Source organism: Tasmannia lanceolata, unplaced genomic scaffold (genome assembly GCF_043159265.1).
Source record: "Tasmannia lanceolata isolate RefF3 unplaced genomic scaffold, GAP_Taslan_0.1 ptg000013l, whole genome shotgun sequence".
NCBI classification, from domain to species: Eukaryota; Viridiplantae; Streptophyta; class Magnoliopsida; order Canellales; family Winteraceae; genus Tasmannia; species Tasmannia lanceolata.
In genome coordinates this window covers 2,033,848-2,290,924 of record NW_027518690.1, presented here as the reverse complement: position 1 = coordinate 2,290,924, position 257,077 = coordinate 2,033,848, and the positions used below count along the sequence as shown (strand labels likewise).

The 257,077-nt window shown below is 38.3% G+C and overlaps 14 protein-coding genes across 30 annotated transcripts; 4 read left to right on the top strand and 10 right to left on the bottom strand.

Annotated features, from left to right (window-relative positions):
- The first annotated feature begins 2,336 nt into the window (after nt 1-2,336).
- On the top strand, nt 2,337-19,133 carry LOC143889484 (organic solute transporter ostalpha protein (DUF300)). Of its 5 annotated transcripts, none has more exons than XM_077393715.1 (11): nt 2,344-2,506; nt 6,182-6,292; nt 6,426-6,770; nt 7,219-7,275; nt 10,590-10,698; nt 16,048-16,232; nt 16,321-16,409; nt 16,622-16,877; nt 17,635-17,880; nt 17,996-18,440; nt 18,648-19,133. In XM_077393715.1, exons 3-10 carry the CDS (start codon nt 6,546-6,548, stop codon nt 18,362-18,364), a joined length of 1,536 nt encoding a protein of 511 aa, XP_077249830.1. In that variant the 5' UTR covers nt 2,344-2,506; nt 6,182-6,292; nt 6,426-6,545; the 3' UTR covers nt 18,365-18,440; nt 18,648-19,133. The 5 variants fall into 5 exon arrangements, with proteins under 5 accessions (XP_077249831.1, XP_077249830.1, XP_077249829.1 ...); XM_077393714.1 differs by having other exon boundaries at nt 6,403-6,770; XM_077393713.1 differs by having other exon boundaries at nt 6,182-6,770; nt 18,648-18,806; nt 19,089-19,133.
- A 10,627-nt stretch (nt 19,134-29,760) lies between these two features.
- LOC143889483 (uncharacterized) lies at nt 29,761-36,976 on the bottom strand. 2 transcript variants are annotated; one of them, XM_077393711.1, is made up of 4 exons: nt 36,483-36,976; nt 36,327-36,403; nt 30,304-35,535; nt 29,761-30,216 (listed from the first exon to the last, which is right to left on the bottom strand). In XM_077393711.1, the coding sequence occupies exons 3-4, from the start codon at nt 31,066-31,068 to the stop codon at nt 29,935-29,937; spliced, it is 1,047 nt and encodes a 348-aa protein (XP_077249826.1). In that variant the 5' UTR covers nt 31,069-35,535; nt 36,327-36,403; nt 36,483-36,976; the 3' UTR covers nt 29,761-29,934. The 2 variants fall into 2 exon arrangements, with proteins under 2 accessions (XP_077249826.1, XP_077249825.1); XM_077393710.1 differs by having other exon boundaries at nt 36,327-36,976.
- Nucleotides 36,977-39,481: 2,505 nt separating this feature from the next.
- On the bottom strand, nt 39,482-50,464 carry LOC143889481 (mitogen-activated protein kinase kinase kinase 3-like). Of its 6 annotated transcripts, none has more exons than XM_077393709.1 (12): nt 49,854-50,464; nt 47,553-48,053; nt 46,627-46,714; nt 46,472-46,534; nt 44,869-45,029; nt 44,683-44,758; nt 42,767-42,826; nt 42,557-42,664; nt 42,027-42,263; nt 40,324-40,430; nt 40,131-40,216; nt 39,482-39,992 (listed from the first exon to the last, which is right to left on the bottom strand). In XM_077393709.1, exons 1-12 carry the CDS (start codon nt 50,174-50,176, stop codon nt 39,919-39,921), a joined length of 1,884 nt encoding a protein of 627 aa, XP_077249824.1. In that variant the 5' UTR covers nt 50,177-50,464; the 3' UTR covers nt 39,482-39,918. The 6 variants fall into 6 exon arrangements, with proteins under 6 accessions (XP_077249824.1, XP_077249822.1, XP_077249820.1 ...); XM_077393707.1 differs by having other exon boundaries at nt 40,131-40,222; nt 49,854-50,463; XM_077393705.1 differs by having other exon boundaries at nt 39,482-40,216; nt 49,854-50,462.
- Nucleotides 50,465-57,721: 7,257 nt separating this feature from the next.
- LOC143889371 (uncharacterized) lies at nt 57,722-63,314 on the bottom strand. The gene is made up of 4 exons (XM_077393540.1): nt 63,239-63,314; nt 62,365-62,475; nt 59,617-59,800; nt 57,722-58,073 (listed from the first exon to the last, which is right to left on the bottom strand). Exons 2-4 carry the CDS (start codon nt 62,472-62,474, stop codon nt 57,963-57,965), a joined length of 405 nt encoding a protein of 134 aa, XP_077249655.1. The 5' UTR covers nt 62,475; nt 63,239-63,314; the 3' UTR covers nt 57,722-57,962.
- A 3,069-nt stretch (nt 63,315-66,383) lies between these two features.
- On the bottom strand, nt 66,384-77,819 carry LOC143889480 (putative disease resistance protein At4g27220). 3 transcript variants are annotated; one of them, XM_077393700.1, is made up of 2 exons: nt 74,078-77,819; nt 66,384-66,659 (listed from the first exon to the last, which is right to left on the bottom strand). In XM_077393700.1, exon 1 carries the CDS (start codon nt 77,578-77,580, stop codon nt 74,161-74,163), a length of 3,420 nt encoding a protein of 1,139 aa, XP_077249815.1. In that variant the 5' UTR covers nt 77,581-77,819; the 3' UTR covers nt 66,384-66,659; nt 74,078-74,160. The 3 variants fall into 3 exon arrangements, with proteins under 3 accessions (XP_077249815.1, XP_077249817.1, XP_077249816.1); XM_077393702.1 differs by lacking the exon at nt 66,384-66,659 and adding an exon at nt 70,523-71,601; XM_077393701.1 differs by lacking the exon at nt 66,384-66,659 and adding an exon at nt 70,523-71,598.
- A 1,745-nt stretch (nt 77,820-79,564) lies between these two features.
- On the bottom strand, nt 79,565-113,395 carry LOC143889479 (zinc finger CCCH domain protein). Its single transcript, XM_077393699.1, has 12 exons — nt 113,262-113,395; nt 108,486-109,933; nt 107,796-107,803; nt 103,734-103,909; nt 102,313-102,373; nt 102,105-102,203; nt 94,468-94,562; nt 94,074-94,187; nt 92,284-92,351; nt 89,144-89,254; nt 87,316-87,556; nt 79,565-79,800 (listed from the first exon to the last, which is right to left on the bottom strand). The coding sequence occupies exons 2-12, from the start codon at nt 109,835-109,837 to the stop codon at nt 79,690-79,692; spliced, it is 2,436 nt and encodes an 811-aa protein (XP_077249814.1). The 5' UTR covers nt 109,838-109,933; nt 113,262-113,395; the 3' UTR covers nt 79,565-79,689.
- Nucleotides 113,396-118,709: 5,314 nt separating this feature from the next.
- Nucleotides 118,710-155,713, top strand: LOC143889478 (phosphatidylserine decarboxylase proenzyme 2-like). Its single transcript, XM_077393698.1, has 21 exons — nt 118,710-118,932; nt 119,017-119,096; nt 124,205-124,229; nt 127,500-127,559; nt 129,830-129,898; nt 133,126-133,215; nt 133,319-133,369; nt 133,984-134,067; nt 134,186-134,277; nt 136,820-136,975; nt 137,116-137,200; nt 139,207-139,318; nt 140,278-140,378; nt 142,073-142,120; nt 144,526-144,672; nt 148,209-148,304; nt 148,425-148,499; nt 148,816-148,908; nt 154,114-154,200; nt 154,322-154,372; nt 155,414-155,713. Exons 1-21 carry the CDS (start codon nt 118,762-118,764, stop codon nt 155,576-155,578), a joined length of 1,938 nt encoding a protein of 645 aa, XP_077249813.1. The 5' UTR covers nt 118,710-118,761; the 3' UTR covers nt 155,579-155,713.
- A 2,244-nt stretch (nt 155,714-157,957) lies between these two features.
- LOC143889477 (transcriptional corepressor SEUSS-like) lies at nt 157,958-173,827 on the bottom strand. 2 transcript variants are annotated; one of them, XM_077393696.1, is made up of 11 exons: nt 173,668-173,827; nt 172,996-173,138; nt 170,838-172,374; nt 170,624-170,743; nt 169,980-170,028; nt 169,540-169,754; nt 169,364-169,432; nt 166,859-166,956; nt 164,868-164,961; nt 162,002-162,071; nt 157,958-159,299 (listed from the first exon to the last, which is right to left on the bottom strand). In XM_077393696.1, the coding sequence occupies exons 3-11, from the start codon at nt 171,954-171,956 to the stop codon at nt 158,389-158,391; spliced, it is 2,745 nt and encodes a 914-aa protein (XP_077249811.1). In that variant the 5' UTR covers nt 171,957-172,374; nt 172,996-173,138; nt 173,668-173,827; the 3' UTR covers nt 157,958-158,388. The 2 variants fall into 2 exon arrangements, with proteins under 2 accessions (XP_077249811.1, XP_077249812.1); XM_077393697.1 differs by lacking the exon at nt 172,996-173,138 and having other exon boundaries at nt 173,668-173,825.
- A 2,687-nt stretch (nt 173,828-176,514) lies between these two features.
- On the bottom strand, nt 176,515-193,008 carry LOC143889476 (PRLI-interacting factor). The gene is made up of 2 exons (XM_077393694.1): nt 192,158-193,008; nt 176,515-177,673 (listed from the first exon to the last, which is right to left on the bottom strand). The coding sequence occupies exons 1-2, from the start codon at nt 192,881-192,883 to the stop codon at nt 176,738-176,740; spliced, it is 1,662 nt and encodes a 553-aa protein (XP_077249809.1). The 5' UTR covers nt 192,884-193,008; the 3' UTR covers nt 176,515-176,737.
- An 8,258-nt stretch (nt 193,009-201,266) lies between these two features.
- Nucleotides 201,267-218,085, top strand: LOC143889475 (NAC domain-containing protein 72-like). 2 transcript variants are annotated; one of them, XM_077393693.1, is made up of 8 exons: nt 201,267-201,418; nt 202,954-203,392; nt 204,548-204,825; nt 214,272-214,652; nt 214,772-215,017; nt 215,118-215,238; nt 217,309-217,367; nt 217,454-217,591. In XM_077393693.1, the coding sequence occupies exons 2-7, from the start codon at nt 203,236-203,238 to the stop codon at nt 217,350-217,352; spliced, it is 1,227 nt and encodes a 408-aa protein (XP_077249808.1). In that variant the 5' UTR covers nt 201,267-201,418; nt 202,954-203,235; the 3' UTR covers nt 217,353-217,367; nt 217,454-217,591. The 2 variants fall into 2 exon arrangements, with proteins under 2 accessions (XP_077249808.1, XP_077249807.1); XM_077393692.1 differs by lacking the exon at nt 217,309-217,367 and having other exon boundaries at nt 217,454-218,085.
- Nucleotides 218,086-223,349: 5,264 nt separating this feature from the next.
- LOC143890680 (NAC domain-containing protein 82-like) lies at nt 223,350-229,587 on the bottom strand. 3 transcript variants are annotated; one of them, XM_077395362.1, is made up of 8 exons: nt 229,334-229,587; nt 228,681-228,925; nt 228,011-228,288; nt 225,250-225,630; nt 224,886-225,131; nt 224,588-224,785; nt 224,366-224,486; nt 223,350-223,938 (listed from the first exon to the last, which is right to left on the bottom strand). In XM_077395362.1, exons 2-8 carry the CDS (start codon nt 228,835-228,837, stop codon nt 223,508-223,510), a joined length of 1,812 nt encoding a protein of 603 aa, XP_077251477.1. In that variant the 5' UTR covers nt 228,838-228,925; nt 229,334-229,587; the 3' UTR covers nt 223,350-223,507. The 3 variants fall into 3 exon arrangements, with proteins under 3 accessions (XP_077251477.1, XP_077251476.1, XP_077251478.1); XM_077395361.1 differs by having other exon boundaries at nt 229,428-229,586; XM_077395363.1 differs by lacking the exon at nt 229,334-229,587 and having other exon boundaries at nt 228,681-229,284.
- An 11,538-nt stretch (nt 229,588-241,125) lies between these two features.
- LOC143889474 (stearoyl-[acyl-carrier-protein] 9-desaturase 1, chloroplastic-like) lies at nt 241,126-242,936 on the bottom strand. The gene is made up of 2 exons (XM_077393691.1): nt 242,314-242,936; nt 241,126-241,934 (listed from the first exon to the last, which is right to left on the bottom strand). The coding sequence occupies exons 1-2, from the start codon at nt 242,905-242,907 to the stop codon at nt 241,368-241,370; spliced, it is 1,161 nt and encodes a 386-aa protein (XP_077249806.1). The 5' UTR covers nt 242,908-242,936; the 3' UTR covers nt 241,126-241,367.
- A 1,768-nt stretch (nt 242,937-244,704) lies between these two features.
- Nucleotides 244,705-245,616, bottom strand: LOC143890871 (uncharacterized). The gene has a single exon (XM_077395554.1). The coding sequence runs from the start codon at nt 245,579-245,581 to the stop codon at nt 244,883-244,885; it is 699 nt and encodes a 232-aa protein (XP_077251669.1). The 5' UTR covers nt 245,582-245,616; the 3' UTR covers nt 244,705-244,882.
- Nucleotides 245,617-248,535: 2,919 nt separating this feature from the next.
- LOC143890679 (THO complex subunit 7A-like) lies at nt 248,536-256,806 on the top strand. Its single transcript, XM_077395360.1, has 4 exons — nt 248,536-248,714; nt 249,696-249,750; nt 255,198-255,825; nt 256,583-256,806. Exons 3-4 carry the CDS (start codon nt 255,229-255,231, stop codon nt 256,712-256,714), a joined length of 729 nt encoding a protein of 242 aa, XP_077251475.1. The 5' UTR covers nt 248,536-248,714; nt 249,696-249,750; nt 255,198-255,228; the 3' UTR covers nt 256,715-256,806.
- Nucleotides 256,807-257,077: the final 271 nt, after the last annotated feature.

Here is a 257,077-nt window from a genome sequence, read left to right as displayed (position 1 = left end):
TGGGAGCTCACCTAGGTATGGGACTGGGTGGAACCCAGCCTAGTCTGGGATAGGTTTAAAGGGCCTTGCCTAATGCGTTCTATCAGCTTTGGAGCTTTTGGCTTATTGGTAAGGTAACTAACATTTGGTATCAAAGCAGCCACCACGTCCCTTGTTCGAGTCACAGAAGGGACGACCTATGGAAAGGGTTACCTGGAAAAAAGGCGAGAGTGAATGCCGTCACAGAGTGGGCCCCCAAGGACGACGGATGCGGAAGTGTGGTGGTATGTTACAGTCCTGAGTGGAGGCGGCCTAGGTATGGGACTGGGTGGGACCCAGCCTGGTATAAGACAGGTTAAAGGGCCTTGCCCAACGCGTTCCATCAGCTCTAGAGCTTTTGGCGTATCAGTAAGGTACCTAACATTGGTAAGGTGCGCAACTGTGAGTGGGGGCCCACTTAGGTAAGTAGGTATGGGACTGGGTGGGACCCAGCCTGGTATGGGACAGGTTTAAAGGGCCTTGCTTAACGCGTTCCATCAGCTCTAGAGCTTTTGGTGTATCGGTAAGGTACCTAACATTTGGTATCAAAGTAGCCATCACGTCCCGTGTTCGAGTCACGGAAGTTTTAGTACTAACTTGGAGCCCAAGAAGCTTCCCAAACTAGTGGGTTTAGTTACCAAAAAAAAAAGGTTGCTTTAATTCAAGGCCATTAACAATGTTAGTAAGTTTCAAACATAGAATTAAAACTTTTAACAAAGAAACTGGAAGTGTTAAAACTAACGGCTAAGCCTAGAGATAAATGCCCATGATAGATTGAAGTACAACTTTTATAATATTTATGCTGTTTTTATTTGATGTATGCATGTACATACAAGTCATGCAAAAATATAGTGATGCCCACGCTATTGGATGATCCAAACCATTCATTTGTTAGGCCACGACTTAAATGTATGGTGCCCCAACATTCATCTCCCTTAGATGATTCTATCCCTTCAATCGATAGAAGTTTAAAAATGGACAACATTGTACAGGACCTAAACTATTTGGAGGGTTAGGATCATCCTATGGATATGATTTTCATGGAAGAGCCTGTTTCACTCATAATTAATGGTCTGGATCATCCAATAGTGTGGTCCCACAGTAATTTCTTGCGTTTTTTTACAGTTTAAAATAGAAATTTGCAGGTTCGTTTTGAACTTACATAACTTAGAACGATGCACGAAGTCCCCCTAGTACAGATTATTATTATTATTATTTTTTTTTTGGTGACGTAGGGTGTCCCCACCCCCTTTGGAGGTAGGACTATTCCCTACAGATGCGCGCAATAGCCCGTAAACCACGCACATCGGGTAAGCCCGGGTGGGATTCGATCACACGTCTCCAGGGAGCAAACCCGAGACTTATGCCGAAGAGCCACACCCGTCCGGGCTCCCTAGTACAGATTATTGATGGACAGATAGGAGATTTTATCCATCCCATGTGCAGTTTCTATATAAATGGGTGGCTTAGGGTCATCTGACGGTAAAGATTTCCAGGGCACGCCTATATGTGTTGTGGCCCAATAAATGAACGGTTTGGATCATCCTATGTAGCCAGTACAGTACTTTTTGAAAAATACTGGGACCATACAACCACACACCATATAAATTCTCTGGTTTACACGAGTAATTATATGGTATAACTGTATAAGCTCTTACAATCCCGTATTTTTTAAAAAGTATTGTAGGATAATCCAAACCGTCCATTTAATGGGCCACAATGTAAATAGGTTGTGCTGAAAATTATTTATGTATGATGATTTCAATCCCCCCATCTATAGTTCCATAATATGCATTTCCTCTATAGATTGAAGGGCTATGATCATACTATGGAAATATTTTTTTTCGGCACTACTTATTTACGTTGTGGACCATCAAATGGACGGTTTGGATCATCCTATGGTACAGGCCTACCGTACTTTAAAAAAAATACGGGACCATAAGGGCTTGCACCCTATAGAATCTCGGTTTACACACTTCCCAGTAATATCATAGCCTTTCTATAAATACTGACTATTGATAATGCCCATATTTTTTTTTTGAAAAATACAGGACTATACGGCCACATATCATATTAAATCTCCTGTAAAACATAGTATGTTCGCCTTATTATCAAAACACGGTCGTCCCGTGACAATATCTGCACTACCATCTACTGATAATGACACTTCCCCCTTTCTTTTACACTTATCTGATTGGCTCACGACACGTACGGAGAAGTGTCACGAATTTATGAATTCTATGGAACACGTGGAAAATTCGGAGGATTACTTAAGAATTAAGATGAGGGATAAATATCGCAATTAAATAAGGGCAATAAGTTTTTCACCCCCTCTATAATATAATGCGCCCCCCATTTTAACTAGATTTGACGTCAAAAAGCCTGAAATAGGGTTTCCTAACCCTAACCGCTTTGAAGAAACTTTAAACTTCCCAATCTTTTTTCCTTCTCTACTCTGGCCAAGAAGAAATTTTTTTGTCAAGAACAGGTGCGAATTCGTACTATATATATCTTCTGATTTTTCTTTATAATTTCCTTTTCGTTTGCCATAATCTATGCATGTTTTTTCTGTTTGTTTTGATGTATAATTCATGATTGTTGCTGGTTTTGGTGATTTCTTGTATCCTTTCTTTAATTGCATGCTTAGATAGCATTTGTTCATTTTTTTTTATTTGTTTAACTTTTGATAATGTATTTTGAATGGAAGTTCTTGGAGAATAAATTATAGGGTACTTTTTTTTATGAAAATTAGGGTTTTTGGGTTGGAGAATGAATTATAGGGTACTTTTTTGATGAAAATTAGGGCTATGCATACAAGTAATTTGATTTCCAATCCCATGTTCCTAAGGTGTAGTTAAAGACTACCAGGGATGTACTCTCTACCACTATTGGATCACGAAACTTTAGTAGTATACTAGGTTTCTAGCATCTTGTGGATGTTTCTGAAATAGAGGAAACATCATGTCTAAATTTGAACAAGAGTATGCAAGTAAACCTTCATTTGTCATCCATAAATACCCACAAAAAGAAATGATTAGTAAGACTCCATACATTAGAAGCATAACAGGTCTTCGAGCAATGGCATATTAACTGATTGTATGGATCATGTTGAATGCACAATCGTGGTCAGTGAATGGACCAAAGTTGGGAATCAACAAAATCGCAATCAATCTCTCGGGCTAATACAAAATCTCCAAAATAGAGACAAGACACATCATCGTGTACAGTAAAGTGAGTGACGAATCTGTCAAAAGTAAGGACCTCAAGCATCTGATATCGGACTTCAATTATGACAAAAGATTAGCGTCATGATGGAGGAGACGGAAGGAGGGTTGGATGATATCTTCATTTAGTTTCCACATGAAGATTGGCATATGGAACATCAATGGTTTGAAAACATATGAAAAAAATGGGCGGTGGTGGATTTCAGAACCAATAGAAAATTGAACATCTTAGTTCTTATAGAGGTGAAGATGGACTCAGATGAGATTGTACTGGCCATGATGCTATGGGGAAACAAGCAGGTGAACGTGATGTTTGTTCCTTCCCGCAATCGGAACAACTGGATGATTCTTCTTTGGACTCGGATGAGATTGTACTGGCCAAAAGATCAGGAAGAACATTTCCTAGAAGTTGGGGCAATGATCCTTCCAAGACCTATATTTGATCATAATCCATTCATCATCTCGACGAAGAAAAATTTCCATGGCCCAGGTCCTTTTAAATTTAACCAACCTTATATGGACGAAGCTAGTGAACTAGACCACTTACGGACTCGCAAATTGATAAGAGAGCTGAGGCAAAACTCAACTATGATTTTATCCTAAAATGGGATGAGATCATTAGTTGGAGGCAAAAATAAGAGTGGCTTGGACAAAACTGCTGCTTTTTTTTTTCATAGAATGACGAATGTTAGAAAGAGAGCTAATGAAACTCAATGCATCATCATTCAAAAAAAAAAAAAAAACAAAAAAAAAAACTCATGTATTATGAATGGGCTCAAGTGGTTGGAGCAGGGGGCGAACATTAAAAGTGATATTTTAGCTTACTTCTCCCTTTACAATAGGGAGCCAAAATCATCCGACGACCGAACATGAATGACACCCAATTTCAATCTAATGAGTGCTTACTCTTCTATCCTTGAGAAGAATTCGAATTGTAGGAAATCAACGAGTTGGATTGTAGTATGGCAAGAGACAGAGCTTCGTGTCTATTCAATTTCTCAATAGCCTTTTATCAAGAATTCTAAAAGATGATTACTGCTGAACACATGACATTTTTTTGAGGAATTTAAACTTAATGGCTACATCAACAAGAGTATGAACTCTACATTCATGGCTCTAATCCCCAAGAAAGATGGAGTGGCAGAGGCCAACATTTTCAGACCCATTATCTTGGTTAACAATCTCTACAAAGTGGTTTTGAAAGTCATCCAATCGGTTTAGGAAGGTGCTAGACTGGTTGTTTTTGGATAGTTTCAATAGAAAAATGGAGACATTATTGCAAGGCTTATTTCATCGGAACATTTTATAACCTAATGATTGGAACAAGGAAGCAGGATTCTTCCCTGGGATCCTTCGATTCCCGCTTTCGATTCCCGTTTCGATTCCCGCTTTCGATTCCCGCTCTGGCAACCTTGGATTGGAATTCCTATCGATTATTGTAAGAGTAACATGGTGGGATATCAGGCAAGGAATCTGGTTTCTAAATTGGACGAACACGTTGATGACATATTCATCTTAATCAGAAACGAGAAGAGCTCAACAATGTGAGGCTATTCTATAATGGTTCAAGGTAATTTCTGGGTTGGGAATCAACCTATCCAAAAGCTCATTGATGGTGATCAACGTAGCAATGATAAATGCGTGAATCTAGCTAACCGGTTTGGCTGTAAATTGGACTAGCTGCCTATTCAATTTATCAATCTTCTTATCAGAGCTGGATTCCTCTCCATGAATCTATGGACTGCAATGATTGAAGGAGTTGAAAAAATGTTAGCCCCTTGGAAGAAGAGATATATCTCGTTTGGCCGGAGAATTACTGTAGTTAAAGCGGACATGGCGAATCTCCCGGTTTATTTAATGTCCATGTTCAAGATTCCCAATATGATCGTAGAGCACCCTGAAAATATGCATATGCACTTGATGGGAAGGAAAGGTGGAACCAAAGAGGATCAAGCACCTCGTCATTTGGGTTGATGTTTGTGCTTCCAAACATTAAAGGGGATTGGGAACATGCAATCTGAAATAGTGAAATTGGGCTTTTCTGAGATAATGTTAAGGTCATTAAATGCCATGAGGATTACTTGATGAAGGTTTTGGACATCAAGGAACTCGCCTCCCAAACATAGAGGTTGCCAGGTCAACAGGAGGGAGATTTAATAATTGGTCTGTAAATTGATATATCTTTATATCACTCATTCAGGGATAGTGTATGCTGTGAATGTAGTAATTCAATTCATGCATGGTCCTCATGCAACCCACATCCAGAATCAGTTTCAGAATCCTCATATGTTATAAGACCTCACTACAAAAATGTATTTTACATCCTAATTCTAATGGAAGTTGAGGTATATTCGGATGCTGGTTTTGCTGCTTTTCATACTACCAGACAATCAACCTAAATGTATTGTACAGTGGTTGGAGGAAACTTGGGTACTTGGAAGAGTAGAAAATTTTCTGGTAGACTCTACTGGAAACTAGACTACCTTTAATTGTATGCTCATGTTGAATGCTCCAAATGCTAATACTTATAAACTATTCTGTAGACCAGTTAGTTAAAATTTATTTGCAATTCAGACTCAATTGGCAATAGTATGGTGATTCATATCTTCTTGGAACAAAATGACCAGTGGTACTGTACATGGGTGGTTCCTGCAATTCCAGGTGAGAACTTTATATATCATTAACTTCTTTGGCCATATTGGATGGAGCTTACACTTATGCTTCATTTTCATTCAAGATTTGTACGAGTGTTCCACGTTTTTGTTCATCTACATCATCTTGAATTTTATTGTTTTGATGTCTCACAAGGCATGCCATGCATAATTGTAGGCTTCCTATGTGCTTCTTTTTAGGTTGTTGGGTATATATCAACTGTTTTAAATTTCTTATTCAAGTATAGGTAACGAACTTCTGACAGATTGTTGTCATTTGCATTGTAGGTTTCATGATATTCAAGTTTTAGGGCACGGGGTTAAGTGGCTTGGAGATTCTTGCAGGCTATTTCTTTTACAGTCTTCAACCCCTCGGCTAATTGACTCATTTGCATCATTGTTAGTGTAAAGCACAATACATGGTTTCTGCTAATTTTCCTCCCAGCATCTGCTCTTCTTACTATATCATAGTTTCACAAGGTGGCAAATTTTTTTATATTTGATCACAGACTAAGAGGCAAATTGTTGGCAGGCTGGTTCTTTAGTTTATAGCATTGAGCCATTGAGGAGGCACGCTATTCTTTTCTGCTTGAAGTAAACAAATAATACATTCTATTCTGTATATTGGCCAAGTAGATATGTCAATATAGATATGCGCTCAATGGCACGGAGGGGATTTATCTATTCTTTATTGCTTCTTCCCATTGTGGCCGACTCTTCAATCCGGTCAGGGAAAATGTGGACACTCAGTGTGGGTGGAGAGCCAAAATTGTTGCACAGCTGGCCAATTCTCAGTGCAGGAATATTCGTATTCATTGCGATTGTGTTGTCCATGTTTCTTATCTTCGAGCATTTAGCTGTTTACAATCAGCCAGAGGTTCATTCTTAATTTACTTTCAGATTTGAAGTCTGAAGTTTCCTTTTGCATCGTCATTTCCTACACACACACGTGTGTGTGTGTGTGTGTGTGTGTGTTTATAAATGAATGCTAAATTTAATGGCACCCTTGCAAAAACCTATCTACATCACCCAACCACGTTAAATTCTTCCTTTAATTTTGCATTTTCAATGCCTTTATAAATGCAGTTGGTTGATGTGGATTTAATGGGACGTCCTTGCAATTGGTTTTGCAAGGGAACCCTTCAGTTTAGAATTTCTGTTACGTGTGTAACACACTCATGCGAAAATAAAGGATGTGGGAGTGGTTAGAATTTCCCAATGTGTGTGTACACACTCATGCTTGCGTTCCTAATCGACTCATTTAACAGTTGGATTCTTATTTTGCCCTTATATGTGCTAACTAAAGGGTTGGCATTTCATTTCAGGAGCAGAAATTCCTGATAGGACTCATTTTAATGGTTCCCGTTTATGCTGTGGAATCGGTATGTGAGCAGTTTCTCTGTTTTTTGCTCTTACAACTTTCATTCATTTGCAACTTTTAAGTCTAGAGCCATATTGTGTAATACAATGCCAGAAATAATGTGATTCGTATGTATTATTATTTTTCATATATGGAATTTATTGCCTTGAAGTTAGGAACAACTATATGAAATGAGCTTCAAACAATATGTGGTGTTTTTTGTTTTATTGGTTCTTATCTGCGAAATATTTTACCATTCATAAGCTTACTTACAGTGCGGGGGAACATATTGACATTGAAAAGCTTAATTACCCTTTTCTTAAATGATCGTCAAAGGGAGCGAGATGGTCAACATACAAGAAGGAACAACAATTCAACATAGAAGAGAGACCAAGAAAAGTTAAAAAACGATAGCGCAACGGAAATCACGGAGAAAGCGAGTTGAATAACCAAGGATTCTTTTGACATCCCAACCTTGCCAGGCTATCGGCTACCTCGTTAACCGATCTATGCACATGCTTGAATTGAAGTGCCATTGATCTCTTACAATCTCCTATCTCATCTAAGTATTTGTCAAAAACCTCCAAGGATGCTTTTGGTCCCCCTTGAGCCACTTAATGACGTTTAAGGAGTCCCCTTCTACCCCCACATTATCCCCGCTATTAGCTTTATGCCTTGATGAGCCGCACGAACCTCGGCCTCCGAGGCATCCGCCACTTCAATGGGTCCTGCAAAAGCCTGAATAACTTACCCTTGATCGTTTCTTAATACCCCTCCGGAATATAGGCCCCGGGTTACCCAAGCTAGAGCCATCGAAGTTGAGTGTTAGGAATCCAGGAGAGGAGCTGAGGGGGGGGGGGGGGGGTAGGTATTCCAACTTTGACATACCTTTTGCTTTCTTTTCCGCGCCATTTTCATATCTCTTGCCCCAACCTTCCCAAGGATCATAAGCTGATACGAACCTAAAGAATGGAATAGTTCTTACCCAGGATATAGTCAATGCGATCGCCTTGATGAATAGAAAGGCGGTTCCTCTTGAGACTCCTTTACGAATCCTTGCATTTCTTTCTTTCCATAGGACCCAAATTGTGGCTAACAAAGAGACATTCCACAAAATCTTCCCGTTCTTTTTCCACGGAACTAAAGACCATCCGTTTAGGAGTTCTATGAGGGATTCGGGAAAAACCCAATGTATTCCAAAACGGTTGAGCAATTTGCCCCAAACCACTCTAGCCACTTCACAATGAAGAAGAAGATGATTAGTTGTTTCTCCTACTTCAATACATAAGGCACAGTGATCTACTATAATAGTATAATCATTCTTCTTTTCCTCAGAAAGTCCACTGTCTGAATCCTTCAACGGCAAGCCGCCCAACCAAATATGGAAAGCCTCTTACAATTCTCAACTCAACTAAGCCTTTGTCCCAAACTAGTTGGGGTTGACGAAAGACACTTACCATTCAAAAAAAAGAAAAGAAAAAGGGCGGGCTTCTTACGGACTACAAACAGAGGCTTGAATTTTTATATAACTGCTATGTGTGTAGCATGAATGCCCCTGTTGATTTTGGGGGCAGCTGGTAAGATTGTATGCAAATACTTGGAACTAAATATCCATAAAAAAAATTGGAACTAAATATAAGCGCGGCAGAGGAATTCAGTTATTGCAATCTTTTGCCCAAACGAATTTGGGACAAGTGTCAAAGTCTGACATTTAATGGAATAATTGTTACGTTCAGACAAATAAGAAAAAAAAATTATTGGCATATCAGTTGGATTGGTTTTGGTTCTGACCGGTATCTATTGGTATGGATATCTTGTTACTTGGTGCACAGTGAAATGGAATATCCTTCTCAAGATATATGACATTGCCGGGTTTCTGGTCTCCTTAGATGAGTTGAACCCTCAAATTCCTTGCCCTATTTCATTACTTTATTTGTTGGGTTTCCAATTAGTATTGTCCAGAGCATAAGAGGTCTGGTAGGGGAGACCTCCCTTCCCATTCTTCAATGTTACGACAGGGTGTAAAATATAACTTTCCAGATGTCCTGATTCATAGATGATAGATCCCATCTCTTTTTTTTTTGTTCAGAATTTGGACGTGCAGATTCTATTTATTCATCTTTATCTCTGGAGCTCTGTCTGCTGCTCCTTGTGGTTTGTTAGCTTATTCCCAGTCAAAGGCTGAATAAGAGGGTATAGCTTTCTAGTAATACGTTTAGGATGGCATGGGACAGTTGGCGGGTACAAAAACATTTTTAACTTTGACCTCTCTGGGTGGAAGAACAAGAACTTTAACACGAAAACAACTCTTAGATCTTGTAGTTTTGATGTTTTCTGCTTTCTTTTAGAATTTCCACTCCTTGATACATAGTAATCGTTTTCATTGGTTTCTGTTGTTAATTTGAAAATCAGTAAATTTCTTAGGTCATTGTGCTGTTTGTCATTTGTCGCTTATTGATGCATATGTGAACATCAAGATTGGATTCGAAACAGTTCAGTTCGGCGAGTGTAATTTTGATGTTTTCTTTCTTCTAGAATTTCCACTCCTTATGTTTAAGTTTGCTTTTTGGGAAAGGATATGTAGTAATCGTCTTCATTGGTCTCAGTTGAGAATTTGAAAATCAGTAAATTTCTTAGGTCATTGTGCTATTTGTCATTTGTCATTTGTTGATGCATATGTGAACATCAAGGTTGGATTCCAAGCAGTTCAGTTTGGCCAGAAAGTTTGCAAGGTAGGTTCTTTCTACTTGACGGGGCTTTATGGTATTCTTTAATTGATCTACCAGTCTGGTTCAGGTCAATTTTGGGACAAGTTCGCTTAGAAAAACATGAAGTGTTTCTTTGTTTATATTTCTTTCTCATTCTGTTTCCAGAGTCAAGTTGGGTCGTGTATGGTTTTATTACTTGTGTTTATAGGTTAAGCCTAGCAGTGGATCATGGGTAGAGAAAGGTTCTTTTATTAATTTTAGATTTAAATTTGGAAAATACTACAGGGAAAGTTCTTACCTTTCTTTATTCTAAAGAGGTTTTGGTACCTCTTTATTTGGTGCTCCATTCCGAATTTTCAATTTCTCAGGAGTGATGCTTTTGTTATCAAATGTGCATTTTTATTTTTCTAAATGATCTGGTTTCCTACATTTGCGTGATTTGTGAGCTATTTCTATTCTCTAGATATGTGATTGCAATTTGTTTTCCTCCATTTTTTTACTTGAGAGTATCTTGGTGGTTTCTTTCTCCTATTTATTAATGGAAAGAACAAGTAAAATGTTGAAGCGGTATGACCAAATTTAGTTTGGATTGACTGTATTCTTCTTGAGCAATTTAATTTTTGGACAGTTCGTGTCATTATTGGATTCGGAGGCTGCTTTCAATTGTCAAATAATGCGGGACTGTTATGAGGCTTTTGCTTTGTATTGCTTCGAGAGATATCTGATAGCATGCTTAGGTACGTTTTAATATCCTTTATTTTGTATTTTTGCCACTCTTGAATAGTAAGCATTGTTCTTTTGCCCTTATGGATGTTGAATGCCTTAGCTAGATAAGATTGATCATAATTCCATTATGTTTTACAATATTATGGTAATCAAAGGATGTAGAACTAGTCATAGAAAGTTTACATTGGTTGCCTTGATTTGATTAACAATTTAACATTTGATTAGAAACAGATTGAGGACCTTTTCTATTTGGTTGCCTTTTGTGGCATTATACATTCCCTATGCAGATCCATTTCAACTTAAAAAATGTTATGTGCTAACATTTTTTTTTTTGAAATAATGTTATGTGCTAACATTTTGTTCAACATATTTACAATAAGACATTTTTATTAATCATGATCTCGTAATTCAAATAGATCAAAATTTTATTGAGAAATAAAAAGAAACAATAGAAAGAAGAGACAACATTACTCTAAGCTTGCCGAAACAAAACAAAGGAAGGATACATGTCTAATTACAAAGACTAAAAGCGAAAGCAAAAGCCAAAAAGTAGGCAGACACTGCCAAGTAACTAAATCACACTAAATCAGTACAAGACAGACAAAAGTTGGCCAAATGCACGAATTTCCTTCTCAATTAATATGAAAAAAGAAAGAAACATTATAATATCTTGGTGAATCTTTCCTCTATTTGATAAAAAAATGAGAAACACCAGCAAAGAATTGCCTTCAACCCAAGACTTACTCGCTCTAAAGATCTCCTAGAATTTCATTTCGCTCCACGTCGCAAACTTTTGCATCAGTAACATGAGACTTGACGCTTCCATTTTTTTTAGTTTCCAAAAGGAAGAAACTTAGATAACATAAAAGGAATTCAGGACTATTGTTCTTATTGGGATTATGTACAAAATCATATTTGGTGTTGTCTCCAACAAATTAGAAAAAGTTATGCCTTCAGTTGCCTCCAATCAATGTGTTTTTTTCGTGTGTAGACCGACTCTAGATAGCAATGTTTTAGAAAACACAGTTATTCATTCAACCAAAAAATACTGCTCCATTAGTATGCTTCTTAGCTTGCTCTGGTAGAGGATATGATAGGATGGAATGGCCTCTGCTCATGTGGGAAATTGGCACCCAATGAAGAGAATGGGTTCATTGGTGTATATCTTTCACTTATTTCTATACATCAATTAATTGGGGTCAATTAGGTCACTTTTATGCTTCTAGAGGTCGTTAGTAGGATATTCTCTGTGTCTCCCTCCCTCTTTACCTTGGCAGTTGAGAATAGCAGCTACATATTCTCTAAAGCTAGAGAGACTGGGGCTCTTAGCAGTCTGGTGACCAAACCAAGGGGGCAGCCATCTCGTACTTAACAATATGATGATGATACCATTGTATTTATTGAAGCTGCTATCTTTCAAGCTAACAAAATTAATGTCTTGATAGGTTTCACTCAGGAGATGTCCTTCTAGAACTGCTGCAGAATTACATCTGACATTTTATTAGAGATCTGTCATAAAATTCTGTTACAATTATGAATTATTACAGTTTCTTACCCCGATATTAGACATGTTAGAAACCTGCAAATTTCTGCACCTTACTCAGATCTATATACCTGTTCCAACATTCGAAATCCTCCCCAGAACCTATCTTTCCTAGCCCTAAATTAATCCTGCAGCCTAACAGTGCTGTTATGGTCCTATTTTTGTGACTGCTCAATGTGTAAAACTTCAGACCAGTTCACTATAAGTCTGTAACTGTAAGGTGCAGCAGTCCCTAAATAACCCTGTAATCACACTTCCCTACCAACCACCATAAATATTTGCCAATCTCCCTGACCTTGAATCAAACCCAGATCCTTTACTTTGTCCCAGATCTACCGTTCTTTACCCTGTTTAACAGCTTTGTCATATCTGTCATGACAGCCCACTTTCAGAGCCTAATCTTTAATCTAGTTGTGACCATGATTTTAAATTTCGACCAAAATCCGAAATTTCGGGTTTCTGTCGATAACGAAACCGAAATTGCGTATGCACGAAATGGTCATTTATTTCGACCGAAATTTCGGAATTTCGGTCGAAATTTCATTTATCAAGGGATTTACCCCAAAAATCTCTCTTTTTGATAATTATTTAATATTTTCCCTAAATTTCGGCAAAATTTGGTACAGGATAAAATATCCCTTTATTTGATTTTTGGATTACAAAATTTCGTTTTCGTTGAGGGCCGAAACGCATTCCAAAACCGAAATTTGAAACCATGGTTGTGACAAATACCCATTCCCTTGACTTTCTTATATCAGTCAGGTATCATAGATCCATGAAAATGAAGTTTCCACACACTGTCCCACGTCAGTTGATATTAGAGATGCATGCATAATGATCTTTCTGGTCCCCTCCCCACCAAGCCTTTGAACCGTCGACCACCTTCCCGACCCATCCGATCCCAACCATCGACCAAGATTCAAACCAATCCCTTACCTACAACTGTCCAAGGAAGCCCATCCCATCCCATTTACCTAACCCAATCTTAAACCTTAGCCCCTACCTTGGATCTGAACATTAGCTACACATACGTGTAGCTAACTTAGCTACACCGACGCCTTAAAATACAATGGGCCCCACATTGTTTCGGTGATGCAAACCGTTCATTTGATGGGTCCTCACATAGATAGGGTGTGCCAAAAAAATTAGCTCCATAGGATCATCCCAACACTATGATTTGTGGAGGCAAAAATGGACGTGTAAAAACCTTCACAAATCTGTCCATTTTTGCCTCCACAGTTTGAATGGTTGGGATCATCCAATGGAGCTAATTTTTTGGGCACACCCTATCAATGTGAGGGCCTATTAAATGAATGGTTTGGATCACCCAAACAATGTGGGCCCACTGTATTTTAAGCCGTCAGTGTAGGTAAGTTAGCTACACGTATGTGTAGCTTCACTTAACTCTCTCTCTCTCTCTCTCTCTCTCTCTCTCTCTATATATATATATATATATATATATATATATATAGAGAGAGAGAGAGAGAGAGAGAGAGAGAGAGAAAGAAGGGTTTCTGCCGGAGGTGATCCAAACCATTCATTTGGAAGGCCCCATCATGGATGGGGGGTCTACCAAAAATCAGCTCCATTGGATCACCATAGGGTGTCCATTTGTGGGGGCAAAAATCCACAAATCTGTCCATTTTTGCCCCCACAAATGGACACCCTAAGGTAATCCATTGGAGCTGATTTTTGGTGGACACCCTATCCGTGAAAGGGCCCATCAAATGAATGCTTTTGAAAGTAAATAGCAGATTAAAAAAATTTTGGGCGAAAAAAAACGACGCCCTAGGGAGGGAGGCATTTTCTCCCTCTCGTCTTCCTCTCTCGTCCCCTCTCTCTCCCACATCTTCCTCTCTCTCGTCTCCCTTTTTCTCTTGCTCGTTCTCCCTCTCTCTCGCTCGTTTCCCTATTTCCTTCTCTCTCCCCATTGTGAACCCTCTTTTTACCGTCTTTCCCATGGTTGGCAAAAGATGAGCTGCGGATGCCAAATCGGGAACCGTGGAGGCCAGATTTGGAACATGGCTTTTCCATGGTGGCTAAATCTAGGGTTGTGGTGACAGGATCTGGTGCCGTGGAGGCTGGATTGAGAGGCGTGGAGGCCGGATTGGGAGCCATGGAGGCCGTGAAGCTGGATCTGGAGCTGGGGAAAACCGTGAAGGTTGCCGGTGGCCGTGAAAGGCCGTGGGGTGCTAGACTTGAAGCCGTGGAAGGCTAGCTATAGGCGGTGCGAGGCCGTTGGATCCGGGGGTCATGGAAAGCCGGGGGCCATATATAGGGCGGAATGGCCGGAGCTGGGCTCGAGAAGGCTGGATTTAATGGAGAAAAGGCCGGATCTAGTTAGGGTTGATGGAGAAAATGGATGGGGGAGTTGTTGGAGGTTGTGGAAGGGGCCGATGTAAGGAAAAGGGTGTTCGGATTCAGGGGAAAAGGAGGAGGTTGGATATGGAGGTGAGGGAGGTTGTGGATAGCGGCAATGAACCTTGTAGAGTTAAGGTTTGAAATAGGAGGAAGAGGAAGGAAGTTTTAGGGTTGTTAGGGTTAGGGTTGATTGGGGAAGGAGGTGGGGGAGTAATATAGTCTTTAGGGTTACGGTTTCGGCTTAGGGCTAGGAGTATACTTTTGGATGGGATGTTTTTTGGGTTAGTGGAAGGGGCCGATGTAAGGAAAAGGGTGTTCGGATTCAGGGGAAAAGGAGGAGGTTGGATATGGAGGTGAGGGAGGTTGTGGATAGCGGCAATGAACCTTGTAAGGTTAAGGTTTGAAAGAGGAGGGGAGTTTTAGGGTTGTTAGGGTTAGGGGTTGATTGGGGAAGGAGGTGGGGGAGTAGTATAGTCTTTAGGGTTACGGTTTAGGCTTAGGGCTAGGAGTATACTTTTGGATGGGATGATTTTTGGGTTAGTGGAAGCAGGTTTTGGAGAGGATGGTGGAAGGATTTGATATATTTTTAATGGGGAGCCATCGGTGTTTGGTGGTGGTTTGAGGTGGAGGCCGCCGGAGATCGGATGATGATGTTGGGTGGTTGGCTATCGTGCACGGTCAGGGGCGCACAATAGCTCTGGGCCTTCGAGCGGGACTTTTGAAAATCGAATTTGCCAGCGGATTGTAGCGGAAAAATCGGTGTGGCGTGGCAGGTCACGATCTTGACTTGGGGGTCCCACAAATATGGCACTTTTTTTTTTATTCAATTCAATTGAGACTATTGAGTAATGTAAGGGGTAATGGGTTTTTCTTTAGGGCCAAGGAGAATGCTCATGGGCAATTCATACTATGTAAATCTAGTGGGACTACTGGTCCCCATTGTAATTTTGCCTGTATGAATATATTTGTCAATTTAAAAAAACAAAAAAACAAAGCTCTGGGAATAGGACAAGACAATATATATAAGGAAGAAGAAAGCTAAAAAGGTTGCATAGCAGGCCAAACAATTTGGAAACCCATCAGAACACCCAGTACATTTTTTGATATTTTTCCCTTTTGTGGAGCATCTCTTATTGTCACAAGTAATTCTTGGTGAAAAACAAGCAATTGACTCTAAACCGATTCATTTATTTCAAAACTCCTACTACCATACTAGCCTCAATGATAGGACCGCACCGCATATATTGAATAATTGTTCATCAGTTAAATGATCATGTATAAACTTTACATAAAGAGATTTTTGTTAGTTTCTTGTTGACTTTTGCCTGTTCTTGCACATCAGCGAAAAAAGCGTCTCTTCCTTTACTTAATTTAGTATTTTTTATTCTTTTCATGTATGCAGTTTCCTAATACTGAATTATTCATATAATTTTATCCTCTTTGTTCTTGCTTAAAGGTGGTGAGGACAGTACAATTGAAATTATGGAGGCTCAAACACAAATCAGTTCGAGCACGCCTCTTCTAGAACTAGCATATGCAGATGGAGTTGTGAAACATCCATTTCCCCTGAATTGCTTGTTAAAGCAATGGTATCTTGGTCTTGATTTCTATCAAGCTGTAAAAGTTGGCATTGTTCAATATGTATGCGTTCTGTTGCTGTATACACAATTTTTTCTATATTCATGTTTTTTTTTCAAAACCAGTTTAATTGAGTAAGCCTGTCTTCCAGATGATACTGAAGATGATCTGTGCTGTGATAGCAATTATTCTCGAAGTTTTTGGAGTTTATGGAGAAGGGAAATTTGAATGGGGATATGGGTACGTGTCCTTTGTTTACTTGTTTACTATCTGCTATAACGTTTTTTCAAATTTTAAAGATTGGATATGTTCCGTTATTTTCCTGCCCTAAAAAGATTGTTCAGCATAAAAAGGTCCCTATTTTATAATTGTGCACAAGCATAATTTTGTCTGGATATGATTTGGAAAAATATTGTTTGATTTTGTATTGACACTCCATGCTATGCCTGCAGCTATCCTTATCTAGCAGTTGTTCTAAATTTCAGTCAGACGTGGGCCTTATATTGCCTTATACAATTCTATTCTGTCACTAAGGAGAAGTTGGAGCCTATCAAACCCCTCGGTAAGTTTCTGGTGTTCAAGTCCATTGTATTCCTTACATGGTGGCAAGGCGTTGCAATTGCATTTCTCTTCTCTATGGGGGCCTTTAAAGGCTCTTTGGCTCAGGAGCTCAAAACTCGTATCCAGGACTACATCATCTGCATTGAGGTATGTTAACTTACCAACTTCTCCAATAGCTTAAGCTGTTGGAGAAGGGCGTTATTTATCTTTTATACTTTAACACTCCCCCGCACGTGTGGCCCACTTGGCAAACACGTGGCACATGTGGTCCCACTTTGGGCTGACCATCGCATGTGGATTTTTGCTATCCGGGAGGTTTGAACTCGAGACCTTTGGCTCTGATACCATGTTAACTTACCAACTTCTCCAATAGCTTAAGCTGTTGGAGAAAGGCATTATTTATCTTTTATACTTTAACAAGGTATATGGGACTGAATATATATTTTTTCTTTATTATTACTTATGCGTCATTTGTTTCTTTACAAATCTTCATCTACTTTGTGGTTCTGAGGTCTGATTCGAAATGGATGTAAATCTACATAAATGACAATTTGCACCGTCAGTAATTTTGTGATTTTTAGTTACTTTATTTGCCTGTTTACTCATGGAACAATGTTGCGTCACCACTATTCTTGAATGCCTGGTATATTTATCCCAACTGGATAACGGGTATCTAATCTGTAGAATATGCAATGAGTTGGACGGTACATGTTGCAATCCAATTTGCCAAATTGTGGGTTATCAGTCTTTGCATCCAGTATGGCTTAAAACAATATGTTTATGTTATTCAATCCATTTACCTGTACTACCATCTCGATTTTCTTATCTGCCGTGAACTTCCAATAGGTTGTTTTCTTTTGAAATAGTTGGGGTCTTCCTTTGCTTATGTACTCCTGGAAAACAGATGGGGGTAGCTGCTGTGGTGCACATTTATGTCTTCCCAGCCAAGCCTTATCGCCATGGAGAAAGATGTCTCCATAATGTTGCCGTAATGGCTAACTATGCATCGCTTGGAACCCCTCTCGATCCCGAAGAGGTTAGAGACAGCGGAAGGTCAACAAGGATGCGCCTTGCTCGGCCCGACGATAGGAATAAGAAATTGAGTTTCCCACAAAGTGTTCGTGATGTGGTGCTTGGAAGTGGTGAAATTGTGAGAAAGTTCACTTTGCTTGCCTCCTATTTTCATTTTCTTTCAAATTCCAACTGTTAGTGTACAACTTTTCCTAACATTTGTGGTTTCTTTCTCTGCTATAATGTGCTTTAAGGTGGTCGATGATGTGAAGTTCACTGTTTCACATGTAGTGGAACCGGTAGAACGAGGAATAGCAAAAATTAACGAAACTTTCCATCAGATATCTGAAAATATGAGGCAGCATGAAAAACAGAAAAGAAGCTCCAAGGATGATAGTCATCTCATTCCCATGCACTCTTGGACTAGAGAATTTCCAGAAGTCTCAGATAATCTTATTGAAGGAAGCTTGAGTGACAGCAGTTTGGCTCGTGGGAATAGACACCAACACTACACAAAGACAAAAGTTTCAGAGTCTAGGGACCCATATAATTCTCCTGGTCACTCATCATACAAATCCAAAGGCAGTAGATGGACTCACCAGACACATTCCACCGGGACGTAATAGGAAACCTTGTTTTAGAAGGGAAGGAAACCCATTATGTTATAAAAGCATTGAATGATTTTAGCATCATCGGCGGGTAAGTGCTCTTCTCCATTAATAAATACACCTTAATTAGGCATGCCACATCAGTTTGTATCAGTTTTTTCTATATCTAAAGAAGTAAAATCAAAGAAGAAACAACTTAATATGTTGCAGAATGCTTAAATTTATGGGTGTCTCCCTATTTTCTTTTATATTTTAAGGTGGTTGTCAAACCAATAATGTGAATGTTCATTTCTTTCAGGAACGTAGCAGAATATTGGGTGGATTTCACAGCTAACAGAGTACATACAAGATTAGCAATTGCTATTGACTAACCTAAACTGATCCTGATCTTACACAATGATGACAAACAAATCTTCATTATAAATTCAAGAATATTAAAGATGGTTGTACATTTCAGGTAATTTTCTAAATATAAAAAAGTTGGTTTCATTGGCAAAGATTGTGTACATTTTCAGTTTCAATACTTAGATGCTTTCTTATCTTTGTCTATTAAGCTTAAATTTTGATTATTTCATGTTTTGGGTCTTGTGGGCGCGGAGTCTGAGAAAGAAACTTCTTTGTTGTTTCAGCTGTATATTTCTTTTCCTTCTCTTTCACCTTTTCTACTAAATTGTATGGAATTAGCTTCAGTCCCAAAATGACGGCCATTTTATTCTGCATTATGTTTTGTTAATTTCAGGCACAGTGAGACCAACAAATCAATAAAAGGCTGCTGGTATTTACATATTGTTTTTATTAGATGCACCCCATTTTAGTTTCCTTTCTTTGGGGTTTTTTTGGGAGCATAAACGAAATTGGTAATGGCTTTGTGATTTGTGATAAAAATGGGTAAAAAGACAGATTACCTTGAACTTAATTTCCAAAGCAACTCTGCTAATCTAGATAGAAATTGAAGAGGCCAACCCACACTCAAAATGCAGCTGTTATATATCTAATCTTTGATTAGAAGGGTCATAACAGAGATATGGGGGAAATTAAAAAGACTAGGATTCTTCACAAACAGAATTAAAATACAGTGATCTCATCTTATGCCTCTTATGATGTTGCTGCTGGTGGCCTCTTGGGCTTATTTCTTTGGGTAGCTTGGGAAAAAGTTAAAACTCTGCTTCTGTGAAAAATACAAGTTGAAAAAATTGGAGATTGGTGAAGCCTTGGAAGAAAATTCAAGTGTATTTTTATCATGTATATTTCTACGGGGATTCTAGTCTGTTATTGCAGGGAGAAAATGCTGTCATGGACGGCAATGGTAAGGAAATAAATTTAGATTAAGATGGGGTTTTAGTGCAGTTTCAGGGAGGTGGTTGTTAGCATAACTACACCAAATAGTTGGTGTGTTTATGCAAACAAAAGCAATAGTAGAGGTGGTCCTCTGCAAATAAATATATGCAAAAGACAAATCATTTGGGGTGGTTTCTGTCATCCTCCTGCTTTGGGAACATAAGTTGGTAATATCAATGAAAATACTTGAAAGAGAGGGAATTTCTCGACTAAAGAAAACAAGTTCAACCGTTTTCTTATTAAAAATTTGAAGTTAAATGTTGAACTAAATACTCTCTCACTATTAAGATCTTATTTACTTTAGCATGAAGAAAAAATGGCAAAAGACCAAGTAATCACATTTTGAGTGTAAATTTACAAGGATGGATGGTAGTTTCAACTCCGAACTTTGGAGTGGTGCCGTACGGTCCAGAAGATCATTTCGCCCTCTTCTCATCCTTTTGTATTATATATTCTATTGTTTCATTGCACCTACGGAGTTGGGCGCTGCTTCAACTCCGAAGAAGCAAGCAGAATAGGAAGATGAATCAGAAGAAGTGGAACAAGAAGAAGAATGAAAAAGAAGCACCGGGGTTGGACAAAAATACACTTGCAAAGATCAGGTCAGCTCGCAAAAGATCGAATTGACTTGCCTAAATTTCAATCTGGCCGACTCGCAAAATATCGAATTTACTGACCTGTCAAAAATTCTGGTTCGACCCCTCAAAAGATTGGGTCGACTCGTAAAAAAATCGGTTTGCCTCGTCAAAATATCGGGTCGAACTGCAAAAAAATGTTACAAACCCCCTCATGTGTTTTAATCTTCATTTTTTTTAATAAAAAAGCTATATCTATGATTCATGTAGTAGACAATTTTATATACAAATGATTCAAAATTAACAAACCTCAGTCCATTGTTCTCAGTGTGAATATTGCAATGCTCTCTCTACATATGTGAGAAGTATCCCAACCAGTTTGCTTCTCCAAAAGAGTCCTACAATTTTCTTTTGGGAGGAGAGACTTAAGACGGAATGAGTGAAGTTGAGTAGTGGCTTAAAAACAGGGGAAAATAAAATTACATTTTGAGTATAGGTTTTTTCCCATTGTTTTTCAGCCTTTTTCTCAAACTCTCCAAATTACATTCACATCCTCCCCAACCACCATTGGAGATTGGGTAAACTAATATACCATTGAAAAAGAATTCATGACTGCTAAACATGACCCAAGTGATATACTGATATGGTCTCATTTATGAGTGGGAATATCCCATCCAATTTTAGAAATGAAAGCATTGTTCATTGCCTAACAATTTCTGATGCCTACCATTAAAAAAAAATAAAATTCTGATGCCAATTTAAGCTTTTATGATATGTTTAGTTACCTAATCACAATTTATGATATTCCATTCGGGTTTGGAATTGTCGTTAACCCAAAGGCCCGGTGGTAGGGGTGTAAACGAGCCGAGCTTGGCCAGGCTCGGCTCGGCTCGTTAAGCTCACAAGTGAGGCTCGGCTCGGGCTCGGGCTCGGCTCGGTCAGGCTCGCGAGCCTTACTGAGCTCGGGTTATATTATGTTCACACCCCTCATCTTCCTTGGACAGCCCTACTAGTGTAATTTGACTACTTTTTTTACACTATGGGGGGTGGTCCTAGTAACAAATGGGGTTCCAAAAATGAAGTGACATATTTTGCCCCCCCTTTTCACTCCATGGACAACCCTTTTAATGTATATATTAATATATATTATATATATTTAAATATATTAAATTCTTAACGAGCCAAGCCGAGCCGAGCCGATCCTGGCCTAACTCGGGCTCGGCTCGTTAAGGATTCGAGCCGAGCTCGAGCGAGCTTCCGAGCCCGAGCCAAAATTGACACCCTTACCCGGTGGGATTGCAATAAAAAACAATTCACAGAAAATTTTTCTCAGGAAATTTTTTCCTTTTTTACGATTTAGAGAGAAATGATATGACCATAGTTAATTTAGTGGAATATTATCATAAATTGAATGTACCACCGAGTAAAAATTGAACAGGCCTGGTTCAAGTTGTCTTTTATGGCAATGGTATTTGGTATGTTAAAAAATAGGAAATATTAGAAATATTTTCCTTTCCTAACTTTTCCAGGAAATTCCTGTAATCCAAAGAGAGACTTAAAAAGTATGCAAGATATTAGTGACTGTTTCTCAAGAATAAGTACAACAGAGAGAAAACATCAAAAGAGAGTAAAATCAATTTTTGAAAAGGCTTCAAGAGGTTGAGATTTGCTAAATTCAAAGTTCCCACTTGTATTATTGGATTCCATGTGAAATGGTGAGTTTCTAGACATTTTTATAGACCTTGGTGTCTTTTCACTTTGAGTTGTACCTTTTGGTGGAGCCTGATTATGATGTGCTGCTTATTTGACCATTAGAGCGCGCCCAATTGGCCTCGAACCGTCGGATTGAGAATTGACACTTTCTGACTATCCAGATTACACCCAATCAAACAATAGTCACTACGCACGATCCTACGCACCAGATCAGACTAGCCGTTGAACACATTCGGTCGTGGTCTATGGGCTGGCTAGCAGCCGCTGGAAAAATTGAATCACTCCAATCGATCACTGACTCCCCGTGACGATGCGTCCAAAAAGCACCACTAGCACCCTACAGCGCGGGTTGCACAGTCCCATGGGTCCACCATTTGCTAAAACCCATTTGTTCAACAAAGCAATAGAGAGAACTGAGAGAGGCCGTATTAACCCTCTCCAACTTGGTTTTTACTTTCCTATGTGGGAATATGTTGCTCTTCTCACAAGCACTTTTCACCTCCTCCAAAAAGCACCCATTTTCCAAATTAATGCGATGATTATCTGCCATGGTTCGTTATGTGGAATGGAATGTAGTAGACATTACCAGGACAATGATCTGAACGACCCATTCTAAATGCTAGTTCAGGGGCCTGCAAACAATGGTTAAAAGCCACCTTACAATGGGCAGGATTTTGTGGATCAGACAATCAGTCAATCACGATAGTTCGACCAAAGCAATTTGTGGGCCATGGCCACAATTGATAGTTTTCCATTCTTCACACCGGAGAGGAAACATCGAAGAAAGATTTTATTTGTATTCTGGATCATTCATGGATATAAACACGATACAGACTAAATCATTGAGAAGAGGTGGAAGTAGTGCCTAAGTTAATGAGCAAATACATCATTGAGTGTTCTTCATCGAACAATGAAATCAATGTAAATGGGATGCCAGTCTGTTCTCACAGTTTTTTATTCTTCAAATTTCCAAGAGTTTCATAAGTCTTTTCCTTTCACTTTAGACTAGTGCCAGTTTCTTTTCCCCGGAATAACATTAGAGGATTTATCATCTGTTTAAATGCAATTAGAACGCCTTTGTGCACATGTTTCCACTCACATTCCCCCAAATAAAACATGGTGGGTTTGCCATCTCTCCCCACCTTCATCTCATCTCAATCAAGCTCACTGTAGATGGTTCCTTACAAGAGCAAGAGGCACGGCCTCTGAGGAACATGGTTAGTGTGAAACAACCAATACCCCAAAGCTTAAGCCCACATGTGGCCCTTCTTTTTTTGGGTTGGCCTTACATGTGGACTTTAATACCGAGGAATTGGCGTTGTGAGTTTTGAACCCAGAACCTGTCGCTCTGATACCATGTGAAACAACCAATTACTCCAAATGCATAAGCCGTCGGAGTTGGTGTTATTTAATCATTTATACGTCAACAGTTAGCTAGGCTTGATCCTCACAAATCTGAGGAAATTATAACTAAGCATAGAACAAATCATAGTAATGTGTGTTAACTGTCTGGACCTCTGCACTGTTAGTTCTGTTCTTCTTGTTCATCTTCTCCAGCGTTACATTGATCCAATCACATTAATGGCGCTACGCATGCAGATTCTACACTGCATGTCTAGCATGAAAGTAGTTTCCCAAAACAGTGTGTTCAGTCAATTTTTCCAATGAAAGAAGGCTTAATATCTAAAAAAACAACCTTTTTTTATTCGGCAAAACTGTTCCCACAAGATCTGGTTTTCTCATATATAATTTAAACCACATTTGATTTGCATGAGATTATCTTGAGAAATATGATAGTTCTATCATGTTATTCTCAGTGAATATCCATGAAAAATCCGAATTCATAAATAATCCAAAAAAAAAAAAAAATCAGAATAATCTTGCAGAGAAATAATCCAGATCAGCAATTTCAATTTCTTGGAATTTTCTAATTTATAAATATGAAAAAATTTTATTGTAAGAATTTTTCATCCCTGCACTGCCTAGTTCTACTGGTGCTGCACATCTGATACCTCCCCTGTGGCTTTAAAGCCTCTGCTCGTACTAATGTTTCAGGGCCTAGTTTAAGCTATGCTTCGGCAGTGACCATGAATTTGCTCCTCTTCCAAACTTCATTGGGTGTGAAAAAACATAAAAAAATGGCCTGTGGTATCTTAGCTCTCTTTGTCAGCAAGAAAGACATTCTAAAGTGTTCAGCTCCTCTAAGAAAGAGGAAGCTAGGAATGAAAGATTATACAGAGAGAGAGGAGGCTAGCAATTTAGTGGTCAATGGATCTCCAAGTGATATGTGGCGAATTTAGTGGGTCGGCTGGGGCATGTGATGCAAATGAAGCCGAGGCAAAGGCCTTGCTATGGGGACTGAAATGGTATGCTGAAAATGGGAGAGACCCCTTGATTGTGGAGGGAGACTCAACCAATGCTATTCAGACCTGATCTGTCCAAGACCCAAGATGTATCCCAATTTATTCAACAACTTTCTACCGCATCTAGTGCTTACTTAGGTGTTCATTAGCACTTACCTCAGGGTTTTCAGCTCTAAAAAATATGACACAATATGCAAAGGAAACTCTTGGAATTTAAGAAAACTCTGGTTGAAGATTAAAAGACCGGCAGGGACACATACAGTCCAAGGTGAAGAGAGCTTGATGTAGTTCACGAATTGGATGCAGCAGTTTCCAAAACTTCCTGGATATGGCAGCGAGTTCAAGTTTCTGCGTTTTACTGTTACCTTCATTTAGATTTCATTCTCTTGAAAAATCACCAAAGCAACTAAAAAACTCTAGAAAGTAACACTAGCAGACAAATATGACTGAAGTGTTCGACTAAAATAATTTGCACGCAGAGAAGTTCGTGTGGTTCTTCATCAAACTGAATCGATTTCTGTGAAACAACCAATTACTCCAAAAGCTTAACATGTTAGAGTTGGTGTTATTTAATCATTTAAAATTCAACACTCCTCCTCAAATGTGGCCCCTGTTTTTTTGGGTTGGCCATACACGTGGATTTTTTTTTAATATCATGGAGTTGTTGTGTTTTGAACCCATGACATGCCGTGAGGCAATTGCTCTGTTACCCTGTGACATAACCAATTACTCCAAAAGCTTAAGCTGTTGGAGATGGCTTTATTTAATCTTTTATACGTTAGCAATTTCCAACGAAACTTAACTCAGAATAGGCATCGTCCAGATCTGTCTTTTAATGATGGATTTCCTTGAATGGCTGATCAATTCTTATTCACGACATACTTCATCAATCTGTCTTTTGCAAAAGAAATAGCAAATTGAAGATTTCGGTGTTCTGAGCAGGTTTTAATGGTTTATGCAGAGGATTTATCTTTACCATCAGATCTGGAGAGGAAGATTTCATCCAGTTCAGATCCTGACCTAATTTGACTGGTCTAGCCTCACCAAGCATGAAAATTCAGTGACATTTCCAAAGCAGAACGTAGAAAATGAATTGGGTGTATACTTCCTTAAAATTTCTATCAGTTCTTCATTTATTTTCTCACTACAATTAAGAGCATAGAGGACTTACTTGCCGAAATATAATGGTAATGAACTCAGCACCAATTTCATGAAAATTTTCCATTTATCCCAGCTGCACTTGCAACATTACCAGGCCTTCAATTGGACGCAGCAAGGAACTGAGTTCTGCTGCGCTACCTTAAGAATCTTCTACCAAAATTCAAAGGAGAAAACACCATTTCCAACAATACGTCATGCACGAATAGGAAAGATGGAATTCTACACCTGTCTCTAAAAAATTTGCTACTAAAATCACTGAACAGAGTAAGGGGATGCTCGGCAGTTAGACTGAGATGTGAATCCTTGATTCACCAAGGAAAAAAGAAGAAGATGAGAGAAAAGCTTGCAAACTAGGATCTAAATTCCCTTCTCTTAAATGAATTATGCAAGGATTTTTCCTCCAAAAGGAGATTTTCCTCCAAAACCCACTAATTTTCCTCAACCTTGTAAACTATAGTCAGCTTGGGACTTGATTAATCAATGTGTGGACCAACATGATACTTTACCACACCAAGAATGGGCCTCCTATGAGGCTCATGAGTCATGAGCAATGGCTTCATGAGCTAAAGCAGACAGTTTGTGAAAGTGAGTGGCAAGCAGAGTTGGTGCTCTGGTCACCTCTACTAAGTGCTCACAAGTGTCCCATGCCAAATCCAAGCCATCATAATTCGATGTACCACCGCCCAACTGATGCAGGTGACACGTTGTGTAAGACATAAGGTTTTCCCAAGTGGATAAATGTAGTGGTGGTTGATTTGTCCCTTTCTCAAATGAGGTGGTTGGCTGGATCAATGATTCAATGTGCAGGGAATGGCCCAATGTGCTTATCCTGTTGGTGGAAGTAAAAAGGAGTTGTGCGTAGGATGTTCCCTATAGCTCTTGGTTAAGGTGATCCTTCGATAACTTCATCATCTGAGAGATCTAATTCAGAATTATATCCAAATGGAATCTTCATTGTAAAAGTTCAGCACGAATTTAGAATGAAGTCCAAGCCACAGAGAATTCCTTTATCTCTGAACTAATGCCCACAACAGCCAATAAAGTTTAAAATAATGGACTTGCAAGTTTAAAAACCCAAGAAGGTGATGTGCAAGTGAAAGAGCCAACTTCAACTCTAAAATTAGGCACTATAACTAGGCGTTGCAACTATTTCACAAATACAAACCACATCTGTGAATCCTACCATGCACAGGTCGTGTGAGCTGAATGTATTTAAGTAGCGATATGCTTTGTTTCTTTGGTACAGCCTATGGAATTTGTGGAAGCAAGAGTGCTTACTGAGTCCACTTGAGAATTTGTCTCAGATGCCTCATGATGCAATCAGTGCACAGGTTCAGGAGCAGGTTATAGGAAGTGAAGAGTCTAAGAAAATTACTGAAGCGGAGATCAAAATAACAAGGATATTAATAGGCTTTAATAAGGTCATAACTTGAATCAAATTCCAAATGACTCCCTTGCTTGGATCAGAACGTTTATGGACAGATTGTGGCCAATCTTTTCAGCTTTAATGTATAGCTCAGGGATGTAATCCTACGAGTCAAGATCGGCCATATCCATGCCAGCGCCGTCTCAACACCATAAAAGTCTTCTTCATAACATAGGAGAATATTCGCTTGGCAATTGGGTACTCCAGTTCAAGCGCAAACTTCATGGCAGAACAGATGCTAATTGAGAACATTCAGGCACCATCATAAGCACAAACAACGACCACAAAACTGCTATTATCAAGATTTGTTGCACAAACAGATAGGGAAAAAGTGCTTTATTTGAAGCTCTTTGGTGGGAATAGGAAGATGCCAAGAAAGGGTATGCTGGGCTTTAAGTTACAGCTGAGAATTCCCTTGCAAATGGCAAGATTCCAATGTGAAGAATGAAGGGAGAAGCTTGAAAATCAAACTTGCAAAATTCTTACTCTTGTATAAAGTTCAAGAGATTTTTTCTACAAAAAGAGGAATTCCCTCCTAAAATGAAACCAGATCTATTTCCCAATTTCAAAATTACAATGTTCAAAATGAAAAATGAAATGCAAGGTGGCTTTTATAGCCAACTGCAAAAGTGAAATGGTCCAATTGCCCTTACCTAGTGAAAATGCCTAAAATAGACATAAAAGAAATCAAAATGGCTAAACCAGCCCTTATTAGCCAAATGCAATGAAACAAAGATAAAATTCCTAAACTAAGGATGTAGTATGGGCCGATGTAAAGACTCAAGGGGATACTCCTGCATCGCCAACTCATCAATAACAATCAGTGACCTATCGGTAGCTCCTTTCAAGATTGATGCTATTCCACCCATATTAGAGCCAGTAATGATTTAAACCAGCTTTCCCCCTTACGAGAGTACAATATTTGGGTATGAAAATTCACAATGTCTTGAGCCTCAACACAAGGGTGCCTACTCTCCTCTGTAGAATGTCTCTCTTATACGAGGGAGTCATGTCTAGTCTTACGTAGGGTGTTGGACAACAGTGGCAAGATCAGCAAAACTGAGCAAGACAACCAATTCAGAAAGGACGCCAGCTAAACAATCAAACACGTTGTTAAAAAGTTGTAACAAGCTGTTTTTGATAACTCGTGTACTCCTCAAGTAGTTTTTGGTATTGAATAGTGTGTTGAGCTTCTTTCTAACTTTGGGCTCCTCCTTTGTGAATTTAGGGCTGCAAATGAACCGAGCCTGCTCGCGGACATGTTTGGGTTCAAATCATTAAAAGCTCGGCTCGGGCTCATTCGTTTACTAAACGAGCCGAACCCGAGCCCAAAAATTAGGCTCGCCAAATAAACGAGCCGAACTTGAGCTTTGTATAGTTTGGCTCGGAAAAGCTCGTGTGCTTTTTAGGCTCGATTCATAAACGACCCGAGCCGAGCCGAGCCGAGCTTTAAAGCTTGGATTATGTTTGTTTTTTATATATAAAATAAAAGAATGTGGGTTGTTTATCACAAATGAAAGTTTGGCCGAGTGGTTAAGGCGTTGGATTTAGAGGGGGCTTGGGTTCAAATCCCATAGATGGTATGTTTTTATCATTCTTGAGACGAGCCGAGTCGTTCCACTTAACGAGCCGAGCTTTCTCGAATACTTCACGAGCCGAGCCGAGCCGAGCTTTTTCAAAAACTAAACGAGCCGAGCCGAACACGAGCCTTCATAAAAACTAAACAAGCCGAGCCCGAACACCCCAAAGCTCGGCTCGGCTCGGCTCATTTGCAGCCCTATTTGTGATTCTAAAGACATGTCCAAATTGTTTACCTTTTTTTTTTTAAGATCCAGATCATTTGTAGTTTGCTTGTATAAACTGTGTATCTGTTTTTCCACTTCATCTCTTTCATTCTTCAGTACAGATAATTTTGGTCATAACCAGATGATATCCTGTACTCCCCAATCTCAATTTGTTCAGGATCAACAGAAGCTTCAACAAGACCAATAAACTAACTCACTCAAGTGATCATCATCGGACCAATACTCAATGGGATCCAAATACCTCTCTTTGATCAGGGACAAAAATTGTCAATCATCTACAAATGGCTGTACCAAATCCAGTCTACAATTGATTTCATTCACTTCTAAAAGAGGTTGTTTCAGCCACCTGTTTAATAATCATTTCCCCATGCCAGCAGTGCAGGTTCTATTCATCGGACAAAACAAGCTAAAGTTTTTGTTTGCATCTGTTTTGCTTTCCAAAACATTCAAAGCTCTCATAGCCGCAGAATCTAACCTCATGTAACTATCCAGGTTGTACTGTTGGATAGTATAACTCCCATAATTGCTCGTCTGCAAGTAATTCTGCATAAGAAAGCAATGCCCCTATAGCACAAAGGGGCGCATTAAAAATTAGAAAGTAAATCTCGTACTGGATCGATTGAACCTTGATAAGCCGGCTGAGATCTTGCATCAAGTCCCTCGAATTAAATTCTGTTTTCTTTCTATTCAGTCAAAAGCACACCACTTCTGGCTAATGCATAATGCGAAATCCATAACTCAGTGGACTTCACACTCTACTGTTCGGAGGCATTCTTTGAAACCAACAACGACCAAAGCTGATTCCACATTCGTGAATTGGCTATAATCGAAAAATTCCACTACACCAAGTGTCCTCTTTGTCATATCAACAAAACTCAACCCAACAGAGCACTCATTTTCGCGGAAGTTTGGGCACAATGCAATGATGATGGTCTCAGAATGGTGCAGTTTAAACATGCCTAACAACCATAGCTCATAATTTTTTTTTCTATTCACAACAAAATCTAAGTAACAGTATCCAGAAATCATATACAAAAAATAAAATACAGTGTTTTCTATTGATTCACAAAGTAATTTTTTTCTATTCATAACAAAATATGTGTAACAGTATCCATAAATCATACTAAAAAAATGAAATACAATGTTTCTCTTGATTCACATAGAGTACAACTGTGTCAATAGAAAAAAAATTCTGTGCATTCAATCAATAAATTGGAGCCCATCTGTAGAACTCGCCTTCCTCTCTGTCCACTCCAAAATAATCATTGCCTTGATAGTCATTATCGTCTTCCACTTTCATGTATAAACCAAGTTTTTCCAATGAACTCCTTCCATAGCGTTCAAAGAATACCATATTGTCATGGGAGATGAAACATCTCATCTCATTGGCCAATGAGCTGCGAATCCGCACTGACTGAACAATCCCGAGCATCTGAAGATCCTTGAGAAATTGGTAATCGTCATATATCGATACTGTCTCTTCCATCTGCAAAGCACAAAAAATAATAACTAAGTACATCAATATTGGATCCCGATATTTTAACATGTATAGACAATGTACAAATACACTTACCTTATGCAGAGCTAGGCGTGCAGCTTCTCTATCAAGTTCCCTTTTCCGCTTCCTCACAGCTTCAAACCCAGGAGGACAATCTTCATATGTCCCGGACCCATGACGATAATCTTCATTGTTCACCTCACTCACGCCCACATAGTAATCAGATGGTTTTTCCACTATTGTCCTTCTTGAATTAACTACCTTGGGCTTTTCTAATGGCGATGTCGAGAGGGTTTCTTTCTTTCTGTTCTCTGCCACTGTTCTCTTAGAATTGACGACCTTGGGCTTTTTTAATGGGGATATTGGGAGAGTTTCTTTCTTTCTGATTGCACGAGAACGATTCAAAAATAATGAAAGAGGATTTTTTGGGTTTAAATCCTTTCTGTCTTTGGAAGTGGATTTCTGCTTCTTTGAAGCAGTGGTTTGATTGGAATTCATTGGATCAACCTTTATCTCGGTGGGTTTTTGAGGAAGGATTTTATTATTGAGGCCATCAAGGAGTGATCTCACCTGTTTAAGTTCATATTTCAGCAGATTAGCAGTCTCCAAACGTTGTTGCTTAGACATGGAAGATACGCAGTAGACCCTCAACGGGAAATCAAAGAGGCTGTCCTTCTTCTTATCGGTGTTATTGCTTTTTTGGGAATTCTTCTTCTCCATGTTTAGTGAAGGTAGAGACTGAAACTTATCATACATGAAACTGCCCATCTTCTTCTTAATTTTCTTCTTAGTTGAGAAATTCTGAGCAGAAACTCGAGGTATTGACACGAAGGTCGCCATGAGAAAGAGAGAATTCTAGGGTTTTTGCAGGAAAATTCAACTTCTAGGGTTTTAGAGGAAATTTCTGGGATTACAGAGCAAAGAAGAGTGAGAGCACGAAATAGGAAAGAAGTTGAGACTTTCCTTTTCTTGAATCCTAAAAACGCGCCTACTCTACACCGGGAATGACATAACCGCATGCTGCTCTTTTTGTTATTCGCACCCCTTTCTATTTTTAAAAAATGAACGGTTTAGATATTCTTATCTGAACATTAAGTATCCTTTTATGAAGTAGTCTTTGTAAAGGATTCGTATTTTTTCTTACAACCAAATTGGTAAAAGGGCATCAATGTAAGATCAACACCGTTGATTGTACAGATCTTGAAACCCATTATATCGATCAACGGTTTAGATTTACTTAATTGAACCCTAAACGAGTTTAGTTTGGGTTAGTTATTTGAAGAGAAGATTTGTTTGTCTCATTATCAAATTGCAAACATCAGTAGACAAGTTTAACTAACTAGGGATTCGCTAGGAAATTTCACATTAAGCCTATTTTGCGGCACGCATATGCAGGAGAGAACAGCCACAAGGTAGGAGTTATGTCTTATTCATTTAATGCATCAATTAGGGTATGCACCACAAAGTCCTATTTTATTTTATACTTTTGGGTGCTTCACTCTTGAAACAGTGGGCACTTTGTGGTGCATACCCTAATTGATCTAGGAATCCTAGTTTGATTAGGAGTTTCGTTTGAGTTAGATTAGAGTGGTTGTTTAGATTGTTTAGGAGTCTTGATTTAATTAGAGTTAGGCTACAAGTAGGTTAGTCTTGGTTTGCTTATAACGTGAGTAATGTGTGGTAGTTTTGTAAGTGGAGTTAAGACTCATAATAGGAGTTGGCTTCTTATTAGGTGTTGGACTATAAATATGCTTGGTTTTCTTTTGCCTATAAAAAGAGGAGTGGGCATAGATGAGTTTTTATATGATGCAACAGCAGCCCACTTTTTAAGAGGCTGCAGTTGGATCAAATATCAATTGACACTACTTGATGGTCGGGCACCATATAATTTCTCAGCATAGAGAAAATTGTAAGAAGAAGTAGAGGGTGTGTGTGTACGGCTCCATCCTTGTGTTTTATCTTTTGTGAGTATTGAATAATATTCAATAGTAATTTATCTCTATCCCTCTCCGATCTTGTGTGGCTTTTGTGATTTTTGTCTGGGTTAATTTGCTTCTTGCTGTGAACTTTGTGTGAACAAGTGGTATCAAAGCTATTGTGATTTGGTCCTTGTTTTCTACATGGGAGTTGTTTGAGTATTTAGCAAGAGGTGGGGGCTTTCGCTGAAGAGAGCCTGCAGGTGAGCTTTCTCTTTTGGACCCAAAGATCCTTGATTAGAAGTCCTTTTCTCCATTAACATAACATTCCTTTGTATCTCAGTAGACCTAATGCCAAAAAAGGCTTGGAAAAATGGGTTATGTGGGTGAAAAAAAAAAAAAAACAAGATTATGATGATAAATCAAGGGAAGTGATATATCCGCCCTTTTGATCACCGGGAACACCCCCTCTGTCAGTGTTTGTGGCAATCAGGAGGCATTGAATTCTTCTGACACAAGTACAACAGCCCTCTTTAGTCATTGATACGCTGACAGGGGGTGTTCTTGGTGATCAAAAGGGGCGGATATATCACTTCCCTAAATCAACTGAGATCAATGTTTGATATCTAAGACAAATAGTGAAAGTGGATCGTAGAGAATTCAACTCCCAGTCACGATTCTGTACTATGATGACGAATCAACTGAGATCAATTGTTGATATCTAAGACAAATAGTGAAAGAAAGTGGATGATAGAGAATTCAACTCCCAATCACGATTCTTTAAATGTATGAGTGAACTGAAAACAACTCAACTCAACTCAACTCAACTCAACTAAGCCTTTGTCCCAAACAACCAACTGAAAATGCCCTATACAAAAAAAAAAAGTACCTAACCCTATACAAAACAGGTAATCCTTGCACACTTTTAAACAGAATTTTGCAATTTATTTTCGTAAATAATGAGAAAATCAAACAGCAAAATTAGCACAAAGAAGTGACATATTCAGCATCCAACGCCACGTCATTGAAGAAATTTAATGTATGTAAAAAAGTGATAAAAGCAAATACAATTTTTAAAGTATGATCAGCAGCAGACATTTTTTTTTTTTTGAAAAATTCAGTGGCAGACATCTTAAAATGTTCAAAACCTGTACACAACCTGCTTTTATGATTCAATCTCTAAAATTTCGGATCAAATCATATCGCAAGTCAGTCAAATGAAAGTAGCTATGTTCCATTGGTAGTAATGCTTCAGAAACTGGAAACAACCGATCAAACAGAGCAAGTGAAAGTAGCTATGTTCCATTTGTAGGAATGCTTCAGAAACTGGAAACAACCACAGAAGGGAAGGCCTTGCTTCCAAAGCCCTTCCAACCTTATAGGGACCCAAAATCGACTGTCCAACCAGAGCACGACACATGTCCCAAAGTAAAAGTACCTTATTACCCTTCTTAGCAAAGAGTAATTAAGGGCTTAGCCAAAAAAGAATGGAACATAAACTCACGTTCCGCCCAATCACAGGACGACACCTGTCAGGGGACAAAAAAAGTAAGCCAACCCCATCCGTCCAATATAAATAGCCATTAATGGCTCAAAGGTAGGGGCTTGAAACACAAGATATCACTGTGGATAATGTCCTGTGCTGACTTAAGTATCGGAGAGCCCATCCGGGGACTATCCCCCGGGTTGGCTTTCTGATCGAGTGTTGCCTTGTGCAGGGCCCGTCTTAGTAAAGAGCTGACCCAGTGACACACCAAATCAGCCATTACTCTCATATCCGATCAGATCCCAGTCAGGTTTGCTTTTCTTGGACTGCCACATCATACAACTGTTTTTTTAGCACAACACAACCACAGATGCAACTAATTGATTCTGAAAACGCAAAAGGGAAGACGAAGCTACAACACTAGATAGAATTGCACCCGCTACTATGGGACTCAAGATTGGTTGTTGATTTTAGATTTTAAGGCAGTTACTCATTTAAATTTATTCAAGGGAAATGATATTTTTCCACGCAGTTTCTCAGCATTTCCACATCCTCTTTATCTTTTCCTCAAAATTGCATTTTCTCAGCATTTCCACCTCCTCCTGTCTATCTTCATGTTGTACATGTCCTGATCTCCATATTGCCCCACATGGCACTACCCTAACCTTCAAATCCTTGCTGATTTTCAGACCTAAAGAATTTCCATTTTCCAAAACAGAAATACAACTCGTTCTTGCAAGACAAACATGCTAAACTCAACTCAACTCAACTAAGCCTTTGTCCCAAACTAGACGGGGTCTGCTAATGAATCCTTTAGAAAATTTTCAAGAAGGTGAAAGGGTCTACCAGTTCAAAATGACCAAGTCTACTCCTGACACTATTTGGGTTCGTCTACATGGATCATTTTCTTCTATTCTATCATATCCAAGGTCGTGTTCTCTGTTATGTTCCTAGCCTAGCCCGCAAGTCTTTCCTCACTGTTTCTACCCAAGTTGTTTTCGGTCTGCCCCTACCTCTTTTTACTCCATCAACTTGGCACAAGTCACTTCTTCTCACTGACGCATCCAAGGGCCTACGTTGGATATGCCCAGACCATCTTAGGCGGTGCTCTCTCATCTTCTCCTCAATTGGTGCCACCCCAACCTTATTACGGATATCTTCATTTTTAATTCAATCTAAAACCTTGTGTGGCCGCACATCCATCTAAGCATTCGCATCTCCACTACACTCATCTTATGCACATGCTGCTTCTTTGTGGCCCAACATTCTAAGCCGTACAGCATGGCTAGCCTCACAACTGTCTTATAAAACTTTCCCTTCAACTTGGTAGAGATTTTACGATCGCACAGAACTCTTGAGGCAAGCTTCCACTTCAGCCAACCTGCTCTTATTCTATGGTTAACATCCCCTTCAATCTCTCCTTCCTTATGTAGAATTGAACTAAGATAGAGAAAGATATCCCTCTTAAGTACCTCTTGTCCAGTCATATTTACTACATCGTTGTCCCGCCTCCTTACATTACAGACATGTTAAACATAGAAATAAAATGACTTCCCAAAACCTACCAAAGAAGTTCATAGAAGCACCATCTTTGAAATGAAAATACAAAGAAAAAACTCATGAAATTTCCTTATCAACCTATCTGAAAACCAAACTAAACTAATTTTCAACATCAATTAGAAATCATCACAAAATTACCCAAAGCCATCATAGATCTCATACTCAATAATGAAGTCCCTCGGGGCCATCCTTCTTAATCATGTTCTCGCGGCTTTTATCGATGCCAAGTACTAAGCACCATCTCTCTTGATCATGTAATCTTGCAAGAAAATCGCGAAAGAGCTATCGATACCTCTTGCTTCCAGGTAATTGGAAAAAGCTTTCTGTGATTTCTCATCCAAATCCCTGCAGACACAAAGTAATAATAAAGTTACAGCTTCAACTTATACCAAAAAAGTAATGTTGCAACTTTGACCCGCATCGACCTGGCCCAAAAATAACCTGGGTTGGTTCTAGAAATCATGGGTCATGGGTTGGGATGGGTTTCAGGTTGAAAAACCTGACCCAATCTATGGTCAGGTCGGGTTCAAATAAGAAAAAAAGCCCAAACGTTGAATAACATGATAAATTATTTTTCAGTGTATTGATATAATCGTTTTAATTGAGGTGATTATGTTTGTGTTGTGAAAAAATAGTTTCCTTCTTAAATTTACGCACTTGATGGCTTAAATTTAGAGATTTTTATTGTAAAAATTTGTTTTCTACCATCTTTGAAATTAGTCACTATCATGAGCTAAACAATAAAAACCTGGATCGAGAAACTATCTCGAATGTCGGGCTTACGGATTTCAGGTTTTCTCATAAAACATTCAATCCGACGCAACCTGAGATAATTTCTCGGGTCGGGTAGGGTAGGATTTTTGAAAATACGACCTGCTCCCACTCGACCCGAGTTGCAGCCCTACCAAAAAGCACACCACTGTTATGGACATCCTTACTATTCTTTTTGTGTGTGTTATAAGGATAAAGAGAACACCATTGTTGATTGAAACAAACACAAGAAGAAAAGCCCACAACTTTATTTCTACGACATTGATATCTTCAAAGTTAAAATCCTTCATTGAAACCAAAAAACCCATTTACATGGCACAGATTGATTTTCTAAAACTTGGGTAATCTCAAGCAATAACTCTCGCCTGAAAGTGATGATTGAATGTTCGCTGATACTATCGATGACCTCGAATGGGGGGAGCTCTTCTGGAGAATCACCGTCCTGCACAGAAAAAATAGGAGGAATCACACGAGAAGATCAAGTTTTGTGTTATGAATCCAAATTGGTTTTCGCGTCTTGCCTGTGTTTCTTGTATCCTTGAGCTATGGTGCCTCACATGCATGCACTGGTGAAGAGGAAAGAGCTAGAGTAATCTTGTATCCTTGACATTTGTAGCAAAGGATAAGGTTTTGAAGGGATATAATGAAGAGGGTTTGGAGAGTGTTTGCGAGATTTTTTTGGTTCCAGAATAAGAATAAGGAACAATAATGGGTGTTTTTGGATCCCACCAAAGACAGGAAAGAGAAGCGAAGGAGAGAAGAGATGGCACGAGGCATTTTTCCCACACTCTCAAATCACCGGAGGCGTTTACGAATTATGGTTTGTAAGGCACTAGTTGCGAAATTGCAGATCTAAATAGGAAAATACTTTTTTCTCAGCGACTAGATAAATTCCAACGCTATCCTATCTCTCCACACTCATGTGAGCCCACTTTTTTTAAGGTTAAAGCATTCATTTGGAAAAAAATCACACCCATATGATCATCTTAACCCATCCAAAAGTAGAGGGCCACAAATCTACCCTTTTTTACGTCCGCTTGTGGATGGGTTAGGACGATCTTATGAAGCTTATTACCTGTGGGCACCCTATCTAGGTAAATGGCCTTCCACGTGAATGCTTCGAATCACCCCAAAAATTTGGGCCTACCCTGTCTTTTGCACTCGAGCGTAGATAAGCTTGTTTACTATATACATATATAATAAGCATGTAGGATTCCAAAATGTCATTCTTCTTTTTCAGAAAACTATTTTCTTAGAAATATTTTTCCTTCTCCAAAAGGAAGTTCGCAGCCTTTGATTTATGTTTGCCGCTTGCAAAATGAAATTTTCTAGCAATTTTGAGTGTCGCCCTCAATTTTAAGAAAGTGCGCCAGCAAATTCAATTTTCTCAACTAATAGAGCATGGATATGGCTAGACCTTTCACTGCATGCTTCACCTCCTTTTCATTCTAGTTTTCAAATTCCTTTTAAAAAACAACGCTACCATATCGTTAAGGAGGATTCCACTGCTGGTAATTGAAAACGTGTTTAGCTGAAACAATGGCTTGAAATTCTTCAGTTAATCAATAACATTGTAACTCAATAGAGAGGAAATTCCAGCATCCAATTGAAATCCAAGTGAGGTCAGAAACTATCATTGTTAAAAACTTACCTTCGACTGTAATTCCTTTCGAAAATCGGCAACCCAATTTGAATTCAACATTCCAGAGAGTACCATTGCACGAACAGAAGAGTAATAAAAACTGCACTTTACACATTGAACCTGAAACGAATTGTACAAGTAAATGAATCTGCAACGGGGATGCTCAGATCTGATTCATTCCAAAAACTTCTTGCAACTCACAAGGATAATGAATGATGATTAAGGGGGATGCTCTATCAAGTTCCCTTTTCTGCTTCCTTACAGCTTCAAGTTTTGTGTTTTCAAATCCAGGAGGACAATCTTCATATGTCTCAAACCCGGGAGGATAATCTTCATTGTTCACCACTTTGGCCTTGAAACTTCGGATGTCACTCACGCCCACATAGCAATCGGGTGTTTTTTGGGCCAGTGTTCTCTTGGAATTAAGTACATTGGGCTTTTTTAATGGCGACTTTGGGAGGGTTTCTTTCTTTCTGTTCTCTACCACTGTCCTCTTAGAATTAACAACATTGGGCTTTTTTAATGGCGACTTTGGGAGGGTTTCTTTCTTTCTGTTCTCTACCACTGTCCTCCTAGAATTAACAACATTGGGCTTTTTTAATGGTGACTTTGGGAGGGTTTCTTTCTTTCTGTTCTCTACCACTGTCCTCTTAGAATTAACAACATTGGGCTTTTTTAATGGCGACTTTGGGAGGGTTTCTTTCTTTCTGGTTCTCTACCACTGTCCTCTTAGAATTAACAACATTGGGCTTTTTTAATGGCGCCTTTGGGAGGGTTTCTTTCTTTCTGTTCTCTACCACTGTCCTCTTAGAATTAACAACATTGGGCTTTTTTAATGGCGACTTTGGGAGGGTTTCTTTCTTTCTGTTCTCTACCACTGTCCTCTTAGAATTAACAACATTGGGCTTTTTTAATGGCGACGTCGGGAGAGTTTCTTTCTTTCTGATCGCACGATAACGATTCCCAAACAATGAAGGAGGATGTTTTGGGTTTAAATCCTTTCTGTCTTTGGAAGTGGATTTCTGCTTCTTTGAAGCAGTGGTTTGATTGGAATTCATTGGATCAACCTCTCTCTTGGTGGGTTTTTTAGGAGGGTGAGCTTACTCATATTTCAGTAGATTAGCAGTCTCCAAACGCTGTTGCTTAGTTATGAGCAAAAGAATTCAGATCGGATGTGACATAGAAGAGAAAAGAGGAAACTTTGTAACAACATTATTTTCACTGGGGGTATTATGGTCTTAGTATTGGGGATTTTCAACATTATTTTGGGATGATTTTTAACATTATCTAAAACAATCTGACATATTGGGGATTTTCAACATTATTTCCACATTGTTTTATCTACAAGACTTGCATAGATATTTTCAACTTTGTTTTGGGATGATTTTACATGTTCTAATATGGAAATAAGGACTTGGATCAAAGGGTTTTATGGTCCTTTAATCTTATTATAAGACGTACCAATAATCAGTTGAGAAGTGATGCAAGAAGAACAAACTTTTGTTATAATAGATTATTGTAATAATAGGTGATTGCCATAATCAGTTGCCATAATAGCAATCACTACTTTAATAATCCCAAACGAACATGGCCTTAGGATTTCACGTTCAAACCTGTTATTGGCATGTAATGTAGATTTCTTATATATACTTGCGATCAACTCTTTGAATTTCCTTATAAGGTGGTTGGAATTCTTGGCCTTATCTTTCCATCTCCTCAGGCACCTTTCTTTCCAGAGATCCCACATGATGAAAATGGGAATGCTTCTCACATGACCGTTGTCTTCAATTTTGCTAGTAAGATAAAAGAGAACAAAACGGGGACATATAACAATGCAGTCATATGTTCACACAATGAACTTCAATGAAATGTTATAGATGCATCAACGAAGGACTAGTCTATTTTCCTCATTATGAAAAGCTGATTCGCACAGACTTTGTGCTGTCAAGCTAATGTACATATACATGGTGATCATCAAAGGACTTTTGTACTTTCCTCATCTAAAAAGAAAAATGGTCCCCTTTATACAGAGCAAGAAAATATAACCTTTTAAATTACAATGATCATAACAAGAAGACATGTTACAAAACAGAATCAAGATAGTGAGCCCAAAAATATCTTCATTATTCTCTTTTCATACACCATCTGTAATGAATCCCAATCATAAAATCCTTTCAACCGCCGCCTCCCCATTTATTCAAATAAGGCATGCAAAGATGATCAATCTCCTCCAACAAAAATCTGAGGCTCTTCAAGCTTTGCAGGTACATATCATCACAGTTCAAGATAAACATATGCTGAAATATTTTGTTAACTCATAAACACAAACTGCGCCCTTGCCTTGCTGTTGGAGAACCTTTGGGTGTCTGGATGCTCAGTTGGGAAATGTCTGGCCAAGGATCAGGATAATTTGCATTAAGTTTTGTATTTATATTTGCATTAATTCTGGGAGGAAAAACTGAATGAGTGGTAAGATCATAGCCACCCATCCCCATTGTATAAGTTGGGGGAGGAGAAAGAAAACAACTTCTATGAGACGGTCCCAATTGTTGTAATGGACTTGAACAGGGAGATACTGGTAAAGACATGTTCATTCTCAAGCTGGCGTGATCACTGTTCCTATATGAATTTTAATGGTAAAATTATTTCCAGTTGAAGTACCAAATAAAAGATCAAAATGTACAAAACAAGAGGACAATGATGGATGCCAGTGACAATACCTTGAGTTCTTATAAGCCATTGGAAATCCAACTGTATCTCTCATCCCATAATCTTCATCATGTGAATGAATATTCATTCTGTTGGACTGAAACTCTACGGCGTTCTGCTTATAAAGTCCAAGAAATTAAAATTTGAGTTGAAGAGAGTGATACATGTAACTCGAATGCGGGCAGATAGTTTATTAAGATCAAAACACAGTGTGAATTGTGGAAAAAATGTTGAATGTTCTTTCAATAAAATATATAGTAAATTTATGCCCCCCCAAAAAAAAAACACATTAGATGCCAGGGAGTACGCAAGATACTTAACTAGCAATGACCTACACGTCAATGAATGGTACTAAAGAAACCTGTTAGGATGAGGATGTTTTGGCCTGCGTATTGTTAATTAGCCATGCCGGAGAGAGAAATCTAACCATTAATGAAGCTATTCCTTTCACATTTTCTTCATGTCTCCACAAACATATAATGGCAAACATTCAATTGTCTTCTTATTAGCAGTGAAAACTCATAGTGGACATATGATTGATTCCCTAATGTCATTCATTTCAGTTTATCATGGACTGTCCTGTTGGAGCTCCACATAGAGCACCTACATATGCTTATTCTTTATTAGTCAATTAAATTTGTAAGAATTTGAGTAGAAGCACCCCCAATGTGAAGCGTGTTAGTTATCAAAACATTTTCTATGCTTTTCATAATAAACAAAAAACAACACAATGTATCCAGTGTGAGACATGTTTCTAATAACATACAAAAAATTCAAAGCACCAAGTACAAATGTAAGGGTTCCTTCCCAATTTCTTCAATGTTTGGCTACAGTCTCTTTTCTCTTTTATTGAAAACTATTCCCAAGTAACCTGGCTATAATACAGGGATGGAATGTATTTCATTTTTGAGTTGTTTCATAATATGATCAAGACATTATTTTTTATTGTTATTTTCTTTTTAACAAGAAAGATTTATACAAAAGAAAGGAAGCACAGCTAGACTGACAAGATTTATTCAAAAGTACAGCTAGATTGGCCTGGGTGGTCATGCAACAGATGAGAAAAGGAGAAAGAGAAATCAATGTGTAATCTAAATGCATTACTTTAGGAAAAAATATTGAAGGAAACAAACAAAGGAATTTGCAAAGAAAATATTCCTCTAGCATCCTACATTGGCTTGCATGTTTTTTATTTATATCTGTGAAAATCCCATCCTTGTCAACATACACTGGCTTAGAAACAGCCACTGCAGCATGTTCCAGTTTTGCTGATGGAAGTTTATTAGTCATGCAAGCCATAATTTTTGCATATGATGGCAATGTATAATCATTGCATATGATGATACGAGAAAATCCCAAAATTGTCTCCATCAATTTGATGCCACAGTAGATTAATTCCCACACTAGAACCTATTATTCATTAAGTCAGAGTTAAAAGTGACATCATGGGTACAATAGTGATGTGAAGTTCTGCTTCAATACTAATTAACAATAGTTCAAAGTGGTAGCTGGCTGTGACCCATATGTAGAATTGACTAAAACAAATGATATCAAAATTGCAATATTTTGGTCTTTAGTCATTGAATAGATTATATTGGTTGTAATCCATGGAAGATTCCAGTTTCGTAATTTAAAAGCATATTAGAGGGATAACTTAAAAAGGGAGCATTCCAAAAAACAGACAAAGAGATATGAGCAGCTTCAAAACTATTACCAGCATACGGATGCCATCAGAAGAAGAGTGCATTATGTCTTTATTGATATTGATCCTTGAAACTTTTGTTGTAGCGTGATCTCGAACAAAAGGGTGTTCCAGAAGTTTTGCAGCTGTTGGACGTGCAGATGGGTCACGTTGCAAGCAAAGCTTCAGAAAATCTTTTCCATTGTCAGAAATATAATCTGGAATTTGTGGAATTTCTTTGCTGTTTCCAATTTTAAATATCGCAGCTACCTGTTATTTCCAACATAATATGATTCAGGTGAATGGCAGAAAAAAAAAAACAATATTCCCAATAATAGTTAGGCTGCCAAATAAATTGGATTACACGGAAATGATTATGGAACATAAGCTTCAAAACACACAGATGAGCTCATATTAATCTGAAAGTTCGATATGAGTCCGTACATAGATGCTTACTGAATGCATTGTTGCTCAATTCCATAGCACCATGTTTTGCCAAGTGTCCTACGTAATAGTTGCAAAAGATTACTGTTATGAAAGTTTATGACAATTTAGAATCATACCCCCTCATATTGGCTCCAAGGAGGTTTCGATGTTGCCATCTCAAGAACAGTACATCCAAGGCTCCAAATATCCACAGCCAGGTTGTAACCATTACAATTCATTATAACCTGCATATAAAGAATACAAATATTTGACAGAAGAATAACATTGAGTATCTTATGCATGAAAATTAAGAAAAAGCATATAAATTAGCATGTGAAATGGGGTACCTCAGGAGCCATCCAGTAAGGGCTTCCTTTGAAAGACAACACAGAAGAACAAGATGTAATCTGGTTCAAGAAAAAGAAGTGATGAATTGCTTACAAGTAAGAAACCACAAAAAAAACTTTGATCCTGTCACCTCAAAAAAAAAAAAAAAAGATGTTCAAGATTATTAGTTACTAACCATGGAACCAAGTTAGATCCAAAAAAAATTATTTGAAAAGTTTATTCCCTTATATTTAATTATTTAAGGAGCCTCATGTGATGGAACTAAAGCAATGAATAATAGGATAATGAGAAGAATAACACCAATACCGTTACATCTGCAGAGACATTTTTTATGATGAGAATTGGTCGGTATTATTTTGCATATAAGGGCATAGTGGTAATTTTAACTGTCATAAATACATATATAAAAAATATTAGAGGGTTAGCACTCAAAAATATATATTAGAGGGTAATCTTTTTTTTCTTTTTTTGAATGGTAGAAGATTTCATTCATAAAAGATGACCAAGGGGGTCATTCCCAACATTAGATGAGAGAAACATACAATAAAAGAAAACAGACAGAAAGATACAAAAAAGCCTAATATGAAGGGGGCAAAAAATCAAACAACACCAGCCCTTGCTTGCCGACACCTTCCCTAGCTAGACGATCTGCCACAGAATTAGCCGATCTTTTTACATGCAAGAATATAATCGACGAGCCTTCAATTTATCCCAGATCTCTCAAAGCGGTGAGCAAATCTCCACGGAGGGACAAGATCCTCTAAGCCACCAAATAGTATTAAGAGAATCTCCCTCTACAATTACCCTGTTCAAGTCATTTCTCTTCGAGCTTCTTATCCCCTAATGTACAGCTCACTCCCCTGCGTCACTTGCATCTGCTACCCCAGTGGGCCCTGAGAATGTCCACAGAACTCCTCCCCCTGAATCTCTAAGAACCCCTCCTATACCAGCTGGACCCGGGTTACCCAGACTAGAACCATCAAAGTTGAGTTTTAACAAGCTTTAGGCCGGGTAAGAATAAATAATATTAGTGGGGGAGAGGTGGCCCATCCAAACACACATTTTCTACGACATCATCAGAAAAAAATTAGAAATTGAAATCAGTGTCTAAACACAAATTAGATGCAAGTAGCACAAAGTTAATTTAGTCTGCTCTAGTGTATTCAAACTTGTCAGATTAGTTGTATGTTACCAAGGCTATAGTTACAAATGTATTGCTGCACATAGCCATCATCAAGCGACATTTTCATAATGTTTACCCACACATAGGTCAATAAAAATAATATGATGAACATTTAAGGGGAACCACTTCATTACAGTACACTTAAAAAGAACTAAGAGACCAAACCAAATAAACGTTGAGGAAGAAAAAGGAGCAGAATTTGAAAACCGAAATTTCAAGTCCATTTTTAATGGGTGGGAACTCTTTAGTAATTAGAAAAAGCTATGGCCTATCATGGCTGAATGAAAATAGATTATAATATAAAATAACAAGCAGAAGAAAATACGCCATACTGACAAGAAAATAGGCCCAACTCGGTTACTAAGTTAATTATAAGGGATTTCCGCTTGTTTAAGTTAATTTGTTATTAAGGCATCTGATTTTGCATACAACTTACTTCATAAGAACTCCAAGAAGAAAACCTCTAAGTTAATATGGAAAGAACGCATTATTTAGAAGCTAAATATTTCCATCAGCTAATCATTAACTGAACACAAAAATAAGTCGAATCATATATTATCTGATCACACTCAGTTCAGTAAATCCTCCAAGGTCTTGTATGCTCAAGATTCACCTTATACAAATTAATAATTTGAGCAAACTAATTCATTGCCTCAAAATTGAGAATAAGCTGCCATTTTCTCTAATATTTCAACTAATAAAATGTCTCTACATGATTAATAAGATACATACATGTTTAGCCATACCAAAGTCTGCTAGCTTGATTGCACCATTAGGATCAACAAGTATATTAGCCCCTTTAATGTCCCTGCCAGGCAAACCTACTTCAATTTCTTAGAATGGTAAAAGAAAGAAATAATTTTAGATAAACATATAAATTGATAAGGATGGTGCATCAAAACAAAGTCAATCCAGTACCTGTGCACAGTATTCCTTTCATGTAAGTAGGCAAGCCCAGAAAGAATCTGTCCGGTATAACTTTGAATGACGGGTTCTCCGAAAGGACCATACTCCTGAAGTAATTTATGGATAGATCCCCCAGAGATATACTCTAGATAAACTGAAAGGGTGCCTTGCGCCTGTAAACATAAGCATCAGAATCATTCCAAGTACGTCATTTTTAATGATCTTTCATGCATCACACTTAGGGCATATTTGGCTACCATGAAATTTCTTTTCATGATAAACTAGTGTCTGCAAGTAGGGAGAGGGGTAGGTCAGGTGAAGTAGCTAAAACTCAGGAAACTAGTGTCTCCAAGTGGTGAAAAGTGGCTAAAAATAAGGAAAAATAAATCAGGAAACTAGTGTCTCCAAGTGGTGAGAAGTGGCTAAAAATCCGGAAACAAAAAACTCTGCTGAAAATAGGATCGACTTTCTCCTGATCTTTAGCCACTTCTCATCCTCATCTCAATCGTGCCCCCTCAAATATCTCTCCTCCCACCCACTCCAGCCCTCTCTCAGCATTTGAGACACTAATTTATCATGAAAAAAAATTCCTGGTTGCCAGATATTGGCTTAGAAGAAAGATTTTCTGATAGACAAGACTTCTTGATTCTGTGGTAATAATTTGGAGAATAAAAACAAGAGTTCAACAAAAAATAATTTGGAGAATAAAAACTCATCCAATCTCATCATTCTTTCTATGGAAATATTTTAATTTTCTTCCCGGGGGCAACAACACTGCAAGTATGACAAGGAATCTTATAAACTATAATTTTTTCCTGAGCGTTCTTGAGTATCTGCATACTTGTTGCTGGTTTGACTACATACCGAATTATGGCAATGGATCATAAATTGTGGACTAGGTATAAAGCTTTAACTCAGCATATATTCTTCCGCGGTATTCAATGTTTTTTACTCTTCTTAAGTGATCTCATGCTATTTAACTTTCCAAGCTTTATCGCCCAAACCATATATATTTATACCATGCCGCTGATGTCATCTGGTCTTTTGTTGTTTTTGATCTTGTTTCCAGATTTTCAACAAAAGTTTTAGGCTGGTTTCCTGGAAAAAATCGAGATTTAACTACTATCTCAAGTAAGTGATACGCTGATTTGGGTGGGGTGAGAAGTGGCCCAGAATGCTAGAAATGGAAGATATGCTTCCTATCTCTCAAGCCCCAAATCTTCTTTAGGCTTCGAATAGTGACTGGAAACCAGAAACACAAAAAGAAAAATCATTTCTGATTCTCCATATTAAGAACAGGTAGAAACTCCTCTAAACCAGAAAGTATTTTCTGACACAGCAGTCACATTGTGAAGTTGAGTTCGTGAGGCTAAATTTTTCAAGTTCCCAAGGATAGAAATGGTGCAAAAGTAGATCTCATGCAAATGCCTTCTTAAAACTCATCTATATGCATGTGACTCAGTGGAGAAAATTACATTTAAGAAGCTTTCATACTGGAGTAGAATCCAAGGTATATTATAAAGAGTACTAGATTATTATCTTGTGAGCTTCCGAAATCTTTGATGGAAGGGCACAGTTTTTCATTTGAGAACTAAAATTTTAGTTAGGTTCATACCAGTTCACTGCCATAGTACTGGACAATGTTTGGATGTGCAAGCTGACTAAGCAAAGTAATTTCCTGTCCACACGAGCAAAATGCATCATCCATATGAAGATCCAAAGTGCTCATCTTTGTTCTATGAATCTTATACAAGAAGATGCGCAGTAAACCTGATTGAGTTGCCTGAGACATTCCTCTGAATTGCGGTCATCAGAAATGACTCTGACTTCTTTTATTGCACACATTTGTCCACTTTCACTGTTAAATAGAAATACAACATGAAATTGAGATGAAAAAAATTTGTAAGGCCCATAAGGCACATGATTCTTACATATCAAATATAAGCAACAGATAAGGAACTAGAGATGCGTAAAATTTCCAAGCTATGATATGTGGACACGGACACGGACACGGACACGGACACGGAGTGTCGGACACGGCAAACCCCCAAAATTTAGAAAAAGGGACACGACTAAAATAGAAAGTACATATAATCATGATTTGTGGACACGGACACGAGTGTTGCATGTCGACACGAACACAAAGTGTCAGATACGGCAAACTCCCAAAATTAAAAGCAGGGACACGGCTAAAATAGGAAGTACATATAATCATGATTTGTGGACACGGATTCATGTGTCGAGTTTTGACACGGACACGAGGTATCTGACATGGAAACCCCTAATAATCGAGAAATAGTGGCACGTTCATACACGTACATACGTATAAAGTTACTGACACTTTTAGCAGTACATTTAAAAATGTCTAAAGGAGTGTCGACACGTGGGGACACGGGTGTCATGTCGGACATGATACGACACATTTGTAACCAATAAATTCAAGGTGTCGGCTAAATCATAGTTTCCAACCCATAAAGTCGTCCACGATGGCACTTGAGTTTGAGATCCAATTACCACCATCCACATTTGTTGCCTTAAAGATAAAGTGATGGACATTCTTAAACTATTTAATATTTTCACTTACATTAATGCAATCTAATTTTCCAATTATGTTAATACAAGATAATTAGCGGAAGCAATTGTGGAACAAAATAAAAGATTTTGGAAGTGCGATCGATATGAGAAGTTGCAGATACCTGTTAAATCCAGCATATACATGACCAAATGTTCCCCTTCCTAAAAGCCTTCCTTTCTTCCATCTTGAATGTAGGCAATGAACATTGTCGTTCACCCCAATATTTCTCAAGGCACGTGGAGAAGAAGAATTAGGAGAACCAGGAGGCAGTGGAAGTGGATGGCATGGGCTCCTCCCATCTTCTTGCTTTTCCATTGGAGAATCTGAACTAAAACCACATGCTTGCGGATGCAGAGGTGATGCTAAAAGACTGTGCCCCCTTGATCCTGGTCCCGGACTTCTTGATCTTGGGCTTAAAGTGGTCTCCGTAGATACTTTGGGAGTACAATAGGTGTTGCCATTTGGAGGAGTAACGTAACCGTGTAAATGAAAATCACTTCTTGGAGAAGATGATGGTTCTGTAAGCCTGGGATGCTCTGAAGGTGGAGTAGTTGAGACATGATGACTCCGTGAATTAGGTGTGACACTTCTACCACTTGATGTGTTCATGGGGTCTGGATACCTAATTTTCACAAGTACATAAAATTAAAACACGGTAAAAAAAACCCAACATGATTGCCAATTTTGAATATCTCATATCCTTTCATACAATCCTCAATTTTCACAAAACAGTGAAAATGATCAAAATCTTCAAAAACTGGATCCAATTTATCTGGAAGAACTCAACAAACTACAAATGAAACAATTGCAGTAAATAGCTGCTGTAATGGAACAAAAACAGAATGCTCATCTTTGGGTCACTTCAGAATTTAAAACTTTTAAAGGACAGCCCCATGGTTGAAAACAAAACCTCTAAAATTAATAAAAATAATTCGAATCAAAAAAATTTTGGGTGGGAAGCTGGGATCGAACCTGCGACCTCAAGGTTAAGAAATAAAGCCTCAAACATTGAGCTACAGGCCCAACCCCAATTTTAATCCAAATATTAAAAACAAACAAACAAACATTTAGGGGCCGTTTGAATACGCGGATTTTAGAATCCAGGTTTTTAGTTTGAAAACAATGTAAAAGAGGGTTCATGATCAGGCTGCCGTGTGCTGTCCTGGCAGCGTTTCTTGGATTTTAAGCAAGAAAATCAGGTTTTAAAAATCTCTCCTGCATCCTAAGATTTCTAAAACCTGGAAATATGGGAGGATCTGCTACTCTCTTGCTAATGGAAAGAAGGGAAAGAAGTAAAAAATGAGTCAAAAACGACGGCTGATCCGCTTCTTCTCTTGTCTCTAACCCTCTTTTACACTGTTTTCAAACTAAAAACCTGGATTCTAAAATCCGCGTATCCAAACGGCCCCTTAGTAATCTCACAAAACAAATAAAACTCACAAAATATTGCCCATCTTCACCAACAATTCCCAAAAGGAACAGAATAAATGAAGTAACGACCATCCAGCATCCTCATATTATTCTTAGAGAATGAGAACTAAGGCCATGGATCGTAAAAGTAAAAACTAATCGAGAGGAGTAGCCTAAACAAAAGGAAGAATGACACATCTATTTATAAAAAAACACCACCAATAAAATACCCCCAAGATCATTAAAAAAAAAATCATTATTAAGAGCAAAAACAACCATGGACTAAGAAACTGATAACAATGAACCTAATTTTAACAAAACAATTTTTTCCCAGAAATCAAGTGATGAAAATACCTGAATATGGTATGGGCAGGTCACTTTTAGTCTTCCCTATCTTGAGAAATCAAGGGAAGGAGATGAAACAGAAGTTACAGAAGAAAAAAAAAAGGAATTTTACACGTTAGTGTAAGATAGAAAAATCAGCCTACGTTTCTTTATTTCTCCTCTCCTTATATAAAAGATTACAACCAGTGTTAATCCCAACAATATAGGAAGAGTCCCACTAAAATTCCTAAAAGATATTCGACTAACATCTACCGAATCAAATCTCTCATACTTATACTTCTCTAGAACCCACACAACTCTAACGCTACCCTCAACTACTTTATTCAAGAGTGGACACGTAACAGAATACTACACCAAGAATTGCTAAACAACCAACTACTCCAAAAGCTTAAGCTGTTATAGATGGTATTATTATATTTCAAAAAAGAATAACCCCCCAACTTCAAACATAACAATCACCCAACACACATAGTTCTACAAAACAGAAACCTACCTACAAATTACCTATTGTTCCTGAAGAAACAGGAAATGAGCTTTAAAAACCCAATAACCATAAAATTAAAACAGAGTAAAATACAAATCCACACAATTCTCAAAATTGAGTACAAACCCAATTCTCATCACCCATACCAACATAGGAAACAAAGGATTTGAAGCAATTATATACCTATAAAGACCGACGATTCCGAGATCAGGAGGATCATCAGAAGAAGCAGATGAGCTGACGCTAGAGACGGATTCGAAAGGGGAGAAAAGAGAGGAGGGTTGAGGAAGAGGATGGGCCCTTTTTTCGACTAGTCTATCAGAATCGAAACTGGGGGCTGACCTTGTTCCAGAAGCACTGTTGTTGGATGATTTGGGATTGAAGATTTCGTCGAAACTCTTTGTTTTTTCCTTCCCTTTCCTCCTCTCTTTGATGGGTTCTAGTGCTTCTTGTTGTTCTTCCTTCTTTTTGTTGGAATTTGATTTTTTACCCCACCAAACAGGCATGGTCACACAGAGAGAGATAACAAGACGAAGAAGAAGAGGATCAAAAGGATTAAAGGAAGGTGTTTTTAGTACACACAGAGATAAAAACAAGAAGAAGAAGATAAAGGAAGGTGCTTTTAGAGAGAGAGAGAGAGAGAGAGAGAGAGAGAGAGACTGGTTGTTTGACAGCTCAGGGGGTTGGGCCGGCGGCCACTGGTTGGATGAACCGGATGCTGACGTGGCAGTTTGATGACGTGGATGTTTGCTGACGTGGCAGCGGGCGAGGAGTATTACATCCAAATGCCGTGAAGATATATGGTGCATGTGGTTAGAGAGGAGGACAGAATCTTCCTCGTTGCCTGTGTTCTTTTGTGTAGAAGCTTTTTTTTGGGCAATCGTAAATTCGCTCCCACTATGGGATAATTCGCACCACTGCAACATGAAAAAGCGTCCACATAATTCACGCTAAAGAGGGGGGGTGCGAATTTATCATCGCCTCATTATTTGTATATTTACAGAAGCGTGCGGGTTGGGCTGTTGGATTCGGGGTCATGATTTTTTATGTGTGGGATTTTTTATTTATTGAGGATACTGATATTGGCACTATCACGTTTTGATAATGGTACGAACTTAGTTTGTCGTTTTGTTTTTGGAAATTGGGAGGGTTCTAAAGTTGGTTTAAATGATAAAAGACATGGTGCATTCTACTCCTCGTAGCTTTTTGGGAACTGTAATTAACCTTTGACAGCTGTATAAAGACTTAGGGTTCTGGGAAAGAAATTTTCCAATCATTTTTCACATCGTTTGAAAATTCTACAAATGTTTTGAGTCATTTTTATCAAAACATGTATAGAATTCCTTTCCCACTGCACCTTAAGAAGTCCCCTTAAGGCCTAACCCTCCTATCTGAATGTTAGAGTGTTAAGATCAACCTATGGAAATAATTTTTGGGGCACAACCTATTTAGGCTGTGACCCGTCTAATGGACGGTTTAGATCATCCTATGGTGCGGGCCATACCGTACTTTAAATAAAGTGAGGAGTGCCCTCATCAAAATACCGTACCGCTAATAACATCTACCTAAAAATATTAGCAAGTGAAAGTATAAGTAGATCTACATGTTCAATGATCTAAACCATTTATTTGCTATGCCTCACTATGGAAAAGTCCATGAACCAAAATTTGCTCCAAGTAGATGAATCTAGAAAATTAAAAAATCAACTGTCTACATTTATCATGAAAGCTAGCCTCCACACATAATTAAGGTCTAGAGTCCTAAGAAGTCCTCACCAAAGTGAATTTTGGTGCATGAACCATCCAAATCAAGGAAAACACTTCAGAAATGGGATTTCATTTGGAAAATAAAGACATAAGTGATATGGACCAACAATTTGGTCATTTCTACAGTGTCCTTTGCATTCTGCCGGGATTCGAGCTCACTTTCTTGTCTTCTTGCGAACATGTTGTCAAAATACAGGATTTCCTCTTTATTCTGCAAACGAAATCCCAATTTGCTAGTAGCCCTCAGTCAATAATATTGTTCAGATCATTGAAAAAGTGTCCTCAACTTAATAGTTTCCTTAATCAAGAACTGAATCATGGGATTAATAATATTAGCTCCCACAATTGTTAATCACAAATTGGATGATAGGGATCAATACAGTAATGAAGATGTGTGTTGATTAGGATACAGTTGATCTAGTGGATCATCATGCGAACCCACATGTTCTTGGTCCCATTCTGAACTAACACATCATTTGTAAGATTAAGTTCTATAAAAAACAATGCTTGAGCATGTTCGTTTTGGCTTTTGAAAATCGATTTTGAGTCCAAAACTGATTATTAGATCAAAATTGCGTTTAATTATCAGTTTTGGACTCAAAATCGGTTCTCAAAATTATAAAAAACAAAGTGAGCCTTAGGCTTCCTTAGGTAACAAGGACTCATAGGTCAATGGGTTCGTATCACTTGATCAAGTCCCAGTCGATGGACCTATGTTTGTTGGCCCAGTCAACACAATCGTGTCCATGTTCTTGTACGCGTGGACCCGATAAGAGAATATTTATTTTTATATACTTGGATTAGGATATTTTGTAGTTGTGATGTAATCATATTACATAATAGGAAATTTTGTCTTTGTGATGTAATCATATATAATACATAATTATCCATAGGGATCGTCTAGACAATTTCGAAAAAAAAAAAAAAAAAATTTAGAGGCTCATCTTGCAGGGAAGAACTTCCACATCAAATGAATTAAATGAATAAGACAAAATCTGCTACGAGGTGGTTGTTATTTCCTACAAACTGAGCTGCGAAATGGCTTTTTATTAAGAGAATTTATATGATGCCCGACCGTCAAAATCAGACGGGGTAGGTGACAAACCACCTGGCCCTTGGATTTTGATCTGGTCAAACCCTTGAGATTTTGACGGTCGGGCACCATATAAAAACTCTTTTATTAAATAACATAGACAATCCTTATATATATATATAAGTGGGCTAACATACAATTTTTGTAAGAGTGTTTCACAGATGGTCAAATGATAAAAGACAATATGAGTTCGACTCCTTATCAAAGCATGGTAGAGGGAATAGTCTTATTTTTAGGTTCTTGATATTTGCACTCCCATGTTTTATTGATATTTGCACTGTCATGTTTAAATAAAAACAGGCAAGATGTTAGTGTAATTATCAAAACATAGTAGTGTGAGTAGCCCTTATTTTATCAGCTGTTTAAATAATAAAAGACCAAATGAATTAGTGCAATTGTCAAAACATAGTAGTGCGAGTGGTCCTTATTATTATTATTATTATTATTATTATTTTGAAATGATGTTATTAGATTAAAGAGTAGCCCTTATTTTATTATAGCATTTTTGTGCTATTATTTAGCGAGGAAAGCTAAACTAAAGGGCACCCTTTCAAAAATAAGATGGCAAGGGTGACATGGATCCACGTCATCAAAGTGCACTGATTATTCTTTTATTTTATGCATTTAGTACTATTGTAAATGCTCTTTGGTGAAGTGGATCCAATTGGGGACACCTTGCGGCTGGTTTCTGCAAGGGTGCCATTGAGTTTAGCATTTCTCTTATTTTATACCACACATTCATACTTCTTCATTAAAAATAGGGAAATGATATCAGCGCTGCAATATTTTTATATTTCTGCGCAAGTTTCTTGTCATTTAGTATTTAAAGGGCTTGTGAGAGCTTTTTGGGAACTATAATAACCTTTTGACAGACCTTTAAATATTAAAAGACGAGAAACTTGCGCAGAAGTATAAAAATATTGCAGCCTTGATATCATTTTCCTAAAAATATTAGCAAGTGAAAGTGTAAGTAGGTCTACTTGTTCAATGATCTAAACCATTTACTTTCTAGGCCTTGCTATGGGAAGTATGTGCACCAAAATTTGCTCCTAGTAGATGAATCTAAGTCTCTAACAAGTGGCAATTAAATAGATAGAAAATAAAAAGACCAACTATCTACATTTATCACGGAAGAACGGACAGCTATGAGTTCCTATCCGCACTAATAGATGAGTGCCTAAACCTTGTAACCCAAGCGCCATGAGCGGAGGGGTCCTGTATTAATACAGATAGGCTTCTTATCATGATTCATGAAATGAACTAATGTAGAGTGTCTAATTCTTTTTCGTAATCGAAAGATACGGGTAGAAATATCTATTGATACAACGAGTATTTTATTGAAAGATTAAGCTATTACTGAACAAAGATAACTTGTAATATTAATTATAAAACAACAAGATGTTTCTTTTGTCCGATCCAGGCGATCGGAAAATAAAGAAATGGTTGATATATTCAAGATAATTACATATTTACAAAATACCGTCTCAATTCATCCTAAGAAGTCTTCGTGAAAGTGAATTTTGGTGCATGAACCATACATATCAAGGCCTGATCAATAATATGTTTTAGATCATTGAAAAAGTGTCCTAAACTTAATTGGCTCCTTGATCACGAATTGAATCATGGGATAATATTGGGCCCCATAATAGACATGCGTGTTAATCACAAATTGATGGCGGTTTGATGTTTGCCCTCTACTGGTGTCTGTGCCTAGTCTATTCTTCTTCGCCTATTAGGGAGGCATGGGGTTTCCTTCTATGTCCAAACTCCCTAGGATTGAACTCCAAATTCAGGAAGTGTAGACGGAGCTAAAGAAGAGATGGTCTGCTTTTTCCATATCAGTTCTCCCTTTTACCTGTTCGTTCGGGATTATGACAACCGATTGCCACCCCCCAATCCAATTATTGGACCAAAAACTAAGCCTGTTTGTTTCAGATTATGACAATCAATTGTGGAGTCCCCAACCGATTATCGGACTGCAAATTTAGTGAAATTTGAGTCCGATAATCGGTTGGGGACTCCCCAATCGGTTGTCATAATCTAAAACAAGCAGGCTCTAAATGTGATTTTGGGTCCAATAATCGGATTAGGAGTGGCAATCGGTTGTCATAATCCCGAACGAACAGGTTAACAGGAGAATAATCAATTTTATCACTCAAAGTATCCCATCTGGTCACTAGTACCAAGTCTTCCTTGAATTGCTTGTCATGCTACAGAGGCATATTTTGGTATATGGTATAAGAACATAACAATTCCAACCCACGTTTTTAATTGGTGGGTCCCACAATGAACATGTGCGTTGATTAGGATAACATGGTCTTGGTCCCCTTCCGAACTAACTGATTATTTATAGAATTAAGGACTATAAAAACCAAGTCCATAAGCACTGTTCGTTTCCGATTTTGAAAATCGATTTTGAGTCCAAAACTGATTCTTGAATCAAAACTGCATTTTAATATGATCCCAATAATCAGTTTTGGACTGATAATGGGTTCTCAAAATCCAAAACAAACAGGGCCTTAGGCTTCCTTTGGTAAGAAAGACTCATAGGTCAATGAGTTGGTATCACTTGATCAAGACCAGGTCCATGGAAATATTTAGACCTATGTTTGTTGGCCCAGTCAACACAATCAGGTCCGAGATCTTGTAAGAGATTATTTATTTTTATAGACTTGAATTAGGATATTTTGTATTTGTGATGTGATCATAGTCCCCATAAGAGAATATTTATTTTTATATACTTTGAATTAGGATATTTTGTAGTTGTCATGTAATCATATTATAGTCCTACTCCCGAAGGGCGTGGGGACTCCCTATAGACTTATATGTAGAGATTGTCTAGGCAATTTCCTAAAAATCTATTTCGCAGCTCACTTCTGCGCATAGTTAGCAAAATGTGATTCGGCAAAAAAACGGACAGGAAAAAATCAAGTTTAATATGGTTGGTTTAAAAAACGAGGTCTAAAATTCGGAAAAACAAAAAAAAATGTGCTAGATTTTTATAATTTACAAAATATAGTGGGGTAAAGTTCAAAAGTTGGCAAAAAAACGCATTTAATACAATCAAAATGTATTTTAAACATGTTTAAAACTTTTTCCGCAAGAAAAAAAAAGCTCTAAACAGGGTATTAAACGGCACACCGATAGAACCCACGTTTTAAAACTGATTTTTACTAACTATACTTTCACAGGAGAGAACTTCCGCATCAAATGAATTAAATGAATAAGACAAAATCTGCCACGAGGCGGTTGTTCTTTCGTGCAAAAGTGAGCTACGAAATGGTGCGAAATTGCCTAGACAACCCGTTGTATAAAAGTGGGCACCACCAATCTTGTCATTATTGATGGGGTCACAGTTGGAAGATACCACCACGACAAGCTCTCTTAGAGTAGTTTCCTTCTTTTTAAATGGATTTTCTTTGTAATTTTTGGACATATATTCATTTTTTTAAACCCGGAATTTATCTAGGAACCAGGGCGGCACCTTAAATTTTATTAATAACAAAATAATAATTATGATGAGGAAGACATGAAACCTTGCCTCTAACACATTACAATACAGAAAGATAATAAAAAAGAAAACCCCCTTAACAAGAAAAAGCACTACATTATTTGCTATGAATATAGTGTCTCCCATAGGTTCATTATATCTATTCTTAGGAAAGCACTTCCAAAATGGATATGAAAATGACCATCGATTTGGCCATTTCCATAGTGTTTTTGGTGTTTGGTGGAAGAGATTCGAGTTCTTTTTCTTGATTTCTTCCACATGTGTCACTACAGAGGATCTCATGTTTTTTTAACAAAAAAAATACCCATTACCTCACACCAACGAGAAAAGGAAAAGAAAATGAAGGCCATGTTTGGTAGCCATGAAAAAATTCAGGGATTTTCTAGGGACCATCGCATAAGGAATTTCGCCGCTGGGCTGCTGCATGTGAGAGCAGCTACATCAGATGAATTAAATGAATAAGACAAAATCTGCTGCAAAGTGAGCCTGTGTGGCTGCTCTCACATGCAACAGACCAGCCCCCGAAATGTGCCTTCTGCGATGGTCCCTAGCAAATCCCAAATTTTCATGGACTTTTAGTTTATGGGAAAATTACCAATGGGGGACAAACATTAGGCAGAATTATCAACTGGACCCAGGCTTTTCAGAAATTACCAATGGGGGACAAAATTTGTCTTTTCAGTAAAAGCTGGACGAAAATACCCTTTGGCATATAAAACACGTTTTGACTTTGGAAGGGGGTTTTCAAGTCTCTACGATTGGGGTTATTAGGTATCAAAATGGGGTTACCAATTTCAAAACGGGGTTTTCAAGTCTTTAGGAATGGGGTTATCTAGTATAAAAAATGGAGTTACCAATTTCTGAATGGGCTTATCAAGTCCTTGAAAATTGGCCGAGGGTATTGGAGTTTTGAAATGTGGTTTTCAAATCTCTAGGATTGGGGTTATCAAGTATCAAAATGGGGTTACCAATAACCCCAATCGTAGAGACTTGAAAACCCCATTCTGAAATTGGTAACCCCATTTTGATACCTAATAACCCCAATCGTAGAGACTTGAAAACCCCCTTCCAAAGTCAAAACGGGTTTTATATGCCAAAGGGTATTTTCGTCCAGCTTTTACTGAAAAGACAGATTTTGTCCCCCATTGGTAATTTCTGAAAAGCCTGGGTCCAGTTGATAATTCTGCCTAATGTTTGTCCCCCATTGGTAATTGGTCCTTAGTTTATCAAGTGATGAGAGAGAGAGCTAGGGAGCATGAGAGGAGAGACTAGACAGGACATGCGTGAGGAGAGGGTGAGAAATGGCTGAAAAACAAGGAAAATAAAAACTGTAATTTTGTTTTTCCATTCTTTTTAGCCACTTCTTACCCTCTCCTCAATCATGTCATCTCAATTCTCTTCATCTCCCGCCTTCCCTAGCCCTCGCTCACCGGTTGATAATAAACAAATAATCCATGGAAAAAAAAATTCATGGTGGCCAAACATGGCCGAATAGTATCGGCGAAAAATCATGAAAAATAATAATAAATAATTTTCTTTTTTTAAAAAAAAAAACCACATAGAATTACCCAACACATGGGAAAGGTTTAGCTAAAGTAGAAAAAAATTACAAAATAAACTCCAAACAACCCATAAGTATGGATTTTTACACAAATATCAGCGAAACAAACAAGAGCAGAAATCATATAACTCCTTTCAAAGATGCGGGATGGATTCCTCTTATCTTAATAGTCTATCACTGCTTTGGATGAATTGGATCGAGCCTTCCAAGCCCATTCCTTTATAGTTCTAATAGCTTCATATTCCTATTCCTTTATAGGAGTACTCGATTCGTGCTGGTTAAATTTTTTACATACATAATGCAAGAAAATTTTAATAATGATAGTAATCATAAAAAAATAAAAAAATATATGCGACTGAGATTAAATTGAAGAGAGAAAGTTCACACGTTCAAGTCGATACTTATTTCCGCCGATCACCACACCGCCTTGCGCCCATTCTATATCTTCCCAATCTAGATTGTCCGCCAGCGCCTGCTAACCAAGGGGACACCAACAAAAAATTAGATGGAGATTGTTGCTAAAAATGCTATTATTCTGAAAGAAATTAATTAAGCATTATGATTAGATAATGTAAAGCATATATAATGGTTCTTGGTGTATACACCGATCATTTGTTTTTCCATCCAATCTTGGTACATTGTTGATACAGAAGCATCCCCTTGGCAATGATTACATTAGCCCATCTTAGCTCATTAGCAAAGGATTTCCTCTTTTATTACATTATAGTCTTGGTGGTAATTGGTAACTTCGGCCATTTTACTACTCATAGTCATTTTCTCCTTGCAGACCAACTTATATAAGCCCATTTCTCCTCCCTTTTTCTCCTTGCAGACCAACTTATATAAGCCCATTTCTCCTCCCTTTTTCTCCTTGCAGACCAACTTATATAAGCCCATTTCTCCTCCCTTTTTCTCCTTGCAGACCAACTTATATAAGCCCATTTCTACTCATAGTCACTCCATCTGCATGAATTTCTTTAGGCCATGGTAACATTATACACTGGATATGGGTCCAGATCAATGTGCATGTGCAACAATTGGATGGCAAAGAACACAGAATCATACCCTATCAATTAGCAAAAATGAGTTACCACAGATGACTTCTCAAAATGCAGAATACTTTTCACCTGATGAAGAACTCCTTTCTACCGTTTCTTGAACAACTCTGATTACAAAGTATGAGCACTGTGTGGGTTGCAGCTCGTGATTTACCCTCATTCATTGGGTGTGTGATAAGACCCACAACTCTAAATGAGAGGTTTCGAAAACACTTACACATGGATTCTTCTGAATGGGTAACGTACCCATGTTGGATTCCAATGCTTTAGGATTCAGTGTGACACTCGTAGATCTCTTTTATCAATTTTTTATCTAAATAACAAATTTAGAATTATCTCATGTTTTGAGTTTTATCTATTTTAATAGTAAGTTTTTTATATGGAAATAAAACAATATATAAAATTTAGATGTCGGATTCCGACACTTGTACCTGTACTCATGCAACATAGCCAAACACACATCAAAGGCTTTCGACGGACCGAAATCAGATTTGATCCACCCATGTCTAGGTCAAAATCTGTTTTGATCCTAGTCAGAGAATTCTTCATTTCGTAATTTCAGTGTTTGGGTCATGATCTATTTTTGAATTGGACCATCTGCAGCAAGACCATCCTAGATCGAAAAGTAAAAATTTTAGAATCCTATGATGTAGTCAATCAAATATGGACAATAATACTCAATACCAAGTTTTGACTTTTTATAAGGAAAAGTGAGAGAACTGATGTGACTAAACTTACGAAGAGATCTTTGAGAACCCCCCCCCCCCCCACACCACTGCCACGTGGCAGGTTCAGCCATGATCAGATGATCCTGACCTTTGATGCAAAGACGTCCTTTAACCAAAGGTTCTAGGAGCTCTCAAAGGTATTTTAAGCATGATAATGACTATATCTGTCTTTGGTTAAGATTATATCAAGAAAGTATATAGGTAAGAAATAAAAGGATCAAGAAAGTACCTCCAAATGCTCAACGGGCAATGGGACTCCAATGGAAAGCATGGCTTTCTGAGGAAGGGGCTTCTTACAACGAGACCATCGGAATACATCAATGATGTGTTCATGGTCAGTTGAATCTGCTTCCTGAGAAGTTGGCATTGTTCCATTGCTAACAACCTTCTCTCCATTAAAACAGAGTTCATACCTACATAGAGAACATAACAAAATAACAATAATAACACTAATAAGATTAAATAGCTTCTAGATTAAGGACCAATAAGATTCTTTATCCTTTATGAATGTCTACAAAAGAATTGGTTTCAGCAATTATCATTCTAGGTATCTGTAACTATGATATGAAACAAATTAAGGAGTTTCTAGATTGATAATATAAATTAGATGAGCAGAAAGAAAAAGAAAAAAAAATAGTAAATGATCAAGAATAATCATAAAACAGATTCCAATCTATTCCACTCATCATAGTAGCTGACAATTCCAGCATTGGTTTATAGTTGATAGTCAAGTAAACGTTGTATATCTAGCTAGCAAGCATGTTTAGAAAAGCAATGGTTTTTATATGGTAACTGAATACAGCTTCGGGAACTTCAAATCCTTGCTGGAATTTGTATGAAATTTCATGATTTGAGAAGAGGGATATGCACACACAAAGATCAAGATTAAAAGTATCAGAAAGCTCGAATAAACAGGAGCTAGCATGAAATTAAACTCTGAAAATTTGAGCAGCATGATAAAAAATTAGTCAGAAACAATTTAATCTTGGAGGAAACGAAAGTAGAAAGTTCAAAACAACTTAAACATTAAAGCTTTGTGCTAGTGGCAGTGAGGAGCGAAGAAAAGGAGGTCTCACATGTGACCATAACAATTCCGGCTAGAGACATCTACGCTTGGTTGTGAGTAGATGGTGTATCATGTATGTGGTCCTGGAGAAAATGGTGACGGTGGAACCTAGTGTGTTTGGTTCTTAGGGAGGGTTGTCTAAGGAGATGATGACGTGGAATGTAAACATGTTTATCAGACAATGGGGAGTGATAGAAACAATAACAATTTTGATCCCATGATCTATTTTTCTCGCAAACCTCAATGGATTAAGAGCTTCTTACGGGAAAGAAAAGGGAATTATCAGAGTCAGAATGGCCCAATATGATGTGGAACCTTCACTATCCAAGTTGCAAGTGGTGAAGGCGTCTATTACATCACTGATTGGTCTGGTTCGTTATATGACTACGGAATGCAGTGTGATTCATCAACAACACTCTCCTCTGGTCGTGGAAACATGATCGCCGGTGGTATTGTTCCATTAAGCCCATATTCAGTGAGTCGATGGCAGAGGATCTTCTGGTTGGTCCTCTCCTTCTCAACAGGCAGTCATTTTATTTTCAATTGGGGAAGTGGAGGTCGAGCCTTTCGACTTGGATCCTACATCTTTGAAGAACTTGCTTCTCGTGTCATCTTCTCCCTCAAATTCTTTTGAGATGCTAAGCTCGCGGGGATGTGATAGATGGTAACAAGTGTCGTATGATGGGTCATCTAGAATCCGGTCTTCTATGTTGGATCCTACCCAGCCTAGATTAAATTTAGGTCGATAATAACTCTGTGAGGGCATGATTCATGATCTCAGAAACTCTTAGCAGAATGCTAGACGAAGGTAGAGCTGAGGGACTCATTGAAGGCTTCGAGATTGGCAATCAAGGGTTGGAAGTGTCCCATCTTCGATATGCAGACGACACCCTGGTCTTTAGTTTTCTAGAAGTAGAGAAGGTATTTAGGCTTGAGGCTATCCTTCGGTGCTATGAGATGGTGACAGGTCAGAGATTTAACTTTCGCAAGAATAAAATCCTAGGTATCCATACATTTGAAGGTGAGATTGATGGTTTAGATGGACTTCTTGGCTACATTGTGGACCACCTTCCAACAACATGCTTAGGCCTTCCGCTGTGTGCTGGAAGACCGAGAAAGAGGGAGTGGGACCCGATTGTGGAGAGAAGATTTCTTTGTGGTGAAGGGGATGGATGAGAAGCAGAAAATGCATTTGGTGATGGGAAGAGGTGTGCAAGCCCATTAGAGCAGGTGACATGTTTCAATTTTTGTGTCAACCAACGTGCATACCAAAACTAACATTTAAAACCGTGGGTTCAAATGCATCAGTTGATCAGAAAATACCATGAGATTTAACCGATGGACTTAAGTGAAATCCATGGACTAGTGACCTTTGTAACTGGTGGAAAATTGAGACTCAGTGATGACTCAATAAACAAAGGCAGATGGCTCGGTCGACTCTTCACTCTGAGAAGTTAATGATACTTCATCTAGAAGAATTTTAAAAATAATGCTTTTCCATCCAATCACGCATATCTTTTTTCCCTTCTTTTATTTTAACTAATTGGAATATTGAATGAAAAAGGTTGTTGCACAGCACATTCACGTGATGAATCCTAAATTATCCCATAAAATTCTCATCCATGCCCACATCGAGAAACATAACTCTCATGGAATCACAGAAAAAACAATTTAGTGACAGATAAAAGAAACATTAGCCAATTCAATTTCTGTGTTTTTCTAGGTATAAGACGGATATGGTGGCCACATGATATCATGGTTTCATACTTTCACCTATAACAAAATGTTAAATTGAACACGGCAATTTCTAGTCATGTCAAATGTTCAGTTGAATTCAAAAAATATGCTTGAAAAGTAATTTTGCAACCGTTCATTATGGAGCATAGGCATTCATACCAATTAAGAACATGCCTGTTTGAATGTGTTTCTAGATACAAAACTTCTCCCTTCTTCAGCCGTGCAGACGTGTAAAGGGGCTTCTTTAGTCCCTTATCAGCAACTACGCATATGCTATATTTCATCCTGAAATAGTTATCAAGCATCGCAGTTGTAAGTGCAAAAATCTTTTCACAGATAAAGAAAGCACCCCACAAATTTTCAAAAGGAATAAATATCTATAAAACAAGTGGCACGCATATCTTTTTCATGTAGCAGTGATCCTGACAATTTCATACAATGACAACAATTTCTAGTGAGGCCAATTCCAAAGCAGAATCTTCACCTAATGAAGATTTAGGACGGGTGAATCCTGTTGTGGACAGCAATTTCCTTTGCTGGATATTACTGGGATTGAGTGAGGAGAGGGTAAGAAAAGCCTGAAAAACAAATCCCACTCAAAATAAAATTGATTTTTCCTTTCTGTGTTTTTTTAGCCACTTCTTACCCTCTACTCATCCCTGCCCTCTCAAGTGTACCCCTCTCTCACCACTTGAGAAACTAATTTACCATGAAAACAAAATTCATGATTTCCAGACATGGCCCAAAGAGAAGTGTCCCAGAGAAACTCCAAATGTGTCGGGAACATAAATGCTTCGGCGTAAGTGGCTAATAACGGAAACGATGAAATATATTATCACACATTCAACGCAAGATTATAAAACTGAATCCAAGGAATTCCTTCTTGATATTATATCTACTTAAGTTTAAGTTCTCATACTCAATTTGAATAATGATGGCACAGGCATTCAGTGCATGGTAAAGTTACATTGTTAAAGCTTTGGTAATCAGAACATTGAAATGGCATAGATCACTAAAAGTAAATCTCAAATGAAGAATAGAAATATACCATGGCTCATTGCATAGGTTGTACTGTATATTGACTGAGTCTGCATACCCTTTTTCCTTCAATGCTTTCTACAAAACAAAAGCTATCAAGTAAGTCCATTTAATTATGTGAGAAAATTAATAAAATAAAATATGCTTGGCAAAAGAAATAGTGATAATGATAATAAAGAAAACAATAAATTCTAAATTTTTAACCCATTGAGGTTGAGAAAATGTCTATTCCATTTTATGCATCTATCATAGATTTGCTCTAATCCATGTAATATGTAAGAAACCAAACAAAACACTAGAACCCTAGCACCAATGTTATAAAGCAATAAACCAGAGATTAGCATGAAGTAAAAAAAAAAAAGATGGAACATAATAACAACATACAAACACACCATTCAGGTACAAAGATATTTCAATTCAGGACTTATTTTATTTATTTATACTATACATATGGCACATAGAAATATGAGGTCATAACCATCTCTAAAGCAGCATTTTTCTCTCTTTTTTCTTAGCATAAAAATATATGTTTTTGTTACCCTAACCCTTTTCCTTTTAATCAATTAAATTATAAGATTTGGGAATGACACAAATAAGGCCAAGTCAACAGCTAGAAAGAAAGAAAAATTAAAGAAAAGCAAGAAAATCTGCAACTGACAAAGCAGTTTCCCCATTGACACTGATGGTAAAAACAAATCAATATGATGGTTCACAAAAATATTTCATAAACTTAGTGAAATAACTGAATGCTAGAAATATTAAATCTTCCTCCACTGATAGACCACTGACATAATAACAATGGCACCTATAGATCATGATGGGTAGCATAAAAAAAAGTTTTAAGGAAAGCAATGGTTCTGAAACATGAAGTAAAACACTTAGCTAATATACCTCCACTTCAAGGTTCATTGTGCAATAACATTCAGGTTATCATGTATGAACATGTATTACCAATCACAATATAAATAAAGAAATAAACCCTTGTTCATACAGCCATAGGTAAGCAAGAAAGCTCAAAGATATAAGCAACGATTCCATATGCAGAACCCAAAAAAAAAGAAAAAGAAAACAATGTGAATGCAGAACAAAAGGCAAAAGAAAATCTGAACAGTAGTACTGAGGTTGTAGCTGTTGTAGTCATTGTGTGTTCAACTCCAAGATTCAAGAACGAGGCCTCTAACTAAAAATTTTCATTCAGTAATGATTTTACTCTTCATTTTTTACACTAGTAAAGAAGAAAGAATCTCCTTCAATTTGGCTACTAAATATGTAAACTATTCTATATATAGTTCTTAAGGAATATTTGGCATATATTCTTGATACCAGGGACTAATAGGCAAAATCCCTTTTTTAATTGGGATGCCAAAAGCACAAAAACGTGTGATTTTGTGCTTGCCAAATACAATAACTAATTAAATTGATCCTAACCCTCTATAGATCGGAGGGTTAGGATCAGCCTATGGAAATAATTTTTGGGGCACAACCTATTTAGACTGTGGCCCATCTAATGGACGGTTTGGATCATCCTATGGTGCGGGCCATACCATACTTTAAATAGAGTGAGGAGTGCCCTCATCAAAATACAGTAGTGCTGATAACATTTCCCTTAAATAAACGACCTCAAGAATAACAAGTCCGAAACAACCAGGAGCTAATGATATTGGCACTGCCATGTTTTGATAATTGCACGAACTCATCTTGTCTTTTATTATTTAAACAGCTATCAAAGGTTTGTTAGAGTAAAAAACTCTTAACAATTAAAAAGGAAAAGGCAAGATGAGTTCGTGCAGTTATTTAAAAAGCCGTCATGAAACATGGCTACTTATAACGGCACTGCAATGTTTTGATAATTTCACAAACTCAGCTTGTTTTCTCTTTTTTAATTGGATTCGGAGGAAATTTAATAAACGACCTCAAGAATAGCAAGTCAAACAACAAGAAGGCAAATTTATAAAGGCTAGTTGACAGTTGGCACTACCATGTTACACTAAAAAACTCTTAGAAGCCAGTTAAAAAAGAAAAGACAAGCTGAGTTCATGCAGTTATTAAAAAATGGTAGTGACAGATCAGTAGGCTTCATAAAAACATAACTACTGATATTGGCACTACAATGTTTTGATAATTGCACGATTGTAGCTTGCCTTTTTCTTTTTTTATTGGTTTCTGAGAACTTTTTGGGAAGTGTAATAACATTTGACAGATGTTTAAATAATAAAAGACAAGTGGAGTGCGTGCAGCTATAAAAATGGTAGTGCCAGTATCAGTAGCAGTCATAAAACATGTATATTTCCAGATTTCGTACCAGAGACGAGCAGAGTTGAAAAAGGAAAGACAAGTTGAGTTCGTGCAATTATTAAAATACCAGAGAAGAATTGAAAATGGAAAAAAAGGAAACTTCCCAGCCTAGTTCCATGAGTTTAGCTACCATGAAAAAATATTCCCTGGAATATTTGTGAGGCCAATAAGGAAAAGCTCCTAAAAATCAATTCCAGATAGGTATTTTCTTTTCACTAGTTTTAGTGATTTTTAATACCCTATTTCTTACTAGCCAAGCATTCCTACCAAGGCCCTGTTTGTTTTAGATTTGAGAACCTATTGTTTTAGATAATCTCACAGAACTGATTATTGGACTCAAATAACTTTGTTTGTTTCGGATTATTGGCAACCGATTGTGATTATGGAAACCCATTGTGATTATCTGCAATTAATAAAAATATAATCAATTGTAATTGTAACAAAATCAGCGTTCTTGCATCATTTCATAACAAATTATTGTACATCTTATGGTAACATTAAGGGGCCGTTTGGATACGCGGATTTTAGAATCTTGGATTTCCGCAAAATTGTAGATGGGCGACGAGAGAAGAAAGAGGCCCGCTGTCATTTTCTGATTTCTCGCCCTTCTTTCCGACAGCAAGAGAGCAGGATATCATCCTATGTTTCCTGGTTTTAGAAATCTTAGGATGCGGGAGAGATTTCTAAAATCCAAGAAACACTGTCAGGATAGCACACAACGGCTTCATCATGAACCCTCTTCTACACTGTTTACAAACTAAAACCTGGATTCTAAAATCCGCGTATCCAAACAGCCCCTGAATGACCAAAACACCCTTTGATACAACAACTTCACAACTACAAAAATATATGGCTACAGATTTACAACTACAAAATCCCAACATTAAATGACCAAAATACCCTTTGATGCAAGTACAACTATACAAATTGAGTTTTTCCATTTAAGAAAAAAAACAAAGATCAAAATCCCAACAAGCATTCAAAAGTTAAAAACAGCCATGGTTCAGATGCAGGGCATGGTTCTTCCATGTTTCTACCACAAGGGCTGCAACATTTCTCCATACAATCCAAGTGTGGTCCCCACCTTAAAACAAGACAGGGCCCAAATATTAGTCCAACCAGACAATCCCAATGGCCTGCAAAATAGATTTTGAGTAGAAAGGAAAGTATGAGTCCATATTCAAGGAAAAAAACACAGTAGATAATGCAAAGCAGAAGGAAATGGGCAAAATAAAGAATAAAAAAAAAGACATTAATGGAGAAAATACAAAAGCAATTGAGCAGGGGAAGTCTGAGTTAAACCAAACAATTTAAATTCTTTGGAGCCTCTATTCTAACCATACTAAAGGGGGAAATGGAAGAATATACAGATTGCAAGCAGAGAAAGGCAGACTTCACCTACTCGGTCAAAACTCGCTTTCGATAAAGTCCGTCATCTCTACATCATTGCATCATTCTCCTACCTTTATTCATGCAAAAGACAACCCTATCTCAGAAATCAAACCATTGACTCAAACATGTAGAACGTTTGTGAGCCCGCTATTGAGCCTTCTTCAATGACGCTACCTTCACTTAAAACCATATTTACCATGGTGGGAAACGAAATCGGGAAGCGAAACGTGGAATGAAAACATGAAACACAGGGAAAAAATAATGATAAAAAATCGTACGAGAAACGCATTAGGAAACGCCTTAGGAAACGTTTCAGAAACGATTTAGAAACGTCAATGAAAACATATGAAAGACAAGAAAAACATGAAATATATGGTTTTGTAGATTTAAAATTTGTTAATTTCAAGTTTATATTTGAATATTTCTTGTTTTTATATTTTATTATAATATATTCTATTTTTTCCTTTTTAATATATATTCCCCAATTTTTTTGGTGTCTTTTTTTCCAAAACGATTTTTCGTAAGTTTCACACATGTTTCCCACACGTTTCAATACATTTTCTACGAGTTTTCCATACGTTTCTCACACGTTTCACACATGTTTCACATAATTTTCTCATATGTTTCCCATGTGTTTCCCAAATTTTTCATCATGTTTCGAAAATGTTTCAAAAATGCATTTTAGGGGAAATGAGTTTCCCACCCACCCAAGGAGTTGCAACATACCATGCTTAAAACATCTAAAAGCCATCCCCGAATTAATGACTAGCTAGTAGCTCTGCTGCTGATCTGTTTGTAATTGGAAGGCAATGATAAAGTTTCTCATTAGGCCACACATAGTTTCTACAAACATCCATTCGTCAGATAATACACACATCCCACATCTGTGTACCTACATTCTATCTATCCACATTAAGATTTCGGTGCCATTCTAAGGATCCCATTTTAAAGTACAAAGGTAGCCTATGAAGCAACTTGCATAAAAAAACTGAGCAAATGAAGGCACTCTCAAAAAAGGAAGGAGAACATTGAGAAGGAAAAAGTGTTACCATGAGTCTAAGATCACAAAGGATTAGATTGAAGTAATTTGCAACAAAAGTGATAGGCATAACTAAGCTTAAATGACAGAACAATTACATGAAGAAAGGATCACATGTAGCACAATTAAGGATAGATACTCAGAGAAATATGATAATAGACAATCACAAACATAAGCATGGCTAGCAATTTTTCAATCAACAGCAATGTATATTTTCATATAGTTTTATCTTACAAGTCATAAACATACAAAGTAGATTAATTTAGTAAGATGGTAAAGTCATGGCTAGCCTAACCCATCACAGGGGGCCAACCCCGGTCCAAACGATGGAATTAGTCCCAACTCCCAAGACATAAATCACACAGGGTACAGCATCCAAATCCAATCAAAAAAAAAAAGCATCCGGAACTGGATTAGGTTGCAGGCATGGTTTTAAATTTTGGCCAAAATACCAAAATTTCAGATTTCGGTTGGGACTGAAACCAAAATCACCAAAATCTGAATTTTCGGGAAAATGTGATTTTTAAAGTTTTTTTTTCCAAACTTTTGGCCGAAATTTCGGTACATTAATGTAATTTGCTTTTTTTTTTACCGGATTTCGGCCGATATTACCGAAATTTCGGCTATGTCTGAAACAGAAATTTAAATCTTTGGTTGCAGGCATGGTCTTAAATTTCGGATTTCGGTTGGGACCGAAACCGAAATCACCAAAATCCAAAATTTCGGCCAGTCCCAAATTTCGGTAATTTCGGCCTAAATTTCCGGAAAAATGTGATTTTTAAGTTTTTTCCAAAATTTCGGTACAATAATGAAATTTGCTTCCTTTTTTTTACTGAAATTTCGGTTTCGGCTATGTTCGAAGCCGAAACCAAAATTCGGTTAAAAAAAAGGCAGATTTCATTAATGTACAGAAATTTCGGGCGAATGGAAAGAAACTTAAAAAATCACATTTTCCCAAAATGCTGGCCGAAATTTTGGATTTCGGTTTCGGTCCGAACCGAAATCCAAAGTTTCAAGGCTTACTTAATCTTTTTATAAATTCTAAACAAGTTAGGCCACACCACGCAGGCTAATTCAACCAAAGCTCCGGTCCAAATAGACTATAATTTATCTAAAGAATACCAATGCCAATATAATCACACTGTTGCAGCATAAGATAATTTCACATGTTTACTAAAGTGAATGGCTAATCTTTAAGACTGACTTGGATGACTTCATGAATAAGGTTGAATTCCAAAACACCAGGAATAAAATAAAACTAGCACCAATGCCTTGGATCTCATGTGGGCCTAAGACATGTAAAAGTAGGCACTTCGTCTAGCCATGAAAACGGTAGGCACTTTGTCAAGTCATGAAATCATTGATGTGCAAAGTTTAACAGTTTATTTGAAAGACCAAGAACAAAGTAAATATAACACGCATAGGCCTAAGTATTGAACTATGCTAAGACAAAATAAATAAATAAGAGGAATGATATTGGCAAGACCAAGAACAAAGTAAATAGAACACACATATACCTCAAACACTAGCTACCAAATAGTTAAATATGTAAGAAACAGTGACCATTAATTTTATTGCAGCAGAAGAGAGAGATGGTATCCAAAAGAATGATATATTAATGTCTAAATATCATCAATTTTATTACAAGTCATAAACATACAAAGTAGATTAATTTAGTAAGATGGTAAAGTCATGGCTAGCTAGCTAGCCTAACCCATCACAGGGGCCAACCCCGGTCCAAACGATGGAATTAGTCCCAACTCCCAAGACATAAATCACACAGGGTACAGCATCCAAATCCAATCAAAAAAAAAAAAAAAAAACCATCCGGAACTGGGTTAGGTTGCAGGCATGGTTTTAAATTTTGGCCAAAATACCAAAATTTCAGATTTCGGTTGGGACTGAAACCAAAATCACCAAAATCTGAATTTTCGGGAAAATGCGATTTTTAAAGTTTTTTTTTTTTCCCAAATTTTTGGCCGAAATTTCGGTACATTAATGAAATTTGCTTTTTTTTTACCAGATTTCGGCCGATATTACCGAAATTTCGGCTATGTCTGAAACAGAAATTTAAATCTTTGGTTGCAGGCATGGTCTTAAATTTCGGCCAAAATACCGAAATTTCGGATTTCGTTTGGGACCGAAACCGAAATCACCAAAATCCAAAATTTCGGCCAGTCCCAAATTTTGGTAATTTCGGCCTAAATTTCCGGAAAAATGTGATTTTTAAGTTTTTTCCAAAATTTCGGTACAATAATAAAATTTGCTTCCTTTTTTTTTACTGAAATTTCGGTTTCGGCTATGTCCGAAACCGAAACCAAAATTTCGGCCGAAATACCAAAATTCGGTAAAAAAAAGGCAAATTTCATTAATGTACAGAAATTTCGGGCAAATGGAAAGAAACTTAAAAAATCACATTTTCCCAAAATTCTGGCCTAAATTTTGGATTTTGGTGATTTCGGTTTCGGTCCGAACCGAAATCCGAAGTTTCAAGGCTTACTTAATCTTTTTTATAAATTCTAAACAAGTTAGGCCACGCCACGCAGGCTAATTCAACCAAAGCTCCGGTCCAAATAGACTATAATTTATCTAAAGAATACCAATGCCAATATAATCACACTGTTGCAGCATAAGATAATTTCACATGTTTACTAAAGTGAATGGCTAATCTTTAAGACTGACTTGGATGACTTCATGAATAAGGTTGATTTCCAAAACACCAGGAATAAAATAAAACTAGCACCAATGCCTTGGATCTCATGTGGGCCTAAGACATGTAAAAGTAGGCACTCCGTCTAGCCATGAAAACGGTAGGCACTTTGTCAAGTCATGAAATCATTGATGTGCAAAGTTTAACAGTTTATTTGAAAGACCAAGAACATGTGGAAGATGTGTCTCTTAGCATCCTGGTGGTTCTTGTGGAAAGAGCGGAATGCGCGGGTCTTTGAAGGGAAGGCCCGGGCCCCATATTGGATATATATACAGGTGGTAGCAGCGGTCATCTCCTGGGCCCGTTCACTTCCTCTTTTTCGGTTTGTTTCTGCGTATGCCCTCTGGGAAGGGTGGCCACCATATGCATGGAATCGGTTACCAAAGTGAAATCTCGGCCCTCCTGGTCCCCCCCCGCCGCCGGGGTCTCTGAAGCTCAATTTTGACGGTTCCTCTCTCGGCAACCCAGGAGCGGCTGGAGTGGGGGGGTTATGTCGGAATCACAAAGGGGAAGTCATTTGGGCCTATTCGGGGCATCTTGGATTTGCCGACTCGACTGAGGCGGAGGTTAGAGCCGTTCACAGTGGGATTCTCTACATGCCTCGCTTGGAGTGCGACAGACTGATAGTCGAAGGCGACTCCGTAAATGTTATTCGCTGGCTTTCGGGAGCCGCTTCTCCCCCTTGGCGACTTGTGCCTTTCTTTGAGGAGATAGAGGATAGAGCAAAGGGCTACTCCATGGTATTTCAGCATGTCCGGAGATCGGCCAATGTGGCAGCCGACTCCCTGGCTAAGAGCGGTGTTTCTCGGGCCGAATTGGAGTGTTTTGACTATCTCCCCCCTTGAGTTATTGTTTTGCTATTTTCTCTGTTCATTGTTCCAACAGGACCATCTCGGTTCTTCTTATTCATATATATATATACATATTCTGTTGCCTTCTTCAAAAAAAAAGAAAGACCAAGAACAAAGTAAATATAACACGCATATGCCTAAGTATTGAACTATGCTAAGACAAAATAAATAAGAGGAATGATATTGGCAAGACCAAGAACAAAGTAAATAGAACACACATATACCTCAAACACTAGCTACCAAATAGTCAAATATGTAAGAAACAGTGACCATTAATTTTATTGCAGCAGAAGAGAGAGATGGTATCCAAAAGAATGATATATTAATGTCTAAATATCATCAATTAACTTCCTCCAAAAAATAGGAAATAAGAGGAGAAAAACAACTGTGTCCCAAAGAGATATCAATTTAGTTCTAGATATCAATTTAGCTCTAGAGCTAAATAGATATGGCACTGCAATGCTGCAAATTACTAGATTTATGTTCTAATAATACAGAAAAAGCATTAATCTAGATGATGCCAGAATGAACCTCCAACAGCACCACCTCCAGAATGAACCTCCCCAACAGCCAGAATGGGTCGACTTAATTTTCATAGGCATTTACTCATTATGTCAGACCAGTACCTGGATCTAGTTCCAAGGGACCTTGAAAAAAAAAGCCAATCCTAAAGATAATAGATTTGTAAGCAATAACATAAGCATTTCCTATGCATCAGCATCTTTCAGACCACCTATACCCAAAGGTAGATAGCTGCAACTGTCAAGCTTCTTCTCACACACATAATATCAAACTCATAAGGTTGTGCTTTAAAGCTACAAATCTTCTTCAAAATAGAATACTGAAATTTCTTGTTACTTTGAACATCATTTCATGGGTAGAGAACAATATGCATATTGCATAAGAACAATAAGAACTAAGTGAGAAGGGGTTTGCTAGAATCCATCGCAGAAGGCATTTCGCGGATGGCCTGTTGCATGTGAGAGCAGCCACATCATGAATGAAGACAAAATCTGCTGAAAAGTGAACTGGTGTGGCTGCTCTCACATGCAACAGGCCATCCGCGAAATGCCTTCGGCAATGGACACTAGAAATTCCCAAGTGAGAATGATAAAACAAGAATAATAAATATAATCATAAGAGGGTTGCTAGCAAAACGGGAATCCCGTTTGGAAAAAAAAAAAAAGACTAGAGCCTCTCTCATGACACATGTCATGGGATCGACAACAGTTTCGGTATAGAATCCTATCATTGAGAGAATGGAAAAGAAATTGGGTTAGACTTTAAGAAGTCTTCCTTATGGATAGCATTGGACTCCATTGAGAATCTTCTATTGAGCTAGAACATGACTAGTCTTGACTCATTGAGAAAAACACTCTGGTTTCCCATCCCCTTTGCAATAATGTAGGCAATTTGGTTGGAAAGGAATGCACGAACTTTTGAGTAAAAGTCTTCATCATCCTTTATGCTAGATTGGAAGATCAGATCTAGTGTGGCAAATTGGGCTCGGCAAAACAGTGTCTTTTGGGGCTAATCTACGGATTGCATTTTGAGGAATTGGAAGATAATTATGATCGGTTCTATTCCAAAGGAAAAGTGGTTAGCGACTTGGATCCCCTCCACTAAATTTTTCCAAGCTCAACGTCGACGGTTGGTCTCTTGGCAACCACGACAAAACGAGAACAAAGGGGTTTTTTACAGAGTAATGGCGCCATCATCTCCGTCTTTTCTGGGCTGATTTGAACAACAGACTCTACTGAAGTGGAGGTTTGTGCTCTTCACTTCAGCATGAGCTTATTTAGGGATCAAATGGAAGGAAAGATGGAGGTAGAAGGGGATTCTTCAAATGTCATTTATTGGGTTCAAGGCACAAGCATTGTTCCATAGAGATTAGCTAAGTTTTTGGATGAGATTAGTTCTACGATCAACCATAATTTCCTTTCCTTTGTTCATGTTCCTAGGTGTGCCAATGATCTAGCAGATCGACTGGCTCAATCCGGATTTTGGATGAGATTAGTTCTATGATCAACCATAATTTCCTTTCCTCATTCCATGTTCCTAGGTGTGCCAATGATCTAGCGGATTGACTGGCTCAATCCGGAGCATTGAGAGACTCATTTTACTCTGGGTCCACTCTCCTCATTGATGTGAATCTGTAATCTCATATATTCTCTGAATATAGGAATCTTTTTCAAAATAAAAAATAAAAAAATCATGCGCTTGAAGACACAGAAGGGGGCACCAATCCCCACAAAAGCCAAAAATCAATTTGAAATTGGCCTAATCATCGGTCAATTTCACCATCTTCTTTATTTTCGAAACGGGATCTCATTTTTAGAAATGTTTTCCTAATCATGAGTTTTTCATCCTCTAAGATAGGGAATGTTGAATCCATGTCATAGAAACTTGGAACATAACATATATTCTGTATACAATAAAATAAAGGAGGAAACACAGAAGGCACAACACATCAGTAGATAAGAAAGGAAATAAAATAAGATTTAAGAAACACAGAAGGCATAACACATCATTAGATAAGAAAGGAAATAAAATGAGATTTACCTCATACTAATAATGCAGTTACAGTCACTGGGGATCTGTTCAGTTGCTTTCCGAAAACTAGGCGACTTCACGTTCGAAATGCCTTAATTATCTGGATGGAAAAGAGGTTGGAAGTGTGACATGGCGCTTTCATCCTCCCACTCCAACCCTTCAAACCAGGCTTCTTCTCCAATAATCTTTTCAAGTTTAGGTGCGCTTTGGGGCCCTACTGGAAGCTTCTTCAAATTCTGGCAATCAGATACACAAATATATTGCAAAGAAGGGAAATTGAGAAATACATGGGACCCTCCTCCTCTATTGCAATGGCAGCAGAGACTCCTAAGCTTTGGGAGTAACAATAATTCTATAGTCTCTAATCGAGGGAACAGACTCTCCTTATCCACCACTCCCAATTCTTGTTCCTCTTCATCTGCACTTATTATCTGCTCTATTTCATCACACCCACCAACTTCGAGAAGTTCCAACTGTTGGAGGCCTCGTGCTAAGTTCCACGAGAAGAGATCCTTTAAACCGGGGCAGGAGATGATGCTTATTTTTCGTAGATTTTGGAAGGTTAAAGGAGGTGGCAACGAGGAGAAATTCTGTCTCGTCATATTTGTCAACATCACCTCCTCATCTGAGATTATTTTCTCCAATTTGTAGCAGTTATAAATACGAAGTACCTCCAATTGTTGAAGGCCCTGTGCAAGAACAGGGGAGAATAGACATCTCAAGCTCTCGCAGTCATCGACAATCAACTCGGTTAGGTTGTGTAGGATCCCAGTTGGTGGCATGGCCCCCTTCCATATAGTTGACAGTTTGGGCAGACGTTGTAATTTCATTCTTTTCAATGTAGAGAGAGGTGATGTAGGAATGGCATGAACCTCTTCTCGGATCCCCTCTTCGCAGTGAAATATGTCCTCTAACTCATTACATTCTCCTACTTTGAGGTTCTCCAAGCTTTGGAATCCTTGAAGCAGATCATATGCTAAGATATATTTTAATTTCCTACAATCGTCAATGTTTAGCTTTATCAAGTTTTCAAAGAATCTAATAGGGAGAGGGCCGTGACAGATTCTCTCTAATTTCTCCATGCTAATGAGGTCCAATCGTTGCAATCTCCCAAATGCATTCAGTGGAACCCGATGAGATTCTCCAACCATATTGATGAAATGTTCCATGTTGTTGCAATCGTAGAGACTGAGGCGCTTCAAGCTGTTGAAACCGCCATCTTCATCTTTTAGGAGGGGTACAATATTAGAGACACCCTGGCAAACCTTCACCAAGTAAATCGCCTCACTTTTTTGTAACAACCACCTAACCCAGTTAGATATAGGGTATGACGTAATCTCAATGGATGTACTCTTCTCGTAGTCACTACCCGTGTAGCTGTCCCCCCGCACGCAGATGCAAAATTTCTTTAATTTCTCCCAAGGGCCAGGTACTTCTAGAGACAAACAATGGACATCTCTAACATGGATGTATAGAACAGTCAAGTGAGCCAAAGATGCCACCTCATCAAAGCCGGCTTTACTTCCATCTCCACTGCTACCCGTTACCTCCCACTTACTGAAGCTCTTTCCCATGTAGAGTTCTTCTAATTTAGACAACCTTGATATTACATTCGGTGCTACCAATGTAAGATCACGAGTCATTGACAAGTCCAAAACCTTCAAATTGGACAATTGCCCTATTTCTATTGGCAATTCTTGGATCCTAGTGTCTCTTAGACTAAGTATTTCAAGTATCTCCAGCCCTCCAAGTAGGGATATGTCATTTAACCGCTTGCATCCATCTAAGCACAATGTCTTGAGGTTTGTTAAGTATTGCAATGGTGAGAGAAATGATGAAATCTCCGTATTACTTAGGTCCATGACGGTAAGGGCTTTCATTCCTTCTACAAAATTATTTGGAAACTCTTCCAAACTATTATTTCCCTGTAGCAATAAGGTTATAAGATGTGGGCAACTCGGTAGCTCAGGAAGCATACTAATTGAAGTTCCCATAAGTGATAGCCTCGTGCATTCATCCAACTTCTCAGGCCACTCTTTCAATTGCACTCCAACTTTAACTACAAACCCATACTCTTTTTTTGATGCAATAGATATGGCCACATCTCTAACGACGTCATGCATTTTCACAAAGCCTTTTTTGTCACCGTCTAACAACAAGCATGAATCCTTAAGTTTTTCAACCAATGTATGTATTCTATCCCCTGCTTCCTCAAAATTGTTGACATCCTTGAAAACCCTCTCTCCCATCATGTATCTCATCAATACACCCACTTCAATGTTATGATCTTCAGGAAATATACAACAAAACAAGAAGCACATCTTTGCTTCCTCACTTTCTATATAGTTGTAACTCAGCTCGAGACGAGAGTACACCTCTTTATCTACACCTTGTACGTTTCTGGGAGAAGATGCCTTTAATTCTCGCAGTGCATTAGCCCAAACTGATGGACCCTTGCCTTTTAGTGCCCTTGCCACTGTGACAATTGCCAGAGGCAAACCCTTGCATTCTTTAGCAACTTCCTTTGCCAAACTCTGCAATTCATCAGTTTCAACATCACCTGCTTTCTCTTTGAACAGATTCCATGAATCTTGTACAGATAAGACTCGGACTTCGATCATTTTCTGGCAATTCATCGCAAAGCATGCTTCTTTATTTCGTGTTGTCACTATAATTTGGCAGCCCTTTTGGCCACCTTCATAAGGGATCCCTACCCGAGTTAAGTCCAATCTATCCCACAGATCGTCCAAGATTATAAGTATCTTCTTCTCTTGCTTTAATCTATTCAACAATCGGCCCGCTCTGACTTCTATGTTCTCTTCCGTTAGTGGCATGCCTAATTTCTCAGCAAGTTCACCTTGGATCTTTTTCAAGTCTTGGTTCTGGGACACAGTCACCTTTACAACCTCATCACATAGCTTTTCACTACCCTTACCTTGCTTTCCCACCTGTTCCACTAGCGTCGTCTTGCCAACACCTCCCATCCCATATACCCCAATGATGTTAATTTTCTTGTCTTTTAACGCCTTGATAAGCTGCGCCATAGCCGATCCTGTGGACTCAAAAGCCTCAAATTCTCCCGCCAGCATGGATTCTATGCTTGGAGGAGGGCGAGGATTTGATACCCGATTGAAATTCCCTCGTGCCAGGATCTCCTCAACATCAACCGTCTTCTTCTTTGCTTGTTTACCAAGAGAATAACGCGAGCCCAAATCGGGACACCACCCATTGAAACATCTCTTGTTCTCTTTCACTGCATCATCCAATCTTGTTACCTCTCCTTCAATGTCAACCACTTCTAGTAGCCACCCCTCCACTTCACCACTCATTTCTTCTCCTCTCCTGCGTGCATCATCTACTAATTGTTGTACATCATCTCTCTTCACTCCCATTTTTCTCATTCTCTCAGTAAGATTCTCAACATTCTTTTTATAGTAAATAAGATAACCAGCGTGCCGCGTAATTGGAGTGTATACCCTCTTTACAATTTCTATAATAAGTGACCAATCCATGGTCTATGTGCTTTTGTGGGGAACAACCAAACGATCCAGAGATGAAAAAAAAAAAAAGATGGTAGATATATAGCAAAGACTCAAAGAGTTAAAACAATGGCCAAAGGAATAGTAGCAAGTATATCTCAGGAACAATCTTTAGCTATGAAGGGAGAGAACAAAGGTGTGTATGTACCTGTCTTTCTTTCTCCTTACAAGTAATATATGCAGAGAGGACTCAAAGCAGGGAAGATCAACAGCATGGTGGTTGATATATCAAACTCTTGATCATTGACTTTCCAAAATGCACAAGGAAAATGATATATATATATTCATCCCCTTTTCTTCCCAAGCCATACCCTTTTGGTGGCCCAGGGAAAAAATGGGGACAAATATATCACTCCCAAAGCAATAATTATATGAGAGAACATTTCCTACTCACTTGTGTAATTACCTACACACTACCTGAAAATACAGTGGGGGCCCACATTGTTTGGGTGATCCAAACTATTCATTTGAATGGTCCTCACATAGATAGGGTGTCCACAAAAAATCAGATCCATAGGATCATCCCAACCCTAGGGAGGTAAAATGGACGTGTATAAACCTTCACAAATTAGTCTATTTTTTGCCCACATAGTTTGAATGGTTAGGATGATCCTATGGATCTGATTTTTTGTGGACACCCTATCTATGTGAGGATCATTCAAATGAATGGTTTGGATCACCCAAACAATGTGGGCCCCCACTGTATTTTAAGGTAGTGTGTAGGTAACTTACCTACACAAGTGTGTAAGAAATGTTCTCTCTAATTATATACCTTTAATAATTATATACCTTTGAAGCCTCCCACCAAAAAAAAGAGGAGACGAATTTAAATAATAAGCTGACAAAAGCAAAGGGAAAAGATATATCGGCCCGCTTTCCCTACTTGAGAAAGCCCCCTCTACTACTCTAGTGTAAACGTGTACTCATAAAACATTTGAGGGGGCTGTCTCAAGTTGGGCCTAAGATATCGAGGGACATTGGATCAGGAAGGAAATTTTGCTTGGAAAACAATTTCCCATACAAAACTTTGGAATTTTTGGTCGATGGAAAAAATAATTTTTCAATAATTTTTCCTAGATCCAAATGGCCCCTTAACTTATTACTAAGATGGGCAACAGTGCTAATTACCAATTTCTCTGCCGAGTCCTAAGATTTCTTCCAATAAAATATAGGCATGAAACAAATTTTACATCAATTTTTTCCACATAAAATGGGCATACAAATTATTTCACGCCCATTTTACCTCAATGAAAAAGAGAATGGTAGTAAAAACAAGATCCCATTTTGCAATTTGAAGAGAATGGAGATTTTGCCTGAGAAAATGCAAAACATAATTCCTCAAATATATAATGGAAGTGATATCAGCACTACCATGTTTTGATATTTCCACCAAAGCATTTTGTCTTTTAAAGAGCTGTCAAAATGTAATTACTGTTGCCCACAAGCTCTGACAACCCAATTAATAAAAAAGGAAAAGAGAAGATGGGACCGTTCAACTATTAAAACACGGTCGTGCCAATATCATTTCCCTGTTTTTCTTTTCATTGTTTTACAGTTTTACTAAGATGGGTGAGAAGTGGCTAAAAAGCATGGAAAAAATAAAAATGTATTTTGATTGTTTTTCTTTTCATTGTTTTTCAGCCTTTTCTCAACCTCGCCTCACGCAAACCCTCTCTAGTCTCTCCTCCCACCGTCCCTGGCCCTCTCACACCAGTTGATAAACTAATATTCCATGGAAAAAAAAAATCATGGTGGCCAATTAAAAAGAAAAATCGGTCCAATGAAAGGTGGTCCACCGAAAAAATAGATCCAGCCTATGAAAAAATTTATAAATAATTTTCCCTTTTTTGTTAAAAAAAACCCCACAGAACTAACCATCTCTAGACCAATACCCAAAACACAGGAAAGGTTTACCTAATACCTATAGTAGAACAAATTATAAAATAAACACCAAACAACCGGTAAGTATAGATTTTTACACATAAATATCAAAGAATACATGCCAATTATCTTGCATATTGCAAGATGATTTTAATAGTGACTGTAAACATAAAAAATATATATAAATATATGCGACAAAGATTAAATTGAAGAGAGAAAGTGCACACGTGCAAGTGGGTATTCTTTTCCGGCGATCCACACGCCGGTTTGCGACCACTGTACATCTTCCCAATCAAGATTCTCCACCAGCACCTGCTCAACAAGAAAACACCAACAACAAAAAATTAGATGGAGATTGTTGCCAAAAAAATACTAATAAGCTGTAAAAAATTACTTAAACATCATGATCAGATAATGTAAACCAAATACTGGATCTTCGTGTAAATACTGATCATTTTATTCTATCCAATCTCGGTAGATGGTCCATTAATCCAGACCATACAATCAAGTAAGGCAACTGTTGAATGCCCGAGAATTCCCCATTCAAAAGTACCCTTGAAGATCAGAAAAATGTGTCTACTTTCACTCTATCTGCAAGATTTTCTTCAGACCATGTCAAACAACACACTTTGATTTTTTGGGTACACCCTATCCATTTTTAACAGCCACCTCAGATTAATTGAATAAATAAGACAAAATCTGCCAAAAAGTCAACCTGTGTGACTGTTCTCACATGCAAAAGCCAGCCGCGAAAAGGCTTTCTGCGAAATTGGCTAGCAAATCCCTTTTTCTCATATATATATATATATATATATATATATATATATATATATATATAGAGAGAGAGAGAGAGAGAGAGAGAGAGGAAAGTGTTGGTGAGCTTAAGCGCCCCAATCACATGGGTCCCACATTTTCTGTGGTGATCCAAACCATTCATTTGCAAGGCCCTATCATAGATAGGGTGTGTACCAAAAATCAGCTCCATAGGATCATCCTAACCCCTCCATTTGTGGAGGACAAAAATGGGCAGATTTGTGGACAGGTAATGTCCATTTAGACCTCCACAAATGGATGGGTTAGGATGATCCTATGGAGCTGATTTTTGGTACACACCCCATCTATGTAAGGGCCTAAAAAATCAGCTCCATAGGATCATCCTAAGTTAGCTACACGTATGTGTAGCTACACTTTTCTCTCTCTCTCTCTCTCTCTCTCTCTCTCTCTCTCTATATATATATATATATATATATATATATATATATATATAGACACACACAGATATATTTCTTAGGGACACCCTATCTCCGTTAGGTCCTATAGAATCAAAATATGTAACAAAACCCAAACAACATCGCTACCTACCCTATTTATAGTGGCTTGCTCAGATAACCTATTCCCTATATATATATATGAAGAAAATGATTGTGAGCTTGAAGCTCATATAGCTTATATGAGCTTGAGGGCCCAAACACATGGGTCCCACATTTTTTGTGATGATCCAAACCATTCATTTGCAAGGCCCCATCATAGATAGGGTGTGTGCCAAAAATCAGATCCATTGGATAATTCTAACCCCTTCCAAAAGCGGAGGGAAAAAATGGGCAAATTTGTGGCAAACGGTGTCTGTCCATTTTGCCCTCCACATTTGGATAGATTCGGATGATCCTATGAAGCTGATTTTTTGTACACATGCTATCTATGTAAGGGCCTTTCAAATGAATGCTTTGGATCATCCTAACAATGTGGGCCCACATGTGTTTGGGCCCTCAAGCTCATATAAGCTATATGAGCTTCAAGCTCACAATTATTTTCCTCTAGGTGCATTTCTATTGGCCCTAAAATGGGCCCCACAGCAGCTATCTCGATGAAAAGAAAAGGAGAAACCCAAATACCTGTGTAGAGAAAACCCGACGGAAGCTCTCTCTCTCTCCGACTCTCACGACCATCTCTGACGGGCGCCACCTTCTCCGACGGGCGCCACCTTCTTTAACTCACAGGTATGTGTTTTCCTTTCTTTCCTTCTTTTGAGTTTAATGCTATCTAGGTTTTCGTTTTTTTTTTTTTTTGTGGATTAAACACATGTAGGAAGTAGATCTGTGTTGTTTTGAGGTTATTGAAAACCTGATTTTGAATGGATTAAAGGGATGAATTTAGGGTTTTTTTCCACAATAAACCTAAAAATCTAGGTTTTCTTTCTATTTTTCTTCACTGATTGCTTAGGGTTACTGATTTTAGGGCTGGATTTAGGAGATGGAAGGGATAATACAAATGAAGAATGAATAAAATAAATGAAGAGCACAGATCCGTTGATTTGATTCCTCCACAGGTTCTAGAACATGCAAATCTGAGCTATAAACCACATCATGTGGATGTGGATGTGGTTCAAGTTCGAGTGGAAACATAAGGAATGTTGAAAGAATGGGTTTTTACTCGATTAACTTTGGCCATCTTCCCAAAGGTGACTCAATTGAGGTCTAGAAACTGATGAATAAGATCTACAGTCATTGAATTTTCTTTAGTAAGTCATCTGTTTTTTTTAATGGTATTTAAGAAGTAATCTTAAATCTTAGGCCTTTAGTTTACAGAGAAGATATGCAACCGAGGGTAAGTAATTTGAGAGGATTCCATTCAGTTGTAAGAACGTAGGAAGAAGAGCTGTGCTGAAAGGTAGTGCTGTAGCACAAGAAATTATTTTGCAGAGTGATTTTAGAACAAAAGGAAGTCGAACAAGAAACTAGTAGAGTTACCTAGGCTTGTTATCAAGCGTAGGTAGATAGCAGATCCAATTGTTCTAACAGTTTCTTACCAAATGGACAACAAGTATTCTCCAATTGTGGATTGAACTAGTATAGAAGATAAAGGATTTTCAATGGTTTTTCTTTCTCTTTCTTTTGTTTAGTTACCTGTAAAGAGTAAAATCTGTTGTTAGAAAAAAATTTGTGAGATACCTTATAGCTCAGGTAGGGTCAAATTTTATTTGAAGCTTTATTTGAGGGTTTCAATTGATGTCAATTCTGCAATTGTTAAAAAAATTTTATGATGTTGTAAATCAAATTATGTTGATGAGCAATGTGCTACTCTCTGGTCCATTTTGTTATCTTTTATCATGCATATTTTACTACTCATTTGAAGATATGATGTGATTTGAGAGTTTTGTTCTGTTTACTTACGAATGTTGTCTTTCTTGATTTGCATGTTAGGGAAACTACAGAAATGACTTTTTCAAGCAGCAACAGTGCGAACACACTTCGCACAAGCGCAACCGTCAAGAACTGTCATTGTAATCAACCACCAATCCATTTAATTACCAAAACTAAAGTAAATAATAATAGAGGCCGCCCGTTCTACATGTGCGTAGGACATTACGTAAGTAACTTTGAAAGTGATTATCTAATTTGTTGCTAAGTGATTACCTCTCTTAAAGAACATGTAGGGCTACACAAGCAGGTATTTCGTTCGGGCTGACCGGGACCTGAGGCAATCAAGGAGTCATTGTTTCATAATGAACGCGAAGTTATTAACGAGAATCTGAAGAACGCATTAAAGCAATCGAAAAAGAAATTACGAGCCTCAAAATCAATTACCTAACTCTTAAAGAACTTGGGAATTATTTTGCTTCACTTCCAAGTGTTTGCAGCTTCTCACAATCCTCACTAGTAATTTTCGATGTAAAAATATTGGGTACAACAGCATTTACAGATATCAAAATACAAGGTATTGCAATATTTTTAGTGTAAAAATTCAGTTGGGAATTCGGGTTGAGCTTTTACTATAAAATGGGGTCATACCAGACCAGACCCAATTCGGGTTGAACTTGGGAATTATTTTACTATACAAGCTCACCTGACCAGACCCAAAAGTTGGAGGTGTCATGAAAAGATTGGAGTCATAAGCCATGTTCCAATTGGAACCACCCATAAGTCTCGGCTTTTTTTGACACCTTTAGTCCGTTGAGGAGATTCCTACCCATGTTGATTCCAATTCATTTTTAGCAAAATTCAGTTGTGACCTCTTATGGTCTCTCATATTTCTCCACAAATTATGCCCATCCATCACATAACCACATTCTTAAGCCCTAACGAACTTCACTTGGCCCTCTTGGGTTATTTGCAAATTTGGTTTTATTTGCAAATAAGATTAAGAGGACTATAATTTTGAGGCTCATAATTTCTTTTTCGATTGCTTTAATGCGTTCTTCAGTCGCCTTATCCTCGCTAATAACTTCACGTTCATTATAAAACAATGACTCAGGCCCGTCTACCTCACGGTCAGCCCAAACGAAATACCTGCATGTGTAGCCCTACATGTTTTTTAAGAGTTACGTAATCACTTAGCAACAAATTAGGTAATCACTTTCAAAGTTACTCACGTAGTGTCCAGCGCACATGTAGAACGAGCGGCCTCTATTATTATTTACGTTAGTTTTGATAATTAAACGGACTGGTAGTTAATTACAATGACAGTTCTTGAAGGATGCGCTTGTGCGAAGTGTGTTCGCACTGTTACTGCTTCAAGAAGCCATTTCTGTAGTTTTCCTAACATGCAAATTAAGAAATGCAGCATTCTTAAGTAAACAGAACAAAACCCTCAAACCACATCATATCTTCAAATTAGTTGTAAAATATACATAATAAAGATAACAAAGTGGACCAGAGAGTAGCACATTGCTCATCAACACAATTTAATTGACAACATCATTAAAAAAATTAACAATTGCAGAATTGAAATCAATCGAAACCCTCAAATAAAGCATCAAACAAAATTTGACCGTACCTGAGCTATAGGGTATCTCACAAAAAAAAATTCTAGTAACAGATTTTACTCTTCATAGGTAACTAAACAAAAGAAAGAGAAAGAAAAACCATTGAAAATACTTTATCCTCTATACTAGTTCAATCCACAATTTGAGAATACTTGTTGTCCATTTGGTAAGAAACTGTTAGAACAATTAGATCTGCTATCTATCTTCACTTGTAACAAGCCTAGGTAGACTAATTTCTTGTTTGACTTCCTTATGTTCTAAAATCCTTCTGCAAGATAATTTCTTGTGCTACAGCACTACCTTTCAGCACATAGCTCTTCTTCCTACGTTCTTACAACTGAATGAAATCATCTCCAATTTGTGTCTGTTGATCCACTTATTGCTTCATCACTTACCCTCGGTTGCATATCTTCTCTGTAAACTAAAGGCCTAAGATTTAAGATTACTTCTTAAACACCATTCAAAACAAAAACGATGACTTACTAAAGAAAATTCAATGTCTATAGATCTTATTCATTAATTCCTAGACCTCAATTGAGTCACATTTGGGAAGATGGCCAAAGTTAATCGAATAAAAACCCATTCTTTCAACATTACTTGTATTTCCACTCGAATCTAAACCACATCCCATGTGGTTCAGAGCTCAGATTTGCATGTTCTAGAACCTGTGGAGGAATCAAATCAACGGATCTGTGCTCTTCATTTTTTTTTTATTCATTCTTCATTTGTATTATCCCTTCCATCTCCTAAATCCAGCCCTAAAATCAGTAACCCTAAGCAATCAGTGAAAAAAAAAGAGAAAGAAAACCTAGATTTTCTGAGTTTATTGTGGGGAAAAAAAACCTTAAATCCATCCCTTCAATCCATTCAAAATCAGGTTTTCAATAACCTCAAAACAACACAGATCTAATTCCTCCATGTGTTTAATCCACCAAAAAACAAAAAAACGAAACCATAGATAGCATTAAACCCAAAAAAAAGGAAAACACATACCTGTGAGTTAAAGAAGGTGGCGCCCGTCGGAGATGGTCGTGAGAGTCGGAGAGAGCTTCGGAGAGGAAAAAGTTCAGAGAGAGAGCTTCCGTCGGGTTTTCTCTACACAGGTATTTGGGTTTCTCTTTTTCTTTTCATCGAGAGAGCTGTTGTGGGGCCCATTTGAGAGCCAATAGAAATGCAGTTAGAAAGTCTAGCGCACCAAACTTCCAACGCTTGAGTGTCTAATCTTCTCTCTCTCTCTCTCTCTCTCTCTCTCTCTCTCTCTCTCTCTATATATATATATATATATATATATATATATATATATATATATAGAGGAAAGTGTTGGTGAGCTTAAGCGCCCAATCACATTGGGGCCTACTTTGTTAGGATGATCCAAAGCATTCATTTGAAAGGCCCTTACATAGATGGGGTGTGTACCAAAAATCAGCTCCATAGGATCATCCTAACCCATCCATTTGTGGAGGTCAAAATGGACAGACATTATTTGTCCACAAATCTGCCCATTTTTGTCCTCCACAAATGGAGGGGTTAGGATGATCCTATGGAGCTGATTTTTGGTACACCCTATCTATGATAGGGCCTTGCAAATGAATGGTTTGGATCACCACAGAAAATGTGGGACCCATGTGATTGGGGCGCTTAAGCTCACCATAAGTTTGGTGAGCTTAACCTCACCAACACTTTCCTCATATATATATATATATATATATATATATATATATATATATGAGGAATAAGATTGTGCGGTCAACCGCACCTAAGCTTAGGTGCGGTCGAGGGCCCAACCACATGGGTCCCGTATTTTTTGTGCTGATCAAAACCATTCATTTGCAAGGTCCCATCATAGATAGGGTGTGTACAAAAAATCAGGTCCATTGGATCATCCTAACCCCTCCAAAAATGGAGGGCAAAAATGGGCAGATTTGTGGCAAGCGGTGTCTGTCCATTTTGCCCTCCACTTTTGGATGGGTTAGGATTATCCTATGGAGATGATTTTTTGTACATACCCCATCTATGTAAGGGCCTTTCAAATGATGCTTTGGATCATCCTAACAAAGTGGGCCCACATGAGTTTGGCGCCCTCGACCGCACCTAAGCTTGGTGCGGTCGACCGCACACTCCTTATATATATATATATATATATATATATATATATATATATATATATATATATATATATAGAAGATCTTTGGGACTACCATGATCAGATGATCCTAACCCTCGATATAAAGGCATCAAATCGGAAATGTGGACCATGGCGATTAGCTCACAAGATCTATGAAATTAGAGATTTAGTGCAAATCTTACGACCTATGATCGTGCATAGGAGAAGTTCGGCGAATTCGGTGGGTGATGCACTTGCAAAAGAGGGTGTTAATCAGGATTGTATATTTTGCGAGGAATTCTTATCTCCTTGGTCGTGACATTTTGATTTGTATTTCAATTGGGTTCGGTCTTTGACCGTATTTGGGGACATCTTGTCCCTGCTGTATGTATGGTTTATGAAATAAAATTTGGTTAACTTTTCAAAAAAAAAAAAAAAAAAGGGCATCAATTTAGAGTTTTCCCAAATGATTTTAGCCATCAAACTTTGTGTCCCTTTATCAAAGTAGTGATGCCTGGTAACAGCACAGTAGACCAAACAGTTTTAATCATCTAACTTGTGTGACACATGCACAATGGCCATGCCTGTACTATCTCAGTAGTCGTACTCTGGGAAAAAAAATATGCATATGCAATAGAACAAAAAAATCCTTTAAACTCTAACCAAAGGTTCTAAGAATGTTTTTATAGGCTTATAGCTCCCAAAGGTATTTTAAGCATGCTAATAACTCAACTTAACTCAACTGAACTAAGCCTTTGTCCCAAACCAGTTGGGGTCGTTTAGAAAATTTTCATGATGACGGTGAAAGAATCTACCCGGCTCAAAATGCCTAAGTAGGGTGGCTTGGTCAAGAAGACAAGAAGAGATAGCTAATAACTATCTATCAAATTTGCAAAGTAGAGTGGCTTGGTCAAGAAGACAAGAAGAGACAGCTAAGAAAACAAAGGGATCAAGAAAGTACCTCCAAGTGTTCCACAGGCAATGGAACTCCAATGGAAAGCATGGCTTTTTGAGGAAGGGGCTTCTTACAACGAGACCATCTGAATACATCAACGACGTGTTCACGGTCTGTCGAATTTCTCTCACTTGTATGGGAATGTGAATTGTGATTTTGAAGCTTGTCCAACTCTGGATCTGCTGCCTGAGAAGTTGGCATTGTTCCATTACTAACAGCCTTCTCTCCATTAAAACAGAGCTCATACCTACATAGAGAACATACCAAAATTTCAATAATAACACTTGTAACAATGAAAACAATAATGGCAGTGAGGATGACAATAATAACGCCAAAATATGATGGCAGCAATTGTGCTCTTAATTATTGTAATGATGATAAAGTTGATAGTCAAGTAAACTTTGTATATGAAGCTTCTAGATTTGAGAAGAGGGATATCTCCACACAAAGATCAAGATTAAATGTATCAGAAAGCTTGAATAAACTGGTGATGGAATAAGCACGAGCCAGCCTGAAATTAAGCTCTGAAAATTCGAGCAACAGGAAAAAAAAATGTCAGAAAATTTGTCCGTTTTAGGCTGTCTATAGCATCTTATAGACAAAATCTAATCCCCACTCGTACTTTCACACATTACATTCGTACAAAACCTAGGAATCCTATGATAAACAACTTCAAGTTTTCGGAGCTCTTATATAGATCATGAATCAAATTTAACTCAAACATGTCAAATCAAATTCTCATAGATCACATTATGAGTTACAGAATTTCAATCCTGAAATGGTCTTAAATCAAATCAGACTCTAAAATAATTCCTAAGAACGCTAATGATACTTGACTTCCTTTCTTGGATGCCCAAGTCCAGGCACAAAAATCTAGAAATCGTCTATATAAAACCAAGGTTTGCTGGAGCCTGGAGTTATCCAGTTTTTGCATCTTGCAGGCTGCAAGATCATTCCAAACAGTGAAGCTCTGAAAACCATCTAGCATTTTCCAGAAAATCCTGGAAAGTTCAACGAAAATCCTTCATCAGAAAAAGACATCCCCACTCAATTTTTGACGTGTTCTGCAAGGTAGGGAGCCCAGCTGATATCAGCTAGGGGTGCAACTTGGGTCAGGCTCAACTCGAACCCAACGGGTTCCACCCGACTTTGGGTCGGGTTGGGTTGTGTTAGGTTGGGAAAAGCCGACCCGATTTAATTTCGGATTGGGTTAGGGTTGAGGCCTTGGAATCCCAAACCCGACCTCCGTCCTCTAGTTTTATCATGATTCTCTTTAAGTTGTGTTTTTTCCTTGTTTTTTTTTTGTTTTGCCCTAGGTGAGCCCAAACCCAACCCGACTCGCCCGATTTCAGGAAGTTGGGTTGGGTTAGGGTTGAGAGATTTAGAGGCAGGTTGGGTTAGGGTCGACCATCCTCAACCTGAGGCTCGGGTTGGGTCGGGTTAGTGTTGAGGGAATGCTAACTCGGGTTGGGCTAGGGTTGTCCTCAACCCGACCAGAATTGCACCCCTAATATCAGCAAGTGTCAGGTTGATGCCATGACTTCATGCCTTCTCTGGGCCGAAAAAGCCTCATCGCCTTTTTCTACCTTTTGAAAAAAGATTTTTACTATTCTTAAGAGTAATTGTGCACTGATTCTCCACGTTATCCACCCACGCCTCCCACCCCCAGTTGGCCAGAACGCACCCTCAAGTTGTCATCATAACAAAATACAAAATCGAACAATGCAATTTATAGTCATATCAAATGTTAGGTTGAAATAAAAAAATATGCATGAAAATAACTTTGAAACCATTCATCATGGAAGATATGCGTTTATATCAATAAAGAACATGCCTGTTTGAGTGTGTTTCTAGATACAAAACTTCTCCCTTCTTCAGCCGTGCAGATGTGTAAAGGGGCTTCTTTAGTCCCTTGTCAGCAACTACGCTTATGGTATATTTCACCCTGAAACAGTTATCAAGCATGGCAGTTTGAAGTAAAAAAATCATTTCACAGATAAAGCACCCATAAACTTTCAAAAGAAATAAATATCTATCAAACAAGTGGCATTAAAAAGTTAAGTCACGTATATATTTTCCATATATATGATCTGTTAGTTTATCGAAATTACATTTTAGCTAACACCTAGAAGTCCTGATTATGACAATTTCACACAATGACGAACAGTTTCTATAGAGGCCAATTCCAAAGCTGATTCTTCAGCTAAGGAAGAATTAGGAAGGGTCGACCCGGTTGTGGAGAGCAATTTCCTTTGTTGGATAGTACTATGTAGTCGAGAGCTTTGAACCTTGTTGTTACCATCTCATCCAACTCTATTATGTCTCCTTTTTCTAATGGTATTTTTATTTTTGCGCAAATGTAAACAAATAAATAACAAATGACTTCTAGTCTGGTATGGGGCTCCAACAGATTGATGTAAAGCAAGGATTGAACCTAGAAGAAGAGAATAGAAATAAGCACCAGAAGCTCAAAGCAGAACACTAGAACACTGCATTAATTGTTTCAAACTGCTCAAAATCCTGTAAGCTCTCCTATATACAAGATAAAAACCTAAAACTTATACTCCTGTAGTCCAGTAACAAGTATGATTTCTTTTAAAAACCTAAAACTTAGACTCCCGTAGTCCGGTAACAAGAATGATTCCTTTTCCTAAAACTTTAGGTAGGTTCTGCTTCGAAGAGAAAACAATAAAAAGTAATACTCATTGTACAACTTTAAACTCGTAAAGCGTAATTAATCAAGAACTCTTCAAAAGAGTGTCTAACAACATATAACTAAACTATTTTCACCCAATATACGCTCCTTCCTAGACATAAACATCCTAGACCTTTACCACACACCATTAAACTTCAAAATAAAAATTAAGTCTTAAGCAAGCAAGAATTCTTTTGGAACAAAAATAGTAACTTTCTAAATAATAAAAAATCTAAATCTCCTCTAAGAATATAACTTTCTATCCTAAATAGTTTTTAATTATAAATCAGCGCAAATTAATATACCTACTTCAACCCCTCAATTCAAAATATAAACCATGGGAGCTTAAAACAGTCCCACCTTTTCCAGAATATGCATGTTCAGAAATTCAACAAAATATTCTGAAAATGCAGCCGAAAATCACCTAAAGTCATGAAAAAATGTTCCTCTAAATGCATGTTTGCTTTGTCCATTTCTGATCAGAAAGACCTATGAGTATGCATTGTAACGAGTCATGCGTGTTAGGTCCGTTCCAGTAAGGTTAAATATGAGGGGTTACTTCGGGGCAAGCCATGTCAGAGACTCAGAGTAAACTACTTGCCTTGTATTAGTTTACCCTTGAATTAATTTATGTTGCTCCACTGTGGAGAGTAAGCTAAGGCGGTATTTGATTTCTACTGTTCCAGTGACCACATATCGGAAGGGTTAAATGCATCTTTTCTAGAATGTCCATTTTACACCAATTAGATCAGAGGACTAGAATCATTGTCTCAAGACGTTATTTTGATATATTTTTGTTATGTTATTGAAAATCCATGAATATTGAATAGTGGTGCTTCATATTTGCATTTTTGTCATGTTATTGAAGGGAATTTTTATATTTAACCAGCTGTCAAAGGTTATCACAATTTCCAAAAAAAGATCCCAGAAGCAAATTAAAAATAAAAAGAAAAGACACGGTGATTTAGAGCAATTATCAAAACATGGTAGTTCCAATATCAGTAGCCTATAATAACATTCAAAAAATATATATGGGAGAAGTGTATATATATATGGGACAAGTTTTTCTGGTCTGTCGACCAGAAATAGAGTGGCCCCGTGTTGTTTGGGTGATGCAAACCATTCATTTGATGGGCTCTGGCATAGGTAGGTTGTGCCCAAAAAAATCATCTCCATAGGATCATCCTAATCCTTCGATTTGTGGAGGTTAAAATAGATGGGTTTAATCCTCCACAAATCTGTCCATTTTTTTTATGACACAAGGTATTCCCACCCCATTTTAGGGCGAGACTAATCCCTATGGATGCGCCATTTTAAACCTCCACAAATCAAAGGGTTAGGAAGATCCTATGGAGATGATTTTTTGGGCACACCTTATCTATGTCAGGGCCCATCAGTTGAATGGTTTGGATCACCCAAACAATGTGGGCCCACGCTAATTCTGGTCGACGGACCAGATAACTTATCGACACACATATACATATATAAGATGAGACAGGTCAGATTTCTCAGGTATTTATGCAGCAATCCTATGCCTAGCCCAATTTCAACCGCAGCTTGAAAATTCGACCAACCCAACCTAAGAAAAGACATGCGTGACTCAAACCAGCTAAAGGTGGGAGTCCCTATTTATGAGTAAATCTAAGCCCAGGCCAATTTCCAATTGAAGCCTGAAACATTGGACCAATCCCATCCAAAGTAAACATATTTTTAGCCCAAAATCCAGCTCAATGTGCAATGTTACTTGTGTTTTTAGGTTGGCAAGTCCCAACAATTCTCCTAGGAAAAGCAAGATGGAAACATTTAATTTTAGCAAGATGGCAAACTTGAACCATAAGTTGAAAGTACAAGGATTAATAAGAAACCATCACCAAATAGCAGCAGCATGCATCAAGAGAAGAAAACAATAACCATAATAAAAACAACAATAATAGTTATAGCAATGACTATAATAAATTCACGTGTTTTTAATAGATTAAAGGGAATTGTCTGAAAGAAACTCAAAATGTGTCAGGAACATAAACTTTTCAGCCTATGTGGCCAATAAAGGAAACAAGGAAATATATTATCACACATTCAACACAAGATTACAAAACTGAATCCATGGAATTCCTTCTTGACATTATATCTACTTAATTTTGAGTACTCATACTCAATAAATAAATACGTCACTGGCACTCGGTGCATGGTAAAGTTACATTGTTAAATTTTTGGTAGTCGAAACATTGAAATGGCATAGATCACTAAAAGTATATCCCAAAAGAAGATTAGAGATATACCATGGCTCATTGCATAGGTTGTATTGTATTGTGACTTCGCGTACAAACCTTTGTTGTCTCAATGCATTCTACAAAACAAAATCCATTAAGTCCGTTTAATTATTTTTAAAAATAACAAAATAAACTATTCTAGGCAAAAGAAATAATGAAAATGATGATCAGGTAAATTTAATCCATAGAGGTTGACAAAATGTCTATTCCATTCTCCATATCTATCATAAAGTGGTTCTAACTCATGTAAGAAACTAAGCAAAAACCTAGACCACAAGCACCAATATATCAATGTTGCAAGGGGTATAGTTTAAAGAAATAAACCAGAGGTAACAAGGCACAAAAACTAGTAGGAAATTCACGATTAGCATGAAAAAAGAAAAAATTTAAGCACCATAACAGAGGGACTCCTAAAAAAACAAGGAATCAATTGCCGCCGTGGCTATGTCATCTACTTTTATGATAAAATTACAAAGGTTGATTGAGGCTCTATTATTTTCATCTACTACAATATAATTATCTCAAAGCAGCAAAACATCAACATACAAACACAGTCCATTCGGATACAAAGATATTTCAATTCATGACTTATTTTTTATTTATCCTATACACAAGGCACACAGAAATATGAGACCATAACCATCTCTAAAGCTGCAATTTATTTTTTTCCTTAACATAAAAATAAGTGTTTTTTGTTACCCTAACTAGTTTCCTTTTAATCTATCAAATTATAAGATTTGGGAATGACAGAAATAAGCCAAGTCAACAAATAGAAAGTTCGAAAAATTAAAGAAAATCATGAATATCTGAAACTGACAAAGCATGAAAATCTGAAAGTGACAAAGCCTTTTTTCCGTTTGACAATGATGGTAAACAAATCAATATGATGGTTCACAAAAATATTTCACTAACTTCGTGAAAGAACTGATTGCTTGAAATATTAAATCTTCCTCCATTGATAGACCACTGAGTTAATAACAATGGCACCTTACAATCATAATGTGTGGTAATAAGCAGAAAGTTTCAAGGAAAGCAATGGTTCTGCAATAATCAATGTGAATCCCAGTATATAAACAAAAAGATGTGAGCAAGTGAAATAGAGCATGCTAATGAACCAGAAAGCTTCATTTTATACTTTATAGTGATTACCTCAAAGACACTTCTAAATGTAAAGGCATTCAAATGGAGAATCATAATTACAATTAAAACTGGTATGCTCTCAAAAGCGAGATATGGATTGTATCTTAGCTTGGAAGCAGCAATTTGTGATTTTGATTCTCTTTCTTTGATTTATTCTCTTTTACATTTTTTTTATTTTATTCCTTGTCGGAAACATGAAGTAAAACACTTAGCTAATACCTCCACTTCAAGGTTCATAGTGCAATACCTTCCTAGTTATCATGTATGAACATGTATTAGCAATCACAAAATAAAGAAAGAAAGAAGCACTTGTTCATACAACCGTGGCTTAGAAAGAAACTCGAAAATAGAAGCAATAATTCCATAAGGAGAATAAAATGATTAATGATATCAGCACAACCATGTTTTATTAACTGCACAAACCCAGCTTGTCTTGTCTTTTTTAATTGGTTTGTGAGAGCTTTTTCGTAACTGTAATAAAATTTGATTTATCTTTAAATACTAAAAGCCATGATGAGTTGGTGAAAATACCAAACCATGGTTGTGCTGATATCATTTCCCGAACAAAATTCATCATGGATACAGGAAAAGTTTCTCTAAAAAAAAAGATAACAAAGTGAATGAAGAACAGGAAGCAAGGAAATCTTAAACAGTAGTACTGAAGCTGCAGCTCTTGTAGTCATTGTGCGTTCAACGGCCACTGGAGCAAGAGTTGGCTCCACGGCTGATATATGTGTTAGACAAGGCTCAAGATCAATGCTCCCCCCTCCTTTCTGCAAAACACAGTATTAAATTAACATAAGCATTATGAAGTTAACAGGACAAAAGGAAGATCTACCATCATACCAGCCGATCTTGAAACTTGAAATATCTAAAGCACTAAGGAAAATGAGACGGCACATAAAGTGTTGATAAATCCAGTCCATAATTAAGAGAAATCAAATTGAACTATCATCGGCTGATATGTAGTGGCATTAGCATGACCCACCAATGCAACTAAAAAACTAAATACATTATGTGTAATGAATATATAATGACAGAAATTATTGTCACCTTAACGATGCAGCACCGTTCAACACGATAACTACAACCAATCGCAGCTCCCCAAGCACGGGAACGGACATTGTTTCTCAATGTTGAAATGTAGCCTACATAAGCATAATTTTGAAGTCAAGCAAGTATATATGTTAGATATATAAGATTATTGATTGTATAGAACCCCAAAATGCAAAACAAAAACAGGTGAGCGATATATCTAACATACTTGCATAGTTCACAACTACCAGTAAATGTTTGAAACTTAGGTACATCAGCTCAATTTTAAAGTAGAACAAGAATATATCATGATATGTACTATATATAAAGTCCCCAAATGAAAAACACCAATAAATAACAGAAATGGCTCCTCTGCCCAAATATTTCAGAATACAAGTACACACTCAGAAACCATGAGATCAGCTCTCCATCCTCCAAGTCTACAGATTGCCCTAACAGTAAAGAAACATCATATATAACATCACTTAAAACAAGAGGTTGTAGTCTGTGGGACATATCAATAATAAAATTTAGACTTCTTGCATATGCTATGTAAGTAGAAGTTGTTAATACAAAGGTCTGTACCACGGGGTCAACTGATTCAATTGACTGGCAATAAAGGGGTGGGTTTGATCCAGAGGGTTCCTCGACAAAAGTGGGAAAAGTCTCTAGGCTGGCTATAAGTTCCAATCCTATGAATGAAAGGTAGAGATGATCGAGTGGAATCCCTCAATGAGATAAGAACCTCAATTCAATCTATTCTCCCTAGGGTAGGAAAAAAAAAGGTTTCAATAGGTGTTAGAAACTTCTCACTTCACACATTTTCAGATGGAAAGGATATTGTCTCTTAGAGATCTTATCGGGAGCCCAAAAAGAAAATTGGTTTAAATCCTCTCCTTTCCCCCCCCACACACACTCCATCCTACTCTTTGTTTTCCTTCTCTATATTTGTTGTGTTCCATGAAGTTTTTCTCGATCTCCAAGGTGCACATCAAGTGTTTGGTGAAATGTCTAAGAGAGGTGTTGTGCCTTGATTGTCTTCTTTTCATTGCAAGTTGAAGGCCTTTGGACTCAACTTGAGGGGGAGTGTTGAAGACCCCATCTAGATCCATGGATAGAGTGTTGTCTTATTGTCTTGTTGTTGGCTAGTGTTGTCTTGTTGTTGTCTTCTTGTCGTCTTTGGGTTGATGTAGTCTCACCCTCCTGTTGGAGTGTTGTGTTACTGTCGTGTCCGCATGATGTAGTTTCGTCTTCCTTGTTAGTTGGTTGGTTGGTTCTTCGTGTTGCTCTTTGTCTTCTTCCGCTTAGTGTTTTATGGTCTTCACCATTCTTTGTTGGTGGTTTGTAGGATTGGTTGGTTCTTTCTTCGTTTTCTTCGTTGGCTCCATCCACGCTTGGTGTTTGTTGTTAGTGGCTACTTCTCATTGTTAGTTGTTCCTCCTTATTGTTGGTGGTCGGTTCCTTCTACACATATAGTTCTCTTGCATAGTTTAACGCATTCATCGTGGTTTGCGTTGCAATCCACTTGTTATTGTCCAGCTATATGCCCGGTCGTTAGCGTTGTTTTCGGCTTTATCTGCCCCAGAGGACTGTGTCCCCCATCGTTGGTCGATGTTCTCTCCAGGCGACAGTGTCCCCCCATCAGCCTTGTCTCTCCGGACGATGGTGTCGCCTGTCGTTGGTCGGTTATATCTCCAGGGACGGTGTCTCCCGTCGACCTTGTCTCTGAATGACGGTGTCCCCCATCATTGGTCGGTTATCTCTCCAGGCGACGGTGTCCCCCATCGACATTGTCTCTCCGGGCAACGGTGTCCCCCATCGACATTGTCTCCCCGGACAACGGTGTCCCCCATCGTTAGTCAGTTATCTCTTTAGGCGACGGTGTCCCCTGTCGACCTTGTCTCTCCGGACGACAATGTCCCCATTTGTTTGTCAGTTATCTCTCTCCAGGCGACGGTTTCCCCCGTCGTTGGTTGGTTCAACTCACCCTTCTGGTGGTGGGAGTTCTTCTTCTTCTATTGGTGTTGTGCTACTCAGTTGATGTCTCTGTCAGTGCTACTCCGTCATTGTTCACAGTGCGTGCCTTGGGCCTGCTTATATTTGGTTCGAGGATCGTTGTTGTTTTCCCTGCCGAGGCGCTTCTATTCGATCGTTTATCTCGTTGTTAGCCGTTGCTTTCATTCAGGGGGAGGCTCTATTGTTATCGCTCTCGCAGTAATGCTGCTTCAAGGCGAGCTATTCTTTTCTCACGGCCGTTAATCTCACTGCGGTACTCTTGTGGCCGTTGCTATCTTTTTGTTATGTTTTTCACTATGTATTCACCACATCAGCTTGAGGGGGAGTGTTGTACCAAGCTGGTTGTGTGTATGAGATTATTATGTTTTTTGTTGTATAGGTATTTTTAGTTGTTTGTTGTAGTTTTCTTTGGAGCAAGGTGGAGTTCCATAGTATATACACTCCAGCTTAAGAGGGAGTGTTGAAGAGTGATGTAGGGTAATTTAGTTATTACTTGTAGTACGAGGGGTATTGTAGTCTTTGTACGAGGTTGCCCCACTTTGGGCTTATATATATCATTTACATTGGAGGACTCCTTAGAGGAGACTCACCATCTTCTCCATTCCTCTTCTTCTTCCTCTTCCTCTTTAACCTTATCCTCCATTTCTAACAAGGGTGTTTGCATAAGAATTTTAATTAAGTAGAGGACACACCTTAGTTATCGATTACGTTTCATTCATCATTTAGTATTGGCCAGTGGAACAGAACGTTTCAGCGTTTTGTTTTCGAAAAGACGCTACGACGAACAGAAGAAATTCTTTTAATAGTTAAAACTTTAAAAAAAATCCAAAAAATCAGAATTTGCTAAAAGTATTTTTTAAAAATTATATGAACAAAATATTTAAAATTAAATAATTTAAAAATAAAATTATTTCAATACATCAAAAAAATTACAAAATATATCACAAAATCAGATCTCATCGCTCAACAAGTCAACTGTCATCCCCCAAATCCTCCTAAGGACTCTCATAAGCTTGACCATCATACTCAATGGAGTGGTAGCCCTTGTCATCGTCATCACCAATATCTTTAAGAACATCGCCAGCGTCCTCATCTCTGTCGTCCACAACAGCAACTCCGGCTGGGTCCTCAACATTTTGCTAACCTAAACCTTCTGCTGTGAAAACAATAAGGTCATCTTCTAAAACCCAATCCATCATAACATCAAGGTGATCCATACTAAGTGGGTCGCTCGTGGTTGATGATTTTCTGTGTAAATCGCTGAAAAGAAAATTGTCCAACTCAAATGAGTTTAAATTTAAACATAAACTAGCGAAGCTTAAGAGGTGAGAACACTAATTACAATTAGTATACCTTTCTTGAAACTTAGACAAATACCAGGTCATCTAATCTCTGGTGCTCCAACTTGTTTCACTTTGCAAAGTGGATGTATTCGAAAGTACTCCAATTCCTCTAACATCCAATCACGCTACAGGTTTGACTAGGAATTCTGGTGAAGTTTTGTGGTTCCGGAACGTCATTACCGAACTTATTCCACTATGCAATTGTACAATAACCAATAGTTAACCATTTACTTGCTGAAAGTTTAAATGAAATAAACTTAATAAAAGGAACAAATCAATTTACCTGACCCCAAGTGGAATGCCATCGCCCTACCGAGCTGACTTGAAGCCCTGTGATACTCCTTAATTTGAGTAGTGATGGAGTCTTGTGTACCTTCACCAGGTACTAAGCTACTGACGCAATCCACCAAGCCTCTGGTGAGTTCATTGTGCCTAAAGAAGGTAAGAGTAAAAAACAAAGCGGGGTTCAGAAAGTATCCTACTGCATGGAGAGGGGCTGAGAAGTTAGTTATCCCATCTACGGTAGATAACTCTCCAGATGTGCAGATACTCGATTTTTTTATGCTTAATTTCTCCCTTATATTTTCTTTAACCTTAGCCGTGGCTTCATATAGATACCTCATTGCCGGTTTGTCTTGCCGGTCTACCAAGTGAAGCACTCTCACTAAAGGCTCGCTGATTTTTAAAATATACCAACAGTTGGCCCAAAAAGAATTGTCCAATACGGTAGCAATTATTTCTTCACTCAACAGGTGTCCGACATATCTACTAGCACAATACTCGTCAGACATAAATATTTGCTGAAGAGATTTCCGACTATGCTTAAGAAATTTGTTGCAAATCTAGTCCACGGAGGACAACACAAGGCCCTCCCATTTGTGAACTTCTTAATCATCATATCCAATAGGGCTCCGTGGTTGTAGATAATTTTTTTTCTCTTTTGAGCCCTCTCAATTGTGCTTCCTATGACAGAAAAACACATTCGGTTTGCCTAGGTGCTCTAGGATAAGATCTAAACAATGGGGCTACACATGGAATCCAGTAGAAGGTGGCATATTGACGACATTTTTTGGACCTACTTCTAAAACTATTGAATCAAAAATATTAAATAATGCATAGGCATACTTTATTATGCCAGATGCATCAATGGATTTAAGGAAAACTACTAATTTAGGGCAGTATACTAAAAAATTATCAGGGAACATTTTTTAGTGTTTGTCCATCCATCAGCCATAATGCTACCGCCAATGTATTTCCATGACACCTTGACTTCTCCCAAGTAGTTTTGTACTTCCCCCACAGTCTTCTTAAATAAGGGCCCTCTTAAATCGTGAAAAGAAGGTGCCTTATAACTTGAACCAACGGCATTTACAGCATCAAACATAGGTTACCAATAGGGTGAATTGGCGACATTGAAAGGCAGGTTGGCATCGTAGCAAAGCATGCCAACCATCATGTCTGCCTGATCTAATGTTTGTTTCATTGCCAAAACACTTCTAATACTTGACTGGAATCCATGGGTTGTTTGTGGTGCAAAAAATCATTTCAACCCCCTATAGTTACTCTTCTTTTTCCTCTTCACACATGCTTCTTCAACTTCTTTTCCCTTAAGCCGACCCTCGGTAGGCAAATTATATCATCTTCGTCTTCCTCTTGTTGTGGTGTTCCATACGGATTACCTATGTTTTTCCTAGCTTTTTCTTTTTTTTTATCGTCTATGAATTTTCCCATTCTCCATTTGACATCAGCATTTACCTTTTTACATGTTCCTTCACCGGGAACACCCACTAGAGGTTTTCTTTCAATCAGGCTAAAACTCCACCCAATATAGCTTTATCGCAAAACGTGCAAATTACTTTGTTTCGTTGACTTGGCACCACTATTCCATAAGCCCATGCCAGGTCATCCGATCTAGTGGGTGCGGAATTAATAAAGGAGGCTCCTCTGGAAGGTATCGAACTCATAGTGTTTTTAAAATTTAATTCAAATAAAATAGGAATAAAAGTAAGGTATATTGGGGTACCTTCATTTGGAAATGGAGAAGAAACATCTGGAGTAGAAGCTTTCTTTGGAGTAGAAAACTTCGGAGTAGAAGAAAGTAGTAGAGAGTAGTATAGAGGTTATCTATACTATTCTGCTAACTACTTAGAAGCCTTTTGAGTAGAAGAGAGTAGAAGTCTTTGGAGTAGAAGCCTTTGGTTTGGAGTAGAAAGTAGCAGAGATAGTGATCGTAAGAGAGGTGGTAGAAGAAGTAAGTAGAAAATCAAGGCTTAGATGAGTTTATATAGAGGTGCAAGTGCTTGTAGATGGAAAAGGAAGGAAAATACCCTTCCAACGGTTATAAAACGGTCAAAAGTCAAAATAGTAAAAAATGAGGGTAGAATGGACAAAAACTGAAAAACTAGCCGTTTGGAGGGCAGGGCATTGCTGTAATTCTTCAAAAAAAAATGGGAGTTTCGACCGAAACAGAGCATTTCGCTCTATTTTGAACGAAACAGAATTTGTGGTGTTCCATACTGAAATTCCGCCCACTCAGTAGGTATTTTGTCCATCCATTTTATGTTTTAATTTTATGTTACGTGACATGTCCCACTAGGTGGTGTTTTAAGTTTAAGGGGGTAACTTGTGTTTCTAAGTCACTTAAGTGACTTAACTTGTAATTACAAATCACTTAAGTTTCAATTAAGATAACTGGTAGCCCATATTAGGGGAAAACCTGTGTTTATAAGTCAAATAAGTGACATAACTCGTAATTAAAAGTCACTTATGTCATGTTTGGCAGCCCTGAAAGTTTATTTAATGGAAAATTAGTTTATCTAGTCGTGGGAGAGGGGCAAGGAGTAGAGGGCTTGAATGAGGAGAGGGTAGAAGTGGCTGAAAAATGTGAATACAGTTTTTCTTTTCCCCACCACCACACCCCGCAGCAGCTATCATGGTCAGTCAACTCAATAATATATTTGTGCTTTTGGTTTTGTTGTTTGTTTTCAACTGTGAGTTATCAGATCCGCAGTTTCAATACCATGCTGATGCCCACATGCTACTATCGCTACGATTTTGAGCATCAGAATTTCCCTCAACAACTCTTACGCAATAAATGGGAGACATCTCTCTTTTCTATCCTTCAGAAGTTGCATGGGTTATTGATTCAGGTGCTACCCACCATTTATTTGGTTACTCTGTCCTTCGGCGTTCCTTATTTTGGTAACATACATTGGTCTGGACTTATGGGCAATGTCTTCTTTACCAATTATCCATGTTGGTACAACGCCGGTTCCTTCATCTTTAGTCTCTTTATGCTCCCAATGTGTATAGTATTCCTAGTCTTAAGTGAAAATTGATGTATGTTTACAAGTCAACTTTGCAGAAGTCTTGTTACCCTATTTTACAGTCGTTTGTCCCTCTGAAAAATCTGCAATTAGTGAAGCCCCTCGCGAGAGGTGTTTTTCATGGTGAACAATATTTCCTGCCTACTGGTGATGCCAGATACTACCGGTTGGATTATGATGCCATATGTCCTATGTTCTTAATGTGTACTTTCTGATGCTTTGAGTCCTGTCCCAATTCCTTCTCTATCAGGTTCACATTTCTACAATATTTTTTCACGGTTTTATTCATTACACATGGATTTTTTGTGAAACATAAATCAAATGTCATTTCTATTCTCTAACTTCGACATTTTTGCTATTGAGCATCATGGCACTCATAAAAAACTTATTAAGTAATGCTGGAGGTGAATATACCTCCCACAACTTCAAAGAATTATGTTACTCATGGCGCATATTGCAGCTGTTTTGCCTAGATAGACCCTCACATAAGGGTGTAGCCTATGAATGCATCACCATATCATTGAGGTCGGACTATATTATGTTACATTTTGGTGCTCCACAACACTTATGAGCATAGGCCTTTCATAAAGCCAATCAAATTATTAATATGCTTGTCTTCATCTCCGGCCATCAGATAGTGATTTATACTCTTACCGATAGACATCCAAATTATTCCCTTCGTGGCTTATGAGGCTGCATTTACAGCTAAATGAACAATTTCTTTACGTGCATGGATGGACAAAATATCCTACATTACAATGTACACAAATAAAAAGCCTAGAGCCATACAGTTAATCAGAGGAACCTATCATGTTCCAAATTGACCTGTAAGACAGATAATTGTATATCATAGTAAATATATGTTAGTGTCAAAGTTCAACAACTAAGTTCCTTGAGTGAACATTTTTCAACTACTTCAAACCCATGGAAGTGTGCCACACAACATGTGCAGTTAAAATTGTGAACTTACAATCTTGCGGTGGTAGTACACGAATGGTTGCACGTAACTCGTGGATGGCAGGAGGGGGAGGTGATGCTGTTGGACGGCAGTAACCAGTGTGCATGAGAACTATCAAAAAAACAAATATATCAGAAAATTTTGATTTATTCCAAGAGGGAAGGCAGACAATTAATTTATATAACTCCAAAATATAAGCATTCTATAGAGGATTAGATACCAGCAACAAGATCAGAATCATCTGTGTAAATGTCTGTTCCCCAAAGCTGGCCACCTCTCACCTGCACATAATTTAGCTAAATAAAACCTTTATTCAAGAACATCAGAGGAAAGAATATGACCACCTCAAGGAACTCCATGACAAAAAGAGCAGACAATGCATTCGAATAATATGTACACTTGTATCATGGGTCCCACAAGGTCCAAGATTGATTGCAGCATATATAAAACCCAAGCTTAAAATATCATTAGGCATGATATCAACCACTCCCCAATTTTAAGAGCCAACTAGGATGACATTAGTAATATAGTAGTTGCTGATGGCCATGATGCCAGTCCTAAAACCTAACAAACTCCAATTTCCAACCTGGCAGGACAAGAGCATAAAAACAGAGAAAAGAAGGAAGATGCTGTTCTCGAATACAAATGGGGCTGGAAGATATCCAAAATGAAGTTTGTAAATCCCTCCCATTCTGAAATTCAAAATGTTTAAGGGCAGCACAAGTTCCACAGAATGTATTATATTCTTAAAACAGTCAACATCTTATTGCCATTAAAAAAAATGAATAATTTATCTAAATATATTTCAAGCTACTCTGCTACCTTCCGATACAAGAAATTATAACTTCTAATGGCTAACTGATAGAATAAACATATATTTATAATAGAGTTAGGAATGATACTTAGGGCACTAGAGAGGAGAGAGGATTAGCCTAGGAAATGGTTTGGTGTAACGAGTGTTGCAAGTTGCACCCAATGGTGATCAAATCCCAACCATCTGGCTTTCCATTTTTAAAACTGGCATGAAAAGAAATAACGATTAAAGTAAAAGCAAAGATCAGATGGCATTGAGGTAAAAGTCAAAGAAAGGTAACTTTTGTTAGATCCCATCCACATGGATAACATCCCAACCTAATGGATGCCAAATTGATAGAGATGGTCCACAATAGTAAATAAGAAAGCGACCAACCTAAGTACTGGCCTCATGGGTAACACAGCAGTATGCTTTACAAGCAAGTGTTTAGGAAATTATGGGTTGTTTATACAAGTAGCTGCATCAATTTTGGCAAAGTGATGTCATACATGTCTAATATTTATACAATGATTTGAGAATATGAATTCAGTTACGATATGTTACCAAGTTGCCAAGAAAGCTTTGAAACTCCAGGGCATTAACTGCTTAACATAAATTACATCATATTGCTAACTATTTTCCATGAATTACATGGCATTGTTCAAAATTTGACCAGGCACACAAACAGAAGGCTATGGACTGTGACACTGTCACGCCAATCAAGCACAAAGAATAGCAAATCACCCAAGTAGAAATAGAAACATTATGCCATTTCCATATAGAGAAATTTCTGTTGCAGAACCATGAAATAGAAAATCATAAAAGATACAACTTTTTTCTACGCTTACCTGCCGATTTGTGGCGGTAACATATTCGGCAGGTATCCGGATTTCCAGAGTTGGACCATTTTGAGAACTTTCATCATTTTTACTTTCTTGAGATGCTTCAAATTCTTTCCACAATTTTATCAGTTCTTGCATGCATTCACCGACTTTATAAACAACAGAGGAGACTTCAGGTTTACCTGCAAATAGAAACATAGCAGGTAAAAAGAGATGCAAACAACACCAACTTGTAGCTCTAACAAGTGGAGCCAAGATTCCTTTTCCTTTTGAATCAAAGATTTGAGTTCTCTAAAATTGGAGCAGTTCAAGAGAGCCTGCATTCTGATCACAGCCGCAAATTCAGTTCACTAATCAAAAAGTGATAGAACTACATATGGCAAAGAAGGCTATTCTTGGTATAAGACCTAACAATCTTTTTTCCCATGCTGTACGGCTCAGAATGTTGGGCCACCGAGAAGCAGCATGTGCATAAGATAAGTGTAGCGGAGATGCGAATGCTTAGATGGATTGGCGGCCACACAAGGTTAGATAGAATTAAAAATGAAGACATCCATAAAAAGGTGGGGGTGGCACCAATTGAAGAGAAGATGAGAGAGCATCGCTTAAGATGGTTTGGGCATATCTAACGTAGGCCTTTGGATGCTCTAGTGAGAAGAAGTGACTCGTGCCAAGTTGATTGAGTAAAAAGAGGAAGGGGCAGACCGAAAACAACTTGGGTAGAAACAGTGAAGAAAGACTTGATGGCTAGGAAGATAACAGAGAACATGACCTTGGATAGGTGAGAATGGAAGAAAATGAACCGTGTAGACGAACCCAACCAGTGTCAGGATTAGACTTAGTCAATTTGAGCCGGGTAGACTCTTTCACCTTCTTCATGAAAATTTTCTAAAGGATTCATTAGCCGACCCCAACTAGTTTGGGACAAAGGTTTAGTTGAATTGAGTTGAGTACAGCAACAAATTCAGTTCATTAATTAAAAACTGATAGAACTACATTATGGCAAAGAAGGCTATTTTGTGTAACTAATGCAAACTCCTTGTTAAGCCAACAAATGCACCAGAGCATCATTGCACTCCGTGTGAACCCGTAACCTACGATAACAGGTCCTGAATCTCATCCAGAATCTATGGAACCTCCAGAAAATTCACTGTTAAACTTCGTTAAATAGGTAAAACTAACAAAATCCCCCTACTAAAATCAGGCGTTCAAAGCATTTCTACAACTCCCCTTAGCCCAACCTGAATGCCAAATCTATTATAACCCATATCTGCTCAGGGGGGACTTATGCCACCAAGTTACAGATTCTGCAACTTGCAGTTTGTGCTTGGGCGTTTACAGTTCCAACCTCATTTGTTCAACTATAATGCCAACTACCTATCCAGGAAAAAGAACTAAATCACCAAAAAAAGAATTAAGAAAACTTTACTTGCCCGCCTTCATACTGGAGCATGGAGAGTACAGCAACGAAGTCATGGTAGACCATTGCAAATACCACTCCAAATGAATAATATTATAGGTTCAACCAACATCAATGCAACAAAGGTGCCCAAAAATAATTATGAACTAATGAAAAGCAATGGCTTTTATATGCAATAGGGCAAAGCAAGACATTAGATTTTTAGTTACCACAGGCAGCAGGAAGAGAAGGGGATGCAGGGCAGCAACTAAAGGTACACCATAAGTGTTTAGAAATCACGGGACTGAAGCAATGTGGCGTCCAAAATAGAAGACTGCAAACTATAGGTTCTATTTAGACATGAAAGGAGTAGGCCTAAGAAATGTCTTTCGTATAAGAAAAAGGGAAATTCAAGGAAGAAATAGATAAACATGTAAAATAGCAAATGCAATTATAAAAGTTTTGAAGTTTCAGGAAAAAAAGCAAACACAAAAACATAATCATACAGAATATTGTGATTGAAAGATTAAATAAAAAAATATTGTGATTATTGGATAAGACCACCATATAACATGCATTCATTAAGCTTTGAATTCATTAAAAATAAATCGATTATTGAATGAAACCACCCTTCAGCAACACACATAGATTCAGAGTGATCAAACGCCAAGTTAATAACTTGTTAAATCTAACAAGAAGTCCCACACTTCTAAAGCTACGAACATGTAAAACTGATGGTCACATCACAAGGCCCGGAGCAAGGAGCACGATGCATCCAAACTCAGTGTCAGCAAACACTAACAAATTACAGTACCAAATGTTGGTAAGTACTGATGAAAGTAAATGGAAATCCACTGAAACCCCTGGCTTTTATAATGATATGGACTGTGAATGATCCGATAATGGAGATTCATTGCCACATGTGTTCATTTCTACGTAAATTGTATCTATCATGAGACTTGTGATAAGAGAAAGATTTCTGGTCAGATCCATTTGTGAAAGAGCAGAGTGAGTTAGGAACATAGCTAAGCTAATTTTGAACCACTAACGGAAAAAGATAAGACCTAAGGCATGAGAAAGATTAAATCCCTCTAGAGTATTGAATATTGATAGCAGGTAGGAAATAATTAAATAAAGCAATTTTGTATAAGGTTACAATTGTTGGGTTCAGCAAATCCATGGGTGAAAGTTTCGAACTGCTCTCCAGTGTTAGGCTGGATGTGGCTACATTCTCTCCGGTGTTAAGCTGGACATGGCTAAGAACTCAATTTTTGTATTCAACATTGAGTATCTTGGGGATTGTGACCTTCTTGGGTTGTACGTCAGATCTTCCAATCACATCTTGGCTTCCCTCTTGGCGTGGGATTGCCTCAGAAAAATCTATGGTCTATGCTGATTGAAAGGGTGGAAAACTATGATTACTGGACACGGACACAGGTGTCTTGTGTCGACATTGACACGGAGTGTCGGACACGGCAAACCCCCAAAAGTTAGAAACGGAGACACGGCTAAAAGAGAAAGCATATATAATCATAGTTTGTCGATATGGATTTGTGTGTCGAGTTTCGACACGGATATGACTTGTATGACAGGGCAACATCTAAAAATCTAGAAATAGTGACAGGTACATACACATGAAATTACTGATTATTTTAACAAAAAAAAAATATTGATTATTACACAAATACGTGTCCACACACCCACATTAACTAGACTCCTAGCAATACAAGTAGAAGTGTCTAAAAGAGTGTCGACACGTGTGAACACGCGTGTCGTGTCGGACACGGCAAGACACGTGTGTCAGCAATAAATTCAAAGTGTCCGCTAAATCATAGGTGGAAAATAGCCTTGCAGCGTAGAATATATTTCCTACGGTGCTCAAATCACCCTCGCTAAAGCCACTTTTGCTAATCTTGTGGTCTACTTCATGTTGTTGTCAGTCAAGATTCTGACCGCAATTGCAAAGAGAATTGAGAAGCTCCTAAGGATTTCCTCTGGGTGTGTAGGGTGCAAGATAAGAAGATGAACATGCCATAAATTGGAAGATAGTTCGTAAGTTGAGGGAGTTTGGTGATTTTCGAAATGGCAACTTAAAATGGAAGAATTGGCTCTGCTAGGAAAATGGTTATGAAGATTTAAGGAGACAGAGTTACTTTGTTGAAGTGTTATTGGGCCAAATATGTCTTGGGTTATGCATATAAACATCGGTCACAATGGTTCAGGGCAACACAGTCATGGCTAAAAAATAAAGCATAAATACTCCCTTGAATAGTACCTATTTCTATATGATTTGCATGTCTTTCCAGTTAACAATTGAGCTACCACATCGTGCAATACACGGTAATCTCGGAAAAGAAAAGGATTTACCAACTCTACAATGGCCGCTTCGTATATATCTCAAGCTAAAGCCCTCCTTTAACATAAATGCCCGATAAAAAGTTTATTCAAAAAAAGAGTAGAAAACCGTGTAAAGGAATACATCAAACAAAAATAATAAAATACTAAAAGCAACAAAGCCAAAAAAGGCCTAGGATAATTGGAATATTTGCATAGTAGACTAAGTTTATGAGCATAATTTCTGTAGAGAAAGGAAGTTTTGCACCAATGAAGTATAGTTGCAATAAAGAATCAGCATCAATCAAATCCTGGTAAAGGGGGTCCTGGCTAACCTTGAGATCTGTCAAAAAAGAAAAAGAAAAAGAGAACAGACAGACGATCAGCATTTATCTAGCTATGGACTGAAGAACCATAAAAGGATAATTCTACATAGAGAAATCTATTAAGAGGAAAGAGTTATACAAATTCATTCACCAATTGTAGAAGTGGACAAGCAAACAATTTTGAAAACTTAAGCTTGCTTGGTTTGCATCCAATAAACATGCAATAATAAAAAACTAGATAACGAGACAATGTAATATTTCTTCTTAAACAAAAGAATACATGTAATCCAGCTTCAGTATTTTTTTTATCCACATTGTTGCTTCAAAGATTATCAGTTGGCGAAACTGCGAAAGTTATCCAGTTCTACCAACACTAGCTCCATTATACACGTATTCAATCATTTACATCATGTAATGCAAACAGATTGATGAAAAATTGATAGTCAAGAACAAATAATCGACTGATTTAACGGCAATGACATTTCAGCACAAAACAGAATAAAAACAAAAAAAAAAAAAAAAAGTTTGAAACAAGTCTCCTCAATCAGATAGGTACTCAGACAATATAAATGTGTTATATAGATAATGAAACAGCAAGCAGACACTTGAAGTACAAAGAACAGACAATCTAAATTACCTAACATATCCTCATAAGTTTGAATGAATTAAAAGAAAAGCTAAAGGCATATAAATAAATACCCGTCGCTATCCCGTGCAGAAGGTCGAAAACGAGGTTCTCGGTTAGCTGATTGAGGAGTCCCTCTTGGCCGCAGCATCCTCCTACGCTGCTGGACACCATAGGCAAAACCATCCCTTTCTGTAACACCATCACCATCTGTGCATCCATCATCTGATTCCTTGTCATAACACCTACCACGCTTTTCATGTCGATCTCCTTCTCCATCTATATCGTTTTCTCTTTTCCTGTCTTTAGCAACCCTATCAACAGCTTTCCAATTATCGGATTCTTTAAGTCTCTTCTGTTCTACTGCTGAACTTTCCTGCTCATGGATTTTGAGAGATCCATCTGCCAGTTCCTTGTCGTTGTGCAAACTCTCTTTCTCATTTGCATTTAACGTCTCTCTCTTAATATGATCCTTTTCCCTGTCCTTCGGACGTTCCTTGTCTTTTGGGACATCCTTTCTCTCCCTTTCCCTCCTCTCTGTTTCTCTTTCATCCCTTGTTGATTCCCTACGATCCGTATTGGTACTCCCTAGCTGTAAATTGCTTCGACGTTCACTTCGATCTTTGTCCTTTTCTCCCCATTCTCTGTGCTTCTCATCCTTCCTTTTTCTTTCCTTCTCCTTGAACTTCTCTTCGCCTTTCAGATCAAACTTGTTTTCTCCAACAGCCTCATATGCCTCTGAATACTCTCGTGCTTCAGTTTTCAAGATTTCCATTCCATTTTCATCCGTGTTTTGCAGATTATTCCGTGGAACTCGCCAGGGATCCAAAGCATCAAAAGAGGATTCAGAATATCGCTTTCCTTTATGGTCTTCTTTAGGCTCCTTCCATTCCAAATGACTGTAGACACTGTAAACATTATCCTTTTCTGAGTTGAATTCACCCTTAAACTCCCTATCAGATTTTATTTCTTTATCATCCCCCCTGCTTTCAAACCTAATATCTTTCTCACCTTTAGCACCTAGAGAATCCATCATTCTCTCACTGTGAAAGTCCCACGATTCCTTTTTTTCTGACTTTGCTTCTCTATTCTCAATCTTTGCATCTCTGCTGTCCTTGGACTCTCTTAATTCTGGCTTGTTCTCAGACGCAACTGGATGGTCTAATGATGAGTCATTGGAAGATGAAGACATTCGATGTATGGAAAATAGAGATGCTCCTCGTTTATCGCTATCACGGGATTCAATTCGTTGGACTTTTGCCAACCGCCCATCATGCCCAGGTTCAAAGGGCTGATGGTATTCACTAGAAACAGATTGAGTCAATTTTCCAGAAATATTAGAAAATATGGTATTCTCATCAAGAGGGCGCTTTGAAGTCATAGGATGGCTTCCCTCCTCATGCAATCTTTTGGGAGCACCACTCATAATGTTCTAAACGTTACAACTTAACAGGTCCCCAGACAAAGATGATAATTACAAGCTCTTTGGCTTTCACTTATGAAAACGCTTTCCGAGTATCATCTGCAAACCAAAGTTTGGATACCCATGCAAAGTCATAATGGAAGTCATTCAGATCAACCATGATATGTCGGGAAAAAAAAATTGAATCCAATATATATTATAAGTAAAAAAATACATATATAACGATAAATAAACAATATAATGGGAGAAGTGAAAAAGTTCATGAACTCAGACAGTCAAACTTGAATGCAGCATTCATCGATAAATACCAACAAAGTCAATGTTCAAGTTAAATACTGAGCATAAATAATAAAGGCAACAGGCCACCATTCAAAAAAAAAAATGAAAGCAACAGGCCAACAATAGATATTAGTCATGATAAGTTTCTCAGGGAGAAAGGAAGTAGAGATCACAGGCCAAGTGCTTAGGAATAGTAATGTCAACACAATCAATAATAATGAATGAAGCTACTTGAGTAACTTACCATATTAAGCAACCCAAGCAGGGCAATAAATCATTAGACATTTATCATAAAGATGCATAAAACAAAATGAGATAATATGTTTCAATTAGATTAAGCTAATTAAACTGCACAGGCTTTGCACAAGCGCGTAGATCACAGTCTCAGAACGGCAATCCATGAGACATGTGGTGCAACTGGTGATGCCTTTGAACATGATACTGGCAACATGAAAAGATACACAGTTAGAAAGAGGGTTAACTTCCAGAAGCCGCACTTGAAACCAGTATTGCCTAATTCAGCCTCAACTATCATGAATTAAAAACCTGTACAACATGAACTAAACACGAATTGGTTTGGGCTATGCTGAGAAAAATTGCGCAAACCAATTTAGAGGGACCAAGGTATTTAAATACAATAAGTTTATTGCTAAGGAAAACCAACTAAAACCTAATAAAACCGAAATTATTTGGCAACAAAAAATCCCTGAGACATGGAGGATTATGAAGTCACATACAAGAGAGAGACAAGGAAACAAAATATCGAGACCTACCCCAAAAAACAAGTTCAATTGGAAAGTACAAACAGCAAACAAACCCAATCCAGGGCAACTGAATTGGCAAACAAAGTTAGCTTTAAGGCAATTGAACAGCCCATCGTAGTAACTACCTAGAGAAACATCCCATCATAGCATATCAACCGAATGTAAATTATTTACAGAAGAAACCAAAGGCAACAGAAAGACATGACACAATGAAATAATTGTGAATCCATACAAAATATCCATTAACAGGATAGGGGGACGGCAAATCCAGTACCTTTCTTGTTCAAAGGTACTTAATGAAAAATTATATTTGAATATTAAATGCCATCTAGAAAATACAAAACACGACAGGATAGACAGGAAAAACAAAACACAGTACCATTTTTGGTACAAAAGATACAAATGGCAATCCCAAAAGTGGAATGAACTCCAAACCGAACAAGGCTTTTACAAAAACCTACAGTCAACAAAAGAAGGATTTAGGACTGTCAGACTATGGATTTGGGGTTTCCAGTTATTTCCAAAACTAAAATGGAATGATTTCTAGACTACAAAATAATCAAACCTCATTTACATTTGTAAATATGCATATGTAGGTAAATACAGAACATTGGGTATCTGCTACAAATAAAACTAGCTCTCCAGGAGTGTCCCAGCAATAGACCAAATTCGAGGACAATAAGGAATGTGGATTTTATGCATGGCTAAATTGCTGATTAGTATCAGTGAAACTCGCAAATTATGTTTCAATTTAAACTATAAAACATAGTCCGTTGAGTTGAACCGTAAGAAAATGTTTTTTTTGTAAATCAGGTTGGATCAAGTGATGCAATGCGTATTTTTTAGTTTTATGTTTTCTCGGTGAGAAAATGATAAACCATTCATGGAAGAAGCTGACACTGGCAAAGACACTAACATTGATTAAGTGTCAATAAGGTTTCATATTGTAGTTTAGACCATAATTACCAGAAACCCTTTTAAATTAGAATTTATTCCATCTTAGAAATTATACATATTTACATTAGACACATCATACAGAAACCAGAATTTTTTTCAAAATAAAACATTTTTTTAACCCAAATAAATTCTAAATGCAAAAGGGTTGTATTACAGACACTTTAACTCACATTCATGACCAAACAGTCTGCATCTGGAAAAAAACACATAATAAGGAGAAATTAGAGGCTGATTTTGAGAAATTAAAGAAAATGATACACATTCACATTAGAGACATATCATACAGAAGCCAGAAATTGTCAAAATAAAACGTATTTTTTAACCCAAATAAATTCTAAATGAAAAGGGTTGTATTACAGACACTGTAACTCATAAACCTAACTGGAATTCATGACCAGACAGTCTACATCTGGCAAAAACACGTAAAAAGTAGAAATTCGAGGCTGATTTTGAGAAATTAAAGAAAATGATACACATTTACATTAGAGACATATCATTGAGAAACCATAAATTTTTGTCAAAATAAAACGTATTTTTTAACCCAAATAAATTCTAAATGCAAAAGGGTTGTATTACAGACATTGTAACTCATAATCCTAACTGGAATGCATGGCCAAACATTCCACAGATAGAAAAAAAACACATAATAAGGCTGATTTTGAGATATTAAAGATCATATAAGAGAGAGAGAGAGAGAGAGAGATGGTGGAGGTGAAGAAGAAGATACATGATTTTCTGTGATTTTGTTAAGGTCAATGACTTTGAATCTGTATCTTGATACAGCAAATAATCAGACCATAATTACCACGAACCCTTTTGAATTTAGAATTTCATCTTAGAAAATTATATATATTTGCCATTCAAAAATAAAATTTTATATATTTACATTAGACACATATCATTGAGAAAGCACAAATTTTTGTCTCAAAAAAAAATACATATTTTTAACACAAATAAATCCTAAATGCAAAAGTGTTGTATTACAGAAACTCTGAAACTAATAATCCTAACTGCAATTCATGACCAAGCAGTCTACATCTGGAAAAAAACACATAGTAAAGCAAATTCAAGGCTAATCTTGAGAAATTAAAAATCAAATTAGAGAGAGAGAGAGAGAAAGATTTTCTACGATTTTGTTAAGATAAATGACTTTGAATCTGTATCTTGGTACAGTTTTTTTTTTTTTTTTAGTTAAACGCAATTCTAACAGCTTTTCAGAAATTCGTGTAATGGAATGGATTACAGAAAAATTGTCCAAACTTACATGAATCCTAATAGAAAAAAACGATTTTTTTCCTAATCTCGAAAACCTAATTTGTAGAAATGCTTCAGACAATTAATCTAACAAACTGAATGTCGGAATACAAGAATGAGAGCATGCCGATAGACAGAATTAGGGTTAGGGTTAGGGTTAGACGAAAGCTCACCTGTTGGCGGTCGATTTCCTCTGAGACTCGTGAGAGAATAAGAAAAAGAGAAGGGAAAGAGAAAATGAGAGATTGGGGTTAGATACGTATTTATCCTGTTTCTTTTCACGTGTAAAAATTTAGGTAGATGATTTTTTCGCCCTCTGTAGGATTATGCGCCCCCTTCGTAACATGAATTGGGGCAGACTTTAACGCTTTTTGACGTCAAATCACACTAGAAGGGGCGCATAATCCTACAGGGGGAGAAATCATCTCTCAAAATTTAACAAAAATGAACTGAGGCATAATGTGCTAAAAAGTAATTGAAGCATTTCTAATGATGGAACAAAAGTAAATGAAAATCTATGTATCCGTGTGGTGAAATTTATTTTTGCACTACGATATAAAGGCTACTGATATTGGCCCCACCATGTTTTGATAATTGCACAACCTCAGATTGAGTTTTCCTTTTTAATTGGCTTTTGAGAGAGATTTTGGGAACCATAACAACATTTGACAGCTGCTTAACTGATAAATGACAAAATGAGTTGATGCAATTATCAAAACAAGATGTGCCAATATCATTAGCCTTGTAAAAATATCAAAACAGGATAGTGCCAATATCAAAATGAGTTGGTGAAATTTATCAAAACAAGATAGTGCCAACATCGTTAGCCTCGTATAAATATCAAAACATGGGAAGCGATGAATTCACCCGTCTTTCACCCTTTAACCAGTTGTGAAGCACACCTCTCTCTCTCTTCTATCACCTACGAACATACACATTATATACTAGACCCACCTCTTCTTTTTTTGGGACCCACCTCTTCTTCTTTTTTTGGGTAACGAAGGGTGTCCCACCCCCTTCGGGAGTAGGACTATTTCCCTACGGATGCGCGCAGTCACCTGGAAACCACGCGCATCGAGTAAGCAGGGGGGATTCGAACGCTCGTCACTGGGGAGCAAACCCATGACTTTACTAAACCCACCGTGCATACACCATATAAAGCATATTTTTTAGAAAATTTATTAGGCCACTTTGTTCAAAGATCCAAACCGTTCATTTGCCGAGCTTCAATGTAAGGATGTTCCCCAAAAACCATCTCGATGATCCTAACCCTCCGATCTAATACGAAGACACTGTATATGAATCTCCACACCAAAGATTGAAGGGAGTTGAGTACCGGTTGTACAAAAGTGTTGGACCAGCTGTGGCTCACAACCGGTTTGGGGCGGGGGTGAATTTATCACTACCCTTCTTTTTCCATACAATATTATTTTATCAAGTGGTGACTGGTGAGAGAGGGCCCAAGACTCCAAGAGGGTGGGAGATAAAGCGACTTGAGATCATATGATTAAGGAGATGGTAACTAAGAAGCAACTAACAAGCCGAGAAAAAATAAATTGTATTTTGACTAGAGTTTTCCCCCCCTTATTTTCAGCCTTTAATCACTCTCTCCTCGCGCATGCCCTCACTAGTCTGTCCTTCCCATTAGGGGTGCAACTCGGGTCGGGTTGGATTGAGCTAGGCCAACCCTAGCCCAACCTGAGATAGCATTCCTTCAACCCTAACCCGAACCAACCCAAGCAGATTGAGAATGGCCAATGTTGAACCATGGTTTTTAATTTCGGTTTCGGCTAAAATTTCGGACTTATCCGAAACCAAAATTTCAGCTGAAATTCTGAAATTACACGCGCTCAAAATACCATTTTTTTTTTTGTCGAAATTTCGGCGATTTCAATCGAAACTTTGTAAAAAAATTAATAATATCTTTAACAAATTACAAATATATATATATATATATATATATATATATATATAATTTTTATATTTCTATTATACATATACTTATTAATATAAATTACTTATAATATTAATAAGTAATAGTTAATACTATTCTTATAATAAGAAAGTAACTTATATTATAACTTTAATTAAAAGTTTTTTTATAAATTATAATTAGTAATTAGCCATTAGAACCGGAGAACCGAACCGGACCGAACCGATTTTGTTCGGTCCGGTTCGGTTCGGTCCTACTATGTACTACGGTTCGGTTCGGTTCTTACGGTTCATGGAACCGGGAATCGAGAACCGAAAAAAAAGTAATCGAGAACCGAGAACCGAGAACCGAACCGGTTGGCCACCCCTACCTAGAGGAATAAGTCCTCCTCATATGGATGTAGAATGGCCAACTTGTTCTCCTTATGCGTCACTCTCATCATTCTTCTATTGCTCCTTACTCGAGGACAGAAGTCAATAAGAAAGCTTGAGTTAGCTAAACTCTATTTCCCATATAGTAGATACGTAAATCAAGAACGACGAAATTATAATTGCGAGATAAAATTAAAAGCGAAGTGACATATTCAACCCTTTTCGTACATGGGACAGCCCTCTCTTGTGTAAAAGTGTAGTCATAAATACATTAGAGGGGCTGTCCATGGTAAAAAAAAGGGGGTGAATACATCACTTCGCAATTGAAAAACTACTCGGTCTCTTCACTAAGTAGCTTTCCTCGACACCCCCTTTTAGTCTGACAGATAGCTAGAGAGCCCGTCTAGTTACACGTTGATTGGTAAATCAACGGTCCTCTTTCAAATCCAGCACGATGGTTTGTAAATCAATAGTCCTATTTCAAATGCAATTTTAGAAAGCCCTCTCTCTTGAGCATAAACCAACTTTCATATTACTATAAAACAGGGGGTTTAAAAGGAAAGAGGGAATTACCAATAGGAAACTCAAAGAAACTCATCTACTCTAGAATTCCCACTCCCTCTCTCTCTCTCATCAGCTCCTTACATTTAAAACCCAACTGAATTTTTTTAAGAATTTCGAGTTTCCTCTCTTCAGAGAAGGTAATCTAGCTTGCTTACAGGTATAAGTTTTTTTTTTCCATGGTTTTTCTAGTTGAATTGTATTTCCTCCCTGGTTTTTCTTCTTCTTCTTCATCTTCCCCTATTCTCCTCTTTCTTTCCAAGTTCATCTTGAGAGAAGCTAATCAATGTGGATTGGCTTGTTCACAGGGTAACATCTGAATTTGCAATTTTTCTTTCCTCTCCCACACAATCAGTTAAACCCTTCAATTACAGGAACGTCTAATTCTCACTCATGGAATTTTTTTTTCTTAAATGTTTTTTTCAATTTAGAGGAAATTAATATGATTATGATTAATTTAGAAGGAGATTATTATAAATTGAAGGTCCCTCTAACCATGTTAACTTACCAACTTCTCCAAAAGCTTAAGCTGTTGGAGATAGGGATTATTTATCTTTTATACTCGACACTATAAGGCCCTGTTCGTTTGAGATTTTGACCACAGATTATGGGCCTCCAACCAATTATTGGAGTCAAAAGTACATTAATTTCATTAATTTTGAGTCTAATAATCCTCTAGGGGGCTTACAAATTGGAATAGAGTCAATGCAAGTTATGGTTTGTCCCCTGTAAAAAAAATGTAGGAAATTTTACAAAACTTTCCGTTCCAAACTTTTCTAGAAAAATCTTGCAACCCAAACAAGGCCTAATTGTTCTTCACCTTTAGAATTCCCGCGAATGTCTACGTTATCTTCCATGTATGAGTGCGAGAGTCCTCTTTTAAAAAGGGGATCATACATTTTACATTGGTGTAAGACCTACGTGTCACTTCCCAATTGGTTAGGAAGTTAATAGGGTCCTCTTCGGTGTATACACTAGTTGAAGTTTACGCCTTCATCATATGGTTGTGAGATTCAATCTCTAACAACTTCAACCGACGCGGCGAGGGAGATCGTGGGGTTCATTATTGAAGGAAAGCAAAAGGTGATCTATTACAAACCGTCGGATCGTCTCCTGTCACGTGTCCAGATCGCGAAGAACGAGCCCCAATTTTTATCCCTAACACTATGTTTGGCAGCTGTGAAATTTGTTTTCATTGAACATTAGCTTATCCGGTGTTGGGAGGGGGACAAGGAGGGTGGGAAAGGGGGAGAATTGAGAGGACATGAGTGAGGAGAGGGTGAGAAGAGGCTAAAAAATTGGGAAAATAACTCTAGTCAAAGTAGAGTTTTATTTTTCCTATTTTTCAGCCACTTAGCACCATCTCCTCACTCATGCCCCTCTCAATTCTCCCTCTCTCCCCCTCTTTCTACCCTCTGTCACCACTTGGCAAAACTAATATTTCTTGGAAAATAATTTCATGGTGGCCAAACTTGGCCTTAGGGTCTTGGTTAAACAAAAATTTGGAAAAATCAAAGTAAAAGGACATGTTCTCCATGTCCTAACATTGTTCGGTTGCCATTTACACGGGAATCCCGTCGGCGCAAAATTTTCAAATGCAAGGCCTTTTTAGGGTTTGACTTTCAACTCATATCGAGAGGAAAAGGAAAGTAAAGAAATGAGAATTTATTTTTCCTTTCCTTCTACTTCTATGTTACGTACATCCAAATGGACCACTGGTTGCACACATGGTTTGAAATTTCGGTTTTTGTAAGCATTTCATCCCTCACCGAAACTGAAATTTTGGCTAAAATTTTGAAATGTCAGCCGAAGCCCGACAAAACCAATAAAAAAATATTTTATTTAAGTTGGCCGAAATTATAGAAATTTCGATCGAAATTTCAGGAAAATATTATATAATTAAAAAAATCGAGATTTTTGGGTCGAATTTTCTTAAATTTCGAACGAAATTTTAGATGAAAACATGTAGGGGCCGTTTGGATACGCAGATTATAGAATTAAAGCTTTTAGTTTCAAAACAGTGTGAAAGAGGGTTCATAATCGGGTTGCTGCATGCTGTCCTAGCAGCCTTTCTTGGATTTTAAGTAAGGAAAGCCAGGTTTTAGAAATCTTATGGTGGGGGAGAGGTTTTTAAAACCTGGTTTTCTTACTTAAAATCCAAGAAACTCTGCCAGGACAGCATGCAGCAACCCGATCATGAACCATCTTTTACATTGTTTTCAAACTAAAAACCTAGATTCTAAAATCCGCGTATCCAGACGGCTTCGTAATGTTTCGGGTATTGCCGATTTCGGTTTTGGGGCTTACCAAAATCCAAAATTTCAGTCGAAATTTGAAACCATGGTGAACATAAGAAGGCTAAATTGTTGATTTTTTGTAGATTTTTATCATATGAATAGAATAGTCATTCACGTAAAATCTAGGATTTAGCTTATAAATTCAAGGCTTCAGCTTGTAAAATTTAGGATTTTACAATCTTAGATTATAAATGGACGGTCAAAGTTTACTTATACGCGACCGTTCGTATTCAACTGCCAAGATTTTTATCCAATAAAAGAGAGTTAGAATGAAAGGTAACAGAGCATTTGTACGGCTGCGATAGTTTGGATCAAACAAATGTAGGGCCCATTCATGCAATAGAGCACGACGTTAAAATGTGTTCGCGACTGACTCTAGCATTTCTCAATTAAAAAATATCAATTCAGAGGTCTCTGTCGTATCCATCTGTCTCAGAAAGTCCAACTCTACTATTAGTCTTTGGGAGAGAGAGAAAGAGAGATAGAGAGAGACAGAGAGAGAGAGAGAGAGATGGGGCAGGGGAGCTCGAAACCGAACATCCCGGAATCTGAATCCCGTAGATCAAGACTCCAGCGACGATTCCGATTCCATCGACGTGGTAACGGTTCGGAATCGAATTCACAGCTGAAGAACATCGCTGCTGAGGATTTCACTGGAATCGCTCTCATCGAACTCATTAGCGTAAGCTTTTTTTTTTTTTTTGCTCGCTTTTTTGAATCATTCTCAAAAAATGTTTTCTTATTTCTTCGAATCATCTTTTCACAGGCTGAGATGAAGTTCAAAGACAAGTGGTTTGCTTGTCTTTCTTTTGGGGAGAGAACTTTTCGTACGGATACCTCTGATCAGTTAAGAACAATCTTTTCGTCTCATATTTTACTGATTAGAATTTATGTTTTTACAGTTTGTGACCATTGAAAGTACTTTTTTTCTTCTTGGGAAAGTTCCTCTAAAATTGTGTTATCTTGGGGAAATTACTTCAGAATGACTATTTCACTTCAGTCTGGCACCGTACGATGAAAAACCCCAAGGTGCTCTCCTTGATGGACATAAAAAGGAGAGGGCATTTTGGTCCTTTTCATCGTATGGCGCTAGACGGACGTGAAATGGAATAAAAATCCATTCATTTGTCATTTCTGGGATATGATAGGGTTTTCTCGGAACTTTCTCTTTCTTCTTTTTATCAAGGAATTTGATGTTTATTATTTCGAATTTATTAGAATTAGAAGCATTTTGTTTGGGAAATGATATTCACTCCACACCCTCTTATTTGAAAAGTACAGTTCAAACTTTTATTTACCACATTTCTTATTTGCTTTTGAGAGCTATGCTACTTGGTTCGCTCAATGTCTGGTCGGATTGAAAGTTGGTGGTGGAATTGATATGCGCGATGGAATCTTGATTGCGAGAAAAACAAAATTTTTCGGATTCCACCATCCAAACCAAGATCCTAGTTACTAGATTCGGTGATGAATTGGAAATATATGAGCAAAAAAGAACTTAATAGATAATTGTCCTCACTTGACAATCGCTGCTTGATAACTCCCCACTAGGTGTGCTCGGCATTTCTCAAACCCGAACTACTCTGAAAGTCGAAGTAGTGGCTTCTAATCAACATGAAGATGGAGGAGAAAGAAGAAGACTTTGGGTTACAAACCGATTTGAAATCTCAGAGGCTACTTAGTTCTCCCAGAACTAGAAGTTGAATTAGAACTTTAACTAGAACTAGAACTAGAAGTATAACTAGAAGAGAGAAGAATTCTAGGAGAGAGGGGTTGGACGAATTTCTCAGAGGGAAGAGATGGATTGAGCTGTGTGTGAAAAACATGCTCCTTATATAGAGCTCCCAACGGACTTTGTTTCCCTATAGGAATTCTCTTTGAATTTGGAAACTCTCCTCGAGTAAAACTCAATCAGGGTAAAAATCATTTCTTGCACATGGGTATATTTTCCAAATTAAAAAAGGATTCCAAGTTTAATTCAATCTCTCGTTCCCTTTCGAATTTCCACCAATGGGAAATCGCCAAATTGTACATAATTCCTAACCAATAGGAATTAAGTATTTAATTGAGCACATGTTTGATTAAATCACTTAAACTCCAATCAATAGGATTTAAGCAATTAATTAACACATATTAATTAAACACACACACAACATCATATTATGGTGTCTCTTCTTCTAATTAATGTGTATGCACTCTATGTATGGTGCATCTTCTCCCTGTTTCACATACAATGGATCCAATCCATTCTTCGTGTGTGATAAAGTCCGGCACCCGGATTGTCCAACAATCCTCAAGGGTCTAGCGAGTTGTGAGTGGGATCTTCGCGGGGATCTAACGGTTGTTTCACGAATTCCCTTCTCATATATTCACTTTAATGGGATCTTTACAAAATCCCCCAATTGCCCTTATTTACATAATAGTAACTTTAAAACTCCCCATCAAGTTGGAGCATAAACATGATGAATGCCCAATTTGGAACAAATAATATCCAAACTATTAAAACTTACGACCTAGGTAAAATTATCCGCCGAATAATTTTGGGGACGAATAAAGGAGGTTGCCACTTCCTCGTTCATCACTTTGTTTCGCACAAAATGATAGCGAGTCTCATTGTTCTTAGCCCACTCATGGAAAACAGAACGGTTTACAATATGTGTTACTGCTTGATTGTCACAATATAACTTCAATGGAGACTTAAATTTAAAACCCAACTCCATAAAAAGAACATGGCCAAACCAACTCACATATAGCGTGGGCCATAGCCCCATACTATGCTTCTACACTTGACCGTGCGACTACATGCAGTTTTTTATTCTTCCATGTAATTGTATTTCCTCCAACAAATGTATACCAACCTATCGTAGATCTTCTATCTGAAGCTGAATGTGCCCGATCAACATCTGTGTATCCTTCCATCCATAGATAACAATTTAGCTTGTCCAAAATTCATTGGCCATGATTTCCTTAGTATATCTCAAGATATTAATAACATCATTTCAGTATGGTGGGAGAGCTATCCTTATTAAGGCTGTATTGGCTAATATCCCCATCTACCAGCTATCTTTATTCAAATGCCCGATGAGTGTAATCAAAAGATTGGACCGGGGGGGAGGGATTCAGTAGAGAAATGAGGCATCCCCTTGGTAAGTTGGAAGTTGGTGCCTAAACCCATAAAGGTCAGAGGATTAGGCATTAGAAGAATTAAAGAGGCAAATCAAGCGGTTATGGGAAAGTGGTCATGGAGATTTGGGGATGAATCCTCATAGTTGTCGTATAATGTTATTGAAAGTAAGTATGGAGCGGCGGTAGGTCATTGGGAATTAGAGGACTTATTTAGACACCCCGAGGTCACTGTGTGGAGAGATATCTTTCGCTTTAAAGATATGTTCCTATCATATATGAGGTTCATAATTGGGAGTGGTCACCGTTTTAGATTCTGGCTTGACAATTGGTGTTCCCAAAGTCTGTTAAAAGATGTCTTCCTTGATTTGTTTGTGGTGGCTCAACCTAACGACTCTCTTGTGAAAGACATGTATGAGCGGTGAGATGATAGGGTGGCGTGGTTATTTGTTTGACAGAGAATTGCAGTCGGTGGCCAGGTTATTCGAGGTTCTTGAAAGCTGCTATATTAGACGGGATGGTAGAAACAAAAGGGTATGGATCTGGAATACTTCTGGGGAGTTATCCGTTTTCTATCTTCTTCTTATGTCTGGCTCTGCATCCTCTAGTAGCTTGAGTGTGGACCATCCAAGCTACCCCTAGCTTAGGTGTGTTCGGTTGGGCCGCCTTTCAAAATCGAATCCAAATGGTGGATTTCCTTCGTGAGAGGAAGATGTTAATTGTTGATTATTGTCCTTTTTGCATTGAGGCCGGGGAGGCTGTGGACCGTTTATTTTTACATTGCAAAATGGCTCGAGAGATATGGAGCGGTATTTTGAGCAGATTTGGTATTTCTTGGGTTTTCCCAATGTCTCTCATAGATGTCTTGGAGGGATGGCAGTTGGTGCCTTGGAAAAGAAAAGGTAAAATTCTTTGGAATGCGTCTTTTCTGGCAACCATTTGGGTTCTTTGGAAGGAGTGAAATGCTAGGGTATTCAAAGGATATTATAGGAGCTCTTCGCCTTGATTGTTTATTGAGTAAAGACTATCCCAAGTTTCAGATTTGTGTCATCCTTTGAGTTATGGAACTGTTGGAGGGAGGTATGTAATAGCTCAGCCCCAAAAGTTTGATCTCGCCGCATTGGGAGCCTCCTACCGATGGTTCCTCAAGATGAATTTTGATGGTTCTAGCTTGGACAATCCAGGTCCAGGAGGGGTCTGGGGAGTCCTAAGAGATGATGGTGGTAGTGTGATCTGGGTTTTTGCAGGCCCCATTGGGGTTGCAGACTCTAGTGAGGCGGAGGTTCGTGCTGCCCATCAAGGTATTAAGTTCTTGGACCGCTCTGATTTGGATAGAGTGATGGTTGAAAGGGATTATATTAATGTCATTCGCTGGCATAGTGGATCTCACCCTTGCCCTTGGCATTCTTCTCACCTTTTCGATGAGATAGTTGATATCGTGGGTTCTTCGGGTTTAAGAGAGGATTTACGAAGAGAGAAATCAGGGAGAGAAATTAAGGGATTTGCCGAAAATCCAAACCTAAACAAAAAGAGGATAAAAAAATAGTGGAGAGAGACGTGCGAGAGAGAGGGAGAAAATGGCGTAAAGGGACTCTTCTTCTTTCCCTCTTCCTTCCCTAAGATCTTTGCTCTGATACCATGTTAGAAATGGGGATTAGGTTAATGAGGAAGAAGAAGAGGAATGGAGGGATGGAGAGTCTCCACTAAGGAGCTCTCACATGTATACGATGTATATATAGGCCTTAAACAGGGCAACCTGATACAATGACTATAATACCCTCTACAATACATGTAATGACTAAACTACCCAACGTACTACTCAACAACCGCTAAGGGGGACCTCTCTATTTTGGACTTGGAATTGCTTTTCGTACATTTCTTCAGGCTTATTCCTTTTCCTTGAATTATGTCTTTGTTGTTCTTCATCTCTCTATTAACAGTAGGTTTCTGTGGCATAGGTGTTTAGGTCATCCACATAGAGATAGACTGTTAGTTTGACGGGCCCTTGGATTTTAGCCGAAATTTTTGATTGAGTTGATTTCGGTGTTGGTCTCGAAATTTCAGCCGAAATTTAAAACCATGCTGATGAATTGATACTCTTAGTATGAGCCTCTACGTACTTGTATTCCACATGCAAGCTATCCATTCTTCTATTTTATGTGCATGTGTGTTGTCTCAGAATCTTTGTTCCATATATTTGATACTAGTAAAAAACTCCATGCGATGCACGGGCCGACAAAGAACTGTATGGACCACAGCATAGGTCGATCCAAACCGTCCATGCGATGGAACACAACATCAATAGGTTGTGCCCCAAAAACCATCTCCATAGGCTGATCCTAGCCCTCCAATCTATAGAGGTTTCCATAATATGTTGTTCCTCTTAAATCTGATGGTTAAGATCACCCTATAGATTTTTTTTTATTAAAAAAGCATAGAGAGGGGTAGGATCGAAATTATGTGGCTCTAATGGGTGCCTTTGTTAAAAAGCATAAAGGAGGGGGTAGTATCGCAAATAAGTGGGTTGAATGGGTGCCTTTGTCTAAAAAAAGTCAAAAAAATGTGAATGGAGGAAGGGGAGGGCTGCCACATGGGCAGTGAACAGTAAACCCCCTTCCTCTTTATTATATTAGATTGTTAACTATTATTAATATTTTCCCATCACATGGTTTTCTATGGGTGATGATGAAGTTAGATAGTGTTAGTCTAGCTAACCTAATTTGTTTATTACTTGCCCAACAACTTTATTCCATGTGATGTAAGGTTTTTATTTTATTTCTTTCATGAATGATACTAATATTTCTTTGTTTTATTTCTGAATGATGTTGCAGAACTGAGAAGCCTGTCTGGAAGTCAGTGAGTAAACTCATACAACATATCTTATGCCACACTCATTTTGAATTTTCATCAAGTTTAGTTTCTTTTATTTATTTGACAAGCTTACAAAATGGACTTGTTTACTACGCATGTTGACATCAAGGCAATTTATAAAAAATGGATTTATCAACAGGAAGTATGAAATCTCTCATACAATACATGGTTGTATAGCACATGTATACTTTTTGGTTTGTGTGATTTGTAACTCATGAAAATAAATGTATGCAATACTCGATTCTCATTTAATATTGATTGGCCATCACATGAAATCCTCTCAGCTTTTCATTTCAAACTCTTCAATTCAAATCAGCAAAAAACTCCTTAAAACTACAAAAGAAATCCCTTATATAGTGGGTGTCCAACTCCTTCCCTCCATTATACAAATGCCCTCCCTACATGACCCTCATTCTCTCCTTTATTACAAGTTTGCCCTATATGCAAATACACTCTATAAAAGCAAGAAATTACATATATTGCCACTACTAATGCATTATTACATTGGTGCTCCCCTTTTCATAACTCTTTCCTTCACTTCCTTTCATCTCTTGCCAAAGGCCTTAAACCAAAGAATTTGCTTTCGAAAGCTATTCTGTAGCCTTAGGTTTGATGAAAAATGTCTAGATCAGCCATTAGGCATTTATATTTTCAAGGTTTTGAAATCTGAAAAACTTCACATGCTCATCAAAATCATTGAAAAAGTTGGTAAAAATATCCGTAAACACCTTTGAAGGGATCTACGTCAATCCATTGTCTTGGTCTGAGGGATGGAGAGCCATACAACTGATGACATTAGCCGTACGACCTAAATAAGATTTGAATCTTCTTTTCTTCAATTCTAAGAGGTCCTTTTGATGTTTTAAATGTCGATTGGATTTAGAAAAATATTAGATTTGGCCTCATTGCTTGATCTGCACCCGCTTTAATACAATGTAGCTGGTCATGCAAGAAAGAAATGGTCGTAGAAGGTGAGAGACAGAGAAGAATAGAACAAACAGAATATGAAAGGAGAAGAGGTTTTCCATGGGCATGATGGTGTGCTCCTTTCTTGGGGCATGCCCTATTTTATTCACTAAAGTGAAAAGCTATATAATGAAAAAATGTCCCTGGACTTCAGTTACAGTAAATAAACAGAAAATAAACTCTGAACTAACCATAAGCTCTGACTCACTATACTCAAACCAATGTCTTTAAATATTGCCCTTTACTAGCTCGGTCACATATGATTGATTTTTTTTCTCTTCGCAATTTTATTCAATATCATTCAAAAGAAATAATTTTGGGTATTTGAGTGTTGTAGATTTTGTTTAAATTTTTTTATTGCTAATTCCTTCTTATAAGTCTTGTTGAGTTTTATTTAATTTATACTTGCTTCTTAGCTAACAACATGAGATATCATATCCATATCCGTGTCCTAGATTTTGTGAAAATGCCAACTTTTAACTTTGTTCACATGGCCATTTCTGTGTCCGATATCCATTTCTAGGTATCATTGATTGCCGCTTCACTATTGGCTATTTCATCTTTTTGGTTCACCATGAAACAACCAACTGTTGCACAATCTAATGCCTTAAGCTTAATATTATCCAATAACCTCCAATGCAGTAGCGTTAACTTGGTTTAAGTTACTTAGTTCTAGATCATAGTTTCTTTCTTTCCAGTCTTGTCACACTTCAATGTGATAATAGTAATAAAACTATTACACCATCTATGGGTTCTATTCTGGTATTTCTTTCATGTACAAAACATGGTTTTAAATTTCCATCGAAACTGACATGAAATGACTGAAATGTTTTCGTTTCCATCACCACTGAAATGCCTACCGAAGCCAAAACCGAAAGTGTATTAATGGTGTACTATATTAATGAGTTATATAATTGTATTTGTATGAATTGTGTGTGAAATGTTTTGTATCCATTACATATTAGTATTTATATGAATTACATGTGAAATGTGGTATGTATTGAATTATCAAACATGGCATAGTACATGTCACTAGGTGTTTGATGTTGTTAAAACTGTTGTGGAATGATTGTCGCATATTTGATGGTTTTTAAGTGTGTATTTTTGCTTTTTGATAGGTAAGCTAGGATCAAACCTGTGACCTCAAGGTTGAGAAGTGTGTTTCTGTGCTTATTCTAGTATCCCCTAAAGTTTCATCTTAAACTTCTGCCATTTGGATATATTTCCATGATTTTATAGGATTTCCACCTAAATTTCCAACAGAAATTGAAATCTTTTCGTTTTCGTGGTGACTTAACCTGAAATTTAAAAACTTGGTAGAAAACATGTTATTGATTGGTACTTCGTTCAATAGAGAGTGACAGAGGGAGGGTATTTGTATGATGTTTATTCTATGCATAAATCAACCTACAAAAATCTTCATTAGTCTTTATCTTAAGCCCATTCCCATTGGATTTAGAGCAGTTAGGGGCGCATCAAGCTTCGAACCTTAATTTGAGGGTCCTGTTAAGAGATAGATGTCTCTGTGTGTTTAAATGGTATGAAATTATTCTCTTACTCTCCGTCTTTTATATTTCACATGCCATGTTGACTTTCTAGCCACTTGCAGATACTTTATTTACTATTTTTTCTTGTACATGCCAGCGAGAACTCCCTCTCATAATTTAAGAAAGAGGGAGATTTACATTTTGTCTAGGTCTCAAACCCATGCAGAGAGATAACTACTTGTAAATGGAATTGGTTGATGTCCATAGTGTTTGCTTTTTTAGAAAAAATCTCGTCAAAATCTGCTTTTAGTCTCACCATGAGTGCCATCCCGGCATCCCCTCCCATTGGTCTTCATCTCGCCGATGTCTTGCTACCACTTCTTTAAAAATAGGAATGCCTTACTTTATTTAGGTCTAACATGCTGAGTGTTACATGCTTTCACGTACCTTGTGGAATTTTATTTTTGTGTTTCTATGTCTTCTCTCTATTCTATTTCTCTCTCATTCATCTGTGCGTATGATTTGATTGGTTGAGTTATGTAGTTATTTTAGAGTGAACCATTTTTGCTTTCATTGCTATGCACCTCTTTTTTTTGAGTTACAAAAGTCATGTTTTAGTTCTCACTAATGGTATTTAGCACTGTGTATGGTAGCTGGAAGTATTTCTTTTTCTTTTCTTTTTTGTAAAAGGTTCATTATGATATTTGTAACTTATTTTTGAAAGAGAAACACCGACATGTTTTTATTTATTAACAATCTCATCTGAAAATACTATTTTGTGCTCTGATTTCTTCTTCTGTAGGAGAAGAAAGTTGTGTTGGAAAGAAATGGTCCTCATATTGCAAGGATATCCATCTTTGAGGTGTGTGATTTGCGTAATTTTATTTTGCACTTTTCGTTAGTCCTTCACTTAGAATCAAGTTAGAGAATTTTCTATCTAAGAAGTTGTTCAACACTTGGAAAGCAAGAGTTTTTATATGATGAAAGGCCTTAGAGTCCATTATTTTTCAAAAAGTACCGTACGGCCCACACCATAGGATGATCCAAACCGTCCATAAGATGGGACTCAACCTAAATAGGTTGTGCCCCAAAAATCATTTCCATAGGTTGATCCTAACCATCCGATCTATGATCCACCCTCTAATGTGAGGTCCCTCTACAGATCGGATGGTTAGGATCAACCTATGGAAATGATTTTTGGGGCACAACATATTTAGGTTGTGTCACATCTTATGGACGGTTTGGATCATCCTATTGTGTGGGCCGTTCGGTATTTTTGAAAAATAATGGACTCTAAGGCCTTTCATCATATAAAAACTCTGGAAAGCAATGCCTAATTGGACACAACAGTTTTGCTTAAGATTCGAGGCGCTCTAGCACTTGTTGACAGTTTAGAACATTTTTGAAATGACTTGCTAATGAAACCTTGTGATTCTTTTTTGAATAGCTACTCACTTATACACTAGGGCCTATAAATTAGCTGAATCACCAATTACTTGCATCGCTTAATGAGGCTTCTATGTAGCCAAGGTTTTAAATTTTGGCCGAAATACCGAAATTTCGGAAATATACCAAATTTCAGCAGAAATTTCCGAAATTTCTGAAAAATGATTTTTTTGCTTCACAATTTTACTAATTTTTCAAAATATCGGCCGATGTTACCGAAATTTCGAAATAAAAATGTAATTCATTTTTCCCCCGAATTTCGGGATTTCGGCCAAAATTTCGGTTTCGGCCAAGGCTGAAACCAAAACCGAAATTTAAAACCTTGTGTGTAGCACAGTTTTATCTTGGTTGTAATTGGCAATCACTTTTTGAAAGAGTCAGTTTCTATTGCCAATGTTGATGCAGGGATCTTGCTTTCCAGTTTTACCATTCGGTATTAGGAAGTTACCTATTTGAATCATTACCTAAAAGATATCAGTTTCATTTTACCAAGTTACCAACCATGGCAACAAGTGCCAATCCGTGGGATTTAGACTTAGGAAACTAGCCTTTCTCAGTTTAATAATTTAGCAAATGCCTTTCTTAAGTCTAGCTAAATAGCAATAAATTACTTTTTAATTAGTACCCAATAGGAATGAGATCTAAAACAGCTTTTATTTTATAATTTTTCAATGCAAAATTGTGTAAGATCTTTACACCTAGATTAGAGTTGCTACTTTCTTTGTTTGTTTTTAGTTTCCAAAGTTAGAATAAGGATCTCATTAGCCTATTTAAACTCAATGTAATGGAGAAGATCTTGGTTTTTGATAATTGAAGTATTGAATGAAAAGTGTTCTTTTCTTGTGGAGAAAAGGTGTTTTTACACTTCTTTCTTGGAGTTTCCCTCCAATGTGGGTTAGCTTTTGAGCACCACAATTATCTTTTGTTATTTCTTTTCGGATCATCATCGCCGTTATCGATCGCACGCCCATCCGGCGTCAATTGGTATCAGAACGTGCGGCGTGGATCAAATCTTTTTTTAATTTTTTTTTAAATTTCTTATTTTCGTCATTTTATTTGTTGTATGTTTTTGGGATGTCAAATCTTGTTCTTTTAGCATGATTTTGGTGTTTTTAGAAAGGTTTTTCGATTACCTATCGAAAGAGCCCAAGATTATGCTATTTGGAGTTGATTTGGCTAAGTTATAGGCAGTTTTAGGATATGGTATAGTTATATTGCGGGATTACTATTTTAGGATAGTTTTAGTCATGTTTCTTCTTTTTATTTATGTTGCTTTAGTTAGAAGATTGAGAATAATAGCTAGGCAAGAATTTAGGGTTGCTATTTTTAGGTTTTGGTTTTTTATGTAATGTAATTGCGTGAGGAAAGAAAACAGATTGAATAAAGTTATTTTTGGGACATCTCTTGTGAAGAGAGCATTGGCTCTTTCACGTGGGTGAAGGAGCTTCGCTCCTGTCACGTGTTATATTGGAGCTTTCCTCCAAACCGTGGCATGGGTTTTCTAACTCCCACAAGATTATTTTAGTTGCTTGTTGTGTTTAATCTCCATCTTGTGTTGCCGCTCCACGCTCCCTGCGCCAAATGTTCTCCTTTTTTTAATTTGAGGAGCAATCTTTTTCCATCATTGTTAAAATAGCTCGTGTAAATATAGTATATAGTCCATCAGCAGTTTTACTCGTTTTGCAGACCAATAGATTGTCCAGGAATAATCTGATCGGGTATTGCGAGATTGATCTCGTGGAAGTTCTCAGGCAGGTAAGATTTGTATATTAACACTAGGAATTTCCATACATGAACTTTATTTTAACCTTTTAAATGCTTTCTATGAAATATTTATCAGATTATGTATTTTTTTAAATTCTTGAACCCCAGCTATAGTACAACCATGGGCTTCTATTTTCTTTCGTAAATACATTTGATTGTGCAATTATATTTTGGGAGTCGGAATTTATTTTATGCTTCTTAAAAATCCCTTCTATGGTCATTATCTTTCCTACCCATGCAGTCCTGTTGAATGATGTGGTGGTTGCAGTTGTCGACCTTGGCTATTTCAGAGGATTGCTTAGGATTGATGACTTAAACGATTTGAACTAGAGTTTGACATGCCTGCCTAAACCTTAGATCTTTTTCTACGAAATGGATTAGTATACTAGAAAGGTATCTGTAACTTTGAAGAATTTCTTTTAATTTTGTTTTGCTTCATTAATGCATCTTTACAATGGTTGGTTGTTATATACAATTTTTATTGCATTGCTCTTATTGTTAGAGAAACCCTTTCCAACTTAAAGAGAAGATGTCAGCCATGTTGTGAGAATATGATCAGAGGCTATACCTGGTTTACACAAAGAAGTCCCAAAAATATTGAGTAGGGCACAATAAGTTGTTTCAACAATGCCTAGAATCATGTTCACATACAAGCACCAAGTGTGAGAGAATTTAGACCCAATGCAAATGTTTTTTTTTTTTTTTGAACCAGTGCAGATGGTTGTTGGTCCAGTCACACGAGGTTGTTGCCATTGATTTCAATGATCGATCTTCTGGCTCAGAAGGACCTAGAAGTTCTTGCCATCGAGGGCAAGGATTGAAGTTTCGGTTTCGGTTTCGGCCTAAGGCGAAAACGAAATTTCGGTGGCAATTTCAGTTGCGATGGAGATTTCCGTGAAAATCTTATAATTTTGGCAGAAATTTAAAATTTTCGGTTTCGGTTTTAAATTTCGTTCCCGGCCGGAATCTGAAATTTTGGTATTTTGGCTGAAATTTAATACTATAACTGAGGTAGGGATGAAAATTTGAAATTTCAGATTTCGGCTGAAATTTAAAACCATGACCAAGGGAGGGATGAAAATTGATATTGCACGTATGTAGGGCTGCAACTCGGGTCGGGTTGAGGCCAACGCAACCCAACCCGACCACGAGGAACCCATTTTTCCAACCCAACCCGAGTTCCAACCCGGCGGGGTTCAACCTTACCCAACCAGAGGAAAAATTTCCTCGGAGATTTCCGTGAAAATCGTATAATTTTGGCAGAAATTTAAAATTTTCGGTTTCGGTTTTAAATTTTGTTCCCGGCCGGAATCTGAAATTTCGGTATTTCGGCTGAAATTTAATACTATAACCGATGTAGGGATGAAAATTTGAAATTTCAGATTTCAGCTGAAATTTAAAACCATGACCAAGGGAGGGATGAAAATTGATATTGCACGTATGTAGGGCTGCACCTCGGATCGGGTTGAGGCCAACGCAACCCAACCCGACCACGAGGAACCCATTTTTCCAACCCAACCCGAGTTCCAAACCGGCGGGGTTCAACCTTACCCAACCCGAGGAAAAATTTCCTCAACTCGACCTAACCCGACCCGACCCGACCCGATTTCCATATTGAATCTTGTCGCCGGGATTTTGTTTCCTGATTTGTAGCGATTTCACTCTCATCTCCACTTGGAGATTCCGATTTATCAGGAAAAGAAATTCCTGGCCCAAAAGAATAAAAAATAATTCGACAAGGAAAGAGACGTGGATACGAAGGTGAAGGCTTGATTGAAAACTCCTTTACTCACCGTAGGAGGAGGTGAAGCCGCAGAGACGTGGAGACATGGTGGAGTTAGGGTTTCGTGAATGAAGAAGGAAAGAAGAAAAAGATTTAGGGTTTCTACTCCTGAGGGTTTCATTTTCTGATTTTTGATAAAAATAGAAAGAGCCGAGCGGTATTTGCGACTTTCCCCAAACGTCTTAACTATTAAAAGTCTAAAAGTAAAAGACTAAAAGTCTAAAACTGTAAATATCACTAAAATTTGAAAAAAATAAAAAAAACTTAGTAGAAAATGGTCGGGTTACAATTCGGGTCGGGTTGCCCGATACCCCAACCCGACCCAACACGATTTCCAGTCGATTTATAAATTCCCAACTCGCAACCCAACCCAACCCACGCAAAAAATCGGGTTGAACGCGACCCGAGTTGCACCCCTACAGGTATGAAGCTTGTGTTCAATGTTGAAGAAAATGACAGGGAAAGAGACTGTCTCTGTCATGTTCAAACCGCTTCTACCAAATCCCCTTCTACTAGGCCAAACTCATTCAGGGCTTCAACCATCTATGCGAGGTCGAGGAAGGCATCTCTGTTGGCATGGAATCCACTATCACCAAGAAGGGATGCATCGACATTGCCTGCTTGAGGGGCAAAGAGAGGTTATTACATAGATTTTAGAATTTTTTTAGAAGGCTCAAAAAAAAAAAAAAAGAGAAAGGGGGTGGAAATATCAGCCCCTATGTATATGTACATTTGTAATACATAGACCCTTATTGCTCTATATCCTCAAGCCAGAATTACTTTGGGTGTTTTTTCTCGGAGTTTGAGTTTGTAAAGATTTGGTTCTTCGTGCTACTACTTGAATTCAGTATGCTTGGAAACCTGGATGAAAATCATTTTGCGATTAATATATGGGGTTTTGGGTTGCGTGGCCACTGGTTCTTGGGATATGAACTTGTAATTGTGGCTAGCTTTCTCAAGGTTTGGGCTTCTTCTGGTGGAGAGCTGCTTATTTGTGTTTACGGTTATCTGGTAGCTTCTTATTCATATTGGTGTGGCTCATGCTGGTCTAAGAAATCTGTTTGATATTAATTTTTAGTTCTTGGTTTTCCTTCTCCCAATCATCTATGAGTTTTAAACCGCCTATGCAGTGTGTTCCGCAACTACTAGATGTTGTTTTGGGGCCCAGAGGCCACTGGTTCTTGTGATAAGCACTTGGAATCATAGGCAGGCTTTCCGTGATGCTCGAGCTTCTTTAGTTGTAGAGCTGCTTATTCCTGTTTGTAGTTAAGGGGGCTTCACATTCACGTTTGTCTGGCCCAAATGGTTTAACCTAGACGATTGATAATAGTTAATTTTTTGTTGGTTTTGTGAATTTTGAACTTGCGCAATTTGGATCTTTACCCTGTCCTGGTCTTTCTTTTTGGTTGAACTATAAGATTTGTTGTTCTTTCAGGACTCAGATGACACTCTTGTGGTAGACTTGGTGGATCCATCATCATCAAACATGGTCGTGGGTAAAATGTCACTCAAGTGTTATGTTGAGGTATGCAGTGTTTCATGGCTTTTACCTATAATTGTTTGGTTGGAATTCAAAATTATACCTATAATTGCTTGGTTCACAACTTATATTTGTACTTTTTTGGCAGGATCCAATTGATACAGAAAAAGATTTTGCTCGGCGGATCCTAGCTATTGTGGTATCTTTTAAATTATTCTTCAGTTTTTTTTCTTGTGCATACGATTTTTCATTTTGTTCAAGTTTATACATTTTATCTTGATTTTAGTTTGCATTACCAGAACATAGAAAACTTATCAAACATTTTGGGAATTTGTTATTAATATATAGCCCTTCGTGAATCTCTAAGTAATATTGATGCTGAATGAAGGGAACACTCACAAATAGTTGTGATATGAAATGAAGATATCATGTAGCAAAGCAATGTGTTGTCCTCACTATTTTATGTTGCATGTCATCTGATTCATTAGTCGTGGTTTCTCATTATGTTTCTATGCATCGTATTTATACCTTTCTGTAAATTTCTAGTCGTAAATAGATATTTTGTCATATTGGTCTTAAATTTGTATAAAGCTGCAGATCTTTGGTCTCAGTTTGATTAATTTCTTTTACCGTTACGGATAGGTTGGATGTGGTTGTTTACAACATGTTTTCTTCTTCAATATCATGTTTAAATTTTCTTTTGAGAAACATTCAGCCTGACAGTTTTCCATTTTCTGTTACCCTATTTGATACTTTCCATTTGGAATTTCCAATTCCTCTTCCATTTTTGTAATTGTTGGCTGTTGAATACAGGACGATAATGAAGACGGGATGCTTTCATTCTCTGAGTTTAGTGACTTGATCAGTGCATTTGGGAATCAAGTGGCAGCTAGCAAGGTCTAGACATAAAGATTTTTCCTACATGCATTTATTGTTTTCACATATCTTACAGAAGTTTTTTTATTTGATTGATTATGTTGGTATCTTTTAGCAACTCATTTACATTGCTTGTTAGAAAGAAGAGCTGTTCAAAAAAGCTGACAAGAATAGAGATGGTGTTGTTAGCATGGACGAGTTGGCCGGACTTCTATCTGTTCAACAAGAAGAGTAATGACTTGCATTGATTTTTATGGACATGAATTTGAACAAAACTATCTCATTAGATTTAAATTCATTATATTTTTCATGTGTAATCATTTTCCTCCATGATCACTTCCATATGCTAAATTCAATAATCTTGAGATGTCAAATCTCTGATAGGGAATGGGTTCTCTTAGAAGTAGAATATATAGCTTAGTTTTGTAACTATTGGATTTGTTACGTTTTTTATTGAGCCTTGAATTGTTCCAACTCCTCATGTTTTTTTTTTAAATATTTATTTTGTTATGAGATACCTATCACAGTGATAAGATGTTACTTCACTTGAGGCAATTTTACACTGATTCTCTCTCTGGTTAGCATACATACCGAATAAGCAGATGGTGGCAATGGTGTTATATCTACACTGTTTATGTTGGGCAGTGTGCATAAGGATTACTTTATCATTCTCTACGTTCTTAAGATGTATTTGTAATTACCCTCCGGAGTAGGGGTAAATTAGTCATTTTGTATCTAACATGTTGAAGTAATAAAATTCTCTGGGAGGCTCAATTAAAGCTATCCTTTTCCTAGAAATATGTCTTCTCTCTTCTCTTATTCTAGTCTCAATTATGTATTATAGAAAGATATCAGATCTTGATTTTATTAGATATCCTTGAAATAGAATGTGACGAGTCTTTCATTTCAACCTTATGGATGTGCCAGCAACCAGTAGCTAATTTCATCCTTATGTATTCAGGAAGCGACATTTGAAGCATAGTTTCAAAACTCCCCCGCGTCATCGTTGACTCACCCGAGTCGACTCCTTTTTAGCTTGGCCGCGTTCTTATCCTAGTCTGCATTTTACCCTAAGTCAATCAAAACTTCTTTGACTCGCCTAAGTACTTGACTGCGTAAACCAAGTACTCAGCCGCATTAACCAATTTACTTGGCCATGTCAATCGAGTACTCGGCCGCCTCACGCCGAGCTGACTAGGGTTTGCTTTTGCTGATTTTCGACCCACATCCACGTTTTAAAACCATGATTGAAGGATTCTGTGCAGATTATTCATTTTTTTTATCAAATCTGAATGTGTTTTATCAAATTATTTTTGGCTCCATTCCAATCGCAGTAAAACTATTGTAATTCAATTTCCTGAGTAAAGCATTTACACGGAAAACTTGTTCATTGTAAACTTTTCCTTTTCCGTAGATTCATTGCACGCAGTAAAACGAGAACTAAATCAAATACGGCGTTCCAGTTACCACTAGCCCTAAGAAATGACAGTTGTGTTTTTTATGCAAGAATGAATACAAGGCTGTCGATGCAGTTATAAACTGAAAATACAAGGTTGTAACAGCGTGGGGTGTAAAAAACGACCCAAATTGTAGGGACACCCTCTCCAACACGTTTTGAATCAAGATCAAAAGCACAAAGATATAGAAAACTGCCCCTGCTACTAGGACAAACCCAAAAACCTTGCCGCAGGTTGGACAAGCTCCAAAATGGAAAAACGATATCTGTGATTAGGATGAAAAAAGGAACATGTTAGAGGCAGCCTCCTCCTATTTTCTTCGGGGAAAAAAAAAATCGTGCTGCGCCTCTTCTTGGCTGTCGGCAGTGATGAACACAAGCAAAAAAGATGACTGTTGGCTATCATGAACACAAACATAAAAAAATGAATGTTTGGAGAGGAAGGACCTTAGCCTTAGCCTTGGTGAGGCTCCAAAAGTATGATGCTAGATTGAATCATTTAATGTTGAAATAGAAGAGAAGCAAAAATGATAAGAGAGAAATATCGTGTGAAGAGCACAAGAAGACATGTGCACGTTTGCCTTATATTAACCAACTTAGGATACACTATTACAAATACAAATGCCCTTAATGGAGTGCAAAAGAATAAACAGATTTGAATCATTTGAGACCTAATTTTTTTATTACTGACGTTGTTGGCAACAATCATCATAGTAGTCAAAAGAAATACCATGTGAAGAGCACAAAGAGAAGGCATGTGCTCATTTGCCTCATATTTACCAACTTAGGATACATTATTACAAAGAAAAATAATGGAGGGCAAAATAATAACACACTACATATATCGACCTAATAGCAAGTTGTATGGATGTAATTCAATCCGCACGAACTCCATACCGAAATTTTGGCAATTTTGACCTAAATTTCGGATTAAAAGTAAAATTGTAAAACAAACAAATAAATATAAATCAATTTTCCGAAATTTCAGCCGAAATTTTGGGTTTTGTGGATTTCAGTTTTAGTCCCAACCGAAAGCCGAAATTTTGGTATTTCGGCAGAAATTTAAAACCATGCTCATTTGTACTGTGGGTTGACTTAGGTCCTTTCAAATGCACATCATTAAAGAATCTTCACCTTGGTAAGGGTTGTCCAGAACGCATGAGCCATGCCCTTGATGCCTTGCATTGTTAAGCACGGCCATGCCCATGATGCACATCATGCGTTTATGTTTCCTTTTTTGTTACAGATAGCTTTGTGTTGGATTAAATCATGTAAAATTCTTCCCTAATTCAACTCTCTGCTGTGATGGTCCTTCAGGGAATCACTTATCAGTACTTGTCCTGTTTGTGGTGAGAAATTGGGCAATTTCGACAGGCTAAATGATATTATTCATTTAACTTTATGCTTCGATGAGGGAACTGGAAATCAGATTATGACTGGAGGATTCCTAACAGATAAACAGGCTTCATATGGGTGAGAAATTTATTTAGAATTTTTTTCCATAAATATTTTCCTTTATTTCAATATTCCAGTTCCCTTATTTCACCATTTCAATTCCTTTGTGCCATCATGGCAATTTGCAATGATACTCAGATTTATTTGTATTTCGTTAGGTGGATTTTCAAACTAAGCGAATGGGCTCATTTTTCGTCATATGATGTTGGACTGAAATCTGGATCAAGTGCTGCACATATTTTGGTATGAACCATTTCTCCCTCTGTACAGGGCTTAAAACAAGTTGAATTGGTTGGAAAAGTATCTAATGTTTAGATTGATTTTTGCCTTATTAACTGGTGGAAAAATAACTTTTTTTCAGTTATTTTCTTTAATAAATTATCTTTTTATTGGCCTTTGGCTAGAAGTTGTCATTGGATTTTTTTTTTTTAAATCAATGTTCTGTCCATATTTGTTTCATAAATTCTGAAAGGTAGCACTGTAGCAGATTGGACAAGCTACACGTAGTATAAAGGGTAAATTGCTGCGTATTGGGATGTGCCTAAATTGAAGTTTGGTTCAGAATCTTGTAAATTGCTATTTAGGCTTATATTTGCAGAAACTAGAGATCTCTATTAATGAAACTTTTCAAGTGCCATGTAAAACAGTATTTAAAAAATAATAATTTTGCACTTGAGTTACGCTTAAGATAGTTAAGGACATGATTATTTCAGCTTCCAGTGGTGCTGGACTGGGGTCAGTTTATGGAATGCTTATGTATACTATATTGGAGACAATTATTTTCATGATTTCTGTAGTGGGTCAAGATGTTGAAATAAAATGGGGAAAGGAATAAGTGATTTGTGGGGCTAATATTTGGCCCTACCAAAATCCCAGTTACTTGGTATGTTGGTATCCAGGATTTTTATTGGTGGCTGGGTTGAAATTCCGTATCCAAAGTTCCTTCATTAGTAACTCCATACTAATTGTTGGGAATGAGGGTAACATTTGACACCCAATGCTCTTCCCTTAATCCCTACTATATATTTAATTTTTATGGGAGTGTGTCTAAAATTTTTCCTCACCAAAATCTCCATTATTCGTTATGTACCTATCATGGCAGTGGGGTTAGCATTTAGCCCCACTCATAGCTCCTCCATATTCATTCTACAAATTTTGTTATGAAGATTGAGGATGTGGCTTAACTTATATCCCCACTTAAAATTCTCCTACTACCATTATCTATAAAGATTGCTAGATCAATCAGAGTGAGCGATACAATAATGTCAGGTACTCAAAGTCTCAAATATGGCCTGATAGGTTAATAAGACCATATATATTTCAAGCAGGTCATGGCATTATGGCCCCTGAATATAGAAACAGGTAGGAATATAAGACCAAGGCAACATGCTCTAGGGTCCAAAAATATGAACGCAATCATGCTATCAACTTCCAGGATAGTGTGCAGCAGGTTTTCATCTTTTCATTTTTGAGAACCTTAAAATATGCGCAGTCATACCATTGTAGGAATTTCCAAGATGATACACTTTGCTAAAAAAATCCATATCTAGACTTTCACTCAATGGAATTAAAAAATTCTAATTATTCCTGAGATAGAATTTCAGATTAAATCTGACTCACTGACTTTTTATGATTTTAAAAAGGGGTTATCAAGCTCCAATTTGCTAGGAAATTGTTCCATTGGAAAGATAATGATGTCCAGTTTTTGTAAATATAATTATTTTATTTATGATGAAAACTGCAATGTTCAAATAGAGTTTTTAAAAACTACAAGATTCGTTATTTTTCACATGTGGTTATATAAATCATTTGACTTCAAAATTCATCCATAATACTACAGGGATCATCATGTTAAGTATTTCAGCTCACAAATCAGGAAAAAATATTTCGTCCATTCAAAAATAAAATCAGGAAAAATATAATTTTTCCCGAATTTAGACCACAGTCACATAATGTGGAAAAACTGAACATGAAGGTGAAAGATGCGGGACGATACCCATGGCTTAAAAATCAAAATATAAATTTATACCCAACCAATATTAATGATTCTAATTATTCCATAAAGAATCAATATTTATGATTCTAATTTTCAGTTGTACTTATTGTGTGCCCGAGTTTAAGAATAGCGTAATTGACTTTTCAATTGTGACATTGATTCGAGTTGTGTGAATGAAGAACATCCAAAACCGTAAACAATTGCATCAGGGAATCATAATCATTATTTGTCAATTAATGATTTTATTCTACAGGTTTTCGATCGAAAGACAAAGAGGCTGGTTGAAGAACTTATAGATGGAAAGATTGTTATGACTATGAGAGCTATTTATCAATCGAAAATAGGGCTCACCCTTATTAATGCAGGTATGCTTAAAATAGATTATATTGAAGCATGTTTAATATATTTGATGTTGGTTCAAAATTAGAATATTATATATTTTTATGGGTTCAAAAAAATCACTCAATTGCTTTTTCTGCATCATAATGCTGTATAATGATTGATAATCAGAAAATGAGTTGGGGACTAGTATTGTGGGGTGATGATAAATTTTACACATGGCACAAGTGTTTGGTGATCAAGATTGTTGATTTGGTGGGTCACAAATGTTGTGCATCCCATCAGTCCGATCTTAACCCATCGATCAAGTGTCACAAAATGGTATGCTTTCATTAAATTTGTAGAAGTTTTTAACTAATATTTTGACCTTACACATGGAGTTGATGTTAATTTGCTAGTAACCTTCTCTAAACAAAATGAAAATCCTTCACACTGTTTTTCTCTCTCTTGGAGCACTGGATTAATAGATATGCAATCACATGTCTTCCAGTTATTTTCTGGATGCATTAACATATTCGCATTAGTCAGAAGTTACTTTAATCCTTTTGCTTCTGTAAGTTGTGGGTATTTGTTGTAGTCTGTACGCATGTTCAAATTGAAATAGTTGAGTTCATACTCTTTCATTTATAAATTTCAAGGAATGGAAACATGCAAATCATACCTTATGAATGCTTGTTTTCTTTAAACTAAGTCACCAATTAATGTTTGAGCAATGATAGATACAAGGGAGCCCTTGCATAAAGAGCGGCAAAAGGGCTCTTCATTGGATCCACGTCATTTTCAGTTACATTTTAAAATTGGTTGGAAAAGAAAAATCAGTTACATTTGATGACGTGGATCCAATCATGAGCCCTTTTAAGGCTCTTTATGCAAGGGCTCCGTTGTATCTATCATTCCTCTTAATATTTCTATTTTATTACTATTTTTTAGATTATTATGTCTTTGTCGTTGTATGAGATGAATAAGGTGTTCCATTTGTCTGCAGGAGCAAAAGAACTCTTGCAAAGCATTTCTGAGAAGCAAGGGAATAAAATGAATTCCACCGAGTCTGCTAAAGAGATTCCAAAGTTCATTGAATCTTTTAAGGCATGGACGTTATCCTTGATAAATAGAGAGAACTATTTAATTTGTGAAAACCTAGATTTATTTACCAACATATCATGTTACATTATCTCATGTTTCATTATCAAAAGGATTCATGCTCTAAATGTTGAAAAGATTATTTGATGGGTAGTTATGATTAAAAAGTTGAATAGATGTCATGTTTCATTATCAAAAGAAGTTCATGATCTAAATGTCGAAAGATTATTTGATGGGTAGTTATCATTACAAAATTGTGCTTTAAGCTGATTTGGACTTGAATAAATTGTTTGTTTTTTCCCTTCATTTTTTGATATTTTACAAATAACATCTCTCTTCAAGGGAGCAATAATTATTAATTACCATGATTTTTCCTTTGAACCACAGAGCCTTTGAACCCTAGCCATCTCAGCGTCTTCATAACGTCTTCATAACGTCTCATGAATAGGAATGCTCACCTGAAAATCTGCCATCTAATGCACTTCAACTCCTCTTATCACTGCTGCAAAAGGAAAAAGTCTCATTGATTGCGAATAAATATACGTGTAAAAATCCATTAAAGGCCTCAGCAGGCTCTCCCCCATTCCCTTGTGAGAGACAGTACCCCACCCTTCAGTTTTCATCATGTGTGAGATGATATCAACGGAAGGGGTGGTCTCGGTGGTTATGCAAGCCACACTAAGTGGAGAAATTGATGACCAAATAGGCACTATGCATATGCTTTGAAATGGATGATGGTAAAAGGTAGTATATGATTGGTCTTGCGGACTCTAATGAGGCAAAAATCAGGGTGTCCTTGCAGAGCATCAAACTAGCTGCGTCCTTGGACTTGGATAAAATAATTGTGGAGGGAGATTCTCTTAACGCCATTGGGTGGTTAAGGGAAATAAGACTATCCCTTGGAGATTTGGGAGTTGGATGGATGAGATCAGGGATCGCGTGGGAGGGGCAAACATTGTCTTTCAGCACGTGAAAAGTTCTGCTAATGAGGAAGCAGATACGCTTGCTAAGGAAGGTGTAGGGAAGCAAGAACTTCAGCTTTTTTATTTTCTTCCTCCTTGATGTCTTTGCTTCGTTTTGTTCTCTTGTATTTTCGTTCCCTTTGCTATCTGTAGTCGTCCCTCTCGGTCGGCTTTGTATATTCTTTTCTCTCTATTAATGATGTCTAACCATTCCAAAAAAAAAAAAAAGGTGGTATATGATTTGCAAATTATTCTAGTTTGTTTCTGATTTTGACCTAAATATCCTTTTAGAAAAAATGGATTAGTCATTTTGATTTGTGGATTTTGATGATGATATCAAGGAAACTTGATGGAATGCTGTAGTTTCAATGGTCATTTCTCCATGCATATCTTGTATCCATGATGTTCCTTGTTGTATCTGTCATTTCTTTTGGAGTTGGGACTAGCCTAATTGGTTTTGTTTTATCCTGAGAAATTAGGTTTACATTCATTCATTTCATGTATGCATATGTTTCTTGTTTTGATTATGAAATGTTATCAAGTAGCTCCACACTATTACTGTTAGTAATCCTCTTGAGAACTTGGTGTGCATACTTGCCATGCTAAATGTCTCTGTAGGGTCAAATCGATATGGTTGACATACTTGCCATACTTGGTTTTGTTTCATGAAATGCCTCTTGTTTTATCGATCCTTCAATCCTTTTTCTCCTTTAAATTAATTTAATTTTATTCTTGCAGGGTCAAATCAATATGAATGACATTAAGTACCCTGTTGATCAGTATAAGGTGGTCTTTCAGTTCCATCTAGTACAAAGTTTCATTTTACTGAAGCAATGGATTTAGTGGAAGTTGATTTAGGGTGTTCAAGTATATTGTATCATTTCGGAATGATTTGTTCATAGTCATACTCCCTCACCATCATCACTTTACTCACATTGTATGCTAATGTTAATCCATGGCCAAGTAACATTAATTTTTCATTTCTGAGTTGAATTTTTAGTTTTCAGATATTTTCCTTTTTGAACATTAAGTTATTGTCTATGATGAAAACCATCGGGCCTAACTCCCACTAAGAGTTAAACATGTAAGAACTAATAAACCTGGACAAAAAAATAAAGAATGTTATTAAGTAAACACGTAATTGTACTCCAATGAGTCAGACACTACTATCTTCAACAAATACAAGAGTACATGCATCAATATACTTAGCAAGTTGAAAATAGATACCAGGTATATTGGCAGTTTCATGAAGTGAAGGTGAACTTGATCTTCTCTTGGAATTGTAAAAATTCTTACTGAATTTGCATACTGATTATTGGAGATTAAGACTAACTTAGTTTGATACATAAGATTTTTATGACATGGGGATTTTGAAGTGACTTGAATTCAAGCTGAATACAGTTTGACATTAATGGACCAGGGAACAGTTGAGCAAAAAGACATGGGCCAAGTAACATTGTACACATTTACAGTTGAATACACGAGTTAGATTTACTAAGAGGGTTCCGTGGAACTTAAGTTACAGAAAGACTGATGTAGTTCTATATTGTTAACTTACGAACTTCTCCAAAAGCTTAAGCTGTTGGAGAAAGGCGTTATTTATCTTTTATACTTTAACACTCCCCCGCACGTGTGGCCCACTTGGCAAACACGTGGCACATGTGGTCCCACTTTGGGCCGACCGTCGCATGTGAATTTTTGCTATCCGGGAGGTTTGAACTCGAGACTTTTGGCCCTGATACCACGTTAACTTACCAACTTCTCCAAAAGCTTAAGCTGTTGGAGAAATGCGTTATTTATCTTTTATACTTTAACATATACCAATGGAAGATACTCATTCACAGTTAGTTGTGATTGACTAATTTCGTTTCCTTGGGTAATGTAAATCATGTATATCCCGACCAAAACAAGGTCGATACATAAGATTTACGTTAGAAATGTAAGAAAATACTATTTAACATCTGAATCGATAAAAAATGAAATGGTTTTACAAAAAATATCACTATTCCATCAAGCTGGCATGTAGATCTTTGCATAGAAAACCCATTTGAGTGAATTATTATACAATGAAACCAAGGTTCTGCTATAAAAAAAACCACAAATGTTAGAGATTTCGCTAAATCTTAATTTTTTGTGAAACCACCGTAGTTCAAAAGTATGCTAATGTTTGCTTACTTTCTTTAGCTTAAATTATAGAAGTATAACTGAGTAACTAGTAAAAGGCCAAAACTATCAAAACTAAACAAGCCTTACAAATTACACCCATTCCAAACACCTCTTCAATCTGGAAAGTGCAAGTTAAGCTTTTCCAACATGCTCATAAGAAACCAAATCTTTACTTCTGTATGACATTCAGACAGTTAAACAACTAGGTCTTCCCCTTTGAAAATGCTAGTGATCTCGCCTTGTTTTCATTTTGTCTCACATGAAGTGGCTTTCAACTTATATGTGCATGGTACTTTAGTGGAATATAGATTTAGCTATAATGGTGAATTGAACTCTAGCTGTCACAATGATTATGTTGCATAAGAAGAAAATATAATATTCAAGAAGAGATGTCTATGGCATCAAAATCTTGAAGAAACTAGTCAGCTCTCCCCATTTATTGAATACCACGTTCATCAGTATTAAAAAAATTATGGTTTTTTCATTCTACAAGACATGAAATATAAATGAATAGCATGCCCCTAGATGCACTAAAACATGAAGAAATAACACTGCAACGTAAAACGACATATTACCTCTCGACACTCCATGCTGGAGCATAGACTTCAATTACTTTGGAAAACACGCAACAAGCTACTCTCCTTAAAAAGAACTGAACTAATGACCTTCTCAAACTAGTTGTTATCCTTAATAGTGGTATTGCACCTCAATGTGCTTTGTAACAAGTGACTTGATTGCTGCTTGATTGTCACCATGAATTTTCTTGGAAAATTGTTGTCTCGTTATTCTCCACCTCAATGTGCTCCATAATAAATGATGGGAAATGCGAAAAAGGAAGTTGATCCGATGTTGAATATTGCTGCAAGGGATGTACTTTAAACATTAATTTATACTCTAACAACCAAGTTGAATATTGAACAAATTATTTAACTTTAAGGTATATAATAATATCCACAGTTTTTATGTGTTTTTTAACATTTAGCATTCTCTCAGGAAATAAATAATTTACAATTTTCTACATGCAGACGTTTAATGAATTTTTTGTAAGGGAGTTGAAACCTGGTGCACGACCAATTTCCTCCAAAGAGCATGATGGCGTTGCTATATGTGCTGCCGATAGCCGTCTAATGGCATTTAAATCAATCGATGACAGTTTAAGATTTTGGATTAAGGTGAAATCTCTACTTCCCAATCTTTGTAGTTTATAGATTTAAAATGTGCTAAATGGCTAGAAAATCAATTGATAACAGTTTAAGATTTTGGATTAAGGTGAAATCTCTACTTCCCAGTCTTATTTAGTTTTATAGATTTAACATGTGCAAAATGTTTAGAATATCATTTCTTTATCTGTGTTTGAAAAGTAAACTAATAAAAGGTATTTTTCTTTTGTTCTACTATTGAAACAGTGAGGAAAGACTTGATAGCTAGGAACGTAACAGAGAACATGACCTTGGATAGGATAGAATAGAAGAAAATGATCCACGTAGAAGAACCCAACTAGAGCCACGATTAGAGGTTTCTTCATTAAATTTTTCTAAAGGATTCATTTAGCCGACCCCAACTAGTTTGGGACAAAGGCATTGTCGAGTTGAGTTGAGTTCTTTTGTTCTACTGTTGGATGTATTATCATTAAACACAAAATTGCTTACATTGGAAAGAACAATGTATTCTTAATCTTTCAAAAAAAAAAAAAAACAATGTATTCTTAACCATGACTTTTCCATTGGAAGAGCGAGGGTAGAACTTTTTTCTTAAGTTCTATTGTGTTTATTTTTTTATTGGTGGTACAAACCATGTTATTGATAATCGATTCATTTTGTAAATATAATCATCCAGTTGTAACCACTTATGATTGTGTTTGTATGTGTGTCAGCATGCAAATTAAATGTTACACATATATGGGTAATCAGAGAGGACACATGATGATCAACACGAGGCCATGGATTCTGTCCGAACATATCCAGTGAAGGCAAAAGTAGAGACATTTTAATGTAAACATAATATCATTTTCTTAGATAGTTTGGCCCATAATATTTTCTTATTAACTCCCATACTACCTAAAATATTTACGGCGAAAACAGCCATCCATGTTGCAGCCAGATCACACAACTGACAAGAAAGTTGCACAAATTGAATTGAAACTGCTTAATAAGCATGAAGCTATTTTGAAGTATTACTAGAATAGCACCAAACCAGTCTATGATAACTATCAATTTTCAGGAAAAAAAGAAGTCTATGATAACTATAAGCTACACTAGTAGAAATATATTGTTGTAGGGATTGTCTTAATATATTGAATGGGCTTTGTTAGTTTATTTCAGGGGCTATGATGGTTTAGAATTAAAAATGAGACATTATGCTATGGTTTTCCTTAACATGACTAGGATATCCCCCATGAGATACGGTGATTGGCCCTCTCACATGAACCCATGGTTTTAAATTTCCGGCGAAATGTACCCGAAACAACCGAAACCGAAACCGAAAAAGACCAAAATGCTTCAAAAAAAATCGTAAGTGTAATAGTGGTATACTATATCAGTATGTCGTGCATAATTATAGTTATATGAACTGCATGCGAAATGTGGTGCTTGTATTATGTATAAATATTTATGAATTACATGTTAAATTTAGTATGTAGTAAATTATCAGACATGCACGCCAATGCATGTCACTAGGTGCTCGATGTTTTTAAGCCATTATGGATGGCTGTCTTGCTTATGCGAGATGAGAACTAATCATATTGAAGTGGATTGTCATTTCATTTATGAGAAGCTCCAAAAAGGAGAAATATGCACTATGTAATGAAGCACGGGTACAGGGTGCGGGTACGACACGCTACGTGTTTTTAAAAAAAAATAGGATACGGGTACGTTGGGGGTACGCTGAATATAATATATTTTAATATTTTATATATTTTAATATTTTATTATATATTTATAAAATATATATATATATATATATATATATATATATATTTTGTTAAAGAATTCAAACAATTTAATTGGAGGACAATCAAATAACAATAACATCACCAACATCTAATATTACTTCTAAGTTGTTGGGGTTTTAATTACGGGATATATATATTATAGATATTTTGATATATTCAACCCCCCCTTTGTTAATCGGGACAGCCCCTCCATTGTAAATATGTAATTTTCGATTTAATTCGAACCGGGTGCTCACCCGATACGTACACGGTACACAAACCCCTAAACTTGATTTTCGTTTTGTTTGTTGTTTGGGTGCGTACCTGCGTAAGAGTACCCAAGAGCACTCGCACGGTGTGATACGCACCCGACACGGGTGCGTGGGCCTCTGGAGATCAATTGGCTAATCTGTTTACCAAACCACTAAGAAAGTCTATGTCGAGTGATATCTATAACAAGCTGGGGTTGTATGACATATACACTCCAGCTTGAGGGGGAGTGTTAGAAGGGTTAAGTAATTATGCGCCCGTTTAAGGGTATTTTATTATTTCTCATTGTACAACCCAAGTAATATATATATATATATATATATATATATATATATATATATATATATATTGTTGCATGTAAGGGTAGTTTAGGTATTACTTGTAGTGTTAGAGGTATTGTAGTCTTTGTACATTGGATGCCCTATTTGGGCCTATATATACATCGTATACATGCGGAGCTCCCTTAGTGGAGACTTTCCATCCCTTCACTCTTCTTCTTCCTCTCTTCTAACCCTAACTCCATTTCTAACATGGTATCAAAGCAAAGATCCTAGGCAAATGAAGAAGGAAAGAAAGAAGAGTCTATCCAGCCACACACACACACACACGCGCACACACACACACACACAAATATATATATCATATTCTGTGAGAGGTCTAATTTTGACTCTCACTTTTCTCCACCTCACTTTCTCATCTCTCTCTCTCTCTCTCTCTCTCTCTCTCTCTCTCTCAACTTTTCTCCCTCCATCATCAACAAAATCATTCAAAAAAAAGCAGAAAGGATGGTTGATCCGTTGAAATTCATACTAGACAAGTTGCAATACTCATAGTAGATCCATGCACCGAGTTGAGAGGAAGGGCTATATGCACTAGCATTATGAACAATATTATCCTAATCTTGTGTAAATATTTGTATATCACTTTCTGGGTACTTTGGTCCATAATATTTATAACTTACTGCCACCAAAAATTAAATAGTAAATGAAATGGAGCTGTATTTGTCGAAGAATTTCTTTTATTTATAGGTAAAGCCATTTTTGAGACCTATTGTTATTACTCATAAAAAGCATTTAACCACATTGTAAAGATGCTTTTATTACTTTTCTAGTCACTGCAAGGTTGATCTACATAATGTATGCTGCTGAAAAAATAGATGGTTGCACTTTGTGTCATTGAGCATGAGCATGTGCCTTTGTGGGAATATGCTTTCTGTCATAACCACTAGATTGCAGGTTTGATCACACCCATGGATTTAAATTTCGGTTTCCATTTCGGACATAGCTGAAACCGAAATTTCAGCCAGAATACTGAAATTTCAGCCATTTCGGCTTGAATACTGAAATTTAGGGTTTCGGTGATTTTGGTTTCGGTTGAGATCCGAAATTTTGGTATTTCGGCCGAAATTTATAACCATGATCACACCTTTCCTCTCTGAATGAAAAGAACACTGTTTCATGAAACTTTAAAACTATATATGGTTTCATATTGTCCTTTTGTTATATTCAGGGTCGTAAATTTTCTGTTGAAGGTCTGTTGGGGACTGATTTATGCTCCAGTGCTTTTAGCCATGGGTCTTTGGTGATATTCCGATTGGCTCCACAGGTATTATTTAGATATATCGCTGTTTGTTTGGTCGAATGATCAAACCTTCTTAAAAAGTAACTTATACTGCATAATTTTTTTTCACAAGTAATTCCTTGCCTGCTCCCGAAATGGTTGCAGGATTATCACCGTTTCCATGTTCCAGTGTCTGGAACTGTTGAGAAATTTGTTGATATTCCGGGGTGCTTGTACACGGTAAGTTAAACAGGATTTATTTTGATATTGTAATTAAATGCATTTCTCATTATCTTTAGGGAAATGATATCAGCACAACCATGTTTAAATAATTGCACGGACCCAGCTCGTCTTTTTTTTTTTAATTGGCTTGTGAGAGCTTTTTGGGAACTGTAATAACTTTTTGACAGCTCTTTAAATAAACTAAAACACAAGATGCGTTAGTGCAGATAACAAAACATGGTTGTGCTGATATCATTTCCTTATTTTTATATTTACTCTTTTCATTTTATTTCTAGTAACGTTCATGGCCTCTGGTTTCTAATACTTTTGCTAGGTAAATCCAATAGCTGTGAATAGCAAATATTGCAATGTCTTCACCGAGAATAAACGAGTTGTATCTATTATTTCAACTACGGGCTTTGGGAAGGTTTGTGGCATTTCAAATTTTGCAATTCTTATAGCTCACGTTTTTTCTTTCTAATAGTATTGAGTCACATTTAGTCAATTGGTAGTCATGATCGTTCATAACTTTTTCATATTGTTTTCTGAAATAATTTTGTGGGATCTTTGTATTTCTTCTAGCCTGATCCCCCTATTAGTAAGGCACCCTTCGGCCCCTATTCGAAACTTCATGATTCGACATCATGGTTTTGGTCATAAAGTGGAGTACTTAATCCCACATAGTAAGCCCGCATAGTATTTGCATCTTTGATGACACCTTATCTTGTACGAACCATGACTGATCATAGTCTAGCACTTCAATGTTGAGTTGTGTTTATTGGATTTGAAAGAAGAAATTAACAACATAAAAAATTCTTAAAAGACTCTTAAGAAAATGTTTTTTGAGAAAAGGACGACCATTTTATAACTTTCCAAAACAAAACAATTTTCCAGAAATCAAAAAATCCCCAAAGTGTCTCATCATCACGCATGGTCACCGTGTCCGATCAGACAGCACCAACATGGTCAGAGCCCACAAATTAGCTGATTAACTGTTGTTGGTGGCTGTAAAGAGCTTCCCAAGATTGTGGTCATCCCATTGGATTTTGGTGCATCTGATCGAACCATTGGGAAGGAGTTGTTTTGTTCTCTTATCCCCTCTGGGATAAATAGGTCATTAGCTTCTTCATTGAGAGGGAGACCAATATTAAGACAAAAAAAGAGTGAAGAGTTAAAAACACCACAGGACGAATGCATGTAAGAGAATAGACGATCTAAACACAGACAAGAGAGAGACAACAAAGACCAAGAAGAGTGACAATGCAAGAAGAAGACAAATGGAGTATGTAACCCTACATTGTATGTGCAACATGTCAAAATGAGTGCATGAGCCCTCAACGTTTTAAACCATGTTGTGTTTCAGCCAAAAAAAAAAAAATGCAAAGTTAGTAGATATGTGAAAAAAAATAGTTACATGGAACTTATGGTTTGGTTTTGCTGTGCACACGTGGGTCGAGCTGTGAACTAATGGTAAATATGTGAACTAATGGTCGAGCTGTGAAAAAAAGAGTTACAGTGGGTCGAGCTGTGAGGCAAAGGAATAAGAGAGAGTTTCTAACGCTAATTGAAATAGTGAAACTCTCTTCTCCCATGCTTGTAGACACAGTGCTAAACCACGTAAATCTTGTGTTTCTTGTTTCTCTATTTGTGTTTGTTGCATCTCATCTTATCCTTGGCTGCACATCGAGTTTGTTCCTGTTATGAGAGATTAGAGATCTCTTAGTTTTCAATAGTTTAAATTTCGGCATGTGTTTCGGTGGGGACAGAAATGGAAATGTATTGGTCTTTTCGTGTTGGATTCAATGGAAATTTAAAGCTATGATACATAGACCCTTCAGTTGTAGGGACACTTAGCCTCTTCAAGACACTTCCATGAGATACACCGTGTTCAATGTGTATCTACCTGTACACACACCGTCTACTTTGAAGTCTCAACCCAGTGACAGATAGGTTGTTCGATCTTAGTGGTAGCATAACAAGTGACAACTGTCAAGACAGAAATGGAAATGTTTTGGTCTTTTCGTGTGGTATTCGATGGAAATTTAAAGCTATGGTACATTGACCCCTCAGGTGTAGGGACACTTAAGTCTCTTCAAGACACTTCCACGAGATACGCCGTGTTCAATGTGTATCTACCAGTACACACACGGTCTACTTTGAAGTCTCAACCCAGTGACAGATAGGTCGTTCGATCAAAGTGGTAGCATAATAAGTGACCACTGTCACAGATGAGTCCCGGTCTCATCTTTAGTTGTACACCATTTTAGGTATGCAATGAATTGATTCCATATGTCCTTCCTAAGACATGAGAGTCATTGGCGTGTAATCCATACTATTCTCCCTATGGAACCCTTCTATAAATAGCTAATATGTCACTGAAATAACATCCATGTTTAGAGAAGATAGGATATGTATACAAAAGAACTCAATAGAACGATTGATTAATAGAAAAAGTTTGAACACCATAGTCCATGATGGATTTGAGGGCATGTAATTCTGACAAATAACTCCCGCTTGCACTCAAAGGCAGTCATGCACGTATTTGACTCCCATACTATCTAGGTGTCTCTCAAACACCTTATGGGTCAAGGCTTTAGTCAAAGGGTCTGCTATATGTGTGTTGACGCAACCTAGTAATGGTACCATCTCGATCTATGATATCTTGGATCGCAGATACTTCCGCATGTTATCCTTCAATTTCTGATGACCCCATTGTTGTCACAGAATAACGCAATTGGGCGAATCTATTGATGGTCCCACCGTAAATTTCTAAATGAACTTGCATAGGTTGCTTCCGCCACAACAATGTAATTTCTCCCTATTTTATAATTTGCAGTTGTATCATGCTATAGCTCCTACAATTGATCCCTTGGGTGTCTTATCAGACATCCTCTTAGAGAGGCTAATTCTATGCCTAAAGGGAATGAACCTTTTCATGGGATCCTACATTTAGCTATCCAACGTCTCTATATTGCTCAGCTAAGAGAGTCCAAGTCTCCTACTCTTCCATTACTATCCAACTTAAGATTTTGGATATAGGACGCTTACCCTAATTCCATAGCACAACAGCTCTACAGCTAAGTCTTCACCTTCAATAGTATCCATACATCATTCCCAATGAGTTGGATGTCGTCAACATAAAGAACTAAGAAGATGATCACCCTTACATTGACATTCTTATAAACACATGCCCCATCAGGATTCTATGAGAAGCCAAACTCTTTGACTGCCTCGTTGAATTTGATGTTCCAACTACGGGATGCCTGTTTAAGGCCATAGATGGACCTGAGTAGCTTGACAAAACCCGGGGCTAAGTCAGACAGATCTCTTCATGTGACCATTTAGAAAAGCTATCTTTACGTCCATCTTCCATTTCTCGTAGTAATAGTACGCAACTACTACCAATAAAATCATAATGGACTTTAGCATGGCCACTAGCGAAAAAAGTCTCCTTATAGTCAATGCTATGCCATTGAAGATTTCAATTTTCCTATCAGGGCCCTTCCTCTTTTAGGTCCACTTACAACCAATGGGCTTGATGGGCTCTGTTGGGTCAACTAGAGTCCATAACTTGTTCATACACGTCGACTCCATTTTGGATTTCTTTGCTTCCGTCCGCCTCATTGCATCAATGCCCGACATTGCTTTGTCGTAGCTCGTAGGATGAGTGTTAGGTGCATCTGAAACCATACAGTGCCCCTCGCCCTAGTAGACAAGGCTATCAAGGGGCCTACTAATCATCACGCTATGAAGGGGTGTGGTGCTACAATAAGGTATACTTCAATAGGATCATGCTTGTCGCTGCTATCTAGTATATCCTCATCCACTTGTCCTTTAGCCTCTTGCCATTAGTAAGGAAATAATCCTCTTCTGAAAAGGTGGCGTTCCTGCCCAATATAATCGTTCCTGCCCACAATAATTTCTATGGATGATACAAATATTTTCCCACCATTACTTTGGAATATCCGACGAAATAATTAGTTCTAGATTCCAGCTTGTCTGTGCTCAATTTCTTCTAATGAGAGGGACACAACCAAACTCACACGTGATTGAATGTTGGCTTCCTGCTGGTCTACATTTCATGTAGGGGTTCAACTCAGGTTGGGTTTGTTCTAGTTGAGGCCAACCCTTACCCAACGAGAGAGAGCAATTGTTCAACCCTAACCTGACCCTACCTCAGCCTAAGGAGGGGTTGCCCAAACCCAATCCACATATAGTTAACTCAATCTGAACTTGACCTGATTCCTCAAAGCCATCCCAAGAAGGAAAAAAAAAAAGATAAGAGAAACATATTCCTATATCTGTTTTACATGGGAAGTCATGAGATATAGTTTGAGGGAGTCAAATCCAGGAGCACGTCGGCATGATTTCCTGAAACTGGCCCAAAAGGAAAAGAAAAAGGAAAAAACACCATCATCAACAATATTTCACTCGGTAATAAGAGGGCAAAAAAGAAATGGAAAAGGAAAGGGAATTAATGATACCTTCAGTGTCTGATACTAGCATGGAATGATGGTGGCGACCAGTTGCTGTCATTCACGGCCATACTACCGTTACGGAGTTCGAAGAGCTATGCTTTCCCCAGCTCGGTCATGGCGTCTCTTGATCTGCTAAATCACTTATTCAAGCGAAAAACAAGAAAAAATATAAGAGATTAGCATGAGGGGGGTAAAAGCATTAGGAATTGAGAGAAATGGATAGAGAATAAGAGATGCGGGTCTTTCCTGTTTGTTTGGAAGGAAAGGTCTTCTAATTTGATTGCTTGGTTCAATGAATATGAAAATGAGATTTTGTTTTCTAGAAAAAGTATTTCTCTTGTTTGGGGCTCACAGATATGCCAATGAGTTACATATCAGGGGGGCCTATATAGAGGCCCTAATGACAGAAAAGAAAAAAGCCCCAGTTGCATACTAAGCAATGATCCATGAGCAACGGGGCTAAGTTGGAGGACTAATGTCTAAATACCAACCATTGGGTTCGGGTTGGAAAAATCAAACCCAAAGTGATTTCGAGTTGGATTTCGATTGGGTCAGCTTTGAAGCTTATGGACCATGGTCCTCCCTTTGTCAAGTTCCCTCTAAGATTCAGACCTACGTTTCGTCAATCACGTGGGACTCCAATTATGTCTAGACCATGCCTAGTTTGTCAACCTCATACATCATATCATTGTCTATGAAAGATATAACGATCATAGGACCTCAAGTCTATATCAAAAGGTCTATTGCGCATGAGGAATGGAGTTAAACCTAAGACGCTGGGATCTTTCCTCTCAGTTGAGAGTCTAGGATTAGAATTGGTGCTACTGATAATCAGAGCTGTTTATTTTGTTTATTTCAATTTGATTTAAATAACGGCATTTAGCGCGAGAGAGCGTACTCATACCACCTGATACTGATAAATAATCTCGTCAAGGGGAAATGTGCTGTCTCATTTCATTGTATGCACATTTAATTCCTTGTCAAACAAAAAAAAAATTTACGTGCATTTTTCCATGCAGCATTCCAATTTTAAGTGGCTCATGGAGAAATGCAGTATGCTACTTGCCATTTGTTGTAGTTTAATATGGCTAGCATTTTTTTTTTTTTCGATTGGCTTTAATATGGGTAGCATTATGGTGGTATTTTTGTTGCAGGTGGCATTTGTTGCAATTGGAGCAACGATGGTGGGAAGCATCACCTTCTCCAGGAAAGAGGGTGACTATGTCCAAAAAGGAGATGAGGTTACTTAATTCTATCATCTATTATCTTGTTTTTGTTTTTTGTTTTTTGTTTTTTTTTTGTTTTGCTGGTCATTGGCTGTACATGCACTCAATAATATGTGTTCTTTTATTCATTTGACAGTTTGGGTATTTCTCATTCGGAGGAAGTACCGTAATTTGCGTCTTCGAAAAGGTTGGTTTCGCAGTGCATGATTGGAAAAATTGTGAAAATACCCGTGACTATCAGTTGCTTGATTTTTTTTTTCATTCTCTTCCCATAATGTACTAGATAGCTCCTTTGACCTAGATCTCTGCATTTCTTGAAAAGTAAGAGCTTATCACATGAGAGTACAATACATAACATGGAATCTTTGTCATGTTTTATCCTTTTTGTTGGGAAAGTTGCCTTATTTCCCACCACCGTGGGTTGGTTGTGGTGGGAAGGCAAGAGGAAAAATAGAAAGAAGTTCTTTTTTGGTTTTGAGAAACCTAAGGTATAAAAATGAGGGTACGTGATTTCTCTTGTGGCGGCAAAGTGAAAACGAGAGAGAGAGAGAGAGAGAGAGAGAGAGAGAGAGAGAGAGAGAGAGAGAGAGAGAGAGAGAGAGAGAGAGAGAAGAAGATGGTTTCTTCTTGGGTTCATTCTCGGGTTCCTCTCGGTTTGGTTTTTTCTTGGGTTCATTCTCGGGTTCCTCTCGGTTTATCTCTTGGGTTTTTCTCGGGTTACTCTTGGGTACGGTCTTGGTTGAGAGGGCAAGGAAAGGGTTGTGTGTTTGTGGGTTTGGGTTTAATCCATTGTAATCCTTGTATACTGTTTTTCTCATAGTGGAAGGTCGTGTTCTTGCCCGTGGATGTAGGCCTCTGTGCCGAACCACGTAAATCTCGGTGTTCATCTTGTGGCTTGTGTGTTATCTTTGCTTTTCTAGTTGTTTGTGCACGATCGGAACAGATTTGCCCGGCAGATTTTCTCAAGACAATTTCTTGTAATAAAGTGTATTTCATTTCTTTATTTTATCGGCAGTTGCAAATTTTAGTCCAACAGTTTCTACAAATAACTGGGACACATTTCATTTTCGCATGACCGGGACATCTAATGTTTTGATTTAATCTGGTTCAATGTCGAGGTTTAATTTTCTCGTAGATTTCAAAAGTACTTTTATTTTCAACACTTTTAAGAATTCCAATTCTTTCAATTTTTATTGTGACTCATTTCTATTTTCAAAACATTATTCAGGATGCAATAGACATTGACGAGGACCTCCTTGCAAACAGCGAAAGATCACTTGAGACTTTAGTCTCTGTGGGTATGACATTGGGTGTGTCAAAACGGAACCAGACTGAAACTTTATCGTCACATTTGAAGGACTGCAAACTGGGGGGTGGTTCGAAGGAGAGTTAAAATATATTCAGTGACTAGTCAAAATGCCATTACTAACAAGACAGGTGCTCTTGAACAATCTGTATGTCTCTCTACGTTAAAACTTGCCTATTTTTCTCGTACTTGATTGTGCCAATAAATAAGATTATTGTAGTATATACATGTGTAAAGTTTAAATGCATTGCCATAGATGGAAGGTAAGCATGTGGAGATGTATAGCTTCTTTGGTTACATCTAAGGCCATGTTTGGCAACCATGAAAATTTATTCCATGGAATATTCGTGGGCCCAATTGTGTGTGAGGGGCAGAGAAGCAGGGAGAAGAAGAGAATTGAGTTGGCACTGGTGGAGATAAGCATCAATAATCCCTAAAAACTAGTGAAAAAAATTACCTATTTAGATTTTGTTTTTTGTTTTGCTGGTTTTTAGGATATTTTCATGCTCCCCTCACTCCCACCCTCTCCATCTCCTGCCCATCTCTCACAACTGGCCCCAAAAATATTCCATGGAATATTTTTCAAGGTGGCCATGTTTAGTAGAGATTATTTGCAAATAATGGTTACTTCAAATTTGATTTCCTCCATAGAACCTTCAGCAATGGGATTAAACCTCCGGATAACCTACATCTAAAGAAGCCATTATTAATAGGCTGATGATATTGGCATAGCCATGTTTTAATAATTGCACTAACTCTCCTTGTCTTTTCTTTTTAAATTGTCTTCTGAGAGTTTTTTGTGGGAATAATCAAAGACGAGGTGAGTAAGTGCAATTATTAAAGCATGGTAGTGCAAATATCAGTAGCCTATTCATAATGGCATAACCCTCTATTCTTTGATCTAACCACTCCAGTGAACCTTCAGCAAATCCTTACCCAGGTGAAACCAGGCTTATAAACCTTGCAGGCCTGAGCGATGCCCTCTGTCATGTTGCTCAATAGTTGTTCCACTATAATTGCCTAAGTGTGATACTAGTGTGGATCTGTATGGGGTCCAAACTTGCTCGGCTTCACCTGAGGGAAAATACCATTATCATATTCTGTTCGATACCTTTTTAACAGGTAAAAATATTTTAAGGGATTTGCTAGGGAGCATCGCAGAAAGCATTTCGCAGACGGTCTGTTGCATGAGAGAGCAGCCACCTCATGAATAAAGACAAAATCTGTTGAAAAGTGAGCCTATGTGGCTGCTCTGTTGAATAATTTGATGGTGAGACTTGGATAATTTGATGGTGAGACTAGGAGAAATGGATGTTTCCTTAGGCTTTGTTTGGTTGCATTCAAATGGAGTGAATTGAAGTGGGCCCCACATGAAGTGAGAGATGAGTGTGAGTGAAAAAATGGGTGATGGTAAGAGTGAAGTGGAAGGAAAAAGGGGTTTGGTTGTGCGGTCATTATCAAAATAAGGGATCTTTTTCATAGAAGACTGAAAACATCATTATCAAAACAAGGATTCATAAGGGGTGTCGTTATTAAAATGGTTGTTGAGAAGTGTGGAGGTGTTAGAAAAGAATGGTCATCCCATGGTTGTCTAATTTTACATCACATAGATGGCCAACCAGCTACTCGGTTAGTACTTAATACTCTAACCCATCTTAAACCCGTTCATATTACTTAGAGAGAGAAAAAGGGTGTCCTTCCTAGATTTTACAAAAGGTATGTGATATATTTGCCCCCTTTTCTTTCTCGGCCACCCCTCTTTACTGCATTTATGACTATTCATTTTACACTAGAAAGGGGTACTTTTCTCAGGTAATTTTAATACTACATTTAACATGAGGCATTTAAAAGTCTCATGAAAAAGGGGAGACTGATATTCGCACTACCATATTTTGCTAATGGCACTAACTTTGTTTTACATTTTTTTAATTATCTTTTCATCCAATTTAGAAGAGTATAAAACAGAGGAGGTAGTACCATTATCAAAATATGTAGTGTGGATATCAGTCCCCATGAAAAAATGCCACCTCTAGGGAAGAATCCCCATTTTGTGTTAAGGGTATTGCTAAGGGCACTTGTTAAGGTGCATAGGAAATGATATTTTACACATCTTTTGATAATAAATTCACAGAGAATTAGTATTTTTATCAAACAGTGTGTAAAATGATTGGAAAATATCATTCCCAATGCACCTTAACAGGTGCCCTAAGGGCACTCGTTAGCAAAACCCTTGTGTTAAAAGTATTACAAGGAGGAGGATTCCAACCATTTGAGTTCGTCTCTCAGTCTTTTACTCATTTAAGACAACCTAATGCCAAAGGATTTCAATACAAACCCTCAAATATTTAGTTCAACATCATGAGAGATAGAAAGAAAGAGAGCATGTTAGTTTACACAAATCCTGTTCCGTTCTCAGAAAATGAAAACAAAATAAATACACCACATTTCCATTTCAAACAAAACAGCTCCTCAACCTACTATTGATTGTGTATTATAAATATATCTGCCCATTTTTTTCAGCTGCACAACAGAGTACAAGTCACCAAGTCCATCACAGAGTACAGTCAACATCTCATACCTCCCCCTCTTCACTGTTTTTTCCCATTCTTGAGCGTGTTAGTAGTACAATAAGATATGGAAAACCGGCCTTTTAACTAGTTAATCACAGTTGTTAGAGAAGAAAGAAAGAAGCACTTAAATACATTTAAGTTCCAATTCAAGCTATATATGTCTTCCTTTCTGAAATTAGTACAGAGAAAAGGGAAACTAAAGCCTGTAAAACCTTATGTATGGACTTCAACTCACATGGGTGGAAAGCGCGATAACATGCTTAGTCCTTTCGCTTGGGCAGAGCCTTTGTTGGATAGAGGACTATACTCGAAGGGATCGAAAATGCTTCAAGGAGATGACTTCCAATCAAATTGGAGATTATTGAAGCTGTTGACTGTGCCAAGCCCATTCAATAGTCTGTTACCCAAATCTTGTGGCTGATGATGGTTCATATTTGGGTCATGTGCCATAGAACCCATACCGACCCTTCCGTTCAAAACAGAGTTATTAGCCATGGCAATTCTGATTCCACTAGTCGAAGCTGATGGGCTGATTCCTCCCATATTACCAAATCCTACACCCGTTATGCCTGAATTGTTGGCCATCCCATTCCCATTCCCATTCCCCATTTGTGTGATCCCATTTATGTTTTTCATCTCGTTCCCTAAGGACCCGACGCCAACAAGAGTACCCCCTCCGCTTTGATGGGAAGACATCATCATTTCTTGTATGATTTGCTGGACTGAACTATGAGAATCATTTGGGTCAGCTTCATTAGACTGTGAAGGCTGTTGGAGAAGCATATTTGCTGGTGAATTCACAGAATTCAAATGGGCGGAAGTGGCATTATGAGAAGATTGGGTGGGATTATTAGATGATGCTGGGTTTGGAGATGGGAAAGGGGAAGAAGGGTTGGGTTGCGATTGAGGTAAAGAGCTAGAAGAACAGGCCGACGGGATTTGAACAGTGGTCCCACCATAAGGACTATTTGAATTGTTCATTAGGTTTTCCTGCCTAGAATTCATTGAGTTTTGATGAAGAAGTCCGACTATGGTGCTGGCGGAGGTGGAGGTGGTTGCGCTGTTGAGGGAATTATTTACACTGACAACACCATTACTAGCAGAAAGTTGCATTGCAGTAGCCTGTACGGAATTCTGATCATTGTGTGAGTTTTGAGCCATGGGTTGCTCCTCGGCTTGTGGACCTTGACTGTGAAGCCCAGATGGAGAAGTCCTTCGAGGGAAGTTGATCAAGCTTGCTGAATGATAAAGAAACTTTTAAATATGCCATGAGACAAATAAAAAACAATATACAGTTGGAGCTCTCATAATTAATGCTCTGTAAATTTATAATCTCATATATCATATGCTCAGACCAGGAACCGACATTGTTCCTATGTTGATAATTCATTAGCGTAATTGTGACAGGCACAAGCATTGAGAAGAATTAACTGTAACTTTCTGCTTTATTCTTTGTACAGAAGATGATGGAAAATTTCATAACTATTATAGTAAAGAAAACACCGGTTCAATCCATCCATCTCTTGGCCCAGATTATTCAAAACACAGATAAAATGCCTCTGTTATAAACAATCAGAAGAAAATATCCATTTATATGTAATCAAAAGGGAGATTAAGTATTTTCCAGACCAAAAAAGGGGCGGTGATGATAGACTTAGTTTCTAATACTTAATATTGTCTAATATTTTATATAAAAGATGGCACCGGAAATATAAAATATAAGAGCACCAACTGTAGCAGTGACTACACTTAGATGTAGCAATCATTTCAGACTCATGATAGAATGTAATGCTTCTTATACGGTAATCATATTAATGTATCAAAATACAATTAACAATTTTTACAGAGTATGTAATTTAACTTTCTCTAAAAATCATGTTCAGCATTATTGCAGCAATTGCCAGGTACCTAGAAACATAGAAATGGTTACATTAATATCTTTAACTACGGTTTACTGTATGTTATTTCCCTTGATCCAGACTACATTCAGGTCCATATGCGGATTCGATACTACCGGATCGGTCGGGTATATACTACGTGCGCCTCCAGATCTCAGTGTACACCCAAACACATGGATACACACATAATAATTGGTAAAAAACAGTGTCCTATTCCGTAGTCCGAACATCAATATCGTAAGCTCCAGATGATAACGAAGCAATAATGGAAATTACCGGAAAATCTCGAAGGCATTGATGGTGAACAGCTCCAATAACAAACGTCACATGTGGTATCAAAGGAGCGGGCAATGGAACTGTAGTAAGCGAACTCTGCCTGGGTTAGAGTTAAGTCCCATTGATGAGGGCTTTCGCCACCTAAGCAACTCAACAAAGTTCCTAGACTGCCATTGATCACTTCTGGCTGTCCATCCATATGGGGATGATAAGCACTATTGAACTAAAGTGTAGTCCCCATTTTGCCCCAAAACGTTCTCCAAAAATTACTCAGGAATGACCTAGCTACACAAATCTGCATGAAATGAGACATTTTGAAGACCCTCACAACAGGAAAGATGGAATTAACCCTACTAACGGTCATGATCTAACGGTCATGATCGAGGATGTAACAATAAACTCAACTCAACTGAACTAAGCCTTTCTCCCAAACTAGTTGGGGTCGGCTAATGAATCCTTTAGAAAATTTTCATGAAGAAAGTGAAAGAATCTGCCGGCTCAAATTGACTAAGTCTAATCCTGACACTAGTTGGGTTCGTCTACATGGATCGAGGATGTGACAATAAAACTCGAATAAGCTAACGGACTGACTCGTCACTGCAGGAGCACAAAAACTGTCTCTACATGATCATCATCAAGTACGGTTTCATAGTGCTCCTCCTCATGAGATTGATCATCCATCCCCCCATGATTTACTATTTTTGCTAAGTTAGTTTTAGAATAGAATGCCCTATGTGGACAATCAGACGATTTGTGACTCGGTTCATCACATTTGATATATTTAGAGGTCTTATTTTGTGATTTAGATTTAGAGGTCCACAACTCGTGCTAGTCTCACCAACCGTCTTGTGGCAGTGCTCTTAGAAATAAGAGTGGCGTTCAAACGGTTAGACTCGGAATCTCTAACGGATGAACTAGTGAGGCCTCTCTCAACATCCTTTTGTCTTGCCTTGCCTTGCATTGATAGATAGGCTAGGCGTGTGTTCCTATGGGCCAAGACGTTTCAGGAAGCCTTAAGTTCAATGTGTTTGCTAATGCGATTTAGGGTGACTTTAATCTTGGCTAACATAATTTTAGGCAAATGTCAAATGATATTAATAAATGGTAGGATTGCCCTCTATATCCCGAAACAGGCAGAACACCCAAGGCCACATGCCAAATATAGTAGCGTAGAAACCATTTCAAGAAAAATACAAGTGAAATTCAAGATAAGATAAAACAAACAAAATTAAAATACAAGTGACATGCATGATATAGTAAGGAAGATGTTATACTAATCATGCTTTGATAAGGGTGCAACTCGAGTAAGGTTAGGTCGGATTGGGCCTGACCCGAAACTCTAAACTGTCAACCCGACTCTCAACCCGATGAATTCTAACCCGACCCAACTCGAAAAATTAATATCTCAAGTTGAGTCGGGCTGAGTCAGGTTGGGTCAGGTCAACCCGGTTATGGTGATATCTGTCTGCTTTAGGTTTTTATATTCTTAAAAAAACAAAACAGAAAAATGGTAAAAAAAATAAAATTAGAATGTCGGGTTTTGAGGTGGGTCGGGTCAAGACACCTCAACCTGAACCCGACCCAGCTCGGGTTCGACTTCCGCAAACCGAACCCGACCCGTGATTTTTTCAGTTTGAACCCGACCCGAGTTGCAACCCTATGTTTTGAGAGTTTTGCACTTCATAGCCAGGTTTTTCAGCTCAGATCAAGAGAAATATCTAGAAAATTTGATTAAAAAGATGAAAAAGAAAAAATGTTAAACTTACCCATAGGTCCAGTTCCTGTTTCTCGACTATAGTCAATCAAATCTTTCATACTATTAACTACCTCAGATATCTGCAATGAGATAAATCAACTAAAATCAGCCACAGCTCACGCCAATTGTATTAACAATTTCAGGTCACACAACATCAATCGCAATGATTCTCCACAACTCGCCACTATGATCATTGATAACTTGTATGTTCTCTCTATCAAACTAAATCTGAAAGATATATAAATAAAATAGATTTCACTAAGTTTCAAAGAGTATGGAGGATTAAAAAACAAACATTGCAATCAAAAGGTAAGTGCTCTTGTTTACTGTACACAATTTCTATTTTTTTTTCTTTGAATGGATAATTTCAATTAAATATTGTTGCTAAGAAATTAAAATATTTAATCATTATCATATTAAGCATAATGACATAGTTTGGTACTAAGGTGTAATTGTTGTAAAATAATCAGTTTTTTTAATGGTGTAACATAATCATTTTATTTAAATTAGCTTCCCATGATGGAGTTACATACTTACATGTTCTACAGTGTTCTCTAGTAGCATTTACTTTTAACTGCTCTCTAGTATCATTTATAGTGACTCAATTGCTAATATAGTTTTGACATATTCTTTTTCTAGTGAGGTTTCTATATATTTATGAAATACTATATCATTCAATATTTCTGTCACTGCACGAATTTCTATGTATGTAACATTTTTCGGGGGCCATTGTGCGGCATCTCGATTCAGGGCCCTATCCAATTCCACGTTGGAAACTATGGAAAGTTACTTTTCCTTCTCTATCCAACATGTTAGATTTGATATTGGAAATGGCTCCAAAACTTTTTTTTTTACTTGATCCATGGAGTGGGGATTCCCCACCTAGCTGACGATTTCCCAACCTTTTTCAAAGAAACCTTAAATCCACGTACTACTAAAGCCCAGTACCTCAATACAAGCAACTCGGTCTCTAACTCTTCGAGTAAAATCCAAGACAGTTATTTGATCCTCAGAAAGTCAAGGCATTTTCTACTATAACTCAGTCACCTGGAAGACATCATAGTTCTCCTGTATACAGAACCCCAACTCTTCATCATGAGTTGTTGCTTCATATGGGCAGCCATTCAAGAAAATAATCTTACGAAGTACCAGCTTCGCACGGGAAGGATTTTCGACTTGGGAAGCTTTATTTTTTGTGGGAACCAAGAAAAGACCGCTCCCCATATTCTGATTCATTGATCTTGGACATCCCAGATATGGCAGCACTTCTTTACAATCTTCAAAGTTAAAACTAATCAGCAAAGTTCACTCTGTATTAGTAATTTCTGTAAGTGGCAGGACCCCTCTTTCAATAACAAACGATGGAAATGTTTGTGGTACATCCTTTTTCCCATCGGCTTCATGGAAAATCCAAAACGGAAGGAATTCAAGATTTTTCAAGGAAAAATTCAAAAATGTAACCGCACGAGTAAAATATTTCATCACTTAATTGTGGAGGTTCAGAAGGAGCTTCGAAAACAAAGAATTTCTAAGAATTCCCACATAATCTTTTGATTGGAGAAGTGTGTGCAACTCATATTCCCCTTCGTGTAGACCTCAGGATGTCTAGAAGGTGCCCCTAGTGAGCTGGAAAGAACTCAACTTTGATGGTAGTACCATTTGAGCTGCTAACTATAAGGGGACCATCTTGGACTCTAATTGTGTTTTTGCATACGCAAGTCCTTGCAGCAACAATCAAGCTATTGATGCAGAAGTGAAAGACTCTTGGATAGGGATTAAGTGCCTTAAGGAGTTCAGATTCCCAAGAATTTGAGTGAAAGGTGATCTCTGGGTCCCCATTTCAAAAACTAAATTCCCATTTCAAAGAAAAAAAGGGTGGTCTCTGGTCACCATAGGTTGAGAAGGGAAGCACAGCCTACATGGATATTTTTAGGGTTATTCACGAGATTGAGTCACCGCACTTCCTTTGTAAGGTACTCCTTTTCCCATGACCATTGCGAGGGGACTTCTAAAGCCGACAGGCTAGCAAACTTTTGGAAACCCCGGTCCTGCAGGTATAGGTGGTGCTCTTAGAGACTCCAGTAGAAACATCATTTGGGCTTTTCAGGTCCGATTGGGGTGGCCGATGCAAGTGAAGCGGAATTAAGAGCCGCAGTCCAGAGTATACATTGCTTGGACACAGGTTGTTTGAATCAGGTCATTGTGGAAGGAGATTCCAAGAACGTCATTAGGTGGCTTTGCAGATCGGTAGTGTCCCGCCACGGAGATTTGCTTCCTTCTTCGATGAGATTTTTTACCGGATACATGGGTCGTCTATTATTTTCAAACATGATCAAAGGTCCGGTAACAGTGTGGCAAACAGGCTTGTAAGGGAGGGTGTTGAGAAATTGGGTTTTGAGATGTTTGATTTCTATCCTCCTTTATTTTTCCTTTATTTTTTGTATCTTCTCATCTGTATTTATTATTGTTTTACATTTTGGTGGACCACCTCGGTCTTCTTTTTCCTCATTTAATAAATTTACAACAACCATTCAAAAAAAAATCTAGTTAATACTCTGTATGATGAGTTGTATTAACATGTAAAATTCATTTAGTCACTAGCAATTCAAGCACCATAACATTAGACACTACATATTCTTTAGTCATTCATATGTGGTACTTAGTGTTGTCTAACCCCGGCATGGGACATACTTCTGATAATGAACATTTCACACTTTTAACTTTCAGATTTTCCACAGAAACTCAGCTTTGGATATGATAATCGAAGGCACCATAGGACTTTCACAAATTTCTACCAGAAGATATTGAAGACTGGTGTACAAGCCAGGTAACTCATCAACAACTTCAATTAAACGCAATAGAACATAGTAAGCTACCTGAAGGCAACGGACATATCTCTTTGTATATCCCAAATCATTTACCAATGGCACCTCCAAGGCTTTTGCCAGTTGACGAGCAGATGCAACAAACCTGGAGCAGAAATACGAATTAATTTTAATTGGCACTAACCATTTGAGAAGTTGACAAATGGGAATTCAAAAAACCCCATGACCAAAAAGGCATGGCAAGAATCCTAAACATTAACAAATAAAGTGAATCTCGTTGATTAAACTACTCCTTGAAAAGTAACTTATTACAGAGAAATAAAAGAAGAAATTACACCATAATGAAAATAAATAAATTATGAAAGGGATTTGCTAGCGTCCAGCGCAGAAGGCATTTCGCGGATGGCCTGTTGCATGTCAGGGTAGCCACCTCATGAATGAAGACAGAATCTGCTGAAAAGTGAGCCTGTGTGGCTGCTTTGACATGCAACATGCCATCGACGAAATGCCTTCTGCGATGGAGGCTAGCAAATCTCATTATGAAAAAGGTAAAGCAATTCTGACTTGGACAACAATTTCCATACTATCCGTAGCTACCACAAGGTCATCTAGAATATGACCATTACCGCTAATGACTTGGTAAAAAACCTGAAAGAGAGGCTAGTAGGACGAAATGAACTTCCCAATGCAATCATGCCAAATTGTAACAATTGAAAAAAAAAATGCGCAAAATAAAAAATGTAATATTCATAAGAGGGCTCTAAAAACTGATAAATGAGTGAAGGAACACTTGCTCTCTGATGAAATTTAGAAAACATTACTTCTGATAAGTGATACAATATCAGATAACTCAAAACTCTAGATACAATATGTTGCAACCATGGTTTTAAATTTCGGCAAAAATCCGAAATTTTGGCTAAAATATTGAAAAATTGAATTTTTTTTTTTTTAAATATAGTATTATTCCAAAGTTTTGGCCGAAATTTGGGAATTAATAAAATAATACTTTTTCATTACCGGATTTCGGCCAAAATTTTGGTTTCGGCGAAATTTAAATCCACGGTTGCAACAACCTAACACTTACATATACAGGAAACACCAGCAGCTTAGGGGACAGAAAGCAGCAGTAATGAGATCTAGGGAAATGCACTGCATTTCGACTGACAGGTGCAGCATAAAATCGAACGCACCAAATGACTAAGATGAACCTTACCAGCTCCCAAATAAAAAGAAAAATGATAAAATAAAAGATTGGTTATGTGACCCCAATCAACATCTAATAATGAGATCTCAATAAAATTCAGGATTAAAGATAGTGTGGGCCTTGAAGAAAGAACTAGGCACAAATCTGAAACATGTGAATTGAGAAACCAACTAGCATTCCAGAACAAACAAATGAGAAAATTAAGCACTGCTAAAAATAATGAAACTTGACAAGGTTATAGAGATCAAGGATTTAAATTTCGGTTTCGGTCCCAACCAAAATCCAAAACTTCCGTATTTCAGCCGAAATTTAAAACCATGATAGAGATTCAATCTGAAATGATGCACATTGATATACAATTACAGTTTTTCCAAGAATATGAGAGTTAGACAGATCAGCATTGCTTCCGTATCATCACAATGCTTAGCAAGATCCATAAGAACCACAAGCCAGAGGCAAATATCAAAGCATATCCTATTAAAATTAGCAGCATTCTAACTCTCTGTAAAGTGCAGGGGAATCCACCTGACAGATTTTATTTTTTTTTAGGGACAAATCTGACAAACTGAATTCTTGTGTGTGCTTTTGTTCCCTCATTAATTTGTTGAGATCTGTCATAAAAAGAATGTTTTTTTGTTCATGTTGCATGACCATTCATAGCAGAGATACACATCACGAGAGAGGAGAGATACAGCTAAATATCTTAATTACAATTATCTCCCAACTTAAGACCTTCAATCCAGTGTAAGCACAAATTGATAATATTAAAAAAAAGTAAGCACAAATTGATGACATCATTTAAGCCCTAGGTAACCCATAAGAGAGGGCAGTGACTTACATATTACAATTATTTTGTAAGTCCTGAGCAGATAAGTTAGATGATGCATTTTGAGTAGCGGCCTGGTATTTCTGAGCCACCGCCCCAAGCTGACTAACCTGCATAGTTGAAGCATCCACTATTAATCATCTAGAAGCCTATGTAATTATAGCTCTTATGACACCTCATAATAGATCTTATATGCTAGAACATCCAGTACACAAACTAGTGTTCCCAATAACAAATGAAATAGCACATGAAGGCCAACAACAAAGCCAATTTTATAACAATTGGAGACAGCATATTTAAAAATAAGTGTTATGGGTAGCAATCAATACATCATAACGGGTGAAGGATGGTGTCAGCAACAACTACAGGAAGAAAACATCAGATGGACTTCTAGTTTGTACCTTCATAAAATAATTAATTCAATCATGGTAGAAAAGAACAATTCATCTGATACAAATGCAAGCAAAGAACAGTAGAAACTAAAACAAATTAGTATGTCGTTCTAGAAAAGGTCACTTCACCATATGAGAATAATGAACAGTAATACATGAAACAGATGAGTGTACAAAAAATGTACAATACTTTCTCAAAGATAACAAATACTAGCATTTCGGGATATATATTTTATTTTATTTTATTTTGAATAGTAACTGATTTCATTAAAAAGTATTTCGGAATATATTATGTCGCTTCTTTTTGTAACTCGGATGCTATGTAATCATACGTGGGGTGTACTTTCCGACTACCATAGTGTTGTTCTATGTTACAACCACTGTATTGTTCTACGTTTACTCTCCTATGAATTTGCAAGGGACTCAATGATTAGAACTGATAAGTGTTTTTGTGAAGGAAGCAGTAGAATTTATACTGTTATGCACACTCCCCTTAAATAAATCAAGCAAATTCATTGGTTATGGCATCATGTCATCAAACACCATTTGGCTTCTCTCATCCTTCCTGAAACTTATTAAAACTTCTACATAGCTTAAAGTACTTATTGTAGCACCCTCAAGAGAAAACATGACAACTCTGCTGGTTTCCAGGATTGATTGTGAAACATTGGGGCAACCTCAAGTCCACTATCAAATTTTCATAGTAGGAACTAGGTGGAAACCGAAACCAAGTTTCAGTAAAAGGCAATGAGAAAACTGCAATAACTCGCTGAGTCAATAATCAACTTGGCCTAGTTCTAACTTCCCAGCCATGTCAGTGACTAGGTGAGAATGAGACAGTAATTCTTGCGAGAGAAACGATATTTACATGCACCAAACACTCCCAAGTGCGCACTTGGAGCACTGCTGAAGTCAGCAACCATGTCATGAAACAAACGGCAGGGTGTTTGTTTACCACTACATAGCCAGCTTCACAGGCACTCCTGTGCGATTGGAGCATTCAGTGCATGTGACTATCATTCCTATTCTGACTACAATGAATAATTGGTTCAATCACAAAAAATGAGATATAGGTGGAGAGAGAGAGAGAGAGAGAGAGAGAGAGAGAGAGAGCTATTTTGGAAAATAGCTAATATGAAAGGGTGAGAAAATAGGAAAATGACAGACAGAGATATTTTGAAAAGATAAACATGTGTTGCAGATGAGAGAAAAGAAAAATGTGAATAAAAGCAGAAATCAAGGGTGTGTTTATCCATATTTAATCAATGTTACCAGGCTGCATACTCCGGTTTTTTGTTATGCTAATGTGTCAGCATGGTAGGACACTTCGATATGGCAACACAAGACATGAGACTATATGACATGTAAAAACAAAGTGTCATTCTAATGGTGACTTAAAAAGCAGACACTAGGCATTGCAATTTAATGCAAGAAAGCAGGAATCTTCCCCTGCATCAGGGAATCACGATTCCCCGGAACCCGATTCCGAATCGGGAATCTCAACGTTTCCCCAAAAAATGGGAATCGTGCTTCCCCAAAATGGGAACGCGCTTCCCCGTCGCTTCCCATCGTTTTAATTTTATGGGAATCACAAAAATGGGAAACAAGCTTCCCTGTCGCTTCCCTTCACGCTTCCCCAGACCTTTCATGCGTCAAACTTCCCACCATCCGGGAGCCTTCGTTTCCCGTTTCCCGTTTCCTGTTTTCGCTTCCCGCTCTGGCAACCTTGGTTTAACGTGCCCATATATGAACATTTGAAAATAAAAATAGTCAAGTGCCGAATGCTGTTAGTAGTGTCTAATGTGCCGAGCACCCTTAGTAGTAAAGTGTCTAATGGGCAAGTTAATAATATAAGGTTTATAATCATATATTTATTTTCATAAGTTTCTTTTTGTATGGAAGTGTCCCCATTAGGGACACTTGGGATGGGTGCTAAGTCAACAGCAGACTCAGACAAGTAATAGATCTTATCTTACAAGACCTAAGTCGAGTCGAGCAGAGTCTGATGAAGTTTTCTAATAGAGAAGTTCCTATTTTCAACTCAGCTTTTTAAGAAAGTCAATTAAGGGGTATACGGAAGATGACTCGGAGAGTAAACAAACCGTAACTGCATGTAATGGTTTACCTGAGGTATTATCAATCTTCGAGGGATAAGCTCCTCATGGCGTCTAGCACAGAACTCCCATAAACAAATCTATCAACAAGTAAAAAGTTTCAAAAATGAATATACTGATTAGTACACTTCATTGAAATCAAGAAAGAGAAATCCCGTATACAGAAACCAAATCCACAATGTCCAACCTTTAGATCTGAAGAGAATACAATCCTGAGTTGACCATCGCGTACTACACGTAGTTGCTCAAACACACTTTCCTGGATGGCTTTTTGATAATCAAGGACAATTTGACCTGATGCATTCTGATATTCATGGGGCATATCGACATAAAGAAGTTCTTCCAGGGTCCCACTATCATATTTGATTTTGCAAAGTCTTGGTAAAACCTCGACAGTTGTTTCTGAAAATATGAAATGAGAAGTTGAAATAAGATACAATAGCATACAACCCTTCAAATGCATGAAACTAGAGCAGCAACTGTCCATATCTGAATTGCGGAAAATGAGGGCAAATTCAAATGAACTGCTGATGCATATCAGCATTAGATCGCAGAAAAATCAGTGAATTTAGATGAAATCCAAAAGGACCAAAAGAATAAATTTCTTCATAGCAAAGAAGTACATACCAAAACCGCGGCCTGGCTTACGATTGCATATTTCACAGTGCCATACGTCCTACAAAATTGAAATTAAATATTCACAAGAGTTTACACAAAAAATTTTAAACAAGAAGAAAGCTACAACAAGCTAGCTACTGATCACATTGAAACGTTATTCAGATAACATTTAAGACATTAACATCTCGGATGCAATCCTACAAAGAGCATAAATGTGGACACAATTATGAGTAGATTAAAGCAAGGGAAGGTTCAACAGGGTCAGCACATTCCCCTTGATCGGTGCACAACAATCTACCACCAGGTTAACAGGGTCTGAATCTCCTTAACTATAACTTATGGCCCTGTATGGATTGTAAGAAAAACATTTCCAGCAGAAAAATATTCTTGGAAAAAAATTTCTTCCCATGATTTAGATGGGAATTATATGAGCATGGTTAAATTAGAGGGATAACATTATAAATTGAAGGTCCCGCTAAATGAAAATTGATTAGGGTTGGTTCAACTTAACTTTTTTCGTGTGTAAGAAAAGTAGGAAATTTTAAAAATATTTTTATTTTCCAAACTTTTTGAGGAAATTCCTGCCATCCAAGCATGGCCTAAAGCTCCGAATTTGCAACACAGGAGTTCACCAGTTTCCACTAGCAACAGACCTGAGGAAAAACACCAGTAGTTTGCCGACCGCTTCCATATAGTGAAACACACCACCTCTTCTTAGCATGGGGAGCAAAGTACTCAGCAACAAATTTCCTCCAAAATTCAATATTGTTATCCTGCAAAAAAGATAGGCATTAACAAAATAATTGCTTTTAACATCCCTTGTCATGAGATTGACTGTTTTAAAAATAAAATAAAAAAATAACTTACAGTGGGTCTATGTTGCTGATGATACATGTATTTCGTCAAACGCCGTGCACCCATCCCAGGTTCATACATAGTGGGATTTACGGCAGAACTGGGTAAACGCTGCCGTTGAAATTGCTGCTGTAATTGGGAACGTTGCGGAGGAATTGCCTTCAAAATTTGCTGTTGTTGCTGCTGCTGCTGCTGTTGTTGTTGCTGTTGTTGTTGTTGCATTTGCAAGAGACGCTGTTGTTGCAAGAGATTCATCTGAGCAGCGGCAACCTGAGGAGACTGCCTGGACATGTTTAATATCTGATGTTGTTGTTGTTGGAGAAATAATGACTGCTCGGAATGTTGGGGTTCCATCTTGACAGATGGTAGGTTTCTCAAAGTCTGTTGTTGTGGCTCGAGTTTCACCGGACCCAGGTTCCGAATTGACTGGAGCTGTTGTTGTTGGTTAGTTTGATCATTACCCATTTGTGGCTCCAACTTAACAAGGCTCATGTTGGTTAACCTTTGATCATTAGCCATTTGTGGCTCCAACTTAACAAGGCCCATGTTGCTTAACCCTCGTGGAATTGATGGATATTGCTGTTGCTGCTGCTGCTGCTGCTGCTGTTGTTGACTATGATGAACAGGGAACTGTTGCTGGCCATGTAAGAAGTTTTGCACCTCAAGCGGTTGAGGCTGTTGCTGATCTGGCGCCAGCTGGTTGCCGGAAGGATTTGAAAAATGCTGCCCCTGACCCTGAGCTTGGCCAGATGAACTAGAATTTGCCGTGTTTGATGGCGTGAATGCCGCAGATGGGGAAAAACACATGCCATTGGCTGCAGTGGAGAGTGGGTCAGACTCGGCACCCATATCAATGCCTCCACGTTGGAGGGTTCCCGAAGGGGAAACCCCAGAGCTCGACCCACCATTGGCAAATGACTGACCGAGGAGAGACGAGACGTTGGACATGTTCCCAAGCAAGTTCATGTTATTATTGTACTGTGAACGTGGGGAGAGGAGTGATGGAAAAGCGGACTGTGAAGGGACGGAAGCACCATTTTGTGCTCCCAAAATGCCGGAGTTTGTACGCAGGAGAGAAGGAGAAACAGACTGGGCACCACCGACGGGTGCCGGAGGCCCCGACGGCACCATCCTCCCAAAGGCTCAAGTTAACAAAAAATTATAGAGTCAGTGACATTCACTAAAACCACATGGACTATGGATTCAGAACCAGAACATCTGAACGGTGGATTTCTCACTCAACCAAACAGGCACTTTGCTCCCATATCCAAAGCTTGAAACCTCACAGCTTTCACAATACATCAATTCCATCAAAGAAGCCTTCTGCTCAAGCACTGGACTATGAAAAAGGCAAACTAAAGCCAAGAAAAAAGAGCCCAATCTTAACATTGTAAAACTATCCAACTATTTGTCAAGAGAAGGAATGGACAATCTTCGCCCAGAGGCTAGAAATTTGAAGAATCTCTCTATAGCAAGCAAAAAAAGTAACTTGATCTCTAGAACCCGAAACCCACAAACCCTCTCAGCAATCAAACATAGTATATCAAATCTACAGAAAACAATAATGTGGTTAACTTAGTAAAGATCAAACAATGCAGCATCCAGGAACCAAAAATGAAGAAATTCACAAAGAAATCAAAAAAAAAAAACCCAATCCGCAAAACCCTTCTCAACTATCAAAACAGACGCATGAAGAACATCAAAACCGATCCTCTGAGACTCTCTCCATTCTAGCTCCCAGTGATCGAATTATACACTATCAAACTAAGATAAAATCCAGAAATAACTATCTTTCTACCGAACGAAGAACAACGTAATCAAGCACAAGTCCACCAATTCAAGTTCTCAAGCTCCTCAAAAGAGGCTTTCCTTCCCCCGAAATCCAAAAACCCTAACTCAAAATAATGCATCTAAAGACTTAAGACTAAAGTAGGGCAACAGAATCAAACTCCAGAATCATCATCATCTCGAATGCTAAGATATTGAAAGAAAACCAGCGAAAAACTACTTAATCAAGTCGTGAATTCATGAAATCGGCCCTAAATACACAATCCAGAGGTTCGGGGCGAGCAAATATTTATTTTATAGGGTTTTAAAGACAGAAAACAGGGAGCTGGAAAAAAAAAACTAAGAACAGATAGAGGAATGAAAGGAGATTGGGAGGGCTTACCGGGTCTGGAAATTCAGAAATCCAGGAGCTTTTGATTGAGGGTATCAATGGAAAAAAAAAAACCCTAAAAAATCTCGTCTTTCTTTCTTTTTTCTTCTCTCAGCAACTTCAGTTAAATACTCCACTGAACATAGTATACCACTCTACAGAAAACAATAATGTGGTTAACTTCGTAAAGATCAAACAATGCAGCATCCAGGAACCAAAATGATGAAATTCACAAAAAAAAAAAAAAAAACCAATCTCCAAACCCTCGCCTTAAACCCTTCTCAACTATCGAATCAAACGCACAAAGAACATCTCGAATTGCACACTAATCAACCTAAGCTGAATAACTATCTTTCTACCAAACGAAGAACAACATAATCGAGAACAAGTTCACCAATTCAAGTTCTCAAACTCCTCAAAACAAACCAAAAACCCAAACTCAAACTAAAACATCTAAAATTAGGGCAACAAAATCAAACTCCAAAATCATCATATCAAACGCTTAAAGATTGACAGAAAACCAGCAACAAACTCCTTCATCAACAAATCGGAGCTAATTACACGATCTAGGGTTTGGAATGAGCGAATTTTTATATTCTAGGGTTTTAAAGACTGAAACCAGTAAGCTGAAAAAAAAAAAACTAAGAACAGAAAGAGAAATGAAAGGAGATTGTGAGGAGTTACCGAGTTTGGAAATTCAGAAATCAGAGAGCTTTTGATCGGGGGGCGAAAATGGAAAAAGAAACCCTAAAAAATCTCTTCTTTCTTTCCTTTTTTTTCTTCTGAGAGAGAGAGAGGTCTGTCCTTGCGGACGTCAAAATTCCATTAGATTGGATTGAATTCTTCTTCTTCGGTCCTTCTTTTCCCATATTTAATTTTCTAAATTAGTCAAAAGGCTACTGATATTGACACTACTCTGTTTTAATAAGTGCTCTAACTCAGACTGTCTTTTGTATTTCAATGGTTTGTGATTGATTTCGGGAACTGTAGTATCATTTTACAGCTGTTTAAATCAGAAAAGACAGGATGAGTTCTTGTAATTATTAAAACTTGGCAGTGCCAACATCAGTTGCCAAGTCAAAAGCCTCTGCTTCTTCCGCTCTTCACCATCCATCGTCATGTGCATTCATCTCGCCTGCATGCCATCATCATCATCACTGTGATTTATTTTGGGACAATATGAGTCTTATATTTACTAAATTACCCCTGAATTCTGAAAAAAGAGAAGTATTTTTTTGGCTCCATCCTAAAGACACTTATTGGGCCCCACCTGTACTTCATGTAAGTTATCTGATCCGTTGATCTGATCAGCAACTATAATCCAAGCCAAATGCCTCTGTGGACCCCCTAATTCACCCTTCTTGATTTCCCATTTATGTCCTTTGGGAGCCCAAAATTCCATGTTACCATTGGCCTCACAAGTTTTATGAGCTGTTATATGAGTTATTTATATGGTGTCCCCCATGTGCATATAACACCCCCTTTTCTTCCCTTAGCCACCCCCCATCAAGATAAAAATGAGTAATAAATACACTAAAAGGGGTTGTGTTTTTCCATGGGTAAGATGGTATTGAACCCGACCAAAGGGTGAAAGAACATAGTCTTTACCGGCTGAGCCAGAGGCTCAACCCCAAGATCAACTGTCTTAATACAACTATATATATTAAATATAAGGTACTGATATTGGCACTTTTGATAACTGGCGAAACTCACACTGTCGTTTTTATTTTAATTTGCTATATGTACATGGATGGGGTAGATGAATGTATGATGATGCATGAAGATGGCATGTGATGGAATAGAATAGAATATTTATCTAGGTTGGGGTTTTCCGTGTCCTGACTCACTGACTACCTGTCGTTCATTACAAAACAAAAGGAATTTTTGGCAATAATGGCAAAAGCCCCTTTCTGATGTAACAACAATGTCCCTTTTGATTTTTGGATGATCCAGACCGTTCATTTGATGGGACCAGAACACCCGGGGTTGCATCTACAAGATCTACGGTCTCAATTACATGTTCATGACCCTAAAATTGATCTCAATCACTTGTACATGTTTGGTGTGGGACCCTCAAATTGATCATTAGAAATTGGGTTGTAGGCATCCACATATTATTGAGCAGTGGTAGATTTATATTGTTTAAATATTGAAGAATGTAACGGTGTATTTTTATAAGGAGAGTAACGGTAGTTGTGTCGTGTTTGTTAAATACAAGGACGAGTTTTTATTCGGGTAATGATTTTTTTAAAGAAGGCATAATTAGAGGTGAGCAATCTATTATCTGTGGGGTGTTTCCATCACCCACTACAACACTACTTCTAGGTTCGGTCATAGATATTGGAACTAGTTTTGCCACATGTGGACAAAAATATTCAGGTCGATATCTAAGTTTGTGAAATGACGAACATACCTGCTGAATTTTCAAAGGGCAAAAGACCACAGTGCTGGCACTTTCATGTTTCTACTCTATTGACCCTAGAGGTGCAACTCCGGTCGGGTTCAACCCGAAAAAAGTTGGGTCGGGTTGGGTTCGGGGTTGACGGCTTGCGCAACACGACCGGGGTGAAACCCAATATTTTTTTCTTATTTTTTATTTTAGTAAGCTTAAAACTCCGGTTGGGTCATGTTGCACTCGGGTCAGGTTCGGGTTGGTAAAAAGGTTGGGTCATGTCTCTCTCCTATTTTCAAAATAAAACCTACAATCTCTACAAATGCAATCCGGAGTTTTCCATCCCCATCTGGCCAATGCGGAGAAGGAAATTCAGACCAACAAAAGGTAGCCTGTCCAAAGCCAATGCAAACAATCTAATACAAATATTAGTCGGCAAAAATTAGCTCAAATAAAATGGGGTCAGGCTAGGGTTGATTCCAATTCATGTTTTAGCAAAAGCTCAACCCAAATCGGCCCAAATTGCACCCCTAATCATCATGAGAAAACCGCAGGTAAAATTATTTGGAACACCAAAAACATTATCAGATATCATAACATTTAAACCACCACTATCAGAAACTAAGATTGTTATGTGCCACTAAATTAAAAGACATTGCATTCCTCCACACTACTAATTTGAGGTTTTCACATAGGAAATTGCTATTCCTAGGACTTACACCATCAACTTACTACAATGACCTGTAGCATTTGCTTTAGACATAAATAGATATCCAAACAAAATCCCATAATGCATTCGAGGTTTCACAGAGAACAAGCCATCATCTCATCGACAAGATAAAGACTACCAAAACCAAAGTTTTAGCATTTCTTAGCACGGCTAAAGCAAATCCTAGTTGACTCGGCACGATGCGTCATAACTCGACGATGCAGCCATAAATCAGGAGAGTCAAAGGAGTTTTGATTGATTTTGTAGGGAGGACTCGAACAAGAAAGAGATCGAGGTAAAATGGAAACTGAGTCGGCTGAGTGCATGATGAAAGGAGTTTTGAAACCACAACCAAAATTGATGGATCAAGAATATAATCTGATCAAGATGAAGTAAATTGGTGAGATTTTGGCGCCAGTAACAGATACGATTGGGTTAACATGGCATGTGTACCTGAACGATGGCTGTCTAGAATGAGCCTAACAGCCACTTTCTAAGCATTTTTTCCCAGATTCAAATTTGTTATTAGTTGTTAAACATAGTTGCTTGGGTTATTGACTCCCGTGGTCTTGGATATTGGCATTTTAAAGCTACATTCCCATACAATTTCATAAATTACACAAGAAAAAAAGCAGCAGTAAGCAACAATCTCATCACAATTCATCAATGTGGGACGACTCTGAAGCTCTTGAGAATGACCTGCGCCACCAGACTTGAAAGGCTCTGCTCAGGTTAGGACATTCCGTGCCAAACCGAGAGAAATACCCAAACCATTCCACAAACAAACTCTGCTGCTTTTTCAAAGGGAGTGTGAGGAGCGCCTGACCCATGGCTTCCTCCAACTCCCTAACATCAAGCCCCTTTGAACACCTCTGTAGCCAACCAAAGTCGATCAACATTGGCTCAAACCAAGCCCGAAAAACACTGTACCTCACCTCCCCACGGCACTGCAGCCTCCCTCTCCCTAGCGCAATGAACACGTGTGCTGTAATCCGACTGAGTTCGTATCTAACCATCGGAGAAGCTTTTTGATGCATTCTAAACAACTCCCTCTGATTCCCCCACAACCCCACAAACTCTTCCCCCATTTGCTTGTCTAAGAGAATTTCAAACACCCAATTTAGATTGTCAACTTGCTTTGAAATCCGTTCGATCAGAGGCCTTTCTGTTTCATTTCTCGTCACGCAATCTTTCAAGATTGAGTTTGATGCTTCTTCAAAGTAGAGAATTAGTAACTGCAAACAAGAGTTACAAATGTTGTACAAACCCTCCTTATTGAGCCCAGCGGGGTCTTTCTGATAGACTGAGCTTGTGGAAAGGAGGCCTTTGACAAAGGACTTCAACTCCTTTCTTGCATTGTGGTCAGTACCGCTGGTGACGGACTGAATGAGATGTATTGCCAGTGGTTGAGAGATGATTGGATCCTGAGAGTACAACCTGGTTAACATGTCTCGAGCAATCGATTCGTCAAATTTACATTTTGTAAAGAGGTTTTTCAGCTTCTCTTCTTCACTCTCACTCCATGGAACAGCTTCAAGGTACTTCAAACATGACCTGACACCTAACTCAAACATGATGATCGAAGATACCTGATGGCAAAGAATGTAGTCTTTTTTAAGGGTTTCAAATGACTGAATAACAAAAAAAAAAGACCACATCAAATCATCAAAGAAGGTAGCATTTACAGAAAATAGCAATTGATAAGCAAAACTAAATCAATTGATAAGCATGTTGTGATGTTTGACTTAGTTACGATGACCACGAGTTGGCAGCGGAGGAAGACTCGGCATTCAGGCGAGATGCCCGTTGGTGTGGTACATAGTGGGTTTAGTACGCCCCGCCAGAACAGGTCTGAAATAAACAAATAGGTGTGTGCAGCACTCATGAATGACTGCCAGTGATATACTGGAGGAAGGTGGGGGTGACGTCAAGTCTGCATGGCCCTTGTGGGCTGGGCCACACACATGCCACAATGGCAACGACAATAGGAAGCAAGGAGGAGCAAGAACTACAAAAAAATTTCCGAAACCGCCCTCGATATTTTTCCGGTTCAGATTCATTGAGAAACTCTGAGAAATACCCATCTTTTTCCTACCGCATACACCCAGGGAATACAGCAGTACACAAGGGGCAAAACGTCCCCCACAATATGCAAAGCAAACACCCAAAACAGACACATGCTCTAAAATTTATAGTTCTACTCCTCCCACTACATGTATATTGAGTATTGACTATCTCCACATCCTCCACCCGAAATACCAATCATCTAGTAAATATTATGGAAATATAGAATACCCATACATTTGAAAATATTGGTATTCTAAATTTCCTGTGCATGACATATATAGTTTCCTTGCCTTCCTAAGCATTGTTAGCAATGCACTAGGGCTCAATTATTTCAAGCTTTATGAACTTCAGAACTAGTAAACTTTAATGTAGCCCGGTCTGGCATAGACAAATTGACAAAAGCAGAATGGAATATACAGAATCACTCTAAAAAATTACATGTTGGAACACCTAGAAAGTAAAGCAAAAGTAACTTGCGAAAATGTATTGTAGGCTAGTATACTTGAATTTTGATTTAGTAAACATACCAATTGTTTGCTTATTTGCCAAGCTAGAATAAGTACAACAAAGAATAGAATATTCAAATCCAATCAACTCACCACTTAGATCTAACACAATCCAGATGCAAAGAGTGAAGAGATATCCAGATTCAAGCACCAAATATTCCACTATATTAAGGAAATAACAAGCACAGTAGAGGTTAGTCATGCCAGATTATAAGAAACTGTAACCTCGCACTAAAGAGACATGGCCTTCAAAATTCAAGCGAGGAAAATGCATGGGTACAAACCATAGCATTCACATGGCTCAATAAATATAAAAAATCAAAAGAAAAATTCCTTCGATAATTAAAAAATAAATATTCGTAAGGCTCTTGCACATTATGAGAATAACTTGATTACAGAGCAGTTAAATTCCCCAACAAAATAAATATGAACATGGCATTCACAACCAAGCTGGGAACTAAATTAATACAGTTTGTGTGCCACATTTGTAAATATTTGCTGCCAAAATTCAACATGAAAACATAAACAGAAATTTCTCATTAGCTGAATAATGATAAATCTTAATGCAAATAGAGCTCAGTGAAAGATAAAAAAGACTGAAATATCCTAACTTAAATTGCATAACTAAAAGCAACAAAGTAGCTTTATTAGACATTACTGTATTCTAATTTCACGTCATGAAGCCCAAGTTGTGTGTGTGTGTGTGTGTGGGGTGAGGGTGGGGGGGGGTTGTGTGTGCGGTCATCCAACTCTACGGAACCTGGATCCGCTCTCCTCTATTCTAGTCGAAAATGATACTCAGCTTTCCTTTGTCATTGATGGCAGCAATGGAAGAGCATCATGCAAACACATGAGAAATTAGATACACCACAACGAACACAAAGAGGCCCTAATTTCCCAGCTGACTAACTCAGAAGAACCATCATCATTCACACAAGCAGTAGACAGTCGTAACTGGTACATGGTCGAAGCTACGGTAAAAGTGATGAGCACTTTATATAGGAATCCTGCAAGGAATATCCTTGTCATGCATTACAAATGGGTGTTTAAATTGAAGCAGAACCCTGAAGAGACAGTAGACTAGTACAAGGCACGACTTGTATGCAAGAGCTAAAATCAACATGGTCTTGATTACGATGACACATTCAGCCCCGACGTAAAGACCAATACCATACGGTTTATTTTGGCACTAGCCATCACCTTTGGCCGGAATCTTTGACAAATGGGTGTCAAAAATGCCTTTTACATGGGTCTTTGAAGGAAGAAGTATATATGGAGCAGCCAGAGAGATTTAAAGATGGAGAGACAAAGGTGTTTTGTGTGAAAAGTTAAGAGAACCCGTATATGGATGGACACGGGCGCCCAAAGGTTGATTTCATCAACTCCACGCAGTGTTAAGAAGAAGAAAGAACAAGAGAAGCAAATCAAATAACTTTTTTTTTTTTGAAAATTGATAGAAATATATTGATAATTCATACAAGAATTACATGAAGAGGGGACTAGGAGTCCCTCATGAACTACATCGTATGAGGACCTAGGAGATAACTCCAGGGCCCTAAAAGAAAAATCCAAAACTATTCCCCCTTTACCCATCCCCTTTACATTCACCGGTCCAATACAAAAAAACTAAGATTTCAACTCCTGCGATCTTCCTAGAATTTGACCCCGATATCCATGATGTTAACACCCATTCAGTAATTACAATCCCCTGAATACAATTCAGTGATCCTCCCTGCCAGGTACAATAAAGACACTCGTGATCTCCAGGAAAAACACCTTCTTTGGCCAGGCGGTCTACCATCACAATTGCTGACCTCCTCCTAGTGCTATCATCAATCTGATTTTGCAAACGAGGTCCTTAATACCCGAAATCATTTTCTCATCTAAACGGAGTAAATCCTCCTTCCGGACAGCAATAATAACCCCAACGGATTCGACTGCATCTTATGAGCAATGGTTGTTTCGACCCCAAAACTCATTGATAGAATTTTCCACTACCCTCGAAGTTTAGATTCAATGATATCAAAAAATCAGGTTTTCTCCTATGGTAGAAGTCCTTTGCCACCATCTTTTTCTTCCTCTCCGTCCCCAAACCCCTAATCTCCCAAATTATGTTCTTCTCTTAAGAAAACGAGTGTCCCTCCCACAATACCCTCTAACCTTCGCGCGTCGTAAGGCTTTGTGCTCCCTTTTTCCTTTTCCCAAGCTTTTTATTTTATGTTTACCGGCTTGATCCCTATCTTCGATCTCCATGAAAGTCTTTCGGGTGCAAACATCATCATTCTTATTCAGCATGCCGAGATCGTCACTCATAGCATTCATGGCGACGAGCTCATCATCCATGTCCTTATCCATTGAACCCTCATCAGCCAGGCTGGAAAAGGAAGAGATTTTATTTTCTTGAAAAGCGCCCTATTAAGGTTCCTACATCTGTGGGTCAACACAGATTTTGGATCCTTAAGAATATCTGAGGAGGGAGAGTCCAGTTCTTCAGGCAATTTCTCGGATTGGGCCAATTCCGTTGGTTCATCTGATTTTTCCAGATATTCCAAATCTGGAACTCTCACCTCCAGATGAAATTCCACATAATCAGATTCTTTTTTTTGGAAAATCCACATAATCAGATTCTTCTGTCTGATCCTTGGAAGAATCCGAAGCAATATTACGAGACCCTTCATTCTCAAGATTGTCACAAAGGAGATGATGCTTCGAGGGAATGAACTCCAGAGGGATGATATGCAGAGCTTCACGACTCTGACTTTGATAAACCAAATAACTTATTCTTTATCACATTGTTAGGAATGGTGTTTCTCATGGTTATGTTGATGATATTATAAACAACAATGAGATACGAAGGGTGCTAATAGTTTAAAGGAAGATTTTGATAGGACAAACCTTAATTTTGATAGGATAAACCTTAAGGAACTGTATTACTCCCATGGTGCCAAAAGTTGAGAGAAACAAGACATGCTTTAGTACGGATCTTCTTAATAGAGTCAGAATGATGAATAACAAGCTAGCCATGTTACATGGATTCTTCTAAATGGGCGAAGAATCCGTGTCGGAAATGCCTCGGATTCCAGTACTTCAGGATTCTTTGAGACACTTCTAGATCTATTTTATCTGTTTTTTTTTCTGAATACCAACACCACAAATTTACAATTACCGCATGGGCCAGTCAGCACTCCTTTTTTTTCTGATTGGCAGCCAGTCATCACTCCTGCGCTTCAGAGCAAAAGATTAGGGGGAAGTGGAGAACATGAAAGATGCCCTATGCTGCATGGTAGGGGCCTTGCATTATCTCAAATTCACTAGACTTGATTTATGCAATATTAGATTTGCCAACGTCTACATGATCCAAAGGAGCAACACTTGCAGGCAACCAAGAGGATCATGAGATGAGATATACGCGGGAGACAAGGAGGAGGAGAATCCAAAGATTTGCCGATCATGAGACGAGACGCCCCACTCCCACCATCCGAAGACGCGACAAGACGAGACGAACCCCTTCTTCCTTATCGTCACATGCTATACCTAAGACTATTGCAGATGCCTTATCTCATCCAGGTTGGCTCTCTGCTATGGCGACTAAGATGGAGGCTCTTGCCTCTAACTGTACATGGGAGTTAGTTCCACTGCCTCAGGGTGCCCAGGCTGTTGGTTGTCGTTGGGTGTTTACTATTAAATATCTCCTCGATGGTACTGTTGATCGGTTGAAAGCCCGTTTGGTGGCTAAGGGCTATACACAGACCTATGGTGTGGATTATATGGAGACCTTTTCTCCAGTGGCCGATTCGTGTGCTTATTTCTTTGGCAATTAACCATGGATGGCCTCTCTATCAATTGGATGTTAAAAACGCCTTCCTACATGGTGACCTCTCTGAAGAGGTGTACATGGGCTACCTCCTGGGTTTGTTGCTCATGGGGAGATTGGCTCTATTTGTTGACTTCGGAAGGCATTATATGGGCTTAAGCAGTCTCCACGAGCTTGGTTTGGTAGATTCAGCGAGGCCATTAGGCGTGAGACAGTGTGCGGTTGATCACTCTACATTCAGTGCTCACTCTTGTGAGGGGTATATCTTTTTTATCATGTATGTGGATGACATTGTGATTACTGGGGATGATGAGTCGGGTATTCAGAAACTCAAGAAGTTTCTTCTGACAGAGTTTTGTACCGAAGACTTGTGACGTCTGAGGTACTTTCTAGGTATAGAGGTGGCATACTCCTGTGGTGATATATCCTTGTCGCAGAGGAAATATGTTCTTGATATATTAGAGGAGATGAGATCCATAGGAATAAAGCCAGCTGAGGTTCCTATTAGGGCTGCAACTTGGGTCGGGTACTACCTGACCCGCATGGACCCGACCCGAAAATAGCTTGGGTTGGGTTCATGTTTCTCGGGTTTCGGGTCGAGCCGGGTCTACGATCCAAAAGCCCGCATGAATCTCGGGTCGAGCCGGGTTTGAAGGGGCCCGACTCGACCCGAGTTACTTAAGTTGTAGTATGTATTTTTTTCTTCTAAAACTTTGTTAATTTAAAAGTGAAAACTTAAAAGTAAAACTCATGCACACACGCAATCACAGGGACTCTTTCCACCTTCTGTTTGTTCCCCCCATTTAGCTCTAGGGTTTCAAGTTTCAACTAAATAGTTAATGCACTTAATAGTTTGTTGTTTATCTCATATGTGATGTAGGCTGGAAAGAGGAAATTAGAAGAAGAAGAAGAAAGAAGAAGAATTAGGGGGAGAATAGAGAGAAGAATAGGCGAAGAAGAGATGAAAATAACCTGAAGAAGAGACGAATTTATAGAGAAGTAGAAGAAGAAGAGAAGAAATCAGAAGAGGGAAGAAGAAAACCAGAATTAGAGGGAGAAGAATCTTTATTCAATATCAATCAAAGTTACAAAATAAGTTGTAAAGAGGCCTATATATAGGCAAATAAACAACCTGGAAAATAGTAACCTACTAAAACATGAACTCTTATAGAAGCCTACTAAAATAAGAACTCCAAATAACCAAATGACTAAAATACCCCTAATAAAATACTAATTGGCAAATATGCCACTTATTTAGGCCTAATATTTGCATCATTCTCCCCCAGTTGAAAAGAACTCGCCCTCGAGTTCTAGTCCGCCTGGGTCAAATATGAAAATAATCCAATGAAGCAGAAGGAGGCGCAATTCGTCTGAAGCAATCATGATGGCTAATGCTCGAGACAATCGAGAGAAGCATCTGCAAGGTCGGCGGAAGAAGAGGAAAGAAAGGGCCCATGTAGACTCATGCGAACAGAATCTGCGCTGGAGAAGTAAACTAGCTGGGAAGATCGCAACATAATCCTCCTGGATCGGTGGGATCGGCATAACAACAATGGACAGTATCAATCCATAACTAGCCTCAACAAGGTCATCATCTACTGGTATCACATCGGGCACAATGGAATCAACAACAAAATCATCTGCTATAATCGTATCCGGTATAGTGATATCAGACAGGCAATCCTCCTGATCAATCTGCATAACAAGTACCTCTGTGTCTACACAAATCTCGACAATCTGCTCAACTGGCTCAAAGATAGTGCAATCCTCCATAATATATTCTCGATCATCTGTCTCAAGTAATGGCTCGACAAGCAAGCCACTAGCATCTGACTCATGGTGATGCTCGGTCGACTATGTCAATGGATCAACCTCATGCGGCTCTGCCAAAATATCTGTCTCGACTGTAGATGTGGCAAAATCTCTCTCTAAATGCTCTGCAATCAGTGCGGCGGAAATCTCAAAAGCATCATGTGCAACGATGTCGATATCAGCAATCAACTGAGTCTCTAACTCTGGATCTTCCATCTCAGAGCCTGAATCTGAATATGATGAAATCAAAGGTTCAACGTCGATGATCTCATCAATACTAACATCGTGCTTTGTAAGAATAGCAGCAACGTTAGGTGGGATGGATGAAGTAGTGAAGCGGCTCTGCAAATATAACTCGCGCATGCGACGCTCGAAATATCGGTTTTCAGCTGCAGCTGCGGCTTGTCGTTCACGGCGAGCTGCTTCTTCTCGTTGAGCGGCTTTTTCACGTATCAATCTTTGGTCATACGATGCTCGCTCACGTTTCAATCTCTGTTGATTTTGATAGTGGTATGTAAATTCATAACGAACATCCTCCCATCGACGAAATGGAGGCTTACAAAACTCACGACGCTCGTTAACGAAGAAATTCCATCTCGACTTGGCTTCGCGGCACACTGTATCCATGACTTTGCGAATTGTTATTTGATGATCATAACCACAGTACCTATGGTATGCATTAAGTGCATGGATCCAATCTAGACACGCATGCTCAACATCTCCATAGGGATAGGTGCAGTCATCATAACCATAGAAATATGGAACATGTGGTGCAGAAGAATATCGAGGATCATATCTATCAAAATATGGAGCAGCTAGAGGAGCCATAGGGATCAGCATCAAAAACTGAAATCAACCGTCTAATCGGTCTGGCATGTCGAAAGAAGCACAACGTCTGTCGCAGATCTAAAATTTGGATGAGTGAAAGCTGATGATCGGAAGAAGGAACGCGATCAACGGCTTGGATTGCTCCTGAAACTGTGCTGAAGACTGCTATCCGCTGCTGAAAATAGGCTGAATGCGCTCTAAAAATTGTCACGAACAACTTTCATGTTGAAGTCGAAGGCCAATTTTGAACGGAAATAGCTCGGGTGAGGAGAGAGAAAATGCGATGCTAGAGAGAAAAAGTAGAGAAAAAAATGAGGAGAGGAAAAGTAGAAAAAGATGAGAGAAGAATTTTCTTTTTCTTTTGCTCTTTTCTGTTTTTTTTTTTTAAATTGGGGGGGGGGGTGCCTACTGGAAAAAGTGGGGGTTAAATAGGTAGTTTCCAAAAGGAAAGGGGTGCGTAGGGGAGAATTAGGGGGTGGGTAATAAGGCCTTTTTTTTCTTTTCTTTTTTTATGTGGTCACGTGCACCACATTAAATAAGATAGGTGAGGGTGGCCTTTGGGAAATTAGCGAGGGTTCATATACCTTATAATATATACCTATATTATAAGGTAATAACACAAAGGGGGGCTGTCCAAGTAAAGAAGGGGAAGGTAAAAAGTGAGGGTATCGAATAGGTAACTTACCACTTAAAAAAATGCTTCTTCAAATGACTTGTACAGCAAGTAACCTCCAAAAGGACAACTTTCTCAAAAACAACTCTCTGTAAAGTAACTTTCCATCTTTTGTTTTTCCCTGCAAAGTAGCTTTAGAGGAAACTTACCCTTTTTCCTTTATTAATGCTAACTTCTTTGACAAGTCACCCCACAAAATCAATTACTTTAGATGCTCTTTTTTGACAAAGATGGGAATAGCAGCTGCTGCCATGTTGCTTCCTCGAGAAGGAAGCCTTCCTTTTTATATATTTCATTTTTTTTTGTCAACTAACCTGCTTCTTAGGTAACCTCTATGGCCAATGGACATTATTGGCTATCATAAACCAAGATGGTACAACAGGGGTGGTACGAGGATTATCGGCAAAAATAAATTGGGAAGAATAGCTATCGGCTGGGCTGTGTTTGCGTATTGAACAAAGGTGGGTTTGATGGAGCAGAGGCTTAAATAGGGAGGGTGTGGCTTTTGGATCGTCAATAGGCTTAAAGAATAGGAAGACAAGGATGCTCGGCTGAGATTTATGGGGTGGTTTACGGATGTAATTCTTGGGTTAGGGTTTGGATCTGAGGAGAGGTTTAGATGAACTAATAGTGCTAAAGTTCCTACGAGAGTGATGGTAGGAGGTTCGGATAGAAATTCCGGGCAGCAGGGATTTTTTTTTTCCAATTTATTTATGACAGCAAGAGGGGGCTACTGTTTGGCACCAAGGGTTTGGGTTGCGGTTTTTCTGTGGAAGAGATGGAGACGATGGAAAGTGGATGGTTGAACTCGAAAAGCTAAGAATTGGGCGATGAGGGGCTGAGTTTTAAAGAAGAAGAAAAAAATACCTCTAGGGCTGAGATTAAGAATTGATGCTGATTCACTTCGGAGGCTTAGATCTTTCGCTTTGATACCAATTGATGCAGCACCGTGAAGAAAAGTTGAGAAATGGGGAGAGAAATAGAAGAAATCAGAAGAGGGAAAAAGAAAACCAGAATTAGAGGGAGAAGAATCTTTATTCAATATCAATCAAAGTTACAAAATAAGCTATAAAGAGGCCTATATATAGGCAAATAAACAACCTAGAAAATAGTAACCTACTAAAACATGAACTCTTAAAGAAGCCTACTAAAATAAGAACTCCAAATAACCAAATGACTAAAATACCTCTAATAAAATACTAATTGGCAAATATGCCACTTATTTAGGCCTAATATTTGCATCAATATGAGTATAATCATTTTCATTTGGTAATGCATCAATTTATTCTCTTTGGACTAGTTATTAGTTAATGCACTAAAGAGTTTTCCATGCTTTTTTCTACTTCTATGAGTTGAGTTGCCTTGCCAAACAAGAGTTTTCCTTAAAAAATTGCATCAACGTAAAAAAATCCGACCCGACCCAAGATTTATCATGGGTAGGACCGGTTTTGGGATTCATGGGTTTTCCGGAAAAAAAACCAGACCCGACCCAGCCTGAGATATTTCTCGGGTAGGGTTGAGTTCTTCAAAACCCGACCCGCCCGACCCGAGTCGCAGCCCTAGTTCCTATGGATCCCAATGTGAAGCTTCTTCCGATCAAGAGGAGTTGTTGGAGGATCCTAGCAGGTACAGGAGACTGGTTGATATGCTTGATTGTGACTCGCCCTGACATATCATATGCAGTGGGAGCAGTGAGCCAGTTCATGAGTTCTCCTCGTACTTCACATTGGGCAGCTGCCCTTTAGATAGTTAGATACTTGAAGAGTGCCCTGGAAAAGGTTTATTTTTCAAGAAACATAATCATATGAGACTGAAGGGGTTCACAGATGCAAACTGGGCAGGATCTTCAACAGATAGGAGACCAACTACAAGCTATTGCACATTTGTGGGAGGAAATCTTGTCTCTTGGCGTAGTAAGAAACAAGATGTTGTATCTAAATCGAGCGTAGAGGCTGAGTACCGAGCTATAGCTCACACATGTAGAGAGTTGACATAGTTGAGGTCTCTGAAACAAGATGTTGTATCTAAATCGAGCGCAGAGGCTAAGTACCGAGCTATGGCTCACACATGTAGAGAGTTGACATAGTTGAGGTCTCTTCTGCAACAGATTGGTATTCATTCTTCATCTCCATCGTTGTTGCATTGTGACAATATGGCAGCAATTCATATCATTTATAATCCAGTGTTTCGTGAGAGGACGAAGCATATTGAGGTTGATTGTCACTTCGTTCGTGAGAAGCTTCAGAGTGGAGAGATTAGTACCATCTTCACTAGGTCTGCAGATCAGTTGGCTGATGTATTCACCAAACCATTGGCAAAATCCAAGTTGAGAGATATTTGTAATAAGTTGGGGTTGTATGATATATACACTTCAGCTTGAGGGGGAGTGTTAAAGGGTATTTTGGTCTTTGTAATATATACATCATATAAATATGAAATCGTGTGGGAGAGAACTCCAACTCTCTCTCGCTCTCTCACGCCATTCTCCATCTCTTCTCTTCTCTATCTCATCATGTAAGAACTTAACAGAAAGAAAGAAATCCTAGGGTATTCAAGGGCCTTGAAAAATCACGACTCTTTGTCAATACCAAGATTATAGAACTTACCATAGCTTGGGTGAAAAGCTTACTAAGCTTCAGGTTTGTTTCAGCCTATGACTTGTGGTCTGGGTGGAAAGACATTTACTACAGTTGTGAGCAAATGGAGACTAACTCCTCTAGATGGGAACCGCCGGACCCTGGAAAAGCAAAATTTAACTTTGCCAGTTCTTGGAATAGCAAATTCCAACAAGGTAGAAGTGGGTGCAGTCCATCAAGGTTTAAGGATTAAAGAGGGCATCTTCTTTGGACAGATTGGTAGTACAAGGAGACTCCCTCGGTGTTATCAGTGGCTGTAGGGGTCTCATCCCTATCCAAGAAGATTTGCGCAATGGTTTGATGAGATTTAAGACTGAGTGCAGGGCGCATCCATGATCTATAGGCATGTTAATAGGTTAGCAGCCAACGGTGTGGCTGATAGGCTGGCAAGGGCCAGTGTAGAAGGGAAGGCCAAGAGATGTTTGATTTCCTCCCACCCTGAATATCCTATCCCTATTGTATTGTATCTTCTTTCTTTCCTCTTCGATTTGTATTGACCATCTCAGTTGCTGAGACTCCCCCCTTTATTTATTCTTTCTCAATAAAATGCTCTACCATTCAAAAAATAAAAACATAAAAAAAACTACGCCCATACATATGACTAAGCTTAGCATTCACAAAAAAACCAATTACATTCTCAGCATTCCGAAATGTGTAAATGGACAGTAATGGACAAAGAAGCCTAGACAAGTTCATCAATGAGTTGGAAAATAACATCAAGAAATTTTTATTACAACCAAAGGATTAAGGTCCAAAAGAACTTCGTGTACCCGGAGGGGGGGGTGGTGTTGGGGTCTTATTAATAGCTGGGAACTTGGGATTTTACAGTCCATTCATTAAACCAAAAATAAAGATAACAACAAGAGGTAACACCTAAGTGAAATGGATGGATGTGCAAGTGCCTCTTAATGTGACACGCTCTCCCCACCTAGTTAGCCTAGTCAATAAAGCAAGTGTAATTAAAGGATTTTGGTATAGAACCATGGATCAATATCATCATCTATTTTGAATTTTATGCATCCCACTTTAATATCTTGACTCTTTATGGTTTATTTTGAATTTTATGCATCCCATTATAATATCTTGACAATAATGGTTTTCTACAAATTATGCATTCAAAACTATCACTTTTTCATACCATCATAATTTCCAACATCAACTGACATGTTTGGTTTTGGCCAACATGTGTTGGTTTTGATGGCTAACGATGCAATATCCATGGGTACCTAAATCATTACAAGATGTCGGCTGACATTGATGCATGCCAACAGCATTTCGGTCATGTAGACCGAAACATTACAAACTTAGTATAAAGATTACTTGGCGTATATCTAACAAAAATGAATGTATCATTGTGAACATGTATCAACAAAAACATGAATTGATGCACTAACACACTCATTATTGTACTCTTTTATGACGTATCCAACCTTTTCACTACCTTGAGTTTCATTCCTTGTATTATGCATTTATGAGTATGGGCATGAGACCTTAACTTTATGGAATCAATGAATGGAGTAGCATTTTCATACATTTAGTGTTTATTTGAAGCATATATTTATGTGTTTGTATAACATTTTACGTTTGGAATGAACATTATTATTCAGCTGTTCCACACGTGTGTTGTCTGTCACTAAGTGCATGATCTTGTTAAACTATTATGGAAGGTTGTCTTAGTTACATAATGGTTTCTAAGTTTGTATTTGTGCTTATTCTATCATTTGTTGAAGTTACATCACTTATATCTTGTGCTTGTGAGTGTAGGAGAGGGGTGGATATTTTTGGGGATATTTGGCAGAAATAAGATGATATGAACAAGTACAAAAGTAAAAACTATGGGTTTTGAGTTTCCTTACACTAGGGGTACTCAAAGGATTATATAGGTCCACTCAAGTTGTTTCTTGTAGGCCCCAAGTGTAGAATATAAGCAGTATTTAGAATAGAAATACGTAATTTAGGCGACTTTTGGCGCTTTTTTGTTAAGTTGAGTTAGTTCTTATGGGACTCTAGATCAAGGGTTGGTATCAAATCTAGGCTTTACGAGTATTGGGAATGGATATAAATTGTTCTTTCGTGTAATTTTTTACATCTCTTTCATATTAAATATGAATGTCTCTAGTTTTGGTTGTGATACTTCAGATCTAGCTGTGGTAGGTCCTACACTCTAGAGTGATTGTACAATACTAGAATGATATGATATTGTTCTTTCATCTTTCTGTTAAGAATTCTCAACTGATATATTAGCTTCTTCAACTATGGATATAGGATTCTTTTACTTATTTTCACGGGTATTTATTTATGAGATTTTGAGGTAACTTAGGGCGTGTTCGGCAACTATCTATTTGCACGATTCTCCTCATTTTTAGGTGAGTGGAATGAGAATCCCTAAAAATCTCACAAAATTTGTTCGGTAATCTGACCCGCTAAGGTCCGGTTCTAAACTTTTGCCTTTTTTTAGACTTAAACCCACGATTCTACAAAGCGACTAATTGTCGCTTCTCAGATTCTCATGAATCCGTTTCTCGACCAGATAATTAGGCGAGAATGAGAAGCCTTGCCGAACACGCCCTTACTTCTTCTTTTTTTGGAATGGTTTTGAGGTAACTTCCTCACATGTGAAACTTCATATAAAAGGTTCAGTCGCTTATAGTTTGTGATATTATATTGCCAGATTTTTTTTTTTTCTAATGTCCATGCCTAGAATAAGACCCTATGGAACAAGTTAGTGCTTGGCCCCTCACTAACATCTCATGTGTCTAAAGCCGTAGCAAGCGTCCATGTCTACGTTACACAGTTGACAGTATATGACTCCTCCCTACCTGCATTTTATAACAAAAGAGGATTCATTTGAGCATTATCTTAACCACTCATGAATTCAACAGTGTAGATAATTCCTTCAGACATCAAGTGACATACTTTCCTCGAGAAGGTTAAGAAACAGATCTGAAATCTACCATTTATCCATCATTCTAAGACGTACCATATGATGAAGAAACAGAAAAGTGTGGTATAGTATCACTTCTATACTGTGAGGTAAATTAAGCAGAGGAAATAAATTCAATTAAACAAAGTAGTTTGTAGAGGTTCATATAGCAAATTTGAATTAATAAATTACCAAAGAAACAAAGGCTCTGTTTGGTTGCAAAAAAGCCAGGCTTTGTAGGGTTTTTCTTGGGATTGATGCTTTCTCTCTTTCCGTCTTTCTCTCAATTTTCTATCTCTATATCGGTAACGACACCCCCTACTACTACTCTACCACTATTCTACAAGGTTGACAACCAAACATTTCTTATCATTGCTCTACGAGGTAACTACGACAGGACTGCAAGGCTTGTCTCCTCCCAGTTGACGCCTTTAACCACTACTCTACAAGATAACTACTTGCAACCAAACAGAGCCAAATAGATAACAAATGTGTGGAATGAGCAATACAAGAAATGAAACTCAAAGCAGGGAAAGATACTAAATTTCACACCAATAGGTTCATATAACAAATTTGAATTGACGAATTTCAAAAGAAGGAAAGAGACAACCAATGTGTGGAATGAGCAATACAAGAAATGAAACTCCAAGCAGGAAAAGATACTAAATTTTAAGCTGTTAGAGTTGGTGTTATTGAATCATTTATACTTCAACACAACAAATGTGTGGAATGAGCAATACAAGAAATGAAACTCCAAGCTATGAAACATGCTAAATTTCACACCAAGTAAAACAAAAACCTTTGAAACCCTCACCTCAAGTATATCAACGGAGCGAGAAGCCCCCGCCTTCATGAGACGCCTTGTTACATCCTTCTCATACATCAGCTCAATTGTCTCCCTAAACACCCCCAAATCTTCAACATCCCCCACCTCAATCACACAACAATCCCCCAAATTACGCGAACCATTACGAAATTCCCCAATCTTAGCTGCGAAAAATGGACTATTTCTACAAATAACCTCATGATCCAGTTCCAAAACCAAACGCCCTCCATCCCTCCCTTTCAAATCCAATCTCACATCAAAACCCTTAGACCTAATCCCATCTGTTAATGCCATCATCTTCATAGTAGATGAAGAAACCCTAGTTTTTTCCCGCGGAATCGGTTTCTCCGCAACCGGAGGAACCGAATCAAGCTCCGATTCCGACGCATTTTCCGGCAGGGATTCACGAGCGACATCAGAATCAATTGGCGAAACCCTACCGGGAGAAAGAATCCGGCGAGGATCAATAAGCCCTAACCCTAACCCTAACCCTATTTTATGGCTAGCTGAAGGAGAAGGAGAAGGAGAATTGGGATACGAATTGTAGTGTTTCGAAACGGCATCTGATTTTGAAGGTTTTGAGGTGTTTCGAGATGTGAAATTCTCGGGGCTTCGTGGAGTAACAAAAGAGCAACACAAGGTTCGCCGGAACCCTAGCTTTTTACGCCGGCGAACGGAGTACCTATCGCCGGAATCCGGCGTTCTGACCGGCATTGTTAGTTTCTTTTCACGAGATTGGGTTTTGGCATTGGAAAAAACGCGTATTTTGGAATTCGTTCCAGATTTCTTTCATTGGGGTTTTTGGATTTTATTTGAGTTGGGGGTGGAGCGAGCGAGAGATAGACAGATAAGAGAGAATATCTGGGGAATGATATATTGTACCTACTTTTCTTACCTCGGACAGCCCTCTCTAGTGTCTTTGTGACCGCTATTTTAGACTAGAGGGGGCTGTCCGAAGTGAGAAAAGGGGGTGAATATATCACTAACGGAATATCTTTCTTGCTTGCAACTATTTTAGGGGTGTCGTTATAATCTGAGCTCGTTGGAATATAAGGCCGGCTGTTCGTTATGACCTATCCAACATTGTTTGTGCCGTATAGACGGTCAGGATCAAATCAGAGAGGAAAAATTTTCCATCTAAGATAAGCAGACGCTGGAAAATATATTTTTTTTCAGATCCAAACAGCCGTGTAGTTTCTGTTTGATCGTGAGTTTTTATGTTTTGTGAGTTAAATAGTACTGACGAACCCTCGGCATAGGATGATCCAAACCGTCCATTTGATGGGTCAAAGCCTAAATAGGTTGTGTCCAGAAATCATTTCCATAGGTCACCTTTTACCCTTCGCTGATCACTGTGGAAACAGGTAACTCCGGTAATTTCACATTTAATCTCGTTCTTCAATCTAGACCGTCGATCTTAGATCAATGATTGCCTACGTAAGATTTTACAAATGATACAAGCTTACCTTATCTTTTAGAGGGTTGCTAGGAGCTTTTGCTGAATGATGATGGTTTTATTCATGACAGGTGCCCAATAGGACAAGAAAAAAGTAATCCAACAGTTGGTTGAATTCTTTCTTCTCGTAAAATGACAGAAATGCCCTCTACTACGAAAGTAAATTTTCAAGGTAATAGCCACGGAACTGTAGTATAGGAGTCTCTCCGCTGGGCCTAAAGGGCGTCAGAAAAAAGGAATGGTGGAGAACGGTGGTCAGGATGCCGATAATGGTAAGAGCTGTTGACTTTTTATGTGAAAAAAGTCTTTTTGTAATTCAAACTTACAATTGGGTGTTTTTAGTCATTATATGTATGCTTTTGAGCTTCTCATTCAAATTACTTGGGCTTCCCTCCAAAAGGACTAAAGTCATGAGAAAACTTTAATCCTAGATGGGAGGTGTGAGAGGATGAGAGTGGACATATATATACTTTCACTCTCTTAGCCTTGTGAATGAGCAAGAGGTCATGGGGATCCTACGCGCACGGATCGCCCACTTGGGTCCGGTGGGCTTTTGATCTTACCACACACGCGGCTCGGGCGGCCGCGCGCATGAACCTAAGGCTTTTCTTTTTCTATTATTTATTTTTTCCTTTTAACGGTCAAGAGTTTGTTTATTTTATTTTAACTCTTTTTTACCGTTTGAGATTCCTTAACCGTGGTTTAGTGACCGTTTGGAAAACATCTCTCACGAACTAAAAGAGTGCGACGTTTCACCCTAACATGTCGATTACCTTTCTATAAAATCGGGTTTAGAGAAAACAGAAAGATATCCTTTACGGATTCTTCTTCTGCTATTTCTCTTCTTTGGTTTTCTCTCTGGTTTTCTGCCCGAGGCTTTTGGCAAATATAAACGAGTTCTTAGGCATCCGGGCTGTGTGAGTGCACACCCCTGGAGCGAGAGTTGTTGTATCCTGGAGGCATACGCCGAGACGCCCATCCGCACCGTTGATTTGTCATAGTGGGGGCGAGATTTGCCTTAAGGACAGCGAAGATTCTTCGTGCCTCAACTCGATAAGTGATCTAACGATTTCTCTTTTTCTTTACAGATTATTACTGCAGAAAATAGTATTATTGATTTATGTCTTCAAGTTGTGAGGTTAATTTGTTATAAGGTATTCTCGAATCCTTAATTACAGATTTGCACATCAATTTTCTAACAAGAACCCCTTCCCCCTGCCACTCCCCATTATTCCCCAAGTGTAAATTCCTGTCTCCACCCTGCGTACAGAGTTAATCCCATCGATGTAGTCCTATAGCTACTGGTGATAGCATTCGTGAGATGGCATTCTTTTGAAAATTTAGCCCTTATAGAAGTGTACTTAGATTTGACTGATGGTCTTTATTTCCCATTTTGGAAGTGTTTCCTATCTTTTATTGTTTAGGCAACTGTAAAAAGCTGTGACGATTCCCAAAAAGCTCTCAATGATTCCCAAAAAGCTCTCAGCAGCCAGTTGATAAAGAAAATGATCAGCACGACAACATCACAGTCCCATCTAGCCTGCCCTAGACCCACACGGTAAACACCGAGATGAACCGCTATAATCCCAAAAAGGCCCATCCACCTCAGCATGCACTTGTTCAGTTGTCGAGTAAACCAACGCTTTGCAAAACCATTTTCCAAGATAAGCATATCTAATGATATAGATATATTTAGAAAAATAATTTGCAAACTAACCGATAAAACCTGATAAAAATGCCACGGTCGATGAAGATAAACAATTGCACGCTATAGCTCGGCCATAGTGTAAATATCATGGGATCTTCCCCAACCACAATGCTATTATGTATTGGTCTAACTGGTTTCCCAACAATATGCTAGTAGGTTGAATTGATCACACTCGCAAGTTAGCATGACAAAGTAGTGAGCATCAGACCTCAACTTCATAGCAAATCGAAGGGTCCTAAGGGAACAAGGGTTACCTACGGAACTAGCTCCTCACACACGGTGCTTGGTAAACAGGATTAATCCTGCATCTGTAGGTAGTGGTCTCAAGCATGTCTCGCACAATGCACACACCATGGTGTAAATTAGAAAAACTCATAGTTATTCGGGACTAGATATATCGTCATGCGGTTACACCATGCAGGATCGGTCCTCACTGACTATAAGGCTCATCCGACTCATCACGAGAATACCTTATCCTCGTTGTGAAACAGGTCAATCATCATGATCTCCTGCGGAATCAGGGTGGCCAATTACCCCTCCCATGTCCCATATGTCGAGGCAGCTACACATCTCCTCGTGATCGGCCTCATTCTGCACATCTTAGATGTTGGGGCGGTGAATCACCTTCTCGCAATCGGCCTCATCCCGCAGATCTCAGATGTCGGGGGCGGTCTATACTAGACCTGGCAAAGAGCGACCCGGACTCGCCGGTGAACCGGGTCGCAATTTAGTGACCCGTTTTAGTTTGACCCGGGGGTCCACCCGGCCCGTCAAAACTGGTCCGGGCCAGGTGGACCCGCGGGTGCCTGTTAAAATGCATAATAGTTTTTGGGGGAGAGGGTATTTTCGTCCACTTGAATCCCAGTTTTCAAATGCTTTTTCTTACTGTGTGGTCATTTCATGCAGATAAGGACTGCCTTGTCCTAAGGCAAAAGAGGAATAAATTTCATTTTCCATTTTTTTATTTTAATGTAAGACAAAAGGAAAAGAAAATTGTTGGTAGATGGCCATTTGACACCTGCATGAAAATGGAAAATCCGGTGCGGGTATCGAGAAAAACACAAAAAAGAAGAAGAATAGAGTGATAGCTATTAAAGAGAGAGAAAGAAAGGAATGAAAAGACTTTTCAGAGGATGTGACACGTGCCAGGATTTTTTTTAAAGAAAACAACCAAAATTCTTAAAAAAATACGGGTGACCCGCGGGTCGACCTGGCCCGTACGGGCAAAGTGCGGGTCCAAGATCCGTGACCCGTAAAATTTTTCTGGTCATTATGACCCAGCCCGTTTGACCCTCACCTGTACGGGTCGGGTCAAACCCGGTCCGGCCCACCAGTTTGCCAGGTCTAGTCTATACCGTGTGAGTAGTAGATCATACATGTTGACAATCATTAATCAATCTCGGCGATTAATTAAATACATCTAGTTACTTATCATGTCTCTCCACAATAATGTGATAATAAGCAAAAATAAGCTTCCATAGAATAAGCAAATATAATAATTATTATTATGGTGCTTAAGATAGCTAACATTCACCATATCCAAGTAAAATTGATTGAAAGGCTACGCCATTATCTTACAAAACTCCATTAACCCAACCACATACTCATACCCTTACCCCTCCATCAACCTAACCACATACCCATAACCGTACCCCTCCATCGACCGAACCACATACCCATACACCATCAATCCCACACACCCTTATACCATCTACCCACATACCCTTTATTTACCGAGAACAATACTGAATCCCTATTCCAAATACCCATTCCACCAGTCCATACTTCAAATACACATTCCACCACTCCATATTTCAAATACCGTTCCACCAGCCAATATTCCAAATTCATATCCTCAATCCCTATTCTAAATTCTTATTCCCAGTCCCTTAGGAATCCCATTCCTTAAAAAATCCTTTACTTGTTCGAATACTCTATCCTGAATACAAACCTAGGATGCCCAATCTTGGGATACCAAACGTAGGATACCTAACACTGGGATACCCAAATATTGGAACCTAAACCTAAGCTACCATGTCCTAGGATATCCAATACTAGAATACCTTATCCTATAACAACTTATCAAAGGATATCTAATCCTGGGATCTGTCCTACTCCCGGCGCTCAATCCGTACCCCAAGCCTTAGTCCAATTCCCAATCCTTTTGGGATTTCAAGTCGTCCTTACATTAGTTATAGGATCATACCAAAATAGGCATACTAAGCATGTAGGAATTTGCATAAGCACTCTTCAAGCACTTAGCATATAGAACATCCAATCCTCGGCCAAACATTCGACTTTCAGCACAATCAAAACACACCCAGGCACATTGGCATGTAGCTAGACAATTAAGACCCCGGTACTCCTGGCCTGCATGAGTATAGACTGTGAAAGGCTAAACTAACTTCATAAATCATCAGGTCAACTAACTACTTTGCATAAATCACCTAAGACAAGACTCATAACCTCTTTTAGTTAGTACTCAATTAAATAAAATTCTCAAATATAAAGACCGGTTTACCGGGCAAGAACGGTGCCTAATACCTTTCGTTCTCGTAACCAGGCAACGTACCTAATCATATGGGAATGCAGACTTAGTTCGCAGAGTCACTTATGGGTCCTAGGCCCTAACCTAGGTGGTGACTCATCTCTCGAATGATGCAATTCGAGATGGTCATGGACCCCAAAAAGGAAGATTTTAAAGCCCTCTCTCTCCGGGTTTGATGAATGGCTTTTTCAAACCTGGCTTCTTCGAGAGAAGGAATCATCCCTTTTTAATGCCCCCCGACAACAGAGGGAACTTTGTAGGCTATAGCTATGGGCATTGTCTTTTTGATATCGTGCCCTCATGAGTGCTTTTGATGGATCAACTGTAGTATATGATACTGGGCGCCCGAGTCACCTTAATTGGGATCTGGAACTGCTTCAATTCGTGGTTGATCTCCTTTTTGTGAAATTCGGGCTTCCTATCCCAAGTAGGGGTGTTCGTTCGATTATAGCCAAACCGAATAGACCGAAATTTGATTTCGATAACCGAAATTTCCAAAAACCGAACCGAAACCGAACCGATTAAAAATTCGGTTATTCGGTTAATAACCGAATAGTTGGAGAAAAAGTGGAAAAAAGCAAAATCTTGATTTGGATCGGAGGGCTATGATCATCTTATCGAAAATGATTTTTTGAGCACAACCTAATTAAGTTCTGATAAATCAAATGAACGGTTTTGATCATCCCACGGAGTGACCATATAGCACGTTTTTTGGAAAAAATAGTGGTTTTTATCTATAATTTCGGTTAACCAAATTGTTTTTGAGATAACCGAAACAGAATCCGAATAATTGAATTTCCAAAAAAAATAACCGAAACCGAACCGAAAAGAAAAAAAAACCGAACCGAACCGACCAAACCAATTCGGTCCGGTTATTCGGTGATAACCGAATAATGAACACCCCTAATCCCAAGTTCACGGAGTAGCAAAAAAATTGAACATCAACACATCAGGACCGAGCAAACGCCAACAAACTGCCAGCAGCAACCTCATGGGTGTAGAAGGGATCTACCTCCCGGACCAAGCTCCACAAATTGGGGTGGCAATTATTTTTGAGAAAAATAGGAAAATACTGAGAATAAAATATGATAGATAACAAGATAGATTTTAAGATCTTATTGAGTGGTAGGAGAGTCGATTGTTTAACCCTCTCCACCCCAACTTAGAAAGTTGAAAGCAAGATCAAAGTTGGTAATTCACTCCAATGTCAAATAGACCATAGTGTGGCACTTGAATACATGCACGGTAGGCACAAAAGGTTCTCGTACTAGTTAAAAAAACATAGGGATATGCATGCAGACAAGCCAAAAATAAGGCACGTGGTTATGTGCACAAGCGCACGAGAGAGAGAGAAATAATTATATTTTACAAAACACGGGAAAATAAATTTTCTTTGAGAAAAATAGAAAGTAACCAAAAATAAAATGAGATCGACAGATTTTAAGATTTTATTGAGAGGTGGGAGTATGTTGGTCGACCCCCTCCACCATAATTTATGAAAATTATAGTAAGAAGGGGTTTCCATTCACTGGTTAACGAAGTCGGGTAGTTCTCTCAAAAGCCAATACTCCATGGTGTCACTTGAATACATACACAATGCCAAAAAGGTGCACGTCATAGCCAAAAAAAAAAAGAAAAAAAGGCACGCAGACCAAAAAAGGCATGCAGACAGGAAAAAACATGCGGTGCTTTATGCTTTTGGAGTTAAAAGGGAAGTGATATCCCCCCTCCCTTATGGCTATTTTCCCCCCTTTGATTAGTTTTCGTTAACTTTTATGCTTTTGGAGTTAACGGTTGCTTCTCCACGCCTTCATAAAAGTTAACGTCTCCACGCCTTCATAAAAGTTAACGAAAACTGTTAGGCTATGTTCACTTGTGTCCTTGGAAAACAACCTCTTTTTTTCTTGACAAGACCTTCACAAGACAGAATTCTGGTGTTCACTTGCTTTCGAGGGAAAATAGAATTACACATGTGGAATTTCTGCAATAAGTCAGAAGATGACATGGAAAAGCCCATTTCCCCCCTTAAAGCTCTGTTTGGTTGCCGGGGTTTTTTTGTTCCTGGGAGTTTTGTGGGAGAGTAAGTTAAATTTTGGTCCCATCACATGTTTGGTTGCCTTTTAGCACTAGGTTTATTTTAATCCCGCTCTTGTAATGATTACTTGTGGGGTGAATTTTTTAATCCCACTTTTGTAATGATTGCCTTTTCATCCCATCCAAAGATAACCCCAGGAACAAAAATAAACTCAGGAACCAAAAATAAGCTTGAGAAGAATTTTTTTCTACCCAACAGTTCAAGCAACCAAACAAAGGTTTTTTTTTTTTCCCACCATATCTCCCAGGGTATTTTTTTCTCCCACATAACCAAACATGGGATTTTTATTTTACCAGGATACTTCCAGGACTCTTTTTTTCCCACCTATCTCCCAGGGTATTTTTTTCTCCCACATAACTCCCGGGAACAAAAAAAACCTGGCAACCATACAGAGCATTAGGGATTTCATTTCCGACAAAAAACACACAGATTTCGTTTCCCTGGAAAACTAGTGCGAAAAGAAGGGCAAGCAGTTTCCCTAGAAACCTTTTCCTTCGCAAGTGAATAGTCCAAAAAAGTCTAGGAAAACCTTTTCCTGCACAGATTCCTTGGATTTCTTCTCCTAATGCTACGTCAGATTTCCGAGAAACATTTTCATTTCCTTTCCCGGGAAAACAAGTGAACAGAGCCTTAGGCCGGGGGAGGGGGGGTGGAATATCACTGCCCAAGAAAAATCATTTTAATCCCAACTGTCATTTGACCTTATGAGCTGTTGTTGCACTACAAGATTATACTCATAAATCAAATACGCCCAATGCCATGATTCCCAACTGTGACAAAAAAAACTTAAATATAATTTAAAATGGTGGAAAAGAAAGATATTTTACAAGGAAGACAACCGTGCACGCAACCCAAAAATACTGTGGAGCCCACATTGTTTGGGTGATCCAATCCATTCATTTGTTGGGCCCTGACATAGAGAAAGGTGGTGCTCAAAAAATCATAAACATAAGATGATCTTAACCATCTCATCCGCAGAGGTTTCTATACTATGCCGTCCATTTTAAATCTCCACAAATCTGAGGGTTAGGATAATGCCCAACAAATGAATACCCTGGAAAAACCCAAATAATGTGGGATGTTGCAAGTGAGAGCAGCCAAGTAGGCTCAGATTTTATCTTAATTCATTTATTAATCTGAGGTGGCTGCTCTCACATGCAACAGCCGAGGCGTGAAATGTCTTGTATCATTGTCCCTAGCAAATCCCATTACAAATGAGTGATTCAGAATTTTAAGTGTGAACGTAGGAAAAATTACCAAATGAAGAGCCAATAGGAAGAGAGGAGTGTAAGAGAAGCTTCTTCTCTCTTTCGCGCGCTCTGTCTCTCTCTTCTTATTAAAATTCCTCCCCTCCATTTTTCCCTCGAGTCACCCTCTCTGTCTCTTCTCTCACGCGAGGGTTTCTCTCATTTTCTCTCTGTGGCGCGTACTCTGCTGTAAAGGTAAGTTCTGTAATCTTATTTTCTCTGTTTCATTTTTTACAGTTAGTTTGTTTCTCATTTTTCTGCTCATCTCAATGAACGGCTGAGCAGAATGTAGGGTTTTGATGTTGTTCATCCATAGTGTGTTTCCAAACCTCGTTTCTAGGGTTTTTGATAATCTTATTTATCTTGTTTTCAGTTTCTCACCTGGCTAACGATTTCTAAGTTTCATCAGCTGTGGTTATGTGTAGGGTTTTGATGCTGATCATCAATATCGTGTTTCGAAAGGGTTTTTTCTCGTCCTTTCTAGGGTTTTGATGTTGATTCTCGATATTGTGTTTCGAAAGGTTTTTTCTCATCGTTTCTAGGGTTTTGATGAGCTTATTTTATTATGTTTTCTTTTTCTCTTATACGATTTCTTAGTTTCATCAGCTGTGGTTATCTAGGGTTTGTGTTTTCTTGACACGACCTGTTTAGGGTTTTGTTCGGGTTCTAATTGAGAATGAGTAGATGATTTTTTGTCAGGAAATTCTATTCTATATTTTTGCAAAAAGAAAAAAAGAAAAAAAAGTCTTGAGAGTTTTTTGTTGAGCTGTTTTTTTTTTTTTTTTTGTTTCTAGGGTTTTTCTTGTGTTGTGCGTTTGAGAGGGTTTTATTTAATTTTCATATTTTAGGTGTTGATTTTCTGTTTTCTGTTCTGGAGCTTTATGCGAAATCTGAGAGCTTTTGTTGTTTCTAGGTTTTTTCTTGTGTTTTGTGTTTGATTGGGTTTTATTTACTTTTTCTATTTTAGGTGTGTTTTGATCCGTAACGCCGTATTTGGATTGCAAGAATTTCCTGAAGAAGTTTGGAAATGAAAAATATTTTTATTTTTAAAATATCCTACATTTTTCACACACGGAAAACGATAGTTTGAAGCAACCCTGTTCAAATTTTATTTAGAGGGGACCTTCAATTTATGATGATATCCCTCTAAATTAACCAGTCATGTTATTTCCCTCTAACATGTGGAGAGAAATTTTTTTCCAGAGCTATACTTTTCCATCAGAAATATTTTTTCTTGCAATCCAAATTGGGTCTAAAAGGTTTTGGTTTTTCACTTTTTCTAATGGTTTGTTGGGTTTTTAATATTTTGAGAGGGAGTTACTTTTATAAGGGTTTGTAATATTTTGAGTCTGAGTTACTTTTATATTTCAGGCTAGTGGTGCTGTGAATTCTCATTTGATAGTTTTAGGAGTTTCCCTTGTTCATAGGCTTTTGCAGGGACTGACCTCCGTGTTTTGTCTACTACCTATTTGCATCTATCTATTGTCATTTTCTTATCATCTTTTTCCAACCATTCAACGGATTTTATGTCATACTTTCATGGTTTCCTAGGTTTTTCTTAGGTATCATTCGTTCATCTCGATTAGTGTTTTTCAATCTTTTAACAAATGGGAACAATCTAGCATTTTGGATTTATTTTTTCTGGTTTGGAAATAAGGTGCTTCAACACCTCTATGCTTTTTTGTTTTGCTTTAGGTGGGGAAGACTGACCTCCTTTTCATTAACTACAGGTCTTGTTTGCTCATCAAATGTCTTTAAACTTCAGCAACGAATATTCATGCCTACTTCGCACTGATTTTTGTTTCCTCTACCGTGATCGGTTGTGGTGTTCTCGATTTAGTCTATTCCGACACCGGACTTGATCACTTTTGACTGATTCCCGAGAAGCTTTGTTGTTTACTTGTTATAGTTCTAGGTTGCAGTGGTTATTGATACTTACTGTTTGATTTGTAACAAAAGGATCTCTTGTTTTAGTATTTAAAGGAAGTAGCACATACATATAGGGGTTGTTAATGGCGAGGGGTTCCCTTCCACCTGGTTTTCGGTTTCACCCGACGGATGAGGAGCTGGTTAGATATTATTTAAAAAGAAAGGTTATGGGAAAATCACTTTGTTTCGAAGCTATCACCGAGCTTGATTTGTACAAGTTTGCTCCATGGGATCTTCCAGGTATCCCTTTTCCTCTCACGTTTCTGTACTATTTAGTAGGTTGAATGATTTTATATTTTTATACAGTGAATCTTGTTTCCATGTTTTCCTTTTTTATTTTTGTGAGCACCAATCTTGCTTCCTCTTTTGATTGAGATTTATGTTGTATTCTTATTTTATTTGCTTAATTTTTCGAAGATAATTCTCCCTACATCTGCAAATTGTTGTTTCTAAAAGGGGACACCCAATTTTGATAGTTTCAGGCACGGTAGCTGGAAACTTATTGGGCTGGTGGGAAACCCGTTTCCCCTAAAATGTGTTTCGGAAACGTTTCTGAAACAAGATAGAAAAAATTGGGGAAACATTTCCGAAATGCATTGGAAACACATGGGAAATGTATGAGAAACTTATGTGAAACATGTGTGAAACCTTGAGAAACGTATGGAAAACTCCTAGAAAACATGTGGAATGTGTGGGAAACATGTGTGAAACTTACAAAAATTGTTTTCGAGAAAACACACCAAAAAATTGGGGAATAGATATTAAAAAGAAAAACTATAGCATATATTGTATTAAAAAATAAAAATAAGAAATATTCAAATAGAAATTTGAAATTAAAAAAATTTTAACTTACAAAACCATATATTTCATGTTTTCCTTGTGTTTCGTGTGTTTTCATTTCCGTTTCTCTATCGTTTCTGAAATGTTTGTTATGCCTTCCCTAAGATGTTTTTCAATGTGTTTCTAATTCGATTTTTAACATTTTCCCGTTTATCGTTTTCCATCTATTTTTTCTTTGTGTTTCCCGTTTCGGTTTCACGTTTCACTTCCCAAATTCGTTTCCCACCCTGGTAACTATGGTGTCAGGTTATTTTTTGTATGCAATCTAGTGGAATCTTCCATTTCAAAAGAAAAAAAATCTTGTGGAATGCTCTCAGGATGCCCATGCCCTGCTGTTGTGGCCGGGTATTGAATGTTGGTTGTAATATTTTTCTGCACTAACTAGACGGCATTCATTTTTTTCTCTTTTTGTATTTTTTTCTCAGGAACAGTGAAACAGTTTTATAAAGCTATTGTTTTTTCCACCATTAAAAAAAAAGTTTTTGTTCTATTTTTTCCAGTCCATGCTTTTTTTTATGTGAATCATAACCTCATAGCGCTTTGATTTGGATGCAGAAAAATCTTGCTGGCAAAGCAAAGACCTTGAGTGGTATTTCGTTTCCCCTCGAGATAGGAAATATGCGAATGGCCCGAGAACAAACCGTGCCACTGACATTGGATACTGGAAAACCACTGGAAAGGATAGATCTATTTGTCATAATTCTCGAACTGTTGGGATGAAGAAAACTCTAGTTTTCCATCTAGGAAGGGCACCACGAGGAACGAGAACTGATTGGGTAATGCACGAATATAGGCTCGAAGACCTGGAACTGGTTGATGCTGGCATCTCACAGGTAACAATTAAGATGTCTGAAACTTCTGATGACTTATGACACAATATTGTCTTGTTCAATGCTGTGTACCTTTTCATATATTCTTTTGGGTACTAACATAGTGACCTTTCCGTGGACAATTAAATGACATTTTTCCTTTTTTGTGGGTGGGGGGGGGGGGCTGGGGAAAATATGCTGATATGATTTTACAGTCATTGCTGGTGTAGATTCCCAAGATTGTTGAAACCAACAATAAACTTTAATTGGAGAACCAGTTCGTGAAAATGCCTAGGATTTGCTTGGGTTACCTAATTATCGTAGCTAGGGAATCCCAAATCTCAAATCACCAATCTTGTATTTTGATATTAGGTTGTCTACATTGAAGCAGCATACGGAAATCAGAACACCCTTTGCAAATAAGTGATTGGTATGTAATAATGAAGATACTCAGCCACAAATACAACAAGCATCAATCAAATGCCATGATTGATGATTATTTGAGCAATCAATAACATGGAGTAGTCTATGTCTTATTGGACCCATCCGAATAGGCAAAGTAGCCATTTTGGACATGTGTCAGGTTCTGACACTCAAATGGCTACGCTGCAGCACTTTCGATGCCTTTTGTCTTTTTTATGAATATTAATAACACAAATTTACAGATTCAACAAGTTTTATGTTTTATCCATCCCAATGGTAAGCTTTTTATACAAGAAACAAAGCATTGCATTTATCATAAAAAAGAATTCAACTCAACTCAACTCAACAAAGCCTTTGTCCCAAACTAGTTGGGGTTGGCAAAAAAAAAGAATTTTATTTTCTTAACATATTAAAATTCCCAAATATATTATCTATCATAAGCATATTATTATATAAAAGTATTGCATTTTACAATTGATTAAAATATATTGCCAATTCCAAGATTATCTCTTCTTGACATTTGTAGAACTTGACGTACCCATGTCGGACACGTGTTGGATTCGTACCCGTGTCAGACATGTGTTGGATTCCCACACTTTAGGATTCTCTGCAATACTTTTAGATCTCTTTAATCTATTTTTTTTTCTAAATTTTATTACAAAATCATAATTATAACTTGTTTTTAGTTTTATCTATTCTAGCAGTAAGTTTTTTTTATATGGAAATGAAATAATATACTTACTTAATCTACCAAAATTTTCAATATATAACTATATTATCATCAAAAAGATTTAAACTTGGCTGAGTCCACAAAACCTTTTTTTATCTATTCTAGCAGTAAGTTTTTTTATATGGAAATAAAATAATATACTTAATCTACCAAAATTTTCAATATATAACTATATTATCATCTAAATGGTTTAAAGTTGGCTGAATCCACAAAGTGACAAAACCTTTTTTTTTTTTTTTGAGGTTAGCTCAATCTGACACTTGATACCTATGTCGGATTCCGACACTCGTATCCGTACTGTTGCAATATAGATTTCAGTGTTGCTTGTACTCCAACCTAGAGAATAAAAACAAGGATTGAAAATTGTTGAATTGGGTAGTGAAATTAAGCTTGAAAGTCCCTGCCCAAAACCAAATTTGTAATGCACTCTAGGAGGTTTTTGTTGCATGATTGTAGGATGTCTGCCAAGGTTCTGAAAATCGGAATCGAATCGTAAATCGTATAAGGGTTCAAATCGTAAATCGGATCGTAAATTGTAAGATTTTTTGAGATTTATATATAGAAATGAGAAAAAATATTAAAAAAATATGAAAAGGTAAAAAATAAGAATAAAATGAGTAATTATCTATTTTCCATTTGAAACTATTAAATTAAATATAAAATTCCTTGATTAGTAAAATCCGAAGCACAAACCATATTCATCGCACAATAAATTACTAAACAAAGCACAAACTATATTCATAATATAATAAATCATTATATAATTTATTACAACAGTAAACAAAGCACAAACTCAAATCTATAATAATCACCATACAAAGAAATATCAGCAATAAACAAAGCATTTTGAAATCACAATCAGTTCTGAAAATCCAAAAAAAAAAAAAAAAAAAAAAAGATTTGTAAAAATCGTGAAAAGAATCGTAAAAATTGCACGATTCAAAGTCGAATCGTAAGATTTTTACGAAAAAAGATTCTTCGTCTGATCTAAATCGTTCAACCCATGAATCGTTTTGAATCGTAAGATTCAAATCATCGATCGTAAGATTTTAACAACAGAGATGTCTGCAATATTTGTACCTGATAAAAATGTATTTGACATTTTAGTGAAGCATGCATTTTAATAAAGTTGGAAGACTGTTTTAAGTTTAGTATGGAGATGTCTTTTGCTAACAAATGGTAAATTTGCTATGGTTCAAATGTCAGGATTTAATTGATGAAATTTCAATTACAGGGTGATTTCATTAAGTGCAAAAATTATGAAATGGTACTGTTTATATTTTTAATAGCATTCTTGGCCCATGCTATGCATGGGTGTAAACCTAAGTTTGAACCTTAGACCTAAATATATCCCTTTCTCTTGTCTATCCTACATGTATTGGTCAGATAGTTACCATACCTAGTTCTTCCCTTTTGCTCTTACATCAATTTATCAAAGCTACAACACCTCGAGTCTTCCCGTTCCAGCTGGCATCAGTTTGGCATCGAAGCCTTGGTTTCACCATGGAAATGTGAAGCAGAAGGACCTACAAAGGAAGGCTCGAAGAGCAAGAACTTAAAGAAATTGTCCTCAAACTAGTTGAAAGGTTTGACACCATGGAGGCACTACTGCGGGAAGTTAGAGGTTGCACTCTAAAGCATGAAACTATAGAGGCATTTGGAAATCTTGACAGAGCAGAGATGATCTTGTTGAATTTCCAACCAACTGTGATGATGTGCAATCATCTATCCCGATCTGAGGGCAATCCCTAGGACTGCCCGAGTAATGAGTCCAAAACCTGCAACTGCCTTGAGCAATGAGGTGCATGACAAACCCGATTTTATTGATCCTAAGGGAGACGTTACTAAGAAGGTCCACATTGAAGCACTTGATTTTGGCGATGACCTCAATCCAAAATTATTCATCGATTGGCTAGCTGCGATGCAAGGTTATTTCAATTAGTACAATATGTTTTTTTTATTTTTTTGAATGGCGATTAGTACAATCTGTTAAAGGATCGGAGAGTCAAATTTTCCAGGATGAAATTGATTGGATACGCAAACGTGTTGTGGAGGAACTTAGGAAATCAACGATGCACATGGGGCAACCACCAATTACTCTTTGGGTTGAGATGAAGAACTAGTTAAAGGAAAAATACTCGCTGAGAGCCTTTTAGAGAGAAGAGTTACTATTGAAACAATAGAATGTTGGAAGATCCAAGCGAAAATTCTTTTATGGCAAAGACCAATTCACAACAAATGAGGAACAAGAAAACATGGTAACCCCCTCGGACCAATCTTACGATTACCAATAGGTCCACAATCGACTCCGACAATTGAGAACTAACATGCATCAGTCCGTAACAGAATGGATACAGGACTGTGATATGTTTTACTGAATATGCAACTTCAACTTCAATTTAATGAGAGGCTACAAAATGGGAGGCTAAGAGGTCGAGAATGAGAATGATGAAGCTGATGTGCTACAAATGTGGATTAGCCGCCTTTTTGTCAATCACTCGTGCCGAATCTTGCAGAATTCATAGAAGAAGAGTTTGATGCCAAGATCGTATCTATTAGAAGAATTTAGAAGAATCACCTGTTAGAGATATCTTGTTCGATGGATCTTATCAGATGGGAACGACAAATATTCTCTACTTGTAGGTGGATCTCTGTCGAAAACTTCCGGCATGTCAACCATATCCCTACACTCGATGTCGACGGAGTTGAGTTCTTGTCAAGGAGGGGAGAATGATGAGGGCCATCCTTGCCGTTAAAGCAGTATTTTTTTAGGAGTTATGAAGTTTTCATTCATAAGAAGGGAAGAGAGGATTTTTTTTTCCTTTGTTTATTTTGGGGGGTGGTCGTGTCTTCTCCCAGCTAGGCCAATTAACTCCCTCAAGTTATTAGTGTTTTGAATGGGCCCCATGTATGTTTTACGGAAGTCTTAAGTTGTAAGGGCAATTGAGTCATTGCATTTTTATTTTATTTAAGTTATTAACTTACCACAAGGGCCAACATGACATCATGTCACTTAAGTGACAATGATGACCCACATGGCAACAATAAGAGTTGTAGTATTATTTAGTTTTAAGAGTCCTTTTAATTGGATGTTAAGGGTTAATATTCTAGTCCAATAAGAGTTCATAAGTAATCCAAGTTTAGCCTAGTCAAGGTGGCAACCTATTGAGGGTTTTATGCTTTAATGTTGGAGTAGAAGTGGACTTCTACTACCTCCTCACAATTTTGTGGGATTGCTTTTATCTACAAATTGTTAGGCCTATGGCCCTTTGTGATGCTTCAAACTCCTAAGTGTGATGCCTATGAGGACATTGGATGATTCCAGTTAACTTATTTTCCAATTCCTTTTTTCTCCTATAGACTCCTCTCCCAATTATAAAATTTCAGATCTTTAACCTTAATTTCATCGTCCAAGGTCCCAACCCTATCCCTTAATGTTTTTTTTCCTATAGCCATTAACTCCAAAAATTCTAGTTAACAATCCTTTTTTTCCCGTAGCAGATCTATCCTAAACCTAAATCTTCGCCCTAGAATAGTCCAAGAAACTACCATTCTCAACTCAACTCAACTCATCTCAACAAAGCCTTTGTCCCAAACTAGTTGGGGTCGGCTAAATGAACCCTTAAGAAAAATTTCCAAGAAACTACCATTCAAAAAAAAAAAAAAGGTGCAAGAAACCACTATAACCACCCCTGCAGTCTATTGATACCCTTCTCCCTGCAAACCTGTAGCACAAATCTGTACATACACCGTCTCTTCAGCTTTCGACCGTACTAGAAACCCACCTGACCTAGATATCCTACCAGCTAAAGATTACCCCAAGAACCTACCTGAATTGTCCTTAAACCCCTGAAACCCAATTTCTGAATCTGTTACAGCTCCCAACAGTTTTTAAACCCTATTAACCTAGCTGCTATGCAATTGCTAAAAACATGCAGTGAAATTTCTACAGATTAGCCGTACCCACGTCTGTTACAGACCTCAAATTCTACCCAAGACCCCTCTTTTCCTCGACCTTATTAAACCCAACAACCAGTTAATAAACTTCCAGCATGATATTGCAGTTACAGTACATCCTATTGGACTACACAACTTGTAAACCTACCAATCAGTCCTATATTCCCTTAATTCTCTTATGTTCCTACACCTACTCCGAAGCAGCCTCTTTAACCTGTCCTACTAACTGTCAACATCCTATTTCTTAGACAAACAGTCCACCCCAACCTTTCTTGACACGTTTCAGCTATACCTTGACACCTATCAAAATGCCTTGACACATCAGAGTCCACTTTAAGCTGTAAAAGTCCAAATAAAATTTGCTACAGTTTTCCCTACAAAATTAAATCCAGATTCATTCCTTTACCCCAGATCTGCCATCCTTACTAAGTTTTCTCAGATCTTTCTAGATTTGTCGCCTATTTTAAATCTGTTATAACAGTCCCTATATCCCTATTCCTAAGATAACCTAAGCCTGCATCAGTATCTGATATGCTTAGGGATTGGGTATGAGGATACCCTAGACTCCAAAATCTTCATACGGGGCTATGATATTGATATGTTTTTGTTCCATAGAAGGATCTGTAGACCCTAAGATACAACGATAGTGATCTGATATTAAATTAGCAAAATTTCTTTCATTGCTAATTCATAGCACCATACAAATCTCTTTATTCTAGCATATTATGTGACACATTGTCTCCTTTTGCCTTTTTAAACAATAAAACCAAATATCCAGGAATTGTGTTTTTATTTAGTTCCATAATGGTTTTTTTTTTTGAATGGTGAATATCATTAATATAAAAAGGAAGAGATCGAGAAGGTCATAACAATATAAACATAGCAAAAATAATACAAAGTACACAAAAACTATCACGGCGGTAAAAATCAAATTGCTCCACGCTTGCCTGGAGAACCCCATCTCGGGCTAGTTTATTCGCTACGCTGTTTGCGAACCTCTTTACGTGATAGGCTATTATAGTAGCTTCTCCAACGCGGTCTTGAATTTCATCAAAAAGCACCGCAAACCTCCATGGTATTTAGTGATTGCCATTGAGCCATTTTATCACTTTCATTGAGTATCCTTCAATTTTCACCTTTTCCATGTCTACATTCATAAGAAGTTTGATACCATGGTGAATGGCCCTTATTTCCGCCTCATTGGCATCCGCTACCCCAATCGGACCCGAGAAGGCCCATATGACATTTCCTTGGTCATCTCTTAAAACTCCCCCATTTCCAGATGGGCCCGGATTTCCCATACTAGAACCATCGAAGTTGAGTTTCAAGAGCCGTTGATCAGGTGGCTCCCAAGATTGGGTTATATTAGGTTCATTCCTTACACCCTCGCGTTATCACTCTCCATCCATGCCACATATCATAAGCAGACACAAATGCAAAACTTGTAATGGTTCTAACCCAAGATATTGTGAGTGCTATGATTTTATTAAATAGGAGGAGAGTTCTTTTTGAGACTCCTTTAAACACCCTAGCATTTCTTTCTTTCCAAAGAATCCATATCATTGCAAGGAATAATACATCCCACAATATTTTCCCTTTTCCCTTCTAAGGAGACATTTGCCAATTATCAAACAACTGAGTTAGTTTACCCGGTAGAACCCATATAACTCCGAACCTCGACAATAATGGTTTTGACTAAGGTTAGTTTAGAATTAATGCACTATTCTCCCTCCCTCCCTAGGTCAACGGAATCCTTAGGGAGGGAGGCGGCTTCATCTCTCTCTCTCTCTCTCTCTCTCTCTGATCTTCTCTCTCTCTCTCTCTCTCCCTCTCTCTTTCTAATCTCTTCCTCTCTCTCTCTGATCTATCTCTCTCTCTCTCTTGATGGGCAAGGGAGAAGATGGTGGCCGGATGTTGCCCGGAGATGGGCCGATCTCGCAGGAATTGTAGAGATGGTGGCTGGAGGGGCGGAATGGCCGGATCTGGGCTCGAGAGGGCCAGATATAATGGTGAAAGGGCGGATCTGGTTAGGTTGATGGAGAAAGTGGTTGGGGGAGTCGTCGGAGGCTGTGGAAGGGGCCGATGTAAGGAAAATGGTGTCCGGATTCAGGGGAAAAGGAGGAGGTTGGATGTGGAGGTGAGGGAGGTTGTGGACAACGGCAATGAGACGCATTAGTAGCCATGTAGGGTTAGGGTTTGAAGTAGGAGTAGGAGGAGGAGGAGGGGGGTATTAGGGTTGTTAGGGTTAGGGTTAAAGGTTGAAGGGGAGTATTATGGTCTTTAGGGTTACGGTTTAGGGTTAGGGCTTGGAGTATACTTTCGGATGGGATGATTTTTGGGTTAGTGGAAGTAGGTTTTGGAGAGGATGGTGGAAGGATTTGATATATTTTCAATGGGGAGCCGCCTGTGTTTGGTGGTGGTTCGAGGTGGAGGCCGCCTGAGATCGGATGATGATGTTGGGTGGTTGGCTATTGTGCACAGTTAGGGGCACACAATAGCTCTGGGTCTTCGAGCGGGATTTTTGAAAATCGAATTTGCCAGTTGGATTGTGGTGGAGAAATCGGTGTGATGTGGCAGGTCACGATCTTGACTTGGTGGGCCCCACAAATTTATGTTATTTTTTGCTGGATTTGATTCAGTTGAGGCTATTGGGTAATGTAACGGGTAATGGGTTTTTCTTTTGGGCCAAGGAGAATGCTCCTGGGCAATTCATACTATGTAAATCTAGTGGGACTACTGGTCCCCATTGTAATTTTGCTGGTATGAATATATTTGTCAATTTAAAAATGGTTTTGACTAAACTAGACACATTATGTTCCAGAAGTGGCGTAAACCAATGAACACAAATGAGGAAGAAGAATATGATGAAGAGGGAGATGGGGCAGAGGGTGAGGATGATGAGGGCATCCAATGGATGAAGAGGATGTGGACAATTACATTGAAGATGAAGACCTAAATTCATGAGGAATTGAAGGCTTTCTTATACATATGCACCTTTTCATCTATGCTCAAAACCTTCAAAAGTCTGGAATATTAGAAAAAGGATACTTGATAAGAGTAAGGATACGCCTCGGATACTTCTTTTCTGTATCCTATTTTACTTCTTTTTTCTTTTGGACACACCATACAGAATACCTTGATGCGAGAAATCCCTCAGAACTCATGGATCTCGATTCTCCATTGAACAATTAGGGAGTAATAAACAAAATAGTTATCCCAAAACTAAACTCCTAAAACCTTTATCTTCTATAAATCGTGTGAGAGTGATTTGGTCCCAAAATGGGAGCTATATAACCCATTCCAAACTAGTCCTTTTCTTCACCTATACGACCTGCAGAGGCACATAGGCATATGTCTGACCTGAGGCACATTGAGGAGTAACCCTCATTTGTGTCAATTTTTTTGCAGTACACCTTGAGGTGCTTTGAGAACACCATACTTTGAGGCATACGCCTCGTAGGCTTTATTTTTTTGAATGGTAAAAATATTTCGTCAAAGGAAACAGAGACCGAGTAGGTCCCTGACAATACAGAGCTAAGCTTAAAAGGAACATGGACAAAAATACACCAGTCAAGTAGCTAGGGAGGGAGGAATCAATGAGCTCTACACTCTTTCGACACCCCTTCTCTTGCTAACCTGTCCATCTCACCTTTTGCTGATCGCCTAACACGGCTAAAAGATATGGATGCCCCACCAATTCTATCTTGAATTTCATCAAATAAGGAGGTAAATCTCCAAGGTACCGCTTTTGAGCCTCTCAGCCATCTAATAACATTGAGAGAATCCCCTTCCACAACCACCTTTTTAAGGTCCATGTTATGAAGCAGCTTTATAATTACTGCTTTTATAGGACTACTGATATATTAATTCAAGAACTTACTCAATTTTCCCAATTTCAATGACAACATTATATGGACTTATGTAACTGTTGTGATTACTGGTCGTTGGACCTCCCATATCGTAACTCATTTTGTTAGCGGCTCCTTGATGATATTGGATCATGGCTGATACATTACTTTGCTAGTTTATCAGTATTACTAATTTGTATTCTGGAAAATGATTGAAATTAAGAGAGTTTGCCATATTGGTGATGGTGTGTAGCATGACATCAGTGTTCAAAATTTATTGAAAATTCATCATACATATCAAATAAATGAAGAAAAAAAGTTAAAGCTAGAAAGTGATTTATAGTCCTGGATTGTCTATTTACCAATGGTCTTTGTGAACACCATGCTTTTCTCGTTTGATGGACATCTGTGGGAAATATTTCATTAACTCCAACATTTGTTGCCATCCATGTCCCCACTCTCATTTATGTACGGTACGGCCTCAAAAATAAGTATAGTTCACTTCTCTGCAGGATGCTTATGTGCTGTGCAAGATTTTTCAAAAAAGTGGCCCAGGCCCGAAAAATGGTGAACAGCATGGAGCACCGTTTAAGGAGGAAGAATGGGAGGATGATATGGGAGATGATTCCTTGATACCTTTTCCTCTTGTTGGCCCAAGATCTCCTTCGCTTCCGCCAGTAGATGATCAAAATATTATCATGACAAAGAGCACCTTTGAAACTGGGGAAGGATCTGGCTCTTTACTGGGGTCTTGTACTCTACAGTCCGGATCTTCTGGTGGTGGTGAGGAGCACCCTTCCCTGCCCGAGTGTGACGATGTTGGTAAGCTGCTGCTGGATATTTTATGCAATGAAGATGGTGCTTCATATTCTCAAGGAAATGGTGTTCATGAGGTAAGCCTATTCAGATAGCTGTTTGGCCACGTGTATTGTTATAGCTTTCCATGTTTTTTTTGTTACAGCTTTCCACCATGCTACTCACCTTTGTAATTTTTCATTGGATTTGCTTGCAGAATCAGGAACCAGTTGCTCCTAATATTAATCTCAAAGATGCAGTTGCTTCTGATAGTGATGATATTTTCAATGACTTAGAAGACATCACCATTCAAGAAATGCTTTCAGGCATCAATAATGACTCCTATATAGAGTTGAAGGATTTAGGGTATCCAAGAGAAGCTAATGATGATGGATATGGATTTTCTGACAATTTATTTTCCTCATTTGATAACTTGCAGAGTGTTGTTACTACTGATCCTGAGGTGAGCAAGCTTTCCTTTATCTTCTTTTACTTGTGTTCTATTGGAATAGCTTTGTGTCCGATTGAGTATCGCAATTAATCATAGTTTCTATTTACATCAGATTGATGTTTCAAGAAGAAATCCCATGTGGGAATTTCAAGTAGGCATGCACAGCTCAGCTACCCCTTTCGTTCAGGCAGCAGACGTTGAAAACACACACATTCTACAACCATTGGGAGAAGGTAGATTTCACAATCCTCAGTGTTATTATGATACTATGGCACAAAAATTTCATTCTTTTGATGATTTTGTGTAGACAGAAGTGTAATACTGGAAAACGAACAGAATGACATGGAGTCTTTATTTTTGCTTTTTGAGATAATATATCTAGGGTGCAACTTGGGTTGGGTGGGGTTGAGGTTTTGCTAAAAAATGAATTGGAATCAACCCAAACCCGACCCAATTTTAAGGTAAAAGTTCAACCCGAATTCCCAAAAATCGACCCGAGTTTCACCCCTAAATATATCAAGCAACAGTTGGATGTAGATGTTGAATGCAATTCTTGAATGAAATCTCATTACCTTTATAACCCACAGTGCCCCGAAACTCCGAAACAGTGAGTTCCATATGCAACTCGAGAAAAGGCAGTGGAGGAATAAATGGTCAATCGTTTCCTCTGCCGCGCAACATAGAGAGCATCTACTAGCCATCTGTATGCATCGCTGTTTGAGTCGTTCACATGTGTTAATGCATTTTTTCGAGACCGTCCATGCGAACGCGTTGATGCAAGGTGGGTGGTATCCCTTTGCGCCAGACATAGGAACATGTGGAGGCTGATCCATTTTCTGTTGTGAGATGCCGGAAGAAAGAGCGAACGGTGAAGTCACCCTCCGATTCTGGTTGCCATATTAGTTGATCCTCTTCGTGTGAAGGGAAGTAACAGGCCTCCAAGTCGCGAAGTAGTGATAAAAGCTGATGGAATTCTTCGTCTTTTAGGTTTCTCCGCATGCGTATGTCCCATATGGGTTTTCCATTATCCGCATCCCTATTGAAATTATCAGCCACCAGTGCGTTACATTCCACCGCTATTCGAAACAGCTCAGGATATGTCTCCTTCAAAGTTTTCTCTCCTATCCACAAGTCCAGCCAAAACCGAATATTAGCTCCCGTCCCCACTTTGAATCTAATGCATGACCGGAAATTTTCTGAGACCGAACTTATTGACCTCCAAGCCCCCGAACCCTTACCTCTTATAGGTGTTCTACAAACCCAGTCCCCCCAGCAGCTACCATTTTTGGTCTCGATGATGCTACGCCACAAAGCACTTTTCAGTTCCAAAGTGCCACAGCCATTTGCCCAAGAGAGATTTATTGCCCAAGAGGAAGTTCCAGAGGTAAGTATGAATTGGCGAGGATCTTTCCATGAATGCTTGGGCGAATCGCTATGGAGGGCACTCTCGTTTGCGATTAGTTTTTTCCGACAAAGCAAAGCACTGGAGACATATCACCTTGGAGATAAAATTGTCTCTTATTGCGTGGGGAAAGGCAGCTGGAAAGCTTCCATATTCAATCGGAGTAGCCTTAAAAAACTGGAAAGGGATTTTGCAAGAAAAGAAGACTCGTACTCTAATCACCCCTCAGTGGAATGCATCGAGTGAGGGCTGGCTGAAACTGAACTTTGATGGGAGCTCCTTTGGAAACCCAGGACCGGCAGGTTTTGGTGGGATAATTCGGGATCATCTCGGACGGACTTTCATGTCCTATTCAGGGCCGGCTGGAATATGTGACGCGAATGACGCGGAGGCTAGGGGTCTACTAGGATTAAAATGGTACGATTGCAACAATTTAGGGCCTCTAATCGTCGAGGGCGACTCCTCGAATGTAATCTCCTTGGCTCGTAACACTAGAGGTGGCCCTTGGCGACTATCTCATATTATTGACGAGATTCGGGATTTGGTTCGTAGGCTGATCCCCAATCTTACTCACCGAAGGAGAACAGCCAATTCTGAGGCCGACACACTGGCTAGAGAGGGGGTTCTAGCGAATGAAACCACTGTATTCCTTTGTACAGCTTTGGATCTCACTTGATCTTATCGCTCATACTCATTGTATTGGCTTATCATGGCCACGATATCTTTAGCCTCTGTATTGGGACACCTTGTCCCACTTTTTTGATAATATATGAAATTGTTAATTTTCAAAAAAAATAAAATAAAAAAATCTCATTACCTATAAAAAAACATCTGGATTTCAACTCTGCTAGTAAAATTCTCTGTACTTCCTCTTTTAATCTTTTAGCCTGTTCCTGTGTAGACCCAGCAGCAAATACGGGTTCTGCGACCTCTGGTTTGTGGTGAAAGACAGAGGTGCAGGTCTGCTGGTTTAATTTTTTGACCGTAACTTTCATAGTTTCTATTATTAATCACCATCATCATCATCATCATCATGTTCCATCCAGGTGAATTACCCGAAATAGAAACTTCAAGCGTGCCGCGTAACTCCAGTGAAGGAGCATTGAAGTCAAAACTCCTAAGCATGTTGGGTTCTCTCCCTGCAAAACCTGCTTGGTCCCTTGAGTACCCATCTCCGATCAAAGGGCAAAATTCCAAATACACTACTTCCTCTGATGAAAAACTGATTTGTGTTGAGACTAAGGTTACTGTCTTTCCCGTATGCGCTTGTGGCAAATTTAGGGATATTACTCGCATGTGTTGTTACGAGTGCAAACCGTTAGGGAAGAAGCTTGTGATGGAACCATCATTACGCGGCGGTGGATTCACTTTTATGTTTCTTTTAGGGGTGGTAACAGCTTTGATGTGGGTCTTCCTCCTTGCAATGACTGTCAAACTTGGCAGCTATGCATGGAAGTTCATTTCTTAAGAGCTCTCTGGCTCTTTCTCTTTATATGGTATCAATTTATTTTGGATGGTAGCTTTCCAGAGGACTAAAGTGGCTGTTTATTCTGTTTTGTAATAACTTTAACTGGATTTATGGTTTGTCTTTGAACTTGCATTATGTTTTATCTTGAATGTTACTTGACATTAATTATTATGAAATGGTGGTAGCCACCCAGGATATTATTTTAAAGAATTTATGCTAGCAAGGCACTGTTAATACTTTCTCTTTGGGAGCATTGTGGAGTGCTACTGTTCATTTTTGTTTTGTTTTTTAAAGCATTAGATATTTTACAGTTTTGGTAAGTGGCCAAAATATCCTTATTTCTGAATTTAATTTTCAAGGAGTTGGCATTGGTTACCTCTGCAACCCTTCCTCAAGTACTTCTAATGGAAAAGGTCCCTTTTCTGAATTTTTTGTGGCAACTGCATCAACTCCAATTGGGGAAGACTAAAAATTGGCGGTCTGATGGAATACATGCTGGTATAGTGGTATGTAAACACAGTCAAGGTAGGTCTAAAGGAAAAGGTCCCTCTTTCCGACCTTTTTCGCGGCCAGTGCTCCAACTCTCCAACTAAAAGGGCTCTTTAAGGCCTTGTTGGGATTAACAGAAAAAAACTTCTCAGATTTTTTATTTTTTTTGTAGTAAAACTTAGAGGGTTGGTTATGGCTTATTTAGAGGGGTATTATTATAAATTGAAGGTCCCTCTAAATATAACTTTTAACTGTGGCGGTTCAAGGTACTTTTTACATGTGTAAACAAACATTGGAAAGTAGGAAATTCTAGAAAGTTTTTGGTTTTCCAAACCTTTTCAGGTAGTAATTCAGGCAATCCAAACAGGACCCAAGAAATGACATCTCCCTCCTTTTCAGTTGAGTTCTCACTTCCCACTCATTTTTAACTTCAACATTCAACTTTCAACTCAACATAATAGTGAGAGGGGATTGTAGGCCCATAGACCCATCTCCTTTCCTTGTGGACTTGGGCCCTCTTTTGCAACTCTCTCTAGGTGAGCTCGACCAGCTCATTCATGCTAGGCGCATTTATAGGGGTGCAACGCGGGTAGATTTTTTGGAATTCGGGTTGAGCTTTTACCTTAAATTCGGGTCGGGTTTGGGTTGGTTCCAATTCATTTTCTACCAAAAGCTCAACCCGTCCCAAGTTGCACTCCTAAGGCGCAAAGTAATCCGGGGATTGGCTACAGCTTGGATAGGGAAATCTTTATGTCTGAGAATTTTGGTGGGGCGACCACATTCAACTGTATCAAATAAATCTCCAAGGGCTGAGAATGGCTTTGGTTTTAACTTCAACTTCAATTTTTTTTAATTTGTTTTTTGCTTTATTGGTACCTGATTTCTCAGATTGAAGAATGAGAATGAGAAGGAATAAAAGATGTAAATAGGTACAAAGAAATGTACGCTTTTTGCTCCCTTTGCGCAAAAAGCGTTTTAAATTCGTCTACATGGATCATTTTCTTACATTTTCTCCTATCCAAAGTCATGTTCTCTGTTATGTTCCTAGCCCTCAAGTCTTTCCTCATCGTTTCTACCCATGTTGTTTTCAGTTTGCCCCTACCTTCTTTTATTCCATCAATTGAAACGGATCACTTCTTCTCATTGGAGCATCTAAAGGCCGACGTTGGATATGCCCAAACCATTTTAAGCGGTGCTCTCTCATCTTCTCCTCAATTGATGCCACATGTGTTTTTCACAACCTGTCCCAAGCCAGGATAAAGGAGGAGGGTTGGCCTCAGGTTAGTAGCCGGCCGTAAACTTTGCCACTTTTCTATGAAATGAATCCATGAAGTGTATTTCTTAAAAAAAAAAATCACTTGGGCCATCTTGTTAAAAAATAGAAACCGTTCATTTCTTTGCCTCAACACAAATAGGCTTGCCCATAAAATCTTCTCCATAGGATGATCCTATCCCTCCAATCTGTAGACGGACAAAACCATATATAAACCTCTACAGATAAAAGAGTTAGGATCATCATATGGAGATTATTCTTGGGGAAATGCTTATTTGCATATGCGCTCAACAAATGAACGGTTTGGATCTTCAAAAAATGTAGATCCCAATGAATTTTCTGATAAATATGAGTTATGTGATTCAAATAAGTCAATAATCTTAAAGGACTCCTACACTCATTCAAACTCGCTCCAGAATTTCCTGTTTTTCCCAAAGATTCAGATATGAGATCAGATCACCTATAACATCCTTTCACTTCGACTCTGGTAGTACAGATAATTACATCTTATTCTTCGGTTTCACTAATTTGATTCATCATGTTCTCATTGTCTAGATGATCAGATTGCTAAAATTGGTTAGGTTAAACAAAATTCACAAGTAGTACTTACTGACCCTAGAGATCGCAGACTAGGTTCTTCAAAACTCACAATTTGGAGGTTAGCTTTCAATAGCTCATGTATATCAAAGCCCAATTTCTCAGTGTACCAAATCTAAGTCCAATGATCCACTAGCTCCCAAAGTCACCATCTACATTCTAGGTTCCACAAGATCACAACCCGTGAATCTACTAAGAACTTTGCACGGTTCTAACATCCGAGTTTTCCGTACAAATCTCGCTTCTTAATTTACTAATTCCTAGGACCTAAAACCTAAGTTCTGATACCACCTTTCTGTCACGACCCCAAACCGTACTCACGGCCCAAGATGTAACAGTGCAGTACACCTACAAAGTTTTTTTGTTTATAGGTAAGCTGGGTTTGGCGGGGAACCCTACCGGTTTATTAAACTACAAAAGATATTACAATCACTAAACAAGACAATATCCCTATCACAAGAATAGGGAATCAGATCAAGCGTACAAAGACAAGACCTATCCTTAGAAACAATATACTAAGGAAACCTACAAAGGTACCTCTACAAGTGTACAAGGCTAAGCAGAAACTATCAGAAAAATGGAAAGAATATGAACAAAACTGGAATCCAAAGTAAACCAATTTTTACTGGTTTGAAAAATGGAAAGATTACGAAAAAATGTAATTAAACAAAACTAGAATCCAATGAAACTAGTTTTTACTGGTTTGAAAAAATGAAAACCAGAAGAAACTGGAACCCAACCAAAACTAGGATCCAACGAAACCATTTTTTACTTGTTTAAAAAATTGAAAAATCCAACCAAAATGGGATTCAATGAAAGTGGTTTTTACAAAATTCCCTCCCTAGACAACCCTCGCTTCTCCAACCCCCTCCCCCCCCCCCCCCCCCCCCCCGCCCCGACGGCTGGCTAACGTATTCCCACCATATGACTGGTCTCTCTCTCTCTCTCTCTCTCTCTCTCCACAAACACAACAGGAACAGTTGGTGGGCCCAACAGAAACCATTGGTGGAATGGTGGGCCCATCTTTGAACAATGTAGGCCCCGCCCATACCACACCATAGGATAATCCAAACCGCCCATTTGATGGGCCATAAACGTAAATAGGTTGCGTCCCAAAATATTTTTCCATAGGCGGATCCTAGCCCTCCGATCTAAATAGAAAACTACATCTTATGCAACCTCTATAGATTGTAGGGTTGTGATTATCCTACGGAAATGATTTTTGGGGCACAACCTATTTACATTGTGGCCCATCAAATGGACGGCTCGGATCATCCTATGGTCTGAACGGTACACTTCATTTTCAAAAATATGCGTGGGGCCTAAATTGGTACGAACCACACCATAGGATGATCCAAACCATGGACGGCTTGGATCATCCTATGTTGTGGACGGTACGCTTCAATTTGAAAAATATCGGTGGGGCCTACTATTGGGCCTTAATGTTAGTGTACGACCAACTCCATAGGATTATCCAAACCATGGACGGCTTGGATCATCCTATGTTGTGGATGGGCCTTAATGTTACTGTACGACCACATGATGATCCAAACCATTCATTTGACGGGCCAACCCTTTTGGGGGCACAACCCATTTACGTTATGGCCCATCAAATGGATGGCTCGGATCATCCTATGGTCTGGACGGTACACTTCATTTTCAAAAATATAGGTGGGGCCTAAATTGAGCCTTAATGTTACTGTACGAACCACACTATAGGAGCATCCAAACCATGGACGGCTTGGATCATCCTATGTTGTGGACAGCACACTTCAATTTGAAAAAAAATCGGTGGGGCCTACGATTGGGCCTTAATTAATGTTACCAACTCCATAGGATTATCCAAACCATGGACAGCTTGGATCGTCCTATGTTGTGGACGGGCCTTAATGTTACTTTACGACCAACTCCATAGAATGATCCAAACCATTCATTTGATGGGCCACAATGTAAATAGGTTGTGCCCCAAAAATCATTTCCATAGGATGATCACAACCCTACAATCTATAGAGGTTGTATAAGATGTAGTTTCTATTTAGATCGAAGGGCTAGGATCTGCCTATGGAAATGATATTTTGGGACGCTGCCTATTTACATTTATGGCCCATCAAATGGACGGTTTGGATTATCCTACAGTGGTATGCGCGGGGCCTAAGCACACCATTCCACCAACGGTTTCTGTTGGGCCACCAACTGTTCCTTGTGTGTGGAGAGAGAGAGAGAGAGAGAGAGAGAGAGAGAGAGAGAGAGAGAGAGAGTGAGAGTGGAGAGAGACCGGTCAAATGGTGGGAATGTGACATATCCTAACGTTTAACGTTAGCCAGCCGTGGGGGGGGGGGGGGGGGGGGGGGGGATATCAGCGCCCTAGTTTAATATTCCACTTATGTTTCCACCCATCTAATCTTTAGTTGCATGAGATTTCTATAGAGGCTGCAGTTTGTTGGGAAATGGGTTCTTGTCCTTCCTCCTGAAACATCTATTGGTTATAGTTGTTGAGAGCTTTCGATAGCTTTCTACAGCAGGAATTTTCATTTACACATAGAAACACATGCTTTTACACCAGACTTAAAAATGTTGCAAGTGGTGGAATCCATATAACATAGAAAAAGGTAAGTGGTGATATCCACACAGGTGGTTCAACCATATCAATGGAATGATCGTGCGCTTAAACATGGAAGAAAGCGAGAAAACCTACACATGAGAGAGACAGAGAGAAACCAAGTTGAAAGTTATTGGACGAGAGAGAGAGAGAGGAGATTTTGTCACTTTAAAAAAGTTATCAGTCTCTACCATCTAAGCAGGTAAAAAACCGCTCAAGGAGGTAGAGGTGCTGTACCTGTGAATGAAAAGGGGCGACTATATCAGCTCCTTTACTTATTTCATGGAAGGGAGGTGATAAATCCGCCCCCCAAACTCCCCCATCCACCTCCTTCAACTATAAACGTTAAGAACCGTTCAACAGGCAAGGCACTGCTCCAAAGAGAGCACAGTAATCAGTTTTGGACAAAATCAATTCTCAAAATAAAAAAAAAAGGACCTAAAGTGATTCTTTCGAGCAAAACATAGCTATTCATTATGGCCAAACATTTCATGCCTAAAACAGATGTATGAATACTTTTCTTTTATCTTTCTATTTTCTTCTATTCTTCTCATCTTCTCTTTCTGGTCATTTCTTTGATTTTCTTCTCATTCATCTTTCTATCTTTCTCTCATCCTCCCTTTCTCTGTCATTTCTTTGTCCCAGAGGTCCTCTTTTATTCCATCTCCTTCTCATTATTCCATCTGAGAAATCATGTACCGACAAAACAAAAAACAAAAAACAAAGAGGAAGAGCCACATCAAAGCATATACTGCCAATAGAAGAAACAAACACGTGAATCCACCCCAGCGTAATGATGGTTTCTTCACAAGCTTCTTTTGTGAAGCTTCTTTCTTACAATCATAACAAATAATGCGAGTATTATCCCTAAATTTGCCACAAGCGCATATGGGAATGATAGTATCCTTAGTCTCAACACGAATCGGTTTTTCACCAGAGGAAGTAATGTCTTTCGAATTTACCCTTTTGATGGGAGATGGGTACTCTGCACTCCAAGCAGGTTTTACAGGGAGAGAACCCAACAGGCTTAGGACCGTTGAGTAAGATTCTCCTTCACTGGGGTTACTCAGCAGCGACCTTGATGTTTCTTCATCGGGTAATTCACCTGGATGGAACATGATGATGATGATGATGATTAATTATGGAATCTATGAAAGTTATGGTTAAAAAATTAAACCAGCAGACCTACACCTCTGCCTTCACCACAAACCAGAGGTTGCAGAACCGGTATTTTTTGCAGGGTCTACACAGGAACATGCTAAAAGATAAAAAGAGGAAGTACAGAGAATTTTACTCGCAGAGTTGAAATCCAGATTTGTTTTAAAGGTAATGAGATTTCATTAAAGAGTTGCTTTCAAAATTTACAACAACTGTTGCTTGAAATATAATATATTATCTCAAAAAGCAAAAATAAAGACTCCATGTCATCCTGGTCATTTTCCAGTTTTCATCTTCTGTCTACTCAAAATCAGCAAACGAACGGAAATATTGTGCCATAGTATCATAATAATACTGAGGATTGGGAAATCTACCTCCTGCCGATGGTTGTAAAGCATGTGTGTTTTCAACCACTGCCAAGTGAACTATAGGGGAAGCCGAGCTACGCAAGCCTTCTTGAAATTCCCAGATGGGTATGGGTCTTGAAACATCAATCTGTTGTATATAGAAACTATGATTGATAGCAATACTCAATCGGGTGCAAAGCTATTGAAATAGAGCACAATAGCAAGTAGAAGAAGGAGAAGCTTTCTTACCTTAGGATCAGTGGTAAAAACACTATCCATGCTATCAAATGGGGAAAATAAATTCCCAGTAAATTCATATTCAGCATCACCAGCTTCTCTAGGATACTGTAGATCCTTCAACTCTATATATGAGATTTCTTGAACTATAGCTGAGCTGTGCATGCCTACTTGAAATTCCCACATGGGATTTCTTCTTGAAACATCAATCTGATGTAAATAGAAACTATGATTAATTGCGATACTCAATCGGATACAAAGCTATTCCAATAGAACACAAGTAAAAGAAGATAAAGGAAAGCTTGCTCACCTCAGGATCAGTAGTAACAACACTCTGCAAGTTATCAAATGAGGAAAATAAATTGTCAGAAAATCCATATCCATCATCATTAGCTTCTCTTGGATACCCTAAATCCTTCAACTCTATATAGGAGTCATTATTGATGCCTGAAAGCATTTCTTGAATGGTGATGTCTTCTAAGTCATTGAAAATATCATCACTATCAGAAGCAACTGCATCTTTGAGATTAATAATAGGAGCAACTGGTTCCTGATTCTGCAAGCAAATCCAATGAAAAATTACAAAGGTGAATAGCATGGTGGGGAGCTGTAACAAAAAAACATGGAAAGCTATAACAATACACGTGGCCAAACAGCTATCTGAATAGACTTACCTCATCAACAACATTTCCTTGAGAATATAAAGTGTCATCATCATTGCCTAAACTATCCACCAGCATCTGACCAACGATGTCACACTTGGGTAGGGAAGGGTGCCCCTCACCACCACTAGAAGATCCAGACTGTAGAGAACAAGACCTCAGTAAAGAGCCACATCCTTTTCCAGTGCCAGACGTGCTCTTTGTCATGATAGTATTTTGGTCATCTACTGGAGGATGCGAAGGAGATCTTGGGCCAACAAGTGGAAAAATTATCAAAGAATCATCCTCCATATCATCCTTCCATTCTTCCTCCTTAAACGGTGCTCCATGTTGTTCACCATTTTTCGGGCCAGGCCCACTTTTTTGAAAAATTTTGCACAGCACATAAGCATCCTGCAGAGAATAAAAAAGCGAACTCTACTTAATTGTAGCCGCACTGTACTTAAATGAGAGTGAGGACATGGATTTAGTGAAATATTTCCCACTGATGTCCATCAAACAAGAAAAGCATGCTGTTCACAAAGGGCATTGGTAAATAGAGGATCCAGGACTATAAATCACTTTCTAGCTTTAACTATTTTTGTCATTTTTTTAATATGTAGGATGAATTTTCAATAAATTTTGAACATTGATGCTGGTGCTACACAATATCACCAATATGGCAAACACTCTTAACTTCAGTCATTTTCCAAAATACAACTTAGTAATACTGAAAAATTAGCGAAGTAATCTATCAACCACGATCCAATATCATCAAGGAGCCGCTAACAAAATGAGTTACAATATTTAAGGTCCAAAGACCCGTAACCACAATAGTTACATAACTCCATTAATGTTGTCAGTGAAATTCAGATAATTGAGTAAGTTCATGAATCAAAATATCAATAATCTTTAGGGAAAATTACATTTACACCCCTCTAGTTTCTGACACATTCAACTCTAACCCTGACTTTCAAAACGTGACAAGTACACCCCCTGAGGTTTCAAAACGTGACAAGCACACCCCATCCGTCAACGGTCCGTCAGTTTAACCTGACGGAAAGACTGAAACTAATCGTGGTTAATATTTTGAGGACAAAAATACCCTCAGTTGCAGAGGGATTAGGGTTACGCCATTTCCCACCGCCGCCGTCGCCATCTCCGGCCACCGTCATCACCTCCACCACAGCCAATGAAACCCACATTTCAAGAAAAAAACATTGATAAAAACAAAAAAAACCCCTAAAATATTAGGGTTTGTGTGCAAATCATGATAATGGTGTGAATGAAGACAAATAAAACTCCTAAATCGAGGGTTTATGTTGATAAATAAACAAGGGTTCAAATCAAACTCTAATTTTCAGTTTCCAAGTTTGAAGACCCTAATTTTCAGTTGGGGAAGACGAGGGCATTTTGGTCATTTCCGCATCGCCGTCTAGTCCGTCACATTAAAAAAACTACACGGGGTGTACTTGTCACGTTTTGAAAGTCAGGGTTAGAGTTGAATGTGCCAGAAACTAGAGGGGGTGTGTCTGTATTTTTCCCTAATCTTTATTCTAAAAAAGCGGTGTTTTTAAAAGCATACAAGGCGTATGCCTCAAAGAGTATGGTGTACTCAAAGCGCCTCAAGGTGTACTGCAAAAAAATGTAGCACCAATGAGGCTTACACCTCAGGTCAGAGTCAGAAATATGCCGATGTGCCTCTGCAGGTCGTATGGGTGAAGAGGACTAATTTGGAGGGGGTTATATAGCTCTCATTTTGGAACCAAATCACTGTTACACGATTTATAGAGATGTAAGGTTGACTAAGAGTAAGGAACGAATTCTTGACTGAAAGATTGACTAATGAAGGAACTTGTGTTTTCGCCAGTTCAAGGAAGTGAAACGAAGTGCTTCTTTCAATAGAAGCCTTTGATTAGTAGGAGAAGCCTTTCAACCTCCCTGTTTTTAAGAATAATTGTGTGCGCTTGTTTAGCGAAAATGAATGGGATAAAGTCTTTTTCGTTTAGCTTTTTTTTTTCTTTTTTTTTTATAACTATTTTCTTCAGTACTCCCTAGCTGTTCAATGGAGAATTGAAATCCATCAGCTCCGAGTGATTTCTCGCATCAAGGTAGAGGAAAGGCTGAGGCGCATGCTAGCTGTCACAAATGAGGAAGTAGAATATGATGAAAAGGGTGATGAGCCAGAGGGACGACGATGAGGGCATCCAATACATGGATGAAGAGGATGTAGACAATGAAATTGTGGATGAGAAAGGGTCTATAGGATACAATGACTGTAATATTGGTATAAAAGTATGTTTAGGGTTTTAGGTTTAGGGGAGGTGATATAACACCAAATATTAGTTAAAGATGGTTGTTGTCTCTCTATGGTTAAGTACCTGCATTATTACATACCAATCATTTATTTGCAAAGGGTGTTTTGATTTTCGCATGCTGCCTCAACGTAGACAACCTAACATCAAAATAAATGATTGGTCATTTGAGATTTGGGATTCCCTCGCTGTGATAATTAGGTCACCAAGCAAATCATAGGCAAGTTCACGAACTGCATCTCAAATTAGCCCCCAAAAAGGAAAAAAATAGTGTTAAATTGTCCAGGGAAACGTCAATTAGTTAATAGGCAAGAGAATATATGAAAACCTACATTGCTGAAGAAGACAAGACTGTCATAAGTCAGCAGAAGTTTCAGACATCATAATAGGATCATTTTGTACACCTCGATAAAGCTCAGTATTTTGAAACATAAAAACAATAAAAGAAGTTGGTAAGTTAAACAAGAATTGACTGTCACCTGTGAGATGCCAGCATCAACCAGTTCCAGGTCTTCGAGCCTATATTCGTGCATTACCCAATCAGTTCTCGTTCCACGTGGTGCCCTTCCAAGATGGAAAACTAGAGTTTTCTTTATCCCAACAGTTCGATAATTACGACAAATAGATCTATCATTTCCAGTGGTTTTCCAGTATCCAGCGTGAGTGGCGCGGTTTGTTCTAGACCCATTCGCATATTTCCTATCTCGAGGGGAAAAGAAATACCACTCAAGGTCTTTGCTTTGCAAGCAAGATTTTTCTGCACCCAAATCAAAGTGTCATGATTTACATAAATGTTTCATTGTTCCTGAGAACAAAAAAATACAAAAGAGAAAAACTAAGCAACCACAAAAGCAGGGCATGGGCAACCTGAAAGCATTCCACTAGATTACACATAAAGTACCCTGAAACTATCAAAATTGTGCCCCCCCTTTTAAAAGCAACAATTTGCAGATGTAGAAAAAATTATCTTCGACAACAAGCAAAGAAAATAAGAATACGAGATAAATCTCAATCAAATAAGGAAGCAAGATTGGTGCTCACAAAATAAAAATAAAAAAAGAAAACAAGGAAACAAGAGTCACCAAACAGCAATATAAAATCATTCAACCTACTTAAATAGTACAAAAAAAGGGAGAGGAAAAGTGATACCTGGAAGATCCCAAGGAGCAAATTTGTACAAATCAATCTCAGTGATAGCTTCGAAACAAAGTGATTTTCCCATAATCCTTCTCTTCAGATAATATCTAACCAGCTCCTCGTCTGTCGGGTGAAAACGAAAACCGGGTGGAAGGGAACCCCTTGCCATTAGCAACCCCGATATGTATGTGCTATTTCCTTTAAATACTAAAACAAGAGATCCTTTTTCTAGTATCAATAACCACCACAGTCCAGAACTACAACAGAAAAAACAACAAAGCTTCTCAGGAAACAATCAAAAGTGATCAGGTCCAATGTCGGAACAGACTAAATCGAGAACACCACAACCAATCACGGTAAAGGAACCAAAAATCAGAGAGAAGAAGGCATGAATATTTGTTGCTGAAGTTTAAATTGGTCTCTTGGAGAGAAAAGGCGTAAAAAAATCATCAAAACCCTTTCGAAACACAATATCAATGATCAGCGTTAAAAGCCTACATTCAGCAATCCCAAAAGTCCAAACAGGTCATGTCAAGAAAACACAAACCCTAGATAGCCACAGCTGATGAAACTAAGAAATCAGTCATAAGATCAGCAAAACCCTAGAAATGACGAGAAAAACCCTATCGAAAACACAATATCGATGCTCAACATCAAAACCCTACATTTAGCTCAGCTGTTCATTGAAGGGAAGAGAAAAACGAGAAACCAACAAACAGTAGAAAAATGAAACCCAGAAAATGAGATTACAAAATTTACGTTGAGAGCAGAGTGCTCGTAACAGAGAGAAAATGAGAGAAACCCTCGAGAGAGACAGAGAGAGGGTGTCTTGAGATTAAAAAGGAGGGGAGGGGTTTTTATAAGCGGAGAGAGCGCGAAAGAAAGAAGAAGCTTTTCTTACACTCCTCACTTCCTATTGGTTCTCTATTTGGTAATATATCTCATTGTTCACACTTAACTCTGTCTCAATCCCTCATTAGAGATGAAGTTTATATTTTGCTGAACATGCCTCAACAATACAGTGGGTCCACGTTTTTAGGGTGATCCAAGCCATTCATTTGTTGGACCCAACGTAGATAGTATGTGCCCAGAAAATCTTTTCCATAGGATGATCCTAACCCTTCGATTGTGTAGGTTTAAAATGGACCGCGCAATATAATAACATCATCATTTTATGTGGGCCCATCCACTATATAATTTTTTTTTCGGAAGTCATACATTCACCCCTTTGGATTACTTGGGACACCCAGCAACAGTGTATCAATGAGTGCATAGGGGCTGATGTACTTCACGTCATAAGGATTCAATGGGGCTAAATGCCACGTACGCTTCTGGGTTTCCCAAGTAATCAAAAGGGGCGGATTTATATGCTTCCCAATTTTTTCACCATTTTATGTTAAATTTAAGTTTATTTGGTGACAATTAAGAATAATGACATGGGGCAAATTTGATTTATGACTATAATCATGTCTTGCAACAATAGACTCGTAAGGTACAATGAACATTGTGGTTGAAAAGAATCATGATGGTTTAAAATGATTTTTCTTGTGTATTTAGATCATGGATATATTTTGGGAAATGGGATCAGCACTACCATGTTATTATAACATGCGCGGAGTATATTAACGTTTAGTATTTAAAGCGGTTGAAAGTGCCTTTTCAGAACTGTAATATCCTCTTACGGCCCTTTAATACTAAACGATAAGATGCTTTCGCGCATCTTATTAAAACGTTAGAATGTTGATATCATTTCCCTATATTTTATCAAAACTATAAATAGAAATTATACGATGGAGGGCCGTATGAACACGTAAAGGTGGCACGATAAGGTACGATAAAGGTACTGTTAGGCCTAAAATCTGTAACAGATATGACAGTGACGTAAGAGCCGAGCTGGAGGACCCGAGAAACCAAGGTGAGGGAGCTGAGTAGCTGAGCCCTGCGTAAAGAGCAAACGATGTCAGAATAACCAACCCGGAGTGTTACTCCAGACAGGCCCTTCGACACTCAAATCAGGAGTGCAGAGCGAGTTTAAGAGTGGTAGGTGAGAAGTTATTACCCTTGTTTAAGAGCTTTGAAAGCCCTTTTATAGAGGGAAAACTGGGGTAGTTGGGGAGTTATTAGTCCAGGACAGGTGTCGGCCATCTATAGGTTCGAGCTCACCTACTCTGCTGTAATTACCAAACTACCCATGCTAATTACCAAGCTACCCCTGCTGAAGTGAGATTTGCGGTGGGCCACCCTTGGGCCACGTGTCGACAGCTAATAGGCTGCTGTTTTTTTTTTTTTGGCCAGTCTACATGCCTCTTTTGTATGTGTAGAGCATCACATGCCTTTTTTGGCTAGTCTGTATGCTTTTATTTTTTAGCTACTACACATGCCTTTTTGGTATTGTGTATGAATTCAAGTACCAACATGGAGTATTGGCATTGGAGTGAACTACCAACTCTGTTAACTACCAATGAGACTTCGCAAGCCTTTGTCTAGCAACTGAAACAATGTTATTGTATTTAACCCCTTCTTGCTAAATTATGGTGGTGGGAGTCGACCAACCGACTCTCTCGCCTCTCAATAATATCTTGAAATCTATCTATCGTATTTTATTCTTGGTTACTTTCTATTTTTTCTCAATCAAAATTTCTTTTTGGTGTTTTCTAAAAAATAATTACCCACCTCTCTCGTGTGCGCTCGTGCACATAACACATGCCTTTTTAGGCTAGTACTCGAACCATTTGTTTCTATTGTGCACGTATTCAAGTACCACTGTATTGCATTGGAGTGAATTACCAACGTTATTAACCATCTATGCAGCCTCTCACTTCTGTTCATCGAATGTAACTTCTTGCTATCAATTTTCTAAGTTGATAGCAATAAATTTCTCTAAAGAAGCCTTTTTGGAACTCATGAAACCACGTCAAGAATGCCTAAATTACAATGGCAAATCCTCGAGAGAAGTCTAAATGGATGGATACCCGACAAACTAGACTCCACCCCTGGGGTGGCTGCACCACAAAACACTGCCACTACTTGTATTGTCAGTAATCAAAGCAAGACCCTACACCCTCCTCAAAAGTTCCACCAAGCAGTCTGTTCAGCCACCACCCATTGGTCGGTGAGTTCGGCCGGATGCCACTGACCATGGACGATGCCTTTGGGAAACTTACATTTTCTAGTCCGACGATGGCTCTTAGTTAACTGTTACCCTTGAAAACCTGAAAAGGCGTCTAAAAGGTTGGGCATCTAAACGGATTGTGACCTCGTCCAATCTGACGTCCGAAAAATCCCCATCTTGTCCTTCTATTCTTGGCTATAAATAGAGGGTATCCACTCAAAGAGAAAAAAGAACAGGAATTGATAAAAAAGAAGAACAAAAATCCTAGAAAACACTACATGGAGAATGTTAATCCTCCACCCAAACAAACCTAAAACACATCTCCTACATGTCGCGCACACTTACGCCCTATCTCGGGGCAATTGATCTCCGATCACGGCAGGGGCAGAGCCAGGAAGTTACAGTTGGAGGGGCCGGATTAATATACACTTGTCTGGATTGGTCATTGAGGGGGGCCATGACCACTAGAATAGCTAGGCATATGCATGTATGTCCATGAACCATAAAAGGAATTTTGCAAGTCATGGGGGGGCCATGGCCCCCCTCAAGCTATATGTGCCTCCGCCCCTGGATCACGGGCCAGTGCAAGCCTCACTCGATGGGTTGATGCCCACTGTTGGTTCTTTTTTTATTTAGATGTCTACATTTTGTGGCCTAGTTTTGGCCCATTCTTTCTTATCAGCTGATTTGAAAGTAGAATCAGACGTTCCCCTCTTTTCATATGTGTTGTCTTGCATCGAGGAGGTATGCAGCTCTAATAATAAGGGACATACCTTTGAGAGCCGTGCCATGACCCATGGGTCATAGGCGACGCATATCTTTTTCTTTTTAGGGTCGACACCTAAGAAATAATGGGTCCTAATTCCTGATGTGACTCTGTTTGGTACTGCACAAAGATTTCGAGTATGGAGTCTAGCTATGGACTCGGAAGGGGTTAGGCACTGGCTTTGCCTGGTTGATGATCTGTCTCTACCAAGGAAAGCGAATATGAAATTTCGAGGGCTTTCAAGGCAAAGAGGATGCTTAAAAGGTCAATATAATCAATTTCTTTCTTTATTCCTGCTGATGAAGGGGTGAAGGACAGAGATAACAACAAAAAATGGGGTGGTCCGCCCGAATCTCGTCCGATAGGGACGGATGCAAGTGAGTCGAGAGCCTTCCTTTCTTCAGAGCCATGACCACTAGCTGCTCTAGGGGGCTCGATTCCAAGTCTGAAGGCTCTGCCCACATAGTCAGGCGCTTCAATTTCCTTCTATCACATTCTCCGAAAGTTGAAATGATGTCAAACTTTGGGATCGACTTTTGTCACATGAGAATGGCAGTGAGGGACCATTCTTTGCAATGATCCTGGTGCTCTATTGGTTAGAGGACGAGCATCACCTGTGAAGAACATGGAGTTCCAAAGGATCCGTTTGGGATGGGAAAATATGACAAGCGGACTCCTAGTATAACCCTTACTAGGCTACAAGCCCTATGGTGCTAGTACAACATGGTGTTGTAGACACCCCATTTTGACCGAACCCTCTTCCCCAAAATCGAATACATTTATGAGGTTGAGTCGAAGTGCCGAAATGAAATAAATCCTGAAGAATTCTCATTGGTGGATAATTTTCGAAATCTCTTGAAGCCTAAATGGCTTTGATGCCGGTACCCCATTATTTGAGCCTTGAATCGCTGACTTTGATACCTCGCGCTTAAATGTGCAATTCAGGTCATTTCAAGTTAAAATTTTTGTGAAGAAATGAGGTTAATTGGCCTGAACCCGATCCGATTTTATGTTGAGGGCATAGCTTGAATCCTAGGAAATTTAACCCGAGTTGCCCCCCCAATTCTTGTTTTTATCCCAAAACCAATGCAAAAGAGAGGTGAATTACCCAGCCAGGGTGTGCCATTATTAACATCATATACAATGAAACAGGGCCCAAATACTGATCCATGTTCTTTCCTAAGCCCCCCCTATGTTGAAAAAAAAGAAAAAAAAGAAAAGTAGTTACGAATATACTATGTATGGGCTGTCCATGGAATAAGGAGGGGTGTAAATTTAGCATCTTTCCAAGCAAGCAAATTAGGGCTTTCAAAGAGGGGAGTCTCATCGTGGCAACCGAACAAGAGAGAGAGAGAGAGAGAGAGAGAGAGAGAGAGAGAGAGAGAGAGAGAGAGAGAGAGAGAGAGATGGAGGGCTAAGATCAACCTAAAAAAAAAGACATAAGTATAAAGCCTCCACCGTTTCCATTTTCTCTAGGACGGGAGAGAGAGAGGGATATAGAAAAGAGGAGCCGCTAATCATCTCCGGCACTCTTCGTTGCCGCCAGCCATCGCGCGCAAGATCCGAGACCAATCCACCATCTTCATTCACTCCACCACCATTAGCTACCCTTTTTCCATCTCTTCCACCATTGATTCCGGCCATTTCGCCAAAATCCGACCACCGGAATCCGACACCAACACCAACAGACCTTATTTTCCCTCTCATTTCTCACCCCCATCATCTCAATTTCTCCTCACCCTAAGCCATTACTCATCTCACCTTATCCCCTGTTTTTCAATTCAAAACCCTCTTCTTCTACTTCCATTACCTAGACCTCCATCTTCTTTACTAACCATCTCAGCCACCATTAGATCTGCCACCTACCACCTCCGTTTACCCTAGCTCCGACGAGCTCCATTAACTCCGGCAATGCTTTCCTCTAAACCCCAACCAAACCCATTTTCCCCTATTAAACCCTACTCAAACCCTCTTTTTCATCCCCTTCTTCAAGCCCATCTCTATCTCAGCCACCATCCTCAACCTTTAGCCGCCCACCATCTTCACCAAATCCCTCTTCATTTAAAAACCTCAGCCATCATCACCATTTATACCCAAACCCATTTCTGTCTTGCCACCTATCAGCAGCTATTGAAGATGTAATCCCTTCTCTCATCTCTCAAACCTTTAAAGTTCCCCAACATTTCTTCTTTTAGCTCCGGCAAAGACCAAGTTTTTCGATCAAGACATTTTACCTAAAATCCGACCATTCTTAGATCAGATCCGATTATCGACTCACTATTTTTGTCCAGTGATCTATTCCATTTATTCATCTTCATGTTGCGGGTCACTGCAAGTTGAACTTTATTCTCATCCAGAAATTGCAGAGAAGGAGAGTCCCTTGAAGCTGATCTTGAAGCCAAGGATCCTACCTCAGAAATCTCAGGCTTGTCAATTCATTCGGCTGATTTTTGAGAGTTATGGTAATATCTTCACAGTTTGTTAAATACCAGGGACCATATCATTTCTAAGGTAGTTTTCTCATCACCCTGTTATTTCCCTTTCTTTTAATTGAGTTGTTTGATTTTCCAAAACCAATGCTGTTGTTTCATTGTACGCTAATTTTGGTTTTTGAACTTCAAATTCTACATTTTGTTTTTTTTATCACTGATGTTTTGATCGAGGAAATGCTTTTCAATAGCAAGGATCTTGCTAAAAATGAATGAAAGTTATACCCAACTTGCTAGCCTGTTTTTATTTATTTATTTATTAATTATTATTTTGCCATTTATTGCTTCAACTTCTCAGCACAGCGGAATGTCAATTAAGTCTGGGAATTCAGGGGACTGGTTATGCTCCGGATCCAAGTTCCTTAATCCCGCAGATAATAAAGAAAAGCACTCTGTCTGTTCTTTGAGAAGCGACATTACAATGGTCATGTCCCATGCGACTACATTATGCCGGCTTATCTTTTCCTGTTTTATTTGGCCCATCTCTTTTACAAGAATTATTTGAACCCATCTCAGTTGGAGCAAATTCTGTGTAGAATTTTTAACAGGCGCCCATAGGAAATGAACTATTACCCCGGGAGACTCTGTTGATGGAGTTCAATTTTTGCCACATAATTTGCTACCAGAAGTAGCCATCACCTTAAAAGGTTTTCATTTGCCAACCAAAAGGAGGAGATAGAATGGGTGTATGTCTTTACCATAATATCCTAGTGCAGGTATCATCAGCTTTAGGTTGATAGTTTGTCCTTTTGTTCACATTCTCAATTAGTATTTTCTACACCAAGCTTGCAGGCTATTCTTTCCTTTCAGTTGAGGTTTCTTATCAGTTATGATATCAGTTCTTCGGGAATGGGCTATCGATTTCCAAGAGTTTTCATTTGGTTTTAGGCGAGGACAGAATATTTCTTGAGCCAACCCCTTGCCCTTCTTATCATTTTTTCCCATCTTAGGGTGTTTACAGGGTTTCAGGGGTTTCCTTTCTTTCCGGGACTATTCTTTGCATGTTCCTCGGGATCCTTTTCGAGTTTCGGGATTCTGATCGTTCAGTAGATCTTCTTATAGAGTTTTTCTGTCCCCTTTTGTGTAGAAGTTTACCCTTAGGGTTAGATGCTTTTCATCTTTCGTTTGTTTAGGATTTTCCCTCGCGTGTTAGATATCGTCTCCTTTGGAGATTGATTATGGTTCTTTAGTTTTGTTTTCGTCTCTTCGAGATTGTTCTTTTCCTTGGGACTTTAGTTCCCCCGTTTTGATTTCTTCCCTCTTAGGCTTTAGGGATCCCGTTTCCCTCTGTAATACTCTACCGCGATATGGTGGGTATAGATGCTCTTCTATCGGATCCCCTTTAGCTGAAAGGGTGTTAACTCATTTTAAACTCCTAAAACATTAACAACATTTGAAAATTTAAAGCATTTTGAGCGTAGTTAGAAGAGTTCGTCTTCGAACTACGTTGGTTTGATCCTCTTCCACGAGGTACGTAGTGCAGCTTGGGATCCATATCCCAAGTCCAGCCAAACTTTTGTAAATAGCATTTTAAACCTTTTTGAATAAGCAACTTTGCAGCCTTGATTTCAAAAGCTCTTCCTCTGGAGTTAGGAGTTTCTCCTAGATAGAGAATTTCTTTTAGAGTTAGGGGGTTTATCTTTGATTTGTTGTGTGCTTGTGTGTGTTTGTTTTAGAGTTAGGAGTTCGTCCCAGAGTTATAGGAGCGCCTCCGTCCGGTCAGTTGGCGATTCACATCGCCGACTGATGACTAGGTCTAAGATGCGTTAGAGATCCCGTTGTTTTCCTTAGGAAACACAGCCTAGTTACACATAGGTTGTAGGAACCACCTGCATTAGCTTAGGGCTAATCTGCATTTAGTTAGGGCATATAGGGTGTCCTAAAATCCACAATCCACTGGAATTTAAATAATCGTACAAGAAGCTTTAATAACTAGTCCGGTCTTTTAGATCGAGTCTAAGATAGATGTCTAGGTGTCTTAGGCATCATAGTTTAGAATATGTGCGAAGAACTACGTTGCCTTGATTCTCGTGGAGGCGGGGATACGTAGGCTTCTTTGGATGAACATCAGACCATCCAAGGACTCGGGCTAAATCGTTTAGAGTCTTAGGATTCGTTGTGTTGTTATGTTGTATATTTTGTTGTGTTTTCTTATTTTCTTGTGCAAACCTTATACCTGTAGTTGTAGCATGCATGTGTTCGTCTACCAGAACTTAGACACCTGTTATGCATGTCACTCATAACCTAGTTGTCATCAGGTGACATTTATTTTGGTTCTTTTGTGTGCTTATTTTTATCTCCGAGACATGCATGATCAGATAGACGTTTTCTCGGAGATGCGTATTCCCATTTCACATGATTTTTTGCCTAAAACTCTTCGAAGTTAATAAATAAATGGTATAAGAGACCAAGTGTTCGCACTCGGGCGAATCGGGGGTGCTCTTCGGACCTTCTCCATTCGTCATCAGGCACGGACCTTCTGTATCTCTGGTTATCTGTTGCAAGCAGAGCATTTGTTTTTGGTTCCATGGCGTGTCCATGGATGGCGACTCTGAGTTATTTTTAGATATATCTTGGTTTCGAGCCTTGGCTCCGGATCAGGATGTATCTCTTTCTTTTTATATCGCCACTCATGCTATGCTGTGAGGGTGGCAACATTAAACATCGTATAAAGTTAGTTGTTTACCAGAAGAAAGGGGCAAGTTCGCAGTACCAGTGTGAGTGATCTCCATGTCTGCTCCACTAGCCTCTGTGCCAGTCTCCTTTACTTTGGTAACACCAATGAAAAGTTTATTTGAGTTGCAAGCATGACAAATGGCATCTGTATCTAATCACCAATCTGAAGAATTACTAGCCTTATCTTTTCTCAACATGGCAGTGAAATTTTTAGGCTCAGCCTTATCTACCAACATAGTAGCTTCCTTATAAGGTGTGTCAGATTTAACCAGCTGAGGTTGCCTACAATCTGCAGCAAAGTGACCATATCTCTCATAGTTGTAGCACTTGCTCTTCTTTTTCTTAAAAACAGTCTTTTTGGCTTCCAACTTGGGAATATCACTCTTAGATGACTTGGATTTCTTAGAAAATTTCTTGTGATATATCACCGTGTTAGTAGTTGACTGTTGCTGTCTAACCATCTCCAAGCTATTCCTAGCTCTATTCTCATCTTTGATTTGAATGAATCGTTTGAGATCATGCAGTCTCACTTGCACCTTCTTTCTATACATCTCTATTTTGAAAGAGTGTTGTGCAGATGGTAGGGTTTTTGATGAATAATGCTTCAAGATTGTTAGAGTAATTAGGTCAAGCAAGAGGTTGCTTGAAGCATTACACCCAAGGTATCTAATTTGGAATACCAAGTTTGTTGCCTCCAACCCCTGTATATAAAGATACACTAGGGTTTTAATAGGTTAATGGGCTCTAGCCCAGGTAGGCCCACTACACCGGTCCATTATTTTATTGGGCTTATATCAGAACATAATAAGGTTATATTATATACCCAACATTTAGGGTTCCTAAAACCCTAATTTCCATGACTTCTCTCTCTCTCTCTAACAAATCAAAAGAAGAAATGAACTGCAAATTTATAGAGAAAAGAAGAAGAAGAAGATAAAAGAATACCTCTAAACGCAGACCTTTGGTTTTCGAGGGGTGCTGCTCTGATTCCTTAGCTCGATCTTCTAGGTCGTCTATCCAGGAATGTGTCAGAAGACTCTAGGAAATCCTTTTTGGCCTAACTTTTCTTTTGAAAATTTTCTGGATAAAATTCCAATCAGATTCCGATCTTCTCTGGCATTATTTAAGCTCTTGAATTCAAAATGAGGGTGAATTCCTCTTTCGGGATAATTTCTGAGCTGAAAATTGCTCTCCCCAATTTCACATTGGCTAAGGGTTTTTTTATAGACTCCAAAAGTGGGAGAAATCTAGTTCAGTTTCGTTGTGGGACTCAAAAGCTTGAATTCTACAATGCTGGGTTAGATTGTACGATCGTAAGGTTCAAAGGTTACAATTTGGCCAACGAGTTACGATCATAAGGTATTGCCAGGGCAATGTAAACTGGGAAAACATTGGGTTTTTGCTGATTTCTAAGCTTGGTTTTATGGGTTCTAAGATTGGCAACTGCTAAGTTTAATCTGGGAAGATCCCCGGTCCATAAAATATCACTTTTTGTTTCTACAAAAGACGATCAATCAACTTCTTCAGGTACCTAAGCTTTCTGGATTCACCATTGGAACCATCCTCGCGGCGACTTACTGAGCCGTTATTTTTAACCCCATCACTTTCTATGAAGTAGACAGATGGTTTTCACGAAAGCTCTTTATCTTCTTCCAAGATCCCATGTCATTGTTGTTTTTGTTTTGTTTAGCAACGAGAACCTTTCTTTAGTAAGGGTATTTTAGTTAATTTAACTTTTATCATATAATCACTTAACGAAATGGTGTTGAACAATGCCACTTTTGTCACAAATGATTATCTTAATATTTGATGCTGGACATAATTGGTTGTCATAATCATCATCACTTTTTAAATAATTCAAAACAAACAGGGCCTAAACATAAATTTGAGTCCAATTATCATCAGTTTTGGGTTCACAATTGGTTCTCAAAATCAAAACAAATAGGTCCTCTGCTGGTAAAAAAGTTCAGACTAAATGCCCAGACATTTTTACAGGCCAAGCCCTGCAAGTTGTGGACAAGGCCAAAAAGCCCACGGCACTTCTAAAAGGACCCATGAGAGAGGAATTCTGGGAAAGTTCACTGCAGCTGCATTAAGGCTTGAAAGTTGTATTGAGAGGGAGAGAGAGGACTTTGGGAAGGTTCATTGCAACTGCATTGAAGGCACATTTAAGTTTCATTACTGTTCTTTGGTGTAGTGCATTTAATACATTGAAACTCAATTCTTATATATACATTGCAAGATAAGTATCCATCTTTAAAAAGAAGGATTTGCTAGGAACCATCACTGAAGGCATTTCGCGTGCATAGGCTCATATTTTGTCTTATTCATTTAATTCATCTGAGGTGGCTTCACTCTCATGCAACAGCCGTTCTGCAAAATGCCTTGTGAGATGGTCCCTAGCAAATCCCATAAAAAGAATATCCCACTCTCTAGGCTCTTTCAAAGACCTGAACATGGCGATACTTACCAATTATCACCAACTATAAGCAAAAAAATATCATCCATTCCATAAGTTTATCAATTAAGTATGGCTTTCTTTCGTTTGTTCTTTCTTCTTCTTCTTCCTCTTTCTTTCTTCTCATTTGCCTTGGGAGACGCCAATCTAACCCGAAACACATGCCAAAGCACAAAATACAATGACCTTTGTCTCTTCACCCTCCAATCCGACCCCAAAAGCCTCCAAGCCGATATTCAAGGCCTCACCGTTATCATAATCAAGGCCGGAATATCAAATGCCTGCAATACAACTTCATATGTGTCATCTCTACTCATCACAGCGAACAACACAACCTTGAAGAGTGCCCTCAAAGAATGTGAGGGGAGGTATGGGGACGCGGGAAGGGCGCTCCATGACTCAATTCAAGCTCTAGGGGAACAAAATTATGACTACGCCGCCCTCCACCTGAGCGCGGCACGAGATTTTCCCAACACATGTCATTTGATGTTCAAGCATAATCCGAGCTTGGTGTATCCATCGGAGCTGGGGCGTAGAGAGCAAGTCATGGAACAGCTTTGTGATGTGGCTTTGGGGATTATTGATCTTCTTGGCCCATGATTGTTTTTTTTTTTCCTTGTTTTTTGACATCTTAGCTTGTTTGTTGGTCATTTTAGAGCTGAATTTGAAGGGTTTGTTGTTTGCATGGTTTTAGATCCGAATTGTCTTTTGTTTTAGAACTATATTTTGAAGGGGTTGTCATGTACTAGTAAATAAATGGGAATATGTATTTCTCTACTTCTACTTCTACTTCTATATCATGTACATACAAAAGACAAACAAAAGAAGATGAAATGCAGCCATGAGCCATATTTAGGAAAAGACAAACAAAAAGGCGTTGGATTATCATTTCCCAAAAGATATTATAACAAAAATAGATAAAAGAAACTTTAAAAAAAAAATCTCTAATCCAAGACTATCACCATAAAATTAAAGCCTTTAATTACATATCAATAGATAGATTATACCAACACCATCAAAATTACCCCAAATATTCATTACAATGTGATCTCCCTATCAAATATCCAGCCAAACCGGACCCTACGTGGCCCGGTCCGTGGGCCCGCTCATCGGCCCTATCATGCTACTTCTTAAAGTCTACAACTACATATTTATAGATAGATTATACCAACACCATCAAAATTACCCAAAATGTTCACTACAATGTGATCTCCCTATCAAAGATCCAACTAAACCGGACCCTACGTGGCCCGGCCCGGCGGGCCCGTTCATCAGCCCTCTCATGCAGCTTCCTTATCCTGGGGCCCAACCCACACACGAAATCTTGGGCTCTTCTCCCGGCCCCACTCAACCCCTCCAACTTCTCGAGTTTCCACCGTCCGATCAAAAATTCAATTATATCCGCATAATCCTCAGCCGTATAAATGCCGAGCCGCTGTGCCACGTCAGCGAAGTGATCAAATAGACGTGGGTCCCTCCCATCGTGCATGAGGTGAGCTGGCATTGTGATTTTCTTCTTCAGCATGTCCTCAATTGCTGACATTGCACCGGTGGGGTCCACTTCAAGGAGCTTCTCTACAATCTTTGAGTAGGCGATCTCGTGGCGCTTCTCATCGGCTGCGATCGTGCCGCACACACGTGCCAAGAGTGGGTCCCCCAATTGCTTTGCCATACGTGCTGTGTTTCCGTGTGAGATGAAGGTGGCACGCTCTTGGAAGGATGTGTATACGAATCCTAGATAAGGGTTGTTCTCCGTCCGTGGGTCCTACAATTATTGAAGTGGTTCAGTTACCTCATGATAATATTACCAAAATGAGATTATATATGGTGTAAGCCCTTATGGTCCAGTAATTTTAAAAAAGTACTGTATGGACCACATCATTGGATGATCCAAACCGTCCATTTCTCTAAACTCATTTCCATAGGATGATCCTAGCCCTTTGATCATTTCCTCTATAGATCGGAGGGTTGGGATCATCCTATAGAAATGATTTTCTGGGCACAACCTATTTACGTTGTGGCCCATCACATGGACGGTTTGGATCATCCTATAGTGTGGTCCGTACTGTAATTTTTGAAAAATATGGGACTATAAGGGCTTTTTAAAATTTATTATGAGGAGTACCCTTGATGAACATACTCACCATTCCGGATCCTATTAGGTACTGCACAGTCCGCTCCACCATCCGCATATCCACTCGGCCCGACAAGTACAAATACTTACCTAGTAGATCTCCATGCCGGTTTTCTTCGGCGGTCCAAGCCCGGGTCCACACGGCCCATGGGCTCGGGCTCGCACCCGTCTCGTCTCGGACCCCATCTAATGTATTGACCATAGTTTGATACGTGGGCAATGCTTCCTCAGTCACCATATCACCAACTAGCACCACAAAGTACTCATCCGGCAATTCAGAAGTCCGGGCCCGTAGGGCCCGCACCTGTTCTTCGAATGAGTCCGAATCCAATGTAGGGTCCGGTAAGAAGTCCTGAGGTTGCCAACATTGTTCCACGGGTTTTAGGAGGGGTAGTATAGACTCCCGGGCCCACCCCTCTAGTGAGTTGAACAACTCTACCTTTTCCGGTGGCATTGAATGGGTGATCGGTGCCATCAAAACAGCAGTAACCGATTGTTGCCGGAATCTGACATTTTTTGCCTGAAAGTTGACATAATTGGCCGGAAACCAGCCGGATTTCAATAAGATGGTGTGAGGATGGAGAGAGAGTAAGGAGGATTGCATGGTTTTTTGTTGTAGTTGTCACAACTCAAAACTTAGTTTTTACAAAGTGAGAGTACCCATTTATATATATAATATAAGAGGATAAAAGTATAGAATTACTGATTTGCACTTGTATCCTTCCGTAAAATTACGCTGATAAGGTCATTCATTTTGAAATGGGAGAAATATAAGTGAAAATGTTATATTTAAACAATTTAAGGGGAGATGATATTTACGCTCCTTTAGATTACTAGGGACACCCACCACCAGTGTATCGATGACTTGAGAGGGGCTGATGTACTTTATGTGTATGTTAGAAGAATCCAACGGGTTTGATTGCCTGGTACACTGAAGCTGGGTGTCCCCAGTAATCAAAAGGGGCGTAAATATCACTTCCCAATTTAAGTTAGGTGAACTTACTAAGTCTTATTTTTAGGTTGGTAGGTAGTTATTTTGTTTGATTTTATGAAGATGATATATGATAATTTGACTTGGAAAACAAGGGACTGAAGAAACAGGGGAGAAGGGTATTTTGGTAGCTTCATGTTATTTATAAAACAGGGGGTGCACTGGTTTTAAGTTTTCTGTGGGTTTCGGTATATGTGTTTTGAAATTAATGATTGTTTAAATGAAAGGGAATAAGGGATCTTCGGTGATATCGAATACCTAATTCTCACCAGGAACGTGTCTTGCTACTAGCACGACTAAGATTTCTTAGAACTCTCGAACTCTCTCTCTCTCTCTCTCTCATCCATAACATTTAAATCATAAATAATATGCAAGAGATAAATTACTATTAATGGATTATCTGTTGTTGTTGGGGAACCCAATTTTATATATTATAAATATTAATCCATGACATGGCACCTTCACCCAATGGAAAAGTCCTAACGCCTATAACTGTTGTTTAAAGTTTAAACAAAACAATTTTAATTTTAATTGCCGAAATAGTTTTCTATTAAACGGCTATATTTGAAGAGTTGCACCTCTTCTTTATAAGGGTGTGAGTATCTTAGTAAGAGGGTGTCTTTTTCACTGATTCGTAGTCTATAAAAAGACTCGATCCGAGTTTCTCCAGAGTTATCTTCTTCTGCCGTTCTCTTCTCTCTTTCACATAATTTTTGAAATTTTTCTGAGTGGGTTCTTATTCGTGAAAATACAAGAAGTGCAGTCTTGTTAAAATTCTCAGTGGTGGGCATTGTATTCTGGAGATAGAATTTCAAGAGTCCATCTGCAACTATACGTGGGAAATTACCATCTTAAATATAGTTTCCTGGAAGTGCCTTGCCCAACAAATTCTACCGTTCTATTTTCTGCATTCTGTCTTATTATTTTCTACAACACCCAAAATATGGATGATACATCAAGGCCTTAGAATCATCTAATTAAGATGCTATCAAAAGCATATATGGTATAGATGTGGCATATATAGGTGGGGCCCAAAGATTGTTTGTTAGGAAAGAGTGTAACAGCTACCTTTGTTTTAGCATTTTCTTTTCTTCAAGTAGGAGTATTTTTAAAATTATGTGAAAAGTAAGTGCTTACTTGAAAATTTTGCTTGAGTACGAGTGTCTAGAGGGGAGTTAAGAGTTGCTATTGATTGATCAAAACCTTTAATTCTAGAGATCTTGCTTTCGGATCTTAAAAATCTCAAGTTGGATCATTATGATGCTTCGCCAGCTTGAATCATCATAGTAAGCAATGATGGAGAGTGGTGGTAATTATTAGTGGTGAAACTCAGTTCAAATTGAGTCAACCCGACCCAACTCGTTTTAGTACATGGACCCACCAACATAAGATTTACATCTCAAGTTTGATACTCAGTAAATGATAATCAATTTTCTACCAATTTTCCCACATTTCTTGGAAACAAATACAAGTGCTGTATTAATCAATATAGCCTTATTATTTCCTTTAAAATCTGTAATAAATTACGAGACTTCTAATAAGAAGATTATTTTACACAATATCATAATATGCCTATAAAAAACTTTAACTAGACCTTTCCCTCAAGAAGGTGGTGGTGATTGTTGCTCGAAGATGCGGTTCCTATGTCGTGCACACTAGGAGGGTTATATGTTGGCATGGAGCTCGAAGCGCCTTCGCCCACGTCTATTTCCCTCTTCTTGATTTCTTCTTCAATGTGAACATCATCCTCTATGGATAGCAGCACTCTATGTTCCCCGTGTGGGCCAGGGACGATGGCCTCCTGGACTCTTCGGTGTTCATTAATGATCAGAATATCCGTTTCTTGAGCCAAATTCATCTTCTTCTTCTCCTTTTTCTTCTTGAGAAAACAACAAAGTAAAATGGAGAGAAATACGAGAAAGAAGAGACCACCTAATGAAACAAATACAACCACTATAACCGTGGAATTGTTACTAGGTGGTGGCGGCGGCAGTGGTGGTGGGACTATGTGAGGAGGTGGTGGTGGTGGTGTATGTGGTGGTGGGACTATGTGAGGAGGTGGTGGGACTATGTGAGGAGGTGGTGGCGGTGGTGTATGTGGTGGTGGTGGTGTATGTGGTGGTGGGACTATGTGAGGAGGTGGTGGTGGTGGTGTATGTGGTGGTGGTGGTGGTGGAGCCTTCGATGGTGGTGGCGGTGGAGAGAAATAGTGAGGAGGTGGTAGTGGAGTGCGGTGAGAAGGTGAAGGTGTTGGAGAGAGATATGGTAAAGCATAAGTTGAAGACATGGTGTGTGTTGTAGAGATGATCTTAAGGCAATGGAAATAGATGGATGAATAGATGGTTAGGGCTTGTTAGGTATTTTTATAGCAAGAGAGGAGGCTTGAATGGCCTGATAAAAGAATATCTTTGCATAGTGTCTATTCCATGCTTCTAAGTTTTGTTACATTTCTTGGCTCACATGCTAAGATTTCCAAGGATTGTGATTGAGTTGATTACCCGTTAGATTTTTATTTTCTATACTTGCGTTTGCCCAACTTCACCATATGCTCAGCTAGGGGCCATAGCAGATTGGATCATTTTTGCTAGTGTGCATACATATCGAACCACGTAAATTCTTATCTCTTTGTGGATGTGTTGGATTTTTCTATTTCTGTTTATATTGTTTTAGAATCCAGGTTTAATGGATTAAGAGAAATCTTTGTTTTCTACTATTGATCATTTTTACGACTAAAAAATTATCGTTTACCATCCATCGTTGTTCTGATGTTAAAAATATCAATAAATATTGGGCAATGTTATCAGCACTACTGTATTTTGATGAGGGCACTCCTCACTTTATTAAAAGTACGGTATGGCTCGCACCATAGGATGATCCAAACCGTCCATTAGATGGGCCACAGCCTAAATAGGTTGTGCCCCAAAAATAATTTCCATAGGTTGATCCTAACCCTCCGATCTATAGAGGGTTAGGCCATAGGTTGATCCTAACCCTCCGATCTATAGAGGGTTAGGACCAATATCCTAGGCGGAATTGATTGCTGCCAAAAGGTGTTATATTGAGATTCAGCCCCTACCTCATTGTTCATTTGTTGTAGGAATGAACGAACCGTGAACTCGCCTTCCGATTATGGCTGCGAGACAATTGAATCCTCAGGATTCCAGGATATGTAACAGCCCTCCAATAATTGAAGGAGGGAGGTGTAATTATTGATCTCCTCTTCTTTCAGATTTCTCCGTAGCTTAACATCCCACACCAAGTTATCAGTCCCTGCCCTTCTATTGAAGTTGTCTTGCACAGATGCAAGGTTGTTACGGGCCAACCTAAATAGGTCCGGGAATCTATCCATGAGCTTTTGCGTCCCAATCCAGAGATCTTGCCAGAATCGAACATTCGCGCCCTGACCCACCTTGAAACTAATTAGAGGCAAAATTTGGTTTTTCACAGAACATATTGATTTCCAGGCCCCCGATCCTTTGCCGCGCAGTGGATCCCTACATATCCAATCCCCCCATCCCTTACCGTACTTGCTCCCTATGATATTCCGCAGCAGCGCATCTTTTTTCGATCTGAAACGCCACAGCCATTTTCCCAACAATGATTTATTTCTTAATCGCAGCTTCCCAATCCCAAGTCCACCGTTTCTTTTTGACTTGCAAACCGTTTCCCAATTTAGAAGATGTTTGAGTTTCTTGTCGCTTTCCACACCTTCCCACAAGAAATTCCTTTGCATTTTCTCGATTTTTGCTGCAATTGAAGCCGGAATCTTGAATAACGACTTATAGTAAATCGGTATGTTAGCCAACGTAGCCTTGATCAAAGTAACCCTCCCGCCAAAGAACAAATATTTCTTCTTCCACGATGCTAGTCTCTTTTCGATCCTCACCACCACCGGATCCCACTGTGATTTTGTCGGGATTCCGAATCCCAACGACAATCCCAAATGGGAAATTGGTAGTGAAGAAGCCGCACAACCCAATACCGCGGCAAGTCTCGATACACGGCCATCATCAACATTGATCCCTGCTAATGTATTCTTGTACATGTTAATTTACAAGCCTGGACAAATCTCAAACCATCTGAATATAAGTTTTATATTTGAGACCTGCGTTGCATTATTCCGAATGAAGACCAGCGTGTCATCCGCAAATTGCAGATGAGATACACCCGGTGAGTTCGCAGCCACTTTTAGCCCCTCCACATACCCCTTTTCAACAGTTATTGCAAACAAACTATTGAGAACTTCGGCCACTATGATAAACAAATATGGCGAGAGCGGATCCCCTTGTCGAATACCCCTAGGTGGATTGAAAAAACCTTCCGGCGATCCGTTGATAAGTAAGGAGAAAGTGGCCGAAGATATGCAAGCACACATCCATTTCCTCCATTTTAAACCGAACCCCATACGCTCCATGATGTAATCAAGAACGCCCCAGTCCACATGGTCGTACGCCTTTTCGATATCCACCTTAAAGATAAGCCTGCTGCCTCCATCGCGCTTCGTTGAATCAAGGATTTCATTAGCTATAAGTACGCCATCCAGAATTTGCCTCTTATTCACAAAGGCCCCTTGGAATCTTGATATAATCTCTCCCATCACCATTTTAAGCCTTCCAGCCAACACTTTTGCTAGGATTTTGTAGACCCCATGCACCAAACTGATTGCCCGATAATCTTTAATCTCGACGGCTCCATCAATTCTCGGAATAAGTGAAATGAATGTTGTGTTGATGGCACGGTTCAGAATCCCTCTTTCATGGAACTCAGTGAAGAATGTTAGGATTTCTGTTTTAAAAGTTTCCCAATGTTGCTCATAAAAAGATATAGGGTCTGTTCAGTTGCACGCTAGAAACGGAAAAGTAAGGGAAAAGAGTGTTATTTTTCGTGAAAACGCATTAAAATGGTCGTTTTGTAGTCGGGAACATGGTTTTAAATTTCGACCGAAATCCGAAATTTCGGAAGGTGGGGACCGAAACCGAAATTTTCTGAAATTCAATTTTCGCCATTCGGTCCTAAATTTTGGTAATTTCGGTCCGAAATTTCGATTTAATGACATTATTTATTAAAAAAAGAAAGTGTTACAAAATTTCGGTCCGGAATTTGGAACCAAATTTTGGTTTTTGGTGGGTCCGAAACGGTTACCGAAACCGAAATTTTAAACCATGGTCGGGAAAGGGAAAGCGCTCTGATTTTAAAAGTCTTACGTGGAATCCGTCAAATCCATCGTCGTGGCGGCCCACTTTCCTCGAGTAAAAATCCGTCACAATTTTCTTCGAAAACAAAAAAAAGCGATCGGGTTTTATTGTTTTGCAACTCAACATCAGTGAAACTTCATCTTCCTCGAGAGAAGTGGAAACCCTACCGGCAGTGAAACTTCATCTTCCTCGACCAGCTCTCAGCCTCGCCGGAGCTCCGGCACGGTAAGAGAAGATCCCCTCTCTCTATCTCCTTCTCCCTCTCTACCTCTGTACATTTCCTTTCTTCTTTTTCGTTTTTTTGTAGAACCTCTTCGAGGGTTCATCATGTGCTGGTTTTGAGATCCAAGACCGAGGATCTAGGGTTCTTCATCGCATTTTCTTCACCGCCTCTGGTCCTCTAACTTCGCTTCTCTCTCAAATCCAACGGTTAGGGTTACTATATTGGGTTTTTGCTGAAAATTCGAGGGTTAGATTTACTGTATTGGTGTTCTTCTTTGGGTTTTTCCGGGCTTTAGGGTTCTTTTTTTGGGTTTTGGCTGAATTTTTGTAGCTTATGTTTGTTTATTGCATTTGATTTTTTTGGGAATGTTGGTGAATGTTATATAAGATCGAACACTATTTTCAGATCGAACACATTCTCATATTTTTGTGGGAATGTTGGTGAATGTTATATATTGCATTTGATTTTTGTTGGGATGTTGATCCAACACTTTGTCGGATCAGATTTTTGAATCTTCTGATTTTTGTAGCTTATGTTTGTTTATTGCATTTGATTTTGTTAACTTACCAACTTCTCTAAAAGCTTAAGCTATTAGAGAAAGGCAGTATTTATCTTTTATACTTTAACACTCCCCCGCACGTGTGGCCCACTTGGCAAACACGTGGCAATGTGGTCCCACTTTGGGCCGACCATTGCATGTGGATTTTTGCTATCCGGGAGGTTTGAACTTGAGACCTTTGGCTTTGATACCATGTTAACTTACCAACTTCTCTAAAAGCTTAAGCTATTAGAGAAAGGCAGTATTTATCTTTTATACTTTAACAGATTTTTCAGATCGAACACTATCTAGGATGAATGTTATATTTGATTGTTGTCAATTCTGATGGTGAATGTTGGTGAATGTTCTGATGGCTTGGATCTAATTTTTTCGGATCTTATTTGTTTAAGCTTTTGAATCGGGTTTGCTATCCTTTCTTTTGCAGGTGGTCACCCTCTCATTTGATTTTCATTGTCAAGATCTGTTCCATCATTTCCAAGGTAATCAATACTCACAGTTATTTTTTTCTAGTTCTATTTAGTTAAATGTATTTAAGGTAGATGTGGTTGTGTTGTTTGGATGTGCTTGGATGGATGGATGGATGGTTTATGGAGGGGTTGTTTATGGAGGGATAGGTTATGGATGGATGGTTTATGGAGTGGTTGTTTATGGAAGGATGTGTGATTTGTGGAGGGTTTTATGGAGGGAGGGTTTATGGATGGTTTTATGGAGGGAGGATTTATGGATGTGTGATTGTTTGTGGTTGTGTTTAAGATGCCATGTTCTTTATTGTGTTGTCATTTCCATTGAGTTATTAACTTCTTATTTAGAGTAAGATGCCCCGTCGTCCTACAAGGAGGAGGAAGAAAGAGTTGATGCGAAGAGATGAGTTGAAGCATAGGAATGAGCTAGTTAGGCAAGCAGTCGCACTACTAATGGCTGATGCTGCTGCTATGTTAATACTTTGGAAAGAGTACTACGAACAATATCTTGTCAGAGCTCCCTATGAAAGCAATTACTTCACGCCTTGTACGTTCATTTTTTTGTCATCGATTCAGATGAACATTGTCATAACTTGCTACAGATGAACGACACTTGCTTTCGTCAATTTGTAGAAATATTTAAACGGGCAGGAACCCTGGAAGATACAATCCATTGTAAAGTGGAGGAGCAAGTTGCAATTTTCTTGCATATTGTAGCACATAATCAGAGGGTTCGGACCATTAGAGCATGTGCTAGACGTTCAGGGGCAACTGTTTCGACGTATTTCAGCAAAGTACTAAAGGCAATTTTGGGCATGCAAGATTTCTTCATCAAACCGCCGACAGGTGAGACACCATCGCAGATTGAGGGGAATCCAAGGTGGATGCCATATTTCAAGGATTGCATCGGTGCAATAGACGAGACATACATACGTGCTAAAGTCCCAATTGAAGAAAAACCTAGCTACTTTTGTCGTAAGCATTTTATAGCTCAAAATGTTAGTCCCAAGGGCCATCATCACCATAGGCAAGCAATAATTGGAGCAAAGCATAAGTTGTTAAAATATAAAAGATTTAATAACGCCTTCTCCAACGGCTTAAGCTTTTGGAGTAACTGGTTGTTTCAGATGGTATCAGAGCAAAGGTCCATCCTTGATAGTAAAAATCCACAAGTAATGGCCAACACAAAAAAGTGTGGCCACATGTGCCACATGTAGGCCAATCCTAAAAAGAGGGGCCACATGTGAGGGGGGAGTGTTAAAATATAAAAGATTAAATAATGCCATCTCCAACAACTTAAGCTTTTCGACTATCTGGTTGTTTGACACAAGTTAATCTTGTGGGTGTTATAAAGGCAAATGGTAGGTTTATGGGATTGCAAAACTCTACTTTATAATTGCCTCCATGAAATAAGGAAAAGTGCTGGGATCCTGAGTGATCCTAGAGCTTGCAATTCAATTAACTAGCATTACTTCCCTTGAGTAGAGGAAATAGCAGTGTCAGAAACATGCTTGCACAATCATCATTCGTAGCTTGGTATGGGTCAATCACAACTTGCTTTAATAAAATGACTTTGACTGGACTTGCTGAACTCGTCATAATTGGTTGACAAATGACTATATGAAAATGATAAGGAAATATGGAGTCTCACAATAACATTTATCTCTTTCTCCTTTCTTGATGTGGAAACAAAATTGGCTACAAGACTACTGCCTCTCCCTTCCATAAAGACTAATCAGGTCATATTTTCTGGAGAAGCCTATCGGGAATTCAGAATTGACCATGATAAGGGAAGAAGCTCTGATCCTGTAGACCATCCTAAATTAGAAATCTCATTATTATTGAACAACTAATCCTTGAAGACACCAACAGTGTGGTGAGAACCTATCATCTGTGACATCTCATACATAGGAAATTTTTTCTTTCCCTTACAGATCAACCATGAATGGCTACACCCAATATTAAAAAAATTTATTGAATGTTGTGTTTACCTCATTTAGACAACTCGTATCCATGTCGAAACTGGACACACGAATCCATATCCACAAATCATGATTACCTAGTGGATATGGATATGGATTCGTGTGTCCAGTTTCGACCTGGATACGAGTTGTCTAAATGAGGTAAACACAATATTCAATAAAAAAACATAATGTCACACTTGACACGGTACAAAAACATGCACACACACCCACATTAAGTATAACACTTCCAGCAATACAAGTAAAAGTGTCCAAAGGAGTGTCGACACGGGTGTCGTGTCGGACACGACAGGACACGTGAGTCGGCAATAAATTCGAAGTGTCGGCCAAATCATAGGATCAAAGAAAATAGGAGACTGATCCATGATGATCCCATGCTAGGATCAAAGAGAATAGGAAACTTATCCAAAGTTGGCTTGGGGAGGGCAACTAGATTGACTTAAGAGAGTGAGAGCTCCATTAAGGGCATAACAAGAAGAGGTATAGTCTGCCCCATTGCAAGCCTTGGTTACCCGACCAGGTGAATTGACTACCCATAAGGGGTAAATCCACCAAAGATTGTCTCCTATTGGGAAAAAAACACAAGCATATTGGTTGTGATGCAAGGCCTGCCCTTCTCTCTCCTAAGAATATGATAACGTGGAATCAACCCCTACGCAGCAAGGAACCTTCCAACTACTTTTAACAAGGTCCAATTCTTCCCACAAATCATTGCGGTAAGCAAAGTTGTTTGTCCCATAGACACCACTCCAGAGAACATCCACTGAATGTTGTCTGATACCCGTCATAATTGAACTGACACCATGGGTACCCCTAGGCTCTCCTCCAACTCTAGCATGACATCGTTCCAAGCCACCAAATACCTCCACAAACTCCAACTGACGCAAGGAGTGAAAACCTAAACTTAGTCGCACACAACCCTCATGTTCACCATTGAGATGACTTCCAACTTTGTTTCCTGCCGAGAGAAGTCGTCCAGCTTATGATGCGCTAACACATCTTTGACGTGGGCCTTCTTTTCAGAGGTGCCCAAGGCTCTGCTGTTCCTGCGGAAGACTTCCAATTTTTTAAGTAAAAAAAAGGAGGCATAATTAATACTCTAGAACATAACCAAGGGTGACTGGAACTTTGTTACTTAACTAGCTAGAGCAACCCACTGGGACCAAGGTGGTGCTAAGAGCAGGCACAAGGTCAAGATAATGGAAGACTCTTCAACGACAATGTCATGAACAATAAGTGTATTAACAGTGAGAGGATGGATAGGTCCCTTCATCCTGAAATTATGAAACTTCCAGGCACCATTATAGTTTGCTAAAAAGATGTAACGACATTCAAAGAACACTAACATTGTTATCAGTTTTCTATTTATTACTAATTCTAATGACATGGCAAACATTGTTGGATGTTGAGAGACTGACTCATAGATTGATCAATAAGGAGAATAGGAGATCTAATTCCCAAAGCACAAGCATACAAAATTTTAATATTGGGTGTAGCCATTCATGGTTGATCTGTAAGGGAAAGAACAAATTCCCTATGTATGAGGTGTCACAGATGATGGGTTCTCACCACATTGTTGGTGTGTCTTCAAGTATTAGTTGTTCAATAATATTGGGATTTCTAATTTAGGATGGTCTACAGGGTCAGAGCTTCTTCCATTATCATGGTCAATTCTGAATTCCTGATAGGCTTCTCCAGAAAATCTGACCTAATTAGTCTTTATGGAAGGGAGAGGCATTAGTCTTGTAGCCAATTTTGTTTCCACATCAAGAAAGAGATGATTGTTATTGTGCCTCCATATTTCCTGTCATCATTTTCATATAGTCATTTGTCAACCAATTATGACGAGTTCAGCAAGTCCAGTCAAAGTCATTTTATTAAAGCAAGTTGTGATTGACCCATACCAAGCTACAAATGGTGATTGTGCAAGCATGTTTCTGACACTGCTATTTCCTCTACTCAAGGGAAGTAATGCCAGTTAATTGAATTGCGAGCTCTAGGATCCCATAACTTTTCCTTATTTCATAGAGGCAATTATAAAGTAGAGTTTTGCAATCCCATAAACCTACCATTTGCCTTTACAACACCCACAAGATTAACTTGTGTCAAACAACGAAAAGCTTAAGCTGTTGGAGATGACATTATTTAATCTTTTATATTTTAACACTCCCCCCTCACAAGTGGCCCCTCTTTTTTGGATTGGCCTACATGTGGCCACACTTTTTTGTGTTGGCCATTGCTTGTGGATTTTTACTATCAAGGAGGGACCTTTTCTCTGATACCATCTGAAACAACCAGTTACTCCAAAAGCTTAGGCCGTTGGAGAAGGTGTTATTAAATCTTTTATACTTTAACAACTTATGCCCTCACATGTGGCCCCTCTGTTTAGGATTTGCCTACATGTGGCCACACCTTTTGTGTTAGCCATTACTTGCGGATTTTTACTATCAAGGAGGGACCTTTGCTCTGATACCATTTGAAACAACCAGTTTCCAAAAGCTTAAGCCGTTGGAGAAGGCGTTATTAAATCTTTTATACTTTAACAACTTATGCTTTGCTCCAATTATTGCATGCCTATGGTGATGATGGCCCTTGGGACTAACATGCAAAATAGCTGTAGCAATAGCAACTGCTAGATATTGTAATCTGTTAAGCCTTTTTTTTTTTTTTGGAGAATAAGCTGTTAAGCATTAAGAGGATAAATTGCAATATACCTCTGAATTTCATACTGGAAACTTGCCTGCTGACAATGGGCTATTATATCTTCCGATTAGAGAGATTTAGCCTGAGAAAGGTAGATTACTCCCTTGTTTTCAGTAGATTCTTTCAGCTTTCATTGTAGCTGAATCAAAGCTCTATTTTTAAGATAATTGGATATTAGTAAAATGCTAGCTTTGAAAGATCAAGAGTTTCATATTTAGGGAAGATATATAAAATAAATAAAAATCTAGAAACTCAGCTAGTTTGATAGTGATGCAGATTGTAGGCACAATAAGAGGCATATTTGCCCATTAGAACTTCTGAGGATTTATTCTCATTTTTTTTAGTTTTTAGGATTTTTATTTCCATAGTATTTAGTTTTAGGGATTTTATTTTCCATGATATTTTGTTGCCTGTATATATAGGCTTACTGAATTGAACTTTTGTTAGTTTTTGATGAAATAAAATTGACTGAGAATTTTTCCCCCAAATTTCTGCTTCTTCCTCCTTCCCCTCTTTCTCTATTCCTCCCCTTCTCTTCTTCTTTCCTCTCTCTCTCTCTTCCCTGGCCTGCATCAGATAGCTATCCTTTTGCATTGATTAACTGAATTTCTTATGTGGTGTTCTCCCTTTCTAATGTTTTACTAGAAGTTTCTCGGACACAACCATTGTTGCATTCTCGCTGTTAAAATTAGCATCTACACAATGCCCCTTCTATGTTATAGTTCAATGTCACCATTTTCCCTTATTTATCACATTATGTATCCTTTCTATGCTTTGCAGGGTTGAATATCAAGAAATCTCAATTGAACAGATGTTGGTTAAAGGAAGAAAAGTTGGTGGTGGTCGGGGAGAAGAGATGGCTGCACATTATGCTTTTAGCCCTCTCGAAGATGACGTGATAATAAAATACAGGCTTCTCACCCGCACCACAACCACAAGGGGCGAACCCCCACTAAAAAAGCTTCAGAAAAAATTCACATCATTTGCCCTTGAGATCAACAAAGATGCAGATAACTATAGTGACTGTGAAAGGCTCTACAAAGCCTTTTTACAGGAGATGAACACTTTTGAGCTGCCACTCCTTAAGAGTAAGGCAGTTATTGATGCGAACCTTCGAGAGAAGGAGAATTTTAATGAGCTGCAAGAAGATATACGTCGCCAAATTTTGCATGCACAGAATGATATAGAGGATCTGAAGAAACAGCTTGAAGAGAGTAAGATTGAGAGGCAACACAAGGAAGAGTGTGAGGCAATTAGAAGACTGATTGCTCTGCAGCCACCAAGGTCAGAGACCCAAAAGATTATATCTGATCTCGAGAAGGAGATTGGGGGCTTGGAGGCTGAGAACACTGCTGGTTCGAGGACGTTGGAGCTTCGAAAGAAACAATTCTCTCTTTTGTTGCACGTGGTGAGTTGCTTTGGCATTCAGTTTTTGTTTTTTTGAATGGTTTTAGTTTTCATTTGTTACGAATTTGTTTCATAAGAAAAGCTTAAAACTCCCACATTTGAAGATAATCAATAGTTTCAATGCATTTTTACTTTTAACTGATCAAAACTTTATGGGCATGTTTGGCTCTCCCACGATTTTTTTTTTCATGATAACTTAGTGTCTCCAAGTGGTGAGTGGGGTAGGGCGGATGGGAGGAGAGAGCTTTGAAAGGGCAAGACTGAGTTGATGGTGAGAAGTGGCTAAAAATCAGGAAACAAAAAACTCTACAGAAAATAGGATCGACTTTTTCCTGATTTTTAGCCACTTCTCACCCTCATCTCAGTCTTGCGCTCTAAAATATCTCTCCTCGTCCCACCTGACCTACGCTCCTCTCACCTCTTGTAGGCAGTAGTTTATCATGCAAAAAAATTCCTGGCTACGAGATGGCCTATATAAACCCAACTTTAAGCCATCGGATTTTCATGTCTCTTCACCACTCTGAGCTTTCATGTTTCTCAGCTAACCCGTGGTCTGCAATTCAATCCAGATCATGGGGCAACTGAGAATAATCATACGTTGTTTAAAAAAAAATTTGTTATTATAATTCATGATTTGCTCTTGTTAGTTTTAATTTTAAATGCTAACATTTCTTGAGGGGATTGCTTCTCAAAGCTGATACTGATTGGTTTGTAAGGTGTTCTCACCTATTCTCGCTTTGTGTATACCTTTTCCATAGGTGGATGAATTACAGAATACTATAGAGGAGGAGCAGAAGAGCTTGGAGGAGGAGGTGAGAATTTCCATGGAAGAGCATAAGAATAGCCTGGAAGATGCATGTGGTGGTTCAGAAGCCATGGCTGTAGATTAGCGCCATTGTATTATTTGGATATCTTATCACACTGTTTTCACTTCAAATATTTTTAGTTTATGCAAATTGAGAATCATCTTTTGTTTCCTGCATTTATTCACTAGAGAACAGTGGGAAAACATCAAGCATAACAGTAGTCAACAAAAAATGGAAGCCATGCAGTAAGTGTCTCTCAATCTCATTAGGGTTGTTATCTATGTGCATAGAAATCTTTGGATAAGCTGTTCTTGAAATTGACTACCCTTATGGGATAGCAAGCTTATCCAAGTATTTTTTTTGTGCCTTTATAAATGGATCTTTGTTGAGGAGGACCAATGTGGCACTCTTGTAGGTGGTTTTTGCCAAGGCAGCTTTCAGTTTATC

Excerpts from the sequence above, each read along its gene's own strand:
- LOC143889484 (XM_077393715.1), top strand. The coding sequence starts at position 6,546 with ATGCGCTCAATGGCACGGAGGGGATTTATCTATTCTTTATTGCTTCTT. Across the intron at positions 6,771-7,218 it reads CTGTTTACAATCAGCCAGAG|GAGCAGAAATTCCTGATAGG; the intron begins GTTCATTCTTAA and ends ATTTCATTTCAG. Across the intron at positions 7,276-10,589 it reads CCGTTTATGCTGTGGAATCG|TTCGTGTCATTATTGGATTC; the intron begins GTATGTGAGCAG and ends ATTTTTGGACAG.
- LOC143889483 (XM_077393710.1), bottom strand. The coding sequence starts at position 31,068 with ATGGCGACCTTCGTGTCAATACCTCGAGTTTCTGCTCAGAATTTCTCA. Across the intron at positions 30,217-30,303 it reads CACGCCTAGCTCTGCATAAG|ATGGAAGAGACAGTATCGAT; the intron begins GTAAGTGTATTT and ends TGTGCTTTGCAG.
- LOC143889481 (XM_077393703.1), bottom strand. The coding sequence starts at position 50,176 with ATGCCTGTTTGGTGGGGTAAAAAATCAAATTCCAACAAAAAGAAGGAA. Across the intron at positions 48,054-49,853 it reads GGAATCGTCGGTCTTTATAG|GTATCCAGACCCCATGAACA; the intron begins GTATATAATTGC and ends TGTGAAAATTAG. Across the intron at positions 40,431-42,026 it reads CTGATGGCATCCGTATGCTG|CAGAACGCCGTAGAGTTTCA; the intron begins GTAATAGTTTTG and ends GGACTTTATAAG.
- LOC143889371 (XM_077393540.1), bottom strand. The coding sequence starts at position 62,474 with ATGAAATATAGCATATGCGTAGTTGCTGATAAGGGACTAAAGAAGCCC. Across the intron at positions 59,801-62,364 it reads CTAGAAACACATTCAAACAG|GTATGAACTCTGTTTTAATG; the intron begins GCATGTTCTTAA and ends TTCTCTATGTAG. Across the intron at positions 58,074-59,616 it reads TGCCCGTTGAGCATTTGGAG|GCGCTGGCGGACAATCTAGA; the intron begins GTACTTTCTTGA and ends CTTGGTTAGCAG.
- LOC143889480 (XM_077393700.1), bottom strand. The coding sequence starts at position 77,580 with ATGGATTGGTCACTTATTATAGAAATTGTAAAGAGGGTATACACTCCA.
- LOC143889479 (XM_077393699.1), bottom strand. The coding sequence starts at position 109,837 with ATGAGTGGTGCTCCCAAAAGATTGCATGAGGAGGGAAGCCATCCTATG. Across the intron at positions 102,374-103,733 it reads TTACCGCCACAAATCGGCAG|GTGAGAGGTGGCCAGCTTTG; the intron begins GTAAGCGTAGAA and ends AATTATGTGCAG. Across the intron at positions 102,204-102,312 it reads TGATTCTGATCTTGTTGCTG|TTCTCATGCACACTGGTTAC; the intron begins GTATCTAATCCT and ends TTTTTTTGATAG.
- LOC143889478 (XM_077393698.1), top strand. The coding sequence starts at position 118,762 with ATGGGGCAGGGGAGCTCGAAACCGAACATCCCGGAATCTGAATCCCGT. Across the intron at positions 127,560-129,829 it reads CAAGGATATCCATCTTTGAG|ACCAATAGATTGTCCAGGAA; the intron begins GTGTGTGATTTG and ends CTCGTTTTGCAG. Across the intron at positions 144,673-148,208 it reads GTTTAAGATTTTGGATTAAG|GGTCGTAAATTTTCTGTTGA; the intron begins GTGAAATCTCTA and ends TGTTATATTCAG.
- LOC143889477 (XM_077393696.1), bottom strand. The coding sequence starts at position 171,956 with ATGGTGCCGTCGGGGCCTCCGGCACCCGTCGGTGGTGCCCAGTCTGTT. Across the intron at positions 170,744-170,837 it reads ATCAGCAACATAGACCCACT|GATAACAATATTGAATTTTG; the intron begins GTAAGTTATTTT and ends TCTTTTTTGCAG. Across the intron at positions 170,029-170,623 it reads CTACTGGTGTTTTTCCTCAG|GACGTATGGCACTGTGAAAT; the intron begins GTCTGTTGCTAG and ends TCAATTTTGTAG.
- LOC143889476 (XM_077393694.1), bottom strand. The coding sequence starts at position 192,883 with ATGCCGGTCAGAACGCCGGATTCCGGCGATAGGTACTCCGTTCGCCGG. Across the intron at positions 177,674-192,157 it reads GCTCCGTTGATATACTTGAG|GTATCTTCGATCATCATGTT; the intron begins GTGAGGGTTTCA and ends CTTTGCCATCAG.
- LOC143889475 (XM_077393692.1), top strand. The coding sequence starts at position 203,236 with ATGGCGAGGGGTTCCCTTCCACCTGGTTTTCGGTTTCACCCGACGGAT. Across the intron at positions 204,826-214,271 it reads TTGATGCTGGCATCTCACAG|GATGCTTATGTGCTGTGCAA; the intron begins GTAACAATTAAG and ends ACTTCTCTGCAG. Across the intron at positions 215,018-215,117 it reads TTGTTACTACTGATCCTGAG|ATTGATGTTTCAAGAAGAAA; the intron begins GTGAGCAAGCTT and ends TATTTACATCAG.
- LOC143890680 (XM_077395362.1), bottom strand. The coding sequence starts at position 228,837 with ATGGCAAGGGGTTCCCTTCCACCCGGTTTTCGTTTTCACCCGACAGAC. Across the intron at positions 224,786-224,885 it reads TTGTTACTACTGATCCTGAG|ATTGATGTTTCAAGAAGAAA; the intron begins GTGAGCAAGCTT and ends TATTTACATCAG. Across the intron at positions 223,939-224,365 it reads TTTACAACCATCGGCAGGAG|GTGAATTACCCGATGAAGAA; the intron begins GTAGATTTCCCA and ends TGTTCCATCCAG.
- LOC143889474 (XM_077393691.1), bottom strand. The coding sequence starts at position 242,907 with ATGCAATCCTCCTTACTCTCTCTCCATCCTCACACCATCTTATTGAAA. Across the intron at positions 241,935-242,313 it reads ACCTAATAGGATCCGGAATG|GACCCACGGACGGAGAACAA; the intron begins GTGAGTATGTTC and ends CAATAATTGTAG.
- LOC143890871 (XM_077395554.1), bottom strand. The coding sequence starts at position 245,581 with ATGTCTTCAACTTATGCTTTACCATATCTCTCTCCAACACCTTCACCT.
- LOC143890679 (XM_077395360.1), top strand. The coding sequence starts at position 255,229 with ATGTTGGTTAAAGGAAGAAAAGTTGGTGGTGGTCGGGGAGAAGAGATG. Across the intron at positions 255,826-256,582 it reads TCTCTCTTTTGTTGCACGTG|GTGGATGAATTACAGAATAC; the intron begins GTGAGTTGCTTT and ends CCTTTTCCATAG.